The 267685-nt window shown below is 48.4% G+C and overlaps 8 protein-coding genes across 18 annotated transcripts; 3 read left to right on the top strand and 5 right to left on the bottom strand.

Moving 5' to 3' along the window:
- Positions 1-39644: 39644 nt before the first annotated feature.
- DUSP23 (dual specificity phosphatase 23) lies at positions 39645-42425 on the top strand. 2 transcript variants are annotated; one of them, XM_022559597.2, is made up of 3 exons: positions 39645-39767; positions 39854-40122; positions 40768-42425. In XM_022559597.2, the coding sequence occupies exons 2-3, from the start codon at positions 39856-39858 to the stop codon at positions 40951-40953; spliced, it is 453 nt and encodes a 150-aa protein (XP_022415305.1). In that variant the 5' UTR covers positions 39645-39767; positions 39854-39855; the 3' UTR covers positions 40954-42425. The 2 variants fall into 2 exon arrangements, with proteins under 2 accessions (XP_022415305.1, XP_089769192.1); XM_089913066.1 differs by lacking the exon at positions 39645-39767 and having other exon boundaries at positions 39774-40122; positions 40837-42425.
- A 23029-nt stretch (positions 42426-65454) lies between these two features.
- Positions 65455-74465, top strand: FCRL6 (Fc receptor like 6). Its single transcript, XM_089906670.1, is given in 11 exon segments — positions 65455-65519; positions 65596-65888; positions 66417-66486; positions 66488-66662; positions 66664-66691; positions 66814-66861; positions 66864-67055; positions 67454-67579; positions 71332-71397; positions 72004-72076; positions 73990-74465. Coding segments are annotated over 11 exon segments (1299 nt in total). The 3' UTR covers positions 74153-74465.
- Positions 74466-81386: 6921 nt separating this feature from the next.
- On the top strand, positions 81387-97539 carry SLAMF8 (SLAM family member 8). 2 transcript variants are annotated; one of them, XM_089913059.1, is made up of 5 exons: positions 81398-82564; positions 85385-85711; positions 88703-89008; positions 89090-89194; positions 90937-97539. In XM_089913059.1, exons 1-5 carry the CDS (start codon positions 82522-82524, stop codon positions 90999-91001), a joined length of 846 nt encoding a protein of 281 aa, XP_089769185.1. In that variant the 5' UTR covers positions 81398-82521; the 3' UTR covers positions 91002-97539. The 2 variants fall into 2 exon arrangements, with proteins under 2 accessions (XP_089769183.1, XP_089769185.1); XM_089913057.1 differs by having other exon boundaries at positions 81387-82564; positions 88703-89194.
- A 7783-nt stretch (positions 97540-105322) lies between these two features.
- VSIG8 (V-set and immunoglobulin domain containing 8) lies at positions 105323-113339 on the bottom strand. Of its 2 annotated transcripts, XM_030759539.2 has the most exons (7): positions 113153-113338; positions 109358-109533; positions 108600-108801; positions 108258-108476; positions 107385-107510; positions 106872-107049; positions 105324-105957 (listed from the first exon to the last, which is right to left on the bottom strand). In XM_030759539.2, exons 1-7 carry the CDS (start codon positions 113199-113201, stop codon positions 105675-105677), a joined length of 1233 nt encoding a protein of 410 aa, XP_030615399.1. In that variant the 5' UTR covers positions 113202-113338; the 3' UTR covers positions 105324-105674. The 2 variants fall into 2 exon arrangements, with proteins under 2 accessions (XP_089769177.1, XP_030615399.1); XM_089913051.1 differs by lacking the exon at positions 107385-107510 and having other exon boundaries at positions 105323-105957; positions 113153-113339.
- A 7798-nt stretch (positions 113340-121137) lies between these two features.
- On the bottom strand, positions 121138-162275 carry CFAP45 (cilia and flagella associated protein 45). Its single transcript, XM_089913033.1, has 11 exons — positions 143596-162275; positions 140970-141106; positions 138745-138889; positions 138239-138409; positions 136324-136502; positions 134370-134499; positions 130515-130661; positions 127937-128050; positions 127150-127343; positions 122030-122254; positions 121138-121649 (listed from the first exon to the last, which is right to left on the bottom strand). The coding sequence occupies exons 1-11, from the start codon at positions 143749-143751 to the stop codon at positions 121571-121573; spliced, it is 1677 nt and encodes a 558-aa protein (XP_089769159.1). The 5' UTR covers positions 143752-162275; the 3' UTR covers positions 121138-121570.
- A 3294-nt stretch (positions 162276-165569) lies between these two features.
- TAGLN2 (transgelin 2) lies at positions 165570-173191 on the bottom strand. Its single transcript, XM_022559468.3, has 5 exons — positions 173061-173191; positions 167762-167969; positions 167113-167287; positions 166698-166800; positions 165570-166391 (listed from the first exon to the last, which is right to left on the bottom strand). The coding sequence occupies exons 2-5, from the start codon at positions 167939-167941 to the stop codon at positions 166250-166252; spliced, it is 600 nt and encodes a 199-aa protein (XP_022415176.1). The 5' UTR covers positions 167942-167969; positions 173061-173191; the 3' UTR covers positions 165570-166249.
- Positions 173192-175858: 2667 nt separating this feature from the next.
- IGSF9 (immunoglobulin superfamily member 9) lies at positions 175859-194405 on the bottom strand. Of its 8 annotated transcripts, none has more exons than XM_089912981.1 (20): positions 193841-194405; positions 191632-191882; positions 191205-191393; positions 186204-186356; positions 185097-185251; positions 184745-184862; positions 183025-183166; positions 182788-182933; positions 182553-182695; positions 181200-181340; positions 180552-180668; positions 180190-180340; positions 179870-179993; positions 179440-179615; positions 178951-179201; positions 178384-178741; positions 178144-178186; positions 176964-177815; positions 176596-176723; positions 175859-176365 (listed from the first exon to the last, which is right to left on the bottom strand). In XM_089912981.1, the coding sequence occupies exons 2-20, from the start codon at positions 191687-191689 to the stop codon at positions 176184-176186; spliced, it is 3627 nt and encodes a 1208-aa protein (XP_089769107.1). In that variant the 5' UTR covers positions 191690-191882; positions 193841-194405; the 3' UTR covers positions 175859-176183. The 8 variants fall into 8 exon arrangements, with proteins under 8 accessions (XP_089769107.1, XP_022415338.1, XP_089769137.1 ...); XM_022559630.3 differs by lacking the exon at positions 193841-194405 and having other exon boundaries at positions 178384-178560; positions 178657-178741; positions 191632-192700; XM_089913011.1 differs by lacking the exon at positions 193841-194405 and having other exon boundaries at positions 178657-178741; positions 191632-192700.
- A 5342-nt stretch (positions 194406-199747) lies between these two features.
- On the bottom strand, positions 199748-215681 carry SLAMF9 (SLAM family member 9). The gene is given in 9 exon segments (XM_089906588.1): positions 199748-200492; positions 200898-201114; positions 201116-201171; positions 202244-202510; positions 202513-202552; positions 202554-202584; positions 203035-203038; positions 214445-214537; positions 215627-215681. Coding segments are annotated over 9 exon segments (969 nt in total). The 3' UTR covers positions 199748-200286.
- Positions 215682-267685: the final 52004 nt, after the last annotated feature.

The raw sequence follows: 267685 nt of genomic DNA, 5'->3' as shown, positions 1-267685 counted from the left end.
TGGGTTACATATTAGAGATTCCTGTGACTGCAGAGCTCCTGTTCCAAGAGGTACAGATTCAAAGTCAAGGGAGGCGAAATGTATTGGGATGGGACAAAAGGATGTCTCTGTCTCCATATTATGGCCTGAGTTCCCACCCTGCTCCCCATTTCTCCACTTCTAGGTCTCAGGGAACAACCTGAACAGAGAGCCCATGCTTCGGGGGGAAACACAATTTAACAACAGAGCTAGAAGGAACTTTAGAGGTTATCCAGCCCCTACACCTCAGAGATATTGGGTGACTTGTCAGAAACCACACAGCCTGGTGTTCCTCACTGGTCCAGTGCTATTGCCCTTCCCCTGTCCTACTGGGAGGACCTGGAAGGGCAGAAACCCTGTCCATATTCAGGCCAGGAGCCAGGAACAGTGATGATGCGACCTCCTTGGGAGTGTTCACTGATGAATAGCAGACTTGAAAGTACCCTTGTTGTGCAACCACCTTGCCCAAAACTCTTCCTTTATAATTGAGGACCCTAAGGTCCCAACAGCTCTTACATCCCTCTCATGAGCTCTATGGATTCAGCTTGTTTCATCTGTTCTTTGTTGTCCTAAATCATAAATAAAACCCAGAAAAGAGTCAGGGTTGTCTTAAAACAAAAGACAAGGTTTATTGTTTGCAAGGTTTGCAAACAGGGTATATGTGCCCAACGTACATCCCTGGAGGGTGAAAGAGGTGAGGGATTTTCAGAAGCAAAACCTGCAGAAGTCACAGTTGGGGGACTTGCAAAAGGGACTGGATGGCCCTTGCAGCCTGACTGCAAGTGCTCAGCCTGACTGCAAGTCTTCTGTGATTGGCTGTCACTGGAGCTTCTCATTGGGGGCTTTTCCAGGTAGGACCCTTAGCGGAATCATAAGTCCTTATAGTTGTTTGTCTGTGGTTTTTCTAAGAACACAAAGTATGTGATTGAACACCAGATCTGTCATGACTGCCTGGCTCCGTTTTACTTTGGGTCCCTGTTAGCCACGCTGGGTCCATTTTCTACGTTCCTTCCACAGGGGATACCTCTTATTTCTACTTTTCCTTAGAGGATTATTTTATTTTTACATCTTCAAAGACCTACTCAGTCTCTTGAGCTTCTCACTTGATTTGCTACAGAATCAATGTCTCTCAACAGTTCTACTCCATTTATTTGCTATTCCCCCTCCATGTAAATTTACAGACCTTTTGCTTTAGGTTTTGTTTTTCTTTGCTACCATAAACAGTAATGAAACAGACGTAAGGAAATAAAAATAACTAACATGAGATGTTGGATGAAATCTGATAAAGCACTCATAGAAAAAGTTATCTAGATTCTTTCCAGGTTCTTCCTTTGCAGGCGTTGTTCTTTATAGTTTTATGAGTTAGTCTGCACTCACCAATAAAGTCACTTCATCTCTGGCTACAGGACTCAAGAATCATCTTACCTCCCTTCACAGGGACAGGACTACGTACCTGTGGGCCAGCTACTACAGTTTCCAGGAGATTCTTAGACCGCAATGTTAAATATAAGGTACACACACACACACAGATTTAGTGTTAAGTCTGTTCAGCATGAAGTTCAGGCCACACTGTTGGTAATTTCTACTGAAGGCCACAGTGGTAAATTTTGTAAACTAGTTTGGTTCACTCAAGACCCACATCCTAGCTTACCTTCCTAACCTATCCTACTTGGAAAGCTAAAAGCTACATTTCCCAGATCATTTGCTGCTAAGGTTCCCCACGTGACATAAGCTTCGCCAAGCAGTAACACTCACAATTTGGATGCACAAAGACTTTCCAAGGGAATCGACTTGCAAATCCTCAACTTCCATGTAAGTTTTTCCTGGAACCGAGCCCTCTGAGCACACATTTGTTCTTGAGGCATCTCATAGGCTGTCCTTTCCTACCTCCTGTTTCACATTTACAAATGAAAAGCACAGACTGATTGACTTTTAAGGTATACGTCTTTCTCCTTCTTCACATGTATGCACAAAGTTTAGTCATGATGTCTAATAAAGTTAATGGAATGATTTCTGATGTTAATACATGGCTCTAACTTACCTCCAAAAGCCAAACCCCAGAATTTGATACATGTGTTCACACGTTTTTGCAGAAGAAATACCATGCCTTTTACGGCGTTGTTTCATAAAATCTTAGCTTCACACTACATTAGATTATTACAAATTAAGTAACGAGAATGAGCACAATTGATATGTTATCTGATTTTTATAATTTATTATATATAATTTTTATTAAAGTGGATAAGCATATTCACTCTATATCATTTTAATCTGAACCTTACTGATTTGAGTAATCTATATCACAAGATTCTTTCCATAATTTATTTCTTATGTTTTTATAATAGTCTTAGAAAATATAAATCTAAGTAGTTAGATGTATTCCATGAAAATATATAATTACTCATAAACAAAAGGTACATTGTATTGACGTATAAAATTAGAATTTGGTTGTATATTTATTTGGTTGTATGTTCTAATGGAAAATCTTGTGATGCAAATTTTCCAATATCTGAATAAATTAATATTATTTAAACTCTGAAGTAAAATTTCACCCTTTTATATAAAAATATTTTAATTGGATGTTGTGATGGGTTGAATTGTGTCCCTCTAAAAGATAAATATTGAAGTCCTAACACCTCAGTATCTCAGAATGTGATTTTATTGGGAAATAGGGTTGTTGCAGATGTAATTAGTTACATTAGGATGGGATCATACTGAAGTAGAATGAGCCCCCATTCAATATGACTGGTGTCCTTATAGGAAGATGGCAATATGAAGATAGAGACACATGGGGAGGACGCCCTGTGACAAAACACAGAGATTGGAGGGATGCAGCTGCAAACCAAGGAACGCCAAGGACTGCTGGCAAATCACCAAACGTGGGAAGAGGCAAAGGATTCCCTTGCAGGTTTCAGAGGAATCATAGCCCTGCTGACACCTTGATTTCAGATTTCTAGCCTCCAGAACTGTTAGACAGTAAATTTCTGTTGTTTTAGGCCCTCCAGGTCATGGTACTTTGTTACAGCACCCCAAGGAAACTAATACAGATGTGTTTTATACAAATGTGATTTCCATTTTGAATTGTACTGTTGCTTTCTAGTAAAAGAAGTTTATATCATTTAAATTTTTTAAAATTTGCCAGTCTGTGGCTAAGGAAGAATCAGAGTGTTGAAGAAAGCAGACTGAGGATTTCCTTGGACATATTAAACCAACAGTTTGGGGGTTTTTATAAGAGACCAAAGCTCTGACAAAACATAACAGAAGTTTTTCAATGAACATTCCAAGAACTACCAAAGATGAACTAAAAGCAAAACACCAAAACTAAACATAATAAATCTTACATATACCATGAATTTCTTCCTAAAAACAGTTCTGCATTGTGATCATCATAAAAAAAAATTGTAAAACAATAGTATGAAAAATATCTCTAATGCAATGTGCAATAATAATTTACAGAATGTTCAGACTTTAAAATTAAATCAGTTAATTTTTTGTGAAGGAAGCTAAGGGCACTGGTAAAATTATCACTAAGCTTAACATTTAAACATGCTTGGCTTGGAGAGCATCATCAGAATTAGCATTGCTCATTAGGTCACTATTTTTCTAGTGAAAAATAGCAAATCTTACATAAACGTGGAAAAGGTTATAATACCTGGTTCACCTTTGATAGTTAGAAAGATTTTACATACCAAGCCTGTCACTGCCATTAAATCAATTCCTATTCTGACATTATTGTAATTTGTATAGCAAATGAAATTACTGACTAATAATAGTAATAATAATAATAGTGATAATAGAAACAGTTCTGCAACTCTGTTCTACTATAGCTACAGTTCTACTATATGCCATACACTGTTCTAAGTGCATTCCCATATTAACACAATTAGTCCTCACAATTCAGGGTAGGTACATTATCCCCATTTTACAGATGAGGAAACTGAGGCACTGAGAAATTGTTCACCGGATTATGGTAAAGATTGTGATAGACAGATTTCCCATGCCTTTCAGATAGGAAAATCCACAGGTGTTTTCAGTTAATAAATTGTGTACACTTTTATGGAGAAGAAAATGCACGCACAGGGTGAACAGTGATACTATTTTTAAAATTTAGAAACTTTTATTCACATTGATTCCACTTATACTAGGGACATAAGGGTCTCTAAGAACAAAACTATTGTCCCAGCCACCTTGCTGGGTCTGTGACCTGCCCTTAGAAGGGCCCCATATTATGAGAGCCAGTGCTGGCTTTAAGGTTCTGATGGTCCCATCTTGAAATATTTAATTTTTTGAACAAGGGGCCCCACATTTTCACTTTGCACTGGGCCCTGCAAATTATGTAACTGGTCCTGATTGTTACAATGACTACACAGAAATTGTTTTATGTATTTTTTTATCCATGCTTTAAAATTTGCTTTAGCTTGAGAACACGATTTTATTAATAAACAAGTTTTGGTTGCAAGAAAATGGAGTTCTGACTTGCAGGGAGTATTGGATGTTGCTATTTAAATTGTAAATATTGTAAAATCAAGGGAGTTAAGCCTGTATCTTTTTAAATTGATGTGTGAGGAAATGGGATCATCTTATCCCCAGCTAGTCGCTGCATTTAGAAGTGAGCTGGTTGTCATGGGGATACATAATAGCATGTTTATTTGGATTGAATATGAAGTCATACTTTTTCTGACAGAAAAGAAGTTGATTCGGCTGAATGGTTTGACAATGGATCATGGCTCTGTTCCTTAGATAACATAAACACATGTCTCAGTTTGCTCAGGCGGTTATTTACGCCTGTTGTCCTGGCATGATAATTAGTAGCCCACCATCATTAGGTCTGATGGCGGATCATTTCCATAAATTAACTGAGTTAAATTTCCAGAGCCAATATCTTTTACCCCCCCCAAAAGTGCATCATAAATGTATGTTATCAAAATATTATAAAATTAATATTCAAAATATTCTAAACCTTTCTAAGTATATCAAGTAAAACAGACACTTCTAAAAGGCAATAGATAAAATGAAGTGTCATTGATAAGTCTTAATAAGTCGTTCCTGTGTAATTCAGAGAAATTGAAAATTAAGAAACAAATCCTTTTGCAAGGTAGGTTTAAAATTTTTTTTTGTTTTCAACAAACTTAAGGATAATGTAATCAGCTTATAGAGCATTGTGTGTCATTTTTATGATAGAGAATTTGTGCTTTGCATAGAGCTTGGAAGGAGTTCAAAGGATTAAGCCAACGTGCAAGTATAAAACTTGTTCTGAGCTCATCTATTTATGTGAACAAGATTTCTCAAAGAGTCCATTTTAGAAGGTGGGGTTGGGGGGTAGAACTGATGTTGAAACCAGCTCATCATCGCTGTAAGTAATATTTATATTCAGATATATAAACTATTTGGGGGAAAAAAATGAATAAAACTAGTCAGTGAACATTTGATTAGGAAAAAGATATTTACGTAGTCTTAAGTGACCTCTCCCCAAAATACTTACTATAATAATTACAAAGACTGTAAGTAACTCTACAGGGGAGATACCTGGTTGACATCACATTAGTTAAGTGATCAAAGTTTTCAGCACTAGTAACGGACAAATTCAAATTGTGCACTCATGACTACATGAAGTGAGGGGGGGAAATGCCTATTCGGTGATATTACTGCCAAAAAAAAATCTAATTCTAATCATGAGGAAACAAATAACAAAGCCCAATAGGAGGACATTGTACGAAGTAATTAGCTTGTAATCTGCAAAAGTGCCAATGCCTTGAAAGTGCAAAGAACTCTTTCAGACTAAAGTGACCTGACAGTTAAAAGTGATGTGAGATCTAGACTGGATCCTTTTGCTATAAAAAGGACACATTTGGAACAATTGGTGAAATTTGAAGAGGGTCTGAGGATAGAATGGCAGTACAGTATCAATGCTAGTTTCTTGGTTTTGATGGCTGTATAGTTATAGAGGAGAATGTCCTTGTTTGCAGGAATTATACATTAAAGAATGGGGGGGGCAGGTAATATGGCTTTACGTTGGCAACTTACTCTCAAATGGTTGGAAAAACAAAAAGTTCTTTGTATTAGTTTGGGGAGTGGGGGAAGAACCACCTTCAATGGACCCCATGTTAACTCACAGAAAAAACAAAGTTCTTCAAATGACCAGTAAGTCCATCCATGACCAACCCCTCTCCTCTACTTGAACCTCATCTCGCACAAGGTCCCCTTTATGCACTTGGCTCCAGCCACACAGGCTTTCTTGCTTTTCCTCAAACACATCAGTCACACTCCCACCTTAAGACCTTTGCCTTGGCTGTTCCCTCTGCCTGAAATGCTCTTCCCCCAGAATTCTACCTGGCCAGCTCCTCTTCTCCTTCAAGACTCCTTCAAATGTCATCTTTTCAGTGGGGCTTGCTAGAACCACCTTACGTTAAAAGACAAAAAAAAAGAGTCTAACTTCCTACACTCTTAATTTCCAAGCCCTGCTCTAGTTGTTTTGGGTTTTTTGTTTTGTTTTGCTTTGTTTTGTTTTTTTCAGAGCACTATCCCGTTCTAAATATCAGGCAATATCATTGTATATTATGTTTATTATTCATTGCCTGCATCTCCCACTAGAATGTAAGCTCCATGGGAAGAGAGATTTTTGTTTTGTTCACAGATTTATCCCAAATTCTTAGGACAGTGTCTTGCACATAAATACTCATGGAATAAATGAAAGAATTTCCATTTCTGGGTGAAGATTAAGATATATTTGAAATAATACCTTGTAGTTTTTAATGGTTTTAATTTCTCAAAATAAAAAAAAAAGATTAAAAAAAGAGGAAGTAAAGAGTAGGACTTCCATTTCCGGAAACATAACAGACCTAAAAAGCTTTAAATATAAAAGCTTTAGAAATTCTGGGTAAAATATAACAAACATACTTTAAAATGCACAGTTGAACTACAAAAAAAGCAAAGGAAGTCTGAAGAGACAAGATTAAAAGAAGAAGAAAAGTCAGAGTACAAGATGCTAAGGGTGTATGGTTATCTTAGTTGCCCAAATCTTGGCTTCAGGGACAGGAGACAACGCTATTTGTACACAGCTGTGGAACAGGAACTGAGACCACCCCCTCACCCTCCACCCACACCGTACACACAAGTACACATAATGCCAAGATCAACTTAGGTCTACATCCTCACTGAAATAGTTACAGAAACAGAAAAGCATAAGCCATACGTTTTATAAAAATTTAGCCTTGGTTAGAAAAGAAAGACCAAACGCAAAGACTGGAAGCCTCAATTAACAATTACTAATGAAGAATCTTTTAAAGGGGGACATGGCAGGGTAGGGTGTTGACCCCAGTAGTTTCAGAAGTCAGGCAAAACTAGCTATCACATTTCATTAGACTAGGAAAAGGAGAGTAAATCTTTATGTGCTTCCTGCCATAAAATGTAATCTCCCCACTCAAAACTTGAGGTAAATGGCGTAAGCTTCTATTCCTTAAAAACCAATGGAAGGACTTCCCTGATGGTGCAGTGGTTAAGGATCCGCCTGCCAATGCAGGGGACATGGGTTCGATATCTGGTCCGGGAAGATCCCACATGCCGCAGAGCAGCTACGCCCGTGCGCCACAACTACTTAGCCTGTGCTCTAGAGCCCGTGAGCCACAACTACTGAGCCCACGTGCCACAACTACTGAAGCCTGCGTGCCTAGAGCCCATGCTCTGCAACAAGAGAAGCCACTGCAATGAGAAGCCCGTGCAGTGCAACAAAGAGTAGCCCCCTCTCGCCGCAACTAGAGAAAGCCCGTGCACAGCAACAAAGACCCAACGCAGGCAATAAAAAAGAAAAGAAAGAAAACCAATGGAGACCAGAAACTAAGGAAGTGCTCAAAATCAATAAATAATAACCCACAATGATAGGGGTATATCAAAGGGACATAGGAGCCAACTGAAAGCTGGAACAATTTGGCCAACAAAATAAACTGACATTGGATTATAGTCCAAAGTATAAAATAAATATCTATGAGTCCCATACTGAGATAAGTAAATGATTGAGTAAATAAATATGCAGGAAGAAACCAAGATCTCATGCTGAAGAATTCCAAATCATTTTATATACATACTCCACCCTCAAGGAGGGGGGAGTAAGCAAGGAGGAGGAGGGTAACCCCCCCCTTAAGTGTGGGCTGCAAAAAGTGTGCAAGTGTGGAGGCAGGGTGGGGAGAGTAACTTTATGGTGGAGAAACCTGACAACCACTGCCTCTGAGAGTTGGTGAAAGTCAACATCACAGCCACAGATCATGTCCATAGTTTGTACTCTTGATAGAACGTGATTTTCCCTGTCCCACTTTGCCTACTGTCTCACATGCGCTTCCTCAGTCACCTGACAAATAAACCATCTGCACCCAACCTCGTGTCTCAGGGTCTACTTTTGGAGAGAACAAAACAAGGACACACATCATTATGAGATTGGTTAAAGAATATAAAAAAGAATGCATATATACGTATAACTGAATCACTTTGCTGTACAGCAGAAATTAACACAACATTATAAATCAACTATACTTCAATAAAAAAAACTTACAAAACAAAACAAAATAATGGAGATTGGTTAAATAAGCTATGGTACAGCCATATAATAACATATTATAATTTAAAATAGTGAGCTGTTAGATCTATATGTGTTGATATGAAAAATCTCAAGAAAATTTCATAAAATATTATTTTCATTCTATAAATGAATGCAAATAATACATGCATATGTGTTAGCATATGAATAATCATTTTTTGGATGTTTTACATAAGAAAATTAACAATGATTACTTCTGAATAGTGGAACTTCTCATGTGCTATTGTTGTGCTAGCAAAGTGACTCTCTGATTTAAAAAAAAAGCCCTGATTTATAGAATTGCTGACCTCCTTGGTGTAAATATTCCCATCGTGACTGATTTCAAGTTGCCAATGACTTCACAACAGGCTCACCATAATTCCTGAATAACAATCCATTCTCGTGAGCTAGTAGGGGTCAGCTCTAACACATCACTGGGTGAGAACATACACTATTTTATAACTTTACATGCTAGGTGAATTTATTTAAATCACATTTTGAAGTATATTTTATTTAAAAACAGAAGAAGAAAATTGCTGAACTTCATTGCTAAGTTTTCCATTTCCGGTTCTTGGTTACGCATAGCCTTGGAAATAAGCCCAGGCCCACATTCCTGAGTCGCAAGGGAAATTGGTCAGTGGAGATCAAGATGAAGGAAATGTGCCCTTCCTATTATCTTCCGTTCTGGGCTTTCGTAAATCCCATGTTAGTGAACAAAAACATAATACATTTTTTAAAAGATAAACATGCTACATGGGCTCCTCTCGGTACCTCCCGCACCCTTAAGTTTATTAGGATAGAAGACACTAGAAGTTGGGACAATAAACAGAAAGAGAAACGAAGAGTACTGGGAATGTGAACAGGGACATTATTGCTTATTCATGCATTTTTGTGACCCTGATAGTTTCTTAAATCTAATTCAGAGCCAGAGCCATTTTCTCTTAGAATGGCTACAACTGCCAGATAGTAAATCAAGTCATTCTTGAATCTGCCCTAACTCTCCTATTGTTATTTATCAAAAGAATGTCTTCTTCCTGATTACAAAAGATTCAGTAGAAAAGAGCATTTAATTAGAAAACAAGAAACCTGCATTACCATCCTAACACAGAGACTCTTGTGCTATAAAAGCTTGAACAAATCACTTAACTTCTCTGGGTCTCAGTATCCTCACTTATAAAATAAGAGCCTTGAATTGTAAGGTGTCTGAGACCCTCTTTGGTTTTCAAAATCCTACAATTCTATTATTTCTGGTGACCAAACACTCTTAAAGAAGCTGATTCCTCTCAAGGACTCACTAAGACCCTCTGAAGTGTTCTTGGGTCAGAGAGAGAAAAGGAAGAGCCAGCCCCTCAGTGTGGACGCCAGTGGGATGGCACCGGACCCTGAGACAGAAGTGGGAGGAGCCGTTTCCAGCAGCACCAGAAGGACCCGGTCCTCTGGGAGGACCAGGTCCCAGGACCACAGCTGGGAACACTGCCGTGTGTCTCCTACATCAGCGCGGGCCAGTCCGGGATGTTAGGACTAAAGCCCCCACCACCATGGCCAGTGTTAATCCCTTCAGGGACAAAAATGATTCCATCTTTGTATCTCCTTTACCTCCCTCCAAATACTGGTTCTTAACAAAGTCCCACCAAAGGAACCCTGCTCCTGCTCTAAGATCATCTTTGCCTCTGTCTCCTCAAAATATTCTTTCTGGGACTTCCCTGGTGGCGCAGTGGTTAAGAATCCGCCTGCCAATTCAGGGGACATGGGTTCAAGCCCTGGTCCGAGAAGATCCCACATGCTGCTGAGCAACTAAGCCTGTGAGCCACAGCTACTGAGCCTGCGCTCTAGAGCCCACGAGCCACAACTACTGAGCCCACGTGCTGCAACTATTGAAGCCCGCGTGCCTTGAGCCCATGCTCCGCAACAAGAGAAGCCACCGCAACGAGAAGCCCATGCACTGCAACGAAGAGTAACCCTTGCTGGCCGCAACTAGAGAAAGCCTGTGCGCAGCACGAAGACCCAACACAGCCAAAAGTAGATAAATAAATTTACTTTTTTAAAAAATTCTGAAACAAATAATGTTCTTTCTTCAGAATCTTCCTCACTAGAGGGTTTTTATTCGTACAGAACTCAACAAAATCTGAGCTTGGCTCTGAGTCACATAGATGTAAAATAAGGACACAGGAGGGATCCTTGTGACTCTTGGCAGGGACACACACACACACACACACACATGCCTTTTAGATAGTATACCTAAAAGGGAAGACGTTATGACCGTGGTCTCTAGAGGCAGAGGGGAGAGCTAACTCTAGCTTACTGTGAGAGCAGAGAGGACTCAGACACTGGGAAGAGCCAATGGAAGCTTCGTCAACTGTAGTTTAAAACCTCATAAGTATTAGCTGACTCTTTCCAAAGCTTAAAATCCATTCCCCTGAGGTTTGTGGGAGAAACAAAACAGTGAAGGAAAGTAATTTTCTCTAAGAGCAAGGGCCTCACTCTGTCATTAGGATTGTTAGAGAGACCAAATCCCTAACAAGAATTACAGAGCTCTTCATGTCGCTTCTCAGAGCATAAAATGCCTTTCAGCACATCACCTAATCTGATTTTCACAACAAGCTGGGAGTTACTGTTGTCATGGGAAAAGACGTGAGGAGGAGCTTCAGGAGGCCTGGACTCTGCCACTGATTAGCTCGTGTCCTTTTTTTCTTTTTTTAATTTTTATTTTATATTGGAGTATAGTTGATTAACAATGTTGTGTTCGTTTCAGGTGTAAAGCAAAGTGATCCAGTTATACATGTATCTATTCTTTTTCAAGTTCTTTTCCTATTTAGGTTATTACAGAATATTGAGCAGAGTTCCATGTGCTATACAGTAGGTTCTTGTTGGTTATCTATTCTAAATATAGTCGTGTGTATATGTCAATCCCAAGTAATCCCAAGTGAGTTACTTGTCCTAGGGGCACGTTTTGGCCTTCATTCTACAGATGAGGAAACAGAGGCTCTGATGGGATAAGTACTTGTCCCTACCAACAAGTAACAACAGGGACAGATTGGAAAGCATGAAGGCCTGAAGCAACACCTTCTTTGTTATGTGTCATTAACATGAAAATAATATCCAGAGGTTGAGATGGGCAGGGTGGGCAGAAAGTAGGACTCCTGAGGTTGAGGAGATAGGAAATCCATCATCAAAAAATGAACATGCAAGAGGGAAGAGATATGGGAACATATGTATATGTATAGCTGATTCACTTTGTTATAAAGCAGAAACCAACACACCATTGTAAAGCAATTATACCCCAATAAAGATGTAAAAAAAAAAAATTGACATGGGTTATTTTTCTAAGAAATGACTGTGTGAATGCCAGCCCCGGTGGAATCTATAAAGAGCAAAATGAGGGGGTGACCATGACTCAGAAATGCGACTACCCCGACCCCTAAATCTGAGGGATGACCTTGAGGCTTCCAAACAGTCATAGGCCTGCCAGTCACAGCCAGTTGTCAAGGGTCTCATGAAAGGGGTCTTGTAGGTGCAGCCTCTAGTCCTTCTGGGTACCTGACTAGTTAAGAACAGAGGCCTAGAAGTGTAGAGTCCAGACCCTCAATAACTACTTGTTTAAAATCATCTCTTTTCACTTTTATACTACACATAATGCTTTAAAGTTTTAAGTCATGATTCCTAGTTCTGATGGAACAGGCAAAGATGTAACATTATTACACAAAGGTAACCACTTCCTGTCTTGAGATTTCAATCCCACCCTCCTCAATCTTACTCTTTAGAGCCTGAAGTGTCCTTGGTGGAAAATTCATTCACCTGAATACCTGGCCTCTCAGAGGACCCCTCCCGCCGCTCCACCATGCTAAAACCTGGGGAAGGGGCTTTTGCCAAAAGAAAAAGGAGGAACAGAACCAGAGCAAGAGTTGCACCACAGCCAATCCCCAAGGACTCTGATAGCCGCTGAGACAGCAGAGGTGGGAATGAGCCACGGCCACTGTTTTGCACCCCTGCAGGGGGCACCATTCACATGGTATCCCTTTATTGGGTCACACTGGTACAGGCCCATCTTTCTCCTTCCTGCTTTCCACTTGTGATCTCCCTTTCTTGAGTTTTATTTCTTCCGGTCTTTTAGGGGCAAAGGGGCAAGGCAAGGTAAAGAAATTAATGTGCATTTTTTCTCCAATATAGCCCTTTGGGAAGTGTAGTGGGTGTGACTCAGCTTTACGCTAGGAAATCATAAAGTTTGCCCTTGAGGGCACCACCCTAGCCTCTGTGATGCAGAAGTAACGCTATGACATGATTTGGTGCTGACTCAGAACAGGAAGGGCCATTGATCTCAGATTCTCTGCACCACCTAACTATTGGTGTTAGTACAACTGTGTTGTACTGGTTTAGCCTCTCTCCATTAAGATTTATAGAATGAGACGTATGTACCTCAGAGATTCTGGTCCATTCTGCTTTATGCAACTGGACAAGTCAAAAGGAAAATGCAGAGGGTCATCTAGGCATTAAAAACAAAGACAGCTGTTCCACTTATGCATCACAGTCAAATGATAATACACAGAGTACACATTGACCAAGGGGGACGGTAAGTATATGCATAGTCAGCGTGAGCCCAGAAGAATGGTGAAGGGTTGTGTCAGTAAGAACCGCCTTCAGCCGAAGTAACAGAGACCCAGATACAGTGGTTTATGCGAAACTAAGGGTTCACTTTCTCACGTAAAAGAAATTAAAAGATAGAAGGTCCAGAGATGATACTGTAGTTTCACAAAGGTATCAAGGACCCAGGTATCCTCTAACTTACAAACAAACCATTCTCATTAGGTGGCTTCTATTCTCAAAGTCACAAGACAACTGATGAGATCCGACCATCATATCTGTTTTCAAAACTGGGGGAAAAAATATAAAGACTAAGGGCAAAAGATTATGCCCCAGCATTCTGTCCCCTTTCAAGAAGCCTTCCCAGGAGTCCTACCCAAAAAGTTTTGTTTAAGTCTCCCTGGTCAGACTCAGTTATGTAATCAAATGTTAACTGCAAGGGAGGCTGAGAAATGTGGTCTCCTAGCTGCACACAGCACCACGTTGAATAGAACCAGGGTTTATTTCTCGGAAAAAATGGGAATATAGGTATTGAGTGGGCAAAAAGGAAGACCTTTCACAGCAATGTATAATCTGTGTGAAGTCAGCCAGCTGTTAGTGTGATCTCGTCTGAGCGCAGTGTAGGGTGGATGTCAAATCACTGAGATGGCGAAGCGCGTGTGTGGTTGGTGTGAGCTTAGTAGGTCAGTGAGAAACGTACAGAGTCAGGTGTGAGATTAACAATGGGGTAAGCAGTGTATAATCTGTGTGGGCTCAGCGAGATGGTGAGGGCTGTGCACAGTCGGTGTGAGTTCCGACAGTTATAGTTAACGTCTGTTTGGCCTATATTGAGGAAACATCACTAAAGTCTTTATTCCCATTTTGCAGCTTTTTGAGAGCATCAGTCCATAAAAACTACTCAGCAAGAGCAGGGAAATGTGGGAACCCCGCTGTCCTTATGGAGGCCATGCCTACCCCTCTAACTATATCAGTGGTTTGTAATCAGGGTCTGCCTTCACTGGGACAGATGTTACATTAACAGGTACAAGTGGCCCCTCTTGTCAGGTCCAAGCAGGCTCCACTTTTCTATTGTCTTTCTACAGCCAAGTCTCCTCAGGTTAGCAGGCTTCATACATCATAGTGGGCAGGTTTACACAGCTTGACCCAAAGCCTGAACTGCTAACATGTTGATTGCTTGACTTATCTCACCCTGGAGGCCTCCAGAGTCCTCCTTCACATCACCAGAAACACTTCCAATTACTGCACTGGTTTATCAGAGACTGTTTTCTTGGTGTTCCTATTCTGCTCTCCACTACCTTGGCTGTCTGAGTGATAGACCCTTTGAGTTGTTGCTGCATCCCTCTTAGAATGGCCCCTGCTTATCTCTGTCTCTGTTCCTGTAGGATGTGTTTTATTGCTACACGGACTTGGCTTGTGGCCTCTATTACATCATCCAGCACTAATTGTCATTCAAGCGACTCTAGAACACCTATAGGTGGCCTCTGTAAAGAAAGATTTCCAGAAACAGAATGACAAACATAATACTGTATCAAACCTCTTGAGTTACACAATAGGAGGAAATCTTTACTTGGGATTTCAAAGGACAACAGAGAATTTCAACATAAACCAGGAATAGTGCTCTGTTTTTGATCCAGTCAATGCCAGATAGATGACGGGAAAGGACAACTGATGTGTCATGGGATTGCCAAGCACTGTCCCAAATCCTTCCTGAGGTCAGCATTCCCAGCCCCACCAAACCCTACAGCTCAAAAAGCAGCTACAAGTACAGGGTGAAGTATGACATTGTGGAAAACTACTTTAAGAGCCACACCCAGAATTGCTTGATTTTGGTTAGAAATGTGGTTGATAACATGCCCTTAAAATTATCATGAACTCTAAGAGATGACATTGACTCATCAACTTATCTGTCATAGTCAGTTATAATTTTAGAAATAAGCTTAATGTGAATTCTTAAAAACAGTGATCTAAAAGAATTCCTATTTGAGAGCCCATCATACCTTCATTTGCAAATGTTTCAATGTATTTCCAGAAAATGGTGAGAAATTAATCTTGGGTTCGTTTGTCCAAGAAATTACCCATGGTTATATACTCTCAATAAGCCTGCAAGACAAAATACCAGAGCTTTGCTGGGATCAGATATTAAGTTTTGTTTCCCACCCAAGGACCTTGATTTGGGTTAGTTATCTTGGATGGGAAATTCTCCTTCTTTTAACAATATCCTATTGAGATAAGTTGGGATTTTACACAAGTAAAGTTATTTCAAAAATCTAGGCTCTGTGGGGAAACTGACTTTTGTTCACTTTTAGAATGAGGGAGGAGCAGTAGAAATTATCACCCATGAACTCTATCAAATATCCTGCATCACAGGAATGGATCTGGTCTTCCTTGGAGACGTGGACTGACCCTAACTTCAGGACACCTCAGGAACTCAATAAAACTTGGAACAGTATGTTACAATTTATAGAGGCATAGCTAACTCAACAACTGGAAAGAATAACAATTATTGCCCCTTGATTACAAAAGATTTCTTCTGTTCAAGCATTCTTTGAACTCTTATAACACGTAAAAGCAACTCCATGATGGAAAAGACCGTGAGATTCGCGCCAGATGCTGGATGATGATGCGAGATTATCAACTCCTTCCACCGTCCTCTTGTTTACCTGGCTGCTCAATGAGATTGAATCTCCCTACTGAGTCAGAACTGGTACTGATGAGAATTATCAGAGCCAGGGTGGGAAGCCAGGCAGAAAACAAATCTACGAATCACAGGTAGGGGCTTGGGATGGGAAAAGCCAATATGACTCAAGCCAAATGAACAGTCAGGAATCAGATGCATATCAGGAGTCAAGATTAAGTATGTAGGTTAAAAACCAAGCCAGCAGTTAGGAATCTGCAAACCCACAGGCACTAGGGTCAGGCAATACAAGTCAAAGGACCAGAAACCAAGTAAAAAGTTGTGACAGCAGATTAAGGGGCATCATCACAATGGCCCTTAATCTGAAGCTGTGGCACCTGCTATTTCAGGGAAGAAGGCTCTTACCCCAGTTCTGTGAGAGCAATCCAAGATGTGACCATTCTGGGTTGTATAGGTGGAAGCAGAGGACCCATGTGAAAAGGAACGGAGTCAAATGACAGAAGTATAGTGTCTGGAATCATACTGAAAGACACATCATGACACCTCTGTGCACTGCCTGATGAAGGTCTGAACTTTAGGGCAGTAATTAGCCACCTATGTTGTATCAGGATTTGGCAGCATACTGGCCAGGAATAGCCATTAGGGGTCAGGGAAAAAGTGGAAATAGAGAAATTTCACATTGACACTTTCCCAACTCCCGGTCAGTTCTGTTTTCCCATTTTCTGGCGACCTCCCCTGCTGGTTTTCGAGTACCAAGCAATTCCACACTGCCCATCTGTGGTCCAAATCCTTCCTTGGAGGTATGGCACTCAGATTTCTCCATTTCCTCAAAGTGTTCCAAGTTTTTAAAAAAATGCTTTTTTAAAACAAAATTTGGAAGGCATATCACAGATGCTGAAAGGAAAGCAGGTGTAAAGTAACTCTAACTGAGGTACAAATGATGAATATGCTTAGCACTCCTAAACGTATGATAATGTGAGGGAAGAACTAATTAATACAAAAGAACCTCTACAGCTCTGTCCCTAGCGCTCTAGATGAATAGGGGTTTTAAAAGACCCTGTCTCTCTTCTTTTTTTCTTTTTTTTTTTTTTTTACGGTATGCGTATCTCTCACTGTTGTGGTCTCTCCCGTTGCGGAGCACAGGCTCCAGACGCGCAGGCTCCAGACGCTCAGGCTCAGCGGCCATGGCTCACGGGCCCAGCCGCTTCGCGGCATGTGGGATCTTCCCGGACAGGGGCACGAACGCGTGTCCCCTGCATCGGCAGGCGGACTCTCAACCACTGCGCCACCAGGGAAGCCCCCTGCCTCTCTTCTTAAAAAATTACTTAAGCATATGACTTGAATTACAGCTTTTTTTAAATGTTGGTTTTCCTTCACAATAAAAAAAAAACCTTATTAATCAAGACTTCTAAGAACTCTGTTTAAAAGTGATAACTGATTCATCTCCCTTATCTCACTTTTTAATCAGATATCGTTGTAGGAATAAACACAATTTGAATTCTAATGATTTTCCAAAAACAATACTTGACCATATTAAAAAGTTCAGACATTTCTGTTTTTTATGACAAGAGAGAAACTCTTACTCTGTGCGCTGCACAGTGGGAAGAACGTCAACTCAGTATTGTCTTGGCAATCCATCCTCAACCCTGGTCTCCGTCTCCTCACAGAGATAATAATATATGCTTTGCAGCGTTCTTGTGAAGATTCAAAATAATGTATGTGAAAGATCTAGCACAGAACCTGGCACATCGCTGGTGCTGGATGAATAGTAGCAATTGTTAATGTTAGCTCAGTTGTCTAAGGAGTGCCCAATCATCTTTCATTGTAAACACATTTCTACCTAGTGAAAAGGAGAGAGCATGTAGGAGGAAAAGCATTCAGTTGTAGCAGGAGAAATTCCTGTAAGATCCAGAAGACTGGGTACCAATCCCAGCTTTGTCACCAGTTATCTGTGTAAGTCTTTGCAAGACACTGAACTTCTCTGGGCAAGGGATTTGAACTACATCATAACTTTGGTCACTTCCAGATCTAGGGGGTCTCTAACACTAACTGATTACCTTCCCAGGCAGAGAGAAGGCTGGCAAAAGTTTTTCCCTGTCTGGGGACAGCGTATCCCTAGATGAGCAGATGTTGGCCCAAGGGACCTCTGCGTCCACTCTTCCAACTACAGTTCCCAACCTTGTCTCTCATCCTCGGACCTTTTTCCTCAAACGCACAAATAGTTTTAGATTCCTAAGACCAGATGTAAACCTTTCCACTCATACATGTTCACCCTGAGATTTAGGATAATTTGCTTAAGTTACCTGGGCCTCAGTTTTCTCTTCTGCAAAAGTAGAAGAGTGATATACACCTCATCGAGTTTTTGGGAGGATTACATGAGATACCATATATGAAAATGATTTATAGGCTGTACAGTTTTGTGCAAAGTCAATACGGCAACTATGATTATTGGTGGTTTAACACCTTTGGAAGCATTTTATGGAAAGCACCCCAAGAACCTGGAATCTGAGTCAGAACACTTGTGAGTCATCCACCTGGGCTGCTGTCCTTCTGGGGTTTTATAGACCCCAAAGAATCCAGCAGAATGGCATTGAATTTTGCTGTAATCAGATATTGACTTTGGTTTTCCTAATCAAGAAAAGAGGTTTGGGGCTTCCCTGGTGGCACAGTGGTTAAGAATCTGCCTGCCAATGCAGGGGACATGGGTTCGAGCCCTGGCCCGGGAAGATCCTACATGCTGCAGAGCAGCTAGGCCCGTGAGCCACAACTACCGAGCCTGTGCTCTAGAGCCCACGAGCCAAACTGCTGAACCCGCATGCCACAACTACTGGATCCCGCGCACCTAGGGCCCGTGCTCCACAACAAGAGAAGCCACTGAAACAACAAAAAGCCGCAGCTAGAGGAAGCCCGTACACAGCAACAAAGACCCAGCGCAGCCAAAAATAAATAAATTAATTAAATAAATTCAAAAAAAAAAAAAGAAAAGAGGTTTGTTTAAACTTTCACTTACAGGCAAGTGGCAGGATCTTGTTTTAATGGTCTGGAAAAGTTTTCGCCCCATTAGCAATTTCCTACCCATGTCACCTGGGATTTTCCTATTTCAAGAGGCAATTGTGGAATTTCAGGAGAGCCGCCTGTTACTAATTGTAACAAATCAATCAAACTCTGGAAAGAACTGCAGCTCTGTCCCTACAGAGATCCACTCTGTAGCTTTGCTGGGCTTACTGTCAACAGAATACCAGGCTCCTATGATCATACGAGGCTGCAAGAAATGTAAGGCAGTCTAAGAAGAAGCTGAGCATGTTTCTGGGTTCCTCCCAAGTGTCCTGAAATGCCCCTGTTTGCAGGGCTGAGCAATGCTGTAGAATCTCTTCCAGTATTTTCTCTTCCATACTGAAGTCTAAAAGCAATTTGTTGTTAAAAGGTTTTAAGCAGTTACCTCAAAACGTAGTCCCAAGTGTTGAGTTTTCTAAGCAGTCAGCTACATGGAAACTTATATCAGCATTAGTCTCTCTTCCTGAGTTGATACCATCCACATGTACAGGTCACATGCCCCTGGACAGGGCTGGTACCACAAACAGAAGAGTAAGCAGGTACTCACATAGTATAATTTGAGATGTGTCACAGCCCCCTTCCAAAAATATCTTCCGCACCAAATGCCACAAAGACTAGAATTCCCAGCATTGAACTCACTGCTGCTAGACTGCTCCATCTTCCACCCCATCCTCGCTCCAATGTCTGCACATATGAATCACATCCGTCTCTCCAGGCCTAGCTTAGTATCACTCTTTCGTGACACCTTCTATGAACCTCCACTTGGAAGTGATGTCTCATTCCTCTGAACATTTACAAAGTTTAATTTGTACCTCTTTTATGATGTACAGCTGACCCTTGAACAACATGGGTTTGAACTGCATGGGTCCACTTGTATGTGAATTTTTTTCAATAGTAAATACTACAGTACTACACGATCCACAGTTGGTTGAATACATGAATGTGGAGCTGTGGATATAAGGGATTGTGTATGTGGAGGGCTGACTATAAATTATAAGTGGATTTTTTTGCTGTGCAGAGAGCCTGCAACCCTAATCCCCAGTTGTTCAAGGGTCAAATATTTTTTTTACTTTATTTTATTTATTTATTTATTTTGGCTGCACCACCATGGCTTGCAGGATCTTAATTCCCCAATCAGAGATCAAACCTGTGTCACCTGCAGTGGAAGTGCAGAGTCCTAACCACTGGACCACCAGGGAAGTCCCCAAATGTATATCACTTTATGTTTAAACACATGTACTATCCCCACCAGGCATATCTTGAGAGTCAACCCCTGAGCAAGGTCTTACTTATCTTTGTACCACTATCCCATCCCCAGAGTAAAGAACCAACATCTGACCAATGGGTGCCATGTGGGAGAATGGACAGTAAGATGCACCTTCACCTGGGCTGAAATTTTGCTACTCACTAGCTCTGTATCCCTCAGAGCTAGAAGTTACTTTACTTCTCAGGGCCTTATTTCCTTCCTGAAAATAAGGCCATTTGAGAGTCACACAATTCCAGCACTCTTCCAGCCATCATTATCAATCTACTGGATGATCTTGTAGCTCACATTGATTCAGCAAAGGCCCAACATTACTAACACTCACTTTTTTGAAGTGGTTTGATAATATATAGACTGCGTTGGGGTTTTAAAAAGAAAAAAAGGTAAGGGAATAGTAGGATGAGGCCAAAGCAAAAGTACAGTCCTATTTAGTTACAAAGGTGGGGAATGAATTCAGCTTTGAGTTTCTAGCAACCAAAGCAAAAAGGTATTAAAGTAAAAGATTTTAGTTGTTCAAGAAGGTGCAGCTCTTCCTGATATTAAGATCCACGAGAAAAAAAAAAATCCACGAGAAATTGATGCTGTAGACTTTGTCCTCAAAACAACCCAACAATGAGTTGTGTAAGGGGTTTAATAGAACTGTTTTCTGTTGCCCTGTTTCCTACCAAGAATGTTCCAGTTATCTCTTGCCGCACAACAACCTCAAAATAGTGACTTAAAACGATAGTGATCATTTATTACTATCTCACTGGGGACTGACTGGAGTCGGCTAAGCAGTTCTCTAAGCTGGGGGCTGGAATAGCTGGTCCTCTTCAGATATCTGTAGGTGGTCTCTCCATGTGACTTCAGGATGGTAGCATGAGAGCAGCCAGAATCCTTATGTGGGAGCTCAGGCTGAGAAGGAGAGAGCCAGGCAGGATGTATCGCCTATCATAAACCAGCCTCAAAAGTCATGTAGCATCAGTTCTTCCACATTCTATTTGCCAGAAGCAAGTCACCAAAGCTGGCCCACATTCAAGGGAAGGGTAATTCATATCCATGTTCTTGGAGGAATGTCCAAGAATATGAAAACATGTCTTAAAACCACCATAAATGACAAAATAGAAATTTGGAATTCGATAAATGCTATTCTTTTGAAAGCCAAAGGATAGTCAGACTTGACCCGGGGATAAAATCTAGAATATGTAGAGTTGTGCTGCCCAAGATGGTAGCCCCTGGCCTAAATGGCTATTTAAATAAATAAATAAATTGATTGAATTATTTAGTTATTTTAGTGAGTCATTAAGTTTATTTTGAATTTTTTGATTTTCTCAAAAAATACATCTGGAAGTTGAAATAGAAAGCAAAAACTGAGCAGCAAAGCGTTTAAGAAGTGCTAAAATCATTTCTGAAATCAGTTACTCAAAACATTTGGTGTAATTTTACTCTTGTCAATCTTAGCCATGATTAGTGAAAAACATTATTTGTAAATGCTGATTGTAGTACTTCTTTAAGAGGATTAATATAAGGATTAATTGAGATAGAGCAGAGCCTGGCACATTGTAAATTCTTTTATTTTTTTTTTCAGTTTTAATTTTATGTTGCTCCCCTTAGGGTACTTTTTTAAATCGAAGTATAGTTGATTTTCTTTTATTTATTTATTTATTTTGACCACACCGCGCGGTTTGCAGGAACTTAGTTCCCCAACCAGGGATTGAACCCACACCCCCAGCAGTGAAAGCACACAGAGTCCTAACCAGTGGACTGCCAGGGAATTCCCAAAGTATAGTTGATTTTAAATTGAAATTAATTGAGATTAAATTAAAAATTTTAAATGCCATTCTTCAGTCTTGACAGCCGTATTTTAAATTTTAATAGCCACACATGGCTAGTGACTATTACATTGTACACCACAATGATAGAACATTTCCATCATTGCAGAAAGTTCTATTGGACAGTGTTGATCTAGAATAATGAAAGAACTGTATATTCTTTAGCTGTGGATCAGAACTGCTCACCCATCTAATTAAGTTCTTGGTAGGCACTGGGCAACAGAAATGTCCAAATTTTAACATTTGACAAGAGTATGAGCTGCATGAAATCTGTAATGCTAATGAAGGAGAGTCCCATACACCTTAACAATCATCAGGGCAGGAGATATTTCACTTCCTTTAAAGTAAATAAAGACTCCTAACCAAGACCCAAATAACTGGCTACCCCAACCTCCATGTGGGGATTTTCAGTGAAGGATCTACCAGCAAGACTAAAATTTTCCTCAAGTTGGTTTCTAAAAACTGTTTCCTAAAAACAGTTGAGGGAAAGAAAGATAAAAATCAAAGTTACAAAGTTAATTACCTCACTCTTTCATTCAACCAGAATTTACTGAACAGGCATGGATGCTACACCTTGTATAGCCTTGTATCTGTATACACCTTGTATCTGAAAACATTTTCAAAATAGATTTCGCCAATCTCCTGGGCCCCAGAAACAAATATCAGTAATGAAATATCAGTAAAGAAATATCTACTTTTAAGTAGCATAATTTTCTAGTGAAACCACCGGAGAAAAATGGTTGCAAAATGACCCTTAAGTAGCTGAGAAAGTTGGCTGGCAATATACAAACATTAGATATAAGGCATTTAGATTGAATATACTCTCTGCCAAAAGTGATGATTTGGGATTTAGAAAAGTTGAATTCAAGCCACTCTGTTTTCCAGTAAGATAGAGAGGCCATCTCTGGTTAGTGACAATAAAATTATATCACCAGCATAGAGAATAGTTATTTTTATACTTTTCATAATAGGGGTATATGCAGCTAGAACATGCACAAATTGTTTCAAATCATTAAGAAACAAATTAAAAAGAAAGGTTGGAGGAAGCAGAAGCCGAACACAGTCTCATTTCCTAAACACTGAAATTATTATCTGATCTGTTAGGAGACTGTTCTCACGACTATTTGCTGTGGTCGAAAGTTCAGGTTGAACGTGAACATTAGTTATCAGATCTTGCATCCCAGCTGCGTTGAATGTCTTCTGTTTCGCCTTCTCCATCCCCTCTCCACACTTCTCCCCCCTGCTCTGTGCTGCCAGAAGGCTGAACTGTATGGGCTGCATCAACAAGCTCCCTTTCCCTCTCACTTCTAGAGGGGTTCAGCCAATGGGAGGCACTAGCAGGAGATGAGAGGATGAGAAGATGGAAAGGTTAGACTTATCTGTCCCCCTAGCTTCTTCCCTGCCTGGCCACCATGGGTTGGTTTCATTCCCGAAACAAAGGCTATATCTAATGTCAGGCACCCCTCTCCATATAGCTGTACTCTTCGAATTCCAGTAAGCCCTCACTTCCTTTGATCATTCAGGCTTGTGAGTTGCAATGTTTCCAAGGTACTATACCAAGCTTTGTAGGTTTTCCTCAACCTTGCCCATACCTTTGTATATAGGTCCTTTCTTAACTTCTCTTTAGTTATTCAGTTTGTATGGACATCTCTTTCCTTACAAGCCCTGACTGATACACCAGTCCATTACTAGTTTTTATGGACAAAGACCAAAACAAGATCAATTACATTTATAAGCCATCTTTTCTTTTTTTTTTCCTTTTTTTTTTTTTTATTTAGCGGTACACGGGCCTCTCACTGTTGTGGCCTCTCCCATTGCGGAGCACTGGCTCCGGACGCGCAGGCTCAGCGGCCATGGCTCACGGGCCCAGCCGCTCCGCAGCATGTGGGATCCTCTTGGACCAGGGCATGAACCCGTGTCCCCTGCATCGGCAGGCAGACTCTCAAGCACTGCACCACCAGGGAAGCCCTATAAGCCATCTTAAATCTATTCTTGACAGATTTTTCCAACATATGATAGCATGGTTAATAATGGAATATTTTACCTAAGCCCAACCTGTTCTTCATAGAAAATATTAGAAAAAATCCAGAACTATAATTTATGAAAGACAAAACAAGCACAACATTTATACGAAAAGCCCACCAAAATAATTGCTCTATGATTTGATAGAGAAATACTGTCTTTTTTTAAAAAAGCAGCGGAAGGAAGACTTCAACCAGATAAAATTAATGAGAGTAAACAAATTAGCTCCCAATCAAAGCAGAATTTGAGCAGTTCTGGTAGTGAAAAGTCTTCAGAAAACACTTTGTAATTAAAGTACTACATGAGGAAGTATAACCAGAATCTAATTGGTGAAGAGACTTGCTCTCCCAAAGATTAGTGCAATCATTCTTGAGTTAAAGGCCTTGCAGCTGCCCTACCCAGCACCACCATGGTGCAGTGAATGAACAAAATCCTCACAATCAGGCAGAACTGCTTTCAAACATTTCCAAGTCAAATAATTTATAAAGTAGGGAAAACAGTATCTCCATTGTAGGGTAGTTGGGACGATCGTATAGAAAAATACATATTAAATACCTAGCACAGCATCTGATGCATTAAAGTTGCTCAACAAATGGAAATTCAAAAACAAAACCAACAAAAGGAAACCAAAGACTTATAACCCAAGATCAGTGTGAATATCAGCCAGTGGATCAGGAAAAAAAAAAATTAAAAATGGGAAGAAATAGGCTGTTGATAATGTATCCACCCACCCACTCCCAGTCTCCCGCGTATCATGAATATTTTGAGGACCTTTGTAATGGATGAATTCCCTTCTCAAAGGGACTGTAGGGAATAGTCACCTAAGGACTATTCTCATTCCCTGTCCTGAAAGAGCTTCTACCTTTTTTCTTCTTCCACCACTTTATGTTTTGAGGTTAACTAACTTTTTTTTTTTCCCAGTGTACCATAGTGATCATTTCTTGCTATCACAAACTATCCTGGAGGCCAGCAGAGTTCAAATGGGTACTAGACTGAAGTAGGCAAATCACTAGTAGTTGTGGTGCCCTTCCAATTGCCCAGGAGTTCCTCTGGTACCTTGCTTTAGAAATGTCCTAAATGTAGCACCCAACTGGGTTCTCTTCTTCATTTTTGAGACCATACCATCTGAGTGATGAAACATTGCCTTTGCCTGGGTTGACAACATCCTTGACCCAAAAGAATGATCATCATTTTCTCACAAAAAGCATATCTTCCTTTGTATGCCTTGGGTTATGCCAGAGACAGGTTACTGACTCTACTTCTGGATGGAATTCATATTTTAAGAGCAATTTGTAAGACAAAGAGGTACTTCAGCAAGACCCTAGGAAATGGGAGTAAGAACAGATTATTTTGACAAGTGAGAGAGGAAGAGTATTCCAAAGACTGAGCCAGTGCACAATGTGTTACAAAAATCAATGAAAGCACATATGAAAGAACCCTGAAGACAGATCAATTCAGAAATTCTGTCCTATCACTGGAGTTGGCTTACAGATCCCTAACCCTGCAATCATAGACCCAATTTTCCCAGTTTTCCTAACCCTGGAGTTTCTGTTCCATGATCCCAAGGCCAAGGTCCCAGTGAATTCCTCAGTGAAATGCTGCATGGTGAACAGAGTGAACTCAAGTAGAAAGGAATCAACATATAATGAACACCTACCATGTGCCAGGCATTGCATAGCATATTTTTATACATATTATCTCAGTTAATCCTGATAGTAATAGCATAAAATAGACAATATAATCCTATTTCACAGGTACAGAAACAAAGACTCTGAGAAGTTAGGTAACTTGCCCAAAGTTCAGTTTTAGAACCACAAGTGCACCAACTCTCCCTGTTTCAGAACCCATTCTCATTCCTCTATTCTACCACATGTTCATCAAGGACTTCATCCATTATTCAGCATCTTTACATACAGGTGAGAAGATAATGTGTTACATTCCTATAACACATTATCTTCATTCCATCATCAGCTCTTCAACTTGTACACAAAGCTATCGAGAGAGCATCAACGACTTTCAGAAATCCATGTAACACAAGGTCACCCTCCTTTTCTACAATTTACTAGATATAACTGGATGCTTAGTAACAGACACCTGTACTGGCCATCTACTGCTGCATAATAAACCATCCCTTGGGGCTTCCCTGGTGGCGCAGTGGTTGAGAGTCCGCCTGCCGATGCAGGGGACACGGGTTCGTGCCCCGGTCTGGCAAGATCCCACATGCCGCGGAGCGGCTGGGCCCGTGAGCCATGGCCACTGAGCCTGCGCGTCCAGAGCCTGTGCTCCGCAACGGGAGAGGCCACAAGAGTGAGAGGCCCGTGTACCGCAAAAAAAAAAACCAAAAAAAAAAAAAACACATTCCAAAATTAGTGGCTTAAAACAACAATTTATTATATCACATGATTCTGTGAATATTGGGACCATTCTTTATTGGTCTTGCCTGGACCCACTGATGAAGCCACATTTAGCTGATGGATTGATTGGGTACAGGGTTAAATTGGGACAATTTGAGGCGACAGGGCCACTCTCTCCATGTGGTCTTTCATCAGACTTCTTCACAGCATGGTGATCTCAGGGCAGCTTCCAACAAGACAAGGCCCAGTGCAAAAGCACTTTTCAAGCCTCTACTTACATCACATGTGCTGATGTCCCATTGACCAAAGCAAGTCTTATGGCCAAGCATAGAGTCATTGTATACCCAGGGGCATGGATACCATAGGACATAATATATTGAGGGTTATTACTATAACGAGGTACCACAGTCTTCTCCCTGGCCCTAGTGATTCACATTCCTCTTATTTGAAACTATCGAGAGCCCATCCAATCATGGCATCAAACTACAAGTCCAGGATCTCCTGATCTGGCTCAGGTCCAGATGTGGTTGAGGTTCCTCAAGGGCAATTCCTCATGCAGCTTCTCAGGTGTGGTTTCTCACCATTCAGGGACTCATGGACAGAAAAAACAACTTATCTGCTCTACACATACCCAGCATACAGCTGTGAGAATGGAATACCCAATAGGCACTCCCATTTATAAGGGGGAGGAACAGGGAGCCACATAGCAGCCACTGGTACATAGCAATTCTGAAATCCAGCCAGACAAATGTTGCAGAGCCTCCTACTCTGAGTATGGGAAATGGTTCTTTGCTAGAGTCTAGTTCTATTCACTGGAAGTGGTTAGCTCTGCCCTCTGAAATGGTCTTCTTTTTCAATAAGAACTAGCCTTTGTTTGCAGCTGAGTAACTTTCTCAGCTTGCTTCCTGCATGCTTTGGTCTAAACTGGCCCAGTTCCCTTATAAACTTTGTGGACTTCCCACACACCAGGTTATAGTTCATTTCATTAGACAAAAGCTACACTAACAATTATTTTTAAGATGGGCCTCTACTTTGGTCGGCATGTCAAAGTGCTATGGGAAAAATGCCCTTAAGATTCCTAGAAGCCCTTTTATCTAGCTAAGAGAGTCTGGTAGACACCATTTAAAATCTTACTGTGGTCTTCACAGAGTCTTATAGCCACACTCCTGATTTGATCTGTATCCTGAGGTCATTTCTTACTTTGAGAATTTTTTGCAGGTTGAAGAGACTGGAAATGTGAAATGGTTTCATTTCCCAGCTCAGCATATCCTGGACCCTCCATATGTACTTTAAATTCTTCTTACAAATGGAGCAGTTCTTTCTTTAGTTTCTCTCTCCTCATATTCTATTATATATAACTTTTAAAAAGTTAATTGACCCCCTCAACATTCTAAGTGGAAATCTTAAGCCACATCCACAACTTGATTAAGTACATTTTCTGTCTTCCAATTACTGGAGGTGACAGTGTTGCCAGTTGTGTCACTATTATATACTATGCGGTGCCCTTTATCAGCCTCCAGGAACAGTTTCCTCTCAGGTCTTCCAGTCTCCACCAGCACTCCACTTGCTGTCCTTATGACCTTTGCCAGACCCTCAGTCCCAAAGCCAATGCTACATAGTTTAGGTTTTTAATACAGCAACGTGCCACTTCTGCGTATCAATTTTTATATCAGTTTTCCATCTCTGTAGCAAACTCTTCCAAAACTTACTGACCTCATGATTATCACTATTCCATGTTAGCTGGATCATTCTTCTGCTGGTCATGTCTTGGGTCACTGATGCAACTGCATTCAGCTGGGAGGGTTGCCCTTGGTTACTGGACTTAACTGGCCTCTCCTACCACATAGTATTTAATTCTGGGCTTCTTCATTGCATGGTGGTCTCAGGGTTCTAGGAGGACAAGCCTCACTGTGCAAGTGCTTATCAAATCTCTGCCTCCATCACATTTGTTTATGTCCATTGGCCAAAGCAAGTCACGTGGCTGAGCCCAATGTCAATGCGATAGAAGAATGTATAAGGGTGTGGACACTGGTAGGTATGATTCATTGGGGTCATGGTTATAACAATCTTCTACAGCACTAAAATGTAAGTTTTGGGTTTTTCTCTGTATCTTCATTCAAGTGTATAGCCCAATATATTTTGTTTACCTAGGCATATCTGGTATATATTTGTTTAACTGAATTGAAGAGGCACAGAGTTTTGGAAACAAAAGGACCAGAAAGGCTAAGACTGCTATATCCTTGGAGAGCAAAACACTATAAAGCAAAGCTAACCACTAAAAGAACTTTCTTCCCACCATCTTTCCACATTCTTGTGAATCAAATATATTTCTGCCCAAAGATAGTCTTTAGAGTGTCATGAATTTCAAATAAATAACGTTCACTCATTAATCTTGTCTCTATTATGGTCATAAGTAATCCCAGAAATAAATTATATATGTATTTGAAAATTTTCTGATCCCAAACAACTGTGTGAACATCAGAATAATCACGTAGTGTATATTCCTCAGTGTTTGCTCAAGAGAAAAGGAATTGAATAGAAGTACTGGCATTTCAAACCCAGTATTTGAATTTTGCTTAGATCAGACATGAAACTTGATTTGTCTTTCTCATCTGGGGGGATACAGGTATATTGAGTTTTTTACTAAAATAAAGAGAATCAGGAACGTGTTTTGATGGCCTCAAAAGTTGTCTTCCCATCAATCATTTTCTCCAGAAGAGGTTGGGGTTTTTCATCAATGGTAGTGGGTAGGGCTTCCCTGGTGGCGCAGTGGTTGAGAGTCCGCCTGCCAATGCAGGGGACACGGGTTCGTGCCCCGGTCCGGGAAGATCCCACATGCTGTGGAGCGGCTGGGCCCGTGAGCCATGGCCGCTGAGCCTGTGTGTTCGGAGCCTGTGCTCCGCAACGGGAGAGGCCACAACAGTGAGAGGCCCGCGTACCGCAAAAAATAATAATAATAAAATAAAATAAAATAGTAGTGGGTAATGACGAGCACATTTTGAAACTATCTCTTGATTAATGATTCCTTGCCTTCAAGGATTGATAGGCCATAAAACTCTGTGCTAAAAGACACATTCTTCCCTTGTTACCATTTGTGATTCTAAGAATCCAGATATGTTTGCTCTATTTTTCCCCCATGAAGCAGAATATCCCATCAAAGTATGACAAGAGGGCCTTCCCTGGTGGCACAGTGGTTGACAGTCCACCTGCCGATGCAGGGGACGCGGGTTCGTGCCCCGGCCCGGGAGGATCCCGCGTGCCGCGGAGCAGCTGGGCCCGTGGGCCATGGCCGCTGGGCCTGCGCGTCCGGAGCCTGTGCTCCGCAGCGGGAGAGGCCACAACGGTGTGATGATGCACTGAGACTTTTATTTGCATGTAGTGGTTTTCTGTTCTGTTTCATTTGTTTGCTTGCTGGCTTGTTACACTATTTAACCCTCTGCCTAAGTTTCCAGTCCTAGCACTGCAAATGATGTTCCTACCCCAATCTAGGGCACGGCAGGAGGAATTCTTGAGCCTATTCTTTGGGACCAGATGGGGTCACTAAAGCATTCCAAGCTGAGGGCAGAGAGGAATGGATATCCTTTTTAGGCTCCAGTTGAAACACCTACTACCAATTAGTCCTGATAAGCACATAGAGCCTACTGTGATGATGATAAGAGCCAGCGTTTATTGATCTCTCACTGTGCCAAGCGTTGTTCAAAGCACTTTACGTGGATTAACTCATTTAATCCTCACAACCCTATGAGGTAGGTGTTATGACTATCTCTTTATAGAGGAGGGCACTGAGGCGTAAAGCAATTTATTCGGGGTTATATAGCTTTAAATGGCTGAGTCGGGATTTGAACCCACCATCAACTCTATTGCTTCAAAGAATCTGGTCTCATGCAGAGCTCAAAATTCCTTCCTGTATCTAGGACCTTGGGACTGTACCTTCAGCACCAAGTCACTGACATTTATACATGTATGATGTTAGTTGATCTATCTTTCTGATGATTTGCACAAGCTGTTAACAGAAAGGCAATTATAGAAGCCTCTGGCCAGTCATATAAGGCCAGTGAATCTCAGCCTAGGTTCTTTTATCCTTGACTGTCTGGGCACCTACATTCTCCTGGAACTTGAATGGGATTGGCATCCATACCACTATCTCTGAAGATACCTCACAGCCTCCAATCCCACAGAGCTGGAACTCTCATGAGACGTGTACCCTCCTCAGCCTCCAACACTATGTCCTGAGGACACACAGTCAATCAAAATCTGTTTCCTGAGGATCTACCACATGCCAGGTTCCATGGTAGGCACAGAATATAGACCTGCATACGAGGAGCTTTCGGCCCCCTTAGCCCTGACTTCCAATTTGAGAAACATGATTAATTTGGGGGAAATACCAACCTGGAAGTAATTAGAGGGGATGTTTTAGAAACAGTCTAACTAAACCACCTTTCTGGTCCCTTCCAACCCCACCCCCATCTTCTTGATGTCTCTCTAAGGCAAGCATTTATTAGTTTGATTTCAACACACACACTTGTACCTGTAATTACTATATAATGTCTGTTTACTTTTTTAAATGAAAATGAATTTAAATTAATCTTGTTTTGTGAATTTCAAGGCACCCCCTGAGATAAATGAAGACACTCCAGGGTGTCATCAAACCAGTGCTGGGAATCCTTGCTCTAAAAAGTAGAGAAACAAGGAGCTTCAAGGAGCCTGAGGGGAGAAATGTATATAGATATAAAGATAGAGAGCGCATAGTAAAGAGAGAGTTTTATATGTATATCATTCACTTACACACACACACACACACACAAAGTATGTATGAAAGGTGGTGCACCAAAATGTAGTTATCTTTAGGTGAATTGTCTGTTGTAAACTTAGCATCAATGCCCCTCATTATTAAGACCTCTGTACCACAGAGGAGATGCTGGGAACAATATTTCCAAAACAGAGAAGCCATTCTTTTCCAGAGAAAACAAATGCATAAGCAGATGAGAGGTTCAAAAGAGCCTTGGGATTCCCCACATTAGTGCTGCAGACTGAGAGAATTGGTGGGAATTTTCCAGAAGTTCTTGAGCTTTACAGTGGAGTGGCTTCCAGGCAAGGTCTTTGAGAGTCTGTCACTTAGATATCATAGGCTAAAATCCCCTGGGACCCTTGCTACAACAGTCCATCTAACAGGTGTGTAAGCCTCTAATTTCTTATATCACTTCCCTTCATACTTGAAAAACACAGAGTGTCTTCTTTGAACACTAATATAAATAGGTAATAGGTAATCATTTTTTTCTTTTTGTGTGTATATATGTTAACGATTTTAAAATAAAAATATGATATTTGTATAATAAATCAATAAATGCTTTCAAATATTTTCAGTATATGATGTAATAAATGTTTTCATAGAGATGCTACAGAAGCACGATACAAAACATAAATTGTAAGGGCACAGGAAAGGCTTCCTAGAGAGAGTGCTGTGTTCCAAACTGAATCTTGAGGGAGGTGAGGAGTTGCTGCAGGGTAAAGGTAAGAACAGGACAGGTAAAGGGAATAGCACGTGCAAAGGCATGAGAGAGGGCTCTGCTCTTTGCTTTGTGTGATGGAGACACACATTGTTGCAGAGGAATGAGGTAAGATGAGGCTGAAGAAAGAAGCAAGAGGCCTCATCCTGGAGGGCTTTTTATGCCAGTCTACAAATGTTGGGTTTTTTTTTTTTCTTGAAGGCAATAAGGAAGAGCTGAGAAAGAAAGGTCTGTGTTCTATGAAAGGCATCGTAGCTGCACAGAGGGGAAATGTGTAAAGGCAGGAATAATGGGGGCCAGTCCGCAGAGCCATGGAGGTGATGGGTCCTAAGGAGATTGCAGAAGGATGGGATCTGGGTGGGAGGAATTTCTGTTGGGGGGTTGAGGGGATGTGACGGGAGGTGGTCCAATGGTTCCTTCTCCTCTTCCCAAAACTGGAGGGAGGCTGGCACACTTAAATTGAAGGATGATAAATCAGGTAATTTCAGTTATGGTTGGAACGTACTTAAAGGTGGAGAGAGTGGAAAGTGATGTTTCAAGAGTTCCTCCAGAAAGGAAATCTGGGAGCCAAGCCCTTCCTTGGAACAAAAACAGGAAATTCACAACGTACATGTAAGCATATTTTTCTTGGATAGCTTCCTGACCAGTAGGTAAAGCAGTAGATTGTTCCAACCAGGGACAGTCGGGTGTTTGTAATTGACCTCAGGCATTTACCCAGGCCAGTTAGGTCTCTTTGAGGCTTCTCACGGTGCTCCTCTGCCTACAGCCCTGCTCAGCCAAAGACACCTGGAGATATCAGGCACCACCTCCTGTGACCAGGCTGTGTTTTAGGTGCTTCCAGTGACTGTCCAGCAAAGGGAAAACAGAGCTGCAGGACAAAGTTTTTACAGCAGGGCTTCTCAGGCATAGGTGTGCACGTGAACCACCCGGGATCCCACAGGTCTGGGATGGGGTCTGAGATTCTGCATTTCTCACAAGCTCCCAGGTGATGTGATGCTGCTCAACTGTGGACCACACTTTGAGAAGCACTGGTCTAAAGGTGGTTGAGGATAAGCCAGGAGGTTGGGGAGGTGCCTAGAGGGAATGAGATAGTGACAATTCCTGCGCTCCATTGATTCACTGTATTTGTTGCATCTGCCCTGGAAAACGGACCTGTGTGGTCTAGAGCTTTGAAGACTGGAAGACTTAAAGGGGAAAAGAGACAAGAAATAAGACCGCCTTTTAGAAAGCTCAAAGCTCTAGTATTGCAACCAGCATGTTAAAAATAAGAAAATAAAGCAAGTAAATAAGGCATCTGTATTAGTTTTTTATTACTGTGTATGACTGTGTAAACAATTGCCACAAACTTAGCGGCTACAAAAATACCCATTTATTATCTCACAGTTCTGTAGGTCAGAAGTCCAGTTACAGGTTAGCCGGATCCTCTGCTCAGGGTCTCATCAGGCTGAAATGAAGATGCCACCTAGGCTGCAACTCTCATTGGAGGCCCCAGGTCCTCCTCCAAGCTCATTCATTTGGCAGGATTCACTTCTTTGCAGTTGTAGGACTGAAGCTTCTACTTTCTTAGTAGCTGTCAACTGGGAATCACTCTCCACTCCCAGGGCCACCTTACTGAGTGGCCCCCTTCTGCCGTGAAACATGACATAATCATGGGAGAGACAGCCCCTCATCAAAGGGTATATAGCCCCTCATCGAAGGGTATAGGTCATTTGGGCCCATCTTAGAATTCCACTAAGAGTGAAGTAAGTCAGAAAGAGAAAAACAAATACCATATACTAATGCACATATGTGGAATCTAAGAAAACGGTACTGATGAACCTAGGGGCAGGGCAGGAATAAAGACGCAGGTGTAGAGAATGGACTTGAGGACACAGGAGGGGAAGGGGAAGCTGGGATGAAGTGAGAGAGTAGAATTGACATATACACCCTACCAAATGTAAAATGGATGGCTAGTGGGAAGCGGCTGCATAGCACAGGGAGATCAGCTTGTTACTTTGTGACGACCTACAGGGGTGGGATAGGGAGGGTGGGAGGGAGGCTCAAGAGGGAGGGGATATGGGGATATATGTATACATATAGCTGGTTCACTTTGTTGTACAGCAGAAACTAACACACCACTGTGAAGCAATTATACTCCAATAAAGATGTGAAAAAGAAAATTCAAAGGGAGAACTCCTAAAAAAAAAAAAAAATTCCACTAACCACAGCATCCTATGATAATACTTCACATTAGAGATATATCAACATAAGCGTAATTTCTTCATTTGTTCCCATCTGGCTCTAAATAATCCTATGATGATGGTGATAGCAGAAGTAGCTTCCATTTGTGAGCACCAATTACGTGCCAACACTTTGCTACGCACTTTACATATTCCTAGCTTATTTAACCCTATCAATAATCCTTAATAATCTATATCATTATAGACATCTGAAACAGAGACTTAGAAATTTCAAGTAACTTGGTCCAGGTCACACAGTGCAGTGACCCAGTGATATCTGATAGTGTGGATTGAGTCTTAGTCTGGACCAACTGAGTAACTCAATGAGGTGAGTTTCCTCACCCAGAAATGGAGAGGTTAAACCCGAAGATCTCTGAGGTCCTTTCCAATTTTTACAATTATGCAGTGAAAATTGTAATGCCAAGATTTTCAGTAATTTCTTCCTTTCGGGTCCAAGGCAAAGCAAAGTTTGTAGCAGCATGAATGTTAGAAGTGGGATAGTTCACCAAAACTGTTCTCATCGCAAAGGTATCTCTTACCTAACTGAAACCAAAGCCCCCAAGTCCATCTCCAGCTCCAGCTCCCCTAATCATAGCTTCCAGTATAAGGCACCACCCCCTAACATCCCAACGGGAAGTCTCAATGTGCCCCTGGAATGGTCTAAAGAAAAAACGTAATATTAAGTGCCATGAAGGTGATAGAATTGTCAGAAGTACAAGAAATCAACTAGTAAATTGTGAGCAATCAGTCATGGTATGTTCTGTAACAGTATACAAATCACAAATACAAAAAAAAAAAAAAAAAGAGAGAGCGCGAGTGAAACAAGGAAAAGCTATCAGGCTGTCAGTGCCACCTTGTGGAAAGACCTATATTAAAATGTCCAAGGGAAACTGACCACACCCCAGATCATGTCAAAGCCTCTACACTTGACACCAATGTGCATCCAGTAGACAGTAGGATAGCATCACCATTTGTTTGTAGGCAATGGTGCTGATTGGTAGAGGGTCCATTCTGGTTGCTTGCCTCCTGTGCCATGGCCAGTTATTAAATAATTTGTTTATCGTCCCTAACTACACAAATACCACATAAAACCCCACACCTCCCACACCACTAACACCCAAAACCCACACCCAAACTATTCTGCTTGGTTCCTCCACACAGCATGGTTCTCCAGATGTGGAAAATTTGCACTGACCTATCTCAACACCCTATCCCCCAAAAACACACACGCACACTTAGACTACAACTGCTTATAGTATAACATTTTCTTTGAAAAATAAACTTGATTTTATTTTGCTTCTTAAGTTTATTAGAAATTATTTCTCTTCTTTCCTTTTATCTGAATATTCCCATCTGTATTGGTTTCCTATTTGCTGCATGAGAAATTCCCCCTAAATTTGATGGCTTAAAATAATCAATATTTATTATCTCATAGTTTCCGTGGGTAAGAAATTCAAGGGAGGACTAGCTGGGTGATTCTGGCTCAGGGAACCTGTGAGATTATTGTCAAGGTGTTGGGCAGGTCATCTAAGGTCTTGATGGCGCCAGAGGATCCACTTCCAAAATAGCAAGTTCTCGTACGTGATGCTGGTATGAAGCCTCCCCACACGGATCTGTCATTAGACTCCTTGAGTGTCCTCCTAATATGGCAGCTGGCTTCTCCCACAAAAGGGCAAGTCAAAACCATACTGTCTTTTATGAGTTAACCTAAGAAGTCACACACCATCATGTCCACAATATTCTACTTGTTACACAAGCCAGGCCTATCAATGTGGAAAAGACATGAGGTGGTCTTTGAGGTTGGCTACCACACCATCCCTTCTGTAACCCAATTTCCAGATCATTGGGTCCCAGGTGTGAAATGTATTTAGACAAAAGATCCTAACATTTAAGACACTGAGAGCTCTGACTACAGTCCAAGGGCCACAGGAACCCAAACCCAAGCCTTGGTGGGACACAGGGACCTACCTGGAGAAAGGAATCTCTGTCTCTGGTTTCACCTCCAACTGCCACCAGCATCAAGCCCTCAAGGAACTGGGGGCCTCAACATCAAAGAGAATTAGGTCAAAACAGTCTTATCAGCTGGGGAAGGGGGAGCTAGGATGCTCTAAACCTGTTCTGTTGAGCTTCCAAATAACGTTATTTCCAGTATTTCACAATATGGGCCGAGAACAAAAGGGAACGAAGACCGCTGTCCTCATAAGGCTTTTCCGGTGGCTCCAACCCAAGCTCATCTTTCCCCCACTGACTTCTCTTGTGCTTATTATTTTTACTGCACAATTAACTTTTCAATATATATGATCTGATTGTCTTTGATGAGTAATTTAGTACTTTATTATATGTTATGAGAACAATTACTTTTGAGTCTAAATCCCCCCCATCATGTTGTAAATTCCTTGAAGTCAGGGAAATTAAGCTTATCACTCAGCCCACTGTCAGTGTCAACAGATTGTTCTCCAGGAAAATATCTCCCTCAACACACTTACAAACACACAAGATCAAACACATGCACACAACAGGAGCAGGGCTCTGCAAAGAGCAAGGCTTATTTTTCCCTTTTTACAAAACAGTAATTAGACTTAGCCAGGATCATACTGACACAGTCATTCTCTCCTTAAAAGCACACACATGTAAAAAGTACATCTCAAGAAGGTGCTACACCGCACTCAAATAGTCCTCAAACTCATGCAATTAAAAAGACACACAGGGCTTCCCTGGTGGCGCAGTGGTTGAGAGTCCGCCTGCCGATGCAGGGGACACGGGTTCGTGCCCTGGTCCGGGAAGATCCCACATGCCGCGGAGCGGCTGGGCCTGTGAGCCATGGCCGCTGAGCCTGCGCGTCCAGAGCCTGTGCTCCGCAGCGGGAGAGGCCACAACAGTGAGAGGCCCGCGTACCGCAAAAAAAAAAAAAAAAAGACACACAAACACCCCAGAAGGAAGAAAGATTTCCTTCTGGCCCATCAACAACAAGCTGCCACCGGCTGCAGCCAATGAAGAACCGTCACAGCCCTCCTCAATTCTTCCTTTCCTCTATAAAAGCAAGCCCCTCTCCTCTGTTCCCAGAACCTGTTTATGGTTTGCCATAGTTTGCTTGTCCCGAATTGCAATTCTCTACTATTCCTGAGTAAACTCACCTTGCTGGTGGAAAAAAAAAAAAAAAAGACACATAAACACACATTGTCACATAGTCCTGGAGACTCGCCTACACTCCCAGAAATGTACCTTCACAGTCTGGCCTATGCATTCTACTTATTTTTTCATTCATTTAACAATTTTGAGCACTGGGTATCAGGCTCTGTATTAGATGTGTGAAATCTGAAGATGGAATGATGCCTTCTTGGCTCTGACACAGATAACCCCAATCCAATAAACTAACTGCTATACTAGGAGTACATATTTATATAAAATGAGATGGGAGTATGGAGATTAAATCTTACTGAAGGTCAGGTAACACAGAAGAGAAAGGAAAAGAAGCTCAGTATTGCATGAGGTTGGGGGCTACGTGCGGGGATCTGACATTGTTTAGTTGCCGGGATCCTAGCCAGGAAACCATCAGAAAGGAGTTTTTCTTTCAATGTGAGGCCCCCTGGGCCCAAGACAGAAAATTAAATAATATTCTTTACAATGGGACACAGACCAAGGCAGGGACCCCTTCACCTGGGGCCTGTTGGAAGCCAGAGGCAGAGCAGTAAAGAGGGAGGAATTCCTACAAAGGAAGCCCAGGTGGGTTGATGGATGCACTTCAACCCCTGCAGAGAACCACACGGGAATCTCTGTCTCCCCCCGCGAAATGTCTTCTTTCTGAAGAAGATGGGCTTTGAGCTGGATCTCAAGGAGGCAAGGAAAGGGGCATAGGGTAGTGGAGAGAGATGTGGGAAGTTTTCCCCTTATGAGTGAGGGAGCAAAGAAAGGACAGCAAGGAAAAGGGACTGAGAAAAGTTCAACCTGAAAGGAGCAAGTGCTGGAGTCTTGTCTCCAGAGGCAGTGCAGCCAGAAATCCTGAGCAAGGGATTGAGAGGAGTTGCTGGGAGGGGAGAAGGGGTGACTGGTGGCTGAAGGGCACAATAGGAATAAATTGGGATGGGCTGAAATGGGAGTGCAGACAGGAAGGGCTTAATCAGGGCTGTGATTGTACAGAAGAAAGGGAAAGGGTAGATTTGGCAGCTCCTGGAACCTGGGAAGAGTAGGCAGAGGCGATGCTTCAGAGTTGCCTGGGTAAACGGTAAGTGCATTTTCCACAGGGTCAGAGCAGGCTTTGATCTTTGGAGGAAGAAAAATTCCTTTTCATTTTGCTGGAACCAAATGTGTTTGTCAGGGGTAGATGGGAACAGAAGGAGGGAAGTACATCTTCATGACTAGGTACCCTGGGCTTGGAATGAGAGAGACCTTGGCTCAACCAGCCCAGCTACTTACTAGCTATGTGTGCTTGGCTAAGTTAACCAACTTCTTTAAGCCTCAGATTACGCATGTGCAAAAGAGATATAAAAATACCTTCCCAATGTGGCTCTTCCAGAAAGCACCTGGCACAGGGCCTGGTACATAAGCAAATTCAATAAGGGTTAACTATTTTCATAATTATAATTAGTCTGATCACCAGAAGCACACTGTTCAAATGAGGATATGAACCAGTCAGATCACAGTTAAGACACTGTATTCAGATCTAGTTCCCCACCTGCTATGAATGACACAGAGAAACTCTAGCCTCCCCAGGGAAGGGTGACTCACAGAACCTGAGAATCAGGAAATATGAAGAAAAATTAACAAATCCTGCAACTGTTTAACCCAGGTGAGGGACATGAGGATGGCTAGGTAAAGAGGCAGTAACCTTCTATTTAACTTTAGAATACAATACCGTTTTGTTAAAGATTCTGGAGCCAGGCTGCTTGGTTTCAAACCCCCCGCCATCAGTCATCTCTTGGTCAAGTTCCTGAACCTCTCCAGAGCTTCAGTTTTCTCATCTGTAAGATAGTTAAATAGATTACCCACCTCGTAAGATTATTGTGGCAATTAAATCAGTTTGAAAAATACCTGGCACATAGTAAATGCTCAATTTGTTAATCCTTATATTGTTGTTGGTGGTGGTGCTTTTGTTGTTGTTATTATTATTACATTATTACTCTCCCGGGTACGATTTCAGGGCACCAGATGGCAGAAACACTGGGTTTTTTTTTAATAATTTCAGCAGTGGAAAAACAAGAATAGTCCCCTGTACAGTGGCGATTCCCACTTACTGGACGAGTTCAAAAAGTCACTGATAATGACTTAGAGTTATTGTAGAGAAGATTCCTCCCCCAAGGCGTATGTAGATTTGCCATCTCTTAAACCCTTGGGCATCCATTGTGAAGAAAGTTAAGGCCAGGCCCTTGGGCAGCAGGGGCAGTTGGCCAGTGATGCAATAACTCCCACCGACCGCCAGGGAGCAGCAGAGCTCGACCCGGGGTTGCTTCATCCACAGAAAAGAATTTTTAATTCCTTCTAGGTGTTCTGTCTTGGCTGTTTGCGTGGTCCACCAATCCCCGTGCACACGGCTGCAGTAATCCCGCCCACTATTGACTATCCAACCAATCAACGAGTGTTCTGCTTGGGGCCGGACCAGAACGCTCCGACGGTCACTGGGAGCCGGGAGTTGGGTGTTCTAGCCCCGCCCCCAGGCGGCTCGGCCAATCCCCTGAGGAGGAGCAGGACGACACCCAGGATATGTCCCGAAGACCACGTGGCTCCAGGAGGCGCCAGTGCTAGGTAGGTGGAAGGTTACCCGGCCCGGGGGCGGAGCGGGACGGGCCGGCCTCGCCCCCGGTGACCCGCTGTTCTGTGCCCTCCGTCAGCCATGGGCGTGCAGCCCCCCAACTTCTCGTGGGTGCTCCCCGGCCGGCTGGCGGGGCTGGCCCTGCCCCGGCTCCCCGCCCACTACCAGTTCCTGCTGGACCAGGGTGTGCGGCACCTGGTGTCACTGACGGAGCGCGGGCCCCCGCACAGCGACAGCTGCCCCGGCCTCACCCTGCACCGACTGCGCATCCCAGACTTCTGCTCGCCGGGCCCAGAGCAGATCGACCGCTTCGTGAAGATTGTCGACGAGGCCAACGCCAGGGGAGAGGTCAGAGGGCGGGGTTAGCGCCGGGAGGGAGGGACTTGGGAGGGGTCAGCGGGGACACGCGGAGCTGGGGAGGGCGGGGCCAGGAATAACTTAGCTGGGTTCCGGGAGAAAGACTGGAGGAAGAGGGTGGAGCCAGGAGACCATCTCAACCAGAACAGAAAGCCAAAGCGGGGCGGAGGCGGGGGGAGGGGGGCGGAGGCGGGGGAGGGGGGCGGGGTGGGGGGGGGCAAAGGGGAGGAGTATGAAGAGGGCCCAGCAGTGTGAATTGGGCTCGAGGAAAGGCAACGAAGAACCAGCTGATGTTGTGGGTTGAGAAGGAGAAAGGGTGAACATACTTGGGAGAGATGGGGGTTGAAGTCAGGGGGTACTGAGCAGTCTCCAGAGCAAGGTTCTGTCCAAATGTAATGGAGCCACATTTTAAAAAGGTAAACAAGAAGCAGGAGAAATTCATCTTGATAATATAATTTAACCCAGTAACTCCAAAATATCATTTCAACATATAAGCAATATAAAATAAATTCTTAACCAGATATTTATATTCTTCATTGTCCTACATCTTTAAAACCTGGTTGTATTTTACAAGTGAGGGTCAGGAGAGTGTTGGGAGGGCGTTGAGCTCCTCCCCACCCAGCTCCCCCTTCGCAGGCGGTGGGAGTGCACTGTGCCCTGGGCTTTGGCCGCACGGGTACCATGCTGGCTTGTTACCTGGTGAAGGAGCGGGGCCTGGCTGCAGGGGACGCCATCGCTGAGATCCGGCGCCTTCGACCCGGCTCCATCGAGACGTATGAGCAAGAGAAGGCGGTCTTCCAGTTCTACCAGCGAAGGAAATAAGGGACCTCAGCACTCTTCTGCCAGGCCCCCCGCGGCCCTGACCTGTGTATTAGATGGGGCCAGAGATGCGGAAGTGAACTCAAAGTGCTAAGCCCTCCAGCGGTCAAAAGACAGATGTAGCCCTTCCCTGCAGGCAGGTCCTGGTAGGAGGATGGCTGGAGCAGCACCAATGTGGGGTGTCCCTCTGCCACTGCCTTGAATAAATAAAGAACCAGCTCACATTGCATAGCACTTTAAGTTTACAAAGTGCTCCCACACTTTGTGACTTTTTTTGCGCCTCACAATAGCCCCATAATAAAGGGAAGGCAGAAGGGCCATCCCTTCCTTGGATGAGGCGGCGAAGGCTCAGAAAGGCGCAAGGTTACACTTCCGGAAAGTGGAAGTATGGGCTAGGACTACAGCACACATTTTCAGCCTTTTAAAGTTGCTGAAACTCTTATGTATCTATCTCTAATAATATTTGATGTGTCTTCTGGGGAGCTGGTCAATGAAAAGGAAACAAATCCCTGGCAGCGCAAGGTCTCTGATGCTCGCAGGCCAGGAGGGCCCCTGTGGACACAGCCCCTCAGTCCAGGCCCGCATGCCCCATGTGTGTCATCCCTTTAGCCCTCTTACGACAGAGAAAGCCTGGATGCTGTGCTCACAGATAATCACTGTCTCCATCTCCCAGGGGCTGGGTGCCTTTCCCCAGCCTCAGGCTGCTCCGCTCACCTGTGACCTCCAGCCCATTATGCTGCCCCACAGCATGAGGCTGAGGAATGCCAGAACCCAGCCACTCTGGGCAGGTATGCAGAGGATATTTGATGATTAAATGAAGACATTCAGGGCTTCGAACCTTGGCCATGTTTCTCAGATGTTACCTTCACTTCCCCATTGGATGCCATGCTACCAGCACCACCACCACACCTGCAGCTTCGAGAGATAGGATGAATGGGATAGACTAGCCAGGTGGACTCTTTTTGCTATAACTCCTGCCTGAATTCCTGTCCGCTCTTCTGTAATGGCAGGCCAGGATGGATAAGGTAGGAATTCATCATGAAATGTGTACTGAGTGCCTGTATACCAGGCTTTGTTAGATGCAGAGGCCCTCCAGCTGAAGGGGACATGATTCACAGCCTTCTGGAGGCGGGGAGCCCGGCAGAGTCCAACCACATAGAATAGGTACCGTGGCAGACATGCATTCCACATCCAATGAAGACATGGAGGGAGGAGGCAAGGGTCCCCCTGCAGACCCCAGCCTTTGTAGCCCAGGCCACCACCAGCTCCAGGCCACCCACTCCTCACTGCATCTTCCTTCCTCTGTCGCCCACCCAACTCAACCCCCCTCCGACCCTCTTAGACAAAAGGAGTATGAGCCAGAGTCTTGCCGATCTAGCAGCGAGAGAAAGACTGTGAAGTGCCCTCGCCGCCCCCGCCTCCTTTCCTGTGTGTCGAATCTGGATAATCAGTTCCTTCATTCTGTTCCCTTGGTCCCCACCCAGTTTACCCAGGTGAGGACATCTCTCAAAGAGAAGAACCTACAGTTCCAAGCATTCAGGCTAAAACAGAGGAGTGAGAAGTAGCAGAAGAGGGGAAGCACTGAAGCCCTTACCCTCTGCTCATCAAAGTCCCCTCTGCCCTGCCCACCCACCCACTCCTCCCACAACAGCATGACCCATTCTGTTTCCTGATGCAAACCAGAGCATCTTCCAAAGGAGTATTTTGATTGTGTGTGTGTGTGTGTGTGTGTGTGTGTGTGTGTGTGCGTGTTTGTGTGTACACGCGAAGGTGGTGGGGCAGGAAGGGTATGAACAGCCCACTTCCTGGATACCTTCCCTCCAATTACCAGGATGCGGGGAGAGAAGAGGCAGGCTTGAAGCTGTACCCCAGAGTTCTGTCTCTGATCCCAACCCGCTGGGGTCACACAACCGTTCCTCACGTTGTCTGACCCTCCATTCCTATCTTAACTCCATCCCCCCACATCCTCTGCCCTGCAGGAGAGGAACCTGCCCTTCTCTTTCTCCCAACCCTCTTTCAAAGGAGAGGAAAAATTTTTCTAACTCCATTAAAACCCTGTGTGCAGCCTCCATCCCCATAATTTCAGCAGGTCTCCTCTGCCTCAAGAGTTCCTCAGGGAAATAAACATACAATTATGTGCTTAAGGAAATTGGTTTGTTTGGGGGTTTTTTTGCGGTACGCGGGCCTCTCACTGTTGTGGCCTCTCCCGTTGCGGAGCACAGGCTCCGGACGCACAGGCTCAGCGGCCATGGCTCAGGGGCCCAGCCGCTCCACGGCATGTGGGACCTTCCCGGACCGGGGCACGACCCCGCGTCCCCTGCATCGGCAGGCGGACTCTCAACCACTGCGCCACCAGGGAAGCCCAGGAAATTGGTTTTTAAATAAGTAAGAGTTGACTTGAAATGAAAAACTCTGCGCTTGGCCTTCCATCTACCTTGAGAGATTAGCCTGAGTCTCTCTTTGGGCTCATTCCCACCCCACCCCCAATTTTTTGCCTTCGCACCACACCCTCTTCTGTATATGGCCACCAAAGAGGGATTGCAGACTAGCTGTGACCCTTCCCCATTCTACCCCACACTGAGATGACAGGTGAGAGGAACAAGCCGCTTCCATTGACAAAGAACCTCCGCATCGCATCAGACCAGGCTTGCTCAACGCCAGCACTACTGACACTAGGGTCTGGGTAGCTCTGCTGTGGGGGCCGTTCTGTGCTCTGTAAGGTAGTTAGCAGGATCCCTGACGTCAACCCGTTAGATGCCAGTAGCATACCCCCCCAAAAAAATGTGACAACCAAAAGTGTCCCCGGACATTGCCAGACGTCCCCTGGGAGGACAAAATCGGCCCCAGTTGAAAACCACTTCATCAGACCAACAAGCGCCACATGCGACCATAGGCTTTCATTTCCTATGGGAGTAGAGGTGGGAGCATACGTGGGGATTTCTCCTGTGGACGCACACATCCTCATAGGGGAGAAAGGGCCAATCGAACCCCATCACACACCGTTACCTTTTCAAGCAGTGTCTGGTACCTGTCCCCAGTCCCTCTCCTCTCCCCAGGCTGGGTTTCCAAGAGGGTGATAGACACCATTAACTTTCTACACGAAGGAGGGCTTTATTCTCAGTGAGTTGCTGGTGGGCATAGCTGTAATGTCAGCTTCCACCCCCGTGTTTTTAAAGTTTCATTCATGTTTATTCTCTGACATGTGACCTGAGTTCCCTGCTGAATAGAGGCTTTTCTGTGTGGAAAACATCCCCCTTATCACTTGGGTTCTGCCCTCATCACCTCTTGGGTCCCTCTCCCAGAAAACTGTTCTGATGCAGAAGCAACTGGAGTCAGGATAGGAGGAGCCCTTCTTTGAGATCATTCCTCCCTGGCCTGGTTCCCCACCTCCACTTCAGCGGCAGCACACCTGGACTGGGGTCCGCTTGCTTTCTGGGCTGCAAGCTCCATGACTGCCTCCCGGGCCACGTGTCCCAGCACACAGCTTCCCGCTGCAGAGATAGGGCTATATCCTGCGCACTCATTGCGGCTCCTCGCACCTCTCTTGGAGCTGTGCTTTGTCATCACCCTTACAGGGCAGCTCGTCACTGGCTAAGAGGTCTGGTCCTCATGCAGACCCTCTCCATCTGTCCCCCATGATCCCCCAGATCAGGTCTTCCCAGGGCAGTGATGAACATGTCACCCAGGGCAGGGATTTGATCCAAACCATAAGCCATTTCCCAGAATGAACTGCCCTCAGCTGCCAAGCTTCACATCAAACCTGCTGTCTGTATCTTGCCGTTCTTTCTAAGAAACTCATTTGGTCTCACAGGATCGCTTTGTCACAAAACAATATCAGTTACCACTAATGCATTTCATGCTTTGCTGTAACTGTGCTTTGCTTGCTTCTATCATCATTTATGAAGTGCCTACCATATAGCAGGTGTTTTACATACATTGCACTGTATCAATTTATCCTTAGAGTCACTCTGCAAGTCAGGTATTTTCCCCTTTGTGCAGATGAAGGGACTGAGGTTTAGAGACCAGTAACTTGCCCAACACCTCATACTTGCAGTGTAGGAGCTTCATACGCTTGTAGTAAAGGAGCTGGGATCAAACCCAAGTGGTGACTCCAGACTCATTCTCCTTCCGCCAGACATCGCACCTGCCAAGACCTCCCCCTAGTTCCAGTTACACAGGGGTCTGTCTTCATGATCAGAGCTTTACTTCGAGGGCCATTTTATCAGCACAGCCTCCGACATCCATTCTCTTCATCACCTTAGGAAGCCAAAGAACAACGCTGCATCTGACCCTGAAGCCGGCAGCACCTGAGTTACGTACGGGCTGCTGTTTAAAATGCCGCCCAAGCATTGAAGGCCAACGTAGTAAAGCTGATTCCTTAGGGCACGTCTGTCACATCCACTAGTATCTAATTCAGAGCATGTGGATGTCCTCACCCAGCCTGACAATCTTGAGGCACATGTGACTGGCATCGAGCCCTCGAAAATGTCTTTTTATGTCTGAGGACTTACTAAACACCTTAACGTCCTTTCTGGTTGTGTTGTTGTTGTTTGAGCCCTTAATGCATGCCAGGCACTGTGCCAAGTGCTTTATAGGCATTACCTCATCTAGTCTTCAACCCTATGAGCAAGGTCTTCTTATAATGACCAGTGCACAGATGAGTAAACTGAGGCCCAGAGAGTTTAAATAACACCCAAAGTTACATAGCTAGAACAGGATTCAAACTTAGGTTTGTGTTTGAGTATAAACTGCCTTCCCTCTTGGGAACAGAAAGAAGAGAGTTCGTTGCAATTAGAAATTGCATAACAGCATCTTGTGTTCTCCAGAATCGAGGCACTTGGATTACGGGGTCATCAGTGTGGCTCTGAGATCACACGGCTACCCCACCCCCTGCTGCTGCCCCAGGCCTCGGGAGCACCGCTCTGACTTGGGAGTGTTGGGCCACAGGTACAGCCATCATCCCTAACAGGCTTCTGCCTCAAGCCTCCTGCACCATCAAAAATATAGGTCCCTGTGGATTTAGAAATGAGTTACATAAGTAATTCTTCCATTACTTTAAAATTTTTCTCCGGCTATTAAGGATTCAAGGCACACTCTTGAGAAGGCAGCATGCTTGTCCAAGCAAGCAGAAATTTGAGAAACACTTTGGTGCCCGCCCATGCCTGAAGTTGATGACTTATTTGCAACCTTGATAACTGAGTCCTTTGTGCCAACAAATGGCTTAAATCGCTTCAAGAACTCTCTCACCCTATTTTTCCCTTGACTTATTCTGTCACCATGGATATGTGATCATGAAACAGATTGGTGATGTCACCTCTGAGTTTTCATTATGTGGGATTCAGTATGGAAAACAGTTCTGGTTTTTTTTCCCCCAAGCTGTTATAATAAACACACCACTGTTTCTTCTTTACCAATATACATTGAGTAGTAACTGCTCCAAACCCAAGGTGGGTCATACAGGAAATAATGGGTGCAGCCATCCGGACAGGTGACACTGCTCATCTCCTCCAGTAGGTTTTATGTGCCCTTGGGCTCACCCCAACCCCACACCAAGCAAACTCACTGATTGGCATGTTTTCTGTAGGTAGCTTTTGTGAGATCTAGCCAGGGCTGGATGCAGCCTAGGGCCATGGAATAGAATGAAATAAAGTAACCAGGTTGGAATCAAGCCCACAGGCAGAACCATGTCATTCTCGATCATGACCTATAGGCTCTGAGGAATCCAGTCTCTTTCTCCATCTCTTTCATCACCTCAGTCGTTCCCCTCCCCCCACAGCCTTTGTTCTCTCTGCTCTACCTGTGTTGGGAGTCCCCAGGACCACCCTTGGTTGTGATGATTTGCTAGAGGGACTCACAGAAAAGCTGGTATCCTCTCCATTATGGTTTAATGCAATGAAAGGATACAAATTACAGTCAGCAAAGGAGAAAGGCACATGGGAGAGAGTCCAGGAGAAACCAGGTGGGAGCTTCCAGTTATGCACTCTGAGTGGAGTTGCATGGACAGTGCTTAATTCTCCCAGCAGCAATGTGTGACAACACATAAGAAATATTGCCAACCAGGGTAGTTCACCCGGGCTGTGGTGTCCAGGGTTTTTGTTGAGGGTCATCATGTATCATGTAGTCAACACCTGTATAACTGACCTTATCTCCTCAGTCTCCAGCCCCAACAGAGGTCAAATTGATATGGAAGACCCCAAACAGCCTCAACATATAAAAACAAAGATTCAGCATGTCCCTTTGTTAGCATAGACTATCTGACCTGGCCCAAGGTCTCAGATATACAAAGGCATTCTTATCAGGCAGGATATTCCAAGAGCTCAGAGATCATCTTGCAGGAACTGGTCCAGGGGCAGTCCTGAAGACCTTTGGAATGTATAAGTTTGGGGCAACCCACGCCAGCTGAATTAACCCTTTCCTGCATGTTACCAGATGCTTTGTGCTCTCTCTGCATGACAGTCTGGACCCATACTATTCCCTTTGCCTGAAATGATTTGCTCCCCAGCTCTGCCTAGCTCCCAACTTCTACCCCTACTATTGGTCTCAGTTTAACATCATTTCCTGGGGAATGGCGTCCAACCATCTCCACATATACTCATACATATTACCAAAGCATCTGTCCTTCTACTTTGCTGCCCTCTGCTCGCTTATAATAATTCACGCAGTTGTTTAATTTTTCTCTTTCCTACTAGAGTCTAAGGACTGTGCCCATACCCATAGCATCCAGCCCAATGCTTGGCACCTGGGTGCTCAATAAGCATGTGGCAACTGACCACCTGCCTGGGTATCTGCACATAGATGAAGAAATGGGAAGAAAAGAATAAACTTTGGAGTTGTATAGTATACTGGGGCATACGTTACACGTGTACACCCCTAAGTGTGCATGCAAAGATGGACACATACGATTAGAAAAGATGCAATGTATAAATACTTAATGATGGAGTGATTAAAGAGATAAGAGGAGTGCATCTGGTAGAATTCACAAAGTTGAACCTTCAGGGAGATGTGGAGGGTGTGGTCAGATAGCCTAAAGGGATATACAAATTTGGATGTTATTAGAAATACGAATGTCATACGTCAGGTCCACATAGGGAGGCTTAGAGAGAGAGACGGGCAAGATGAATGGGTGGCAGTGAGGGAGAGGGAAATATGTAGGGAGTCAGCTGGCATGGATGAGGGCAAAACCTCATCCAGTGGTAGCAGAAAACACATGGTCAGATTAAGGCAGTGAAAGGGCAGCAGAACCTCACACCAGTGGGATCGTATCTGGTTCAAAGTGTGGAGTCACCACCGGCTTCTAAGCAGAAGACATGTCACTAGATTCCATTTTTCTTAAGTTACACAGTGACAGATTGGCCCCATTACTTAGCAGCAGTGCAGTGCTTTATGGTTTAACATTGCCAGTGAGAGACAAGGTCTTACCGTGGCTGATTTTTAAGACTTCTCAGAAGAGAAGGGTTAAGTAAGAACCTGTCCCTGCTTGCTGGAAGTTAATGACTTTAATGCTTTGCAAAAGAAAGTAAAAGGGTTGTTAAGTCAGAGTGCTCATTCTCTGGGCTTGCAGGTTATGATTTTTTAATGCTTTTCAAATGGGAAAGGATCTCAAGTGCGTGTCATCCCTACATGCTAGAAATATGGGCCTTTCCAACGGCAGCTGGCAGTGGCTCCTGCACACCCACTGGCTGATCCACTGGTGTCACATTTTACATCTTGGGCTGTTGATCCAATTCAAAGGCCTACAGGGGTGGTGACTCCCGGTGCTACATTCAGCCCAGCAGCCCAGTATTTTTCCCTATTGTCCCAAGGCCAAGGGGTACCCTGTGAGTTCAAACTTTCCTCCTCAGTTGCACCCCTGCTCCCCAGCCCTCTCTCCCATTACATCTATCCCCTTACCTCTGAACTTGTCTTCTTTTCTCCAAATAGTGGTCAATTTGTCGAATACAGAGGAGCCAAACAGACCAAAAGGCATATTCTCCTGTAAGTGGAGGGCATGGTGTGTGCGCAGGAGGGGTAGTGCCAGGGATGCCAAAGACAGCTCCCACCACGGGAACATACAGGGTCCTCAGAGGCGTCAAGGCTGCTACAAATGCCAGAGCACCCTGGGTCCCAGGCTCTCCTGGATGGCACTCTCCAGCTGGAGACCTGGAGAATAACAAACCCACATGGGCGCCCAGAGAGCCCTCTCCCACCCCTCACAGGAGGCTTCAGAGCTCAAGGTGGGACTGGGTGGGGAGGGTGCCCTGGGTCTCCAACGTTGCTCTTCAGTCCCGAGGTCCTGGATCTGGCACGTGTATTCAAAACCTTCCAGGACAGGAAGGAGGCTGGAAATACGTGGAGAGGTCCAGACCTATTGAGGAGTCAGGCTGCCCCCTTGAGAGATTAAGAGTGACCCTCAACCCACCCCAGCCTACTTCTGCTAATCTGATAAACTGGAAGCCACAAAGGAAGTCAATTGATGGGGGAAGGTGGGGGGATAGTCAGAAAGGAATTAGGGCAATGCAAATTAGCACAAGAAGATATGATTTGATATACATCAGGTGGGACGCACATATACACCAAATCTCAAGACACCAAGGTTGGCGAAGCTAAGGGGAAATGAAAACTCTCAAATTTGCTGGGGGATGTATAAAATGGAACAATAGTCTTAGAGAGTAATATGCCGAGCTCACCTGAAAATTCAGCCACTTCACTTTTATATGTATATTCTGGGCAAAGTCTGCATGTGAGCAACCTAGAAACGTGTATGAGGCTGTTCATTTATTCATTAACTCAACACAAGTTTACTGAGCAACTTCTTTGTGCCAGGCATACTTCTAGGGACTCAAAAGTAAGCATGAACAAAACAAAAATCTCTTGTGAAGTGTGTATGCAGCATTGCTTAAATAACCAAAAGCTGAAAACAACCTAAAAATATATTGTTAGGAGAACAGATAAACACTGAACCAGATAGACAGGCATCAAGGGAGATTTATCTTGGAAACAATGTTGTGTGCATAGGAAAGAAACCTGCAGGAGTATTAGGTACAGAATAGCATTTGTGTAAATAAAAACAAACAAAACTATACATTGTTTATGGATACATACGTTATACAAATAAATGGTTTGGATATCAACCAAACTCAGGATCTTAACTGCCACCTGGAAGGCAGGGAGGTGAAAGAATAGGAGAATTTCAAGTGTAACTGGAATGTTTTGTTTCTTAAAAAGAAAACATCTGAAGCAAACATATAGGTTAAAATGTTAGCATTCTATATTTTGCATGTTAAGCATACAGATGTTTCTTTTAGCAACCTAGGTCCTTTTTTGGTTTTAATTCAAGATGGAGAAGTTTTTGTTTTGTACTGCTTTCAAATTTTGGAAAAGATTTGGAGGAGAGGAGGATTAAGGCCACATCTCCCAGCGACCCAGGGGCTGGAGCCTGCCCTAAATGCACCTCTGGGATCTCATCCTCAACAATGACTACCTGCGGGGCCAAGGGACCACGAACTAGCGAAAAGAAGAACTGCGTCCAGCAGCTCTCGGCACGGCCGCCCAGAATCACAGCGAGCTGCGCGGCGCCCCCTGGAGGCCCGTCCGAGCTCGGCACCTCTGTAGGTGAGAATAAGGAGCTCCGGAAATGCCCCCGCTGCGGTGGGAGTGGAAACTCTTCAACCGCTTTGAAGAGCAATCTGGCACTATCTAGTACGGTTGGAGAGGCAAGTACGCTATTATTCAGAAATTCCGATTTTAAGGTTTCACCTTAGAGAAACTCTCAAATATGTGTCCAAGGAGACGTGTACAGATGTTCTTTGCAGCAGTGTTTATGATGGTCAAAAATTGAAAATGGCACCGTTATCTATCTTGAGGAGAATAAATCAAATTAGATGTACGTATCCAGTGAAATACTATGCCACCGTGGACATGACAGCCAGAGCCACCTGTGTGAGTGTGGATCCATCCATCTCACAAAGCATGCTGAGGAACTGGGTGAGTTACAGAATCCTCCCACAATAAAACTACTGGCATAAAATGTAACTATGCAAACAATGCTATGTATTGTTGATGGATACACACACATGTAAGGAAAGTATAAAAACAACATGGGGATGACAAATACCAAATTCAGGAGTTACTTCTGGGAAAGAAGGGAGGAAAATAGAATTGGGAAGGAATCCAGAGGTGGGGTGTCTTCATTGTGTACTACTTTATTCCTTTAAGAAAGACAATATCTGAAGCAAATATGACATTTTAGAATTAAATAGAGCTGAGTGGTGGGTACCCAGGTGTTTCTTATGTTATCTGTTATGCATTCCTTTCTTTCTTTCTTTCTTTCTTTCTTTCTCTTGATAATCAGGTGTACTGAGGTATAATTTACATACAATAAAATTTTACTTTTCTGAATGTTTAATATTATACACACACACACACACACCACAGAGAGTGAAGGCAGAGGTGGGGTGGGGTAAGAGCCTCTGAGGCAAAGGAAACAGCAGAGGAAGGCTGCATGGAGGGAGGAGCTGTGGTCGTTAGCGGAACTGAAGGATCATCCCCAGCAAGGTGAGAGAAGTGGGTGGTTTCAAAGGAAGCCGGAAAGAGAGGTAGGGCTCCCCCTGCTGGGCATTATAAAAAGGGCTATGTTTTATTCTCCGCGCAATGGAGAGAGACATTGGAAGTTTTAAGCCAAGGAGTGTTTACGCTGGGTCTGTTTATCTTCTGTGTAGGTCATATCTCTGTGTCAAATGCATGGGAGGGCAAGAGCAGAGGTGGGGAAAACAATTAAGAGGCTTCCACAGTAATGGAGGCAAAAGATATCAGAAGATCCACTATAATGGTGGCAGTAAAGATGGGGAGAATCAGGTGGATTCGAGATATATTTTGGAAAGGAGCCAATAGAACCGGGTAATAGATTAGCTGTGAGGAATGACTGAAGTTTCTATCTGAGTAGCTAGTGGTGATGCTTATTGAGATGAGAAAACATGGGGAGGAGGGGAGGGACAGTGGAAAGGTAGTTTGTTCCCACCAAGGAGAAGGTTGAAGGATTTTATTTGGGTAAGTTAAGTCTGAGATATTTGTGAATTACCCCAGTGGAGGAGGACAGCCAACGGTTGTATATTCCGGGTCGAAGTCTACCAGAGAGGTCGGGTCAGGTCAGGATTTCGTGTTGCTGTCCACTATTTAAAGCCGTGAGACTAGGGAGACAGTGTAACCAGTGAAGAGAAGTGATGGGAAGGGGAAGGGAGGGGACCCCAGGACTGAACTCTGAGGACCCCTATGCTCAGTGTCAGGTTGAAGAGAAGGATCCAGCAAACAGACTAAGAAGGAGAGGCCAGAGAGGTAGGAGGATGATCCAGGAGAGGGGGATGAGATGGATGCCAAGAAAGAAAATTTGCTTCAAGAGGGAAGCAGCTCGACTGTTGGAAATGCTGCTGACCAGAGGGCAAGGAACGGTCTTTGGGGCTGGCCACACAGGAGTCACTGTGACTGTGACAGAAGCAGGTCAGTGGTACAGTGGGGGCCGAAGCCAGATCATCGGAGACTGAGGAGTGGGTAGGGATTGCAGAAGAGGAGATGTGTGGGCGACTCTTTTGAGAAGCTTGGCAGTAAAGGGAGGAGAAGCCTGGGTGGAAGCTGAAGGAGATGAAGAAGACAGAGGGCAAGGTTTGTTTGTTTTGAGATGATATTTGCGCATGTCCATGTGCAGATGAAAAGAACCCAGTGGAGAGAGAAATTGGTGGTGGGAGGACCGCACGGAGTGAATGCAGGGAAGACAAGAACGAGAGTGAAATCCAAGCTGCACAGTGAATGCAGCTGAGCCAGGATCCTAACTCAGATCTGTCCGACTCCAAACACCATGCTCTTTCCCAGATACCTCATTGTCTCTTTATAGTTTTTATTTGCTCACGGGCATCCAATTCCCAGGGTCCAGTGCACTGAATCCTTTACCACCACCTTCTCTAAGTACACAAGTCAACAGTCTTCCCATTTCCATCTGGGCTCTGTGTCTACGCAGGGAACTGGAGGAGAAAATAAGCAAACTGAAGAAAATGAAATCTGACCTATCTTATGCATTCTGGTTAAATCCATGAAATAGATTATATTTGACAGTGGTAAACAGACAACCTCAAAAACCCAATTTATTGCTTTAATTATATATGCTTTTCTTCCTCAATCTCCAGGGAAGAAGGTGCCTCCTTCCATTTTCAGCCACTTCTATGGAGCCATTCCCTAATTCTAAGACTGCTTTTGGTGACCACAGGCTTCTAGGCTGCCCTATCTGAACCACAGCTGAAAAAAACTTTAACATGTTACTTAGGAAAATATATGCAAGGAGGAATGTAATGGGTGTGTATACAATCAAAAGTAAGGAAGTACAGATGGAATGCAGCAGTGATTCAAAGAAACACAGATTAAATGGAAGACCCCCCACCAAAGAAATTGACGATCTCCCATTGCCAGGAAGGGAGGAATAGAGGTACTGAATTATTTGGCTAACTCAGAGACAGCCAAGCACCTTAGGTAGGGCAATCCCACCCTAAGACCCACTTATTTATGAATAAGAGAATGGAAGCGGGGGTGAGAGGACCTGAAGAAAGGCAGATCAGGTGACAATTCAGCAGCCTTCCAGCTGGTTATTACTGGGCATAAGCAGGACCAGTAAGAGGGGAGCCTCTGCTGTATCTCAGTCTCCATCCCACACATGTCTGTTGAACCAGGCACTGAATGCACGGCAAAGAACAAGACAAACTTGCCCCATGTCCTCTGAGAGCTTGCAGTCCTGTGGAGGGAATGCACACAAGAGGCGATTACAATGCCAGATGGGCGTGCTAAATGCTGAGACAGATGTATGTGCCCCTCAGCCAGCCTGGGCTGGGGGATGGGGGGTGGTCAGGAAAAAGCGTCCATAGGAATGGTTATGTAAACTGAAATCTAAGACACGACTGGGATTCAGGCAGACTGGCAGTGGGGAAATGATAAACAACAGAAATACAAAGCATGCACACATGCACGATACCAGTTATCCAAAAGGGTCATAGTATGGGAAAGTTTGGGGCAAATCAGAGTCGTGACACCCAGGTTTTTGACTTGCACAGCGGGGTGGTGAGTGGTGCTGCCAGCTAACACAGGGAACACCAGAAGAGGACCAGGTTCAAAGGCAGGGGCTGGGTTCAGTCTCGACAGTTGAGCTTATGAAGTCTCTGAGACCTCCACACAGAGCTCTCTCATAAGCAGTTTCATACCTTTCCAAAAAAAATTTTATTGGAGTATAGTTGATCTACAATGTTGTGTTAGTTTCAGGCATACAGCAAAGTGAATCAATTATACTTATACATATATCCCCTCTTTTTAGCTTCTTTTCCCACATAGGCCATTACAGAGTATTGAGTAGAGTTCCCTGCGCTATACAGTAGGTCCTTATTGGTTATATATTTTATACATAGTAGTGTTTATATGTCCATCCCCATCTCCCAATGTATCCCTCCCCCAGCAGTTTCATATGTTAAATGCAAGGTTATGACCTGCATTAGAATGACAAATACGGGAGTCTGCGTTAGAAGTGATCATTTAAACCATGGGCACAGATGAGACTATTGAGAGACTGTAAAGTGAACAGAGAACAGGGCCCGGGACTGGGGTCGGAAGGACTTCTTCAAAGACCCTGGAGGAGGGAGCAGAGCCTTCTGAGAGTGGGGAGGAAAACCAGGAGAGGTTTCCTGGTGCCCCAGTGTTTAGGGAAGGAGGGAGCAATCAGCAGTAACAATGTGACCATGAAATCAAACGGAGCGTGACAGAAACCCCACCCACTGGATATGCTGGAGACATGAAGGAGGCAGAAGCCAAATTGGAGTGGGTTGAGCGGAGCAAATGGAGACTGGGGATGGCAGAATGCACGTCGGCGCTTCCCAAACCCTTTCACTTTGTGGCACATATAGAAAATTATATATATTTTTTTAATTTATTTAATTTATTTATTTTTGGCCGTGTTGGGTCTTCGTTGCTGTGCGAGGGCTTTCTCTAGTTGCAGCGAGCGGGGACTACTCTTCATTGCGGTGCGCGGGCTTCTCATTGCGGTGGCTTCTCTTGTTGCGGAGCACGGGCTCTAGGCACGGGGGCTTCGGTCGCAGGCTCTAGAGCACAGGCTCAGTAGTTGTGGTGCACGGGCTTAGTTGCTCTGCAGCATGTGGGACCTTCCCGGACCAGGGCTTGAACCCGTGTCCCCTGAATTGGCAGGCGGATTCTTAACCACTGCGCCACCAGGAAAGCCCTAAAAAATTATATTTAAATGGAACTTTGGGTAAGTGAGCAAGGCTGCTCCCCGCTGGAAGTGTGGCCCCGCCCAGCTGCCCTGAGGGCTGAGAAGATCAATATCTTATAACACCTGTAACCCTCTGAGATACGCCAGTGAGTCTTGGAACACCGACTGGGAAGCGCCACCATATTCTACTCTTTGAAGTAGAGTGACTGTAAATGGGGATTATAGTGACTGTGGAGTCAAGAGAAGGGTTGCTGGCATGGTTTGGTTTGGTTTGGTTTGGTTTGGTTTGGTTTGAAGACAAAAGAGACTTGAGCATCTCTCAGAGCATCTTTCAGAAAGATCCAGTTGAGATGGTGTGACCCTACTCATGGGAGAGAAAAGTTCACGTAGCATTGGTGGTACAAGGCTCCTGAGAAGATATAAGTGTAGACCCCAATTTCAGGTGGAAGGATGAGTGTACAAGATATTGTGTGTGCAAAAGTGTAATCCTCTCCACAATACTAGAAATCAAGGTCATTATTACCTTGTTAGAGATTTAAAACCTGAGATTAAGCGACGCCTCCCACCCCCCATCCTCCACTTAGTAGGCAGCAGAGCCAGAATTAGAACCCAACTCTTTGACTCCAGAACTCCTAACAATTATACTTTGCTGTATCTTGAAGCTCTTACTATGCTAGGCCTGGAGACACAACGATAAATTAGACGTGGCTCTTGGCTTTGGGGAGATCACAAACTGGAATTAGAGAAAGACAATAAAACAAATACAATACAGTGTGATGAAATAGGATAATGGAGGCATGAAAAAAAGTGGTTTAAAAAGCACAAAGATGGGCTTCCCTGGTGGCGCAGTGGTTGGGAATCCACCTGCCGATGCAGGGGACACGGGTTCGTTCCCCGGTCCGGGAAGATCCCACGTGCCGCGGAGCGGCTGGGCCCGTGAGCCATGGCCGTTGAGCCTGCGCATCCGGAGCCTGTGCTCCGCAACGGGAGAGGCCACGACAGTGAGAGGCCCGTGTACCGCAAAAAAAAAAAAAAAAAAGCACAAAGACCATACTGAGTGTATGCCTGTCTCCTCCTAAGTTCCCAGGGGCACAGATGGACTGGACATTGAGCAAGAGCTAAAAAATAAAAAATAAAGCTTGATGGATGAGTGGGTAGGTGGACAGAGAATGACCTTTCGGTATTAATAAAGATGCTCTCGTTAGGGCAATTGTCCATGTAGCCACAGGGGACTGCTGCAGACCTGACACAAACTTTCCCATTGGTCCTTCCAAGTTCTCTCCAGGTCTCTAGGAGGGAGAGGGAGAGAGGTTGATCAGATGCCTCATAGTGCAGCCGGGCCCAGAGCTTCATTCCCAGTCTGGCTCCATCTTCACTGGACTCCTGGTCTTTACAGCTCCTGTCCTAAATTCTAGGCTTTTGATAAATTTCCTCAGTTCTCTCTTTCGAACCTAATTCAGAGAAATAATGTCAAGTCTTTCCCTAGGCCTCCAGTCCCAGCTAGGGATGGGGCTCCAATCCCAGCAGGCTTCATGGCTGAGTACCTTTACACAATTTACTTCACCTCTTTGGGCCTTTCCAGTACAAACTAAGGTTGAGAGGAAGGCTCTGGTAGCTCAAGGCTTCCGCACTCTTTTCCTTACAACAGTAGCTAATCATCAAGCACTTCCCACTTGCCAGTCATTATGCTAAGCTTGCAATATTCAAGGCGTCCACTAGCCACATGTAGCTATTTAAATTTATTTTTATTTTTTAATTTAATTTTTATTTTATATTGGAGTATAGTTGATTTACTAGCTATTTAAATTTAAATTAAGTAAAATTAAAAACAAAATTTCAGTTCCTCAGTCTCACTAGCCAACCACAAGTAGCTACATGTGGCTAGTAACTACTGAACTGGACAGCCCAGAGAACATCACCACCATCGCAGAAAGTTCTAGACAGCATTGTCTAAGTGTTTCTCAAGGTTTTATCTCCTTTAAACTTCCTAACACCCCTATGATGCAGGAGTAATCGTTTGTCCACTTTAGAACTAAGGATTCTGTGGTACAGAGAGGTTAAAAACTTCACCAAGCTCTCAGCATATTAGTACCCAGACCAAGGATTTAAGCTCAGGTGGGTGGTTCTGGGGCCCACCATGCTGTCTCCACGCCCAGAGCTGCCCCTAACCCCTGCTATCTACCCTCCCCTTCCTTCTTACCTCCTAGGGGTGGGGCTGAATATTCCCATTCCCCAGAAGCCATTGTCCTTTACCACTGCTCTCCTGCCAGCTCACCCTGAGGAATGAGGGCCCCTGGGCTTCAAGCCCCTTCTGGCTGAGAACCCCCCCTCTGTTACCCTCCCCAACTCCTTTTAGCCCCTTATTTCCCTTAAAGTATTAGTATTATGGGTTTTAGTCTCGCCAGCCCATCCCCGCCTTGATTCAAGGTGAGCCTGGGTCTGGGAAGAATCCTAACCTGGGAGCAGCCCTACTTCCCTCGGGTGACCTTCGTCCCCAAGAAATTATGTGCAGCCAGTTCAGCTCAGAGAGCCAACTTCACTAACGCCGCTGAAGGTGCAACCAAATCTTACTCTGCAGGGGTACAGCGAGAAGTGGGGGAGGCTTCATGCACTCAAGCTGCCGGAACCCAGTGAAAGTGGAAGCAGCCAGGGGCCGAGGCTTCAAGGGTTCTGCCTGCAAAGCACCTCGAGTGCTTGCAAGCCAGACCGTTTGTGGTTGCCCCATCTCCTACCTTAGATGTAGCCCACGTTACGCTCTAGACCTGCAGCTGAACAAAGCTAAAGACAACTAGAGTCAGGAGATCTGTTGGAAAGAGAACAAGAGAGGAAAATGTATAAGTGTTAACATCTTGAGCTGAGCCAACAAGATATTCGATTCCTACTTTACTTCCTCGCTCCTTTTACCTCTCTCCCAATCAACTGAGCCTCAAAAGAATTGCCTGGCAGTGCCAGATTGGTTTCCCATTTCCACTGAATCAGAGAATCTCGGGCAAGAAAACTTAGAAAATTCACCCTATCTCTTCCTGCTTTCAGCAGTAAGCACAGCAAATTCCAGACTACAGTATATGAAACTTCTCATCCAAAGACTTCCAGGAACAACCTTACTGTCAGAAAGTGCTTCCTGGTATGTTACCCACCTCTCCATGCTTCACCTTAAACTCACATGTTCAGTCCTCAGAGGATGTGCGGGTTGGGGAGATGGCCTCCTTCTCTGTTGAGAAACCAGTAGTTTCCAGTCTTTAATCTGTTACAAGTGATGCTGCTATGAACATTCTTGCACCTGTCTTTTGGTGCCCACACGTGTGCATATACGTAGGAGTGAAAACTCTCAGTCATCAGGCATCTATATGTTCAGTTTTAGTAGATTCTGCCACACAGTTCTCCAAAGTGGTTGTACCAATTTATGTTCCCTGTGGAAGTGTACGCGAGTTCTAGTTGCTTCACATCCTCACCAGCACTTGGTTGTCTATAGTTTTGGCCATTCTTATGGGGGCTGTGGTGGTATCTCACTGCAGTTTAAGTTTGCATTTCCACGGTGATTTATGAAGTCAAGTTCCTTATCCTGTGTCTATTGGGCACTTGGATATCTGCTTTTGTAAAGTACCTATGCAAAATATTGCCCATTTTTCTAGTGGGTGGTCTGTCTTTTTCTAACTGACTTGTAGAAATTCTTATATTCTGGGTACGAGTCCTTTGTCAGCCATATGTATTGAAAATACCTTGCCACCCTGTGGCTTGCCTGTTCACTCTCCTAATGGTGTCTTTTAATGAATGGTTCTTCTCAAAATAATAACCTGACAGTCTTAAAGCTTCAGATTCAGAACCTCCAGCCCCATTCTACCCCAATCTCATCAATCCCTGATTCTCTCCTGAGCTCACAGTCCTGTGAACTCTTTTCACGATTCCATTTCTCTGCCTCATTGCAGTGTCCAGACACATTTCTCCTTGAAGAAAAGGGTACCTTGGAGAACTAGAGGTCACTCGGGGTGGGGAGTGGATGATCTTAGTGTTTCTAGAGCTGTGCTACCTTCCAGACTAAGTGATGCTGAGGCCAAGCAAATTCTGGCAGTCTCTGGGTCCTTCCACAGCCCTGCCCCACCCCAGTTCCTAGCATAAGCTTTTTCAAACCACAGAGAGAGCATCCAAAAGTGCTTGCCTGTCGCTTACCTGACTCATTTATGCTTTACGGTCAAGAAAATTAATTGGTGTAACACTCCTTCTACCAAAGAAGAAATACCAATTTGAGCTTTTAAAGTTTCTTCCCCACTTCCCGTATTTAGATTATCAAGCACTAACACCACCCATGTCAGAGGGGGTCACCCACCCACCCCTGTGCCTGTGGCCTAGATGCTGTCCCTCCCAGTCTCACCCCTGCTTTCAGTCTGCCCCGGGTTCCCTCCTCCATGCCAGCCCAGGCCCCATGCTGCTCTGGACAGTTGCACTGCTCTTCGGTAAGTCACCAAGCGCCAGCATCCTCTTCTGGGCACCAAAGACTGTGAGTCGTTCCTAAGACGCGAAGTTCCTCATTTCACCTTTCCTAGTTCAAGTGGGTTTATGGCTGGAGCTTGAGACAAGTGCGTGCACATGGGCATGCTTGAGAGTGATGGGGATGACAGTGATGGGCATGGAGACGTGGGGGAGTCCTGGTGTTTCCTATCCCATTTTCCTGGCTCCTGGAAGGGCAGCCGTTCGATGTATCAGAGCTAATTTAGGGAGGCAGAAAACCACATGCTGAGACCCAATGACACTTTTACCCTGTGAAATCGGGTTAAAATATCCATCAGGGCTATCTTGAAAAGAAAACGATATTATAGAAGGGAAGGAGGCTGCCAGAATGTAAGAGAAGAGATCGGGGAAATGGGAAAAAAGCAGTTCCGTGCATTTCTGTCAGCAACAGGAGCAAAACGTGGGGTTTTATAAGGAGATATGTTTTTATGAAGCCTCAGCTTTTTTTGGCTCCGGGCGCGCAGGCTCAGCGGCCATGGCTCACGGGGCCAGGCACTCCGCGGCATGTGGGATTTTCCTGGACCGGGGCACGAACCCGCATCCCCTGCATCGGCAGGCGGATTCACAAACACTGTGCCACCAGGGAAGCCCCGAAGCCTCAGCTTTTTCTTAGAACCAGTCACCAATGACTGGGCTTCACACCTAGTCAAGAGGTTTATGCTCTACGTGTCCAAAGCCCCCTTCAAATTGACCATTCTTCTTCTGCCTACACCCTCTCTCTATTGTGGAGGGTGGCGGGGGTGTTCTGATTTGGGTCTGACTGGTCCATGGGGACCGATATGAAGGTTCAATTCCATTCTTCTGAATCTATACCACTGTCCTTGCTCTGAGCACCCCGGGGCCAGTCACCCCTGGCAGTGACTGCAGGGACTGGTCTCCAGGCAGAGTATTGTTTTGGGGTGAGTTACTCGGCTCCCCCAGGCTCGGCCCAGGCTCGTCTCACGCTCGGCTCAGGCTCCCCCAGGCTCAGCTCAGGCTCGGCTCAGGCTCGGCTCAGGCTCAGCTCAGGCTCATCTACTGTCCCCCTGCTACACTTAAAAGAAACAAGTCTGGGCACATAGTGCTTTACGGTTTCTGAGTTGACTCACATTTTGTTTTAAACTTGGTCCCAGAAGTTTGTTTGTTTTCATTGAACCAGAAAAGCAAAACCATTCCTAAATACACTTGCTTCCTAGACAGAGTTTGTGGGCGTTTATCCCCTGGGAAGAAAACACCTGTTTCACTCAGGGCTCTTCCTTCCCCGACATCACCGTGTTGCCCTGTGTGTTCTATGAGTGGCTGTTTGGACAACTGAGAAGTTCAGTGTTCACGTTAGTGCAGGGACAGGATGGCCTCGTGCCCGGATACACCCCAGAGGAGAGGTTGCCAAGGGCAAATCACTTCCTTGTGAAAGGAACAGCCCTTGGACTTGACTAGATAAAGTCTAAGAGCTTCCCAGCGTGTACCCCAGGATCTGGATGGGAGAGAGCAAAGGAAGAAGGAGGGAGAGTCAGTGACTGGCTGACTAGTGGACAGAGTATGGGGAACCCCGGCAGAACTGAGTCACACCTGATGCTCAGGACCCCAGAAAGCCAGCCTAAGATTCAGACCCCATGGCTAAATGTGTAGGAATGGAGTTACCATAAAGGTAGAGCTGCTATTTCCTCTCAGATGTGGACAGAGAGACAGAGAAAACAAAACACTGAATACCTGCTTTGTAGTACATACATTATCTCATCTAACCTTCAGGACGTTATAGGGCAGGGTTTTTTTTTTATCTCTATTAAACAGTTGAGGAAGCTGAGGTTCAAAAATGTTTAAGAAACTTGCCTAGAATTACGCTGCTAACAAGAGCAAAATTACCCTGGTAACAATGCAAACCCAAGTTCATATGATGTCAAACCCCGTGCTTTCTCCATTCTACCTCACTACCTCTAGTCTGGGTATAGTTGGATTCTAATCAGGTAAAACTAGAAAATAAAATTCATTTAAAGTGTCTGGCAAGACATGGTCACACAATAAATGGTGCCTATTATTAGTATTGGCTATCAGGGTTTCAAGAGGCTAGAAGCCCTGACATTGAACATGCTGGTACATGGCTGTACGCTAAAGATGTATTTAAAGTTTAGGAGATGAACCTTGATCTTCCTCTGAGCTGGGCATTAGCCAGTTTCACTCTCAATACTGGAACCCACCCCCCATGTGCAAACACAGCGTCTGTGACACACGACCCTCCCAGCTGCATGGCAGCCACAGCTTGGCAAAGCAACATGTTCCAATGTGGTAGAACTCGACCGTGACATAGTTCCTCATGTTGAACTGAAACCTGTCTCTCTGATCTAACTTCCATGAATTGGTTCCACTTCTGCCCTATGAAGTAACAAGTCTCTCCCTTCTTTTAAGCTTAGCCCATCAAGTATTTGAAGGCCACTGTGTATCCCTGTGTACTCTCTCCCGTCTTTCTCAGATAAATGTCTCCCAATCCCTCTAATAGGAAATGCTTTCTAGACTCTGTTCATTGTCCTAGTCTGCTTGATCTTGAGGGCTTTGTCAGTGGGCCAGGAGCTGGGCTTTCTCATCCCTCCCATAGTGGCCTGAGTGCCGAGTTCAGTGGGGCTGCTCCCTGCATCATTCAGGACTCTGTTGTGCGACTTAGCGTGACAATAGCTCTCAGCTATCTCATCACACTGTCACCTCATCTTCAGCCTGCAGCTCACTGAGGCCCTCGGGTCTTCTTTATAGGAACTGCTGTAGGGAGGTGTCGCCCACTCTGTCCCCAGTTGGCAGCTGACTTGATTATACACATTGGTCCTGCAGTCACAGCCCCAAGGTCTTGCAGTGCCCTGGACAGCAAGTCATCAGGATCTGGGGACACGAGCTCATTTGAAGTGCCTATGCTCCCTGGATGCCTTCTCTCTTGTTATAGGCGTCAGTCCCCTCAACCCTGTCTGTTCCTCGCTTTGTAGCTGCAAAATCGTTTTCCAGGGGAGAAGAGAAAGGAAGGGGAGGCATCACTACCCAGTAAGGTCTTACTTAGTCACTCTGAGGTCAGGCCTTCTTTCTGCTTTCAGTCAATGTAGTAACCACCTTCCCAGGCAGAGGGTTGATACAATCTATGTAACTACTCTGTAAGGGAAAAATGACTATTATCTTTTCTGTTATACAGACAGAACCAGGAACTGGAGGCTCTTGAACTTTAAACAACTTGTCCAAGGTCACATAGAAAGAGATGGATTCATGAGTCTAGTCCAGGTCGTCTGGTTCCAAAGCCTGCATGCTCTCCACTACACCAAGCTCATAGAAGATGTGTTTAGACATGGAGGGATGGAGGGATGGTAAGAAAGAGATTCTGCACACACTGAGAACCTGCAGGTGAGCTAACCTGAGTATGTAGAGAATGTGTCCCAGGTCACGTGGACAGCAAGCCTGTGAATGAACGTCCCAAACACCTGCTGAGGGGGTCTTCACCCACCCCCTCCAAGGCCATTCTTGCATTTCTCAGGGTTCTGCACAGCACCCAACAATGGAGGGCACAGGTAAATGCCTGGGAACAGGCTGGACTGACTGCACTCAACCCTACACCATTCATCATTTCACCCCTTGCCCCAAAGCCCAGAATACGCTCCACTGCTTTATATCCAACTGTGCCCCTCAGTTTAGGGTCCTCCAACCCTTGGACTGATCACACCTGCCTCACTTCATCTGTCATCATTTTGTGGTTTGGCCTCTCCTTCCTGGCCACCTGTTCTCCTCAAACATTGGTTCCTCTAGAAGCATTAGTGCAATGCATACAAGGTGCAACACGGTGTGAGATGCGCTGGCCCGCTGATACTTCTCTTATCCGTCCGAGCTGCCCGTCCATGTCCCACGACCTTTTAATGATTACTCCTCCAGGGAAATCTCACCTCTTTCCTCTGATCACTCCCATACTCTATTCCCCAGAGCTCTGTGGACAGATGGACCACAGGAATCAGGTCCTGCCTTTGCTGTCTGAGTTCTTCTGTAGGTGTAAATTGGACCCTCAGCACATTAGTGTAAGAATCTAGTCCCATGTTTTCTATTTTTTGTTTTTGTTTTCTTTTTGCAGTACGCGGGCCTCTCACTGCTGTGGCCTCTCCCGTTGCGGAGCACAGGCTCCGGACGCGCAGGCTCAGTGGCCATGGCTCACGGGCCCAGCCGCTCCGCGGCATGTGGGATCTTCCCGGACTGGGGCACGAACCCGTGTCCCCTGCATCGGCAGGCGGACTCTCAACCACTGCACCACCAGGGAAGCCTCGAATTCTATCACTTTGTTCTCTTGCAGTTCCCTGTGTAGGGAAAACTGGTGAGTCTTGTCTATGTCTCTTTCATTTCCAAGTGTGTCTCTGGGCCAAAACTTAATGGACAGGGAAAAGTCAGGGCCAGTGGGTCCCCCAGAAACATCTTCAGAGCAGCAGCTGCCTAGGCTTCTTCCTCAGGAGTCTCCACTAACGCCCAGGAAGAGGAGAAACCCAGCACTCCACTCTCTCAGTCTGAGCACAGATATAGGGTGACTCAAGTCCCAGAAGAATGGCTCTAGGCCACTATCCGGCTCCCTTATGAGTAGCAATGGCTTCAATCTCCTCCCCTCAGTGTGGCTCTGGAGCTCCTGTAACCTCCATTCATCAAGGCTCTGGACTCCCTTCCATCCCTCTAATGTTCAAAGAAGCAGGCATCTTTCTCTGTGGATCTTCCTTCTTTCTCTCTTGGCTACCTTTGCCCTCCCGCCCATCCTGTCCCACTGAACTCCATGGAGCCTCTGTCACGTAGGTGAAAACTCTGGCCTAGAAACATCTTGACCTCCAAGGACATGTTCTGTGTATGCCAGGGAGGGAAATCTAAACCAGTAGTTAGTGATGCTAGAAAGAGCAGCCAAGGAAGCAAGACCCATTATTCAGCTGTGCTGTGAGCATCGTTACCTAGTCTAGGGGGAGGGGAATGGGTTCTAGGGATCCAGGTGGGTCCAGGCAAAGGCAGGATGTTCTGGGACTCTCCTCAGGGCTCCCTGTCTGATTACTCATCACTACTCCCAGGCTTCTGAGGCTGTCGAGGATCAAAGGAGTATGTTCTGGGGCCAGACCAGCCTGGGATTGCCCTGCAGGTGATGCTGGGTCCCCAGGAGCTCTTCTCTTGTCCATGTCAGGACATAAAATGCATTTTAGAAATGAGGACAGAAATGACAGATCCTGCACCATGACTGTGGTGGAAATGAACCTCACCGCTGGGAGTGCCGATGGAGGCTGGGCCTGGGGAAGCCTGATGAGGGAAGCAGGAGGGAGCAAGCCCAGGCCGTGGCACATCCAACACCCACCCCTCCAGCTCCTCTCTGGTGGACAGGGGTGCAGCTACCATTAGAGGTGGACGCTGAAGAAAGAGCTGCATTGGAGTCACCAGAGGAAAAGAAACCAATCTAGGGGAGTGAGAATCTAATAAGGAGGAATGAAGCAGAACAATAGATGGAAGGAATCCAACTTGACTCAGGCTTGTCAAGGTGGCGGAGGAAAATGCAGTATGAAAGGAGACAAGGAGGGGGACTTCCCTGGAGGTCCAGTGGTTAAGGCTCCGCGCTTCCACTGCAGGGGGCACGGGTTAGATCTCTGGTCACAGCCAAACAAAAAAAAAAAAAAGGAGACAAGGAGGGTAGGAGGGAAAGAGGGCAGAGAGAAGGCACAGGGAGAGGAGGGGAGGGGAGGGGGGAATAGAGGAGAAGGGCAGAGGAAGGAGAGAGGAAGGAGGGGTGCAGGAAAGCAGAAGCCCTGCCGTGGTCTGGCATGAAGGCCTGGGAGACAGTGACAGCTGTGAAGGAGCTGACCAGGAGCCTCCATCTCAGGGAGGGGTGCGGGGGAGGGCTGTGGGAGGCATTAGGCTGGGGGACAGAGGGAGAAAATGGACTGAGGGACCTGCAGCTCCAGGGTGACCCTGTTCCCGTGTCTCACAGCCTGGCTGAACCTCCAAGTGCAGCCAGGCCCCGTGTTTGAAGGGGATATCCTGACTCTGCGATGCTGGGGAAAGAGGAACGCAGCACTGTCCCAGGTGAAATTCTACAGGGACGGAAAATTCCTCCATCTCTCTAAGGACAACCAGACTCTGTCCACGGGAACAGCAACAGTGAACAGCAGTGGCCGGTACAGCTGCACTGGACAGGTGACATACATGCAATATGTGGGCAGATGAACCTCAAGGACTGTCATGTTTCAAGTCCAAGGTGAGTCACAACTTGGGGGACTGGGGGGAGCGGGAAGGGTGCTGCTCAGGGATCTGGTCTTACAGGTCAGCAGCGCTCTGGGCAGCGCCCCTCTCTCTGGCTTCCCCTGATGCTGGGCCAATCTGCAGGGTCCTGAGATGTCCAGGATGCTGTCCACATGCCCTGCCCCGCCATGGGGCATGTCTGGAGCCAGGGAAGGGGGGGGAGATGCCCTGTGGGGAAAGGGAAGAACCAGCCCTGATGCTCTCCCCTTGAGACCCTGAGCCAGACCATTCTCCTCTGGGCACTAGGTGACCTTTAAGGCCCTTCTGTCTCTGGCCTCCTGGGACCCCAGAGGGGCTCAGGACTGTGGGAGTCGGTTCAGAGCTGGTGTGTGGGATGAGAGGCCAGGTGCTGGGAGACAGTGACAGCACTTCCCACAGGCACAGGGCAGGGCCTGGGATGTGCCGAAGCTCAGACTTCACCTCAGACTCCAGGGGCCTCGCTGTCCAGGACTCCCCTCCTGAGCTGCGGGCTGCCTCATCCCAGAGCTGTTCCTGCCTCCTGTGCTGAGAGCCCACCCCTCTCGTGAGCTCCGTGGTGGGAGCCCGGAGCCCACTCCCCCGTGAGGGGAGCCAGAGGTCAGCCTGGCAGCTCCTCTTCTCCTTGCACAAGGAGGGCCACACCCTGCAGGACAGGAGCCTCCACCCAGAACTCTGCATCCCAGCAGCCGAGGAGGGAGACTCCGGGCTTTACTGGTGCAAGGCGGCCCTTGAGGGTGGCTGGGTCCAGAAACAAGAGTCCCCAGCTGGAGGTCAGGGTGAAGGGAGGACGGGGAGACCCTCCCCAGGGGCCTGGGCAGTGGGGCCCCCTGGGAATGTGGGGAGGGGTTCCTAAGGGAGGAGCCTGGGGGGTCCCGCTGACCCTTCCAAACTGTGTGCTTCCCCGGTTCCTGTGTCCCGTCCTCTGCTCACCTTGAGACCCACCAGCCGAGTTGTGGAGCTCCTCCCCTCCGATCCTCATTCTACCTCAATGGGGACACCCTGCGGAACCACGTGGCTCCCCATGGTGGAGCCGTCTCCTTCCTCTTCCCGGTGATGTCAGAACAGGATGCTGGGGACTACACCTGCGAGGCTGAGAACAATGTCTCCAAAGAGACAAGCAAGGCTGAGACACTCTCCGTGGATGGTAGGTCTTGTCCCCCAACTGGGCTATGAGCCCCAGCAAGCTGGCCAGGGTCAGGTCTCACTCCTCTGTGTTCCTCGCGCCATGCTGGGTACAGAGCAGGCACTGCATGACTGCCTGAGCATGGACCCCGCTTGGAGCATCTGTCCACTGAACCTGGCAGGGAAACAATGAAGTCCACAGAGAGTGAGGGGCACCGTGGAGGGAGGGCCACATGGTCTTCCATGGAATTGCCCATCCATGTTGACATCCTTTGATCCGTCCCTCGTTCCCACTGGCAAGGCTCCTTCAGGCCAGGTGGCTCCCACTAATGCCAACCACCCTGCCTCTCCTGTGCCAGTCTGGGGTGCATTTGTTAATTTCATCCTCAATGCTCATGGTCACCCCTACTCACCCCCCAGGTCCTCGCGTCTTATCTGCCCCCACTAGCAACAACTGGCTGGTTCCCTGGTTGCCTGCAAGCCTGCTTGGCATGATGGTCATCGCTGCTGCACTTCTAGGGTATTTCAGACCCCGGAGAAAAACCGGTCAGTAACTCTTTCTGGCTTTCTTGATTGCCGAATCCCTATGCCAGATACAGCCCAGCCATTGGAAAGCCAGAGGCTGACAGGACCAACTGCTTACTTCTGGGTATTGGGAGGAGGAGGGACTTTTCTTCACACGTCATACAAAGGGGCCCCAGGAGGGACACTTAACAGCTTCCAGAGCTCACACACACAGACACAGTGTCTCACACGCCCAATCACCCAGAGAGCGCACAGACACACTCCTGCCCACTGGGGCATGAATAAAGGCACAAACAGGATTGCTTACAAGCCAAACGAGGTGTAGATCGACGTCCTTCACATTTGGAAGACAGTCTGTGGCTGTGAATATACTGAACAAACCCAAGGCCTCCAGTTCTCTCGTTAAAGTCAGCAGAGCTCCGGTCTGCTTAGCGGAGGAGAAAGAAGACGTGAGAACTCCAGTGCACGTGCATGCTCACGCATACACACTTCTGTGCCCTGGGTGAGAGTCCATGGCTGTCAACTCATCAGGAAGGAAGTGTGGTGGAGAGCACTGGGGAATAGCCCGGTCCCAGCACTGCTATTTGCTAATTCAGTAACCTTGGGCCAGCTCCTTTCAAGTTTCACGAAATGTCTCCCTCTTGGGATGTTGTAAGGTCTGAGTTAGTGAGGTGACATCTGTCTCATACCTGATGTAGTAGCCTGGCACTGAGTGGGTGCTCAGTACATCCTCATTCTGTTCTGAGCACATCACCCCGGCAGGTTCCCAAACTGCCTTTGCTCCTGTTATCCATTCTGTAATTCCTCTGATCAGAGTCATAAAAAGTTTAGCTAAGGGTTTCCCTGGTGGCGCAGTGGTTGAGAGTCTGCCTGCCGATGCAGGGGACACGGGTTCGTGCCCCGGTCCGGGAAGACCCCACATGCCGCGAAGCGGCTGGGTCCGTGGGCCATGGCCGCTGAGCCTGTGCATCCGGAGCCTGTGCTCCGCAACGGGAGAGGCCACAGCAGTGAGAGGCCAAAAGTTTAGCTAAAATTCAGATGAGAGAAATTCTATAGGGAGAGAATTCTATAGGGAGAAATAAGTGAAAATAATCAGATAAATGGCGTTTCTAGGTCACCTATTGGTTTTGAAATTCCAGACTCTCCTCTTCTTCCTGTCATGGTCATGATAATTAAGCATGAATGTTGGCTTTCAAAGCAATCACCTTTGGCGGCTACAAGTTTATTCTAACCCTTGTTTGCCTGGGGCTATGTTGAAGGGAATGGCTCCCAGTGCCGAAGCTATCTGGTGCCAGTTTATTCCTAGGGTTTCAAATCCACCTACAGAAGTTCAAATCAACCTACTTCTTCCTCCCTGGGGGCAATATTTCTATTTTCCACTTGCCAAGGGCAAAAGTAATTGTTCTCATAGACCTCCAGCTAGATTTGCTTTTTCAAGTTTGCAGCTCCCTCAGTTAAGGAATTTGTGATGAGTTCTGAGAGCTAAGCCAGACTGTTCTTTGAGGAAGACCACCCAGTCCTGCAATCCAAGTAGTCTTCCCTGACCATCAGCCAGGATACCTGAAAGCATCTCTCCCCAGCCCTAGACCCACTACCTCACCAGGCACCCCAGTTAGGGCTTGAGCCAGGCTCCGACTTCCTCTCCCCTTTTTAATTTAGCAGCGTTTGTCCATCTAACTTCTCATCTCTCCTTTCCTTTAGTCTTGAGTCTAGATTTCATGAAGGCAGGCCAGAGTTGCTTTAAGGTATACCTGTGCAGTGGGAGAAAGATGGAGCCAGGCCCAGAGTTAGATGAGGAAGCAGCTGGAGTAGGGGACCATGAACTGAAGATCTGTGAATTCTACCATCTCTGCGCCTGTCATAAAGCCAGCCTGCTCTCAATAGCATGGGTGTTTCTGCCCACTCACCTCTGGGTCAGAGAGTTAAAGGCAAAGCAACAGAGTACAGCCATCTCCCTCCCAGGCCCAAACAAGATGGTGGAGGAACAGTCACTGGTGAAAGATCTTCAAGAGGAAGATGCCTTTCACAGGGAACAAAGGAGCGTCCCTCTTCATGTGGCGATTTTGCCTCCCCACCCATTCCCACTCCCCTACCCCACCCCTACTGCCAGTCTGGGAGCACCTGGGCTCCATTTTGTTAAGGAACCTGTCTCTCATGAAAATAAGACTCCTGGTGGTGGGCCTATCATCTCAGAAGCTCAGGGGCACACAACCTTCCTTAGAATGTCACTCAGAAAACCACCTTCAGGCCCAATTCCATAGCCATGCAAGAAACACAGTCCAACAGCTTTTTTCTTCATGCCCAGCTTTAGAAGACCCTTAACCATTTCCAGACAGCATATCCATTCCTCAACAAACACAAATGTGCCACCACTGAAGATATTCCACAGACTGTATCTCTGAAGGCAATGTTCAAAACATTTTGACCAATTATGGAATTACTAGGACAAGGATGTGGTCACACAGGAGGTCTACTTCGAAGTAGCAGTTACCTAAGTGTGCAAGTTCTGGTTGTTTGCTTAAAAGTGTTCATTTCATTTCCCACTGTCACACCTCCCATAAAACACAGTTCCATCAAATTCACAGAGCTCTTCATGAATGGAGACTCAGAAACACAGCCTTGACAAATGAGCATTAGAGGCCTCTCTGAGTCTCCACAAATGCCCTCCTGGTTTTACAGGAGGAGCCATGTCCAAAGGTGCTACCTGACAACTCTGATGCTTTCTTGCTGTTAGAGCTAATGAATATTTCTTGGACACCAGGCATGAACCAGGTGACCCAACATCCACCTGTGACCCAATTCCTATCCCAAGAGCTAATTTTTAAAGTTCTGGAAACGCCTGCTTTCACAGAGGCAGCGTGCTAGTGGAGAAAAAGTGTACACACTGGATTAAGATTCTGTCTCCACCACTTTCTGTGTGACCTCGAAGAAGTCACCTCTCCCAACCTCAGTCACCTCATCTAAAAAACGGAAATCACAGCATCAACCTTTGCAAGGTGGTTGTGAAGAACCTCAGACACCGAAGATTTAGGTAGGGGGGCTTTTGTGACATCCAGCTCTGTGCTTGCCCCTGGGTTAGGAGGTTTGCTATTAAGTAGACGCTGAGTTTGAATTCCCTGGCCCTGTTTCTGGCACGTGGTATGTTGTCAAAGTTATTAGCTTTTCCTCCTTCTGAAAAGCAGCGTGACTGGTGGGTCTGAGCCCTTTCGATACAAGGATGTGACCCATCCTTTCTGACCCTGCTTCCTCCCAGTTTGTGATTCCCATGGAGCCATCCTCCCCTCTGGGGTATTTTTCAAAGGAAACATCCCATAAAAGTTAACCGTGTCCAGGGCTTCCCTGGTGGCGCAGTGGTTGAGAGTCCACCTGCCGATGTAGGAGACGCGGGTTCGTGCCCTGGTCCGGGAAGATCCCACGTGCCGTAGGGCGGCTAGGCCCGTGAGCCATGGCTGCTGAGCCTGCGCGTCCAGAGCCTGTGCTCCGCAATGGGAGAGGCCACAACAGTGAGAGGCCCGCGTACCACAAAAAAAAAAAAAAAAAAGTTAACCGTGTCCAGACCTGTGAATTAACCCTCATTAACAAACCAGCCTCAGACCTCCAGCGACCTCTGCTGGCATTCTTTTTTTTTTTAGTTTAATTTTTTATACAATTTTTAAAGGTAATTTTATACAATTTTTAAAGGTAACTGACATTCTTTCTCTCAGCCTCTCTGTCCCCACTGTCGACTCTGCTCTCTAAGGGCGTTCAGTGAATTGTGCCTTTGCATCTCCTAGGGCCCCTTCCACCCCAGAATCTGCCCCCAGCCACAGGTGGAGAGGAACACCTACTGTATGTCAATGGTAAGGACTTGCAGTAGCACCAGTGTCTGTCCATAAAGGCAGAGAAAGGCCTCTTAAGGGGAGTCATGAGAAAGAAGGCCTCGTGAGCCCGAGTCTCAGGAATCAGAGTCATCTGGGGGAGGAAGCAGATGGCTTCTGGGGAGAGCTTAAGGGGCCAGTGCATGGAGCTGGTGGTGGGAGAGGGAAGCAGGAAGGGATCCCAGCCCCCAAGAGGGAGGTGTAGACCAAGGGTTAGCAAATTTGACCATGGGTCAAGTCTGGTCCACCAAGTATTTTTGTAAAGAGCATTGTGTATGTGTCATGTGTGGCTGCTATCACACTACAGAGCCAGGTATTTGCAAAACCTAAAATATTCACTACCTTTTTTACAGAAAAAGATTGCCAACCTCTAGTTTAAACAATGTCAGGGCTGGGGAAGCTGCTAGAATCTGCTGCAGGGGTCAGGCACCTCCTGCCAAGATGGATATCCCACATTAATAACTGCTTCCCACTGGCAGTTATCACCATAACAGCCCCTAATTAGCTTCCCTCCATAAGTGTTTCTGGGTCTTGAGGTGGGAGAGCAGGTGGGTCCTATTCAAGCTGCAGCTGTGTCTCTTCTTTCAGTTCATTGCCAGAATGAGAACGATGAAGGGGTTGTCTACTCTGTGGTACGTACGATCCCAAAGGAGAGTGAAAGGTGAGTGATCTCGGGTCAAACTTGACATCTTTGCTAATGTAAAGGGGAAGTTTGGGGCCTAGGGTGAGGTATCACTACCACCATCATCACCATGACAACTGTCATCACCCTGACCACCATCATCACCCTGACCACCAACATCACCCTGACCACGGCCACCTTCACCACCACCACCATCATCTCCTCCTTCACTACCACCATCACCACAAACAGTGCTATGTCCACCATAACCACCATCATCTACATCATCTCCACCACACCTCCACTGTTACCATCCCAACTAGGCAGGAATTTTTTTTTTTTGGCCCTTTTCTGAGCATTGTGGAGCAACAAAGGAAAAACAGAAAAAGAATGATACAGTTTGTCTTTGACCCTGAGTGTAAGTCTAAACAGGACAGTCTCAGCTCTAAGAGGGAGCCATAAAGACCATGAACCCTGGCCACAGATACCAGAGTCAAGATGGCAGGCACGGGGAAGGCTGGTCCACTCTCTAACAGACAAACAGGCAACGTGGAATCATGAGGGAAGTGTGGGAGTCAGTCAGAATTGAGTTCAGAACTTGATTCTATGTACTCAGTGTGTGCCTGTGGGCAAGTTATTTAAGCTCTCCGAGCCTAATCTATAAAGTGTAGATAAAGCCTACTTTGTAAGATTATTATAGGAATAGAACCTGGGTTCTAGAATCCATAAAGATTGTCTGGTATGCAATAGGTGTTCAAAAATAGGGAGCTTGTTTTATGTCTCACCTGTGCTGAGATTTCAATTCCTGGTCTGTAAAATGGATCTGAGTCAGTCTCGGGACTCTGCTCCCACCCATAAAGGGCACTAGGGAAAGTGGACAGCCAAGAAGTCTCTTGGACTCAGGGCACTTCTCCCAGGACCTGACCGGTTGCTGGCCAGGGCATTGCCAAGCAGATGGGAAAGCACACGTGGGTCCAGTTCCTTCCTGAGAAGAGTCACAATGAGGACTTAAACATAAGAAAGGAAAAAAGAAGCCAACCTCAGACTCTGTGGTTTTCATTAGCAAAATAAGGAAAATAAGAAAATGTGATCCTTTTAATCCTAGCAGGCAACAAGGGTGAAGGCATGATTCGGGGCAGGGGTGGGGTCTGGGACAGTCTGCTTGCAGCTCGAGCTCTGAACAGGCTTTCCCTGTTGGGTGGGTGCAGGGATCTGAAACCCAGAGTAAGGAGAGCCGTTATGTTCCAAGATACATAGAAGGGGGGATAGTGGATCTTTTATCAGTGGGAGAATGCTTCACGTTCACAAAGATTCAATATTTGCCTACGGTTCCACTTCTTATGGAAGTGACTGTGGAGGGTTATTCACTTCGCTGAGCCTCAGTTTTCTCTTCCCACTGTGGGAAGGCATCAATACCCCCTACTTGGCAAGACTGATGTGAGATTGGATGTACAGAATTATAGTTCTGTTAGCTGCATACTAGATAGATCAGCTATATAATTTTCACAGCTAAATGGTTGCCTGGTGCAGAGTGGCTGTCTAATGGAGGAATTATTCTAGAAGTATCTTGGGCACCTTCTTATCTCTTGCTTCACACCGTAATCCTGCAAGGCAGTCACTGTCAACACCACCACCCTTTCCTGGTTGAAGCAGCTGAGACTCAGAGGCCAAGTGACTGGCCTCCGGTCACACAGCTGGGGTCTCCTGATTCCCAGGCCCACCTGATTTCAGCTTGAGGGTGAGAAGCCCTGAGAAGTAAAAGGGGGAGCAGCCCCCCACCCTGGCCTGCCCGTGCTCTCTGGAGGAAGGTGCCACGAGGAGGCGGGAAGGGGACACCCCGTGAACCCAGTGCCCTAACCTTACTGCTGCTCTTCCCCACAGCCAGGCCTGCCCAGTCAGCCCGGCGGGAAACGGTGAGATGGGACCCCTGCTCTTTGCTCATTCTCTGTGTGACGTCTACTTCCTCACCCTGACCTGACTCTCCCACAGGACATTTCTGTCATCTACACTGAGGTGAGACGCCCTCAGCTCAGTGAGGTTCCAGCCAAGGGGCTGAAGAGAAGAAGCAGGACCCAGCAAGATCCCGTTGGTGACTGCGAGGGGGTCCTCTGCTAGTGATGGCATCTCCTTCCCCCAAGACACACAGCCATCCGCAGCCCCCAGCGCTCCCCAGGAGACCAGCGGACCCCAGCCTCTTCTGTGGTCCTCCAGTTCCCCAGCCCAGCAGCCAGAACCCCCGTTTGTGGAGCACATCAGAAAACTCTGTTACCCCTTACATGTTTAAAAAGATACATGGTTGTAGCATCTATTTGCTAATAAAGGTGTATCAATTTGTTCCATATTGTTCATCAGTGGCAATCATTTGGGCTGCCTGATAATTTGGTCTGGTTTATTCAAGGAGAATGGACTCCCTGTGGACCTGACTGGTGATGAGGGAGATGAGAGGGCGAGGAAGGGGTAGAGTTGCCGGGGCAGGGGGTGGGAAGGGAGGGGAGTCCCAGTCCAGCCCACAGCCAGAGTGCTCAGTGAAGGATTTATGTTTGCTCCTGTGAGGCCCTGGCCCCAGCTTGCAGGCCTCTGCACCGGAATCACGGAGAGTGAGGTCCGAGTTAGCAACTCTGGTACACTCCTCCCCTAGCAAGAAGTCTGCTTGTTCAGAGCACTCTTGGCCCCTCAGAGCTGCAAACATCTTGCATTTCCCCTTGAGCTTATTAGAAATGCAGATGCCCAGATCTGCATTTTAATAAGATCTCCAGGCGATTTGCAAGTACATGAAAGGGTTTTTTTTAATCATCTTTATTGGAGTATAATTGCTTTACAATGTTGTTAGTTTCTGCTGTATAACAAAGTGAATCAGCCATATGTATACATATATCCCCATATCCCCTCCCTCGTGCATCTCTCTCCCAACCTCCCTATCCCACCCCTCTAGGTGGTCACAAACCACCTAGCTGATCTCCGTGTGCTATGTGGCTGCTTCCCACTAGCTATCTATTACATGGAAGTTCTAAAAGCCTGGTCTACCTCCAAAATCCAAAAGTCATGCAAGTTAATCAGTCCACTTGCCTTCGGGAGCTTAATTGCCTGTGGTTCTGCTCTGGGTAAAGACAGTGGATAAGGCAACCCATGCTAGCCTTTTTTCTCACTTGTCTTCTACTCCGTTTTCTCCCTTCCCTCCTCCCAACCCAACCCTTCGTCTTCCTCATCCTCCTGTCTCTGTCATCACCAGTCAAAATCCACAGTCAGAATACACCAGGGTCCCCTCCCCTTTGCCTCCTTGGTTCTGCCAGGATGACTGAGAGGCACACACCGTCTAGAAGCACAGGGTCTTCACTGATCAATCAGGAAGCACCCCCGACGCTAAGCCCTCGCCACGCTCTCTGTAAATGAGTCGCCCCCTTCTAAAAAGTGAAAACATCTCCAGTCGCCCCCACAGGCCACCTGCTTCCTGAGCTTTCATACCTCCCTCCTCCCTGCCCGACACCCGAGACACTCAACGCCTGGTCCATGGACTGTCTGTGAATTGGATTTACCAGTCCAGGCAAGATAATAGAACAATCGCAAGCAAAAATTTAGGAACTTTTATAGCAATCTGACAGAGTAATTTTATGTTTGTTTAAATATAATTATAAAAATTAGGGCTCACATTTGGTACCTCTCTTTTAATTTTTATTTTTGGTAATGTGTTTTTATTATAATTTACAAAGTATAGCTCCACAGTGGATTGGAAATAAAAAAGAAAAACAGGTCCTTCAACACAGGAAGGTGAGAAGTCCTATCTTACACACACACACACACACACACACACTCACACACCACTGGCCTGGTCTCTCAGACACTTTGCTCTCTCCTCAGACCCTTAATTTATAAAAGAATGAGCTGGGATTTTCCAAAATGAACAATTACTAAGAAAATTAAAGGAAAAGAGAATCCCCAAAAGAACATAGAGAAAACAGAGTTTTCAGAGGAAACCCATACCCTTCAGCCCAGACTCTCTCTGGTTTGCCTGATATCAGCACACCCAGCCCCAAATCCCATCTCCAGTCCTCAGAGCAGCCAGCTACTTCTGTTCCTAGAGGATGCTGTGGGCAGGAGAGGAAGGGCCACCGCCAAGGGAGGATGGGACCCTCACAGTTCTCCAGGGCCAGACCCTGCAGACACAGAAAAAGGATGCCACATTGCCCAGCCTGCCACTGTGCTGCTCCCCACAGGAATGCACACAAGCTACCTCCACACTTGATCAAGGCTCTGAGCTATGAAACCTTATTTTTCTCTCCAAGCCAGAGCTAAATGCAGACACATATCCAGCAGAGGTGAGTTGGCTGTGCCTCATCTAGAGACCTGTGATTTGTGGGGTCATATCACTTACAGAGTAAGAAGAAAAGAAAGAACTTCTTAGCTGGGATGGGGATGGAGAGGTAGCCTGGAGCTGCCCCCTTAAGGTAGAGAGTAAGAGGACAGCCAGCAGCCTCAAGGCTGCCCTCTGGTGGCCCTCTTGGGTAGTCGGGGACCTGAGCACCAGCCTGCGCTGTGGTCGGATCCGTTCATCGGACAGCTTCTTTGTAAGATATCATTAGACACCCCATCTTTGTCTTGTATGTGGCTACACCATTTAGATACAAACAATAAAAATGGAGCATGGCCTTTTCCTGAACCAGGCAGGTTGCACATACTGGAATTTCTTTCAGTCCCAGGTTTGTTATTTTTAATTTGGCTAGGAAATAGACCTCCTACCTTTTTATTTAAATAAGCATCCACTAAACAGCTCTGTGTCCTTCATCTTTGAATCAACTGTGATGACGGTAAGCACAGACAAGGTGCACAGCACGGGAAAGACCCAGGCTTTCCCATATCATATCTCCGTCTACACGGCCGGAAGAAGCGGCACCCAGCAGACCTGGAGCATCACTAAGGCTGCTCACTCAGCACGCACCACTCTCTGTGAGTGAAGAGCCTATGTTGTACTCGTTTCCGGAATTCTCTCCCATGTGCCGTACAGATGAATCGTGACTGTTCCTTTCATGGTCAGGAGCGCGATCACTGTCATCACCTTCGTGTGTTCCTGATCTCGCGGGGCTTACACACGCTAGGTGTTCAATAAACGTTTGCTCGGTACATTCGTGTGCACAAGATGGGAATCCAACAAATGCTGGGTAAGTGAGTGAATGAAGAAATGAGTTTCCAGCCTCCGGCTCTCTACCTCAACACAACACAGTTGTGGCTTTGTTTCTTTTTTGTGCAGCCTTCCTTTGACTCTCTGGGAAGGTATGACTTTGCCTCAAAAGCAGACCCTACCAAAGCCTCAGATGCCTCCCACCCAGTCTCCCACGAGCTATCTCATAGGCTCCTTCTTTTTCCCCCCTCCTCAGTTTTCCCCCTTGCAACTGTGAGCACCATGCCCCTGGTCCATCGAAGGTTCCATTCCCTCTAACTACTCCCAGCAGGGCCAAGATGAGGGTGAGGCAAGAGAAGTGCCCCGGGCACAAATACTGAAGAGGGAGTTATCTTCGGGGCTGTGCATGCATGAGAGTTGCCTCTGGGACAGGTAAAGTACTTCCATTTCACACATGCATGCACTGCCTCAAACCCAGTCTCCATCCACATGGCAGCGCCACTGCCCAAGCGGGCTGCCAAGGGAGGGGCGCACATGGGCTCCCCTGCCCAGGGCAGCCTTTGGGGCTGGCATGGTGTCGGCTAGCAGATGGTGCAGGCAGCTGGTCCACTCTATGGGAACCGCGCCGGTGAAGGTAGACACAAAGACAGGGCTCAGGTGGGGCCCTACCTGCTCCCTCAGCCCCATCCTGCACAGTCCCCTGGAAGTGGCACCCAGAGGCCCACCCACCCTCCAGCAACACTCCGCCCTCTTCCCTCACCCCTGCCTTCCAAAAGCCCGCTGAAGGCCCCTCCTTCCTGCCCGGCGCTCTTCCTCTGCCTCCTTCTCTGCCAGCTCCCTTCTCTCCCCAAACATCTCACCTTTTCTTTTCCCTTCTCCACTTCCCCCCATCCCAGGAGAAGCAAGGCCCCATTCTGCCCTCAGGCCAGTCCAAGGAACAAGGACGAGTGTGAGTGGACAGAGACAGGGCATCACTTGGACCACCCTTCACACCCCATCAAATTCCACCCAGCCCTGAATCTCTGCACCACGCTGCTCTCAGGGCTAAGGGTTGAGCTCAGATGCTGGTTTGGCCACATTTTACACCTGCTCCCCACTACCCCCACCCCAGCCCACAGCGCAGGTGGGATAATGGCAGGTGCAGGCCACTCTGCCTGGCAGATGGGGCTACTACTGCACCTGCCTGGGCTGCGGCAGAGGCTCCCGGCTTCCCAGAACGGCCCCAGGGAGGCTGAGCGCAGCCCCGGCTGCCAGCTTCTCTCTTAATTAAAGAAGGTGGGGAGTGGCCCCTTTGAACTTACTAGCTAATTTACTCCATGCACTCCCCCTGTGGCTGGGTTATTAATGTGGTCTGAACCAGTAATTAGCACTGGAGGGGGGGGAACCTGCCACCGCAGACTTAACTCTTCCTGTGCCTCCATCAGTCCATTCTTCGCCAGCTGTCACAGGGCTGCTGGAAGTTTTTCTTTTGGGGGAGGTGGGTGGGATATTTTCAGGTCCTCACCCAACCTCCCCCTTCCCACTTTCTCAGCCTCCCTGAAATTCCCCTAAAGGAAAAGGGCTGGGGTGGTGCATAGAAGATTGCAACTCATTTGCTGCTTGGAGGAACCACTATGGACCACCCCTTCTGCTGAGAGGGAGTGTGACTGCCCACTGTCCCCTCCAAAGGAACTCAGCATCCGTATTCCCAGCATTCACACACCAGCCAGACTCCTGCATTCCACGGCCACCCCACACCTGGCCTTGACATTTCAGAATCATTCAATCCACTTCAACACATGCTTGAAGGGTACCACCTCATGGAAATCCTGTCCTTGGCGATATACAGGGTGCAGAAATGAAGGGGGTCTGATCCCCGCCCTCAGGAACTGGGAGAAGAGAGTTGAAGCAGGGCTGCTGGCACCTCAACACTCCTTTACCTGCATTTGCCCAGCTTTCCCTTCTTCCCTCTCTCTGGCCACTTAGTAACAATGGTTAATTTTTTTGAGAGCTGATTGTCAACTGAAATTAAAATGCACAACGTGAGTTTCCTTTTTATTTGGGGACTTACGGAGGACTAGAGCCCGGGAGACAGCCTCTCAGATAGCTCTGAGGAACTGCTCTGAAGAGGTAGAGGGGGAGGTCAGCATATACGTGATTTTGGAGAAAGAGTACGTGCAATTAAGCACACGTTTTGGTAGAAGGTTACTGCTTGTCACGAGGCACAGCTATCTTAGTTAATGATTTTAGTGCTTTTATAAGTATGGGAAGATGCAAGAAATTGGCTTCATAAAATATCTGAGGGTCTGTTCTGCCTGTTTTCCCAGAGCACAGAATGGCTCATCTTGATTGTCACCCTGAATTCCTTTCAAGGTGTATTGTAGGTCAGCAACTGCAGTAGCCAGTAACTTGTAGAACTGGATGGTGGGCCACATTCTTTAGTTTACCTGACTATGCACCAGACCCTATTTTAAGTGGTTTCACCCTTACGGCACCACGAAGAGGTAGATACTGTTATTAATCCCCATTTCGTGAATGAAGATGCCGAACACAGAGCAGCCACTTTGCTCAAGGTTTCACAGCCAAAACCTGAACCCAAGAAGCTTGACCCCAGAGCTTGAGTTCTTAAGTCCTACCCTCACCCTCATCTGTTTATATCCTAAGGCTCACCTCAAACACTACCCACTCCATGAGGCCCACCTGGCCTCCTAGCCCCCCAGCTGGCTCCCACCCATCCACCCTCGGGCTCCCATAGCATCCCATGCACGCAGCTGGCATTGCTCTGACCACACTGATTGTAATTACTGGGTTACACGTCTGTCTTCTCATCTAAACTGCAGACTCCTTGAGGGCAGAGGCTGTGCCTTTCATCTTTGTGTCCCCAGCACCTGACACGTAAGTAGATGCTCAATGAATAGCTGACACATGGATGATGGAATTGACAGTGGAGTCATAGATCAGTCCTCTCCCTTGGCCTCTGTGTCCCATAGGCGGGTGGTGTCCGAGTTCTGTCACAACTCCAGCTCTGCCCCTTTCTCTCTAGAGAGTTCCTTTCTACTCCAGTCAGGACAATCACAATAGTTGCTACCCGGACCTCCCTGCCTCTTTTTTCTCCCCCAGTCAGCCCTGCACGCTGTCCTCCCACTAGCAAGTTAACCCCAAATGGACAGCAGCACACCCCCCCCCCCCCCGCTCCAAGCAGTGCTTCTCAGAGCCCTCCCTCCATTCACTAGCTCAGAATCACCTGGAGTGCAGTGTTTGTTAAAACTACAGGTTCCTGAGCCCCAGCCCAGCCCTACTGAACCAGAATCCCTGAGAATCCAAGTTTTCAGCACGGGTGAGAGTTGCTGGCCTCCAGAGTAAAAGCCTAAACTTAACCCAGTACTCAAGGACCCCATAATGTGACCCCCAGCCTCCCTTTCCATTTTACCCAAGACAGCCCTAAAGGATCCCTCCCTCTGCTCCTTCACTGTCTCTGGAGCCCACATGGGACCTCCCCACTGCCAAGCTTTCCCCTCATGCTCAGAGCCCACCCCCAACCTCTGGCCCTCCCTGTTTTCTAAGCCTATCCAAATCACATCTATCTTCAAGATGCAGCCCAAATTCCACCTTTTAAGGAAGTGTCCCCTGCCCACATCCACAGAGACCTCTTCCCATGCCCTCTTGCAGCGTGGACTGTCTGTGCTGCTTTTTTTTTTTTTTTTTATAAATTTATTTATTTATTTTTGGCTGTGTTGGGTCTTTGTTTCTGTGCGAGGGCTTTCTCTAGTTGTGGTAAGTGGGGGCCACTCTTCATCGTGGTGCGCGGGCCTCTCACTGTCGCGGCCTCTCTTGCTGCGGAGCACAGGCTCTGGACGCGCAGGCTCAGTAGTTGTGGCTCACGGGCCCCGCCGCTCCGCGGCACGTGGGGTCTTCCCAGACCGGCGCACGAACCTGTGTCCCCTGCATCGGCAGGCGGACTCTCAACCACTGCGTCACCAGGGAAGCCCTGTGCTGCTCTTTTGCACAGAGCCGTGTCTGTCTGTTGTGGGCCTTCCCTCCCCAGGCATATCTTGTTCCTACAATTTGGTGGTGAGTAACTGGAGGACAGGAACCCTGTTCTGGAATCCTCCTGCCCACCTGCCACCACATCTGCCTCGTGCCCAGCTGGGTCCAGAGCAGAGCGTTCAGTTTGACTGACAGGTCAGAAGCTCTGCAGGACTAGATACCACAAGCCACACTCAGGAAGCTCGGAGATTTTCCTTATCTTCTCGCTAAGCCTTCCCTGACTAAAGAAACCAAGTTACCGCCGCAAGTGAGAAGAGAAACGGAGTTAGGATGGAGCAACTGGCAAAAGGGACCACACTCGGAAGGCTGAAGCTCAGCTCATAGCTCTGCTTCTCTGTGACCTCCGAAAGGTGCTAACTTCACTCTGGTTTTCAACCTCCCCCATCTCTAACAGGGTGATAATCAGATCCTCTCAGAGGAGAGTTGTAGGGCTTCCAGGAAGCAAAATATGCAGCAATCTCTAGAATTCACACCCTGGTTTAACAAATGTCCATTAAGCATCCATGACATGCCCAGCACCGAGGGGTACACAGAAATGAATATGAGACCTTGGGAACAAACAGTCTGTGGAGATGAGAAAACTGTTGTGAAACAGTGTGCTAAGAGTTATGACAGGAACGGGCAGGCCCTGGGCACCCAGAAAGGAAGGTTCCTCATGCTGCCTGTGGTCAGGAAGCCTGGAATGGGAGTCCAGCCAGCTGCATAGCCTGCATAGCCATGCCACATCCAGAAGGATGAATGGAACAAGTACAACGAACGGAAGTGTGGAATTGGCAGTTCTGAGAAGAGGCAGTCCTGGCTTGGCGTGGTTGGAGAGCGGAATGGACGTAGGACGGCAGGCTGGAGAAGCAGGCTGGAGTTGGACTTAGGAGAACCTTGTACGCTAAGCCAAGAGTTTAGTCTTTATCCTGAGGGCAGTGGGAGGCTGCGGAAGAATTTTAAGCAGAGAGGTGATGATGGGAATCGCAGTTAAGAGGATTCTCTGTGGTGACAAGAGGAAAGGCAGGGGGCAGCAGGGCAGAGTGGGATGTGGGGATGCCTGGCGGGAGTCAGCGAGGAGGATGTGGGCTTGTGCGGGGGGGACTTGCCATCTGCATTGGCCAACCATAGGCATTTGAAAGAGGCTGACTTACAAGAATCAGCTCCTGAAAGAGCCCAGCTGGACCCGAGGCCAACTTCCACTTTCCTCTGGATATTTTCACTTTCAGGACGTCCTGTTCTGAGTCAACATTCCTCCTTCTAACCATGGGACTTTCCAGAAGGACCACAGCTCCTTCCATGCATCCACTTGACCTGGGATGTTCTGGATTTGGCTGTCGAGCGACTTTGCCTGACTCTCCGGAGTATGGTCGTGGTGTGGTCCCTGTGGAGTCTGCTTCTCTGGGAAGGTAAGTGGGGCAGGCGGGTGGCCTGGCCTCAGAGAGCTGAAGTCCCTTCCCCAGACATCCGGGCAGGATCCTCTCCCCAACCCTAGTGAGAACCCAGGAGCTGTGGAGGGGTGGGGAAGACTGAAGCAGGTTCTTGGGCAACATTAAACGCTAGGCAGAGGCAAAGAGATGCAGGATCCTGAATAGAAGGATGGCAGCACAAGGAGCCTCCATGTCCCTGAGACACAAGCTGTTTTGTGGCCCAGGGAGGTTAAAACTGAGGCTGGTGGTACCATTGTTGTTTTTTTTTTGTTTTTTTGTTTTTGTTTTTGCGGTACGCGGGCCTCTCACTGTTGTGGCCTCTCCCGTTGCGGAGCACAGGCTCCTGAACCGCAGGCTCAGCGGCCATGGCCCACGGGCCCAGTCGCTCCGCAGCACGTGGGATCCTCCCGGACCGGGGCACGAACCCGCGCCCCCTGCACTGGCAGGCGGACTCCCAACCACTGCGCCACCAGGGAAGCCCCCCATTGGTTTTGAAAGAGATGGTCGTGAGAATGTGAGGGTCTGGCAGTGTTAACACATGCAAATTCTAAATGTGGTCTGGGGAGAGCAGGGGAGGGCAGGCCTCTTACAATCTGAGGATGTCTTTCCAACAGCCTGTGGGAGAGCTGAGGCTCCTCCCTGCAGGTCTGTGGAAGTGGACATTCAGGAGGGATGAGAGACAAAAGCAAGTTAATATATTGCCTGTGGACTTGGGGTGGTCGATAGCGGTGTGATGTCAGAAGAGACAAATCAGGTCTCTTCAACACTGGGCGACACCACCCCCCCCATCCTGTCCAATGCCTGACTTCCCTCCCTTGGTTAACAAGTGGTCAGTATGACAAGGGCCAGCGCTGCTAGGCCAGGGGATGGGAGCCATGGGGTGTGGCAAGTACTCAGACACTTTTGTTTGTGTCAGAAGCTCACAGGGACTTCAAAATGATTTTGTCTGATGTCCCCACCTGAGTTCCTGGCTCCAAAAGTCTGCAGATTTCAACATTTCTAAACATGTGAAGGAAATCCTGCCAAAAAGAGGGAATCTGTTTGGTTCACAAATCTTTCAAACCCGTGGACATGGGAAGCAAAAAGAATTTTTCTGAGTGGTAAAAGAGATGAGTACCACTGGTTGAATGCACCCCCCTGCTTTACGAATGGGACAACGGAGGCCTTTAGAGGGAAGAGGTATGCTGAAAATTGCACAGCTTGTTAATGGCAGAGCCAGGGCAGGATAGAGCAGGAGTCTTGATTGACATCCAGTGCTATGCTCTCTTTATGGGACGTCTCCACTGTACCTTAACCCTGAAGCCATCCGCAGTTAGGACTGAGATGACTGGGGCTGGCAGGGCAGTGAGACGGACAGGAGACTGGAGTTACCAGCGTCTGGCTGAGTGATCATCCAGAACACGGCTCCCTAACTAAACTCCCAGCACTTGGGTGTGTTCTCCATCTGCTTTTATTCTGCTCTGAACCCTCGTGCCCACCACTGTGCTGGGTACGAGGGAAGTCCTCAGCCAATTTCGTCATGCATTCAGTATATCTTCCGAGCTTCTCCTACATCCCACTCCTAAACTGTGTTGGGCACAGGAAGTACAAACATGAGAAGAGGAACTCACAGTCTCATGGGACTCATAAACAAGTGGTCACAATAGAGGGATAGGAGCATTTGTAGTGGTGATCCCAGCCCGCTGTGGGAACACAGAGTTTGTAACCTGCAGTGACAGATGGCAGAGGCCAGGGGAGGCAGTGATGCTTCAAGGAGGAGCAGAAATTAGTCAGCAGAGGAGTCAGAGGGGCACTTCAAGCAGAAGTGTCACCCACACAAGTCACACTGAATATGTTCCCAGCAAAACAGCCTCTTGACATCTCACCCCCATTCTGTTTCTCCTCTTGTTCTGGATCACAGAGAATGGCATCCAGTGGGTCCCAAGGACCTGGGAGCCATCCTTGACTCCTGGCTCCCTCACTCCCCAGATCTAATCTGTTACCAGACCCCACTGACTACACACAGTAATCTCTCCATTCCTCCCGCTTCTGCCTGTCTCAGCTGCTCACTTCCTCAGTACAAGTTTCCATTGTACCTCCAGTACAAGTACAACCCCGCTCTCCTTGGGATTAATAGACGCAGCTTCAGTCTTGCCCCACCTCCCGTGCAGCCTGCACACCTCTGCTGGAGTTGTCTTTCTCACCATGGATCTAATCACGTCACTCTCTTACTTAAAGACTATCCAAGGCCCCCCATCGCTCTAAGGATAAAGGCCGAACTCCGAAGTTGCTTTTCGGGCCCTGCAGGATCTGGCTCCCACAGACTCTGCAGTGCTATTTCTTACTCCCTCTGCAGACAACTACTTTCAGTTCCCCACAGTGCACCGAGCTCTCTCACCGTCCGGGCCTTTGTGTGTGCTGCCCACTTCGTCTCTAACACTTCCCCATCCCCACTCCAGGCCGCCCTCTGCTTGACCTGGCTGATTCCCATTCCTCTTTCCGGTCTCAGCTTAACCTTTTCTTCTCTGAGTCCCTCAAGGCCTGGCAAGGTCACCCTATCAGCCTACCTATGTTCTCCCGGGGCACCCATTTTTGCCACCATGGTAAATGGCTGTCTTAAGAGTCTGAGCTCCATGAGCACAGGGACTGGATTCCCTCCCTCACTGTTTTATTCCCAGTCCCTGGCGCAGTGCGCTCTCAGTTTGGGTGGAGGGAGTGTGGAGAGAAGGGCCCTCACTCGCTCCGCAGCAGCTCAGCTGCACGCAGGAGAGAGATGAGGACGTTTGGGGCAGGCAGAGTGATGGGGTTCTGTCCTTTCAGCACTACTTCCCTTCATTGTCACCGGTGCCCGAGTTCAGGGCCAGGTGGGGGGCTCGGCGCTGCTGGTGGCAGAGCGCCCTCCCGGCTTCCAAATCCGAGAGGCCATCTGGAGATCCCTCTGGCCTTCAGAGGAGCTCCTGGCCACGTTCTTCCGGGGGTCTCTGGAGACGCTGTACCACTCCCGCTTCCTGGGCCGAGCCCAGCTGCACAGCAACCTCAGCTTGGAGCTGCGGCCACTGGAGTCTGGAGACAGCGGTAACTTCTCCGTGCTGCTGGTGGACAAGGAAGGTCGAGCCTGGACCCAGACCCTACAGCTCAAGGTGTATGGTGAGTGCGCCTGACTCAGGCTCTCTGCCCCACCTCCTCCCACAAAGCTCCGGAAAGGCATCCTGGGTCCTGGAAACTGGGGAGAACTGGGGTCTAGAAACCTCTGGCCTCTGACCTCATGGCTGATTCAGGGAACAGCTGCTTCCCCACAGGCACAGGTAAGAAAACTCCTCGGGTTCTCGCAGGTGAGCTTCTGGCTGGGGCAGCCAGGCTTTTCCGCCCTACTGTCCTGGTCTGAACCCTAGCTTGGTCTTTTCTTATCTCAGTGGCCTTGGACACAATACTTACTCCCTGACATTGACCTTTCTCACTTGTAAAACCAGTATAGTAATATTACCATGAAAATCCCAATAAAGGTAAAATCAGTGGCATTTGCGAAAGCATCTGGGATAGAGGCTGGCCTAGGCATCATCAATTCTAAGATAACAGGTTATAAGACGTGCCATTATTTTATGCACCACCAAAAAGAAAAATAAGTATTGCAATTAAACTATGACACAATGTTTTTAATTTAAAAATTCATTTTAACTAAAGTATAGATTTTTTTTTTTTTTTTTTTGCGGTACGCGGGCCTCTCACTGTCGTGGCCTCTCCCGTTGCGGAGCACAGGCTCCGGACGCGCAGGCTCAGCGGCCATGGCCCACGGACCCAGCCGCTCCGTGGCACGTGGGATCCTCCCGGACCGAGGCACGAACCCGCGTCCCCTGCATCAGCAGGCGGACTCCCAACCACTGCGCCACCAGGGAAGCCCCCTAAAGTGTAGAATTTTTATGTCATATTTCTTAGAAGAGCTCTTTTAGATGTATTGAGAGATTTTGAATTTACATCATTCATGGGTATTCTCTGTTATTTGTTATTGCAAAATAAACCATCCCCAAACTTACTGGTTAAAAACAACAAATATTTTTGTTTCTCACAAGTCTGACTTGGCAGGGCTCAGCTGAGGTGATCCTCTGTTCTGTGTAGGTTTGTTAGGGTCATTCCTAAAGCTGCTCTCAGCACCTCAGCTGCGGTGACTGAATTCACTGGAGGCTGGATGGGTCTTTCTTTCCAGCAACTTCACCTCCACCTCTGTCACAACCAGCACCTCCACAACCACCGCCACCATGCCCTCCATCACCTGCACCACCATCACCACCTCCACCTCCACCACCTCCACCATCACCTGCACCACCATCACCACCTACACTTCTACCACTGCCACCGTATTTCTGCCGGTAAAGATAAAATGGCCTTTGAGCTCCTATTCATGTATCTAGTGGCTTGGAAAAGATATGTCAGTGACCCCTATGTCAGTAAAACCTCAGAAATTGAGATAGAATAAGGGGAGGAAAAGGTCCAAATTTAAGAATGGAGAGTAGGGGTGATAGCTGGGCAGAGCGAAACACTGAGGGAGAGAAAGGCAGTAGCAAACTGGAAAGAGAGAGACCCTCCCACACCTAGAGGAAGACAACTGGCTCATCACTTAGGTGAGCCACACGGGCTGCCAGTGTACAATTAAATGTGTGTCCTTTTCGATGCACACGACCCTGATCCATGTTGCACCATGTTGGCAAGCAGAGTGCTGGCTGGAATTCAGCACCCCGCTCTCACCTGTTACCCCCTGAGCCCAGCGCCCTTGCACAGTGAACAGCCTTCACAGCCATACAGGCAGCTAGGGAGGCTCTCCCCCGTTCTGAGTCTCAGCTGCCACATATGTGAAATGAGGACGTTGAATGTGATAATACATGCAGCACCCACACCACTAAGCTCTAAAATGCCTTGTTCTCAGCATCTGAATTACAGATTTGAAGGAAATTGCTGTTTTATTGCTTCCAAATACGTAGCGTGATTAGAACTAATTGCACAAAGCTGCCAAGCAGCCGTCCTTAGGAGCTCTGCTTTGACAATAGATAAGAATGATTTGAATTAGCAGATCAGTTACTAGAAATGTCAATGGGTGTTTCTACTGTGCCTGATCGTGTTTGGAAGCAGCTTGTCCTCTGAACTAGTGTAAATATCCCCCTCCCCTGTAATCTTTGTTTATACTATTAGGGCACCCAGCAAATCTTTTCTTTTTTCATATCACAAATCCCACCAGATTGAGCTGGCATTAATGAGGTTTTACTCAGCTTAACTTTGGAATGCTCTCAGAGACTGAGCCCTCCCACTGTTGCCAGAATGCTCTCCCGCTGGCCCCCTTTGCCATGAGACTCATGATCTACTCATCAACCAATGTAGGAAAGGGCAGCCATGGCCTGGGATGCCAGGACACCAATTTGTCCAATGGCCCAGGTAGCTGAGCACCCTGAGAGCAAGGGTTATGGAGATAACAAGGTAGAGCCCCTACCCCCTGGCCTGCTCCTTCACAGAATTTTGCATCCTTGTGATAATTTTCTTAGTTATTCATAATCACTTGTTAGTATGTCTTCTTCACCAAACTCCAAAATCTCCAAAAGTCCAGGAATGTGTTTGTTGTTTTTGTGCCTACCTTAACAAACGTTTATTGTCTCTCTGACTGATGTATCATGTATCAGGGAAATTTGATGACAAGGGATACAGAGAGTTCTCAGAGGGCTCAGAGCCATACCTGGAATATCAGAGAAGGCTTCATAATCAGAGCAGTAAGGAGTGTGTCCAAGCTGGGCCTTGGAGGATGAGTAGGAATCTTCTAGGAGGGTGAGACGAGAAAAGCATATGTGTACAGCTGAGCCATATGAAAGATATGAAGCATGACACGTTTGGGAGAACAGGAAATTAATTAAGATGGGTGGGGAGGGTCAGCAGGAGGTACAGCTGGAGAGGTTGACATCAACCATTTAATGAAGGATTTTGAATACCAGACTTAGAAATTCAGCTTCTGTCCTGTGGGCAATGGGAGACTGATGTGGCTTTAGAGCCAGAGTGGCCTAGTCAGAGGTGTCACCTAGCCCTGCATGGATCCCAGAGCTGGAGCTATGGGCCCCGCTCAGCATCCCTATAACCCACACTGGCTCCGCTGTCCTTGCTCAGGTGCAGTGCCCAGGCCCGTGGTGCAAGTGTTCGTTGCTGTATCAGGGGATGCTCAGCCCCCCAAGACCTGCCAAGTGTTCCTGTCCTGTTGGGCTCCCAACATCAGCGACATAACCTATAGCTGGCGACGGGAGGGAGCCATTGACCTTGATATCAAGCCAGGTGGCCTCTTCATGGATGGACAGGTGCTGAGTGTGTCACTGGGACCAGGTGACAAAGGTGTGGCCTATTCCTGCATTGTCTCAAACCCTGTCAGCTGGGACTTGGCCACAGTCACCCCCTGGGAGAGCTGCCATCACCAGGCAGGTATGCCAAGGGCTAGGGATCAGTGGTTGAGGGATTGTGAAGCATCCAGTCCACCTGTGACCCTGCCCCCTCCATGTCCAGCTCCAGGGATGGCCTCCTACAAAGATGTGCTACTGGTGGTGGTGCCTGTCTTGCTGCTTGTGATCCTGGCTGGTCTCTCTGCCTGGCACTGGGGCCCCTGCTCAGGTAGGAGTCCTGCGAGGGCCAGGGGTGGCTGGAGGAGGTAGGTCTTCTGGGAAGGAGGGCCAAGTTTGGACCTCCTCCTATTTAGGCTTACCTCTCCCATGTCATCTCTTGGCCCTCTCCATCTAATATTCTGGTCTCCAGTCAGACTGAACTACCTGAAGTTCCTTTAGCAGTTTTCAAATGAGCTACTCTCTTGCGTGCCTCTGCAGGCATTTGCACATCCTACTCTTTCTGTCTGGAACACACTTTCCATAACTTCCCACCCAACTCGCCTTCTTCATTTGGCTGCCACCTCCACCATCTTCAAGGTGTGCCCCCTGCAGGAAGCCTTCCCGACCTTCTCTCCCACACCCAGGCTGGGTTTGTGCCCTGCCTTGACTCTCCAGTGCTCATCTCAGTCACAGCACTTACTGCCTTCACTCTCCCACGGAGTTCTCAGGTCTTGAAAGATAAAGACTGAGTCACCACCCCCTGACACCTAGCAAGGGTTCCTGGAACATAGCTGGTATCAATAAAGGTGTGTTGAGTGAAAATCTAGATGAATCCCAACTCCCTCTTGCCAATCATCCTAGGAAAGGCTTCCTGAGAGAAGCACCTCTCTGGCCAGGGACTGATAGGGCCTCCTTCCCCCAGGAGAAGAGGGAAGGGGACACTCAGAGGTTAAGCTGGGTTCTGTGCTCTCCATCCAGCTCCTGAAAGAACTACCCCAGCTGACCTGGGCTTCGTGGACACGTCCATCCTAGGCTGTCTGGCTGGTCCCAGGATGGAGAAAGTGGGTCAGCAAGGAGAAGGAGACATAAGACTTCAGTGGATGTGTCCTAAAAGGCAAGAGTCTTGGCCCAGCCACTGAGCATGCAGCTGGGCTGGCTGGCTGGCTCCTGTATGTTCTTTCCACAGGCAAGGGAGGGAAGAGGGAGCAGCAGGGGTCACACTCCACCTAGGGCCCTGTCTGCTCCTGAGAGGGTCTGACCTGGCCCTTTGCCTCAGACAGCCCCCAGGATTTGTGGCAAGAAGGTGGAAGCCAGGAAGCAAGCAGCTTTTTGTTTTAACGGCTTTATTGGGCTATACTTCACATACAGTGTAATTCACGCATTTCAAGTGTAAAACTCAATGGCTTTTATTACAGCCACAGAGTTGTTCATCCATCACCACACTCAATCTGAGAACATCCTCATTACCCCAAAAGGAAATTCCCAAGCCCCTTAGCCATCACTCCCTAGTCCCCCTTTCCCTTCCAGCCCCAGGCAACCACTAATCTCCTTTCTGTCTCTAGACTGTCTCTTCTGGACAGTCTATCCTGTAAATGGAGTCATGCACTGTGTGATCCTTTGTGACTGACTTCTTTCACTTCGCCTAATGTTTTCAAGGCTCAGAAAAGAGCAGCTTTGGACACTGAGAAGGGTAGAGAGAATCCAACGACCGGGGATAGTGGAAAGGCTCTACCCAGGGCGTCTGGAGGCTGACCCTTGGCTCTGACACGTGGCTTCTGCCTAGTCATTTAACTGGGTCCATCCCAGCTCTAAGTTTCTATACCTTCTACAGCTAAATGCGTGCTATAATTGCAGAGAAAGTCTAGACATTAGGAAGAACTTCCTGTCCTTGAAGCATCTCCTTTTCCAGGGTCTTAGAAAACCAGGAGAGCTATTCCTTGCCTGAGGTGATCTTGAACTAGGACCATCAGGATTCAGAGGCCTTAGGTACAAACTTTGGAGGGGTAACCATCATTCTGATCTCCTTGCCAGGGAAAAAGAAGAAGGATGTCGGTGCTGGTGAAGTGGCTCCAGAGACAGAGAACCCCCTTGTTTAGGGTCTACCGTGAGCAATGCCTGGATCACGAGGAACCCCACTGCCTAGCCACATGATGCTCTGGGGTGTAGCTGGTACCTGGAGACCACCATGGACCTCGTACCTCCTGTGAGACTCCTGTACCACCGCTCAGGAGCAGCCTGGGCAGCCGTCACACTGGGAGGACAGGAAACACTGGCACAACCTTCCACACCTTCCCCCTTCCCTCTCCCCTGGTTGCATGTCCTGGATCTGCTCTGGGAAACATGGGCCCAGCAGGACATCCTCTCAAGGACACTGGAAGTTCTCCAGGATCCATAGATTGATTGTCCAGGGCACTCACTCCTCCACCATTGTTCATGAAGTATTGTTATGGATTGAATTTGTCCCCTTTAAATTCACACGTTGAAATCCTAACCCCCAATATCTCAGGATATGACTGTGTTTGGAGATAGGGTCTTTAAAGAGATATTTAAGGTTAAATGAGGTCATTGAGATGGCCCTAATCCGATATGACTGGTGTCCTTATAAGAAGAGGGAGAGACACCAGGAATGCACACACAGAGAGAAAAAGCCATGGAAGGACACAGAGAGAAGGAAGCCCTCTGCAAGCCAAGGAGAGAGGCCTTGGGAGAAACCAAACCTGCTAACATCTTGGTCTTGGACTTCCAGTCTCCAAGACTGAGAAAATAAATTTCTGTCGTTTAAGCCACCCATTCTGTGGTATCTTGTTATGGCAGCCCTAGCAGACTAACACAACTATTAGCCAACCAGCATCAAAGGATTACTTCCAGCCTGGGTCCTGGCCTCTGAAAGACATTAGACAATCAACCACTTTCAGTCCTAAACCCAGCCCCTGTCATTTGAGACCCTGATGTTTCCCACAACCAAGGAATTATAAGAAAAGGTCTAGAACCTGATGAAGAAGAGACATGGGGGTCAAGGGTTTCTCTTTCCTGCTTGAAGGACTTGCAAGTTCATGGTCCTCAAAGGTAATTTACAGTTCTAGACAATCAAGGGATGGTTGATATCTCATGGTTGGGATGGGTGCCATTTTGCTGGTAACATCTTTTTAATTGACATCTTCACCCTCAGCACTGACCATCATGCCTCCCACAGGAGCTGGAGCTGGGTTTGAGATTCCCTCCTCACTGTCTAGCACAGTGACCAGAAAAAGAGAGATTAAATTCCTCAGCCAACAGGAAGTTCTTGCACAACTTCAAGAAAATCAGCTCAGCCCAGGATGAGAGTCTCTGCCTGAGACTGAGAGAGGGAGGAGCCAGGAAAAGCTGAACAGAAGGGAAATTATGGAGGGAAAGAAGCTGAGGCATCCTAATATCTGCCACACTCATTTTCAGATGCAAGTGCAGAAGATCCACCCAAGTTCAAGGGACCCACCACTCAATGGGAAGATGTTCAAGGTCACTTTGAAAGGAGCGCATGTGGGATGGAAGGTATTATTATTGTGGCCATCTCTGCAAAACACAATCTGTCACTGAGCGATTTTGTCTTAAAAAGCTCTGGAATATTGCCACTGGAAAAAATAATTGATGAGCTAAACTTACACTTAAGAATTAGTAGATGAAAAAAAAAAAAAAGAATTAGTAGATGATATGGTCCAGCATTACTCCCTCCCAAGTGTAACTGGATTTTTTTCTGGGACCTCACTCAAGTCTTGATGATAGAGGAAGGAGGCATTGAAGAAACAGGGGTAGGTTTTGAAGTATTTTCCTAGGGCAGCTTCAATCCCTCCACCCAGGATGTCAGCCCTGTGCAAGGGGCGGCTTCCGTCTTCTCCCCAGTTCGTGGGCAGTCACTTCACCTTGGACAAATGGTCAGCTCAGCTGGCCTCCAGATTCATATGGCCACTCCTACACACGACTAGTCCTGGAATTTCCCTGCCTGCTGGCTCTGCTCAGAGGTCCCCTGCTGGCCACCTGACTTCACCTAGTCCTTATGTCTCCCCTGCATCCACTTCTCTCCCATCACCTTCTTCCAAGTCCACCTGAACAGTGCACACGGCCACAGTAGCTAATGCTGCCGCCACCTGTCATCAGAGGCATTCCTCAGGCCTGGTCAATGAACCAGGCAAAACTGGCCTTAGTCTTTAAAACTGATGTGAAAGAGAAAGCCCAGGGTCTAGCAAATGAGCCATGGTGGTTGAATGAGGGAAACACACACACACACACACCACTCCCCTTCTCTCTTCCCTTCATCTCCAGGGCCCCGCCTCAGATCAGAGCAGTTCTGGATGGGATGGGACCCACAGTTCTCCTTCACGCGGTAACCCTTGGTGACGTCATGTAGACGGTGGTTTTCTTGTGTGGTATGCCAGGGCCTTTTGAACATATTCACGCTGCTCAAGTCAACGGAGGTTCCCATCCCCAATGACTCATTTGTCCACTAGTGGAATAATTAACCCACCACAGTGTTCGTGTTGAAAAGCACTGGGATTGATGCTTTAAAAGTCACACAGGAACAAATATTGATGGAGTGTGCGGCATGCACTGGGTACACTTCAGGGCACTGGGGACTCAGTAGTGAGTAAAGCAATGTCCTTCCTTCATGGAGTTTATATTCTAGATAATATAAATAAGCAAGTAAGCACATGTCACATGTGGATAAGTTCTATTAAGAAAGCTAAGGTGGAGTAAATGGCAAGAGAATGGTGTGTTGGGGAGAAGGGGTCTGTCTTAGATAAGGGGATCAGAGAATACCGTCTCCTGATGAGGTGACATGCGAACAGAAGCCTAGTGCAGTGGAGTGAGCCATGCAGTGGCTGGGCAAAGAGCGTTCCAGAGAGCAGAGGATGCAAAGGCCCTGAGGGGGAGCATAGTTGAGGTTTATGAAGAAGAGAGCGGAGACCAGGGCAACTGGGCCAAAACAAAGGGGGTGGGGAAGGAAAGGGGAGGACCATAGTGATGGTCTGGGGCCACAGCACTTGGGACCTTGTGATCTGCAGAACACCCCGTTCCTGGGGTTAGGGAAGCCAGGAGCGACCCCTTCTGTTTGAGTGTCAGATTCGTCCCATAATGACCTTGGCACCATTAACTCCAGTGGGCTCATGGTCAGACCAGAATCCACTCCAAATCTGTGTTTGCTTTTCCTTGTTTTCATTATATCTCCTTTGAGCAAGAGCCTTTGTACCTGTCCTGTGTAAATACAAGAGCTGCTCGAGCAAAGGGGTCATGTGCCACGATGTCAGAGGGAATGGAGCGGGGAGGGTATCGCGAGAGAGAAGGGTTAGAGACACATTTTCTCACCCGTGGAGCTATGAGCACCCAATGCCTCGTTTCAAAAAACAAAAAAACATTGGGGAGAGGAAAGGAGGGTGGGGCAAGATAGGGGTAGGGGATTAAGAAGTACAAACTACAGTGCATAAAATAAATAAGCTATAACGATATATTGTATGGCACAGGGAATTATAGCCATTATTTTAGAATAACTTTAAATGGAGTATACTCTATGAAATATTGAATTACTATTTTGTACACTTGAAACTAATATAACATTGTAAATCAACTATACTTCAATTTTAAAAATTGATAGTATTTATCAATTTTAAAATTGATAAATAAAAACAGAACTGCTGCAAACATTAATGATATCTCTGGCAAATCTTCTTTCCATGTTTATTAAGAAGTAGCACCTATTCAGTTCATCAGCAGTTGGTTATGCACTGGTCTTCAGAGGAAGCACCATCTCCTTCCAGACTTGACTCCATGGCTCCCTGCATCCATCCTGCATGCAGGTTGAAGGAGGGCCTCTAAAATATACAATATATCCCTAGATTCAGGGAAGTTTTAGTGGGCTGGTCAGCGCAGGTCCCATCGGCCAGGAGGGCCAGGCTGATCACATGGGTAAAGAGTGGGGATAGGGGACTTCCCTGATGGTCCAGTAGTTAAGATTTCGCCTTCCAGTGCAGGGGGTGTGGGTTCGATCCCTGGTCGGGGAGCTAAGATCCCACATGCCTTGCGGCAAAAAACCAAAACATAAAACAGAAGCAATATTGTAACAAATTCAATAAAGACTTTAAAAGTGGTCCACATCAAAAAAAATTAAAGAGTGGGGATACCCCCACTGCACAACTAGCCCAGGTCCAGTTCTGCGAGCCACACCTCCAGGGAGACATTGGAAAACTCAAGCGTCCAGAAAAGAATGACCAGATGGTGAAAAGTCTGGAAACCTCATCATATGAGAAATGATTAAAGAAACTGGGCACGTTTAGCTGATAACAAAAAGCTCAGAAGGCCATTAGTTCTCCAATATTTGAAGGGCTCTCACGTAAGCCCTACTGTGTAAGTGAGGCCAATGGAACATGTCTCTGTGAGGCAGATACTGACTCACATGAATAATAGGATCTTCAAGCTGGAAGGAAACTTTGTGGTTACTCAGTTCAAGTTTTTCATTTCTCAGGTGGAAGACTGAGGCCCGAAGAGACTGTTACTCCCTAGAATCACATAACTAGTCAGTGGCAGTCAATCAGAATTAGCTTTAGGTTATCTAGATCAACCCAGCCCCTCACTCTGTCCCATACTCCCAGGGAAGAACTTCATAACAAAAGGAGAAATCCAAATATGAAGTGAGCTGTTCCAACGAATGTGCTTAGTCAGAAACCATCTCAGAGCAATGCTATAGATCAGAGAATTTTCAGACTAGGTGGGAAGTTGCATTAGATCAGGAATGACAAATATGTGGTACATATATCCAGACTTCCACCTTCCACGAGCATGTCGAACGTGGAGAACTAACTATGACACAATTTTCCCACTGAGTTCACAACACTCAGGTAACTCTGACCAATTAATTGAAGCGGGAAGCCAAGATGCTATCCCTGCCCTAGACAATCCATAAGATCCTTCCAACGTTAAGAATGGATTATAGGGCTTCCCTGGTGGCGCAGTGGTTGAGAGTCTGCCTGCCGATGCAGGGGACACGGGTTCGTGCCCCGGTCCGGGAAGATCCCACATGCTGTGGAGCAGCTGGGCCCGTGATCCATGGCCGCTGAGCCTGCACGCCCGGAGCCTGTGCTCCGCAACGGGAGAGGCCACAACAGTGAAAGGCCCGTGTACCAAAAAAAAAAAAAATAAATATATATATATATATATATATATTTAAGAACGATGGGAAACTATCTTTGGATGCGAGCAACAGAAACCAACTCTGGTTCTAACTAAAGTGCGAGAAAGAATTTATTAGAAATTTGTGGGTAGCTCAGTGTCGTAGTCAGCTTAAGCTACTGTAAAAGAATATGATATTCTAGGTGGCTTATAAACACCAGAAATTGATTTCTTATGTTTCTGGAGGCTGGGAAGCGCAAGATCAAGGCAACAGCAGATTCGGTGTCTGGTGAGAGCCAGACTTCCTGGTTCATAGACAGCTGTCTTCTTGCTGTGTCCTCACATGGCGGAAGGGGCAAGGGAGCTCTCTGGGGTCTGTTTTTAGGGGCACTAATTCTATTCCTGAGGACTCCATCCTCAGGACCTAATCACCTCCCAAAGAGCTCACCTCCAAATACCATCACACTGGGAATTAGGTTTCAGCATATGAATTTTGGGGAACATAAATATTCAGTCTATAGCACTTAGAGAACCAAAGAAAACCCTGACCAACCAGGCCTTGGAAAGAACAAAGCCCGGTGGCCCTGGGGAATGCAAGCCTCAGGCCCCTTCCTTAGGGGCCACTGTGGGATAAATCTGCTCTGTTTTCTGTTCCCATGTTACTCACTGAAGATTAAAACTCTCAACAAAAGATTGAGCTGGCCTCAGCTCTGGGGCAAAGGGCCAGTTACTCCTATGCTACCAAGTTCTGGTATGAAACTCGAATAATGGGCTTCCCTGGTGGCGCAGTGGTTAAGAATCTGCCTGCCAATACAAGGGACACAGATTCGAGCCCTGGCCCGGGAAGATCCCACATGCCGCGGAGCAACTAAGCCCATGCACCACAGCTACTGAGCCTGAGCTCTAGAGCCTGCAAGCCACAACTACTGAGCCCACGTGCCACAACTACTGAAGCCTATGCACCTAGAGCACATGCTCCACATCAAGGGAAGCCACAACAACGAGAAGCCCGCACACCGCAACAAAGAGTAGCCCCTGCTCACCCCAACTAAAGAAAGCCCACACACAGCAACGAAGACCCAACGCAGCCAATAAATAAATAAAATTTATATTAAAAAAAAGAAACTCCAATAGTCCAAAATTTCTGAATCCAAATCTAGACTTCCAGGCCATTTTGAAGGTATATGTGTCAAAGTAGGAGGACAGGACATGTTTTATGTAACAGTTTGTTAGCCTGATTTATCATTACAGAAGTTAAGGGCAGGCCTGAATATGGGGACCCCTCTCCCTGGACTTTTTTTCTGTCATGATTTCCATCCACCTCCTGAACCTGAGACCTTCCCCCTGCCGCCCCATGATGAAGAGCAAGCCCCCAGCTCACACTGCAGACCAGAATCAAACTGTTCTGGAATCAAACGGGGGACAACAGCCCCCGATTCCCTGCAGGACTGAGCCGTGCATCTCCAGCGTTCATCACTCAGCGTGTCTCTTGCAGGCAGCTACCGTGGCCAGAGACACAGGGGATACAGCTGTGAGTAGGGCAGATGGAGCTCTGCACCCAGGAAGCTTCCATCTAGTTGGAGAGAGCAGCATGAAACAAATACACACAACGATGTAATTAAAATTGCGCCAAGCTCTAGAGAGGAAAAGAACTGAAAATTGTGAGCAAGAATAATGAGGGAGCAGAATAGAGCTGGTGCAGGGCAACCCCAATGGCTCCTCTGAGGAGGGATGTTCCCGCTGAGACTAGCAGGGACAGTAGCTAGTAAAGCAAAGTAGGCAGGCCTGCTACACTGAGGATGAGCCTGCTGGGAAGCCCTTCTGGATAGGCCTTGGCATATACGAACGTCTGAAGGAAGGTCCCCATGGCCAGAGTTTAATGAGCAAGGGGGGCCCTGGGAGGAGAAAACAGCAGAGGTCAGATCATGCAGGGTCTGGTAGGACGTGGTAAGATTTAAATTTTAATTCTACATGTAAACGGAGGCCACTGAAGAGTTTTAAGAAGGGAAATGACATGATCAGACTTGCACTTTTGAAAGCTCGCTCTGGGGGCTGTGTGGAGAATGGATTGATGCGGGGAGAGTGTGAAAGCAGGAAGATGAAGTTAGTGCAGGGATCCTGGCAAGACACGGTGATAGCTTTGAACTGAGGTGCGCGAGGGCGGGGGCGGGGTGAAGAAGTGGATGATTCGAGAAATATCTAGGAGCTAGACTAGACAGGACTTTTAGTTATGGGAAGGGGGGTCTGGGCGGGGTCAGGAATGACACTGGGGTGTCTGACCTGAGTAACTAAGCAGATGGAGGTGCCACTTACCCAAACTGGAAATACAGAAAGAAGGGCAAGTTTTAGGAGGAAGTTAAAAGTTAATTGGCCCTTAATTATCAGGGAACAGGACTTTAAAAGGAACAAGACATTTGGAGGCTGAACAATGTATTGGGTGGCATCATATGAAAATGGTCATTATTATAGGTTAAAAAATGCTCAAATACAGGTGATTTCATACGACCCAAACTAATAATTTAAATGTAAATCGATTTAAGGAAGAGAAGCCATCGATCCCTCTGCCCCGGTCCACTCCCACCCAGGACAACTGTTTCATGCCTATAACCAGTTAAGTTTTTACATTCAGCTCCAGAATTACATTCTAGACCCCCCAACATGAACCTGAGGTTGAAAGGGCTGCAAGACAGCTCGGGCAGAGGGGTCCTCCCACAGCACCCTCAGCGCCAACTGCCCCAGCAGATCCTGTCCTGGTCAGTTTCTCAGCCACCTGGCCTGAATCCTGCCTAGTCACCCCAGAGAGCCCCTAAACATTCAGGATCCGAGGTTAATAATGGTGGGGCACACTAGAGCTGCCTCTCTGGCCATGAGGGGCCATCCTTGACCCCAACACCCTCTGAATGCAACCCACACCCTCAGCATTCAGAGTCCCACCTAGATTGTCCAGGTGGAGCCCCGATGCTGTCTCAAGAGAGCCTTTCCAAGCAGAGGCCGTGTCATGGTCAGACAGAGAAGAGCAGCACATCAGTCACTCGAAAGGAGTCATCATCAGACACCATGATCTCTATGGGACATAGAGATAGGTCTCACCAGCCAGGTCAGAGGCCCTGGGCCTCTCTCTGAGGCATCCTTTCGTGGGGGGACTTCAAGAGGAGCCGCCTCAGGGTCAGGCTGGCTGGGGAAAGGAGAGTCGTCGGCTCTGCCTTGCTGGACGGTAAGGAGGGTGCAGCTTCCTGGGAATGGAAACGAGTGCCTGCCAGCAGGGGGCTCTCAGCCACAGAGCTGGAGTAGCACTAAAGCAGTGCTCTGGACTGGGAATGTTTCTTATTCTTCCAAAGTGCCAATGGGTACTTAGGGGAGGGGAGGGCAGGGCTGAGAGTCAGAGGCAGCGAGGCAGCACGAATCAGGGCCTTGGGGTGGCGGTGCTCTCAGGCCAGCAGAGGAATGTACTAGCGGTCTGCTGTGTCCCATCCCTTGAAGCTGTGGCCATCTAGCCATCACTGACTGCAGTGAACATCCTCTCCACTGACACGCAGCCTCCTGTGAGACAGTCCAAGCACCCGGTTTGAGGGACACCCAAACATCCCATCACCGAGTTCCCTCTTTGCCTCGGGGACCAACATAGCTTAAATGCTGCCATCAGAGCACAGTCTCACTCCTGGAGGACTGAGTCATCTGAGTCCCTTACGCTAAAGAGAAGAGGAGGGTCAGGTAAGTCTCGGAAAGATGGAGAGGAAGTTGGAGTTCCGGACAGATGAGGCTTCATGGTCACTTTCAGTGAAAGAAATAAGGGCCCTCAGACTGGACCGTGGAGAAGGACACACCTCCCTTCACGCTCACCCCTACCCCTTAGTGGGGAGCATACCAGCTGACACACACACCTCACCTCCCCTCTCCCCCAACCCCCCCCGGGAGGCCTTAAGATGGTTTCTGAAGAACGGATGCTGGGTGAGAAGGAGGACATGAGAGGGGGAGAGAGAGTTACAGACAAGGAAAACAGCCTTGACCAAGGGGCTGAGTCCCGCTGGGGGCTGGGTCTGGAGTCGGGGTTGGGAGCTGAATTGAATCCCAGCATCTGCGGAGCCAAGGAGATGAGCAAGTTCAGGCGAGTCAGGGCAGGAAGGGGAGGTGCCACAGGCTGCAGGTGGCATCCAGGCAGAAGAACGGGAGGTGCCCTGACCAAGGGTGTCTGTAGGGCCTGATAGGCAGCAAGTGGGGCCTGTCGTCACTGAAGGAGCTCAGTTCCAAGGTGGAACTGATTCTCCCAAAAACGTTGAAGAAAATCTCTGTGCCCTCAGCTGGGAGGGTCTCTCCTCAGCTTTGGGAAAGCTGTGTGGAGACCCTGCTGGAGGGGCTGTCAGGTCAGTGCTCCATGGGGTGCCGCAGTGGGCACTGGGCCCAGTGGGCACACCCTGGTCCAAGGAGGGGCCTTGAGAATTCTCGCAGCTCATCCTCATGCCTGGCTCCGGACCCTGCCGAGCTTGTGTTTCAGGCGCTTCCTGTTATTATTAGTATCACCATTACTAAAGAGGACTGTCATCAATATTAATACATGCACGTGGCTCCCAGGATTCAGAAGCAAGGCCTGGTTCTCCTACTTTTCTAGTTGCTGCTTCCTGGGCTGCTTGACTCATCCCCCAGGTGGTGAGCCATCTCCAAATTCAATCCTAAGGCTTCATTCTCCTCACTCCCTCCCTGCCTTGGACCTCCCACTGCCTCAGCCTCCACCCCCCACCCCTATGTGGTTAGATCTCTGCCTCCAGGCCTGCCCTCCTCTGGGAGATGAAATTACATTGAAGACTAGGGACTTGGGATCAACCATTCACAGAGCCCCTACTATGTACCAGGCTCTGTAAGCACGTCACACAAAACAGCCCTATTACTATTCCATTTTAAAGATGAAGAAATTAAGGCTTTGGGAGCTTAATAATAACAAGGAATCTAGGTTTGTGTGAATCCAAAACTGAGGACTTTTCTTTTGCATATGTGGGCATGACTAAATCACAAATGTTTAGTACAAGTTTTCTTCCTCCCCCTTTTCCTTCTTTTCTCCCCAAGACACCCAGCATGGGCCCACCATCACCTCAAACTCAGCCACTATAAAAATGAGCTCGAAAGCTTCACTCCATCCTCCTCTGCTCAATGTCCTGCCTCTGTCAAGGGCTTCAGTCTCCTCCTTAACAGTGTCCCACCCTGCTGTCCTTCTAAAATATAACCGGAAAAAATAAATTAATAAAAATATAAATTTAAAAAAACAAATAAAATAAAATACACCTGGGAAGACTGCTGAGGGCAATGGCCACAGAAGGGTGGCAGAAGACTATCTTGTCCTCTTCTCACTGGCAGGCACAAAGACCACGCCCATGCTTTTCCAGATTCTCCAAAGCAGCCACCATCTCCCTGCCTGTACAGTTCCACGTCTCTCAACATTCTTTCCCTTTGCCATGTTTTTCCTAATCTAACTGCAAGGAACTGAGTGGAAACAATTTTGTTTCCATACACCAGGAATAAATGAAATGATTCCTCCAGGTGGGCTGGATAAACAAAGAGCGTAAACTCCAGAGACTCACCCGAGGCTCCCTTGGAGCAGAGGCTACAGGGCTAAACCTCCCTGAGTTGTGACTGGGTAATGAATTCTCAAAACCCCTTTGTTTCTAGTGAAGCATGGAAAAAAAAAAAAAAAATTAATCCCTCCCCAGAGTCACACAATGTGACTGGGCCTAGAGTAACTGAAATGTAACAGGGCAGCAAGGATAGTTATTCTACTAGGAGCACAGAAGAAAAATCACCGGGATTCCATACAGTCATGCTCTTGAGAATTTCAGGTTTAGGAGACGATGACTAGAGAATTACTTCCTAAAACCTAAGCAAGAGGATTAGAGAAGGAACTGAGTCAAGAAGGACTCAGAATGTCCCTTGAGTAGATTTTCCAGAGTTGGATGCCCTGGGAGACCCATTCACGGAAATTCTGTGGATGCCAAGTTAGGTTTCTGATGGTTACCAAGGACATATAAATTATCTGAATAAGTTTTCATCGACCAGAGGAACTAGGATTCAGTTTCCGCAAGGCTGGGACACAAAAAGGCAGAACTAGGAAGTGGGATGAATACAACTGACTTGGTGCTGACTGTGTCTCTCTGGAAAAATGAGAAAAATCAAGACTGAACTTAAGATTCCCTCTTTATTTATTTATTTATTTATTTATTTTTGGCCGTGTTGGGTCTTTGCTGCTGCGCGTAGGCTTTCTCTAGTTGCAGCGAGCTGGGGCTACTCTTCGTTGCAGTGTGCGGCCTTCTCATTGCAGTGGCTTCTCTCGTTGCGGAGCACGGGCTCTAGGCGTGCGGGCTTCAGTAGTTGTGGCATGTGGGCTCAGTAGTTGTGGCTTGTGGGCTCTAGAGCGCAGGCTCAGTAATTGTGGCGCACGGGCTTAGTTGCTCCGCGGCAGGTGGGATCTTCCCTGACCAGGGCTCGAACCCGTGTCCCCTGCATTGGTAGGCGGATTCTTAACCACTGCGCCACCAGGGAAGCCCCAAGATTCCCTCTCTTGAAGCAACATTTGTGTACACAGCCTTCTGCCTGCCTGGGGACGTGGTCTGCCTAAGTTTTGCAAGCCAATCATTAAAGGCTGCCATTATTAAAATTTAAACTATATCAATTTACAATTAAGTGAATTCTTCTGAGACACAGGAAATAAGTACTCAAAATTCATCCCTTCCTAATTAGTTTCTATAGTTCATGATTGTCTCAGTTCTTGAGGTTATTTACTTCGGCAGGGATGGTGTGATACTGCACATTTCTCAGGATTCCATACCAGGACATCACGCTGGTAGCCTGAAAGCAGCCATGATAGGAGAATTTTATTCAGGGAAATAGCACATGATACACATCAGGGCTTCCCAGCCCCCTATACCCTCAACCTCGCTCCCAAAGCCACTGGTAAACATTTACCACCAGAAATTGTTCTCCTCTAACACTGACAAGGTTTCACGCGGGAGAAATGAAAAAAGGTCAAGGTGTTCCTGAAGCAAAACCTTAGAAGCAGAAACTTCCCTCCCTCCTCACCCAGAGGTGATAAGTGCAGTGATAATTTATTTAGGGATTCGGGACCTCCCCTGGCTTCTCTGTTGAGTCACTCTGCCAAAAGTTGTTTGCAGAGTCTCTCTAAAATCTCTTACGGCTCTTTAATGAGCTTTTCTTGCCAGAGCCTCGCTGTTCTCACCTTTCAAAGGAAGGCTAAGCCTGAGCCCAGCTCCCTGCTTGCTAGAATGGGGAAGATGATGTCATTCAACACAACCTGTACAGCTGACTGACTCTGTCCCTCACCTCCTTGCAGAAAGCTGAGCTGGAGGCTCCTCAGACTGGGAGAGACCTCCCCAAGTCACCCTATTCAATCCCCTGCCTTAGGGCAAAAGTGTGCCAGGCCCAGTGCCCTGCTTGAAGCTCTAACTATTTTTTTTTTTTTGCGGTATGCGGGCCTCTCACTGTTGTGGCCTCTCCCGTTGCGGAGCACAGGCTCCGGATGCGCAGGCCCAGCGGCCACGGCTCACGGGCCCAGCCACTCCACGGCATGTGGGATCTTCCCAGATCGGGGCACGAACCATGTCCCCTACATCAGCAGGCGGACTCTCAACCACTGCGCCACCAGGGAAGCCCAAAAGCTCTAACTATTTACGAACAAATCATCCTATAGGTGCTCATAAATGTTTCCAGATAAATGAGGGGATGGATGGTTCCTGCAGTTCTGTTCCCCTCACTGCTTAATCCCCTTACCCGCTGTATCCTCATCCATCCTCAGTAATCCCCACCTCCCCACCCTCACTCCAAGACGTTTGTCCCTGGCTCCCTCTGTCCCATCATCATCTCTACTTTCTCTTCCCAAGCTCTATCAAGGCAGAACCAGAGATGCCATCACGCTTTTGCAAATACCCAAGCCAACCAGAAGGGTTTCCTAGTTATGTACAACCAAGCAGGGTTTGGGGGCTTCCTCTGTCAACAAACTCTGAGGTCCATCCATACCCCACACTTCACATGGCCACAGGGTAGAAGCAGAAAGAATCAGGAAGCCCAGCTTCTCCTCAAGAGAAGAAGAGGCAAAAAGAAAAGGAAGTGCCTGGGCTCTCAACAGGCAGATGGCAACAGGGCAGAGGCAGGTAGAACAGAGTGACCTTCAAGTACTATGCTCTTCAGAAGACCCTCAACCCCTAGACTAGGCATCGGTCCATTTTTTTGCCTGTTGCAGTCATCCTGTATGGAGTACAGCCACTTGGTCCACTAGAGGCAGCTGAATTGGAAATGTGATGCTTAGGGCTCCCTAAGAGTAGAACTTGGACCAAGGGATAAAAACTATGTGGGGTCCAAAACTGGGTTGAATAGGAGAAATATGGATATATCTCTGACCATCAGAGGCCAAATGGATTGCTTTGGGAGGTAGTGAGATGCCACTGCAGGTATTCAAGAAGAGGTCTTTTGTCAAGAAAATATCTTTTGTCAGGAATGCAGTAGAAGGAATCCAAATGTCAAAGAAAAAGCCTGATGTCCCAGAGTCAGACATGCCTGGATCAAAACCTGTTATTACATATGTGGCCTTGGTTAAGATAACTAGATCCTCTGAGCCTCAGTTTCTTCATCTATATAATGGATACTGCACCTCATAGGATTAAAGCAAGGATTAAATTAGACAAAATATGGGAAAGTACCTGGAATTCAGAGGGTGCCCAATAAGTGTCAATCCCCCTTCCATTAAAAAAGGGACTAGGTTAGATGAATTTGGTCTTTCTACACCCAGAGTATGACTCTGAAACCCTTCCCGGTTTTTGAGAAGGATGGCATACATCTGGGAGAGATAAGGAAGTCAAGATTTCGTAGGTAAGGAGAGAAGGAAGGATGATGCTGAGAATGGTCAGGGAATATTCAGAGAGGTCATCCCTGCCAGTACCTTGTTTCCTTTCTTTTGATTTCTGGAATAAAAGAGAAAAGTGGGATTCTGGATTTAAAATCAAGCCTGAGGAGTCTCAGTTTCCCCATCTGCCTAGGGAAGGAATAGGATTAGACAGCCCCTTCCAGCTCTAACTGTTCCCGATCTAAGGAGGGGGAGGGGGGAAATGGTGCAGAAATGATGCGGGACGACAGAGGGAGCAACGCCCCCCCACATCCCTGAGCAGGGCCCACCACCCTGACCCCATGCCCAACCCTCCGTGGAACCACAGTCACCTCAGTCTCGAGTCTTACATTTTCTTTATTGTGCTAACACTGCCGCCTCGGAGCTCAGGCCTCACACGCACAGTTCAGTCCAGACCCCCACCCACCCGGCCCCCAGGTCTTTCTGCCTTGGCTGGGGACACCTGGTCTCCGGCCTCCAGCGCTCTCGGACACTTCCTCCTTCCTCCCTCTGCCCGAGCCTCAGGGCCGCGGGGATGCGGAGAGGGCCGAGATGGCCTCTATTCCCTCCTCCTCCCCCTCCCACTTTAGGGGAGGAGGCGCAGCCGCCCAACTCAGCTCCCGAGGGAAACTCTTCCAGGTTCCCTGCCGCCAGGCGGCCCTGGGCAGGCGAGGTCGGCGCCGGCCCGAGCGCGTCCCCAGCTGCAGGCAGAGCCCGCACCCTCCTCCTGGCCGGGCAGGAGCCGGGCGCCGCGCGCTCACACCAGGAGGCCATCCTTGCACGGCAGCGGCCCCTCGGCGGCGCAGGCGGCTGGCTCTGCACTCTGGACCTTGACGTAGACCCGGGACTGGTCCGCTTTGCAGTCTAGAGCGGCGGCGGCGGCGCTGGACGCCAGGGCCAAGTGCTCGGGGCCCTCGCAGTGAGGAGTCGCGTGTCTGAGGCTCAGGGAGTGCCTGATCTTCTGCATCGGGTACCCCAGGATGTGGGTAACGCTGCTGCCGCGCCCTTTGGCCTTGCACCCGGGCGCCACGTCGTCCTCTCTGTGGAAAACAGCAGGCGCGCGGGTGAGCGGGCTCCTCCGCCGCGCGGCGTGGGCACGGCCTGGGCAGAGCCGGGGGCTCTTGGCAACCTCTCCTCTCCCGCGCCTCCCTCCGCCTCCCCTCGCCTCTCAACCTCAGCCTCGACCTACTCTTTTCTCTGCCTCTTCCTGGGCCAGCGACCCCGCAGGACTCCCCGGGGGCACCATCCCCACCCTCCAGACAGGGCTTGTCCACACGTGTCCGGACAGCCCACGGTAGGCAGGCAGCCCCATCTAGGCGCCCTCCACTCCCCTTCTGATCTTTTCGCAGGACCACCGGCTCGGATAGAGAGGTCACCTTGGAGATCCAGAGGGAGCTGCTTTCCCTGTCCTTTCCTTAACTAACCTTGACCTTGCCCTCTCTCTCTCTCTCTCTCTCTCTCTCTCTTCTCCTCACCTGCCTCTTAATCTTCTCCCTCTTTTCCTCCATACCCAGGGCATTGCAATCATTAGCACTGCTAGTCTTGTTCTATTTTTATTTCTAGTTTGTTTCTAATATAAGTTATTAGCGCTGTTATTTATATTAATTAACTCTTCTTAAGTAAGCATGTCCAAGAGTTCTCACCGGTGCAATACAGGGGAAAAGTGAGAAAATACATACAGGCCCTGCCCTGCAGGAGCTTACAGTCTAGATAAGACAGACAGACAGGTGCAAAGACGGGAGGGAGATGGAGGGCAGGGAAGCAGAAGTGAAGACTGGACATGGGAAGGGGGAGAGAGAAAAAACATATGACGGGTGGCCGGTCAACATGCTGAGGTCCCAGCACTCCATGGCGATGGCAGGCAGGGTTGGGGTGGGGGTCCCAGCCAGCCGGTGGCAGGCAGGGGTGAGAAGGGGCAGGGCGCCAGCCCCCTGCAGCATGCATCAGATTTTACCTGATATCATTAGGCAAGTCGCAGCAGGCATTTCTGCGGACCTGGCCACGGCAGCAGAAGGCACCGCGGGGCCGCCTGCAGTAGCAGCAGACGAGCCACCAGATGCCCAACATCAGGCAGCCCAGCAAGAGTAAAGAGCCCAGCACTATGCCAATGATTATTCCTATGTGCCAGCCTCCTGGGGAGAGAAATAAAGATTAGTCAGGCTTTCTGCAGACTGGCAGATGCCTGGCTAACCAGGAGTGGCAGGGGCAGGGTGTCTGTGGGAAAGAGGATGGGGGACCCAGGGGATCTCAGGGCCCCTGGACACACAGGGAGGAATATATGGAGAGATGCAAGTTAACCCCTCATGTCTGCATGTTTCTCCCAGGGCTTCCCAGCTGCCCCTGGCAGAGCTATGCACTGATGGCAGTGGGAAGGCAAAGCCAGCTGAGGCTCCAATATACAGCACAAGTTTCTCCAGTCCAACCCTCCCAGCCACGGGGCCTCCAGGGCCACTGCCCCTGCACCCACCTGAGACCTTCACCTCCACCACACATACGCTGTGGCCTGCACGGTTGGCCACTGTGCACTGATACAGCCCATCATCGTTGTGGGAGATGTCCAGCAACACCACCTCACCATGGCTCATGCCTGAAACTGAAGGAGCATCAGAGGGCTATGGTGAGGCCGAGGGGCCTGGTCTCTGAGAGCTTCACCCCAGCCTAGACCACTGCAGGGTGGGGCATGGAAGGAGGGAAGGGTGTGTGCAGACACACAGGTCCACCCCACTCTCCAGGTGAGTCACCTTCTCCCTGCTGAAACAGAGAGGCAAGGAAGGGACCCTTTCCCAGCAACAGGAGAGAAACCATGAATTCACCCTGTGACCTTAGGGAAATATGTCCCCTCCCTGAGCCTTGGTCTCCTCATTTGTACAGCGAGTACAGGGTTACACCAGAGGAAGTCTAAAGTCTCTTCCAGCTCTGATAGTCTTTGATTGTGAGTACTAGGCAGCTTCTGCCTGTGCCAGAAGCTTTATACACCTCATCCATTTAATCAGTACATGCCCCTGGAAGATAGACATTATCATTCCCTTTTCATATACTGTAGAATGAAACTAAGGCACAGAGAGGTGAAGCCACTTGCCTGGGTCTTATAGCCAGTTATGGTCCAGCCAGGATTCAAGCCCAGCTCTATCTCAGACCATGCTCTTTCCAAATTAACCATTATTGCTTTCAACTGACTCTCCCCTTTTGCCTCCTCTTCCCTCGATAGCAGCTTCTGGAACAGGCTCAGAGGAGGGGTCTCCCACAGGGGTTTTATGTTTGACTTGGTGCCACTGATGAACCAGGGAAGCCCCAGCAGGACCCAGCGTCCCAATCTTCCCCTCTCCCCGGGTCCCCTCACCTTGACTTATGGAGCTGAAGGACTCGTCGTAGGAGAACTCAGACTGGAAGGTGTCCTGGGACTGGTAGGAACTGGCACGGTAGGGGTAGGTTCTCCCCCTGATCTTGTTCCACTTGTAGGTGAAAGGCGGGCTGCCCCCACTGACAAAGCACTTCAGCACCACATCGTGGCCGTATGACATGTGGCCCTCAAACCAGCACGTGGGCACCACAGGCCGTGCTGCAGGGGAGGGGGCAGTTGTGAGCCAGGGTCCAGCCAAGAGGCAGAGCCAGGCTCAGGGTGGCCAAACCGCCCTTGGCTCTGACGTCTGGGGAAGAGGAGCTCAGAGGAGTTTGGTCATACCTGCGACAGTGATGATGACCGTCCGGGTGGCCACGGTGGTCTTCTTCACCCGGCACTCATAGATAGCTGCGTCAGCTACCTGCAGGTTCGAGAGGTTGATGGAGGCATCGTACTGGCTGGGATCTGGGGCTGCAAAGCGGACCCTCTGCTGCAGATCGGGGAGGTCGCCATGGTTGACGCTCTTGTCCCGGTAACTAAGGAACTGTGAAGAGAAGAAAACAGAGATGGTGAGACAGGGAGAGCCAAGGAAGGCCTTGTGGTTTGGCTGTCTTGGGCAATGCACTGAACTTTTCTGAGACTCAGCTTTCTCAGCTGAAAAATGGGAACAATGATGCCTGATCCACTGACTTTTAACAGAATGTGTGAGATCAGATGAGATCAAGCACTCTCTACCTAACGTCTACCTTCCAGGGGCCTGTGAGGATTAAATGGGATGAGGTGTATAAAGCTGCTGGCACACAGAGCAGCTGGCTGGCACTCAAAATCAAAGACTATCCTCAGAGCTGGAAGTCTATTGTCTGCGCCAGGACAGTGCCCCATCTTCCCTTTGGAGTGGGGTGGGAGGAATCTGACTCACTGGCTGACTTGATCGGTGATTACAGAGCTCCTCCCTGTTCCCTCATTCTCTGAGAAGTCTTGGGGGAAGTTCAAGGCCTCGGTTTTCTTATCTGCCCTGCTTTTCCCCTCAGGGTGCTGGCTGCCCAACAGGTGGATACCACGAAGTGTAGAGTAAGGGGAATCCTGTGCCCAGCACCTACCACTTTCTCCTGACGTGAGGGTTCTGGGTTGACCTGCATCCACTCGATGCCCAGCGCATCAGAACCAGAGTCCTCAGGGTCCAGGATGTAGGGGCAGTTCAGTCTCACACTGTCACCTTCTGCCAGGTTCAGGACTTCTTTTTCATTCCCACTGATCCGCACAGCGGGCAGCAGTGCTAGGACACAGGCAGGGCAGATGGGGTAAGGGGAGCAGGACCAGGGCTTGGGTGGTCAGCTTCAGCCCCCCTCCCTCCACCATTCCTGTCAGTGGCAACCCAGGACTCAGTGAGGGTTCCACAATGAGGAGGGGCTGCTCTGAGCGTGTGCATAGGTGTGTGCGTGAATTGATAGACGCATGTCTATGCAGACTTGTGTAAGCATGTCTGTATTGTATGATTGTGTAGGGTTGCATCTATACAGTTTGTATATATATATATATATAGCTGTTAAGAATGCTTGTATGGGGGACTTCCCTGGTGGTCCAGTGGTTAAGACTTCGCCTTTCAACGCATTGGGTTCGGGTTTGATCCCTGGTCGGGGAGCTGAGATCCCACATGCCTCGCGGCCAAGGAACCGCGACATAAACATAAAACAGAGTGATATTGTAACAAATTCAATTAAGACTTTAAAAACATTCCACATCAAAAAAATCTTAAAAAAAAAAAAAGAATGCTTATATGTTTGCATGATTGTGTATCCATGTATTGGTGTATACACATATGTACATTGCATGTTTACGAGTGTCTGTGGCTGCTTATGTGTACTGTAGGGAGATTCATGCACATGACCAGGTAGAGTGTCTGCTTATATATTTACATGACAGCGCATGTGTGTGCGTGTGTGTGTGTGTGTACAGGCACATGGAGCACATAGACTTGTTAAATGCTCTGATGGAAGAGGCTCGTTGGTTAAGAGCCACCTCTGTCTGGGCCAAGTGAGGTGATCGTGTCTAGAGGCAGGAGGATGGACACTGTGGCCCCTGGAGTCCCTTTCCAGCCCAAGGAGCAGGAGAATGCGTATGTCCCTGTGTGTCTGTGTATGACAGCGTGTGTCTCTGGCTGTATGCCCGGGTGACAGTGAGTGCCTGGCTGTGTAAGTGCTCTGAGTGATAGTGCGTGCCTGTGTGTGACTGTGACCGGGAGCCTAGCTGGGTCTGTGTGTGATAGTGAACGATGGTGCTGGGACCATGGCCACACGCATCTGTAGGACCGGTGAGCCTCGTGTGAAGGCGTGTGGCATTGTGCGCTTTGCGTCCTTCCCCTTGTGTGATCGTGTGGCCACCTCCGCGTGCTCGCTCCAGTTGGGGCCCCTCCCGCTACTGCCAGCCTCAGTCGCACTGAGTCAGCCTGGGATGAAGAGCCAGGATCTGGAAGCTCAGGACTGATCTCTCCCTCCCTAACCTGAAGCCCCAGGCAAGTGCTAGCCCCAACCGGTTGGACCTAGAGAGGAATATGAAGGTGGAGGTGTGCCCAGGGCCCCAACCCTGGCTGGGCTGGCAGCATGCCACCTCGCAGCCTCCGGCAATCCTCTCTCTGCCGGCCCCTCCCCCAGCCTGGCTCGCTCTCCTCCTGTGAGAGGCAGCAGGTCCTTTGGAGCCCCAGCCCTTGGTCTCAGCAACTCATCGTGCTCTGCCCTTCTCTGGCTCTCTCCTGGGACCACCTTCACACTTGGAGAGCATCTCACACACACAGTTGCACACTGTCACAGCCAAAGAGATCAACACACAGACACACTCTTATAAGCCTTCAAAATGCAGATACCTACCTATGCAGTCCCACCTTCTCACACACACACACTGTCGAATCCATACAGACACACATCTACACACAAACACAAGTGTGCATTAATCCAGAAGACACACCCGCTGTGCACACTTAGAGCCCCGCATGTGTATTCATGCAAGACCAGACATACCTGCTGAAGCTTAGTCTGGTTCTAGAGAGCCAGCAGGCACCCTTTCAACACCCTTAACAACTCAGGCATCACTGAACCTGCCCCTCGGAATCCTGGCTGGGCCGTCAGCCACGTCCTAACGCCCCCTAGGCTCCAGGTTAACCCAGAGCAGGCAGGCTAGCTGCTGGGGACTTTAACGGGACCTGGTGATGCCTCCTCCAGCGCCAGGCCAAGCTAACACCAGCCCACTCCTGAGATAAGGATCCTGATGCCATCTGCCAGGTCCTGGGCTGTCACAAGGCAAACCACGAATGAGCCAGAGCTCAGCAGAGAGCAGAGGCCCCACCCTGGGGAAGGACTGTCGAAAGCAACCCACAACAAGAGAATGGTCTCCATGCCCTGGGAGCCAGCCGGACAGGAAGGTAAGTATTCCGGGAAGGGGGCTTGAGAAGGAAGGACAGGCTGGAAGAGAGTGCCTCCACCCTGCACTAGGCAGAGTGTCTGCCCTTGTCCCAGGCCAGGGAGCCTCACCCTAGCCTTTCCGTCTCCCTAAAAGCTTTCTCAACCTCCTGCCAAGGGTTCCAGCCTTTCTGCACCCCTCGCTCTCCTGGGGAAGTCGTCCCTGGTGTCTCACCTTCATTCCTCTTGCTGTGGCACTGAGGAAGTATTTCCAGGGCATGTGAGAGAAGAGAGAGGCTGGAGGGAGGGAAGAAGACCAGAGTGGGAGAGACAGGTGGGCGCAGAGACTTGGAGGGAGGGAAGGAAATCACAACAGGCTCGCCAGGGAAGAGGGAGACACCTCAATAGTCATGTCTACTCTAAGTTTGTAAGTCCTTTGTGAATTTTTCAGCTTCCTCCAGAGCTCCTAACCCTCCCTCTGCAGATGAGGGAGGGGAAGAGAAGGGAGGGGAAGAAAAGGGAGGGGAGAAAAGGTGGCTCCCACAGAAGGTATTTGTGCATTATGACATTAAGACACACTATACACAGAGATGTCCCAGGTCCCCACAGCACAGCTCCTGAGTGAGCTCTGCCCGGCCAGCTCTTGCCAGACAGAGAGGGTGTTGCAGGCATCCTGCTAGAAATGCAGTCATTCACACATACTCACACTCTCACACCAAGGCTGAAAATATTCCTCCCTTCCTGGCTCCTCCCCCAGGCCCCTTTTGCTTGAACCCAGACCCCCAGGAGGGTCTCAGAGCCATTTCCAGCAATACCCACACAGATGGGCCCTTGCTGGGACCTGCCCCATCCCAGGCAGGCAGCCATGATGTCCAATCCTGAGCCCTGCCCTCCAGACGTGCCCCAGGGAGGGGGCTCTGGGAGTTACCCTCCACACCCTCCCAGGCTTATTCGAGAGGGGGTGGGTGCTACCCTGGAACTCTCACAGCACAGGGGCCCTGAGCAGAGGTCTCAGGCCCCGGCTCTCCCTGGCCCACTCACACTCCACCAGCCTGAGGCTCTGCCCTCTCAAGGCAAGCAGGGTTGGGGGAGAGGCCCTCCTGCTGGAAGCACAGAGACCAATGGAAAGGGAATCTTTCCCAGGCTTTTCCTCAACCCCCAGCCAGCTTTGCTGCTCACCTGCCCCTCCTACCCCACCCCCAGATCCCCCAGTAACTCAGGGCGAGCGCTATGCTCCCATTCACAACATGTGCATACATGTATGAGCCCCACACGTTCACAGACACCATGAAGAACCATACAAGAACACGTGCCCCAAACTTTCAGGTGCAGGGCTCTCCTGGGGAGAGGCCCCCTTGACAACATCCAAACCCCGGTAGCAGCAGGGCGAGGGTGAGAAGACATCTCAGTCCACCTTCCAGGTTCCTCTGTGAGCCCTTCGCTGCCCTTTTCCTGCCCATCCGGCATCATGCAGGCCCCCCCTGCCCCTCCCCAGCCCCATACCTGGGCTCAGGCACACGAGCAGAAGGTGGAATGCTCCATGGACTCTCATGTCTCTAGGCTCAGCGTTTCGTCCTCCTGGGCTGGGATCCCTGGGGCCGGTGGCTATGGGGCCAGCGGTGTTGTAGGGACCAGTAGACGGAGAGGGAGCTGAGGGCCCAGATGCTGCCCGGAGTGGCAGGAAGGTGCAGTGAAGGCCCGGCCAGGGAGCGGCCAGTTATTACTATGGGGGGGGGGGGGGCCTGGTCCCCGCCTTGGGGAGGAGTCCCAGGAGCCCTAATTAGCAGGGTGACAGAGTGGCTTACACAGGAGTTACCCAGCCCTTCCCCACGCTCTTCCCTATGCTGACAGTACTGCAAGACGGCCAACGGGACATGTAATTAGGCACCTGTTAAACGTCCACTTCCTTCCGGCCCCAGCCTCGGGGTGACGACAGTTGCCCAATTTTACAGTGTCCACGGGGCTCCCCTCTCCACACATTTACTGCCTCCTTCCCCAGGGGAAATGGAGAAGAGGAAGGAGAAGCCAAGCTGGGGATGGAAGGGTGGTCAGGCCTTGAAGGGCTCACACTGACCCCAGGACACTGGTGTGTGACACGCCCGCCCAGCGCAGGCTCCAGCATTTCAAACTGCGGTCCCCTCCTCCTATCCCTGACCCTCCAGACCCCCTCCCACCCAGGTCAAAGTCTGTGGGAAAGGGCACCAGGGAAGGGGTCACTGGGGCTGGAAGGGAGGTCCCGGATGATGAAAGGGCCCCAAGACTTCAAAGGGAGTCAGGCCTCCTGATCTGAAAGAAGGAGGGAAGGGGTGTGCAGGGGAACAGGGTCTTCCCCTGGCTGCCCCCTCTGGAGCTGTGCCCCCCACCCATACCTGACGTGAGGTCACCTCCAGGTGCAGGGGATCCCTGGGATCTGGGGGTGTTACAGGGGATCCAGACCCCCATCTCCCACACAGATCTAAAACCAGTTCAGTGAGGCCTGAGAGGAGAGGGACCAGGGTGTGTGGAGTGAGCGAGGTGAGTGGACAGGTGGGTGAGGGGCTGCTAGGAAGAATAGCGCCAGGAGGGCCAGCAAAGGGGTGTGCCTGAGTGCCCGTATACCCCCTCACCAGGATGTGTCCTTGCATCTTTTTTGAGGAGCGCCAAGCCCCTCTACGTGCCCCTCTTTTAGGAATCGCTTGGTGCCCTGGCTTCTATGCACAGGAAGGGAAACCAAGAACCTCATAACCTGGACTGGCATCGGGTGACTAAGCCATCACGGTTCTGGGCAGGTTGGAGCTGGGGTGGGGAGGTCCTGCTGGGCAGAGGGAGAAGATGGAGGGCCAGCCCTTGCTCATTGGTCCAGGGGGTCCCAGAACAGGCCTTGGGCCTCCCCTGGATTCCAGGACTGCCCCATAAACAGTGGTAGGGGTCTGGTCATGAGTTGCCTTGTTCAACAGCTCAGCCCTCTCAAAGGAATCAAGGGCCTGCCCTCGTCGCTGACAGATGCACAAGAAGGGTGGGGGGGCTCAGGGTGCTGCCAGGGCCCACCCCCGGGAAAAAATAAGACAGAACAATAAGGAAGCACAAGGACTCCGTGCATCTCTGCATTCCTGCCCCCCAGCTGCACTCCCAACAATAACAGGGTGCTCTGGGACCCACAAAATGTACACAGTGAAGATCCTTATTTCCTAATTTATTTTGAGGATTATGGGGTTGCCCTGCACACTCTGGAGAGCAGGGATCATTATCTCCACTTCACAGATGGGGAAACAGAAGCCTGGAGAAACACGAGGATTCAGCACAGGTGATGCTGCTGGGGCCTAAGTGGGGGGTATGCAGGCGTCCTGACTCTCAATCCAGAGTACACCAAGAAAAGGGCATGGTGACCCTATGTGTTACCAGACCCACCCATGGGGAAAGTCAGTGATGGGTGGAGGGGTGAACAGGTGGGACCAGGAAGAGGGAGTCTGAAAAGAGAGGAGTGAGTTCGTGGTTCCATTAGTCTGAAGTATAAGGCTGGAGTTTAACTGGGTTCTGGACTTTAGCTGATGTTAGAGTTGGAATGAAGCCTGGAGCTGGGATTAAGGTTGGGGTTAGTTAGGTGGGACGATGCATGATGTTGAGGTCAGATTTGAGGTCGGGATGAGAGTTAACACTGAGATTAAGCCTAGAGCAACAGCTAGAACTGAGGCTAGGGTTTATGGCTGGGATTCATGTTATGATAAGGAATAGTGTTTTAGCTTCACTTAGAGTTTTTCCTGGGAATACAGTTAGAGCTAAACTGAAGACTGGGGAGATTGATTTAGGATTGGATTTATAACTGTGTTAGACTTTAGTCTGGGATTTGAGTTAGAATAGGCTGTGGTTAGGGTTAGAACTTGGGTTAAAGATTTATGGACAGAGGATTCATGGGGATCAAAACTTAGGTTTTATTTATGATATAGAAAGACTTTAGCCTCCATTCACTAAATCGAAGTTTGGTTAGAATTTTCATCCCTTTGCTCTGGGAGAATACCGATGGTACATGTTGACTGGGGTCCCAAGATTTTGGCACGAGCTCCAGATACACATGAGTCCGTCTCAGAGGTATGAAGCAACTGAATCCCACAACAAATGTAACCTCTGAAATTCTGCTCCACGACCTAAGCTCACCACCTGGTCAAGCTCCCAGAAGGATATTTGGGGAGGGGATGCAGGAACGTACAGCAGTGAGTGGGGCTCTGACACCAAATTGAATTGGAAGACGGGGTCCATCAGAGGCAGTTTTACTAGGGAGGAGGGGAGTCCTGGTTTTGGAGTCTAGGAGACGGGAGTTGGGGAAGACTGAGGGCCTAGATGCTCTCGGAAGAACAGCCACTTTTGAGGGCTTCATACAGGGGCACGTTGTTGCTCTCCTTTGATCCACCTACGTCTAATTGCCACCTCCTTGCAATCTGGGGCCCGTTAAAGAAACTGTCCGCATTCCTGCCCTGTGCCCTGACCCTTGCAAGGGTTTTGAGGGGGCAGTGTTGGAGTGAAGGCACTGGGGCATCAGCTCAGTTTTCATAGCACAAGTCCAGCCCATGGCCCCTCCCCTGGGACCAGCCCACAGCTCACATTACTCTGTGGGCTTCATCCTCAGCAGAGGAAGAGGGCCCATTCCTGGGAGGCCACCGCCCCCAACTCCTCCCTCTCTTCTTCCCCACCAGTCTCAGCCCCAAACATCCCATTGCCCCATCCACTTCCTTTTCAGGGCCCATAAAGGTCTGGACAGATCTCGGAGACTATTGGGATTGCCTCTGTGCCCCCAGGGAGAAAGAGATTGGGAGAGGCAGTGGTTAGAAAAGGAGCAGAGAAACACATGTGCCATCCAAATGGCCCAACGAGAGGCTGAGAGAGAGACAGGAGGCAGAGGGCCCAGGCTACAGTCAGGGTCCCAGCACACCAATTTCCAAAAGGGCCCCTTGCTTTTCCCTGAGTAATCCATAGCTCCCCGGGGGGCAGAATGGCCCCTCTCTTCTGCATACCCCCCCCCAAGATTGGGTTGTATTAGCTTCTGTTCTAAGGCAGAAGCAGAAACACAAAGACAGAAGCTTGGAAAGGAGTGAACAGAGGTACAGAAGCAGAGAGAAGAGGTGAGACAAGGACCCAGAGAAGCCCAGAGATTGCTTCTGAGAGGAGATACAGCCCAACCCCAGAACATCGCGGGGAGGGACAGGCCAAGGATGTGGCCCGTCTACTCTTCCTCCAAAGTGCCCTTCACAGCAACTCTGCACAACGCCTGTAGGCTCTCCCCTCACCTGCCTGGACCTACCCCCAACCCCTCTCCCCAGGCCTCCCAGGCTCAGGTTCAAGCTCCCCATTTCCCCTCCAGGGCCCCGGATCTGCAGCTTGACCCTTTCTAAGCCCTCACACACAGAGTCAGCAGGCTCCCGAGCCCCTCTCCCAAGTCCCCCTGTAGACCCAGGCTCACCCCTGCAACATCCATGGAGTGAGAAGCAGCCCTTGGAGTGGCCATGTAGAGAAAACCTCAGAGGAAATGGTCTGGGAGTAGGAGGGCCGTGGGATTGACAACGCCATGCTTAGAGAGGACGGACAGAGGCACAGGGCACACACAGTCACAGAGAAGTCAGGGAGCCCCAGAAGCTGCTGCCCTTCCACCAGCTCTCAGTGAAGGTTTGGGGTTGGAGGACCCCCAGGTGAGGCCCTGGCTTGGACGACAAGAGTGGTGGAGCTTAGAGGTGGTACAGGTGGTGTGATGGGAGCAATTGCGTTGAGACGACGAAGGGTTACAGTTAGCTATAGAGAGAAAGACAAGATCCACGTGTGGGGTTCAGTTTCAGGAATGGGATTGGGGTTTAAGGACTGAGGCCCAGATCAAGGCTAGTGGACAGAGCTTCTGACACGTGAGACCCAGGGATTCCCTGGGTCTTGGCTTGGGCTTCCCAAGCCTCAGTGATTCCTGCTGGTCCACTTCAGAAGAAGGGGGACCCTAGGAGGGAGCCTGGATATGCCCAGCTCTCTCCCAGCGGGTGATGATATCCTGGAGCTGACCCAGACTCATAGGAGCAAACAGCCCTGAAATGGTTGCCATCCCTAAAAGGAGTGGCCTAACCTACTTTATCAGCAAAGCATCTTAGCAGAGGACGGCTGATTAAATGTTATAAACTGAACTGTTATCAAGGGAACAGTGGAGGAAAGAAGAATTTGCTTTTAAAGAGTATGCGAATCCCTGAAGAAGAATTAAGAGACCCTGAAGATAAAAGATGTTGCACCTGGCTGAGATCAACCATATCCTTCATTCATTCAACAAACCAATGGGGCCTTGTGCTAGGCCCTGGGGAAGCAGCGGTTAACAAAACTCTATCTTCTAGAGCACCCAGTCTGGAGGGGGAGACAGACGAGGGAAGGGGCACCAACCCCTCGTCACAGGCTGCTGAGCTATGGTGATATTTGGCAAGACCCCCTGGCCTGGTGGAAATGACCTTTAAACGGCGATCTGAAGGATAACTAAGGATGTGTCGGGCAGGACTGAGAGTGGAGAGAGGCGGCCGGAAGAGTACCTCAGTCCTTGAAAAATAAACCAGGGCCCTGCCAGACACAGCAGAGAAGAGAGTGAAGTCAGGATAGACAGCTGATGGGTATTTTTGGACTGAGGAGGGAAGATCCTTGAGAACTGAACCTCTGGGACCTCCTGAGTGCTCACTGGGGTCAGAGCCAGACCCTCAGGATAGACTAGGCGGCTAAGATTGATCATCCTGAACCGTGTATGTTTGGGTGTGGCTTTGACTTCGTCAAAGTCATCAAAGGGCAGGGAGGTGATGACTACCCCGCTCCCAAGAGGACATGGAAAATGCAGGAAGAAACGCAGAGCTGGGAGGCTGGGAGCTTTGGGAGCTAAGGCAGAGGGAAAGTCTAAGCTATTTAAAGCCAGTCAAATCAAGAATAACTTAGCCCTTTCTGGGACTCTAGACTTCTGTGATGTTGGACATGAGCTTCTTCCGGGTAACCTTGGTGTGATTTGCCAGGATATCTCTCGGAGTGTGGGAGGGGGAGGGAAAGGGGGGCAGGTCACCTTGGCGGCAGCCTAGAACTGGGGAGAGACCTCTGGTCTGGGGTGACCCATCCCCTCCCCAGCAGTCCTCTCCGAGGCCCCAAGCTCCTCAGAAGCAGCAGTGCGGTCAGATGAGTGAGAAAACAGTGAGGCGCTCCATGGCCTCAACACCCAGACTTCTTGTCTGAGACTAAAGCGTCTCCCCTCCACTGTCACCTCAACAGCTGCCACTTTTCCTCACCCCAGAAACCCTGATTGGCTTTGAAATCTCCTGAACCCCTTTCATTCGAGCTTAATCAGAGTGATTTTACTGAAACCAGTTAATGCCCAGCGGGGGGCCCGAGTCACTGACAGGGATGTTGAGGCTTTCAGGGGTATTGGAGGACATCCCAGGCCCCCACTGAGTCAGGGACAGCCTGGCTGGGCCTCCAGGGTGGGCTGCTGAGTCACGCTTCTGCAGCAGGTGCAAAGGTTCTGAGACCGCCTCCAAGCCCCAGTGCAGCGTGACTCAGGCAACACGTACACATGGGCAGGGAGAGCATGGAGCCCAGCCAGGAGCTGGGGCATACATTCCCAGGAGGCAGCTGCCTGCAGACCTGATGCAGTGCTCCAAGGTGGCACCCAGCCACTGGATAGACCAGGCTGCACCAACCCAGTCTGACATTGAAAGGACCGGAAGACCCAAGAAACTGGGAAGGGAGCTGGGAAGTCAATGAGGTACACATACGACAAAGTAGTAGCTTGGGCACTTTTTTTTTTTTTTTTTTTTTTGCAAGCTTCTAATATCCTTACATCAACAGAGACAATGCACCAAACAGCACTTCTTACTTATCTCCAGATTTCCCCAGCGCTGCTCTACAGCTTGGAACCTCGCAGCTTCCTAGATACCCCGAAGATGATTCAGCAACTTGGAGGGGTGCACAGAGTTTATTTCTACCCTTGAGCCCTAGGAGGGAAAGTTGAAGCCATCCCTAGGAGAAAACACTGCCCACCCAAAAGTCCAACCTCTAGCAACAAGTCTGAGGCTGGTTGTTCCTGAGCAGGGCAGGTGGGGGCAGCTGGGGGGAGGTCCACTTCTTGGCCCGTACTCCAAGGGAGCTTGTTCCTCTCAGCCCCGAGATGGAAGAGATCAGTAGCGAGCTGGGCAAGCTCCAGGCACCTGAGGTCCTTTCTGGCTTTCCTGGGAAGAGGGTCCCCTGAAACAAGTCAAGTCTCACTCCTTGGTCCCTGCAGGTATTCTTAATCGTGCAATAGGAATGCTTAGAGAGAAGCTAAGCAAGTATGCCAGCTGCCTCAGTGGCATTGCCATGTCTTCTCTCCCATCCCAGGCTGGGTACCACATCTTCCCAAGACCCCTAGGGAGGAAGGGATTAACTTCTTTAGGTAGGAGGTATGCGCTTAGGGGTATGGAGCAGGGAAGGTGAGAAAGCCTCTTCCCCTAGCAGCTGGTGGGGCTGCCCACCTGGTTTGGGGGAAAAGGGGGCTGCAGTCTTCTGTGGTGGGGAAGGTGAGGAAGGTGCCTGGGGAAGCTGCAGTTGTCCTGAGGCAGAGGAAGCACAGGAAGCAGCTTGCCCACTCTCCCTGGGCCCTGTGAAAAGAGGACTCTTGCCGGAGGTCCTTGTAACCTGGCATTGTAAACACTGGGGACGCGCCCAGCAGCTATCTTCTGCCTCCTCTTAGTGCAGGACCCACCGAAGGAGACAAGACTCGGCTCTGGATTTGGGAAATGAAACCGAGGGGGAAAGAGGCTGCCATAGTGATGGGAGCCGGATGGAGGCCCTTTCCCCTCAAAGGCATACAAAAATGGGGGAAATGGCTCCATCCCGGAAAGCTAGCACACAGCCCAAAATGGAAGCCAGATCATCCAGGTCCTTCCAAATAGGGGGAGACTCTTCTAAAGCTACAAGAAATTTTGTGGGAAGCAGCACGGGCGCAGTGGGAAGCAAGAGCAGACTGACTGACACAGATGAGAAGCTTCTGTGGAGATGGAAACAGGTCTGCTGATTCACTGAGAACTGACTTCACTAGAATGTACCCAGCACATGGTAGGCACTCAGAGGTACTTGGATGAGTAAATGAATGAATGAAGAATATCTGGGGGAAAAGCGAGGCAAGCTAACACAGATCTTTATCTTTGGGGATAAAGCCCTGGGGAGCCTCACTTGCTGGAGAGGGGTGGACTAAGGAGAGCCGGCCACTTGAGTGGGGCGGGGGGCTGTGTTTGGGTGAGGGGACCAGGCTGGCAGGGTGAGACGTTGGGCCCTGGTCATGCCCCAATGGAGGATGGAGTGGGTGCCTATGTCGTGACACTGCCTGGCATTGAAAGGGCTCTGGCATGAGAGGGTTGAGACAGGAGTGTGAGCCACAGGTTCAAACATCACCCTCTCCACATTCATGATCTGGGTCACAGGCACGCAACTGCTAAGAGCTCTGACACCTCCTTCCCAGCACCGCCCAACCCAGCCCTTGCCCCAGCCCCACCCTGAGAGAGCATCTCTAGCTCCTTGCCCTAAAGTGCCTCTGAGCTGGGCATGGAATGGGGACAGAGATAAGACTGAGCTGAAAGTGGACATGATGACAGCATCCCAGAGAGTCACAGAAAAGCCAGGAGACACCAGGACAAAGGGACCACCTGGCTTAGGAGGGCTGACCGTGAGAGAGCATCCTTCCATTCTCTGCCTCTGAGCATCATACGGCCCACAACCTGGGGCTCCCATAACCTATTTTGCTCCTCGTTCAGTGCCCGTGGCAGCCACATCCCCGCAGCAAGAAAGCTGGACTGTTCCTTAGAGAAGTAGAATAGATTTAATCTGTAACTCAGAAGTGTCTAGATTAGCTGCAGTTATGGACACCGAGAGTCTGGGGGGAAGCTGCCCTCTGAAGGGATCCCGAGGGGCAGAGAGGCACCCTCAGTCCACAGAGGTGTCGGGTGGGATGTTAGCTTTGCGCTCAGCTTCAGTGCAGTACTTCTCAGGAAGGCCGGTGGCTCTGCAGGAGAAACACAGGTGTAAGGGGTGGAAAGGGTGTAACGGGTAGGGATAGAGAAGGAGACCAAAGAGGAGGCAGCAGAAGCAGGCATTTACAGAACCTTGGGACGTGTACCTCAACCCTGGTCCCCCAATCCATCCCCCAAACACATCCCTGTCAAGCCTCCAGCATCCTGCCAAGGAGTTCCCAGAGAGCCAGGAAGACCCCATCCCAGAACTTTCTCCAGGAGCCCCCTTCAGAGGGCCACAGCCCATGTGGGCCTGGAGTCAGTCCCTCTCCACACCCCTGTCACCATCCCTTCATTCCCTTAATCCCACACTTCCCAGCCCACCTCCCTGGGGAAGAGAAGAGGAGCTGGGCAGGAAGGGATGCCGGCACACCTCAGCTCCTCTATCTTTTTCTTCTTGATGCCTTCAATGCGCTCACGCCACTTCTGGGCCTCCTCTTTGAGGCGCCGGCCTTCCTCGAAGGTGGCGATCCGGTCCTGCAGCTGCTTCTGCTGGTTCTCCCGCACCTGGCGCTGGAGCTCATTGGCATACTGTAAGCGCCCCATGGCCTTTTTCTCCTCCTCCAGCTGCTGCTTTTCAATCTGCTCTCTCTGAGCCCTAGAGGAGGGACACGGTCGAATGGGCTAGGCTGAGCTGTCCCAGCCCAGGGAAGTCTTTGGGGCAGCTGCTGGGTAGGATCCTCCTAGGACACACTGCAGAGACCAAGGCCCTCCACACTCAGGCCCTTCTCTTCTGTGGCTCAGAGATCAGCCCCAAAGGCTGATCCCAGCCAGGCCCGGGTTCATGGCGTGTGACTCTATGCCATGGGCATGTTTAGAAGGGCCCAACGCTTGGGCCCGGAGCTAAGGCTCTGCTGTCACTGTTCTGAAATTCTTAATTGTTGAACAAAGGGCTCCACATTCTCGTTTTTCACTGAGCCCTGCAAATTTTGTAACTGGCCCTACAGCCAGGATGTCACCCACTGGAAGCTACTGTTCCTACTCTTCTCTCCTATAAGGATGCCTAACTCCTCTCCAGCTTGTTCTGAGATAGCTTTCTTTCTCTCTCTCTTCCTTCCTTTCCACTAACAATAATAATGACATTAACAAAACCAACAAAGAGGATGTTTAGGAAGTTCAAAGAAGTTGTAAAATCTGCAATGCTGGTTCTTAGTTGCTGGAAGAAGAAGGAACTTAGCCTGTTATCTCTGATTTTTCTTACTACTCTCAGGAGCCTCTTCCACAAGAAAACTTCACGAACCCTGACATCAGAAGGAAAACGGCTAATGTAGGCCAGATGTTCCCAGAAAAAAAACTCAAATGAAATGTATTCACATCTCAGAGGAAATGCAGTCATAGGCCATCCTGAGCTAACTCCTTCTTTCTTCCTCAATGTAATCAAAAACAAAAACTAAATGTAAAATCACCTTAGGCCAGGACCTCTCAGCTGGGGTCACTCATACCCCAACCAAAAGCACCACTTCACAGACTCATTTCCCTCTAGCTATCTTCCAAGCTCCACCATGCATGGCATGTCCTCTCGGTGCTCAGCAGCTCTTTTACACCATGTAGACACCTCCTAAAATTCTATACCTTCCAGGTTTATCAGAAGAAAACTGCTGACTTCCTTGCCCCTCTGTACTTATACACCAAATCCCCACTGCTCGGACACATCTATGAAAGCAGAAAGATTCTCCTCCTTGCCTTGCCATTATTTTCCTATATAGAGAACAGTTTTTTTTATTGTTTCACATTACGTGAAACAGGGTGGAAATGGGGAAACTGTATGTGTCACTAGAGAGCCCCTGGGGTGGCAGGCAATTGGAAATCTAAACGGGGAAGGGCCTGGTAATTTCACAGGGCTGGGGCAGGGATCCTGGAGGCTGGCTGCATTACAATCATCTCGGGGCTTTCAAAACTACTGATGCCTGGGCCTCACCCCAGACCAGTTAAATGAGAATCTCTGGAGTTGGCTCCTGGGCACCAGTACTCTTTGAAAGCTTCCAGGCATTTCTAAGAACCATTGGGTAGGGAAGGTCAGCTATTTCTGCTTAGTCAACAGGCTGACAGTTAAAGGCATCCCTCTGTCCAGAAGCAGGAAGTCCATATATAGGCCATAGAGGAGGCCATGCTCTTGAAGTAGGAAAAGTTGGAATGCTGGCCATGGAAGAGATGCTCCTAGCACTTGGAGATGCCCATTGTGGTGGTCACATGGCCCTGGAGACCCTAGGTCCAGATGCTAACCTAGAAAAAGGTGAAATTGAACTTAAAGCTAGGGCTGGCAACATCGTTCTCAATGGTGAAAAACTGAAACCATTTCCTCTAAGATCAGGAACAAGACAAGGATGTCCACTCTCACCACTATTATTCAACATAGTTTTGGAAGCCCTAGCCATGGCAATCAGAGAAGAAAAAGAAATAAAAGGAATTCAAATTGGAAAAGAAGAAGTAAAACTGTCACTGTTTGCAGACGACATGATACTATACATAGAGAATCCTAAAGACGCCACTAGAAAACTACTAGAGCTAATGAATGAATTTGGTAAAGTTGCAGGATACAAAATTAATGCACAGAAATCTCTTGCATTCCTATACACTAATGATGAAAAATCTGAAAGAGAAATTAAGAAAACACTCCCATTTACCATTGCAACAAAAAGAATAAAATATCTAGGAATAAGCCTACCTAAGGAGACAAAAGACCTGTATGCAGAAAACTATAAGACACTGATGAAAGAAATTAAAGATGTTACAGACAGATGGAGAGATATACCATGTTCTTGTATTGGAAGAATCAGTATTGTGAAAATGACTATACTACCCAAAGCAATCTACAGATTCGATGCAATCCCTATCAAATTACCAATGGCATTTTTTACAGAACTAGAACAAAAAAATCTTAAAATTTGTACGGAGACACAAAAGACACCGAATAGCCAAAGTGGTCTTGAGGGAAAAAAACACAGCTGGAGGAATCAGACTCCCTGACTTCAGATGATACTACAAAGCTACAGTAATCAAGACAATGTGGTACTGACACAAAAACAGAAATATAGATCAATGGAACAGGATGGAAAGCCCAGAGATAAACCTGCACACCTATGGTCAACTAATCTATGACAAAGGAGGCAAGGATATACAATGGAGAAAAGACAGTCTCTTCAATAAGTGGTGCTGGGAAAACTGGACAGCTACATGTAAAAGAATGAAATTAGAACACTCCCTAACACCATACACAAAAATAAACTCAAAATGGATTAGAGACCTAAATGTAAGACCGGACACTATAAAACTCTTAGAGGAAAACATAGGAAGAACACTCTTTGACATAAATCACAGCAAGGTCTTTTTTGATCCGCCTCCTAGAGTAATGGAAATAAAAACAAAAATAAACAAGTGGGACATAATGAAACTTAAAAGCTTTTGCACAGCAATGGAAACTACAAACAAGACGAAAAGACAACCCTCAGAATGGGAGAAAATATCTGCAAACAAATCAACGGACAAAGGATTCATCTCCAAAATATATAAACAGCTCATGCAGCTCAATATTAAAAAAAAAACAAAAAAACCCAATCCAAAAATGGGCAGAAGACCTAAACAGACATTTCTCCAAAGAAGGCTTACAGATGACGAAGAGGCACGTGAAAAGCTGCTCAACATCACTAATTATTAGAGAAATGCAAGTCAAAACTATAGTGAGGTATCACCTCACACCAGTTAGAATGGGCATCATCAGAAAATCTACAAACAACAAATGCTGGAGAGGGTGTGGAGAAAAGGGGACCCTCTTGCACTGTTGGTGGGAATGTAAATTGATACAGCCACTATGGAGAACAGTATGGAGGTTCCTTAAATAACTAAAAATAGAATTACCATATGACCTAGCAATCCCACTACTGGGCATATACCCAGAGAAAACCATAATTCAAAAAGACACAATGTTCATTGCAGCACTATTTACAATAGCCAGGTCATGGAAGCAACCTAAGTGTCCACCAACAGATGAATGGATAAAGAAGATGTGGTACATATATACAATGGAATATTACTCATCCATAAAAAGGAACGAACTTGGGTCATTTGTAGAGACATGGATAGATCTAGAGACTGTCACACAGAGTGAAGTAAGTCCAAAAGAGAAAAACAAGTATTGTATATTAATTTATATATGTGGAACCTAGAAAACTGGTACAGATGAACTGATTTGCAGGGCAGAAATTGAGACACAGACGTAGAGAACAAATGTATAGACACCAAGGGGGGAAAGTGGCAGAGGGGTGGGGCAGTGGTGTGATGAATAGGGAGATTGGGATTGACATATATACACTAATATGTATAAAATGGATAACTAATAAGAACTTGCTGTATAAAAAAAAAAGAAAGATAGGCTGCATCACTCAGTCTCTACTTATCTGAGCATAACTTCTGTAATTTTTGTAGCCCTCCACCCTAATTAAAATTTTGTTTGGTTTATTTCCTATTTTATTATTATTTTTTAAATTTTATTATTTTTTAATGGCTGCACTGCACAGCATGCAGGATCTTAGTTCCCCAACCAGGGATCGAAAATGGGCCTGGCAGTGAAAGTGCCAAGTCCTAACCGCTGGACAGCCAGGGAGTTCCCTTGTTTGTTTCCTTTAAAAATTTTTTTGATGTTATAGAGTCTGGACCAGAGCAAGAAGAGAGTCTTTCCCAGTTAGGCCAGAACACTTAGAGCCAGTAGAACGTCCCAGGGGCCAGGTCTGGTGGTGGAAGATCTAACTGGTAGAAAGTAGAACTACTGAGACTGCTCACTGCTTTGGGGTAGGAGAAGGGAGACAGACAGTGAGAGATGTGAACACTTAACTTCCACTTATGTGTTGGAATTATAACTAAGCCAACATAGAGAACAAAAATAAAAGGATAAAGAGCTGACAAGGCCAGAAAGATGGAGAAATACAGGTGAAGCCCATCCAAATACGAGTCTCTGACATCCTTCTTAGATGAATGGGCAAGAATGGTGTTTTATTCATCTCTAATATCTCCCATAGCATCCAACACAGAGCCTTGACTTTACGTGCTTAGTACATATTTGTCAAAAGACCTCCCTCAAAGCCCTGCTCTGATGACTCGCAACCCTGAGTGTGTGAGTTCTTCTCTCCCTCTCTCTTCAACCTCCCCTGCTGCAGTTTCAGCCCAAACTTGTCGAGGGACATGGAGGTGGGGAGGGCAGAAGAGACCAGATTTATACCTTTACTTACACTTTTAATGCTCCCGGGGAAATAATCCCTATAATAACCAATTCCTTAATCACTTCCAGGTAGGTGCTATTTTCCAATTCTTTAATAAAATTCTTGGCTCAAGTGTCTTTGAAATATTTCAATTATCCATCTAGTTAGAACAACCCCACCAACCTGGTCAAGGTGGATGCACATCTGTCCGTGGACATGCCAGAAATTGCCTCTCCACCCAGTACGGACCATCCCTGCCACAGTACCAGGAAGGGAAGCTGAGGTTCCCAGCTCCTCCTACCGAAGAATCCTCTCGAACTCATCCCGGTCCCGTTGCACCTGAACGGCCAGAGCGTGCTCCTTGAAAGCCACCTGTTCTTGCCGACTTTTCCGCAGTTTCGCCTCAGTTTCCATCTTCTTCTGTGCGTTTTCCTTTTCCTTTCTGCGCCACTCTCTGTCGGCAACCTCCTGGTTGCGTTTGGCCCGCAAGGCATCCTGGGAAAGGAGAGGGCGGGGAGACCAGTGAGGATGCAAAGTAACCTCAGGTCCCTTTAGGAAGACACCTACTTCGGACTCTGCCCCAGCTTGCTTTGAGAAGCCCCCCGAATTTCTCTAGCAGCAGGGTTATGCTAGGAAAGAATAAAGGGAATCCTGTCATAGAACTTTCAGGTCAGAAGATACCCTGAGGGGTCATCTTGTCCTTCCCCCACCCCCAGCTCATTCCAGTTCTCTCCCTATACCTGAAACACCTCCCGGCTGTCCTGCGATTGCTTCTAACTTTAATGACTGCTAATGATGGAGATGGCACAGTTTCCTCTGGTGACACATTTCAGTGGTTAGTTAAGGTTGAAAGTTCTTTATGTGGCAGCCAAAATCTTTCTCTTGGACCTTAAGCACGTAATACACTTCTCGATCCTTGCTTGCCAAGGGCTTGGAAGCAGGCCCATCTCTCCGTCCTCCAGCTACTGAAGTCGAGATAACTTGCATCCTCTCTTCTATACCCTCACCCTTGAGACCATTCTACAGGCTGTCAAAGGAATAGTTAAGGGGATGGGAGAGGCCGAGAGAAGCTGAGACTGAATAGGTACCTGCTCTGCCTGGTAATCCTGGGCCTTCTCCTGCATTGCCCTCAGGCGGGCGATCTCCTTCTCTTTCTCCCTCCGGATTCTCTCCTGCTCAGCCTCAAACTCTGCTTCTCGAGCCTGCCAGGAAGAAAAGGCCTCACAGCATGGCTCCCATTGCCCCAGGCTTGCAGAGAGAAACTGAGACCCTTGTCTATTCAATATCCCCCCTACCCCTTCCTGACTCCTTTTAAGGTAGGGCAAAATGACTAGCAAATCATTGACATGAATCTAATCAGCATTTGTAAGATGCTTCGTTGCTTACAAAATGCCTTCTCCTGTAATATCCCAGGTGGTCCTCACAACATCTCATTAGATTGATATTATAAAGAAACTGATGTGCATAGAATTCAAGGGTCCTGTCTAAGATGGCACAGCTAGTAAACTACCAAACGGATTCAAATGCAGGTGAGCCCAGCCTTCATGCTCTCTCTGCTACTTCACAATTTCCAAGTTGCAAGGCTGCTGGGCCAAGTTTCTAGAAATAACAACTGTGGCTTCCTGCCTGTCTTGTAAAGTACAGGAGGTGGAAGTTATCTCATTAGTCCTTTTGGGCAAATGGCCAACCGTGCGATGTGCGGCCCCCCAGTGGTTAGCAGATACCTAAGGAATGAACTATCAAAATTAGCTCCCTTTGCCACTTCTCTGAAAAAGCAGACATATCCCTAAAAGCTTTCCATACACAGCTTCCCAACTATGATTCTTGGTTAGTCATAAGACTAATAATGGCTTAGGTTGGGTGGAAATGTGATCATCCCACAAAGAATGTTCCTTAGCCTTGTTCCACCTTTCCAGACTTCTGTGCACCCAATGAGCTGTCAGCTTGTGAGCTGTGCACAGCTGGCTGTGTGTCAAGCTGGTCTCTCTGCTCCACGTTGCCCTAGATGGCAGGGCAGGGAACTCGGGAGGCTTCCACCACCAATCTCTGCCTTTAGCTCTAAAGCGGCAGCCCCGGCTGTAAGAACAGAGACCACTGTGAGGTCAGGGAAGGGCTTGTGATACACTTGGATTCTTCTGGTGGGCTGTGGGCATGCCCAAGTGCCCGATCCCTTTGCCAGTTTCCTGCCTCTCCCAGGTTCTCCTGCCAATGACATTTTCATGTATGAAGACAAGACATATTCCTCTCCTGCTCAGAAATCAATGGCAATTCCTCATCATTCCACACTTGCAGCTCTGCTCAAGGTCCAAGGCATTCCCAACAACTGCTCTCAGCTCTCCATCATCTCGCTACCTCGTTTCCCATCACAACCACCAGAGACTCTCTGCTGCAGACAGTGAAACTGTTCACCAATTCCTACACGTGACTGGCTTATTATCACCACCTTCGCCCATTCAGGGAAACAGTTGCTGAGTCCCATACGTTGCACATAGCATTACTCTAGGTACATTCAGCCTGTCTGATACTGGACACACATTGAAGCATTCAGGATCTTTTCAATCAGTCAGTGACTAGGTTCACAAGGTTGTTGTAACGACTAGATAAGACAACACACAAAGCCCTCAGCACAGAGCCTGTGTACAGACTAAATGCTTGATTAATGGTAGTTGTGTGATCGTTATTATGCTGGAACCCCCGTGTCCCCGGTCTCGCGTCCTCACTCGGTTGCCTGCATATCCCTGGCATCCAGTAAGGAAGCCAAAGCCAATAAACGAGCTTTGCTGAGCTTCATTTTCTATCGTTTGCATTTGGAGTATAGAGGTATATCAAATATGCCTTTTCCGATTGCACCCACACCCTCCCCCTGCCCATAATTAAGAATCCCTACCATAGAGAAGTATGGTATCATCATGGAACCTCAAAGCTGGTAGGGAAGGCAGGACCCACGCATGAGGAGTTGAATAACTTTCCTGCCAGCTCAAGTCTTTCCTTCTCTTCTTATAGAAATCCATGCTCACTCCATCCAAACCGTGCCTAAAAGCTTTCTTTTGCCCTCCATTCCTCACAGACCCCAATCATGCCATTACTCATCCTTGCCCCAGAATGACTCCACACATTCATGAGCTGCATCTCCCTATAACTGTTCAAGGGTATTGCTCCCTGTTCCATGGTGCATTTGTTCTTATAAGTACTACAGGGGGTGGTGGTTGAAGGCTCTATTTTCTGAGCCTAGCATCCAGTATAGGATGGATGCCCAATATAGGAATTTTCACAAGAAGTTTATGGGGCAGCTGACCCATGATTGATTACTGAAGATATAATTATCCAGGTCATGAGGAATCCACGAAAACTTTACTTTCACCAATAGTTTTCATTTTCTTCCCTGCCTGCACCTGACCCTCACCCCAACTTCTAATCAAAGGTGTTAACAAGGACAATAATACCCTAATTGGGGTGTCCTTTCCAGGCTACTCTCTGGTAATGAACAAGGGGACTGGCCAAGTTGAAGAGAAAAAGAAGCCAGGCCCTTGAACTAAGGACATGGATTTTAGGATGATGACGTAACTACCTTCTGTTGCCTTAGCTTAGTTCTCATGCCTCCATATCCCTGAGACAGACACCCCATTCCCGCTCAGAAGTCCCAGGCACCGGTAAGCAGGTCCCTACCATCTTCTTCTTGGTAAATTCCATCACCATCTGGTCTGCCAGCTTCTCCTGAGCCAGCAGCTCTGCTTTCTGCCTCTGGTTTTCGTCATTGATGCGTTTGATCTCAGCCTGCATCTTCAGCTTTTGCTGGTGTCTTCGTTCCAAGTCCTGCCACCGAAGGGAGAGAGCATCAGAGTAGAAGGGGAAAGATCAAAAGATACTGGCCTCTCGGGATGGAGAGACACAGATGGAGGCAGGGAGAGAGATGCACACTCTGAAGTCTAGCTCCAGTTACTGCCCTTGATTAAAGCTGTTCTTTCAAGGGTCATCAATGACCTCTTCCAGCCAAATGGCCCTTTGCAGTCTTCATTCACCTTGACTTTGCAGCAGCCCCTGACACTGGGGATCTCTATGAACTCTCAGGAAGTGGAGGCTCTTAAAATTCTACTCAGTGTCTCCCCCATGTCAGGCAAAATCCTATCCTTTGTTCATTATGCTTTCCTCCTGCCTTCAATTTCCTTCCCCTATTCAAACCCAAACTTTTGGTCTCTGTTCAATAGTGATGATTAAAATAGATAAAATAGAGTATTTGGGAGGGAGGGAGATGCAAGAGGGAAGAGATATGGGAACATATGTATATGTATAACTGATTCACTTTGTTATGGGGCAGAAACTAACACACCACTGTAAAGCAATTATACCCCAATAAAGATGTTAAAAAAAAATAGAGTATTGCACTAATTGAGTACTTTTTATTCATAAGACACTTTATATAACCTACCTCTAGCACCTAAATGTACCCCAAAAACCCTGAAAGGTAGTCCTTGTTATCTTTCTTGTACAGGTGGAAAAACTGAGGCTCAGAGTTTAAGCAACTCGCCCAGGGCCATACAGCTAATGAACTCCAGAGTCAGAATTTTGGAACCTGGTCTGTCTAAACTAAAGTTCCAATCTTCTGTGGAGCTCTTACTTGATTGCCCCAAGTTTTCATTCTCTCTGCATTTCTGAATTCCCTTTGCACTTAAGATGGTGCCACACCTCCTCGGACTTGATCATACGTTGCCGTGAGGATCCCATTCGCTTCCTGTGTGTTCATTCTGTCCCAGCCAGAGGACAGGGACCATGTGTAACACTTCTTCTCTTTCCCAATACTGGGAGGGAAACAGCAAATACTCAATAATGAGGCAGGGAAGAGGGGGCCAAGGTGAGTGGCAAGTGAGATAGAGAAAAAACCTCAGAGAGAAAAACAATGAGTGATGGACATCAGAGTCCCAATCACCCTGAGTGACAAGATCCCTTCTAAGGAATGAGCCTGAGCCTTTGAAAGCTCCCAATGATCAGACCACTTCTGAGCACATCCTCAGGTCCCAATGTGGAGGGGCACTGGGACCTTGGGCAGTGGCCTCCCTACCGTCTCAAACTTGGACTCCTTGCTTCAAACTCTCCTACCCATCAACTCACTCCACCTCCCACACTGCTTCCCGCTCCTTCCATTTCTTCAAAGACTAACCGCTACCTGGCCTCCCAGTTCCTCCTCAGCCCAGCTTCTGCCCTGACGCATCCCAGGCAACACTGCTGACCCTCCCCCAGCTTGGCTCACTGCCCAGTTCAGGGCTCTTTCCTCCAGGAAGCCTCCTGAACCAGACCAGCACAGTGCTGTGTGCCTCCCCCAGGTCCACGTGGTGCCTGAGTCACGGCCGCCAGCGTCCCCTCACCCTCCAAGCACCTGCCTCCTTGCTCACGCCACAGTTCCCCTCCTGACACTCCAACTCCCACACTCTTTTTTCCCCTTTTCCCTTTCTTCCTTTCCTTCCTACCTTCTCCCCATCAGTTTTACACGTGCCATTGGTACCCCAGGCAGTATTTAATCCCACTGACCCTCAAAGCTAGAAAAGCTGCTGACTTCTGATCTATGACATACATATAATCATATATTTACTTACTTCTTTGCCTATTTATTTACTTTTTGGTTTGTTGTTTTTGTGGGTTCATTTCATTTCCAAGAAACCAAAGGACTTCCCCTGCTTCTCATCTTTGAAGCCATCATGAAGCAACCCCAGAAAACTCCCTTATTCTCTCCATCTTGCTAGCAAGGTGGGGAAAGCTGCCCTTGCATCACCAGGAGATGATGCAGTTCTAGGCTGGGGAGGCAGAGGTTTCTACCTCTGCCCAATGATACTTCCTGGAGACTCAGGGAGTGCCTAGAAGGACGGGAAAAGGACAATGACCTAACACTGGAGTAATTGTGTTGACTCAGTGACACCTGGAATTTTCTCAATGAACCCACGAATGCCCATTCCCCACAGTCAATTTGGATTTTCCAGTCTCCTGCGTATCTACCCCAGACCTGTCCTTCCTGTCCCTTTCCCTCTCTCTCCTGAGCCAGGAGCTTGGCCAGGTCTTGTCTGTCTTCATGGCCCTGTTGCTCCCCTTCTCAAGCAGTTCACAAGGCTGCCTGCCCCTCATCTTCCCTGACCATCTGGTTATCAGCCTCCCAGCCCTCACACAGACCCTCATACTGCAAGTGCTTGAGAAGCCCTCATAATTATAAGGCCCCCCATGAGATCCTTCAAGGGCCCCCTGTCACTCCTCACCATCAAATTCACTGGGAGATGACAACTCAATCACCCATAAACATGGGGAAGGAGGAGAACAATAAAAGAATATGTGTTCCACAAGTTAAATGGCACCATGAGGAAATAATCAGACAAATCAGAATGTGGGACATTCTTCAAGTCAAATGTCCTGGATGCTTCAAAGTATCAGTGCTATGAAAATGAATGAATGAATGAATGAGTGAGGGAACTCTTCTAGATCAAAATAGACTTAAAAGACTTAGTGAATGCAATGTGTGAACCTTGATTGAATCCTGGTTTGGACGAAAGAAAATATATTTTTGTAACAACTAAATAAATTTGAGTGTAGAGTAAATATGAAATGATATTATAAAATCATTGGATTCTAATTTTGTTGATAATGGTGCTGTTGACTTGTAAGCAAATGTCCTTCTTCAGAGATACAGGCTGAAGCATTCAGCAGCAAAGTGTCAAGATGCTGGCAACTTACTTTCAAATAGTTTAACAATATCAAAATATGTATATACATCTAAAAGAGACAAGCAACTCAGGCAGATTAACAACCACTAAATCTAGGTGAAGCATTGATGGGTGTGGTACAGTTCTTTCAACTTGTCTGTGTGTATAAAATTTTTTTAAAGTGAAAAATTGAGGGGAAAAAAGAATAAATGCCCCAAATGCTTGCCATGTACCTCACTATGCCAGGGGCCTTTGTATACTGCAACAGATCAGATGAGGCCAATAGAAGAAGATTTGTTTAAGTCTACCTGGTCTGAACAGATGTGTCATCATTACTTCTGCAATGGATACGCTTACTAATTTTATTTAGGCTAACAGGAAAAAAGAGTTTGACTCCTCAACACAATTAATGACACTGAGATGCAATGTACTTTGGATGAGGCAACAGCAGCGAGTCTAGAACTAAGACACTGCTACTGTTCACCTACAAAGTCTATGATATCCCTAGATAATTGAGCGAAGACAATAAAACATCCCTATGTTTATCTGTGCAAAGCATGTAGCCATATCTTTCCTTCATGTGTCCATTCACACGGATATGTCAGTCCTGGACCCCAAGTTCCAGTAAGGCAGGGACGGTATCCAAATCACTGCTCCTCCCCCAGCATGACTCCACAGCCAAACAAGTGTTTCATAAGGCAATTAAAAATTGATGGTGACGACGATGTGAAATGAGCGTGTGCCTGACGGCACATCAGCCCACACACTCAAGCCCCACAGTGTTGGAGGGCTTTTTTGCTGTTGCTGGTGGAACTTGGCATTATCTGTGCAGCCCTGTTACCCTTAGATCCTCCTCTTGGAGCTGCTCCATATACGCCCGCATCTGCTCCTTATCCTGTTGCTGCTGCTCGGCAAGCAGCGATCGCTCCTCCTGCTTCTTTTCCATCTGTTCCACAATGTGCCGTCTTCCTCTGGGAAGAAACAGTGCCACGGTGTCTTAGAAACCAAGGGTCTGTGCCTCTCTGTTCTAACCTCCACCCAAATAACCCCCAAGATGGGAGGCATCGTAGGAACAATGTGACAAGTGCCCCCTAAACATGGCTATGCTTCACGAACCCAGACCAAAGTCCTTCCCCAGAGGGTCCTGGCAGGTTGGTCCTCTCCCGTCTGAACTCCTGGCTCTGGGGCTCACCGTTCTTTTTTTTTTTTTTTAATTTCATGCAGTCTACTTTATTGATTTTTTTTCTTTCATAGATTGTACTTTTCTCTTGTTGCAGAGCACGGGCTCTAGGCACGCGGGCTTCAGTAGTTGTGGCTCGCGGGCTCAGTAGTTGTGGCTCGTGGGCTTAGTTGCTCCGCGGCATGTGGGATCTTTCCGGACCAGGGCTCGAACCCGTGTCCCCTGCATTGGCAGGAGGATTCTTAACCACTGCGCCACCAGGGAATCCCAAGAGCTCTATCTGAATGTCAATCTCGTACTCCTTCCCGTAGATTCTTATCGTAATCTGTGTCTTCTCCCACTCTCCCAGCCTTCCTGCCCTCTTTCTGCCCGGGTCCGGGAAGATCCCACATGCCGCAGAGCAGCTGGCCCCGTGAGCCATGGCCGCTGAGCCTGCGCATCCAGAGCCTGTGCTCCGCAACGGGAGAGGCCACAACAGTGAGAGGCCCACGTACCGCAAATAAATAAATAAATAAATAAATAAATAAATAAATAAATAAATAAAGATAGAGCTCTTGAATGACTCCAGATGAAATACACTATAGCAATGAGTAAAAGAGTTACATGGAAGCAGGTTTAGACTCAATATAAGGACCAGGTCAAATCATTAGAGCTGCTGAAAAGGCAGGGATTTTCCTTTCAGTGGAACTGTTTATGCAAAAAATGAAGAGCCACTTGGCCATGAAATAAACTTTTATTGGGAGCCTGCTATAGTGAGCCAGGTACCTACTAGAAGTACAAAGATGAATGGTACATGAGAACAGAATACAGATGGGGAGAAAGAACTGCCATTCAGTGTGGTGCAATGACTATTTTTTTTACAAGGACTATTATTTATAGAGGTAATTCTTCAATTATATAGTTGGCGTTCTAAATCCAGGATACTATGATTCTATAATTTACCTGCGTTGGGACTTGTCCTTTCCTGCAAAATGAAGGGGACTGAATTTATTCATTCTAACACGTATTAAGCACCTACTACAGTCCAAGCACTCTGGTAGGTCCAGAAGCTACAGAAATGAATAAGACAGGGATCCTGTCCTCAGTGAACATACAGCCTGGTGAGGGTCAGGGAACCACAGTGCAAGGAGGGGTGTGCCAGAGTATAAAGAGGATGTGGCGGGACCCAGAGAAGGGAGCCCTAAAGCCTGCCAGGTGAAGTGAGGGAGGTTTCTCAGGGGAGGAGACGGCAAAGCTACATACTAAAAGATGAGAGCGCGTTTTTCGGGGGGAAAGGAAAGAGAAGAGTATTCAAAGGAGAGGGAACAACAAAAGTCATGAGCTTTTGTCAAGACCTGGCATGTTGGGGGAAATGAAGGAAAGCCTCATAGAATGGATGGCAGAAAATGGTGCAAAATGAGGCTGAATTGGGGCCAGATTATGAAGCACCTGTTGTGATCTTGGAAATAAGTTTTAAGAAGTTCTGTGCTTCTCTGAATCACTCCATAAAGGTTTTGAGATAATAACAGAGGAGGATAATGACCATTTCTCATGTCTTCCCCCTTTGCAAGGCTATATGAACCTAAAGACACATGGAAATGACTAAGAGAGGAAGGTGCCAAAGCCATCTCTTTACCGGATGCTCTCTTCCCGCCTCTTTCTGTGCAGCTCCTCCTGCCTCTGAACGGATTTCTGCCGCTCCACCTCCATCATCTGATCCAACCGTTTCTCCTCTGCATCCAGCTCTTTTTGGATCAGCTGCTTCTCCAGAATTTGGGCATCCCGGATGGCATGGCACTTAGCATTGAGGATGATCTGGGGAGTGGAAATAAAGTTGTGGTACTAGGTCTGGGAGTAAGGATGGGGGGGGAATGCATCACGGGGATATGGAAGTGCGAGCGGGGAGAAATGGGAGCAGAATCCTATTGAGTGTGCTCACAAGCCCAGAAAAGCAATAGTGTCGGGGCTTCCCTGGTGGCGCAGTGGTTGAGAGTCTGCCTGCCGATGCAGGGGACATGGGTTCGTGCCCCAGTCCGGGAGGATCCCACAGGCCGCAGAGCGGCTGGGCCCGTAAGCCATGGCCGCTGAGCCTGCGCGTCCGGAGCCTGTGCTCCGCAACGGGAGAGGCCACGACAGTGAGAGGCCCGCATACCGCAAAAAAAAAAAAACAAAACAAAACAATAGCGTCTTTCAGGGTATTGGATCTTAGTGTTTGGGGGGACATGGATCACGCTTTGGGAATATGATGAAAGCTATGGGCTTTCTCCTCCATAAAATTCATTTGCATCTGTACACACAAAATTTCCATAAAACTTCAGAAGTTCATGGTCCCCCCTTAGAGACCCATGAACCCCAAGTGAAGACCCGCTGTTCTACACTTCGGGGAAACAAACATTCTTGCAGAGGCCAAGCCACTAGATTTTTAAACTAGAAGAGCCCAACATGACACATAACGGAATGAAAAACCATGAGCCATCAATAGGAACTATGGAGTAAAAGCTTTGGAAAATAAAAGGAAGTAGAGAAGATTTACCTGAGAGACAGAAACTGTAGATGAAGGGGCTGGGGAGTCAGCATTTTTCATTTGGCCAGGAAGTGAACCACATGCAACTGAGTTACACAATAGAATTCCAAATGAGCCTCTGGTCTTTATGCTCTCAGCTAAGGGAAGCACTTTGAACACGACAAAAAGAACCCAATTGCCTGGGACCACCATATGTGGCCAGAATTGAACTAGCAGGATAGAGATACAAGTAACATCCTCACATGCATTTATCGACCCACAGTTCGCAAAGCCTCTCCCATATATTAGCATATTTAATCCTGCCAATAATTCTGCTAAGTAGTTTCACCACCCTCATTTTACAACCGAAGTGAGGCTCAGGGAGGGCAAGTGACTTGCCGAAGGTCACACAGCAGGCACGTGGCAAGTGCAGCTCTCCACCCCATTCCCCTGCCAAGGCCAGACCCTGACCTTTCACCCCTGCACCCTGTCTCCAGCTGGAGCTCATGCTGTCAGGTGTGTGAATAAGAGATAAGAGGAGGGAGGACTTCCCTGGCGGTCCAGTGGTTAAGACTCTGTGCTTCCACTGCAGGGGGCATGGATTTGATCCCTGGTCAGGGAACTAAGATCTCGCAAGCTGTGTGGCACGGCCAAAGGGGAAAAAAAAAAAAAAAAAAGGAAGCTTGATAGAACTTCCCTGGTGGGGCACAGTGGTTAAGAATCTACCTGTCAATGCAGGGGACACGGGCTCGAGCCCTGATCTGGGAAGATCCCACATGCCATGGAGCAACTAAGCCCATGCGCCACAACTACTGAGCCTGTGCTCCAGAGCCCGTGAGCCACAACTGCTGAAGCCTGGGCGGCTAGAGCCCGTGCTCTGCAACAAGAGGAGACACCGCAATGAGAAGCCCAAGCACCGCAACTAGAGAAAAGCCTGCACACAGCAACGAAGACCCAATGCAGCCAAAAATAAATTAATTAAATTAAAAAAACAAAATAAAGAGAGAGAAAGAGAGATAGGAGGAGGGAGGGAGAACGGAGAGCTCACCTTGCTCATGTCCTTCAGCTCCTCTACCTGCTCCATCCGCAGCTGCCTGGCTCTCTGAAGGAGGTTCTGGGCCCTGTCCTTGGCCACCTCCTCCAGATTGTTGAGCTTCTTGCTGGTCCTCCAAACCATTTCCTTCTGTTTCATGATCTTCTTGCGTGTGGTCACTGCGTCCTATGGGAGCCACGTCGGGATTAGTGGGGGGTTACTGCCTGTGCTCTGTGCCCTGGGCACTAGCCCGGCTGCCACGGTTGACCCCAGATGAGTTTCGCCTCACCCCACCGCACTGTCAGAGCCCAGGGGTTTCTCAGCCTGGCTTCCTCACCCTTCCCGCCACCCTGCGGTTCCTCCCCACACCCACTCTTAATTCTACAACATGTCCTCTTTAGCACGTTCACGCCCCATTTCAGGGTCCCCTAACTAGAGCTCCCAGTCTTGTGGGAAGCTGGCCTCTCCCCAGCCCTTCTCTTCAACCCCCCTCTGCATAGATGGGGGACGGGGGTAGCTACCACAATGGCTTCCTTCTCCTCCTTGAAGGCCTGCTCCCTGGCCTTGAGTTCTTCTCTAGTCAGGACGTGGGATGCCCATTTGATCCGCTCAAACTCCTCAGGGCTCATGATAAGGGACTCCCCGGAGGGGTCCTTGGTGGGGATGCTGACACAAGGATTGAACAAAATTAGGGAGGCGAGGGGAGGGAAGGGCAAGCTCTCAGCACCACACTGCAGGCCGCTCGGCTCTCCTCCCCGCCCCTCATCACTGCCCCCCCGCCTGCAGGGACTCGGGCAAGGGCAGGAGAGACAGCCAACTGCGCAACGGGTCCACTGGGGAAAAGCGGTCCCAGGCAAGGGTGGAGTAGCGTCATGGGCTAAAGAAGGGACAGTTTAAGGACTTTTGCTAAAAGGTCCAGTTCATATGCTACCTTCTCTGCATCGCCGTGTATGACCCTCCCCCATGTATACATACATAGACCACCTCCTTTCCTCTGCTCTCCCTGCCAGTGTTGTGGGCAACTTCTGTTTCCCTTGCTGGATCACAAGCTCCTCCAGGATACGGACTCTGTCTTAACCCCACAGGCAGTCCAGAGGCTGGCACAGTGCTGGGCACAGACTGAGGACTCATAATAAAGTTGTTGAATTGAACTTTTAAAATAGATGATTCCTCAAGGATGACATAAAAAGAGCAAGGGGATGCCAGACAAGGATGAAGTGGATGCCAGTGAGAAACAAAAGCATCCCTGTGCATCCAGCCCAGAGAGAAGCTTTGAACCCTAAATATTAATTAAACTCTCTGATCAACAATAGTCAGAGACATGTCTATAGACATTTCTAACTGCCCAGCACATTCAACAAACCAATAGATAATTATAAAGATTACAAACAAATGACACACATTAAAGATGGAGCAGAGGGGTGGGGATAAAGATGCTTCTGGGTGAGGCGATTTAACAGGTACATGGCTAGGAGGCAGGAAGTTAAACTTCCTCCAATAAAACTGGTGCAGGGGGGCTTCCCTGGTGGCGCAGTGGTTGAGTGTCCGCCTGCCGATGCAGGAGACGCGGGTTCGTGCCCCGGTCTGGGAAGATCCCACATGCCGCGGAGCGGCTGGGCCGGTAAGCCATGGCCGCTGAGCTTGCGCGTCCGGAGCCCGTGCTCCGCAACGGGAGAAGCCACAACAGTGGGAGGCCCGCATACCGCAAAAAAAAAAAAAAAACTGGTGTAGGGGAGGTGTCCAGGAGGTGGACGAATGAGCGAGTGGACTTGAGGCTTGGCTAAGATCTTGTGGTTCACTGGGTGGCGTGGCCCCAAACATCTGGGATCTGGAATAACAAAAAATGATCTAAATCTGAGACAGCATCTCACGTTGCTCTCAGCAGCCCTGACAAGTCACCAGCAACTTCACCTCCAACGTGTTTTTTAGGACTGGACCAGTCCAAGAAGGAGACATTTCTTGGGCCCCAGGAGTACCTGCAGGGCTGCTACCACATCTGGCCATTTCATGCCAGAGCTGACCAGACAGTGCTCCTGGAGCTGTGTCCCAGCCGTGCCTCCCCAGCTTGTGACACAGGCTGCATTTTCTGGGAATTCAAGTTTTTAGTGAGTGGAGCCAGAGTAGGAAGAATGGTTTGGAGAATGAAGCACTAGCACAAGAGCTAAACCACTGAGTGATGGTGTTGGCTCATTTCACATGGCTGAGCTGGGCCTAAACCCCACAGGAGGGGCCCCAGCAAGGGGGCTGCTCCAGTCAGGAAGTCATGCTGAGCTAATCCCAAAGGAACCCAAGAGCCCTTGGGAATTTCCTCTTCTGGCCTCAGAGCCTGGGAAGAAGCCAAGGGGCTAATTAGGCATCTGGTCAGTTTCCCTTTGCTTCCTATTCTTGATGCAGCCAAAAGGAAGTGACTCATCTGGACATTTCCCTTTACCAATGGGAAAGTGCACTAATGGGGGCTCAGAGAGGACCCCTAAGCACCTCCCCTCTACCAGCCCCATAGGACCCACGGCAGCCAGAAGAAAGGGAAGAGAAAGAAGCTGGGAATCAAGGGCAATGGCAGTAATAGATACAAGGTGGGGAGAAACAAAAGAAACCAAAATGGAGAAAAAAGGAGAACCAAGAAACAAAATGGGGGGAAATGAATAGGAAAGAGGTGGGGTCCGCAATGACAGAATGAGACCAGGTGGGTTTCCCCATCTCTACGCAGAGGTCCTCAGCGGAAAGGCTCTGTGCGCTAGGTACTCACATGAGCTCCCGGACCATGTCCCGGGTGATGAGCTGGACGGTCTCTGGCTTGTGGTCCAAGCCCAGGGCAGTGAGAGTTTTCCGAATGGCATGCTTATCTCGGAGCAGCACGATGGGGCTGTCGCTCTGGGTCAGAGGCTGTGGTGTCAGGAAGGACAGTTTAAAAGCTGGTCACCACACTTCCTGCTGGTCAGCCCTAACTTCAAGTGCAGCCTTCCCCTCTCCTGGGGCTTCTACCCCATCCAGTGGCAGGGGAGGCTGGCTGGGGCCCAGACTGCAGGACCACCAAGAGTAGCCAGGGCACTGAGAGCAGCAGGGTACTCTGCCCTTGAACATGGCCAGATGTGCTCTGTACCGACCAACTCTTCTGAGAGCAAGCCTTCTTTATACCTTGTACAGATACTCCCAGAGGGATGGGGGCGTGGGGGGAGGGTTGCTAGCGTACGTCCATTCCTAATCTAAAACCATCAGGAATGAAAATTTGGGGTCTCTAAGTTCTCCTCCCTCCGTGGTTTACGAAAAAAAAAAATAATTAGCTCTCCTGACCACACTGTGGGTTTCAAGCATACAATTTGTTATGGACTCATCCAATCTATGATATTTGTTATTTTTAATCCTTTCTAATGATTCATTTACTTTCATCCCCCAAAAAAGCCATATGGAGGAAGTTAGAAATAGCTAAATGGCCCTGGTGGAGACCTGCCCTTAAATCTAATGGGGTGAGGGAGTCAGTGAGTTAGAATTCAGCAAGGCGAATACAAATTAGATATATGAGGTTTTTTAAAAAATGCTCTGACCATGAAGGAGTAACATAATAAGAAAATGAAATCACTTTTCAGGAAATTTTGAACACAGGAGAGAATTTCATTTGTCATGAACGCAGTATCTGTGGTCCTGAGTAGAGGCAGGCACATGGCTTCGGTGGAGGTCTTTCCTGTCTGGAGAATCCCGCTTTGCACACCCGTCCCTGGAGTGCTGCTGCCACCTGGTGCCCATCTCTGCTTCCAAGTGGCACAACTCAGTCAGGCCACAGGCCACTTCTGCCCCCTACTGCCGGCTGGGAGACTTCCGGGACTCTCACCCAGCAAAAAGGCCAAAGAACAGGCCAGGAATAGGCATTACTTTGCCTGCACACTCTTGAAAGTCAGCAAGACTCTGTTTGGAGAACTCGGCCATTTCCAAATCTATCTTCACTAGAAGATATCTATCTTTAACTAGAAGACTCCCCATGGACTCAAAACAAATAAACGACATGTCTGCAAGTGAAATTGCATTGCTTTGATCCTTTCCCTTGTCCATAGGAAACTGCTACAGAGTGGGCATCTTCTAAATGGATAAAGATGCCCATCTGGAACACTCTGGAAAGTCCTTTCTTGTCCGCAGTGAGGAGAGTGAGGGGCAGGGGTAGACATCAACTCTCGTCTCCCCAGTGTGCCTGCAGCCAGAGCTATTCACACTAGGATTCACACCACCACTGGTATCTTTCTTCTTTTTCGCTTTTCTCTGCTTCTTTTTCTTTTTCTTTTTTTCTTCCAGTTTTCTTGAGACATAGTTGACATACAGCACTGTATATGTGTACAGCATATTGATCTGATTTACATCCATCATGAAGTGATTATCACCATAAGTTTAGGGAACACCCACCATCTCATATAGATGCAAAATTAAAGAAATAGAGAAAACCATTTTCCTTGTGTTGAGAGCTCTTAGCATTTACTCTAACAACTTTCATAGATAACATACAGGCAGCGTCCCTCTCCTCTCTCAATCTCTCACCACCCTTCTCTCCATGTCTCATCCTCTTTCTCTCCTTGCCTCTCTTCCTTCTTACCGTCTGAACATCACGTGTACCAAGGTTATTCCAAGTTACACTCTGGCTGTCCTTCTCTAGTCGTCAGCCTCTTAGATGGGATGACATTTGCAAACAAACACCTGCCTGTTTCCCAAAGCAAAGTAACTGTATTTTTTTTTTTTTTTTTTTTTGCGGTACGCGGGCCCCTCACTGTTGTGGCCTCTCCCGTTGCGGAGCACAGGCTCCGGATGCGCAGGCTCAGCGGCTGTGGCTCACGGGCCCAGCCGTTCCGCGGCATGTGGGATCCTCCCGGACCGGGGCACGAACCCATGTCCCCTGCATCAGCAGGCGGACCCCCAACCACTGCGCCACCAGGGAAGCCGAAAGTAACTGTTTTAGCTGAGCAACCGGGAAAGAAGGCTGATTTTGTGTTTTTTCACTCTGATGCTGTTCTCCGATGGAGGGGGAATTATGTTGGTCTGTATCTGCAAGCTTGGGCCAGTGGCCCTCAAACATTTCCATCACAGGGCGCTCACTGAGCAAAGAGCGAATGTTGAGTGCTCTGCAGCTGAGACTCCCTTCAACGTTATAACAGATTTTTAAATGCTGTGAAGACCTAAGGATTTCATGGTGGAGGAAGCCAGGTGCCCTGTTTGCTTGGGCTCCACTAGGCGTCCGAGCTCGTGCACTCGAGCCTCAGAACCCCTCCCGGTCTTCAGTCTGAGAATTACCTGGGAGGGGGTGGCCTGCCCAGAGCTAGCTTTGTCCTGAGCAATGCTAGTTTGGGTCACTGCCTCCAAGTGGCCGCTCCCTGGAGGGGCTGGGTGAGGGTTACCTTGATAGCTCCGAAGAGGCTCTCATCCACCTCGGAGTTCAGGGCTTTGGTCCGATAGCAAGGCCTATTCCTTAACCTGTTGGAAGTGGTAGAGGAGGAGCTCAGGACGCCGGCTGTGCTTAACGGCTGCAGGGAGAGGCAGAGAGTTGGGGTCATCAGTACTGAGTGCCATCTGGACCCCAGGCAAGGTAGACACTTCGCCAGCCCGTGCTGGGGGGACGTTGGATGGGCATGTGGGAAAGCCCCTGGGTAAGCCCTGAAACGTAGGGGACACCCCACAGGAGCAGAGGCGGGCACACCAGCTCAGTGAGAAGGACTCCTGAGGCTCCCCAGCTAAAGACGGCCAAGACGCCGTGCGGCAGAGAAGGAAGGAGAAAGGACACAGGACGGCAGGAGGATGACCTCAGTGTCAGCTCGGTTCTAGTTTTCCACAAGCACAGTCTTGTGAGGCCACGTGGGCTTTCCTGCCCAGATATGTGCAGTGTCCTCTTCGCCTCCAAACTCCTCAGCCCGAGTGCCAAACCCCCTTCATAACTGACACTACTATTTGCCCTCCTTCATGTCCCCACCATCTCACAAAGTTGTGGTGGGGACCTGAGGGCACTCAGGATGGAAAAGCACTTCGCCCACTGCTGGCGGGTGGTTGGTGCCTGATAAACTTCAGTTTTGTAACAGCTGCCAGCTACAGTTAGGCAGACCGGTTCAGAGCATCCACCATGATGCTCTTTCACTCCCAGGACCCCTTTAATGTGCATTAGTCAGCTTTTAACCATCCAGTACTTTCTAGATTGGGGGAGTTCCCCATCTCATGAGGTGAGAGTGACAAGGATCATCCCTGAATGTAGAAGCTGAAAACACCAGATGTTTGTCTTCCAAGCCTGGGCAAAGGACCCCTAGGCTGAGCCATCAGATGCCCCAAGCCTGACAATAAATAGGGAACTAGTGATGCAAGAAGGAGAACATGGAAACCCCTTCTGACAGAGGCAGCCACACCCCGTGTCTGGGGCAATGCTGATAAGGGTACCAATGGCAACTGCCCACAATAAAGCTGCCGGTGCTGGAGGTGCAACAGTACATCGAGGGTCTTTGCCAGACCATTTCTGGATTGTGATTTAGGCCTAGGTTCTGGCTGCAGTGCCTCCTTTGTTCTTATTTTCCAAGCCTACTTGCCCAGCGTTGGTGTGAAGTCTGTGCGTGCTCCAAAATCCTCTCCATACATTCCCTTCTCCTTAAATTCGAGTTCTGGCTCTGTTGCTTATAACCAAAAACCCTGACTGATGCAACCTCCTTTCCCCAAGGTCAGTCCAGCTTCAGCTCACACCCAAGAGGAGAAGTCTATCTCCAGGACGCAGTTTCTGTGAGGACTGCCGGACAACTCCAGGCTTAATCTAAAGCTGACTCAAATCTCACTCTGGAGGAGCCCACATCTCCCGCAGTTCTCTGATCTGGGACACCCAGGGGGAGTGGACTGGACAGGTCAGGTCTACCAAGCCTGGGAATGAGCAGCTGTCAAGAGGACACGGTGGACAGGGAGATGCATTCCAGGTCACTAAACACTGGACAGTGTGTTTTGAAAGTTCTCTCTGATCTGCCGTGACCACACAGACACCCTCCCACCCCGGCAGCACCTGTTCCACCTGAATCAGGTTTTCACACTAAATCGGGCAATTATCCTCCAGCTGGCTCTGTTCCATACAACGAGCACTGCTGTGTGCACCCTTTCCCTCCCAGCCTGGCACAGCCAGCAAGAGGCCTACAGAGGGCGCCTCCCTTTACAGCCTCGGTCAGCTCCCATATAGTAGAGCAGAGAAACTCGGCTTTATTAAAAGGTAAATACAGCAGCCCCAAAGATGCCTAATAACAGACTCTGAAGGGTTATTATATGGTAACTGGGGAGCAACAGCTCCCCTTTCCACCAAAAATAGAATAAGAGGAAATGAATAGAAACCACTATAGGTGGGATTGAGGCAGAGCATTGGGAATAAGCAGAAAAGATGGAGGGCAATGGAACATGAGAGATGGTGTGAATTCTGTAGACAACTAAGGGGAGAGGTGCCTGGCACGTAGTAGGAGCTCGATATGTATTTGAGGAAGAATGAATGAATGAAGTCAAACAAGACGACCTCTTGGGGGCTGCAGACCAGATTGAGATGGAAGCCTTTCCCGAGTATGCCACCACTCCACATTTTCCATATCACGGATGTGCTCTGCACTGTGGAAAATAATGTATGAGAAAGGGCTTCGGAGCACAGGTGGAAAGCATTATTGTTGTTTTGCATTTGTTTTCCTGTTTCTTTTCAAGGGCTCCTACAAGCTTTTCCCTTGGCCTTGGGTGTCCACCAGACTGTAGGTTCCTCCAGGGCTGGGACTGCATCGCTTCTCTCCTATGCTCTTGATACCCAGATCAAAAGGAAGTCGCACAAGAGATACTCGACTGCCTGAGCCTCGAAGTCAGAACATAGGAAGGAAAACAGATAACGACCACAGTAAAGCGGCCACTGGGCAGAGCAGAAGGAAGCCTTGAGCTCTGGGGTTGGGTGGCTGAAAAACCTTATTGGGGAAATGCTGACTTTGAAGCCACAAGCCTTACACCAGGGTTAGAATAACCAGTTTTGCCAAAAGCAACAAGAAGGATTAAGGAGGTCACTGTGTAAAAGTACTAGAAAAAAATGAAGAACCAAGTAAAAATGGGAAGTTAGATCCCTCTGGGCTAGAGGCAATAGCCAAGAGGTTCTTTCAGGAGGTGAAGGGCTGGTTTTATTTCTTGCATGACCAAATAAATATCCCCAAGAAGCTGAGCCGTACCTAGAGAGAAGCCGGCTAGTCTTCCCTGGGGGAAGGCAGGTTTATTTTATTTATTTATTTTTTTAATTTATTTTTGGCTGCACTGGGTCTTCACTGCTGCACGCAGGCTTTCTCTAGTTGTGGCGAGCAGGGGCTACTCTTTCTTGCAGTGTGCGGGCTTCTCATTGCAATGGCTTCTCTTGCTGCAGAGCACGGGCTCTAGGCACGCGGGCTTCAGTAGTTGTGGCACACGGGCTCAGTAGTTGTGGCTCGCGGCTCTAGAGCACAGGCTCAGTAGTTGCGGCACACGGGCTTAGTTGCTCCACAGCATGTGGGATCTTCCCAGACCGGGGCTCAAAACCGTGTCCCCTGCATTGGCAGGCAGATTCTCAACCACTGCACCACCAAGGAATTCCCAAGGCAGCTCTTGAAGGTAAGGAAAGACCGCTGAGGAGACAAGGATGATCGGCAAAGACGAGGACTGGGACAGAAAAAGATGCCAGCTCTGCCTTGATATTTTCCTTTTGGTGACCTAGCTGACTCCCTGTCTCTTCAAATACCATTCCATCCCAGGTTTACAAGAATTCAGCCATTGCTGGGGGCTCTGGGAGAGACTGATGCAGAAAGATTAACTGGTCATTCAGAAGATGATTTTCACTCCATTATAGATACAGGATGATCTCCCTAACATATTAAGCTTATATATATGTTCTAGTCCCTGCTTTCAATTCTTTTTGTTGTTTAATATTTATTTATTGGTTGCGTTGGGTCTTAGTTGCCACATGTGGGATCTTTCCTTGTGGCACGCGGGCTCACTAATTGTGGCACACGAGCTTAGTTGCCCCACGGCATGTGGGATCTTAGTTCCCCAACCAGGGATTGAACCGGCAACCCCTGCATTGCAAAACCGATTCTTAACCACTGGACCACCAGGGAAGTCCCCATATTAAGTGTTAAAGAAAGCAGATTATAAGAAACATGGAAGTACAGCAGTAAAAATGTTCATATGAAGGGTATTCATCCAGAATGTGTTACTAAAAGAAAGTTCACAAGAATGTTTAACAGTAATTTCATGTGAGTATTAGCATCTTAGGTGTTTCTTGTATTGAATAATGTTCTGCACTGAGTAGGTAACTCTCTTTATGACTGGGGCAGGGGGAGGGGAGAACTATTTTTATTTGACTACAAAACAAAGCAGTGGACCTGGTGCCCTGACTCTGAACACAGAGAGTGCAGCCCTTAAAAAGCTGCAGTGCCGGGCTTCCCTGGTGGCGCAGTGTTTGAGAGTCCACCTGCCGATGCAGGGGACACAGGTTCGTGCCCCGGTCCGAGAAGATCCCATGTGCCGCGGAGCGGCTGGGCCCGTGAGCCGTGGCTGCTGAGCCTGCGCGTCCGGAGCCTGTGCTCCGCAACGGGAGAGGCCACAACAGTGAGAGAGGCCTGCGTACCGCAAAAAAAAAAAAAAAAGCTGCAGTGCCAGATGTCCCGAGATCCAGGATGTTCAGCTCAAATCCAAGAAGACAGATCTCGAACGGGGCTGGAACAGGGCAGTGTGGAATTTCCATGACGTAACTGTAACACCTGTCAACTGAACAAAGACAAAGGCTTGTCCTTTCCTGGATGTCCTCTCCACCTGGGACCTAGCGTCTCTTTTGCATATAGGTTCACCGCAGGCTGGCAAATTCAGGCTTTGAGCTCTTAGCCTGATTCTTCCTGCTTTCTTTAGACTTTGGTTACTAAGAAGGTGGGGATGCCCATGAACCAGGTACCTTACCTTCCACTGAGTGATACATTCAGGTCACCTCTTTCCTCAAATAAGACTGGGTTGCCCATCTGTGGAGTACCATTTGAAGATGACATCCTACTCAGTACTGAGGCCCTGTCCCTCCTTCTGGGGGATGTTATTCATTGTTTTTGTAAGAATCCTGGAGGTCTGCCTAATTGTGACCCTCCCCGCAACTATCACCTCTCCCCACTCCTCCAAACACTCTCAAAAGCTAGTAAGTAGCACCATACACACACACACACACACCCATACACACACACCCATACACACACACACACACACACACACACACACACACACTCTTGGTCTCACAGAAAGGCAGAGATCATTAACTTGACCCATTGCTTCTCAAAGGTGCTCATATGCCCAGTCCTGTCCAAGGGACTTCAGAAGGGCTCAGTCAACAGACCAAAGCCCCTCCCTGAGTGGCCCTTGAGTGGGGAGTCCCTGATTTGCATGAGCCAAAGCCCACAAGTCTAGCCCAGGTGCAACTCAGTGACTAATTTGGACTTGGAAATATGACATTTTTGAAACAGGAGAAAAAGAGAAATAACATTTACTGTGTGCCCTTAGATGCCAAGTGTGACGCTAGGCCCTCAGAGACAGACACACAGCACTGGGCCTGTAAATCACCCAGGAAAGCTGGAGATAAATATGCATCGTAAAATGCATAAATGCTCTTTGTGGGAGATTTGTTTCTTTTATAATTAACAAGGCTCTTCTTGAAATCCTGACTTGGGGACCCTGAATTTGAACCACTGAGTCCCAGAAAAGCAGTGTGACCTCTGAACATGAAGTGCGTCCACAGGTACATCAGAGACTCCTTTGCCACTGGGTGTGCACCCAGAAATTCTAAGGTTATTTCCAGTAACCCAAGGCTCCAACACCTATCCTCTGCCCCTCTCACTTATTCCTCAGGGACCACACCCTCCTCATGGGATCCCAGACATCACCTTCATACCTCCTCCCAGGCCTGCTGCCCTTTCAACCCTCATGACCCTTGTCCTCTCCATCCTGGGGAACCCCAGGCCTGCTAGACAGTCCCAATCCCTCTCCAGGGACTTTCAAATCTGGTATCCTCTGCATTCATTCATTCATTCATTCATTCGCAAATGTTTGTTGAGTACCTATGAGTGACCCAGAGCCCCAGTAACAAGACAAAACTTAGGCTCAGGACATTAGGTGACTTACACATTGTCACCCTGCTGGTCAGAGGCAGAACGCGTACCATAACCTGTTATCTGGCCTCCTCACCAATGGTTTTCCCACATCACATCCCACAATCCCCAGCCCATGGAGGCCCCAGACCGATGGGAGGGGGAAGAAGGTTGGGACAGCCCTTCTCTCCACCTCCTCTGCTCAGCACCAGATCACATTTCCAATCGCTATCGACCCCACCCCTAATTTCTCTTTTGGACCCCCCTCAGGACTTCCCTTGCCTCTTCCAGGGGTGTCATCCCCGCTCCTGGGCCTTCCTGACCCCAGACCCAACTTCTGTCAGTCTCCCAGATGCCCACTTTCCCAGATTAGAACCCCAACCCAATTGAGGACACATGAGGCCCCCATCCGAGGTTCTGCTCCACACCCGGGACCTCACCATCTCAGCCGCACTCTCTAACTCCGCGCCTCCACCGCCTCCGCCACCTACTGCACCACTGACGCTAGGTGTTGACGCGTTACCGTAGTAACCAAGAGCCGGCATTCTCCGGCCCGGGCCCCGCCCCCTCCCGGCCCCGGCCCCGCCCCTCCGCTCTGATCCGCTCTGGCTGGTAGACGCAGCGTGCTGTGGCTTTAGGAACACGAACCCCACCCTCTGACCGTTCCCGCCGGCGCTCGAGCGGGAACTTTGGCTCTGAAAGACTGTCCCGCCCTGGCGCGCCCCGCTCTTCACTTAGCTTTGGCTGAACTCTTGGGTTAGGACCCAAACCGTCAAGGTCCTAGCATTGGCCCAGGGGGTCTGACTTGCTGGCAGCCACTCCAGGAGCCAGGCCCAGGGTCACGGTTTTTCCCCTACACCCCATCTAGGTTACCATGGTAACCGTTGCCCCAGTGCTTGTGAGGGGCCAAGCCAAACGCTGATGAGAATTTAGTCTGCAGAGAAGCAATCAGGATCAGACGAAGCAAGTTTCACAGCAGCAGAGAGTCTGGTTAGACCAAAGAAAGAACTTCCAGCCGTGAGGATGTGTATGTAGTTTCAGGAGCATTTCCTTAAAATGTGGGCCTCAGACCTCCAGCTCCGAATCGCCTGGGAGAGTTTATTAAAAATGAAATGTAGACCCTACTAGAGTATCTGAATCGAAATCTATGGACCTGGCTTTAGGGAACCTGCCTTTTAATGCTTCCCAGTTTGTATGTACTGTTCTGGAAAGCTTTTTAGGAGTTTTATGATTTTCCCAATTTGGTTTGGCACCTATACCTCCCAACCTGCAGGGACAAGATTGGACTTACCCCACAGCTGTGCCTGCTCCAAGCCTCACAAAGCCTTCCCACAAGACCAAGTCCTTTTGTTTTTTTCTCCAGTGCTGATAAACTGAACTCTTAGACCAAAAAGAAGTGGTGACTTCGGTTCTGAGCTACTTTCCCACACCCAAACCTCTCTCCACAGCCCACCTTTCTGGGGCTTACTCCAACCTGACTTTTGTGTTGTAAAGCCAGTCACTGCCTCCTCCGACATACTCAGGGCTGAAGGATGGGCTGCAGAGCTAGGGTGGTTGAGGGCTGTTTACAAGCTCCAGGGGAGTGGGGGAAGGGAGACCAGGTCACCTCCAGTTGTTTTTAAAAGGGCTTAACTCCGGCAAGCTTCACATTCCTTCTCTGGATTTTCCAGCCTTATCTCCTTTGGGATCCTCAGAAGGACAAGTTAGGGGGTGGGGTGGGCAGAAAGTGTTGGAGGTGGGATCAGAGGGAGGGAGAAGCCAGGGTAGCTACCATACAGGTGCTGGCACGATCCTCCCGGCTTGAGAGTGAGGGAAGGGCTTTTCTGTTCTGGCACCGTTCTTTCCCCAGCCTCTTCGTTGCAACCCAGAGAGGAGGGAAGATGAAGTAACCAGTCCCCTGTGGATTGGATGCTTCCCCTATGTTTTCCACCCAGTTCTCACAGCCACATCTCTATGCGGTAGTTATTATCCCCATCACCAAAGAAAAAACTGAGACCAAGAGAGATAACTGTCCAAACTCAAAAGTTAGTGTTCTTTTCTCAACTCAGGCTGCCTCTCTGAAGGAAAGGTGTGAGGTTGAGGCAGAAAGGAGGGGGATGACCAAATGCAGGGTAAGGGAATTGCTTCCCAGGCTTTTGTTCGAATTTACCTCAAAGCTATCAGTGCTTAAACTTCAGGCCTCCCATTTGCCTGAGCCCCTTGAAAAAGTAAGTTGAGGGAATTTCCTGGTGGTCCAGTGGTTAGGACTCCGCGCTTCTACTGCACAGGGTACAGGTTTGATTCCTCGTCAGGGAACTAAAATCCTGCATGCTGCACGGCACAGCCAAAAAAAAAGTAAGCTGAACTAAGCATACATTTTACATTTACATACATTTAATGAAACAGGTTTGTGTGGTTCTCCACCACTTACACAGATAGTTAAGTTACTGCCAGCTGTCCGGGTGGAGGAACAGCTGCCTGGAACACTCCTTCCACCAAGCCACTATGCCGCCTCACCTGATGTCAGGACAGGAGGGACTGGCCATAATCTCCATGGGAATATGTGCTACGCTGCTCACGCCAAGAGTATTTGCAAAGTGGAGGAAAAACAAGGTTTGAAATGAACAAAGCCAGAAGTCCCTCTGTGAAAAGGTTCTAAGCCTCTGTTATGTAAAACTGTGAGTGTTCTGTTCTCACCAAGACCTGGTCAAACTGAAGTTCTCTCTGGCCTGGAAGAGACCCAGTGATGCAACATATGTAATTATAAACACAGTATGCATCTCATCAGAGAAAAAAAGCTGCCTTCAAAGGACCTAAACTCATGGACTACTTCTGTTTTTCCAACAGTGATAGGTTTTCTTTTCGACTTCTAGATAATTTTAAACACACATGCTTACTTGGATTTTTCTAGGTATAATGAGATGGTCTTTCCATTTGAAAACTATTCAAGCCTTGTGTATTCGTTTTCTACCACTGTTGCAGCAACTTAACCACAAACTTAGTGGTTTAAAACAACATAAAGTTATTAGCTTACAATTCTGGAGTTCAACAAGGGTCTTACTGGGTAAAAACCAGATGTCGGCAGGGTTGCATTCCTTACTAAGGTTCTAGGCTGAATCCTTTATCTAGTTTCTAGAGGCCACTCATGTTCCTTGGCTTATGACCCCCTTCCTCCATCTTTAAAGCCAGTAACATTGTGGGATTTCCCTGGTGGTCCAGTGGTTAAGACTCCGCTCTCCCAATGCAGGGGGCCTGGGTTACATCCTGATCAGGGATATAGATCTCCCATGCTGCAACGAAGATCCCGCTCACAGCAACGAAGATCCCACATGCCGCAACTGAAACGTGGTGCAGCTAAATAAATAAATTAATTTTAAAAAATTTTTTTAAAAATCCAGTAACATTGCATCTCTCTGAGCACTCCACCCTAGTCGCATCTCGTTCTGGGAAAGGTTCCCTGAGTTTTAGACTTGTGATTAGGTTGGGTCCACCTGGATAATACAAGGTAACCTACCCATCTCAGGGTCCCTAATCGAACCATATCTGCAGAGTCCCTTTTGCCTGTAGGTAAATATTCACAGTTCTGGGAATTAAGAGGTGGGCATTCGCAGGAGGGGAGGTAGTGCACTGTTCTGCCTCCCACACCTTGCTACTTAACACTGATATTTTAATGATCTATAATATATTCTCAAAAAGTTGAAACAACTTACATATGCCTTTCTAAACTGCTTTTGGAAAGTGTCTTTAAAAATTAAATAATACAGGGCTTCTCTGGTGGCACAGTGGTAGACAGTCCGCCTGCCGATGCAGGGGACGCGGGTTCGTGCCCCGGTCCGGGAAGATCCCACATGCTGCGGAGCGGCTAGGCCTGTGAGTCATGGCCGCTGAGCCTGTGCGTCCGGAGCCTGTGCTCCGCAACGGGAGAGGCCACAACAGTGAGAGGCCCGCGTACAGAAAAAAAAAAAAAAAAAAATTTAAATAATACAGACTTCCCTGGTGGCGCAGTGGTTAAGAATCCACCTGCCAATGCAGGGGACACAGGTTTGAGCCCTGGTCCAGGAAGATCCCACATGCCGCGGAGCAACTAAGCCTGTGCGCCACAACTACTGAGCCCGTGAGCCACAACTACTGCAGCCTGAGCACCTAGAGCCCACAAGCCACAACTACGGAAGTCCGCACACATAGAGCCCGTGCTCTGCAACAAGAGAAGCTACCGCAATGAGAAGCCCGCGCTCCGCAACGAAGAGTAGACCCCGCTCGCCACAACCAGAGAAAACTCGCACGCAGCAACGAAGACCCAACGCAGCCAGAAAGAAAGAGTACATTTTCTTCTTTTGTCAACTTTACAAGTATGTATTAAAGGATGGAAAATTTACTGAAAAATTAATGGGTTTATTCCACACAGCAAAGGAAACCATCAACAAAAGGAAAAGGCAACCTACCAAATGGGAGAAAATATTTGCAAATCATATCTCTGATAAGGGTAAATATTCAAAGTGTGTAAAGAACTCATACAACTCAACAGCCAAAAAAAAAATTGAAAAATGGGTAGAGGATCTGAATAGAGATTTTTCCAGAGAAGACATACATACAGCCAACAGGTACATGAAAAGATGCTCAATGTCACTAATCATCAGGAAAATGCAAATCAAAACCACAATGAGCTATCACCTCATAACTGTTAGAATGGCTATTATCAAAAAGACAGGAAATAACAAGTGTTAGCGAGGATGTGGAGAGAGGGGAATCCCTGTGCACTGTTGGTGGGAATGTAAACTGGTGCAGTCTCTATGGAAAACAGTATGAAGTGTCCTCAAAAAAGTTAAAAATAGAACTACCATATGATCCAGCAACTCCACTTCTGGGTATTTATTCAAAAGAAACAAAAACACTACTCAAAAAGATATATGCACCCCATATTCACTGCAGCAATAGCCAAGACATGGAAGGAATCTAAATGTCCATCAATGGATAAAGGAAATGTGGTGTATATATACAATGGAATATTATTTAGTCATGAAAAAGACTGAAATCTTTCTATTTGCAGCAACATGGATGGCCCTTGAGGGCATTATGCTAAGTAAAATAAGTCAAATAGAGGAAGACAAATACTGTGTGGTATCACTTATATGTGGAATCTAAAAAAAGAACACATAGGTACAGAGAACAGACTGGTGATTGCCAGAGGCAGGGCAGGGGGTCAAAAAGTACAAACTTCTAGTTATAAAATAAATAAATCCCGCGACTTCCCTGGCAGTCCGGTGGTTAAGACTCCGTGTTTCCACTGCAGGGGGTGCAGGTTCAATCCCTGGATGGGGAACTAAGATGCCATATGCCATGCAGCATGGCCAAAATATCAAAAAAATAATTAATTAATTAATTAAATTTAATTTAAAAGTCCTGGGGATATAATGTACAGCATGGTGACTGTAGTTAGTAATATTGTATTGTATATTTGAAAGTTGCTAAGAGAGTAGATCTTAAAAGTTTTCATCATAAGGAAAAAACTGTGTGGTGATAAATTATTGTGGTGATCATTTCACAATATATACAAATATTGAATCATTGTATTGTACACCTGAAACTAATACAATGTTATATGTCAATTATATTTCAATAAAATATATTAATGGGTTTATGAAACACAAATAATAAAAATGAGCCATGAATCAGTAGAAATTGTTTTGAAATTGAGAAGCAAATTGAAACAAAAATTTTCAGATTACCAGAAAAGGTAATTCAATAAGAGGAATAGACAAATTTTGAACAGAATAAACAAGCACTTGGATTGTTTAATAATCCAACTAACAAGGGGAAGAAAATTGTATGAACATATGGGGAAATATTAAATTTCTCGTTGATTTGATATAAAAGATTGACACTGATGGAGATTGCATAAAACTCACATTAGTGCACTAAAATGAGGACTTATGACAATCGGGTAAATGAGTGTCATCAACTCAAAGAACACTTAAGATTAATTACTGAAGGACTTCCCTGGTGGTCCAGTGGGTAAGACTCCGTACTCCCAATGCAGGGGGCCCAGTTTCCATCTCTGGTCAGGCAACTAGATCCCACATGCAAGCCGCAGCTAAGAGTCCACATGGCACAATAAAGCTCCAGTGTGCTGCAACTAAGACCCGGCACGGTCTAAATTAAAAAAAAAAAAAAAATGAATTACTGGACAATCTCCTGAAATTCTACAGCTCATATAAGAGAGAAATTTCAGAGATTTTTCCCAAATTTGACAACAATCAAAAAATTGATACAACAAGAAGCTGTGAAATGAAACATTCTAATCTATCGATAATAAAAGTGTTGATCAAAATCATGCCAGAGGAAAAAAACGGAATTATTATTCTGTTCTCCATATAAAGTAATATTATAAAATCTTTATCATGTGAAGAGACAAAGAATAAGCTGCCCCAAAAAAAGGTAAGGGCGAAAACTATTTTAGACTTGTTTCAGGCAGTGAATTCATACGATTCTTATGTCACTCTTCCAGATGTTATGATGTTTATAGTATTTGCCAGGTTTTTATTTTTTAAATTTTTTTGCCACACCGCACGGCACGTGGGATCTTAGTTTCCCAACCAGGGATGGAACCCGTTCCCCCTGCAGTGGAAGCACGGAGTCTTAACCACTGGACCGCTAGGGAAATCCCTGCCAGATTTTTTTTTTTTAAGGTATAATTTGTTGTGACATTATTCTAGTTCAATGTTTACTCCTGTCATTAATTTTGTTTTGTTTTTCTTAAAAGGAGCTTCCAAGATTGTATAAGCTTCAGGCCTCACAAAACCCAGTTCCACCTCTGAGAAGTGGGGAGGCAACCTTTCCCATCTCAGCGATTAGCTCAATTGCCCAGCCGTGTCCGGTGGGTGTGGGCGGATTGCCATCGCTCTCACCTCCCGACCTCAGCCACGCTCAGCCCTCTCCTCCCCTCACCATCCTGTTCCACCTTCTCCCCTCTGCCCTTCCTTTTCTTCCTGTCTCTTCTACTTGCTGTGCACCTTTGGGGGCTTCCTCCTTCTAGCCCAGTCCTTAAGCTCTCATTTCACTTTCCTCCTGTGCTCTGCCCCATTTTCAGCATTCTCATTGCCTAGCAAGCCGAGGGATGAGAACAACGGGTGGCGGGGGAGGGAGGTTTAAGAGGCTGGCTGCTGCCGCCTGAGGAAGAGGACAGGTCCAGATTATCCGCCTAACCCTAACTCCACCTCTGGCTGCCTGATGCTTCCTACCAAGTCGCCACTCCCAGAGAAGTCTCAGAGTAAACCCAGGATTGCTGGCCAGGAGCCAGGAGCCCAGATCCCGGAGAGTTGCTGGGTGCCTCGGAGCTGGGAGCAGAGCCCAGGGGCTGGGCTGGGTCCCGCAGCTTCTCCTCACCCTACCGGGCCTTGGGGCGCTGGGTCAGGCAGGCCTCACCCTGCTGTTCTCCTGAGATGCTCCCCACGTTGGCTGAGGCGGGAGGGATAGGAATTTTGACTCTGTGATGAACAAGCACGTTTAAATGGGAGGAGCCTGGGAGACAGGACCCAGAGGAGCCATTTGGTTAAAATGAAAACTCTGGCCTCTCACTAGAGCATGTCTCCTAAGAGCATGAGAAAGGAGACTGATTCCCTTTCTCTCTCTCTCTCTCTCTCCCTCTCTCTGATATGCATTTAGGAACAGGGATCAGAGTTGTGGAGTCTGGATGTGGCATGCGGGGAGCAGGGCCCCACATGGACAAAGGGCAAAAAGATGGGGCTTCCACATTCCCATAGAAGAATTTGTGTTGAGTGCATGGAGGTGTGGGTTAGTGGGGGTCTATTGCTCTCCTGTTTTCTTTGAATTCCTTTGCCGTATATACACATCCTGGCAGTTCTCCAGGATAGAGGCCCCAGCTCCTTCCTCTGGACCCACCTCCTTGGGCAGCTTCTACTCCCATCTTAGGGGTGACACCTGCCTGTGACGGGAACTCTAGGATGCCCGTCAGGTCTCAGTAAATCATCATTTCCTAGGCTGTTCAGAGCCCCCAATTCTATCTAAGGCAGCCTGGGAGGTGCTCTCCCATGACTTGTGCTCCTGGGGCAGCGCAGTGAAGAAGGAAAGTAATGACTGATTTTGGAGCCAGACGAACAGACTTTGACCCCTGGCACCATTACTTATAGCTGAGAGACCTTAGGTGAACTGCCTAACCACCTGGGCCTTGTTTCCTCATCTGGGCAGTGGGTAATAGCCCAAAAGAGAGGCTCTGGGAAGAGCAGACCAGGCTGGAAAATCAGTTTGCTTAGTGCCTGGTGATTTTCTTCCCTTTTCCTTCCCACAGAGCAGGGAGATACGGGGGGCGGGTGGGAAGAATGTCTTTTGTCCTCAGTGTCGTATAAACGACCAGGAGTCAGACTGTAAATCCTCTAAGTTGCAAAGGATGCCTGAGAGACTGTTTCACAGCCCCCTTCTTCCTGGAATACTTGAACTATCAAAATTGCCTCAAGTCTCTCTAAAACACAGTATGGCTTAAAAGATAAATAAACACTTAAATGCATGAATTATTTTACTCCAGGAATTTGCTGCCTTCCTGCTTTCTTCCAAACTCTCTCTCTCTTTCCCATTCTTCAAAACTGTAGAGCCTTCCTGCTACAACCTGAGAGACTGGGCAAGGGACAGGGATGGAGAAGAGAGTTTGAGGAACAAGAAGAAATTTGGGGCCAAGGAGAAAGATAGTGAGCACCAGGGAAAGAGTTGGGGTGGAGTGGAGCTGGGGGAGAAAGATGGTTAGGGTGGGAGCGGAAGTGGGGACTACAGGGTGATGCTTGTGCCTGGCTGGGGGCCCTACGTCTAGATGGGGGAGGGAGGGAAATACAAGGGGGCACAGGCCAGAAGGGCAACATTACCCTCTGATACTGGTGCCCCCACCCACGGGAGGAGGCGTGCGTGAGGAGATGAACCTCCAGAGCCGTGACAGAGACAGCCCCATGCTGGTCATACATCCCCATTTCCTCAACATCCCCACCTGGCCACATTCCCACTGGGCAGATAACCCTCAGGCCAAGGAGAAAGTCGTCAACAAATCTGCAGCCACCCCTACTTCTTCAAAATCTCGTCACCCTCCTGCCCGCCCCAGGTCCTTGGGCCAGTGTCGCTCTGGTGCCCTGCACATGTCTCCACACACCTGGCACCAGCTTCCCCTCCTACGTGACCAGCACAGCCCTGGACTGGGCGGCGGATGCTGAGATAAGACCAAGGAGGGGAAAACCACCCAAGCCAGGAAGTTACACAGCCTGGTTCCCCCGGCAACCCAGCCACAGTCGCCAAACAGTACAGCGTGGGGTGGGGGTGGGGGGACAACTCCCGTTCAAGGCGCAGCCAGGGCTGGCTCAGACCTCAGTATTCTTGTTGGAGAAACTTCTCTCTCCAAATCCCCTAGGGCAGTGTTGCCGCCTAAGAATTATGGGGGAAGCCAGTTTGAAATGCAAATTCAAGACACCACCCCCATCACCTCCACCACAGATTCCCAGCCTAATAAGTCTAATAGGACTAACTAGAATCTGCATTTCTAACCAGTACCCCAGGGGATTCCAATGCTCACAGTCTTAGAGGGTAGCTGGGTTGGGGGAAAATACAGGATGGGGCCTACAGTCAGCCCATCCCCAGGGATGCTTGACATGGGTATTTTCAACACCCGGCGACTGACCAGGAGTCCAGAGACCTGGATTCTAGTACATGCAGAGCCAATTCAAAACCATGAACTTGGGCTGAGCTCCTCTGGGCCTGCTACTAATGTTCTGAGAACCATGAGCCACCTAAACACACATAAGGTGTGCTTTCTACTCTCAAGATCCCTGGGACCCTGGCCCATCACTTTCAGTCTCTCGGTTTCAGTTTGTCTCTTCTCCCCAAAGGGTATAAAAATATTCAAGCCTTCCTAAGAGGTGACAAATCTCCCTGGAATTAATAGATATGGAAGTGCCTTGAAAATACAACTCTCAGATACTCTCCTGGGGGCTGTGGTAGGTAGTCTTTATGGCTGGAAGGAAATGGTAGGCTGTCAGAAGGTTCCAAAAAGTCAGGGGACCTTGGGGTTCCCTGGTGGCGCAGTGGTTGAGAGTCCGCCTGCCGATGCAGGGGACGTGGGTTCGTGCCCTTGTCCGGGAAGATCCCACATGCCACGGAACGGCTGGGCCCGTGAGCCATGGCCGCTGAGCCTGCACGTCTGGAGCCTGTGCTCCGCAATGGGAGAGGCCACAGCAGTAAGAGGCCCGCGTACTGCAAAAAAAAAAAAAAGTCAGGGGACCTTCAGGACAGAAACCCCAAGGCGCAAGATCAGGGGCTGGGCCTCAGGGTTTCTTAGTTCCTTTCTGTGGCTGCCAGATCTTCATTTGCCTTGGAGAGGTGGCTGCTGCAGAGCTGAACTTCCTGCACCTCTTCCTAAGCCAGACCTCTCCCTTCCTCACTGTGGCCCTGGCCTCCACCTACAGAAAAACCACAGTTCATGCTGGCTGCAGGCCGAACCCTTCCCCAGGGTCAGCCACCAAGCCAGGGAGCTCCACGATGGGGTGAGCAATTAGCTTGGACTTCTTCTGCCACAAGTTTTAAGTCCCAGTTCAGCCACCCGCTAGGTAGGTTCTGCAAGTTACGTTTGCTCTCTTAGCCTCAGTTTCCTCATCTGTAAAATAGGAGAGAATAACATTCTGTGGTGGTGGTCAAGCCCCTTCTCCTGGATTTCCCATCCTAGCCACAGACACCATTTGCTTGGTGGCTGAATCCAGAAGCCCATCTTTCTGGATCCCTCGCCCCCTTCTTCAACTCTGCACAGTCAGAGTACTAAACAATTTTGAAATCCAGTCTCTTCTTTCCATCCCCACTGGTCCTCCTTCCCCAGGCCACTCTTGCCTCTGCTGTGACTGCTGCAGTAACCTCCTGGAGTTGGCCTGCCTCACTCACTAGTCTTCTCCAACCCTAGGCCATTCTCTACCCTGCAGCCTCAGGAAATCGGCTAAGTTAAAACCCAACTCTCATCTCCTCATCCCCCTGCTTAAAATCCTTCAATGTCTTCCCCTGCCTTTAATGAAAGGTCCAAAATTATTCATTGACATTGAAGGCCCTCTGATGATGTGCATTTCTCAGCACCCACCCCTCCGGCCTCTAAACACACCCATTCTACTGTCCAGCCCTGTACATTCCCACCTCCAGCCCACACCCATGCTGCAGCTCAGCGGAGACCGGAGACCGCTGTCCTCTTCAACACTACTGGCCTCTCCTTTATGCTTCTAATTATCCTTAAATCCTCAGTTCAGACCTTCCAGAAATCTTCACTGATGCCCCTCCCCGTGAGGCTGGGTTAAGTCCCCTCCTCTGGGTTCTCACCTAGACTCCCCTTAGCACGCCACAAATCACATTATAATTAGCTGTCTGCTCTTCTAGCTCCTCCCAGGAGGACACAAACTGTACTTGTTTTGTTGACTTCTGTATCCTCCAACACCCATTAGATGCCTCGCCCTGAATAGGTGCTCAATAAATATTTTTTAAAATAATGGAAGAACAAATATAATACACAGGTAAAGCTCTCAGCAGAGTGACTAACAGAAAAATGGTAGTGAATCATCATCGTCACCATGATGGTTCAGCCCCAACCGAGCTACATTTCTCTCATGGAAACACAACTCAAAATTCAGGCCCTGCCCACAGCGGGGTGAAATGGTGTGACAGCCCCAGTGTTTGGGGAGATGCTTGTATGACCCACTCCCCACCTACCCTCCCCCAGTGATGTTGATCTGTCCCCACCCAATCCCTGGTTCTCACCCTGACTCAGGCTTCTTTGCCCACCCCCACTCCAGGCAGGAAAGGAACAGCCCCTTCACCCCCCCACCACCCCGCACTGAAACTTGACCTCTGACCACAGAGCCAGTGACTACTCCTTCTTCCAGAGGAGCAATTCCACCCCCACCAACCAGCAGCCCCACTCCCCCCAGCAGATCAGGGGAGAGGAGCCCTGAGACACATAGCCTCAGCTCACCATGACATCACCACCAACCTCCACCTCAGAAATGATCCAGGGCTGCGGGAGGCTGGCAAGTGATCCTCCCAAAGAGCCCTACTTGCATTTCTCCAAAGGCACATATCACTGGCTTTCTGAATTACCATGGCTCCTATCCATGTTTTACCTCCCCTACAGGACTAGGTACTTTTTGAGCAAAGAGATCATGTATTAATAATCTTCATAGGCCCCATAAGGCCTGGCATAGGGTAGAACCCCAATAATTGTTGAAGGAATGAATACATGAATGAAAAAATGGGTGTGTATGAGTGTTCCCAGGCAGAATTGCTCATTTTCCACTTTAAGATGAGATTTGTCCTATTATTGAAGACCTTCCTCCTGACCCTTAAGAGAATCCAGAGGCTAATAACACCTCAGAGTCAAGAGAATCATTTTTCCTTGTTTAACCTAAATTTCTCTAGGTGCAACTTCAGTGTATTTTCTTTTAATCTACCTCCCTAGCCACTGGGACTAAAACTCATTTCTTCACAAGGAGACGGTTACTAATTTACCTTTAGCCTTCTCTTCAACAAATTTAATCCCAGGCCCTTTATTGCTCCCTCCCTGGGGCCCTACTGTCCAGCCCTTTCCCTGTTCCACTGGTCCTTGGGCCTTTTGCCAAGCTCTCAAAGGCCTCTCTGGGCTGCACAGGCAGGAATGGACATATTGTTCTCCAGGGAGCCATGGACAAACACTCAGATGCTTACCCTCTGCCTACACACACCTGACACACACCTCTCTGCACCCCCAGTCCCCAGTCCTTGGTAAACACATACTCACAGGCAGCCTCCACACAAGGTCACAGTTTCATCTCCTCCCACCCGCACCCCCTGAGCCCTGGCCCTGTGAATTCTCACACACCTGGACACACACTCAGTGCACATGAACAGACGGCACAGAACTATACTTTTCCCCTACAGGTCAGCCACACTGTGAACCCCTCCTCCTCCTCCCCCTCCCCCTCCCCTCCCCTCCCCCTAGCCTCCCCCTCCCCTCCCCTCCCCCTCCTCTTCCTCCTCCCCCTCCCCCTCCTCCCCCTCCCCCTCTTCCTCCTCCCCTTCCCCTCCTCTTCCTCCTCCCTCCCCTCCTCTTCCTCCTCCCCTCCCCCTCCTCTTCCTCCCCTCCCCCTCCTCTTCCTCCTCCCCTCCCCCTCCTCTTCCTCCTCCCCCTCCCCCTCCTCTTCCTCCTCCCTGCCTTCCTTCTCCAGCTCTCCTTCCCATCAGCCACCATGGGCCAAGCCTACTTTCCCTTTACCTCCACAGTGATCTTCCACTGCAAGGCTGAGGGCAAGGAGTAAATGAACCAATGCTGGCTCCTACCCCTTCCTTCTGCCCTCTTCCCATTTTTTTTCTGCCAAATCCTCAAGCACGTTCCACTTGCCCAGAGCACACAAACCACCCTCCATCCCCTTCCCAACCTCCACTCCTCTGGCTATAGGGAGAACTGGCTTCTCAGGTTTTTACCTTTGAGAAATGAACAATGAGGAAGCATTGGAAACTGAAATGGAAACTGGTTTCATTTCAGATCCAATGACAGGCTGGGTCACTGGGACCCTGGGCTGGCTGGGCACCAGGCCAGGGGATTCAGGAGCATGAGGGCAGTGTGATATTCACTCATTCATTCGTTCATTCAACAAATATTTATCCAGCACCTACAACACGCCAGGCACTACTGTGCATCAACAAAACCAACACAAACCTGCCCTTACAGAGTGTACATCCTGTGGGTGGAGACAGAAGATAAATAAGTAAAATACACTATCATGTAGTGATAGGAGAAAGGAGGGAAGGAGGATGGGGTGCAGGCTGAGAGTGGAGTGTGCAATTTTAAACACGGTGGCCAGGGAAGGCAGTATGTTTGAACTGGAAGGTAACATTTGAACAAGGAGAGAAAGTAGCCACGGTGACACCTGGAAGGGGAGATTGTTCGGGGCAGCAGGAACCATCCTGCAGGCGCAGGGTGTTAGGGAACACCAGTGTGGAAAGCCACGGGGAATGAGTTGCTAGGAGATGGCAGGAAAAGGGGCTGCCACTCAGAGAAGCTTTTCCCTCTATTCCCAGGGCTGGGACCCATTCTGGGCTCCAGGGCCTGAAGGAGTGCCAGGAGAGGTGAGAGGGGCCAAATTAGGGATGAAACTGTGATTTCACATGGAACAAAATGCTGTAAAGCCAACAGAAAACAAAACAAAATGTTGAGGAGTCAGTGGAGGCCATTTCCAGAAGGAAGGAGCTGAACCTGGAGCGAAGTGGATTAAGGGGAGACATGGAGGGGCCTCCCAGAGCTTGCTGGTGGGTGGTGGATCCAGCCAGGAGGGAGGTGAGTCCCGTGGCTGAGCACCTCTCAAATCCAGTCCGGCTGGAGCAGCATAGGCTCAGCCAGCTCCCAGCCAGGATGACCTGGGTTCAAAACCCCTCTCTGCCCACTAAATCCTTATATGGCTTTGGGTGAGTTTCTTGTCCTGGGACCCAGTACGCTCATTTGGGAACAAAATGAGGGAAATAATACAGTCATATCCACCTTGTGGACTAACATGGGAATCTGCTGGGAGAAGACAGTGGTCCTCAGTCTTGGCTCTGTGGTGTGCCGGTCCCAGAAAGTCGTGAAGCCTGTGGCCCATAATTCATAGCTATAGTTAAATCAGAGAAGGGTGCAAATGGTTTTTTGTGGGGTTTTTTTTTTGTTGTTGTTTTTATAATGATTCAATCTTTGAGTACCCTCTGATGTTTTTTTGTTTGTTTGTTTTAATTTTTATTTATTTATTTATTTAGGCTGTGTTGGGTCTTCGTTTCTGTGCGAGGGCTTTCTCTAGTTGCGGCGAGCGGGAGCCACTCTTCATCGCGGTGCGCAGGCCTCTCACTGTCGCGGCCTCTCGTTGCGGAGCACAGACGCGCAGGCTCAGTAGTTGTGGCTCACGGGCCCAGTTGCTCCGTGGCATGTGGGATCCTCCCAGACCAGGGCTCGAACCCGTGTCCCCTGCAATGGCAGGCGGATTCTCAACCACTGTGCCACCAGGGAAGCCCGGTTTGTTTTTTTTTCAGTTCAAATATCAATGAATTCAATGTTGCGTCTGCAGTGACATCACTCTTCCTCACTGGCATTCCACGGAGGCTTCCTGAATGGGAGATAACGGGGTGGAGTGACAGCTAATCCCCGGGGAATTTGCAAACAGGCTGTACCCTATCTTATCTGTGCCACAGCCCAAGGGAGTACAGCAGGCAAGCAAATACCATCTCGCCCATGGCTGGGGCTCGGATAAGGTGGAGAGCCCCTGAGCTGACAGCTAATGTACAGCAGTGGCATGGGGCCTGGCACACAGTAGGTGCTTCTTGGCAGAGGGAACCACAGTGGGGTGGGTGAAAGGAGAATGGAAGCTCTCTTGTTATCCACCACTGCACAGTTTGTCACCCTCAGGCACAACGTGTGGCTTTCCCATCCTCGGGAAATAGAGACACACTGAAGTGGACATGGGGAGAGGGACAGTGGAGGCCAGGTTGGCTGATGCAGGTGGGAGCTGAAGTGGGGGACTGGCCCAGAGCCTCTAGGGAGACACAGGGTCTGATGGGAAGGCCGTGGGGTTGGAACTACATTCATGCCTGGGTCAGGGCTGGGAGCTCAGGACAACCTGACCCCAAAATTGATTATTGTGGTCCAGGGCCACCCGTCCAGAAGGAATGCTGCTAGGTTCTCACCAGCAAGCAGCTCACAAGTGCCTGGGATGATCAACAAGGCTTCCTGCCTCCAGCCACCACCACCAACTCCTTCTTGCTCACTCATCCCCCAGCTCGCCAGATCCTCACCACCGCAAGCCTACCCCTGGCCCCCAGACTGGTCTGGCCACCAGAGGCCACCTTGCATCAAGCCTGCCTGAGGGCCTCCCACCCAGACACCTGCCAGGACTCAGGGCTGTGTGGACGGACGGCCGGCCCCACCTTCCTGCAGTGGCTGAGAACTGTTCTGGCTGTGGGAAGGGCCCAGCCAGGAGCACCTGGGTAGGTGAGGGCCCCCCTCCCTGTGGAGCCTGCCCACATATGCTGTCATCATGGCTTCTAGCCCAAGGGCAGCTGCGAGGGCCTGTCCCATCTCAACCCCACCCCTAAACCAAGTGAGAAAAAGAATGGGAAGGAAATCGATGATGGGGAGATGTTTGTAACCTTTTATTTCAAAGCCCTCTTCCCTGGACCCAGTCACCGCCCTTCCCCCACATTCCTCCCTTCCCAACAGTGGACTCAGTGGCCCCAGACACAGCCAGAGTCCATCCAAAAAAAGACAGAGATTCTTTATTTAAACCAGCAAGCTCAGATTCCTCAAGCCCCAGCCCATGGTGGGCAGCCTTCCCTCCCCGGTCCCCTCACCCCCACCCGTTAGCCACAGAGAGGGGAATGGAAAATGAGAAGCCTGAAGGCCTCTGCCAGGGCAGGCTGCCTCAGAAGTGTGGTGAGCGCAGTCCAGCTGGGGCTGGGGGGCAGCCGCCACAGACCCCTCCCTATAAATTAAGTCCCTGCAGCCACAGCTGTGGGCGAGGCGTACTTGTGGGGAGAAGGCCATTAGGCAGCATCCCTGACTCCCAGCCAAGGAATGGATTAGGGCACAGGGCTCAGGGGAAGAGAGGCCAGAGAGAAAGAGAAGAGGTATGGTGGGGAGAGGGGGTGATGCCCCCCTAATTTTGGTCCCGGGGAAAAGAGGCCAGTTGGTCCAGTTTTGGTGGATTTAGAGAAGGGAATGTATTAGTAAGCACAGTGGGGAGGCCACCGTCAGGCACCCCCAGAGGAGACAGGCCAGGCCCCCACCCTGGCAGAGGGGAGCGTGAGAGCTCCAGGGGCTCTCAGGGAATGTCACTGCTAAAATATATATATACATATATACACATATATATATATATATATATATGTATATATTAACCATTCACGGCAGGCAGGGGCAGGGCTGTGGGTGGGATCAGAGGATCTGGCGCGGCATCCCGTAGCCGGTCATGCCTGCCTGGGACGCCCCGCGGTTGGTCCCCATCTGTAACCCAATCACATTCTTGCCCTCCTGCAGCTGGTCGTCTGAGAAGTTCCGAGGGTTCTCCTTGGATTTCCTGGGTGGAAAGGGAGCGTTGGTTAGGAGGAGGGTGGAGGCTGCCCCAGTAAATGTCCTCCATGGACACAGCACAGGCTTTCTTTGGCTTAAGTACTGATGCCAGCTCTGCCCTGGAGAGTCCTGAGCTCTCTGAAGCCACCCGGTCATCTCTCAAAAGGGACTGTCCCTTGCCACCCCGGGAGACTCATGAGGATTAAGTGAGACGAGGAATGTGAAAGTGCTTTGTAAAGGGCATTTCCTAGGGACAGGAGTGGGCAGGATCACCGCGCCGGCCCGGGGCCTGGGCTGCCCCAGCAGTACTCACTTGGGAAACCAGTTGGGATCTCCAGAGAAGAGCCCATTGTTCTGGGCTACCGCCAGCCCACCCAGGTTCATCAGTGTCCGCTGCACACAGGCCATGTTCTTTCCTGGGAAGGGGGAGGGGGTGTGTTGGCCTCAGTGGGTCTGGGGTCCTGCATGCCAGGCTTCCACCTCTATCACTGAGTCAGCAGGCCCAGCTTCCTAATTCTTTTACTCTTGGTCTCCCGACCCTTCTCCAACCCAACCCCCAATATGGCCAACTCCTCCATAAACATAAACACACACACACACACACACACACACACACACACACACCACTCTTTGTCCTCAGGTATCAGAAACCTGTCCCTTCTCCCTGGTGGACATGGCCCAGCCCAGCCTCTGGTCTTCTGGATGACAGTGCCCTGGCCCTGACCCACCTTCCCAGAGGTCCACAGTCTGGAAGATGTCAGTGGTGTTGATGCCGTAGCGCTCGGCTGCTTGCAGGAACTGGGAGATCTGCTCCATCTGCTTGAAGGCCATGGTGGAGGCCTGGATCTTCCTCACTGGGGCCTGCCCCTCGGGGTACAGCCCATTAATGAGCTCACACAGCACCTGGGTGAGGACAGTAGGTGTGCAGAAGTGAGGCCCTGCCTACCACAGATCAGAATGTACCATGCTCGGCGCTAGAGACAGTGAACCGCAGAGGCGCCTCTCCTACCTGAAGACAGCTCTGACTCTACCTGGAGCGAGCATCAGGCTCCTTCCTGCCCAGCCCCCTGCCTCTGGGCCCAGAGTGTAAACAGTGCTATTCCAGGATTACCAGCTACAGCACACCTCCCCCAGCTCTTCCCTTAGAGTTCCTCTTCCTTCTGTCACACATGGCTTCCACTGCAGGGAGGCACGTTCACCCTCCCACTTCCCTCGGCAGGAGGGAGGAAAGCAGGGGGCCTCTGCACGATGAAGATATCCCGGCCCAAGAAGAGCTGGGAGGGGGCTGCCCTCCATTCTTCAGCTGAGACAATCCCCGTTCCCTCAGATCCAGCCCTGCTCTCCTGGCACTTCTGGTCAGAGGCGCCCAGCTCTCACCGTGCCATCCTTGAGCCAGTTCTGGAAGTTCTCGCGCCCAGGCTGGGGCCGGCCCACATCCTTGCGGCACTGGGTGGTGATCCACTGGATCAGGATCTGCTCCAGGTGTGCATCGTATTGTTTCTCGATCTTCTGCTGTACCTCCCGGCTCAGGCCGTAGGAAGGTCCCCTGTTGGCCATCCCAAAGGGCGGTGGTGTCTGGGGGAAGCTGGGGAGAGGACACATCCAGGCCTGTGGTCAGCACTCTGCAGCCTGTGGGGTGGGGGATTCTGACACACACCATATCCCCAGGGTGGGCCCCGGAGGTGAGGAGGTGAGAACAGCCACCAAATGAGGGAAGTCTCACCTTAACCCCTGGACATGGGCTAGACTCTCAGTGCTCAGAACTCTAGGAGGTGTTAAGGCACCTCTGGGTTCTTCCACCCCTGTGACAGGTAGCCTGTCTACTCTACTGAGGCTTCCCATTAGATTTCATTTGAATGGTTCCACTGCTACAATGAAGTATAAAACCCGCTGGAATAGAAAATAGGGTAAATGAGGCCAGGATTGGGGGTTCAGCCCCTCATTTGGGGTGGTCAGCTTTAGCAAAGGCAAACTGGTCATTCTAACCCCAACCCTGCCTTTTCCAGTTCTGGGCAAGAGGATGATTTGGAAAGAATATGGAGTGGCTGGAGAAACCTATGTCAGGAGCTAGGGGACTGGACGGATCTACCCTTAATTAGCCACTGCGTTTTAATTGAACGCCCACTATTTGTGCTGGGGATTGTGGAAGACACAGAAGTCCTTGGTCCTAAAGTTGCCCACAGTGCCATCAGAGAGACAAAGTGAGCACCTATGAAAGGGCAAGAGTTGTACATGATGAATATTAAACTACACAGTCAGATCACATGTTATAGGAATTGAGAGAGGAGTATTGGCAGAAGAAGCCTGGAGGGCTTCCTGGAAGAGGCAGGTCTGAGTAGGTCCTTAACAGATTTCACCAGGCAAAGGGGCTTCCCATGAGAAAAGAGGTAATACCTAATTCTACTTTCCTTTCTAGAAGCAGTGGTAGGCAGAATAATGGCCCCCCAAAGGTGTCTATGTTCTAATTCCCAGAACCTGGGAATGTTACCTGATATGGCAAAAGGGATCTTACCGATGTGATTGAATTACAGATCTTGAGATAGGGAGAGTACCCTGGGTCTCCAGGGGGGCCCAATGTACTCACGACAAGGGTCCTTATGAGTGAAAGAGGAAGGCAGATGAGTCAGAGTGGGAGAAGTGAGAAGGAAGCCAAGGTTGGAGTGACGCAGGGTCACGAACCAAGCAATGCAGATGGCCTCCAGAAGCTGGGAAAGGTAAGGAATGGAATCTCCCCTAAGTCCCCTGGAAGGAATGCAAGCCCTGCCAACACCTTGATTTTAGCCAGTGAAACCTAGCTCTGCAAGATATTACAAGTGTGTTGCTTTAAGTCACTCAGTTTGTGATAATTTGTTACAGCAGGAATAGGGCACTAATCCAGGAGCCTTGGGTGGCATTTTTAGGGAAACCCGGGAAGAGAGGGAGGGATGGGGAAATACACAGCGGGGTTTCTTTAACTTAGTTGGAGGACCTCAGTTAGGAAGAACTGGGTGGTTTCCTGACCACTGGCCTAGGTTGACAGCACCTCACAGTGGGCAGTCTGTCCCCACCTGCCACCTCCCCGCCTAGGTCCCACACCCAGAGCCCTGTCCTGGGAATGCTACCCATGCCGAGTGGGAGCCAGGACCCCATTTCCTGCCCCCATCTCCTCCCCATGGGCTCTTCTTTCTGCTCTGAGATAGAGCTGGCTGACTGTACATAAAAGGGGATGCCCCAGGCCAGGCACCTCTGTTCAAGGAGAGGGAAGAGAAACACTGCCTCTCCCTACCTCTGGCCCCAGGCCAGGTCAGACTTAAGGGATGGAGTCACTCTGGCTCCCTGGGTCCCCCGCACAGCAGGCTGAGCCACCCCAACCCCTCCTCCCTGGGCCTCGGGGCAGGCCACAGGGACAGCAGCTGCCTCAAACGTCCTCCCACCTCTCAGCCCCAGCAGAGGTGGGGCTCGGGCCAGTCCCCTCCCCCGCACTGCAACATGGCTGCTCCTTCCGACTGCAGCCCATTGGGCTGCACATTTCCGGCAGCGATCCTCCCCATAACCAGTTATTGTTAAACCTCATTAAGACAACCCAGCCCCACTTCACCCAGCCCGGAAGCCCGGCCAGATAAATGTCAGTCTGGGCCTCGACCCGCACCACGAGCCAGCACACACTCAGCAGGGGGAGGGCAGGCCGGCCGAGTGGAGAGAGGGAGACAAGATTCTCTCCCCTCAGCCCAGCCCCAGCTGCCCAGCCGAGAGCCACTCGGTCCCCGTAAGCCTGTGACCCCTGACGCACAGGGCCACGGCTGGGAGGCTCAGAAGCAAGGAGAGGGGGGCCAGAGGCTGCTGCTACCAGTAAGCCCCCTTTTCCCAGCCCAATGTTCAGACCTCACTTCTGGGAGCAGCTTCACTGTGGTCACCTGGGCCTCAGGGCTGTGTCTCCATGGAGCCAAGTGGCCTGAGGCCCAGGGATCACTATGGCCCAGGGAAAGAAAGGACAGGAGAATGATTAACCCAGACACCAGGGTTAGGAGGGGAGCGCAGGACCGAAGAGTGACCCCTCCAGTGTCACTTACGGTATGGACGGGCGGGACAGACTCGGCCTCCCAGACCCACCTCTGGGTTTCCCTCCTAAACTCTGGTGCCTGGGCACATCTGGCAAGGTCACAGACTCCAGCTGCAGTGTCTCGGCTCCACTCTGGAGCCATTGCCCTAGATCCCGAGGTGCCAGAGCCGTAAAGCAGAGCTCTGGGAGGAGGCAGGCCAGACGGGCCCAGCCTGCCCACGGCTGCTCTCCCCACCCCCACGAGCAGGCACACGCTGAGGGGCTGCGGCCGCTGGAGCTGGAGTGGCCCACGCTAGTGACACTCAGGGGACATACCCTGGCTCTCCCTTAAAGGAGGGAAGGTAGCCAGTTGCCTACTGCAGTGGGGAAAGGCTGTGTGGGAGATGCCCAGAGCTGGGGGTCCGAAGGGAAAACAACAGCTGCACAGCTTGGGGAGTGGATTGGCAGTGAGTAACCTAAACCCCAGAGCTGCCTACAGCGGTGGGAACAGCCCTCACTCCCACCCACAAGGTTACAACAGTTGAGAAAGGGGGAGGGGCCACAAAAGGCACTCCAGCCCTCAGCCCCACCCAGGCCCTGGGCTGGAAGCTGACCTCACCGCACGGCCGACGCCAAAGAAAAAGCGGACATGGGGTGGGAGTAGGATTCCAGGGCTCCTGGCTGGGGTGTTGAACTGGAAAGACAAAGGGACTCTCCATTCATTGTGCAGAGAGGACACAGGGGAACCTCCCAATCCAGAATTGGCATTAAGACTATTCTGAAAAGGCAAAACAGGGATACTTGCCCCCAAAGTGAAGTGCCACAGGGAGCGGGGGTGATGGGAGACCTATGATTGAAGGGCCACCTTGGGGCAGCCCCCTTGGTATCAAGAGTCAGCAAGCAGAAGAGAAAGCTGAAGCTATACAAACAGGAAGCCACAAGGCTTGCGCGGGAGGAGGGGTATGGTGGGGGCCGTTGCCATGGCTTCTGTGTACCAAACACAGGAATGGGGCAGGGTGGGGGCACCAGGCAGAAACATCCACTCGGCGCAGGAGTGGCGGGGAGGCTCCGAGTGGGGGCGGAGCGGGGGCGGGGCGAGGGCGGGGAGCAGAAGTGGGATCCTTGGGAAAGGGGCCGCTTCACAGGTACAGACAGGTGCAAGGGATGCCTCAAGGAAGCAGCTGCGGAGGGTACGGAGGGCGTGTGGAGAAGGGAAATTACAAGTTTTGGGGTAGAGAAGTAGATTTAAGGAAATAGTTCAGGAGTAGAAGAAATGTCCTGGGAACAGAAGGTACATTCTGAGCTAGAGAGCCCCATAACTGAAAATCCTGGGTGGGAGAGGGGATGGGGGTGGGGAGAAGGGATTAGAGGCCAATCCCCGGAGAGCAAAAGAGGGACCCGGGCTGTGGAATGGGGGGGTGGGGTGGGGGGAGAACTGCACTTGGACAAAGACTTATTTGTTGATTCTGGAAGGGGAGGGCCCTGCCGGCCCCACCCTACCTTGGCCTCCTCGGCAGTCTTCCCTGTAGACTAGGAAGGAGAAACTGGGAGTGGGGTTAAAGACGGGGAGCTGTCCCTCTGTCGGGTGCTCTGGAGTCAGAAAACTAGGAGAGCCACAGGCCTCCTCCTACACCGGATCCCCACACCAGTCCATCCTCACTTCTACCCCACTTCTTTCTGCTCACAGATACCAAGGTGCCCCAGAACTTCACAGATACCGGCTCCAGGAGACTCCAGGAGGCCTGCAGAGGGAGGGGGGTGGGGGAGGGAGGTGGCAGTCCATTTCCGGTCCTGCCGCCCCCCCCTCGCCACACCCTGGGCCGTTACTGGGATGAATCACCCACCGCCCGCCGCTGGGGTGACGCAGTGGTCTGGGCAGCCCGCCCGACCGCCCGCCCGCGGCCACCACCGACTTTCCCAGCAGCAGGGGGCAAGGGGTGGGGGCATCGGCTCCCGTAGGGGCTGGAGGCCTGGAAAGCATCCATCCTCCCTCAACACCACCTCCTACAGGCAGGGCATGATGGGGCGCAGTCAGGGCTGCAGCCTCCCAGATGTTTCAGGTCGGGGGGACTCTCCTGGAGGCGACTGGAGCTTCAACTCCCCGCCCGAACCCGGGAAGGCGAGGCCATGCGGGACCCGCGCGCGGAGCCCCCTCGCCCCAACCCGCGACGCCGAATCCCCAGAAAAACGAGCTGCAGGAGAATGAACAGAAAGGTCGGCTTCGGGGACGCAGAGGGCAGGCAGCACCCACACGTGCTCCTGGAACTAGGAAGTGAAGTGTCGCTTCGGAAGCCCCGGCGGCGCCGAGCTGGCCAGGGTGGGCGCCGGGACCCTGTACGCTCCATCACTGGGGGCCGGCCAGCTAATCCCTGACGCCCCCCTTTCCCCACCCAGCGAAGACCCGGGGCTGGAGCCGGCGGGCGGGACGCAGTCCCCGAGTCCCTGATCCGGACGGACGGCCCCGTCTATGCACTCGCAACAGCGGTTGACCTCATTGCTCAACAATGCGGGGTCAGAGCCTGGGGACAGACCTGACAGCCCGGGGAGGGGCAAAGCAGTCAACGGACCCTTGCCTGCCAGCCCTTGATCACCAAGCTCACTGGAGCAAGTCGCAAGCTCTGGCTTCTAGCTTTCTAGAGACCCCTCCCTCCAGCTCACCGTTCACGCGGGCCGGAGAGTTGCTCACTCCAGGCGGGGTCTGCAGCGCGAGTGAAGCGCCAGGGCCGGGCCCGGCCGGAGGTTTTCAGCCTGCTCCCGCCTCGGACGGGGCGGACCAGGGGCGGGGCAAGGGCCAAGAGGGTTTAAAGGCGCCGCAGTCCAGAAGCTGAGGGCAGTGCTTAAAAGAGAGGGGCGGTGGAGAAGAACCTGAGTTAAAGGACCTGGAGGCAGTAGCCTCCACTCTTGAGAACCTCTACCCCTACCCCAGAGCCCTTAAACTTGTGCCCCAGTGGGAAACTTTCTGCCTAGGTTAGCTCAAGACTGTGGGCGTTTTTATACGGGAAGAAACCTCTTGGTTTAAAAAGGGTGGTTAAGTAAATGGAGGCACAGGGAGACGCTCACCGCCCCCACTCCACACACACACACACACAACTGTCTAGGGTGAGGCAGGACTGGGGCTAGCAGGCCAGGACAGCTCCTGGTCTTGGTGGTCTTGCTCCCCACCTTCTTCAAGCCCCAAACTAGCAGTGAGGTGATTCCGTGCCCAGGGCCCAAGAGGCATGATCAGCGTTGGGACCCAGGGTTCAGACTTGACTTCTTTTTTTTTTTAACAATTTTATTTTTTTATTTTATAATTTATTTATTTACTTGGGGGCTGTGTTAAGTCTTTGTTGTGGTGTGTGGTCTTCTCATTGTGGTGGCTTCTCTTGTGGAGCACAGGCTCTAGGTGTGTGGGCTTCAGTAGTTGTGGCACATGAGCTCGAGTAGTTGTCGTTCGCGGGCTCTAGAGCGCAGGTTCAGTAGTTGTGGTGCACGGGCTTAGTTGCTCCACGGCATGTGGGATCTTCCCGGACCAGGGCTCGAACCCGTATCCCCTGTATTGGCAGGCGGATTCTCAACCACTGTGCCACCAAGGAAGTCCCCAGACTTGACTTCTTTCCCCTTCATTTCCTCCTCTATGACCTGGCACCTCTTCTTAATCCTGGAGGGATCAAAAGAACCCTCAGTGGAGGAGGAGGCTGGCAGTTCTTCTGTCTCTGAGGGTGGAGGAGAGCCTCGTTTGGGGGTTGAAGGAGGGCTCCCTCCTCCCTGTTTTCAGGCTTCAGTTGAGCAGTCCCTCTGGAGTGTGGTCCCTGCTTACATACATCAGTGGAGTTCTTCACAGATGATAGAAGACCCAGTTGAGCCTGGTTTTCAAGCGCATCACCAACCAGTGCCGGACTTCCCTGGTGGTGCAGTGGTTAAGAATCCGCCTGCCAATGCAGGGGACACGGGTTTGGTCACTGGTCCGGGAAGATCCCATATGCTGCAGAGCAACTAAGCCCATGCGCCACAACTACAGAGCCTGCACTCTAGAGCCCGCGAGCCACAACTACTGAGCCCGCGTGCCACAACTACTGAAGCCCGTGCGCCTAGAGCCCGTGCTCCACAACAAGAGAAGCCACTGCAATGAGAAGCCTGGGCACCACAACAAAGAGTAGCCCCCGCTCCACGCAACTAGAGAAAGCCCGCACGCAGCAACGAAGACCCAATGCAGCCAAAAATAAAATAAATTTTAAAAATAATAATTAAAAAAAAAAAAAAACAGTGCCTTCCCACTTTTCCATTCTCTCTTGCCCGATCCTCCCTACCCCTATATTCCAGTGATTCCCTGGTAGGCCAAGGAATCCTCCGTGCCTTTACACAGGCTGTTCCTCTGCCTGGGATGCGTTTCCTCCCTTGACTGACTTCTCACCTGCTCTATCCATCACCAACTTTGTGACTTTTGGGCAACTTACTAAAGCACTGTGCACCTCAGTTCGCTAGTCTATAAAATAGAGCTAATAGTACTACCTACCTCAGAGTGGTAGAGAATTAAATGACACATGTAAAGAGCTTACAGCAGTGCCTGGCACATAGTGAGTGCTCAGCTGTGGCTGTCATCATTGTTCTCACTTCCTGTGATGATGCCTGCAATCGTCCCAATTTATCCCAGCGCAAGCTGTAAGCATCCACTGTTTGCTGACTCCTTCCTTCATGCTGCCTTAATAACCAACACATAGTTTATTACAGAACTTATCACATAGTACTGTAACTATTTCTTTTTTTTCTTTTTCTTTCTTTTTTTTTTTTGCGGTACGCGGGCCTCTCACTGTTGTGGCCTCTCCCGTTGAGGAGCACAGGCTCCGGATGCGCAGGCTCAGCGGCCATGGCTCACGGGCCCAGCCGCTCCGCGGCATGTGGGATCTTCCCGGACCGGGGCACGAACCCGCGTCCCCTGCATCGACAGGCGGACTCTCAAACACTGCGCCACCAGGGAAGCCCTGTAACTATTTCTTTACTTGCCTGCTTCACCGACCAGAAAGAACTCCCCAAGAGCAGACATGTCTTGTGAATTTTGTAGTTCCTCTGCATCTAGCTCAATGGCTGGTCTCAGTAGGCATTCAATAGCTGACCTCAGTAGGCACTCAATAAATGCTTTTTGAATGGATATTGAACGTACATCCATCCATTCAGGAAGAGTACCCTCAGGAAGAATACCCTCCTTTTTTTTTTGCGATAAGCGGGCCTCTCACTGTTGTGGCCTCTCCCATTGCGGAGCACAGGCTCCGGACGCGCAGGCTCAGCGGCCATGGCTCACGGGCCCAGCCGCTCCACAGCACGTGGGATCCTCCCGGACCGGGACACGAACCCGTGTCCCCTGCATCGGCAGGCGGACTCTCAACCACTGCACCACCAGGGAAGCCCTACCCTCCTTTTTTAGGGTTCAGGGATTTTCCAACCTCCCTCTCAGATTCAAAGCAGATGACACACAGAAAGATTTTTCAGACTTTCTTTATTCACCTGTAAAAAAAACCTCACCCACACCACAAACACCACACACACGCGCATGCACGCGTGCACACGCGCGCGCGCGCACACACACACACACACACACACACACACACACACACGGGCAGACCTAAGATCCCTGTTCCAGTCCCCAGACTCTAGAGGCTCAGCATATCCCACACCAAGCCCACTGTCAGGGTCTGTGCCTGAGCACCAAAGGAGGAGGGGCAGTGTCCCAGGCTGGAGCTAGTTCTTGCTGAGGGCCTTCTTTGCAGGGTCCGTGTGCCTTTCCCCTGCCTCATATTAGGGCATTCACAGCAGAGTGGCCTGTTCAGGGTGGGAGACTGGCTGTCGATAGGCCGGTAGCCGGAACCTAGCAGCATCTCGACGGCGGCGGAAGGCCAGGAATTCCTCCCGAAGGGCAGCACAGCGGGCCTCAGGGCCAGGAGCGTGGACGGTATTCAGGAGGCAGCCCTCCTCTGGAGTCTTCGCACCTGCAAGAGGGCAGAATAACGAGAGGAAGAAGTCTTAAGGTTCCCTGGGTGAAGTCTTGTGGTTCACCGGCACCATGAAGCTCCCTAGGGCCTGCCAATGCAGAGAAGCCAAGGCAGCAAGAGGAGAGGGCCTGGGGCTCAGGGCCCAGCTGGGAACTGACTAGGTCCTAAGGGTGTGGGTGCAGGACAGCAAGGCCAGGGGTGCCTGCCTTTCTGGAGGGCTCCCACACCTAGCTCTGGCTCAGCTTCAAGTCGGGATCGAGGGCCAGTCAAGCCCAGGTGCAGAGTCTCCAGCAATTCCATGTCCCCTGGGAATTCTGAGTCCCATTCATAGTTCTCATCCACAGATGTGTTCCTCCTGTTAAAAGGGACAGATGTTTGGTATGGGTGGAGCAATGGAGGGTAGCCAGAAAAGCCTGAACCCGGGGACCCCAAGCTGAGGGTGGGCCATGGGTTTCCTCTGAAGGTCCCTGGACCTCAGCAAAAGGACCTCAGCTCTCCTGGTCCCAGGGTGGGAATGGAGCAGAGAAGGCAGACGGTATAGGAGAGGGGTGGGGAGAGCCTGGATAGGGCAGGGCTGGGCAGGGACTGCCCTCACCTCGTGCTGACCGTCACCACATGCTCCCTTCGGGGCCACCTCTCAGGGCCACTGGCCCAGCTGCTGGTGTCTCCTGGAGCGGGGCTGAGGTAGCTGCCTCCTGCAGAGGGGGCCGTGGAGGGGGGCCGAAGGAAGGAGGCACTGCCCCGCCCACTGCTCTGGCTTGTGAGGCTGCCCCGAGGCGCAGCAGGCAGAAGGCTTGGCAGCAGCCGCTCCCTCAGTGTCCAGTCAGTCAGTGCTGTGTACGGGAGCTCTGGGGAGGCCCCAACCCCGAGCACGGCCCCAGGAAGCGCTGCCCTGGGGAACTCAGAGCGGGAGTCCAGGGGGTGGAGGAGAGATGAGGTGGGGCGGGGCCGGGTATCCATGTAATCTGGGGGAGGGGCAGGCTCCTCCAAGGGGGGCCAGTCCCCATCTACATTCATCTCCCTGAAGAAGGGCAGGCTCAGGTACTGGAGCAGGGGTCCTGGACCTGGCAGGGAACTGGGTGGCGCTGCTGGAGGGGGCCTCACAGGGCTGATGTCTGCAATGCAGAGGGGCTGGGGCATCCCACTGGGGCTGCTGCTGCCATCATAGGACCTGGCCTGACGCTGAGCTGGGGTCCGAGGCTCAGCCTGCTCAGGGCCTGACTTTTCTTGGGAGGTCCCCACCTTGGGTCCCATCACAAATCGCCCATCTGGTCCCCGGCAAATGGGCTCCAGGGGTAAGGGCCCCCGGCTAGGTGGAGGATCCGGAGGGGGGCTGGGGGGTCCAGCGGGTTCACCCCAGAGCAGACTCTGGCGCAGGCTGGGGACTGGGGAACCCTGGAGCTTCAGCTTCGCCACACTGTCAGGACTGCCCGAGCCCGAAGCAGAGCTGGGGAAGGACAGGAGATCAGGGTCTGTGGTAGGGGGCCAGTCCCTCTCCCAGGGACCAGCGTCAGGCCTTGAGAGGTTTGATGCAGAACAGAGCAGAGCTAGGGAGAGCAAGGGAGAAAAGGACCCACATGGTGGAGGGGTGGAGCGGTGGAGGGAAGGCACAGGCAACGCTGGACCAGCCCCCAGGCTGGGGTCTCTGCACTTCCATCCTTACCTCCCTCTCACTTCTGTTCTACCTCTCCTACCCCTCCTACCCCAAGGTGCAGAAAAGGAAGCAGAGAACCCTGGTGCTCACAGAAGGAAGCCGAGGAAGTGGAGGGACTTACTGGGGAGCTGACTTCCCGGCCGGAGAGAAGATAAGAGGTGCATCTGTAAGGACAGGAGAACCAGAGGTGACACAGGCGCCCAATCTCATCTTCCTGGGAAAAGTGGAGGCCAGTGGGGAAGCAGGACCACGGGCTGTTGGAACACACCTGGCCCACGCAGGAGGGAGGGATTTCTCCTCCAGGTAGGAGGTGCTTATGGAGGGGCGGGGCCCTTCTTTGGCCGGGCCCCAGGTGGCCTACCTTGGCGGAGGCGTTTGCGGTGGCGACGTGCGGCTCTGCGCCGGTTCATAAGGCAAGCGGCCAGGATACTCACGAGGACAGCCACGCCCAGGAAGCAGACCCCGCCCACCACGCCGGCCAGCACTGGCTGGGGCAGGAGGCCCGGCAGCTGTGTGCGCGAGGGGTAGACCTCCAGGCCTGGGCAAAGGGCCACGGGGGAGGGTCGGTGTCCACGACTTAGTGGGCTTCGAGCCCCCCAATCCCCAGGGCTCTGCCCTCCTGCCAGATTCTCACCAAAAGTGGAGACGTTGGCCGTGTTGCTGGGATCACTGACATAGCTACCGGCGAAGGCCACAAGGCGGAACTCGTAGAGAACGTCCTGGGGGTTGGGGTCCAGGAAGGGGGTCACGGCTCAGCACTGCCCACCCCCAACCCCGTTCGGAAAGACTTTGCAGTTGGAAGGTACGGGTGAAGTGGACAGCCAGAGGTGAGGATAGTCAAATCAGGGTGAGATCAGGTCTGGGGAGTGGAGCAGAGGGCAGGAGGGCTGCTGGGAGGACCCTCCCTGTGCCCACTTCCCACACCTACCTTGATAAGTCCTGGCACCAACAACTGCATTTCACTGCCTGCCACGGCCCGATCCAGCACCTCCCACCCCTGGGAGCTTTGCCGTGCCTCCAGGACGTAGCCATCCAGTCTCTTAGGGACTAGTTCTGGGGGGTCCCAATGCAGGAGTACCCCCCGGGGTGTCCTCACTGCCACCAGGCCTCTCGGAGGGGACAGGGGAGGCAGCATCTCTGTTGCGGGAGGACTGGGGGCAGCTGGTGTGGTAGGAAGCCCTGAATGGGACAGATAGACTCGTAAAGATCGGATTTCCAGTGCTCTTCCCCTGCTCCTCTGGCCTTCGACATCCCCTGGTGCCCAGCTGCTCTCCCAGAGCCCCTAAAGACAAGCCCGGATCATCTTCCACAAAGCCCTCTGGCCCCCAAGCTGCCCAGCACCTCCGCCCCCCTCCCACCCAGGTCCCTACAGCCCTTGCCTATCCCTGTCTGCTGCTCTGGGTAAGAGGTCTCTCACCTTCAGGAGCAGACAAGACGATCTCGCTGAAGGGCCCACTCCCCAGCTTGTTCTGAGCGAGGACGCTGAACTGGTATTGGGTGTGGGGCTGCAAGCCTGGCACTAGGAGGTGAGCAGCCCCCATGGGCACAGCCAAGGACACCCAGTCGTAGTGGGCTCGGTCAGGACGCTTTGCCCTGGAGGACAGGAGGAAATGGGGGGCACCTCACGTGCTAGGAAGAGCAGGAAGGTTGGTGTCCAGAGAGCTGACCTCTCCCCTCCCTTTCACCATCCGGGGTCTCAGGACCTGGGCCATGAATCCCTGAGATTCTCTGGAACTCGGGCAGCAGAGTTAGGGCAGGGCTGGGATAGAGGGCTGGGAGAAAAGACAGAGGGCCAGAGAGAGAATCAGGGTGTTGAGGGAGAGGGATGGCAGGGGCAGGTCACTCACAATGGGGTGTACCAGACGCTGAATCTCTGCAGGTAGCCACCATCAAAGCCAGGCTCCCAGGAGACATTGGCACCCTTGGGCAAAGGCACTACGGACACATTGGTGACAACGTGGGGGCTGGTGCCTGGGTGGGGGGAACAGAGGGATGATGGTCAGGGTGCTGAGGGAGAGCAAAGAGCTAGGGGGAGACTAGGGCTTCGGCCCTCCACCCATCATCCCAGGGGCACCCCACCCAAGATCCCCCATCTGGGCCCCCCAAAATGATTTATTCCCATCTCCTTCCCACATGGCTGCCTCCAGCTGGCTCTGCCCCCACTAACCCAGCACGTAGACATTCGTGGAGGTGGCCACTCGGGCCACAGCATTGCTGGCTGTGCACTCCCAGCGCCCGTGGGCCTCCTTGGTCAACGGTCGCAGGATGAGGCTACTGTTGCTATCCACCTGGGCCTGGCCCTGCAGCCCCCGGCCCACCTACAGAACCACTGGTCAGCCCTGAGGACACACGCAGCCACCCCTCACCAAGGGCGCCACTCATCTCTCTGGGCAGCTCCAGTTTCCTCCCCGCCCTGCCTCTGACAGCCCTCTCCTCCCCACCTTCTCCCTCCCACAAAACGGCCAGGGGCACGGAGAGGCAGGGGCGTAGCAGGCGTGAATACAGGAGGAGCGGGGTCAGGAGCCTTACCTTAGCCCAAGAGATAGTAGGCGAAGGGTCTCCTCGGGCAGAGCAGGGGATGAGTAGCTCCCGCCCTACTTCTTGGAAATATTCTTCCTTGGGCCGTTCTAGAAAAGCTGGGGGAGCCTGTAAGCCAGATCTGGCATTGGGAGGGGGCTCTCTCACACTGCTGTCTAAGGGTCGTTACTTCCCCTCTGCGGGGCCCCCGTCATGCTGCGTCTGTCTCCATCTCTCAGTGTCTCTCTAGCTTTCTCTCTGTTCCCCAGCAGGGAAGCTGGAGGGACATTGCTGGAGAGACGAGGGGCTCTCTGGAGATGTACAAACCTCTGCAGAACACCCTTCACCCTGCCCTCTGCTTCCCACTCTCTTCCCTCTAGAGCGGAAGGCAGCCTGGTCCAAGTTAAAGGGTCGGGGCAGGCAGGATATCTTACTGTGTGGAGGTGACCGATGCCCCACCTCCCCAGCACCATCTCTGCAAAAACCTCTGTGATGGCATCTGATAGCTGCTGCTGTGGCCACCGTGGGAAACACAGACTGGGAAGCCTACCCCCCCCCCCCACATGTGTCTGTCCCACCCGCCTCTGTCAGGCCGGTGTCAGCACTAGGCTCGCATCTTCGGCCACCTGACCCGCTGCCGCTGGCCCCCCCGAGCCTCACCTTGAGCAGCACGCGGGTCACCGGGGAGGGCCCTGCAGTGCCAAGACGGTTGTAGGGGGTGCAGGAGTATTCTCCCAGCACATCCTCATTCCCCAGGGCAATGATCAGAGAACCTTCTGGGCCCTGGGACCAGCCAGGGAACTGGAGGCATGAGGAGATGACAACCAGAGAGAGAAACTCAGCGGAGGCCAGACCAGAGATGGAGAGAGGCAATGCGCGGGAGGGACCCACATCCATGCAGAGGATGCCACAACCCTACCCCTAGGCCAGACCTCTCTGTGAATTCCATCCTTCCTTTCTCTTTCCTACAGAGGGGCCACTACCAATGGGGGTGAAGACTGGGACTGCAGACTCCAGGAGAGCCACTCACGGGGAATCCAGTGTGCACGGCACACCCTGGGGTTGAGCTTGAGAGGTGTGGGTCTCCCGGCCTGCTGTGTCCCCAGCACTCCGAGATTACATTCTGCATCTTCCACCCCAAATGGGTTCTTCTTCCTAGCTTCCCTAGTTCTGTGTTAAAGGCTAACATCCGACCCCTCACTTTGTCTCACGCCCCACGTCTGTCCTCCTGGGAAGGCCTTTTGTCCCGTCTATCTTCATGTCCTCCTTTCCAGCTCAGGCCTCGTAACCTCTCACCCACACTCTCATTTCAATAGCCTCTGTACCCCCTCTGTCTGTCCAGTCTCTTCCTCTCCATTCCTATCACACCGTTGCCCAAGCAACTTCACTGCCTCCGAATGCCTTTGGACTTTTTTCTTAAACCTTAGACAAAAATTTATTGAGCACCACTACAGTTGCAGTAGCCCTGGGGAGACTAGGATTAAAAGATGAAATACTAGCCCACAAGGAATTTGTGGTCTTTGCCGACAAACAAAAGATCTCAATCCCCGTGGAATGAGGTAATATTAACTTGGCATCCATAGTTCCTCCTTTTGGTCCCAACCAGTCTTCCCAGATTTCTCTGCACCAGTCACGTCCCCATAGGCACTGTAGCTCCCCCTAGCTGGGAGACTCATTATGCCATAAATGCACTATACTGTTCCTGCCTCTGGGCCCTGGTTTCTGCATGGAATGTCTCTCCACCCTTCAAGGCCCATCACCAGAGTCCCAGAAGCTGTTGCTGATCTATCCTCAACCAGCCCTAAGAGGAAGGTGCTCGCTGCCTCCTGGCCTTCTAGCAGTGTCTGCACGGCTGTGCTGCCCCCTCTAGGCATGGGTGTCTCTGCTCCTGTCCCCCATGCGACAACCTACACAGCATGTTCCCCAGTCACTGAATTGATCTAATGCCGCCCCAGCTGTCCTGACTAGAATACCACCAAGCTAAGCCCTCTATCCCCTGCCCCAAGCCTGTACCTTGTCCAGCTGCAGGGCCTGCCCATCCTTGGTCCAGCTGACGAAGAGCAGTGGGGGGTTGGCACGAACCGGGCACCGGATCACCCCCCGCATGCCCATGGGCAGGGGTGTCTCAGGAGGCATGGCAGTCACCTGGGCGGGGTCTGGGGGGAAGCAGTGACAAGTTGTCGGGGAGGAGCTTGGCCTGGCCCAGGGGAGGAGAGCAGTCTGGGGAGGGAGCTGGGGTCAGGCTTACAGAGAACAGTGAGGTAGGCAGAGGCCGAGGGTGGGCGTGGAAGGCCATTGCTGGGTACACAGGTGTAGCGGCCCGCATCATCAGGCTGGGCGGCCTGCAGCCGCAAGCTGCCATCCACCAGGATCCGCACTCGGGGCTGCAGGCGGCTGCAGTATGGCACGTGGGCAGGGGGGTCCAGGTCTTGCTGGACTCAGACTGCCCATCAGTACCCCACACCCACCCCACCCCATGCCTCACCTAATGTGGAAGACATTGGTGCTGTCCTGGAACCAGCTGTAGGTGAGGTTAGCGGGGTATGCCTCAGCCTGGCAGGCCAGGGAAACATCCTGGGAGGCATTGACCGTGCTGTTCTTGGGGGGCACCACGATGACTGGGGGTCCTGTCGGGGGGAGCACACGGGGAAGGGGAGGCCTCAGCCCAGTCTTCAGGAACCCTAAGGGTCACTTCTACAGTTCTTCCCAGGTCCGCTCTCTGGAATACAGGGCTGGTTGCTACAAAGCCTTGGGAATGGAAACAGGTCCTAACCCTTTTATTTAACACAAGTTCTTCCTCTGCCCTGGCTAGCTCCCCTTCCCATCACCTCCATTCACCTAGTTTCCGGTGTGTGTGTGTGTGTGTGTGTGTGTGTGTGTTGGGGAGGGGGAATCAGTTTTACCCCTCTGATCACCCTTTACACCTTTACACCCACTACCCTTTCCATCCTTCATCTGTCACATCTGAAATCACCTCTATGTCTCCTACCCTAATCCGGGTACCCAGTACCTTACCCCAAGATGCTGCAGCAATCCCTGACTCCAGGCTCCGCCATCACTGCCACGCTGATGGCCATTCATGCAGAAATGTCCCCCCACCTTTGGCCACAGAACACTTCTACTCAAGAACCCACAACAGCTCCTGGCTCCTAGCACATTAAGCTCAAACTTCTTGGCCCAGCCCTGTGGGCCCTTGTAACCCCTGCCTGGCCAACTGTCTTTTCATATGTCAAGTCTTTGTGAACTCTTTCAGGTCAGTATGGGCAGCTCACTGTGTCTATGCCAGACTCACTCCCATCTCCATGCCTTCGCTCTCTGGACCCACAGTCTAGAATGCTCTTCCCTGAGAGCCTGGCCAGGCCACAGAGCCCCTGCCAAACCGTCTCTAGCGTCTGCAGCTGCACTGCTGTTTCCCTTCTCTGGGCTCCTATAATAAGTGGTCAGTAATAAGTGGTAATGATATGAGTTGGTGTATAGAGCACTTACAGGCATGCCGGGCATAGCTGAGCACCTTACCTGCACTATTCTCATTTAATCCTCCCAAGAGCCTTTTGTGGTAGAAATTATTGTCTCCACTTCATAGGTGAAGACATGAAGGCTCAGAGGCAGAGAGACTGTGAGGTGACTTGCCCGAGATCAGCGGGGAAGGCAAATTCATACTCAGGCCTTCTCAACACCAGACTCAACACCACTGCCCAGCACTGCCTCTCCCACAGTACCCAGGAGAGAGGCACTTCACCACTGCGTCTTATTTCCCCCTGTGGATAAGAGGCTCCATGAAGGCAGAGTCTACTTCTCAGCTTGCTTTCTAAGGGGAAGGGCTTGGCCAGGAATTACTATGATCATTGTGCTCGTCTGAACCTAATTCTTGTAACAATTCTGCAAGGAACATAGGAACCTCTTTGTATAGATGAGGAAACTGGAGGTCAAGGGGGTTCCATGGCTTATGGTCTAACACCAGCACCCACGCCCTTCTCACTATACCACATTGCTGGCTCTAAATATCTATCTCCGTTCACTGATCCTTTTACAGGCAAGATGCTGGTTTTAGAGGAAGAGCCTGTATTGGGAGCTCCCTCCCTCTCCATGGGCCCCTGACCTCAGGCACAAGCCTCCCCCCCGGCTGCTGGCTGTGTGCACCTCCAGCCACAGGTCAGTCCTCTCACGTGTGTGTCCTGTTTCCCGGCCCTCCCCCGAGACAGCACCTAGCACCAGCAGCTGGGTGGCGTGGATGGCGCTGCCCTCAGTGCTGGAGGCTTGGCAGGTGTAGACCCCGGAGCTGCCTCGCTCCACCCTCCGGATCCTCAGCGTCCCGTTCTGCACCTAGAGTCAGAGTGGGTGAGGAAGGACCCTTGTGTCTCCCCTGCCCACGGCGGGCCTCAGACCCCGCACTTCCGAGGCTGGCCAGCAGAGGGAGGCAGCGTGCTGGGCTCAGGGAAGCCAATGCCAAGCCCCTCCTCCGGCCCGTCTCCCAACCTCCTGGCCTCCAGCCCCGCTCCCAGGCCACTACCTGCCTCACACTCTATCTGGCCCACCCTGTCCAGCCCTGGGACTCACCTGCACCTGACTCTGGCCCTGGCCGAGGTCCTGTCCTAGAAGCTTCCAAGTCACACGAGGTTGGGGGCTGCCGCGGGCCGCGCAACGCAGGATCACAGGCTCCAGTTCCCGCACTTCCAGCACCTGGGGAGGCGTCTCCAGGAATTGAGGGGGCGCTGCAAGGAGAGAGGCGTCAGGGATTGCCAGAGGGGCCATCAGCCCAAAGAGCAGCGTCCGAGGACCAGAGAGGCAGATCAGGGCCTCAGCCTTCAGCCCATCAGCCCACCAGCTTCATAGGAATTCCCAACCCAGGGCCACCCTGTCTACTGCACCCAGGACCCAGTAAGGACACACAAGCCCGTTCCCCCACTGGCCTGCAGAGTTGGTTAGGGAGCTGACCACCAGGCTGGGTGTTCAGAGCTGGGAGAGAGCTAGGTGCCCTCTAGAAAAGCACTGTCCTGGGAGTCAGGAGACCTGAGTTCTAGACTGCTCTGCCACTAATCAGTGGTATGACCCAGTCTCCCCATGCCCCATCCAGGAAATGGGAAGAACTATGACCTCCTTGCTTCTTCGGGTTGAGACAGAATTCATGAGGTACTGGGTTAAAAGGTGTTTTGAAAAAACAAAATGTTGTATATATGTGAGTGATGTTTCACTCAGGGCTCAATAACCCCTTATCCCCTCCTACCCATTACCCTCTCTTGGCCAGGGAGGTGGGAGCAGGGAAGAGAGAGGAAGAGGAAGTTCCTAACAAAGAGTCCAGAAGGCTGATTGGATTTAGGTTTGAGGAACTGAAAGGGCAGGAGTGGGGGTGGCAGGGGTAAGATGCAAACAGGGAGCCAGCAAACAAGAGGTGTCAGCAACTGTGGGGCATGGGGACTGCCGTCCTCCCCTCCCCTCTCCTTCCCCTCCCCTACTCCCTCCTTCCCCTCCCCTACTCCCTCCTTCCCCTCCCTCCCCTCCCTCCCCTCGCCCCTCCCTTCCCTCCCCTCCCCCTCCTTCCCTCCCCTCCCTCCTCCTTCCTCCCCTCCTTCCCCCTTCCTCTCCCCTCCCTCCCCCTTCCTCTCTCCTCCCTCCTCCTTCCTCTCCCCTCCCTCCTCCACAGCCTGCCTGCTCCCAGCCTCATACAATTGACAGTGAGGTGCACCCAGGAGCCATTAGCAGAGTCGTCCTCGGGTCTGTGCTGGTCCAGGAAGAGCACGCGGCACTCGTACCAGCCCTGGTCCTCAGCCCGCAGCCCCTCGATCTGGAGAGATGCCCCCTTCTGAAGCCGGACACGCCCTGGGGGAGGAGCCCTGGATCAAGGGTGCAGAAGGGACCCCATGGGAGCCCCAGGCCCCTGGTCACACTGGTCATTCTCAGACGTCAAGAACAGGCTCAGTGTCTCCCAGTTACCCTGATAGAGTGGGGTCCAGAGAGGCACAGATGGGGTTGGGGTCACTGAGGGCAGATCTCTCCCTTCAGCCCCTCTGATGGCTCCTGCCTTTCAGCAGCTGGGACCCAGCTTAGACAAAGAGAAACCAGAGCAGCAGCAGGTGGACACTGAACTACGCCCAGCTTCCAGGACTGTAGGGCGAAGGGGCTTGAAGAGCCAACACTCAGTCTCCTCTGGATTCGTACAGAATCTGCCCATCCCTGAGCTCTTTTTGTAAGGGGGGTCCCGGGAGTACTCCTGCCAGAGGACTCGGGGCCCAGAAACCACAGCTGGGTTTGGGATCCACACCTCGCCTACCAAAGCCCCTAATCCGCCAGGGCTATTATCAGCGGCCTAAGCGCCTTAGGGTGGCCAGAGTCCAAACCAGCCAGGCAGCAAGGTCAGCAGCCTCCTCACCCTGTCCCCTCACGCTCCAGGGCATCCAAGCCCCGGCTGGCGGACTACATAGAGCTCCACAAATCACCCAGCCCCAGCGCAAGCAGACGGCGCCCTCCCACCCTGGCGGAGCCCTGCGCCCCAGACAGCTTCGTGGGTCCCTGGCAGTGCAGCCTAGAAAGCAAGGCACACGCTTGGGAGCCACAGAGACCTAGGCTCCAGCTCTGCCATTTACTTCTTTGGCCAGATCACTTAACTTCCCTCTCAACACCAACTTCTTCATCTATAAAATGAGAGAGAAAAAAATCCAGGTAGGGTGGATGGAAGGCAGGCAGCATGGTGCCTGACATCGGCGGGTGCTTAAATAAAAGTGGTTGAACAAAGGAAGGAGCTCATGATCCGAAATCAGCAGCCTGCATTCAACCTTGGCACCATCCCTCACCTGACGACACACCATCTCCGTCTTCTCCCCTGGATTAGTGAACAGTGCCGTCACGCACGTCACCCTACCAGAAACCTGGTGTCACCTAGATTGCTCTCTCCATTAACCCCACATCTGCTTGTTCAGTAAGCCTTTCAGTTCTACCTCCTGGATGCTGTTTCCCTCTCTGCCACCTTCTCTTTAGTTTAGTCCCATAGCATCTCTCTCCTGGGTTACACCAAGAGTCCACGAAGAGGTCCCGCTGCCTCCAGCCTCCCGCCCTCCACATTCACCAGCTACCCGCCCCGCCCTGACCTCTGATAGGGACAGCTGACATTTTCTAATTCTTGTGGGTTATGCCAAACAAAAGCAACCAGCCTGTGCCCCTACTTAGCCCGTTCTAAGACTGGGCAGTCTGAAGCTGCTCGCACACTTGCCCCCTCCGATCTGCTTGCATTCTACCTCTAGGGTTCACCTTTCTGAAATAGAATCAAAACCCATGGGGGCCCTGAAGCCATCAAGGAAAAAAGAGGAGATGATCAGGCTGAGGCCAGCGCTGTGCTCATAGGCGAGGGACTGTTTTCTTCCAAGAATGAGGTCCAAGGGTGCAGATTCTCTAGAAAGGGTGGAGCTGCTTAAAGGGCTAGGTGTTTAAATCCCCACCTAGAAGATAAGCCTGAGTCGTGCAGGTAAATATTGAATATGATCACACCCTTCCTCCCACCAGTGGGATTCCTCAGTAACCCTAAACTGCCTGGCCATGAGACCCCCCCGTAGACCCCACTGCGACCTCTTCTTTTTTCTTTGTTTTGGCTGCGCCACGTGGCTTGCTCCCCAACCAGGGACTGAACCCCGGCCATGGCAGTGAAAGCCCGCGATCCTAACCACTAGGCCACCGGGGAACTCCCTGCGACCTCTACTACGTCCCGTGTGACGGCAACGTTTCATTACGGTGATCTTCGGTCGCTACAAAGAAGGAAGAAGAGGGAAGGGAAATAGAGTTTGGGATATGGGCCACGTAATACTAGGCATTGTCACCATACTTAATCCTTCCAAGAATTCCATTCTAGAAGAAGGAATTGATGTTAAGCTTCTTTCCAATAAGCTACTCAGTGATACAGCCAGGCCTCCTTTCTCATGATGCAGCATGCTCTCCATTGCGCACTAGTATGAGCATCAAGTGACGCTCAGGGCGCTTATCACTGAGCATAGTCAGTATATTCTCACTCGGGGGATGTTGGTAGCCAACGGGTAACAGCTCCAAATGTCTGTTGATCAGAACATCTAATAAAGCATAGAGTATGTCCTAACTTTTCTGTGAGGTATGAATGGCTAGACCTGTAGAGTCACAGAAGAACAGGAAGCTGGCCAGGGGCAGGCTGTCCTGTATCCTCCTGAGTCCTGGGCCCCCCTCCACCCACAGAGCCAGAGCCTGAGTGTCTTTGGACCCCACGTGCAGGGGAGTATAGAGGAAGGAGGCACAGTCCCCATTCTTGCAAGCTCTAGGAAGGCAGGGAATCCATACTCATGGACATGTGCAAGTTCATATACACACAGAAGCTTAAAAAATATTCCAAGAGGCTAAGAAGCAAGAGGAGTATGGAAGGCTTCCAGGAAGAGGTGACTCTGTGGAGGGTATGTAAGGCTAAAGGTAGTGAGGGGAGATGATTAGAGGGAGCCAGGTTGTTCTAAATGGAGGATAAGATAACTGATTTGTATCAAATGACTCAGGACAGAGAGAAAATTCACGTCCCTTCTGCCACATGGGGTATCTTGAAACTCCCAAGAAATATAGCACAGGAGTCGAAGACCAAAAGCTGGTCCCATGAATTAGAAGAGCTGATCTAAGATCCACCCCAGGAAAGCTAGTGTAGAGGAAGTGGACCCTCTTTCCTCTGCATGCCTAGTCACGGTTTCACACCATGCAGGCACTCTGTACAGGCTCTGTGCTGGGTTCTTTACGTACAGCAGCTAACTTCATCCTAGGATTTAGTCCTGGCTTGTTTTATACTGCTTTTTACTACTTTTGTACTCGTCTATAAATCCAGTCTCCTCTGCTAGATGGATTCTAGGGTCCTCAAAGATTGGAAGCCTTCTCTTCAGTGTAATCCCTGAAGCTCCAGTCTCTCTCATGGTCCCTCCCACATTCTAGGCCACGGGCCTCACACACACAGTCCCAGGCCATCTCCCCTTCGCTTGCCCAGAGGGTTTATGACAGGACAGCATTGTCCTTAGCAACCTTCACCTCCTGTTGCCTAGCAACTGCAGTTCAGAGTCCCCTACACAAAGGCTGAGAGGCCCCTTCCACACTGGGAGGCAGTAAAAGGGTTAATGGGTGCAGGGGCCTCTCCCCAGGGCCCTGACTCCCCAGACTAGCCCTGCCTGACCAGGAGCTCCAGAGTTGGGGCAGGGGTGGGCATGAAGGGCAGGGGTAGGAAGAAAGACTTGCAGCTGAAAGGAACACACCCAGAGACAGAAAGAAAACCCACAGGTAGCAAAGTTGCTACCGTCCAGTGGTTTGTCCGCCTGAGGGACCTCAAGACAGGACAGAGGGCAGGGGGTAGGGGAGAGGAGAGTTGCACATCTCCCTGGGGGAAGCCCAGGAAAAGCCCTTCTCTCCTCTGTCCTCCACCTCCCCCTGCCCTGCCGTCAGTCGGGCAATGTTCTGCATCTGCGGAGCCTCAGCCTGGCAGCCCAGCTCCTCCCAGCCTGGCGGGCAGAGGCAGGGAGGGCTGGTGGGCACAGCCGTTGTCTCTCCACTTGTCCTAATTGGGTCCCCGCTTTCATCAGTTCTCCGGGGGCTTGTGCAGACACATACGCTCCCACCAGGCTGTTTGCCAACAACTGACCCCAGTTTGAAAATAAACTCTTCCCTCCTGCAGCACCTGCCTGAGCCTCCTCCCCTCTCTGCTCAGCCTGCCCCGCGGTGACAGCTCAGCCAATCCTGTGGCTTCTCCCAGGATTCAAACTAAAGAGGGAAAAGGGAGGGGGTCCCCCTGCCCCCATCGACGTCCTCCCAGGTGGCCTTTCCTGGGCTTCCCCTCTGAAGAGGAGGCAGCCAGGCTCTCTCCCCAGCAGCCCCAGCCCCAGCCCTAGGCTCTCCCACACACTGTCCTCGGAGGCCTGCACTAAACCGCTCAGATTAAGGCTCCATCGGGGATTAGGGGGAAGCTGAGCCTTTCGAGGGAGCCAGCTGGGGCACAGGAGAAGGCCCCTAGGGAGGCCTATACACTATTTTAAGTCCATACAGAAACCAGCTGAAGCAGGAGCCCAGCCCAGCTCCATCCATTTGCTGATCTTTAGGGGAGCCTGGTCCATCCCCAGCCCACCCCATCCATGCACGAACTCTGCTGTACCCAGAATCAGAAGCAGTGGAGAAGCAGCCAGGTCGTAGACCCACCCACCCTGCTGCCCCATCAGCCCACTCCCTAGAGGCCTAGAACACCCAAACTAGCATTTAAGAAAGTAGGGGAGGAGGAGGGCAGGGCAGTGAGAAGATAGCAGAGCCAGGGACCGGGAGAGGGCCAAGTAGGGAGAATAGCGAGGATGAGGGTGGTCTGGGAGGTTTCATGAGCTCTAGAAAGAGCGATTAGAGAAGTAGGATGGACACTTGGAATAGGGCTGCGGGATCTCCTTTGGAACAGACCATGTGGAGTTTTAAAGAGACCACATGTGTGTCTCTGTGTGTGTGTGTGTGTGTGTGTGAATGAATGAATCCTTCAATGAATGAACACTGCTTGGGAGCAGAGCCACGCTTGTTAAGCAGAGTTCAGGCAGTGGAGCTGGAGATGAGTTTGGGACAGGGACAGAGCTGTTAAGAAGTGGACTTGTTCCCACTCTACCCAGTCCACCTTTGCTGGGGACACCTCCCGACCTCCCACCTGAGGATAAGCCTTACCCACGTAAGCAGGGTCGATGCGGGGAGAGTAGAGGCCGAACTGAATGAAGATGGGAAGCAGGAATCCAAAGCGCAGCCACTCGATGACGTGCAGAGGGGGCCGGCCAGCCGGGGACAGCAGGTCACAGCCCAGCACCGCACTCTCCCCGGCCCGGCCCACCACCGACACCACCTCAGGCTTCCCTCGACCTGCAGGGCACGTGGCATGAGGACACAGCAGAGGGCCAGAATCAGGGCTGGGAGGGGAGATATCCTCTCTATCTTTGTGGGCTCCCCAGGCCTTTGTGAAGTGGTTGAGGAAATCCTCGACTTCTGCAGAGCCAGTGTTGTTCCTCCCCTCCGCTGACCTGCGCACAGAGAACCCCAGGGGACCACCACCCACCCCAAGGCCAACAGGGAGTTCCGGAGCCCAGGAAGTCCAGCTCACCGTCAGCCCCCTGGCTGATGATCAGGCTGAGGATGGCCAGACTGAGGCACCAAACCATAGCCCAGCTGCCTGCTCGCCCGGCCCCTCCTATCCACAGGGGCCCAGACGGAGGGGCCCAGGGACCTGCACAGCCCAGCAAGCCCTGTCAATCCTTCTGATTGGGTAACGGGGGTCAGCTCTCACTCCTCTGGACAGTTAGGGCTTGGCTCATGTAACACCTGATGAAGCCGTCCTCTGAAGCACCGCCAGATCTAGATGCAAAATGCAAGGCAACATGCAGAGTGGGCCAATGTTGGAAACCAGAAGAAACCCCGAGTTAGAGAAAAGCTGGAGGTGAACAAAGGCAGAAGAAGGAGAGAGGAGAGCAGATGAGTGGGGGAAGGGCTGGGGTGAGGGAGTGCCGGGTGGGGAGACCAGACAGATGAGGACATGTGGGGAGCAGAGGAGCTGGAAAGATCTTAGAAAAAGCAGAGGAATTCTGGGGATACCCAGGTTACTAAGGCTCTTGGAAAGCTGAGCCAGGAGGGAAATTGGGTTCCTATACACTTGGAAAAGGACTTCTCAGGAAAGTATGGGAGATGAAGAGCCCCCATAGCCCAGCCTCTTCTCCCTCTTCTTTCCTTAGTCCTGATGCTAATAACAAGGTAGCAGATAGCAAGGTAGAACCAGTATTATCGCCTCCACCCCACGGTGACAAATAAGGACCTTGGGTATCTCAGAGCCTTGCTCAGGCACCCAGAGCCAGTTAAGGGCAAAGCCTGGATGAAAACCGAGAGAAAGTGGCCCCCAGAGCACAAATCCTTGCCTCATTTCTCCAGCCTCTGTGAACCCTGCAAGCTGGAGGCCCTGTACCTCTTTCTCCATCAGCCTCCCAATACTGCTTTAGCCGTGAATGAGTCAGACACTTGGGAGAGGAAGATTGCCTCCCCATCTGCTGGTATGGGGGGCCCAGGCAGCATCCTCCAGGTCTGGGCAGGTCCTGGGGCTGGCGGCTGGCGCCACTTCCTCTTCTTGATGCTGCCAGGCAGCCCTCCCTCTGCCAGACACCATGACCCAAGTGCCTTAACCCAATTCCTCCCACTTACTCTCCCTCCAATATCTTCGGGGCCTAAGGTTTGCTAGGCTCCCCCTTCACTAACCCCAGGGGCATGGTCCATGAGAAGCTAAAAAGTCAACCAGTCCCTAGGGTGTACAAAGTGAGCCCTGGAGCATGGAGGGGAGGAACTCTTGATAGCCTCAGCCCCTGAGCATCTAAGGAAGTCATAGCAGGCTGGGGTGGTGGTGGTGATGGTGGTGGGGGGTGCTGCCTTGGGCCTGGAAGATCCAAGTGGACTCTGCTCTGCGGGCCTCCACCCCACTCTTGGCCTCACAGTTCGGAATGGGCTATAAAACATCCCTGCCTGGACTGAATGGCCCTGCACGTCTAACTCCTGATAACTCACCAGCAAGCATCCATCCCCCTTGCTTCCCACTGTCCCCAGCCACCTCATGGACATATCTTTTTCCAAATGCATAGGAACCCCCAGTTCCCTCCTGGCTCAGTTTTCTGAAAACCTCAGTATCCAGGTTTGCCCAGAACTCCTCTGTTTTTCCTAAGATCCTTCCAACTCTTCTGTCGGCCACTACATCCTCACCTAATAATCTCCCCACCCAGTACTCTCTCATTCCCCCATCCCAGTTATCCCCACTTCTCACAACTCCCACACCCCAAATTCCTATTTTTCGCACCTGATCTCCAATTGCACCAGGTCATCTCCGCTTCAAGGCACTCCCTGTCTCCTCCCGAATCGCCACTCACCCACTTCTATCCTCTCTTCCCTGGAATTTCCCTCCCTCGAATTCGCTCGCCTCAGCCCACAGTACATTTCTGGTACCCCGCCCCCAATTCCCTTCTCCCTCGCCTTCTCCGGACCCCTGGAACTTCTCCCTGCTTTTGGAACCCACCAACCCCACCCCACCCCACCCCACCCCACCCCACCCCGGCACACTCATTACCTCCAGAACTCCTCCACTTCTCCAGGAGCACCCACCCATCCACCCACCCAGAATTCCCCTTCACTCCCCAGAACTCCCCTAGTTCTGCTCCCCAAAGAATTCCACTTCTCTCCACAAGTCCCCCGCTTTTTCCTGCCCCCCATAACTCCCGCACTGTTCTCCATCCCCCCGCCGGCACCCCGTTCCATTGCCCCCAGGGCGCTCCCGCCCTCACCTGCTCCGCACCGCTCCGCTCCACTCGTCCAGCTACACAATAGGGGGCGGACCCGCCTCCCAGCCTCGGATGCCCAGAGCGCCGCCCGTCGCCCTGGAGACCGCCAATCCCCCTCCCGCGGCGGCCAATTGGAGCGAGCAGAAGGCGAGGCAAGGCGGGCGCGACCCCCGAGCGGCCTGGGAGTTGTAGTTTCGAGAGAGCAGGACTGGGTGGCACGTGGGCCCGGGTCGCCCCCTGGTGGAGCTCGATACAACGAAGGGTGGAAAGGCCGGTTGGCCGCTTCCCGCCGCAAGCTTGAGGGGCTACGCCGGTCAGGTCCCGGGCTCCCGGGGTCGCAGAAGCCGGCCCTCAGCCGGCTCCTTGCACACCTCCCTTCCTGTGTAAGCCACCTTGGACCCTCTCCCCTCCCCTAACGGGCTTAACCGCAGAAGTGGCAGCTAGGGTTGAAATCTGAGCCTGGGGGCAGGAGCACCAAGAGGGGAGCAGGACTCCCCGCCCTCCTCCCAGGGGACCCATCCCGCTCCTCTGATCTCCTCCCCCATCCCCATTCCCACCTCCACACATTTCTTCTCTGGCTGGACTGGAAATACCTGTCTGCACTGGCGAGCTCCCAAATCTTGCCCAGGCGCCGCCCACAGTGTGCAGAGGGGAAGGCGGCGCTCCCAGCCTGAGGTTTGCCAAGTCAGCTACCAGCACCAGCCACCCAGAGAAACGGGCCCAGAGGGAAGAGACATCCTGGCACGGGAGACTGAGAGAGGAGGAATGAAATAAGTGATCATTTACTGAACCCCTACAGGGAGCCAGATCCTGGACTACATGCTTCATGACTCTTATGTAACCTGTACAGAAACCCTCAGAAGTAGGTATGGCTCCGTTTGACTAATAAGAAAACTGAGGCTCCACGAGGTGTAGTCACCTGCCCAAGACTTCTTGTCTAGCACAGGGCAGAACTGGAATCAGACCCAGCTGGGGCTCCATCACACCCACCCCCTTGGAAACTTCAACAGCAGGCATAAATACATCTTGCATGTCTGCCCCATAGAGCTTTCTACCTCCTCACCTTGGTGCCGCCTTGGGGGTGCAGGGTCGTGACACCTTCCCCACCAGGCTTAAGCAGTCTTAAGTCTGTCCGAGTGCTGCCCTGGAAGCCTTCCCTAAAAGCAGCACTCTGATCCCATCCCGGGCTGAAGTCCTGCCACTCCAAGTGCGCCATTCCCAATCATGGCCTCAACACCAGGAGGGACCCAACAGGATAGGTCTAACCACGGCTCACATTGAACTGGGAGGGACATCGGTGAGCGGTCCTGAAGAGATATCTTAGTTCTCTGCCCAGAAATTGACCCTGAGAAGCCTGGATGAAAACCAGGAATCCTGACTGCCAGACCACCAGGGGCTAGGGGCTAGAGACAAAGTTCCCTGGCTCTTACCTCCATTGAAAGTAAGAATGTTTCAAGGAGGCAAAAACTGTAAAAACAGGTACAAAGTTTTTTTGTTTTCTTTTTTCGCGGTACGTGGGCCTCTCACTGTTGTGGCCTCTCCCGTTGCGGAGCACAGGCTCCGGATGCGCAGGCTCAGCGGCCATGGCTCACGGGCCCAGCCGCTCCACAGCATGTGGGATCTTCCCGGACCGGGTCACGAACCCGCGTCCCCTGCATCGGCAGGCGGACTCTCAACCACTACGCCACCAGGGAAGCCCAGTACAAAGTTTATTATTAGAGATGCAGCACAAGTGGGAGAGCACACAGAAAAACTATTTAAGACTGAAGCAAGGTAGAAATATACACCTGGAGAGAAAGGGTATGGGCATCCTCTCTAATGAGGAGGAGAGCAGTGAAGAGATGATTTAAATCACTTATACAGGACAGTCCTTCTGTGTCTTTGTTTACCTTTGGCCTATTATCTCGTTTCTTTTTGCACATCTGACCAGTCCTAGGACCCTCCCCAACATGTGTGCACAACTTTTTGCGAAGATGGATCCCACCACAGAGGCCTGTGTGTGCACATCCACACTTATTATGGGGTGGTTCCCCCTCCATTTTTGACCTCCAAGGAGCCTTCCTGCGCATGTGCAGACAGGGAGGTTTCCCTTGACCTCAGGAGTGGGACCCTTATCTCTTTACTTAAGCAGAGCTCAGCTTCCGCCACTAACTTTGTCCTTGGAGTGTCTGGGTGAGAACAAAGCTTTGGTTTTACTCCACACGACAAACACCAGCTGTCCAGCCCAAGTGCCCATCTATCTCCTACCTCAAGACCAGTATCCCTGCCACATCCTCCCTTCCAGGTGGTCATCCAGCCCCATACATTCTGGGCCAGGAAGCTCACCACCCCTTATAGTGACTCATTCCACCTTCAGGGACTTTTTTTTTTGGTTGCACTGGGTCTTCGTTGCTGCGGAGGCTTTCTCTAGTTGCGGCGAGCAGGGGCTACTCTTCAGTGCGTTGCACGGGCTTCTCATTGCGGTGCCTTCTCTTGTTGCGGAGCACGCGCTCTAGGCACGCAGGCTTCAGTAGTTGTGGCTCGCAGGCTCAGTAGTTGTGGCTCACGGGCTCTAGAGCACAGGCTCAGCATTTGTGACGCACGGGCTTTGTTGCTTCGCAGCATGTGGGATCTTCCCAGACCAGGGCTCGAACCCATGTCCCCCTGCATTGGCAGGTGGATTCTTAACCACTGCACCACCAGGGAAGCCCCATCTTCAGGGACTTTGACTGCTGGAAAGTTCTTCCAGGTGTAAACATCTGGGTGCTTTTTGCCACAGCCTGAGAAGAAAATGGGGGGATGGGAAGTGAGGGAGGAGGCAGGAGCAGTGGCCTGATCTCTCCCACAATCCCTCCAGCAAATTTTCCCAAAGTGGCTGCTTCCAATGTTACAATGTAACAGATTGACCTAACAGTGCTGAGACTCTAATGAAAACATGTCAGCGGACACAGCATGAAAGCAAGGCCAGGCAGAATGTCTAGGAAACACGGCCGAAGAGCGCAACCTCTTTTACATCTTGGCCCCTCACCAACTAGTGGGAAAGATCTCCCTTCCCCATGTTAGAATCAGCTCCATCTCTGGTTCAAAGGTTTCATTTCTGCTGTCCAGTGTTTTCTTGAAGATAAGTTAAACTCTTTTGGACATTAAAATAACTTTTTGTAAAATTGGGATTTAAAATGATTTTCAATTTTTTAAAGTTTATGATATGGGCATTTTTTTTTCTGGAAGTTTATTTTGTGTTTTATTATTACTGTCATTTTGCTCTGATTCAGATGCATCTTGTTGGCCTTTTGGTAAGAAAAGGAACCTAACCCTATCTTGTTCCCTCACCATACCAGGAATGAAAGTCGGTAAAATTAGTCCCTGAGGCTCAAAACTAAAGATTTTCCTCTAGGTTGTCCTGGATCTGTAACCATCACCCTCTGGGATAGTGTATTCAATCTGCTAGGATTCTACCTAGCATCATTCTACCAAAGCTTCAGCCAGCCCACGTATTTTCAACTTGTTGACAAGAAGACCAGACAATGTTGTCAATTACAGGGACTTTGCTGACCACATGCTATGAGCACTGGTCCTGTCACCTGATCAGAAAAGAGGTATCGTTCCTCATCGATTGTCCTTTGGCTGTTGGCATGCCTATCTGCTGACCCAACGAGACTCTAGCTCCATGAGTGTGTGGAGTTGGTCTTGTTCATCCTTGAATTCCTCCCCAGCCCTTAGCCAATCAGAGGGACCCTGCCTACCTCTCCAGACTCATTTATCACTTACCCCTTCATCACAGGGCAGCAGCATGTGGCCTCGTAGTCCCTAGAATTCATGGTGCTTGTTCACTTATCAGTGGCTTCCCACTTATCTTCTGTCTAGCTAGAATGTCCTTCTCTCCCTTCCCTGAACTCACTGCTAATCACAGGTCAAAATTCTGTTTACCTCTTCCCTCCAGGACACCATCAATGACTCCTCCCACCACTCCCTCAACTTCACCCATAGCCCTTGCCACAGCTCGTTGTAATTATATCTTACACACCCCACAAAGAGTTCCTTGAGGGCAGACAGTGTCTTTTCCGCCTCTCCACGGCTAGCCCAATGCCTGGCACTTCAATGCTCAAATATTATCCTCCTCCCCTCAGTTTGCTTTTCACCTATTTCAAAACAGCAAACTTTGCAAAAGGCAAAGTGCTGTTAGGTGATTATTATCCTGGATTCCTGCAGAGGAAGAGGCCTGGGTCTCTCTGAGCTTATATTCCACCTTCTTGAGGGTCTGAGCCTTCCTCTTCCAGGTGCTCTGGACTGGTTGGGGACCTCAGCCTTTCTCTGTTCAGAGACTGGGTGTGAGAAGGTATTTTGCCAAATTCCAGGGAGGGCCCTGGGCCAGCCATACAGTGACATTCATTCCCTTATTGACTTCCTGTGCCAGACTCTGAAATATACAAGAAAAGACCTGCCCCCGTGTGTGCAAGATGGCTGTTGGCCTTTTCCACTCAGTCTCCAGAAAGGTATTAAAGGAATGAGAGGAGCTGGGTGCTGCAGGGTTGGTCCTAGAACTTCGTGCCTTTTTGGAGGTGGGTCTCCTCAGCCCAAAGGGAGGCACAGAGAACCAGCCTCAGGCCAGGGACTGCCTTCCAGCAGGACAAGCACTCAGGCCTTCAGGGAGTAGAGTGGATCGGTTGCTATTCTTAGGAGCTCTTTGGGGACTGGTTTCCCAACCTCATCACGTCCTTCCCAAGCCCTACAGGGTTCCATCTCCTGCCCAAAAACCTAGACAGGAAACCCCTGCTTACCTCCTGGCCCTGCTTCCTTTCCAGCCCTGGAGACCCTGACTCTTGGTTTCTACCATACCCCTGGCTGGAGTGTCCCAGTGGAGCCCCCCTCCTGGAGTGTCCCAGTGCCTGGTCCATGTGTCCTGTTTTCCCTAAAGCCATCCTTGGTCCCCGTGGTTCCCCAGTGCGTCCCACTGCCCCTTCACAGCCTCAGTGTTCCTTTTCTTGGGAAACACTTTGGAGGTCAGCATCCTTCTCCTCACTGAGAGGGGAAAGCCAGATGCAGAGAGATGTCCGGCATGGCTTCTGCCACATGGCTCTGTCTCTACCCCTCAGACCCTCTTCTAAAATCCCCTGGGGTTACCGGCCCCTCCCACCCCTGTGGAAGCCAAGGCGTTCACTTAGCCCTGTCTCTGTAAGAGCGCCAGTCAGCTGCACCTGTGCATGCCTCTCCTTCAAAGCGCATGTTCCTGGTGGAAAGGGATGGTGCCTCCATGGACATCTGCTGGGCAAAGTGTCCCAAGCCAGAGACCAGTGGCAGAGCACAGCCCATATCTCCTGAGATCTCACCCAGTGATCTCCCTACTGTATCCTACACACCACCTTCCTCCAGGTCACTCAATCCCCGGGCATGTCCTGTGAGTTGACTGGCTTTGCATTCCCTCCCCAATTCACCCCCCACCCCACCCTGCCACAGCAGCTACATTAAGTAACATCTACAAGATCTGATGTGAGGAGAATGACCAAGACTTAATCAGAGGGTGAGGAATTCGAACTGATCCCTGGGCTTGGGAAAGACAAAGAACATATAAACTTAAAGGCCTTTGTGGGGGACACAGGTAATGTATGTGTAGGGGGTGGGCATTAACCCAGGACAAGAGTCCAGAGAGAAGGTGTGAGGCCTTTCCACAGAGGAAATCTGTGGAGAAGGGACAGACAGGACAGTAACACCAACCACAAACAGAGGTCAAGGGTTCAGACCTCTGCTATTAATCCGGCTGTGTTGCCATCTCTGTGGGGCAGGCACCAGAGCCCCAGAGAAGCTGGCACCAGAGAGATGACCGAAAGGTCAGAGTAGAAAAGTCAGACCCAGAGTAGGACTGCACTGGGGTGCTTCAGAGCGCCCGTGCCAGACAGCCGCTAGACTGGGGTGGGGTGGGCTGGGGTGGGTGGGAGTAGCTAAGGGCAGGGCAGAAGGAGGGTGTGAGAGCAGAAAGATTGGCAGGAATAACACCACTCTTAGGTAGCTTTCTCATTGCCTGAAATCTCCCATTCGGGAGTCACAGCTTCAATTAGGTTAAAAGGAATCTCCCACTTTTCTTATTGAAGTGTAAATGTTATGTGTGTTGGTGGGGAGTGGGTTAGGCATGAATAATAACATACCAACACTTCATTGTGAGCGGGTCTTTTAGACTCACTTTCCTTCCCAAAGGCAGGTGAGGGAAGCACGTGGGGTTGGAAGAGGGTAACTGGAATGGAAGAAATGCAGGAAAGCAGGTTTTGCCAGAGTCACCCAGTGAAGGACCAAACAGCTCCTCCCCAGTGAGGTCACCTAGTTTGACTTTATTGCCAGACAATCTTCCCTCAGGGAGCATGGCCCTTGGGACACCCACCCTTTGGCCCCCTGGGAAGAGATGAGTCTGGGAAGGAGAGGAAGGTCTCCCTTGGGGCTGGGAAGAAACAATGCTCAGGGCAGGGGTCCCCAGGGGGCCATCAGGCCAGGCTGGGGCCAGGCTTCCCCTTCTTTCTCAGCCTCATTCTGTTTCTCCTGAGTTTCTTCATTCTTGGAATCTTGCATCTTGTCTGGACTCGATTGAGCCAGAGCCCCACAGCAAGAATTACAAAAAGCAAGAGGATGAGCAATGCCTTGGCCAGGAGACAGAAGGAAGTGGAAGACTTCTCCAAAGGGTAACCAATATCTGGGACAGAAGAAGGCAAGGAGAGAGGGGCTCACCAGAGGGAAGGTCTGGATTAGGGGACAGACACCTACCCCAAATTCCACACAGGGGGTCTCAAGTTTACAGTCCGTTGATGTTCCTTGGCAAGTATCTCAGGAAATGTATATTCTATTCACAGAATTTCAGGGTCTGGGGTCTGGGGAGTAATCTCAACCTGAGTAAGAGACTAGAAGGGACCTTTGGAAGCTGGGAGGACTAGGAAGGAGCACAGGGAAAGTGGGGGGCCCCATCCCAATCCAGGGGTCAAGTCTCCACGGGAGTAGTCAGGTCTAGATTCCAGGTACTCTCCTGGGGAGAAGGGAGGGAGGGAGCGGGTAGACTTGAGGCCCTGTGGTCGCTCAGGGGCTGTCTCTGGGGCCCTGGTACCTGCCCAGAAGGGCCCAGCAGGGATGAGATGAGAACTGATGTCGCTGATGCGGTTGTTTGCCCTGCATGTGTAGGAGACGGCCTTTTTCCCGGGCCTCCAGGATGTGCTAAGGACAGAGCCTTCGTGGGCTGTGTCAGCACCGTCCTCCCAGGATATCCAGCAGCAGGTCACATCCAGGCCTGCGTCCCTATGGATCATGTCAAGGACACATTACAGTACCTTCTTCCCCAGAGATCTCAAAGTTCACAGTCATGTGAGGCTGTGACAGCCATCCTAGATGAAGGAGAAACACAAAGATCCTCTAAGTAATCAGGGGTTGGGTCTGTTTTCCTAAGCTCTTCAACACTGGGGTATGGATGCTGCCCACTGAGACCTGCTTCACTTAACAAACAAGCCAAACTAACAGCACCTAGCCACCATCAAACCTGTTGTTCCAGAGTCCCCAGGGCAGCTGCCAAGCGACAGAGCTGCCTTTGGCATCTTCTACCTCCCCTTTATGACTTGCCTTCTCTCTCTTACCTTTGCACCCCACCTTCTTTCAAACTCTGTCCTGCCTCCCTGATCTTAGAAAATATTATCACCCCTCCCAGGGGCATTTATAGTTTAATCAGTGCCTCTGCAAGATTCAAGGTAGAAAATCAGTCAATGGGCTTCCCTGGTGGCGCAGTGGTTAAGAATCCACCTGCCAATGCAAAGGACACAGGTTCAATCCCTGGTGCGGGAAGATCCCACATGCCGCGGAGCAACTAAGCCCGGGAGTCACAACTACTGAGCCCGTGCACCGCAACTACTGAAGCCCACACACCTGGAGCCCGAGCTCCGCAGCAAAAGAAGCCCCTACTCGCTGCAACTAGAGAAAGCCCACACGCAGCAATGAAGACCCAACGCAGCCAAAAATTAATTAATTAATTAATGAAAAACGAAAAAGAAAATCAGTCAATGTCACAGGCACTAAGAGGAAATTTGGGTTCAAGTAGAGAGGACACCCTGATTAGTAGCCCTCAAATCACACAGGAGGACAAAAGGCTCAAGAATGGAGGTGGCATTCATGCCCAGGATGCAGAATCTCACTGGGAGAGAAAGGCTCCCTAGATGTCTGTAAACGAAACCCCTGACCCGTCTCACTGTGTTGGGCACATCCACAGGAACAGCCTCAGTCCAGGATCTTGCTACTCGAGGTCACTTTACCTGCAGTGCAGATACTGGGGTCAGACACACTGGAGGTAGACTGCCTTCCCATCCCAGACCCTCAAGTCATAACCCCGAGTCCTAAGACCCCTGATCCTTTGTGTGAGAAGCTCAGGAGAGCCAGAAAAGGCAGTTTTATGGTTCCCAGTAAACTCACGGTACACACAAAGATTGTAGTGCTGCATGGTGGAGATCTGGGACACCCTCAGGTTGACTTGAGCTTGGTAAGGCCCCAAGTTCTCCCAGCTCAGACTGCTGATGTGCAGGTAATAGGTGGGCTCCAGGAAGCTCACTCAGCCCTCATAGCGAGGGTTGGTCACCATGATGGTAGCCGGATGTCCCTCTTCCCCTGGCATCACAGTGGCAAGGCTTATGCGGGAGGACCAGATGATGTTCTCAACCTCTTCATCCAATGGTATTTCCGGGGGAGGCTGATGGACTCCTGAAGGACTGCAACACCTTCCTCTGGATCCACACCATCTCCAGAGTCCCCTTCGGCTGCAGATAAAGAAAGAAAAGATGGAAACAACACAGCTGGTGTCTCTAGGCTGCTGAGACGGGCAGAAGGGCTGTGATCTCAGTTGAGTATTTTCTATGACCCACACTCAACCTTGCCCTCCAGTTGCCTCTTCTGACTCTAGCTTTTTGCTGCACCTGACTTGAGCACCTACCAGGGCTTAGCTTCCATCTATGCCCCACCCTCCAAATTTTCTCTTCTCCATTCGCTGTCCTTCCACATCCCCAGGAGGGATATGGGGCTACTTCCCCTTCCATATCCCCAGGTTTCCTCATCTCTTGGCCCTGCACTGAAGCCACACCCTAGTCCTCTTTACTCCAGAAGAGCTGAAGCATTTGGTCCCAAAGGTGGTGACTTGCTAGCCCAAGACCCAGCAGGAGAACAGAGGGGGAAAGAGATACTCCTGTCCTGGAGCTAGCAGTCTGTCTCACCTTCCTGGAACAGCAAGAGGAGGAGCAGCCATGGAAGGGCTCCCATGTCAGCAGCCCCGTGTTCCGGTGTGCCCCAGGTGTGACTTGGTCAGCCCCGAAGGCTGTGAAGAAGACAAGCTGCCAGGATGCTGCTAGAGACAGAGTGACCAACTGACAGTCCTGAGGAGAGGGAAATGACGCTCACCCTATGTAGCAGCCCTCTAACTTCCTCCATCTCACTAAGCCCCTCCATGCCCACCTTGGGAAGAATTCTCTCTCTGAGCCTGATTGGCAAGATGGTTTACCCACTGACTCATGTTTCCTGTCCCTCAAATTCAGCTGAAATCCCACTTCCTAAATGAAGCCTTCCTAGATCCCTACTCTCTGTGCTCCCAGACTTCCCAGACATAGCACTTTCCCCAAGTTCTTTGAACACTTTCTATCCAGCCCTATCATTTTGCTTTCAGGATACTCTGCCTCGGGTCTCCCTTAGCAGTTCCTATGTTGCTGTGATCATATGACCATAAAAACATCTTTATCTCCCCAGGCAGACTCTATCTTTTGGACATCTCTGTATGTCCTACGGATGCTGGTCCCCATGGAGAAATGATATTTAAGCTGAGACCTCAAGGATGAGTAAGATCTGCTAAGTGAAGAAGAGAATGAAGGAGATACTTCTTAAATTTCAATTTATACAATTATCAGACCTCAGGGGCTGGGTTTTTTGAAAATGTACATCAGGTCTCAGTCTGAGTATGAAAACTTTTTAACATAAAATCATTTTAAAATATTATTAAAGCAAGGAAGAAAAAATTGAGTTAGGTTCTCTGAGAATCAGATACTGGAGTTAGGAGTGAAAGAGGTTTAGGACTTCCCTGGTGGTGCAGTGGTTAAGAATCCGCCTGCCAATGCAGGGGACACGGGTTCGAACCCTGGTCTGGGAAGATCCCATGTGCTGCGGAGCAACTAAGCCCTTGTGCCACAGCTACTGAGCCCACGTGCCACAACTACTGAAGCCCGCACTCTGAGCCTGTGAGCCACAACTACTGAGCCTGCAAGCCACAACTACTGAAGCCCGCGCGCCTAGACCCTGTGCTCCGCAACAAGGAGAAGCCACCACAATGAGAAGCCTGCTCACTGCAACGAAGAGTAGCCCCGGCTCTCGCAACTAGAGAAAGCCCGTGAACAGCAAAAATGACCCAACGCAGTCCAAAAACATTATTTTTTTTAAAAAGGAAAGAGGTTTAATGTGTGTGTGGGAGGGAGTGTGGGGGGTAAAGCCTGTAAAAGATAAAAGGGAAAGGAAGCAGAAATGAGCAAGGAGAGCCTGGGACCATGATGCTGAGCAGACAGTCTCCGCTAATTCAGCAGGGAGCTCTGCAGCGGAGCTCCCGCACCGTCACTGTGCGTAGTCATTGGCTAGGGCTGCCCAGGAAGTGCATGGGTACTGCAGGTGCTGCACATGGAGGCTGTCAGTTAACTGCATCCCTCACAGCTGAAGACAGGTTCTCTCTTGAAAGGAGATCCAGGGGCACCTTCACAGCTGCTGCAGTGAATATGCTGATCAGACAAAAGGTGACTGTGTGCAGATTGATTAAACTTGTCTCCATAAACAGTACATTATACTTATTGAGCAGAGGGAAATAATTTGCATCACTCCCTCCCCAGCCCCTACCCCACCCTCACTAAGCCCTTTCCAGTCCAGTGTGGAGAAAGCCCTTCTCCGAACATGATTTTCAAGTGGTCTGGAAATCTGATTTTTTATTCTGGCTCATGGACTGCGACCCAAATGCAACTCCATTTCCGTCTCTCACTGCCTCTTCAATCTTATTCAGTGGGGTGGTCTTCCCCTGAGGTTTCTGCTCTCAGTTCAGAAATGAGAACTTCTGTCTCAGGTATTGGGTTGGCCCAAAAGTTCCTTCCATTTTTAACTAAAAGTAAAAGACATATTTTTCATTTTCACCAAGAACTTTATTGAACAACATATTCACCAGTTTGTTCCACTGCCTTCTGCCATTTTTCAGGCAACTTCATAATTCCATCTTCCCAAAACTTTTTAACTTTTTGAGCAAAGAACTGTTCCAGGTGACTTTTACAGTCTTCTGGGGAATTGAAATTTTTTCCATTAAGAGAATTTTGTAAAGACCAAAATAAATGAAAATCCGAAGTTGCAATGTCTGGTGAATATAGTGGATGAATCAGAACTTCCCAGCCAAGCTGTAGCGGTTATTGCCTGGTCATCATGAAACATGCAGTCTTGCGTTATCCTGATGGAGGTTTATGCGTTTTCTGTTGACTAATTCCAGATGCTTTCATCAAGTGCTTCTTTCAGTTGGTCTAATCCGGAGCAGTACTTTTTGGAATTAATCGTTTCGTTTTCCAGAAGGAGCTCATAACAGAGGACTCCCTTCCAATCCCACCATATACACAACATCATGTACTTTGGATGAAGGCCAGCCTTTGGTGTGGTTGGTGGTGGTTCATTTCGCTTGCCCCACGATCTCTCCTGCTCCACATTACTGTACAGTATCCACTTTTCATCGTCCGTCACAATCTGTCTTAAAAATGGGACTGTTTTTTACTTTTCAGTAGAGAATCACATGTGGAAATACGGTCGAGAAGGTTTTTCTCGCTTAACTTATGTGGAACACAAACATCAAAGCGATGAACGTAACCAAGCTGGTACAAATGATTTTCAATGTTTGATTTGGATATTTTGAGTATGTCGGCTATCTCCCGTGTGGTATAACGTTGACTGTTCTCAATTAATGTTTTGATTTGATCGCTATCAACTTCAACTAGTCTACCAGACCGTGGAGCATCGTCCAGCGAGAAATCTCCAGCACGAAAATTCGAAAACCACTTTTTACATTTTCGATCAGTCACAGCACCTTCTCCATACACTGCACAAATCTTTTTTTGGTAGAAAGGTTTCTACCTTTCTTGAAATAATAAAGGATAATATACCGAAAATGTTGCTTTTTTCTTCCATCTTCAATATTAAAATGACTACACAAAAATTCACAAATATTCATAAGATTTTTTTAAATGCACGCTGAAATGAGAGCTGTCACAACTTAATCTAACAAAATTGTTTCAAATGAAGTTAAAGACAACTGAGCGCTACTAGAACCATCTTACGGAAAAAAAAAAAAAAAACGAAAATTTTGGCCAACCCAATAATATACCAAATTCCAAACTTAAATAGAATCAAGCAATCTCCCCTTGCCCTGGCTTGCGTCTATTTCAGGCTGGAAGCTTACAGCAGGGCAATGGGAGAGGTCCTGCTCTCTGCTCAGCTTCCCCCTTCCTCCTTCTCCCCTCAGCTTGCCTCCCCAATTCATGTTCCCCATCTCCAGGACGGTGGAGAGGTGGTAGAACTGTTCTTATCTGGCTGAGTAGCTTTGTGCTCTACGGACCTGGCAGATGGTTAAGATGAACTCTTCTGAGGAGCAGTTTCGTGGGTTTTTACAGGTTTCTGCTGGTTCCTTCTCTCCTACTCTTGACCCAGGAAGGATGCATCTCTCTTCTGGGTGGTCCTTTTTTTTTTTTTTTTTTTTTGCGGTACACGGGCCTCTCACTGCTGTGGCCTCTCCCGTTGCGGAGCACAGGCTCCGGACGCGCAGGCTCAGCGGCCAAGGCTCACGGGCCCAGCTGCTCCGCGGCATGTGGGATCTTCCCGGACCGGGGCACGAACCCGTGTCCCCTGCATTGGCAGGCAGACTCTCAACCACTGTGCCACCAGGGAAGCCCCTGGGTGGTCCTCTGAAAGTCCTTCCTCAGCTCCTGGACACCTGGCTGCACGTCTCATCTCCACCCCTCCAACTGTCCCCACTGTATGGTACCCAGGCCAACAAAACAGGCTGTGTCTCATAGGTGGTCCTCGTTTGCCCTCCAAAAACATTCCTGGCCCCTGACAGATTCCGAGATCTACAGCACATCGTCACACTCCTGGCTGCCTCGCAGGAGTCCCATCTCAGTCCACAGTTGTTTTTAATTCTCCGAGCCCTGACTTAGGCTCCGGTCCCCTTACTCTCACCTGCAGGCACACGTCTTCTCTCTGAAGTCCCCTCAGACGTAAAATCATCTATCCTTTGAGGGATGAGGTGGGGACTGACAATAAAATAACAGTTATTTCTGAAGAACTCTCTTTCCGGAATTCTGTGGTGGTACAGTGGTTAGGACTCTGTGCTTCCACTGCAGAGGGCACTGGTTCAATCCCTGGTCGGGGAACTAAGATCCCACAAGCTGCGTGGTGCAGCCAAAAAAAAAAAGAGAAAAGAAATCTCTTTCCAATCTCCCTCTCTCAACTCTCCATCCATGGATGAGGGGGTTCCAAGAGCAGTGACACAAGTTCTCCTTCATTCTGGTTGAAAATTTCACAGGGAGAGGTCTCCCTCACGCTGCCTTTGATCTCTCCATTCCTGTCCCATGGACACCTCAGTGGAACCACGGCAGGGAGAGTTCCAGTTAACACATAGGGTCCCCTTACCACAGTCTGTGACCCAGTTGATTTCTGCAGTGCTGTGGTGGACAGTTTCACGACTGTGCCCCTCCACCCTGAAGTTTGCACCTCTGGTTTTCTGCTTCAGGGCTATCTCTGCAGCAATGGAAGGGCATCAGCCCAGTTGCAGTGCAGCCGGAAAGTGTAGAGAGTGTACAGACCCCAGAGGCAACCCCTGGAGCCAATAGAGTGCTGCATTGGTGGATAAATGCCCCAGCCTCCCTGCCCTTCCATGGGATAATTCTGGGGCTTGTTCTCCAGAGTTCTTCAGCAGACTGAGCCCGGTTGTCCACACCTTTTATGGGCTTTTCTCCCTTCCCCATCTCATGTTCTTCATTCATTTATGTTGGCTTCCTGGATCATCTCCCAGAAAATACTACCTCTACTCAAGTTCTTGTCAAAGGCCCTGCTTTGGGAGGAACCTAGATTAAGATACTATTATATATGATAAAGTAGTTCAGCCAGTCAAAGTTAGATGCCCTGTCTCCTCTGCCTGGGTCTTTAGGGGGCAAATAAGTTAATGAGAAATAAGTCTTGGGACTTCCCTGGTGGTCCAGTGGTTAAGACTCCATGTTCCCAATGCAGGGGACACAGGTTCGATCCCTGGTCGGGGAACTAAGATCCCGCGTGCCGCACTATGCAGCCAATTCCCACACCCCAATTCTCCTGAGGTAACAGCCTTGGGAAACAGGGGCCGGTGAAAAGCTGGTCTTGTTCTGATGAAAGGATGGGGGGATAATAAAGGGTCAAACCTTTGATCAGATTTTCTCTTCAGCTTCTCGTCAGGAACCGGGACCCACACAGCAGAGCCATTAGCAGATAAGTTCCAAATCAGTCACCTCCCTCCCACAGCAAAGCACATTGAGACCTGCACATGTCTTCTGTTCCATCAAAGGGGCTGCGCCTGATACATGGTTTACCTTCTTCCTTTCTTTTTCTTTTTTAAATGTCAGGGTTAAAAGAGTGATTATTCAGTTGAACTATGAAGGTGGCTGGTGAGAACCGAAATAGCCCGCAGACTGCTGAAGGGCACCCAGAGGAGCCATTGTGAAACAGAGGAGAAAGGAGTGTTCCTTGTGAGGGACCAGCCTGGGCAGGCCCCCCGGGGTGGGAGAGAGCAGAGCACACGGAGGCACAGATGGCAGCCTGACCAAGTGGGGCAGGAGTGAGGTGGCGAAGATCAGAGACGGGGCGGCAGAGGTGCCCTGGAGACAGCTCACCTTAGAGCCTTGGAGACCTGCTCAAGAGCTTAGAAGTCATAGTCTCTCAAGAAGTTTACTTTGATAGGCAGGAGAAATAAAGGCTGGAGGTGAAGGGAAAACAGGGTAGAGGGAAAGTTTTATTGCTGCTGATTTTTTGAAATTTTATTGAAGTATGCTTGCTTTACAACGTTGTGTTAATTTCTGCTGTACAGCAAAGTGATTCAGTTATACATATATACATTCTTTTTCCTATTCTTTTCCATTATGGTTTACCATAGATCTTGAATACAGTTCCCTGTGCTATACAGTAGGACCTTGTTGTTTATGCTGTTGATTTTTTTTTAATGGGAGAGATTTGAACATATTTAAATGCCGGGACGAGAAGAAGCAAGTGGGGAGTGGAGCTGCAAGAAAGAAAGGAGATGGTCAGTGGAGCAAGCCCCCACCACCCCCAGAAGTTGGGAGGGAACTGGGATTCAGAGGCCAGGAAGAAGAACCAGTCTTCGATTGCAAGATGGCCCTTCATTATAATAAGAAAAGATGATCAGAGTTGCAGGTAGCATCTTCTTTGTCTGTGGCAAGAAGTTAAGGGGTGTCCTGTCATGTGGTTTCAATTTTCTCTGTAAAGTGGAGGCAAAGTTATCTGCTGAAACTGAAGGTTTAGGTGGGTGTGTCAAAGGCAGGTATTTCAGGAGAATGGGCAAAGTCTGAAACAGATGAAGTGAGTCTGCGTCCGGGTTTCTTGGGACAGTCCCAGCTTAAGTCGGTTGTCCTGGCCTAATTATTAATCATGCTCCTTTTCACTCTTAGAAAGTATCCTGGTTTGTAGGGTAAATTATGTGATTACCCTAAAACAGGAGCAAAATCTTAGAAAAAGAATCACAGTGAAATAGCTAAGCTTTAAGAGTTCAAGGCCACCCTTAGCTTTTCTGGTCAACAAATTGCCCTAAAGATCTGGAGAAAGATAGTAGGGTGGGCAGGGGAAACGATGACATATCTGGAACCAAACTGCTTGGTTTGGAGCCTTCGTCTGCAGAATGAGATCCTCACAACACCAGCTTTGTAGGGCGGTTGTGAAAATGAAGAGAGATGATGCCTGTAGAGTACTTAGCATAGAGCGGCGCAGAGCGAGGGCTCAAAGAGTATGAGTTGTGGTTGTTACGGAAGGTTGGTTAAGTGTCGAGATGGTGGGCTTGGGGACTGTGAAGACCTGGGACCCCTTCGTACTTGGCCAGGGTCTGTGGCTATTGAAGAGAATAGGTAGGAAGTCTCTAACAGAAGATACGTGAACAGGCTGATTTGAGACTGTTCTCTGGCAGCACCAATCAGCCCCTGATCTGAGGACACAGAGGGCTTTGCTGCCGGCAGGTTCAGCCCAGCTCGGTGCTTTCCATGCCACCTGCCTGCTCACCAGATCATCCCGTTATGTACGCAGAGACGCAGCACGCTGGGCTGAACCTTATTTTATTTTATTTTATATTTTGGCCATGCGGCAGCTTGTAGGATCTCAGTTCCCCGACCACGGATTGAACCCTTGCCCCCTGCAGTGGAAGCGTGGAGCCCTAACCACTGGACCACTAGGGAATTCCCTGAGCCCCTTTAAAACACACTGCCTGATGACTCATTCCTTATCTCTTTTTTTTTCTTTTTCCTTTTTTTTTTTGCGGTACGCGGGCCTCTCACTGTTGTGGCCTCTCCCGTTGCGGAGCACAGGCTCTGGACGCGCAGGCTCAGCAGCCATGGCTCACGGGCCCTGCCGCTCCGCGGCATGTGGGATCCTCCCGGACCGGGGCACGAACCCGTGTCCCCTGCCTCGGCAGGCGGACTCTCAACCACTGCGCCACCAGGGAAACCCTCATTCCTTATCTCTTGGCCATCCAAATCCCAGGGTGGTTCCTATACCCACACCCTTCCCTCAACCTTCCTTGTAAGTACGATGCGTCTGCCCTTCTTTCCTAAAATCGACTCCCCGCCATATGCTCTGTTTATTGTTCTCACAGTGCAGGTTTTGTATCTCCTGCATCAGAATCACAGAGGGCTGGTTACAATGCTGATTCCTTGGGCTCCACTCCAGACCCAGGGAATCACGACGGCGGTGGGACCTGGTGGTGGCTGTGAATCCACCTGCTCATCCAGGTCCCCAGGGGATTCCGCTGTATGCTAAAGTTTGAGAATGCCCCACGCTGCCTGCTCTTGTGTTTCGCTGAAGCAGAGAGAACGTTCCCCAGCCTGAGCTGCCTTTATCTCTAAGCACAAAATGTTTCTTTCCCAGTGAGTAGGGCTGTGAAACGCTGCCTTCTTGGGCTGGGCTTCCTAGAGCATGAGGTGGACTCTGGGGCCTCTGGATCTGTCCTCCTGGGAGTCCCCCTGGGAATTGGGAAGCACTGTGTCCAGGACTGCCAAGGGAAGCAGGTCCGGGCCAGAGCTTCAATCCAAGACGTGCGCCTGCATTTATCCCTTGACGTGCGGGATGCTGATGCAGAACTCGTTTGAAAACAGGAAAGAAAAGAAGTTCAGAACCTACTCATCTTGTCCAACCCCTTATTTTACAAAAAAACACAAAAAACAAAAATAAAAACCAGGGGTCCACGGGGTGGAGGGACTTCTCCGAGGCCACACAGTTGCCAAAACCCAGGTCCTCTGGTACCTTGGTGGCAGGACTTGAAACAAATTTGGGATGTAACACACTCTATCTGTGATGTCCCAACACAGAAAACCCTCAGTAAATGTTAGTATTGCTGGTGTCATTATTAATTTGTATTTGTATTCATTCGTTATTGTTAATTTCTATTTGAGACCGGAGGCGCTCAAAGAGAGCCCAACGGGAACAAAGTGGGGTGGCCTGAGGGAAGCCAGCTGGCCGCCCAGACAGCTCTGCACAGAATGACCCTTTTCTCAGCAAATTCAACACTGATCAGGTTCCAGCTCTCCACACCACCACAGGCTCAAAACTCCAGCTCATCAATGTCCCAGAGTTGATCAGAATCTGGGAGGCTGCCTCATCTTATCAGAGCTGTCATCAACTGATATATAAAAGTAGCCATTCATCCTACAAATATTTAGGAAGTTCCAACAAAGTGGCAGGAATTTCAGGGCCCAGGGCTGTTTCCCTGAGCAGTCTTGTGACCGTATAGCTGACGTTACTACCCCCTCAGAGTTGCTGCTGTCAAGTAGAGAGCCATGTGGGTGGCCTCCCATGGCCAGGATAGAACACTGAAGCATGCAATTCGGATAGGACTGTGTTCCTGGCACTGGCTTATCTTTCTACCCTGCTTTCTTCTAATCTCATTTTCCTGATTGGTGTCTTATCTTGCCACATTGTATGTATTTTGTAAAACGTGTGTGAGTTTAGCCAAGCATACAGTTAGAGAGAATAGAAGACCATCCTCACTTCTGACACCAGCTGCAAGTTTCAGGGGTTCCCCCAAACCATCCTCAGGTTCAAAGATTTGCTAAAGGGATTCATAGAACACACTGAAAGCTTTTATTCTCACAGGTTAAAAATCAGCCTAGGGGGCTTCCCTGGTGGCGCAGTGGTTGGGGGTCCGCCTGCCGATGCAGGGGACACGGGTTCGCGCCCCGGCCCGGGAGGATCCCGCGTGCGGCGGAGCGGCTGGGCCCGTGAGCCGTGGCCGCTGAGCCTGCGCGTCCGGAGCCTGTGCTCCGCAACGGGAGAGGCCACAGCGGTGAGAGGTCCGCGTACCGGAAAAAAAAGAAAATCAGCCTAGGGAGGAAGTGCAGAGGCCCAGGAAAAGTACCAAACATGTCCTCTCTCCATGGAATCCTAGGACAGTGTTACGCTTCTGGCCTCAGTGTGTGACAATACACACAGAGAGTCTCGCCCAAGCCTTGGTGCCGGTTTTGTTGGGGCTTGATGACATATGGCCCTCATGACTGATCTTTAGCCTCTAGTCTCCCAAAGGTTGCGGGGAGAAATGATACTGCATGGCCCAAAGCCCTCATCATACATCACATTGTTAGACGGTCTGGTGGCCAAGGTCCCCATGCAAACGAAGACGTGCTTATCAGACCTGATATTCCAAAGGTCTAAAGATCACTTCCAGTAGCCAATGGCAAAAGCCAGACCTCTCTTTGGGAAAGTTAATTCTTCACGACACAATGTGTTAAATTCATTTTTCCAGCAAGGGGAGAAGGAAAGAAGGAATAAACCAACCAGTCAAATCGAATCAGTCCAGTCACGACCAGACTCCTGACTACAGTCCCCTATTGACAATAGGTGAGAGACCTCAGCAGGGACTCTAGCCCACAGCCTGAGCCGCTCTGTTGTGCTTCTTGTGGTACCCAGAGTTGGAAGAGGGAGCCGAGGGTGCTGCTCTGCCCTGAGTGAGGGGAGGAAAGACAGTGTCCTCTGAGGCCAGGGAAGGCAAGGAGATACTGATGAGACTGAGGTGGATTCAGACTTTGCCATCTTCTCACGTTACTAGGGAAGGGATTCCAGGTGGAGTAGGCTAAGGTGGGCACGCATGCAGTAGAAGGGTGGGGGTCCTGGCAGCTTTGCAGAACTGTTTGGGAAGGATGCTGAGTCAAGGTCATAGTTGGCACTCAGGGTCCAGAGCCTCAGAGCCACTCTCACAAGCCTTCAGCCAGCACCTGGGCAAAGCAGCTGCCATTTCTCCCCTGGTGCTCCGGGGAGTCCTGGGAGTTCAGGTTCCTGAAATGCCTCCAGGCTGTGTGGTCACAGGGTCCCCTTGGCAGAGAGGTATGCAGACCGTGTGACTGCCCACCCCAGTAGCAAGGGAAGAAGGCAATGCAGCCAGCTCTGGGGAGAAGAGCATCGGCAGATACGGGGAGAAATGGGGGCCAAGCTGAGGTTGTGGGGCTTCTTGTGGGTCTCTGGAGCTCATCTGCACCCAGGACTCCAGCTTCTGCCTCTCTATTCGTGTCCCTGTGTGTGCCTCGGTCAGGCTCTCCGCCTCTCTGCTCTCTCTCTAACACACACTGTCTTAGCTCGGGATCCCATAACAAAATGCCACAGACTAGGAGGCTTAAAGAACAGAAATGTAATTTCTCACAGTTCTGGGGGCTAGAAGTCCAAGATCAGGGTGCCCAAGGTAGGTTTCATCCTGAAGCCTCTTCTCTTCACTTGTAGGTGGCTGCCATCTCGATGTATCTTCACACGACCTTTTCTTTTTGCACGCCTAGAGAGAGAGAGAGAGAGAGGAGGGGAGGGGGAAGGGTGGGGGAGGGGAAGGGAAGGGGGATGGGAGAGAGGGAGAGAGAGGGGGCTCTTGGTGTCTCTTCTTACAAAGGCACTTATCACATCATGAGGGCCCCACCCTCATGATCTCATCTAACCCTAATTACCTTCCAGAAACCCCCATCTTCCAATATCACCATATTGGGGGCTAGATCTTCAACTTATGAGTTTGGGGTTTACACAAACATTCAGTCTATAACACACACCTTAAGGCCTATCCACAGGAGACAAGTTGCCTGTGCCTGAGGCCAAAATCAAAATGGCTCAGACTTAGTGAGATCCCAGAAAAGTGGTTCTCTAAAGGGTCCACAGCATCTGTGACTATAAAAAGAGGACCCATCTAACTGCTTATTTTCGTGTGACCTGAGGTTCCTCTCCCTCTACACATCTCCCTCCTCCAAGTTCCCCATGCTCTGTACCCAGCATGGCGGGAGGAACACAGAGGAGTGAGATCTGACCCTGGCCAGCTTGCTGGGGCTCATAGCCCAGTTGGGGGACAAGACCTACCATCCACGGAGAGTGTCTCAGCCTTGCTTGTCTCTTTGGAGACATTGTTCTCAGCCTCGCAGGTGTAGTCCCCAGCATCCTGCTCTGACATCACTGGGAAGAGGAAGGAGACGGCTCCACCATGGGGAGCCACGTGGTTCCGCAGGGTGTCCCCATTGAGGTAGAATGAGGATCGGAGGGGAGGAGCTCCACAACTCGGCTGGTGGGTCTCAAGGTGAGCAGAGGACGGGACACAGGAACCGGGGAAGCACACAGTTTGGAAGGGTCAGCGGGACCCCCCAGGCTCCTCCCTTAGGAACCCCTCCCCACATTCCCAGGGGGCCCCACTGCCCAGGCCCCTGGGGAGGGTCTCCCCGTCCTCCCCTCACCCTGACCTCCAGCTGGGGACTCTTGTTTCTGGACCCAGCCACCCTCAAGGGCCGCCTCACACCAGTAAAGCCTGGAGTCTCCCTCCTCGGCTGCTGGGATGCAGAGTGATGCTAATGAGATAGTATCTAGAAGACTATAGATATACATACATATATAATATATATAAATATATAAGACTATTTATATATATACATAAAACAGCAAAAGAGTGAAAACAACTAAAATGTTTATTAATAAGGGACTGGTTAAATAATTACGGTCCAGCCATATAATGAAATATAATGTAGCCATGAGAAAGAGGTATGTCCATAAATACCAAGTGGAGTGAGCCCAAAGATAAAGTGTTAGTGAAAGAAAATTAAAAGCAACATGTGAACCCACGTGTACAGTGCACCTCCACTGTGTATAAAAAGGTATATACATATATATTCACACATCTATAAGTTTGCATATGCATAAAAGATTTTAGCATATAGTGGGTAACTCGTGGGCTAGGTCTGGGAAAAAACAGTTTTCACAATGCCCTTCTTTGTTCTTTTTTTTTTGGCTTTGGTTTTTTTTGCAGTACGCGGGCCTTTCACTGTTGTGGCCTCTCCCGCTGCGGAGCACAGGCTTCGGACGCGCAGGCTCAGCGGCCATGGCTCACGGGCCTAGCCGCTCCGCGGTATGTGGGATCTTTCCGGACCGGGGCACGAACCCGTGTCCCCTGCATCGGCAGGCGGACTCTCAACCACCGCACCACCAGGGAAGCCCAGATTCTAACCTTTATTTCCCATTTTACATCCTTTCATAAACCCCTCCTAGGTGAATTACCTGAGTAGGGATCCGCTCCCTGCAGCAGGAGATCCTGAGGAGCTGAGTCTCTCATCGCACAAGGAGGGTGCTCAGGAGAAGGTAAGGAACAGACTCTGGGATCGAGAATCTGGGGGAGGGACTTCCCTGGTGGTCCACGGGTTAAGAATCTGCCTTCCAATGCAGGGGATGCAAGTACAATCCCTGGTCGGGGAATTAAGATCCCACATGCCACGGGGCAACTGAGCCCACGCACTCTGGAGCCCGCGCGCCACAACTAGAGAGCCTGCACACCGCAAGGAACGATCCCCTAACAAAGACCCTGCGTGCCGCAACTAAGACCTGACTCAGCCAAATAAATAAACAAATAAATACAAAAACAATTTTTTTTAAAGGTAAACATTAAAAAAAAAAAAGAATCCGGGCGACCTCAGCTTAGGCAGAGCAGGGTGAGTAAGTGAGAAGACTGACAGCTGACCATAGGCTTGCATTCTTGTTGGTGGCAGAAGACAGGAGAGACACAAAGCAGGGCTGGGCCAGAGTCCTTGGAGTTACAGGCTGAGGTCCCAGGTAATGCTGGAAGACACATAAGGTGAGCAGATACAGTCTTCACTCAGAGACAAAAAGAAGGGTTTTTTGCTGGCATCATGCTATCTCTCCAGTTATGGGAAAGATTTGTTCTGACAGCAAAGCTAGTAACGCATCTTATAGCTCCTGCAGGCAAGGCCAGGACTTCAGCTGGTGGAGAGGCCTGGTGTGAATGGGAGAAAGTGGCTGAGAGAGAAAAGCAGAATGTGCCCAGGCACAGATGTTCGTCACTGCACACTGGGAAGGAGGGGGTGGGTTCAAGGCCATTCGCAGGAGGGAAGAGACCTTGAGACCTCCCATGCCTTCAGACCTGGCATACGGCTCAGCACAGATGGGCACAGAAGCTCCAGGTCAGCACCATGAAGCCAGCCTTACTGACTGATTTAGAGTCAGGGGCTGTAGCAACCTCAGCAGGATGGTTGTCCCCTCAGACAGACATTTCTAGTCTGGGTGGTCAGAAGGGGACATGAATACTGTCATACACACAGAAACAGCAAGGGCATGAAACTAAGGACGCACCAAACTTTCCATCACAGGGCTCTGCAGTGGAGAAAAGTGATGGGGGTTAGATTCGACAATAAGGACTTCCTGATGGAAAGAGAGATTCAACATGGGAATGTTGGATACAGGAGGATGAGTGAGCCCCCTTACTCCCTCTTCCTACACACATTTGGGAAGTGCCAGCCCCCACTGCTTCCCCACCCCCAGCTGGTCATAGTTCCTGAGAAGCTTCATAGGAACATTTCCGCCCAGCATCTGGCCATCATGGCTTTAGGGTGTCCACGGAGCCAGCTCATGGCATACCTCTCCCCACTCCCTATCCTCCCTGCTTCAGGAGGAATGAGGAAAGGAAGCCAGATGGGACTTAAATGACAACTGCCTCGTCCTCTAAGAAGCAGCAGGCAGGACAAGACTTGGGGTCGGGGTGGGGACTTTAGAAAGGATAACTGACTTTGGTGTCAGTTATGAGGGTAAACGTGGATCTTCATACAGGACACCAGATCTGATGAGGTGGCTCTTAGCATGTGGAAAGGACTCTTCATCTCTTAGGAGCCTGGCTCCAACTTGAAGGAGATAAATGGACGACTGTATTCACCTGGGTAACAGATGCTAGGATGGCATCCAAACAGACCAGGACCTAAGAAGACAGGCAGATAAAGATGCCTAAACTCTATCTTACAAGACAGATTCCTGGTACTTTTTTTTTGTTTCCCTTTTGCTTACCCTAGCCTTTAGTAAATAGCTGTCTAAAGGTTTCAGGCCAGCTCAGTTGTGTGTTGAAGAAGAAGCAGAGCTCTCCAAAACCCAGCATGGTAGACACTGGGAGTGGTCACCAAGGAGAGCCCCCAAGAGAAGGTGAACCTCAAAAGCCAAAAGAACCTCAGATCTGTGGCCCAGTTGGTCCTCTCACCAGGAGATCCTTGTTCCAGGCCCAGCTTCAGAGGTTCTGAGTTTTGTTACTATCACAGAAGGCGATATTTCCTTGTAATCTGAGCTGTAACTGGCTCTCTCCTCTTACGGGAAGGGGAGAGTCTCCCATTCCAAACCATCGTTTCCCAAGCTGACCCCAGAAAATACTTCATATGACTGTGTGAAAATACAGATTGCTTTTCATTTTGAAGGACAGAGGATTCACTTATGCTTATTTATCATGAGGCACTACATGAGCCTTGTACATCATTAAATGCATCTCATCAATGCTGTTGATATTGTTTCCTTTTAACTTCTATTTGATGGTGTTCAATTTTCCAAGTTTTTGTCTCACTTAGTGTGGCCATGAGTAGAAACCCTTGCAAAATTGGTGTGGGTAGGCAGAAGTTATAATACGATTTACAAATCAGAGGGAGTAGAAAGCTACCTAGGTGGTAAAGTTTGAGTTGTTTTAGAGAAGCCCTTCTCAAGCACAACTCTCTTAGACGCGCCCCCCCCCGCCGCCCCCCTCCCTGCACCCCCGCCACTGATTTCTTTTTGGTTGTCACTACTTTCCCCCAAGTTCTTCTTTAATATGCAAATACTGCTGGGAAGATAAGAGGAAACTACAGCATATCTCTGCTTAAAAACTGTTCTAATATGTTTGTAAATGTTTAGGAAAAAAATGTAAATCTCCTTGGGTAAGCAGGATGAGATGAAGCTATGAGCTCATTTTGGTAAATGTGCAAGTTTAAGCATTTCAAGCAAAGACATTTAAATCAACCTAAGCTTCCAAGACCAGGAGTTAAGCGTCAAAGTATCGTAGCCAAAAAAATATTTTATCGACTGGAAGAGACTCTCATGGGACTCTTTACCATGAATGACCTAGAGAAAATAACATAAGGCAATTTTTTTCTCCTTCAGTTTAACTCAACAAAGATCTATTTCATTCTACTATATGTAGGACACTGTGCTAGGTGAAACTGGGGACACAAATTGCATATAACAGTCCCCTCTCCCAGACAGTCTACCATGCAGGACAAAATACATATGGAGACACAAAGCAAAGTGTCAGAGTACTGGGAGAGTTCAATGAAGGGAGATAACCCACCCAGTTGCAGGGCTCAGCAGGCATAGGAGGGATTTAGAGGCAGCTATAAGTAAAATAGATTGTATGTGAAGGAACTGACATAAACAAAGGCACGGAGATGGGAAATCACAATATATTTTAGGGAATATCAGGTGGTCAGGTCTGGATGAATCATAAGGTAGGAATGGGAAGTTAGTTGAAGATGGGAGAGAACATTAGGGCCTCTGGGCAAGACCAAGGCAAAGGAAGTTTAGAGCCAATTTACAATGAGTCTTCCGTTCTTTCCCATTTCTGCTTCTGAGAGCTCATCCCTAACCACCCACTAGAACCATGATTCCTAGGCACACTTCCAGGATGGGCTTGTGGGGCACAGACATCTCTCCAAAGGAGCTGAGTCTTTGGCTCTGCTCTTAGAAAGACTCACCTTCTCATGTAGCTTGTGTTCTTCCTTTGGCCACTCTTCCCAGCCTCTTCCTGTTTGCCGTATCCCTAACCTCTCCACCAGCCTTGGCTAGTGGAGCAGGGTGGTGGATGCTGGCAGGGCAGGGGTAGGGTGGTGAGGCTAGATGAGCTTTTAGGTCCCTTGTAAGAGGATAGAGGTGCCTCCTCTCATTAGTGATTCTGGTCAGTCTCCTCTCTCCGCTCCCCCAAAATGAGAAGCAAAAGGCAGGAAGAAGGCTCCTCACAAGTCACCAGTTCCCTCAAGGAAGAGACACATGGAAGTCCCAGCAGGGTTATTCACAGCGGCAAGCGACCAGGACGCCAGGAGAAGCACGGCCACACTTGTCCCAGCAGCAGCCAGTGATTCATATTTGATGGAGCAAAGGAGATGGTCTCTAGGAGCAGGGTGAGCTGACCACACAGACGGTGAGAAGAGGAAGTAGAAGACGTGTGGCCTCAGTGCAGCGTTTTCCTTACATGATTATGAAAACAAAGTCCACTCCGTGTGGGCTGAACAGTGTTCCCCCAAGATGCCCACACCTCAATCCTGGAACCTGTGAGTGTTACATTACATGGCAAAAGAAACTTTGCAGATGTGATTAAAATAAGAATCTTGAGATGGGGAGGTTATCCTGGGATTACTGGGAGGACCTGAGGTAATCACTAGGGTCCTTACGAAAGGGACTCAGTAGAAGTCAGCGTCAGAAGAAGGCCATGTGATGATGGATGTAGAGGGAAGCAGATCAGAGACAGAAGATGCTATATCACCAGCTTTTTAAAGATGCAGGAAGGGGGCCACAAAGCAAGGGATACATCCGTATTCCTTAGCAGATAGCAACTACTTTGGAGTATCACTATGAGGATTAAATGATTTAATACATGTAATAGTAGTTGTGCAATAAATGCCCGCTATTATAAATATCCTTGGATCTCTTAGAGCCGCACTGTCCAATACGGTAGCCACAAGCCACATGCGACAACTGAGCACACAAAATGCGGCTGGTCTGAACTGAGGTATGCCACAAGTGTAAAATATACCCAAATTTCAAAGACGTAGTCCAAAAAAAAAGAATGTAAAATAATTCAATAATTATGACATTGATTACAGGCTGAAATGATAATATTTTGGGTGTAGTGGATACATAAAATATATTATCAAAATTAATTTCACCCGTTTCCCTTTCCCTGTATGTTACCTTTATATCAAAGTGGCTATTAGAAATTTTACATTTCTGTGTGTGGCTCGCATTGTTTCCACCTGACAGAGCGCTCTGAGTTTCTGAACCTTGATGAATAGAACACGCAAAGGCAAGCCCTGAGCATTCAGGGAAAGCAGTAAGACACACTGACTTCTTTACAAATGCCCCGGCACTCATCTGCTTCCTCTTTTTTGTATCTTTATGATGCCGTCCAAGAGACATTCCTGGGAGCACCCTTAATTCTTGACTGCCAGGTCCAGCTAAACCAAGAGAGTAAGTTCGGTTAGCCTCAGACACAGTGTGGGTCCCTGCCCCAGGGCAGGAGGAGGTAGTTGTCACTTTCTCTTTGAGACATCCAGTGAGCTCAGAGCACCATCCTCCCGTGTGGCTTAGCAGGAGCCTGTTCCCTCCATACCATACACTATTTTTTAATCCCTGCCATCTGCTCCAAAATGTTTACCCAACAGTCTGCCCCTGTACTTGAAATTCCACAATTTGGGTGACTCTTTTGAATAGAAAATTAAACTCTGTCCAGAAACGGTGCATGGGTCTTACAACTGTTAAACCTCTGCAACCATCAGGGATTCAGCTTGCTTTCCTTTCTTCACCCTCACCCCAAGAGTGGCCCTAGACCAGAAAAAGGCCTCCCAGCTTCCTTCACCAGTTGTCCCTAAGGCATACACACAGCTGGGACTTCCCTGGTGGCACAGTGGATAAGACTCCGAGCTCACCATGCAGGGGGCCTGGGTTTGATCCCTGGTCAGGGAACTAGACCCCGCATACATGCTGCAACTAAGAGTTCGCATGCCACAACTAAGGAGCCCGCAAGACACAACTAAGGAGCCCATGTGCTGCAACTAAGACTCAGTGCAACCAAACTAATTAATTAATTTTTTAAAAAAGACATACACACAGCTGACCCCCATCTTAAAGACTCTACTGCCAATCATTACACTGATACTGACAGCAAAGGATGGCAAAAATAACAAAGCTTGGCAAGCTGCAAGGCCTCCAGAACCTTCCTGAAGTCCCACAGCTGGTCCCTGGATGATGGGGACTCAAGTGGACTCCAGTCCCTGCCCTCATTCCTGAGTGTGGAGCTCACCACCCCATGCCTAAGGAGCACGTGGGCTCCTTTTCCCGAGAAGCCGCTTCCCCACTTTGTGGGCCTGAAGAGGCAGCAGGAGCAGACTCAGGGCCAAGTGGGCAGTTTGTACCTAAGAGGCCTTTAGACTGGGTGATGTACACTTCACAGGCTCTCTGCCCGTACCTCTGGATACTCTTCACAATCCTTATCAAATAGAATTACCAGAGGGACTTCCCTGGTGAGCCAGTGGTTAAGAATCCACCTTTCAATGCGGGGGACATGGGTTTGATCCCTGGTCGGGGAACTAAGATCCCACATGCCGGGGCTTCCCTGGTGGCACAGTAGTTAAGAATCCACCTGCAAATGCAGGGGACATGGTTTCGAGCCCTGGTCCGGGAAGATCCCACATACCACAGAGCAACTAAGCCCATGCGCCACAACTACTGAGCCTGCGCTCTAGAGCCTGGAAGCCACAACTACTGAGCCCACGTGCTATAACTACTGAAGCCCATGCGTCTAGAGTCTGTGCTCTGCAACAAGACCACCACAATGAGAAGCCCACACACCGCAACGAAGTGTAGCCTCAACTAGAGAAAGCCTGCACACATCAACAAAGACCCAATGCAGCCAAAAATAAATAAATAGAATAAATTAATTTTAAAAAAAAGATCCCACATGCCGTGGAGCAACTAAACCCATGCAGCATAACTACTGAGCCCACGCTATCTGGAGCCCACATGCCACAACTAGCGAGCCCGTGTGCTACAACTACTGAGCCCGCCCACCGCAACAAAGAGCCTGTGCACTGCAACGAAAGATCCCACATGCCGCCATGAAGATCCCGTGTGCCGCAACTAAGACCCAATGCAGCCAAATAAATAAATGAATAAAATTTTTAAAAAAATTACCGTATATCTAGCAATTCTACTTTTGGGTATATACCCAAAAGAATTGAAAGCAGGGACTCAGACAGGTATTTGTTCACCTATGTTCAAAGCATGTGAATTGTGGCATTATTCACAATAGCCAAAAGGTAAAAGAAACCCAAAGGTAAAAGAAACCCACCAATGATGAATAGATAAGCAAAATGTGGTATATACATACAATGAAATATTAGTCAGTCTTAAAAAAGGAAGGATATTCTGACACCTGCCACAACATGATTGAACCTTGAAGACATTATGCTTAGTGAAAAAAGCCAGTTATAAAAGGACGACCATTGTATGATTCCACTTATATGGCTAGAGAAGTCAGTTTCTGAGACAGAAATTAGATTATAGGTTTCCAGGGCACAAGGGAGGGGGTAATGGGTACTTCTTGTTTAATGGGTACAGAGCTTTAATTTGGGAAGATGAAAAAGTCCTGGAGATGGCTGCCAACAATGTGAATGCACTTAATGTCACTGAACTGTATACTTAAAAGTGATTAAATTCGTAAATTTTATGTTATAGATATTTTACCACAATCTAAAAACAATACCTCTAATTAAGAGAAAAAATAATCTGTATTTCTACAACATCTCTAACCAGAGCCAGATTATGATCAAATATGCCTCCAAATCTCCTCACCTTCTCTAGTGGAGGACCCTCTACCAGAGAATACCTCCAGGCCCCTCTCAGACCCTCCAGGCACTGTGCCCAAGGGTGGGCTTCACTTAGATGTTTCTCTGTCTCTTATTGGAACTTGTGCGCTGCCTGAGAAAACATATTCTCATGAATCCACAGGGGAAGCCTGAAGCTTGGGGCAGGAAGTTTGGGTCTGGGCATGTTTGCAAGCACATTTGGCTACATACCTGACAACACAGACTTTGTTAGTTATAAAGCTGATATTTTTATCTCCATCTTCTAACTGCTGATACTCTGACTTGGTTGGTTCAGAACTCAAGCAGGGAAGAGAGAGGTGTTACTCATTGACCACCTAAAATCCCAGCACTGCCAGTATTAGACAGGAGGCCAAGGCCAGGATTTTCTACTGGACCTAGGTTTCAGCAGTCTTAGCTAGGGAAGGTATATGCTGGTTATCAAGCTATTGTGTGCAGGTTCCAAATCTATCCTTTCATATTTGTTTTGTGATGCTGAGTACTTTCCAAATTATGTTTCTCCTTTGCTGGCTTGCAGCTGTTAGGTTCTGCCAGGAGGGATGCTAGAGAGAGACTGGAAGACAGGAGTAGGGAAGATGCTCTTCCTATTGGCTTGCACCTCCTGGCAGGTGGGCCCAGCAACAGCCCTTCATCCGAGCAGCAAGTCAACCTGGTACAGCTTCTTTCCACACTCCCAGGACAAGCCTCATGACTCCACCTCAGAGGTACCACCATGAGCCAGCCAGCACCCCCTCCTCAGAGGTCTGAGCCAGCTCTGCTGCCTCCTTGAAAAACAGAGGTAGTCAAAGTGGGACTTTACTCTGAGGTTAAGGCTCAGCACTGTGGGCCTCTCCTCCAAGCTCATAGGTCCTGGTAGCACTGACCTCACCCCTCATCCCCCAGCCATAGAGGTAGATGTTTTCTGCACTTATTTTCTTTCTTACCTCACTATTCCTTTTTTTTTTTTTTTTATTTTTTTAGTCCTCTAGTAACTATTTGACCAATCTCTTACATTAAATATTTTCTGTTAGGATACCTAACATGGCTGCTGTTTTCCTGACTGGGCCCTGATTATTTTGGGGGGTTAAGGTCTGCGGCAGATAGACCCTAAGGGTGATCCTTATGACCCCTGTCCCCTGGTGTCCAGGTCCTGCATAATCCTCTCCCCTTGAGTGTGGGCAGGACCTGTGATTTGCTTCCAGCCCATAGAACATGGCAAATTGAAGGAAATTTGCAGAGGTAATTAGGGTCCTCAAACTGCTGACTCTGAGTAAATAAAAAGGGAGATCATCTGAGATGGGCCTGACCTAATCAGGTAAAAGCCCCTAAGAGAGGCCTAGGTCTTCTCTGAGGTCAGAAAGACACTCCTTACTGACTTGATAAAGTAAGAGCTGTCTTAAAGAGGCCCACATGGCAAAGAACTCAGAACGGGGCCCTCAGTCCTATGACCACAAGGTAATGAAATCTGCCAACAAGTGGAATGAGCTCAGAAGCAGATTGTCCCCCGGTTGAGCCTCCAGATGAAAACACAGCCCAGTTGAAACCTTGATTGCAATCTTGGGAGACCCTGAGCAGAAGACTCTGCTAAACCACGCCTGGACTCCAGACCCACAGAAACTGTGAGCTAATATATATGTGTGTGTTCTTAAGCTACTAATACCATGTCTTCAGACTTTGCATGCGGCAAATCAAACATAGTGTTAAAATTACCCATGAAAATCCTTTAGGAGAGCTGACACTCACAGCTAGATTTTTTTCTTCTACACTGGAATTTATGGTACCAGTTGAAGTAGGTGGCTTTCATTTAGGGACCATGTGGTTCCAAAATATATGTGTTTTTTAAACATGAGAATCACACTCGGCATACTAAGATATTCATGCAAGAAAACTGAGATTTATGAACATGAAAGCCAATTTGTGTCTCCCTCTCACCCTCATTCTGTGGTACATATTCACTGAATCTGAAGTAGCACATGGAAATTCTCTTACTATGTAAAGTATTCTCTTGCTCAGTATATAGTTGGACTTATTTAACTTCAACGAGTATATAATGTAATTCTTCTTTATTTGAGTTTTTGTGTTTGCATGTTTAATAAGACATTTGTGTTAAATTTTGGAGAAGCTTCTTTTATAATTTAAGACCCCTAGTTTAGCTAAGACTCTACTGAGTAGAGTAGATAATAATCCATTAATAAGAGAAATGAAAACACTCTCTCGGGAGGTAGCTGCAGCAGAACAAGAAATACTCCTTTCGGTCCTCTGTGTAAGACGGCCGTATAAAGACTGAGGACACCCTCTACCTCTACCCAGTCCAGAAATAATGATAGTGATAAACAGCACGTGTGTCACAAAAATAATCCGTATCTTGGAACTAGGCAAAAGAGATATTTAAAGTGTTCTTTCAGTGCAGTGCTGAGCTTGGTTTCTATTGATTAGGTTATTTTACAATACTTAAGAAGTTAACTTGTAGATTTTGTCCACTAAAAAATGTGAATAATTTATTGTCGAATAGAACAGATAACCCCAAAGGTTACAGTTTATTGCCCTATCACGCTTTAAAGCATTTTGTGTCTAAATTTAACCCAGCAATCTTAACCTAACATTCCTTTATTAAATTGCCTATCTATACATCTGCATATTCCGTTTCTCAAATGCTCTTTGAGCCAGCTTTGACATCTTACTGGTTCCCACATTAATTCATGAGATAGTTGAATAAAATTTTTGACATGATTCATTTCATACATGCATGAGAGTTAGGCTTTTATCATTTTGAAAATTATACTTTGACCGGGGTCCAAAGAAGAGTGCCAGCCACACTCCAGAAGCTTCAATGCATTTACACTAGACGAAGTTCAGTGGGACTAGACTGAAGAAAAACTTCAGGGTGATTTTTCCCCTCTGTTTCCTGAAGAAGAGAACTTCCATCATCACCTGGTTCTGTAACAACAGAAGGGAAAATCTTGAGACACTCCCAGTTTGAGAGGCAAAGGCTGGAGACAAGGGCACGTCCTGGTACAGTCTGGAAAGCGGTCAGAGGGAGTACTTCTGAGCTCTGTAGCATAGTAACTTCCTGAGAAGCCAGGCTTAAAAGCCCAGGCATGAACAACTACTACAAACAAAAAGCAGCAGCAGCAATGAAGGGCCTTCTTCCAAAGCAACATGAATCCCGTCTGGTTTCCATGTAGCACCACCATCAACAAGGCTGTGTAGGGACTGGTCTGGGCCAATCCCTATAGTCAAAATAGCAAGTATTTATAAATATTAGCAAACACTTAAACTGAAAGTAGATTTCCATCTTTGCCAAGCATGAGGTTTTTTTCTCACACCAACCAAATCGCTGATTCTCTGATGCCAGCTGGTTGCCCCACAATTCATTTCTGACACTAAGTACACAGAGCCCATGCAGACTCCTCAGGTTTCAGGCCTCAGTTCCTGAAACACCAGCCTCAAGACTGGGGTCTGTCCAACACGTCTGTCCAACCTGACCACAAAGTCAGGGGTTCCCACAACCCACCCCCATTCCCACCAGGTTCCATGATTGGCTAGAACAACTCACAGAACTCAGGAAATATCTACATTTATTATTACAGTTTATGTTAAATTCATCAAACAAGGAGGCCATCAGACTGAGATGGCTCTAATGTCATGGCAGGCTATGTAAACAAACCAAATCTAAGCCTGGAAATGCCTTCAGGTTATGAAATGAAAGCCTGAGGACAACGATCACAAACAGCCAATCAGGCTTTAAGCTACAGCCAATCAACTAATTCCCTTTCTTTGTCACCTTCTCTAAGTCGCTCCCTGAGCTCGTACAGGCAGAAAGCACCTGACCTCTTCCGGTTTGGCATTACCCCATTCCAATGGATTTTTTGCTCAAACTCTTAAAACTTATAAAATGTTTCATTTTATCTTTTATCTTTATAAAGCACACAAATGAACAGTCAGATGAGGGGATATGTAGGATGAGTCCAGAAGATTCCCGAGTACAGGAGCCTCTGTCCCCATGGATTTGGAATGTGCCACCTTCTCTGGTTGTGTTTGCCAACTGGGCAGCTCCCTGCACCATGTAATTAAGGGTTTTTGTAGAGGTTTTATTATACAGACATGATTGATTAATCACTGGCCATTGGTAATTAACTAAACTTTAACCCTTCTCCCCTCCCAGGAGGTTGGGTGGAAGACGGTGAGAGGGGGCAGAGTGGGGCTGAAAGTTCCAAGTGTTTAATCCTGCCTTGTTCTTTCTGGCATCAACCCCCATCCTGAAGCTATCTAGGGGCTGGCCAAGAGTCACATTATTAGCATGAACTTAGTTGAAAGGGGCTCCTTATGATTATGGGAAGATGCTCTTATCACCTCTATCACTTGGGAAATTCCATGGGTTTTAGGTCTCTGCCAGGAATCAGGGACAAACATCAAATGGTTTTTTCTTATTATACCTCAATAAGGGGTCCAGATAAATTCATCAGAAAGTCAAACACATTAGTTGTGACATGATATATCTAAATAAGTTATATTTCCCTTTGAAGTGACAAAGATTCTTATATTTGATCCAACCATATATTGTCCACAAGAGGCACATCCAAAACAAAGTGACTCGGTATGTTTAAAAATAAAAAGATGGGAAAAGATATATTTAGAAAAGGAAAATTATAGTCCTAAACTATTAAACAAAATAAAAAATAATTAATGAAGACCAAGATCTGGAATGAAGATATGTTTGTCATAAACCTTTAGTTTCTGAATAATAAAAGGAAAATGACTGAAAAACAATTGCTGTGGGGACTTTGTCACTTCTTAACTGATCAAGTAAACAAAGATGTAGAACCTCTGACAAAACTCATTGCTGAGATACATTTAGCAAATATGAAAAAAATAAAAAAGAATACACTCTCTTTTTCAGTGTCTATGGAATATTTTAAAAAATGGATTGTGGCGCTTCCCTGGTGGCGCAGTGGTTGAGAGTCCGCCTGCCGATGCAGGGGACACGGGATCGTGCCCCGGTCCAGGAGGTTCCCACATGCCGCGGAGCGCTGCGCGCGTGAGCCATGGCCGCTGAGCCTGTGCGTCCGGAGCCTGTGCTCCGCAACGGGAGAGGCCACAACAGTGAAAGGCCCGCGTACCACCAAAAAAAAAAAGGATTGTGTGCTGGAGAGGGTGTGGAGAAAAGGGAACCCTCCTGCACTGTTTGTGGGAAGGTAAATTGATACAGCCACTATGGAGAACAGTATGGAGGTTCCTTAAAAAACTAAAAATAGAACTACCATATAACCCAGCAATCCCACTACTGGGCATATACCCTGAGAAAACTATAATTCAAAAAGACACATGTACCACAATGTTCATTGCGGCATTATTTACAATAGCCAGGACATGGAAGCAACCTAAATGTCCATCGACAGATGAATGGATAAAGAAGATGTGGCACATATATACAATGCAATATTACACAGCCATAAAAAGGAATGAAATTGAGTTATTTGTAATGAGGTGGATGGACCTAGTGTCTGTCATACAGAGTGAAGTAAGTCAGAAAGAGAAAAACAAATACCACATGCTAACGCACATGTATGGAATCTAAAAAAACGGTACTGATGAACCTAGCGGCAGGGCAGGTATAAAGACGCAAATGTAGAGAATGGACTTGAGGACACAGCGGGGGAAGGGGAAGCCGGGACGAAGTGAGAGAGTAGCGTTAACATACATACACTACCAAATGTAAAATGGAAGGCTAGTGGGAGGCTGCTGCATATCATAGGGAGATCAGCTCTGTGCTTTGTGACAACCTAGAGGGGTGGGATAGGGAAGGTGGGAGGGAGGCTCAAGAGGGAGGGGATATGGGGATATATGTATACATATAGCTGATTCACTTTGTTGTACAGCAGAAACTAACACAGCATTGTGAAGCAATTACACTCTAGTAAAGATATTTAAAAAACTGGATGTGTATTAAACTACCAAAAAACTCTCTAACAAAATTCCAAACCCAGAAATTACACATGGCTATATCCTTTACCACATACAATAAAACTAGAAATTGGAAAAATCTGTAATCAAAAGAATGTCTGACTACTTGATATGAAAAAACCCTTCAAAATAATCCATGGATCAAAGAGGAAACCTAAACCACAATTTAAAGAACGCTTCAAAACTAATGATAATAACAATACCACATATTAACACCAAGAGGAGACTGCCAAATCTGTAATCAGAGGCTACTTCAAAGTAGCCAATAAAAATAGTAATTAACATTTGTTGAGCACTTACTATGTGACAGACACTGCGCTAAGCACTTTTACATGTAGTTTCTCAATTATTCCTCATAACCAATCTGAAACGCTTTTATTAATATTATCAAATAAGAAAGTAAAAATATATGAAGTAAGCACATAATGCAAGAAGTTAAAAAGAAGAACATTAAAGTTTAAAAAATAGAAGAAATAGGGAATTCCCTGGCTCTCCAATGGTTAGGACTCCACGCTTTCACTGCCGAGGGCACAGGTTCAATCCCTGGTTGGGGAACTAAGATCCCATAAGTTAAATGGCACAGCTAAAAATAAATAAATAAATAAATAAATAAATAAAATAAGATAAAAAACAGAAGAAATAAATTAATAAAGCCAAATGATGAAATTAATTAGCAACCTAAGAAAGAACAGAATTGATAAATAAGCCCCAGAGGGTGTACATAGCAGAAGCTGTTGTGCCTGTCCCAATGCCCAGGGCATCATCACTTTTGTGTCTTCCAAAGGAATTCCAGTGTCAGTATCTTCATCCCTTTGTATGACAGATTTTTTTTTTTTTTTGCGGTACGCGGGCCTCTCCCGTTGCAGAGCACAGGCTCCGGACGCACAGGCTCAGCGGCCATGGCTCACGGGCCCAGCCGCTCCGCGGCATGTGGGATCTTCCCGGACCAGGGCACGAACCCGTGTCGCATGCATTGGCAAGTGGACTCTCAATCACTGCGCCACCAGGGAAGCCCCCTGTATGACAGCTTTTTCTAAGACTGTGGGAGGCCTTTCTGCTTGTGCCCAAGACAGGCTTAAGTGCCAGGGAATGAACACCCTGACACTCACAACCCACCCCATTTCTACACACAGTAACCCTCAACCAATAACGGTCAGGAGCTGTGTGTGTAAATACCTCCACGCCACCGCACCTCTGGCGAGATCCCCCTGAGGCATGCCTTTATTCCCGAATTCCCCAAGATCACGTTCCGGTCCCCACAGCAGTGGCTGGCTGAAAACTCATCCTTTATTGGCTGACTTCCTTCCCCTGGGTCACCTCCCCGCTCCCCTCTAGTGTTTTCTTGCATCAACCAAATAAACCAAATAAACTACTTGAACTCAAATCCTTCTCAAAGGAAAACCTAAACGTACATTGAATAAATATCCAAAACAAACAAAGTCTTGTACCCATAGAGGGAGAAAAAATTACACCAAATTAAAAATGATATTTTATAGCCACAGATCAAAACTAAATATTATAACCACACATATAGAGACTAAATTTTTTTAAATCTATATAAAACTTCATGCCAACTTATTTGAAAATCTTCATGAAATGGTAAATTTATGGGAAACTAAAAATTATCAAAATTGACTCAAGAGAATGTAGAAGGTCTGAAAAGACTAACAAACATGGAACAAATTGGAAATCATTGCCAAAGAATCCATCCTCCAAATGTGGTAGGTCTAGGTGTAATCTTTTAACATGACAAAAAAACATATATTTCAAACCAACAGCCAGTTGTTCATGCTAACAAAAAATATCTACAATATTAATAGTAGATGAACTAGATTTCAAGTCAAAAATCTGACTAAAATAGCACCAAAAAGAGAAAATTACAGACTAACTTGACTTATGAATATAGATGCAAAAATCCTGAATAAAATATTAGCCAATTAAATGCAGCAGTGTGTTAAAAGAATAATGCACTGTGATCAAGTAGGTTTATTTTTATAAGACTACAAGGACTAAAATTAGAATATCTATTAATATGTTATTACCCATAAGGAGAAAAATAAAAAGATTAACTCAATACAGTAAAAACATCATTTTCTGATATTAAAAGAGGAAAACCTAAATAGACTGGAGATGAAAATATATTTATTTAATAGAAGAGGGAATATCCATTTCAAACCACTAGACAATGTTGTTATATAAAGGCAAAACGTTAGAGACTTTCCCAATAAAGTAAGGAGTAAGATAACGATAGTTGCTATTGTCATTGTTATATGACTTTGTTGCAACTCTATGCAATAGGACAGAAAAAAGATATAAATGTATAACTATCAGAAAGAGAGAAGTCTTTGTTGCAGTTCACATAGTTGCCTACCTGTAAAACCCAAGAATATTGTGAAAATAAAGACCACCCAAATGAAAACAAATTGGAGGCTATTTATTCAGAGCTTGGTTTAGGAGGGGAGTCAGTCACATTCACTTGGGTTTGGTGGAACTCAAATGCAAGCAGGAAAGCTTTGCAGTGAAAAAAATAAAAAAACAAAAACGGGAGAGGGGAGGTTTCAAGTATGCTCAGATAGGAGGGTGTTGGCATGGGGACACTGAAGCCAGGCTAACTAGATTCATCCTATGTGATTGATTTGGGGAGAATATTTGACTTTCTCTGGTTGGTCCTGAGCTGGAATTGTAGCCGAAATTCTGCCTCTGTACACTGGTACCAAACTGAACCTTGGAGACAGAGTTTTGGTGAAGTAGAAAAGAATAGCTTTATTGTTTGCCAGGCGAAGGGGGTCACAGTGGGCTAATTAATAATGCCCTCAAAACTGACCTGGAGTGGGTAGTGAGGAGTTTTATAGTAATGGTTCAAAGAGGAGAGCATGATCAGCTTGTGGACATTCTTCTGGTTAGTTGGTGGTGAGGTAATTGGGAGTCAGCGTCATCAACCTGGTTCCAACCGGTCTGGGGTCTCGTGCTAGTGGGCAGCAGACAGTTAACTTCTTCCAGCTGGTGGGGGTTTCAGTATCTGCAAAACAGCTCAAAGGTATTGTTATGTATCTCCCTTGAGGTGGACCCAGGACCCTGCCCCAAGGCTGCACTATTGTTTCTTGTCTGCTCCTCCCTTGTCTCTGCATCCCCTCCCTTCCCTGATTAGCAACTGTTTGAACCTTCCCTTTGAAACTCAGAGAAGGTCGTGGAGGCTGAATGAAGCCTATTTTCTACAAAAAAGAAACAGGGACACAGAAAGGCTTTTGTGCCAAGAAGCCCCACAGGGTCCTGCTCAGTTACAGAATCAGGAGCAAAAATTTGGGGAACTGGCCACCATTGACCAAGTCCTGACTTTTCTGGTCTGACTGCTGCAGAGAGTCTGGCTTGACTTTCCAGGTTGGTTGCTACGAAGGTTATGGGTCAGAGTGTTATGGTCATCTATGGTCTGACCATTTCCATTTATATATTTTTTTTCTTTTCTTTCCTTTTTTTTTTGGCTGCTTCAGGTCTTCGTTGCTGCACATGGGCTTTCTCTAGTTGCGGTGAGTGGGGTCTACTCCTCATTGTGGTGCGCAGGCTTCTCATTGCGGTGGCTTCTCGTTGCAGAGCACGGGAGCTAGGTGCGTGGGCTTCAGTAGTTGCAGCACGTGGGCTCACTAGTTGTGGTGAACGGGCTCTAAGGTGCACAGGCTTCAGTAGTTGTGGGGCACAGGCTTAGTTGCTCCATGGCATGTGGGATCTTCCCAGACCAGGGAGATCCCTGCATTGGCAGGCGGATTCTTAACCACTGCACCACCAGGGAAGTCCCCCATTTGTATATTTAGTCTCTTAATATCAACCAAAAAATAAATGAAAATGAACCACAAAATAAGGTAATGAAGTCTAGTTGTAACCTAGATTTCTGCAACCAGAATATCTTGAAGTCACCAGCCTTCTTGGATTACCTTTCTCTACAATTCAAAGAAAACAGTTCGGTCCTCCATCCCATGTAGAAAATCCAGGGTCCCTCCTCTGAAACAGGAGGGAAGGGGGCAGGGCACAATCTTTATAAGAGTGACACAATCTTTATAAGGACACAACGTAAACTGATTAGAACCAAATATGTCCAAGATGGTCCAAGTTGACTTCCACTAGACCTTGAGCCTCAGTATGCACTCAGTGTAACATACCCACAGGCACCTTGGCAGTTCCAAGGCCCACCATCAAAGATCAAAAAGTCTGCAGTGGCCCAATTCCCAGAAACCTCCTCCCCTACCCCAAAATAGCTGGAATATTCCTCCCACTCATTAGCCTGTGAAATTACTCACTCCTATAAAAACTGACAACCCTGTACCCTGGGGCCGCTCTTGCCTTCTGAGATGGCCCACACTCTGTCTGTGGAGTGTGTTTCTCTCTAAATAAATCCACTTCTTACCTATCACTTTGCCTCTCACCGAATTCTTTCTGTGATGAGACATCAAAAACCTGAGCTTCACTAAGTCCTGAGACCAGACGTGTGATCTCAGTTAAAAGACCATGGGTTCAGGCTTCCCTGGTGGTGCAGTGGTTAAGAATCTGCCTGCCAATGCAGGGGACGTGGGTTTGAACCCTGGTCCGGGAAGATCCCACGTGCCGCAGAGCAACTAAGCCCATGTGCCACAACTACTGAGCCTCCGCTCTAGAGCCCACGAGCCACAACTACTGAAGCCCGCGTGCCTAGAGCCCATGCTCCACAACAAAAGAAGCCACCGCAATGAGAAGCCCATGCACTGCAACGAAGAGTAGCCCCCACTCACCACAACCAGAGAAAAGCCTGTGCAGTAACAAAGACCCAACACAGCCAAAAATAAAATTTAAAAAAATTTTTTAAATAAAAAAAAAGACTATGGGTTCAAGTCCCAATCTCTTAGTTACACGATTTCACTTCCAATTAAATAATATTCTCAGGGGACCTTGTATTTCTCCTGGTTACCTCTTGCTGTAACTCCTGGACTTCACCAGGTTCTTAGTCTTTGCTGGGGCTTCCCTGGTGGCATAGTGGTTAAGAATCCGCCTGCCAGTGCAGGGGACATGGGTTCGAGCCCCGGTCCGGGAAGATCGCACATGCGCGGAGCAGCTAAGCCCATGTGCCACAACTACTGAGCCTGCGAGCCACAACTACTGAGCCCATGTGCCACAACTACTGAATCCCGCAGACCTAGGGTCCATGCTCCTCAACAAAAGAAACCACCTTAATGAGAGGCCTGCGCACTGCAATGAAGAGTAGCCCCCACTCGCTGCAACTAAAAGGAAAGCCCACGTGCAGCAACAAAGACCCAATGCAGCCAAAAATAAATAAATAAATAAATTTATTTTTAAAAAAGTATATGAACTGATATAAGGAAAAATTATATTGAGGAATATAATAAAAGCTTTGAGAGAGATGTACCATATTCCTGGATGGTAAAATGCAGTATTGTGAAAATGTCAGTGATTTTATATTAACTTACAAATTTAATGCAATTTTAATCAAAATCCCAAATGAATTTTTTGTGTGCAAACTGACTGATTTATCATAAAATGTATCAACAAGAATAACAGATGAGAATAATTAACAAAACATTTTGAGAGGTATATGCGTTGTCACATATTAAAATATGTTACAGTGTTAAAATCTGATTTCATAGCCTTGTTACATGAATATGCAGATACCAGTGGAATCTAATGAAAAGCTCCATCAGTTAGAATTAGGTTCAACTGCAATGACCAATAAAAACAACGTAACAATGATTTATACAAAATAGAAGTTTACTTTTCTCTTGTTTATTCGAAGTCTAAAGATAAGCAATCCACAGCTGATAGAAAGTCATCAAGACCCCTTCAGACACCAAGACTCCTTCTATTTTGCAATAATGCTCAACAAGTTAACTTCTACTTATGGTCCAAAATGGCTGCCAGAGTGCCTGTCATCACATTTACATTACAGTTGTCAGAAAGCAGGAAAAGACCTAAAGAAGAGCATGGCCCTTTTCATTCAGGACATATCCTGAAATCTACAAACAAAATTCCCCTTATATATCAATTACCAGAACATAGCCACGTGACCACGCCTATCAGGAAAGGATGCTGGGAAACATAGTTTTGATTTAGGGGAATCAGGTGTCCAGCTAAATTAGAAAGTTTTATTACTAAAGATGAAGGGGAGAAGGGATATTGGGGTGTCTCTGGCAGCAAAGCACAGACCAACATACACGTGAGCATTTAATATAATCTAGTATAATGTAGAGATGGCACTTACAATCAATAGAGAAAGGTGGATTATCTGATAAAGGGTGTTGAGATATTTGGCTAGCCTTTAGGAGAAAAGTTAAACTAAAGCTCCACCTCATTCCTTATATCAAAATAAATTCCAAAAGGAATAAAGAATTGAACATTTTAAAAAATGAAATCACAAAAGGACTAGACAAAAACTCAAAATCATGGTTTTGAAACTTCTTTTAAACTATAACATCAAATGTAGAATCCATAAAGGAAAAGACAGACAAATCTGACTGCATGAAAATTTAAAGCATCTCTTGGTCCCAAAACACCATAGCTAAAAGTAAATGCAAGTGACAGATTAGGACAAAATGCCTGCAATATATTAACCAACAAAAAGTTAATATCCTTATTTTATGAGGTTACAAAACTCAATAATAAAAATGTAGCAAAAATATCCTCTTGTTACAAAATTTTACTTATCAAATGTAAATACCTTTCACTTCATCTTAGCTTCCTTTACCCCCAATGCTCACCAATACATTTAAGGGGAAAACAGATTTATAAATACCTATCATGGGCTTCCCTGGTGGCACAGTGGTTGAGAATCCTCTTGCCAATGCAGGGGACATGGGTTCGAGCCCCGGTCCGGGAATCCCACACGACCCGGAGCAACTAAGCCCGTGCACCACAACTACTGAGGCTGCGAGCCACAACTACTAAGCCCACGTGCCACAACTACTGAAGCCCACGCACCTAGAGCCTGTGCTCCACAACGAGAGAAGCCACCGCAATGAGAAGCCCACGCACCACAACCAAGAGCAGCCCCCGCTCGCTGCAACTAGAGAAAGCCTGTGCACAACAACAAAGACCCAACACAGTCAAAAATAAATAAATAAAATAAATTTATTTTTCAAATAAATAAATAGCTATCATTACAGTATAAAATATGTATTTCAAAGATGTGGACAGGCAAAGGTGAAATAAAAAGCAACCACGAACTAATGTGCAACACTGATCCTTAAGTTCAAAATGTGGATGAAGGCTGTCCTGGATTTACACCATGCATTTCCTGGATTTATACCATGGGTTGCCTCTCAGCAGTGTTCAATCAGATTTGTAGACATTTGACCAGATTCATGGCCCATGAATTTTAACCAGAGATAAAATTTGATAAAATCTATCAGTCTTGATTTTCAGTTTTAAAAAATATTTATGTCAGCCATTTGTCTACATAAAGTACATAAGGAACAATAGACTGTTAGGCTGAGATCAAATATGTAGATGATATCATATCTGGGGGAGGGCACAGTGAGTTGAATAGTGTCCCCAAAATTCATAGCAACCTGGAATCTCAAAGTGTGTCCTCAAAATGTGCAGATGTAATTAATTAACTCCTCCATTTATTGTGAATTTAAAAGAAAATAAGTGTAAGACAAAAAGTGTAGTTAATTAGTAGGAGAGATTACACTAAGGTCCATAGATGCAGGAGGTTCTCATTGGGATGTCCTCATCATTAAACGGGGAGGGGATGTGAATATCATTGAGTTGGAAGAATTAGCACTTAGGCCTAGGTCTGGGTACTATTTAGCCCCAAACAGCATGGTATTTCCTTAAAGAAGGGAGCAAAAGAGTCCAACTGCACAGCCTTGGCAGCCCTGGTCAGCTGGATGAGAAGGGCTGAGGCCTCAGGGGTCAGGGTGGATGGGCAACTGAAGATCACAGACTCCCATCACAGAGGAGAAAGCCCAAGAACAGAGAGGAGTCTGGAGGGCATGTCGGTGATGGGAGAGGTGTGTGGATATTGGAACGGTCTAAGAAGCGAGCTCAACAGCTTCAGGGTCCAGCTAGGACGTGATTAATATGGCATGTGCCAACTTGAAATACTAACCCAAGGGCACATGAATCTGGCCCACCTATATCACCAGCTGCCTTGCCTGTCTGAAAAAAGATTGTGAATAACTCAGGGTCATACGCAGTTTTTATATTCAACACATTCTGCATGGAAAGTATTCAATTCATAAATGATGATAATGCAAAACCTTCCTACCTTCATCAGAGGCAGAAGCCGGTGGCCCCAGGACCAGGAGGACTGGGTGCCCAACATTATTAATAACACTCAGCCTGGAAGAGATTTATACCAGGTTCCTAGATTCAGAGAATTTACTTGATTAAGATGGTACCAATCAAGTCTCAATTAATTCCAGTTGATAATGTGGATTATTCCCTTTGTGGATCACGAACAGTTCTTTTTTTCTTTTTTCATTCTAGGCAGACTTTTCCCTATCATCCCAGCAGAACATTTGTGAAATGATGCCTCTGTTCAAGGAACCCAAAGTAATTTAATTAGTAACTTAAAAAATGCAATACAAGACGTTTAAAAAAATCTGCTGGGAAAAAAGATCTATCTGCTAAAAAGAAAAAATGGAAATAGAGTATAATAGTGAGAAATGATAATAATATTACTCTGTTTATAGCTTTTGATAGAGTAACTCTACTTTCAAAGCGTGCTTCTCTCACGGTTTGGGTCTTCGAGTCTGTGTGACAGAGGTGGGGTGGGGCTTATACTGTTTACACTCTTTCCTAGCTTTGAATATGGATTCATTCTCTTTCCGTGAAGAAGCAGTGCTATTGCAGACACTGTCAATTACCCTCCAGTCTTTCTGGGGAATCTCCATTTAATTGGCAGAGTTGTGTGCCTCGCTTTCAGGGACACTGGCTGTAAATTTCTCTGGCTTTGGGACTCTCCAGGACTAGGTAGCGTGAGTGAGACATCACCTTAGGTATTGCCAAATTTAAGGAACTGCCAACAAACTCAGTAGTCAAGATAAATAATATTTTAATGCAATAATTTAAAAAATCTTATATCAATGCCCCCCAACCCATTGTGAACCAAATATCAAAATTTGGAGACAGGATCAGTATTATTAATTTTCCCTTTGGGCTCCAGGCTCCAGTATGGCTCTATAGGACACTGCTCTGGTAGTCAGCAGCTGGACCCCAAAAGGAGCCTTCCCTCTCTGCCCCCAACCCAATCTAGGGAGTATTTTCTGAGGCCTGATCTCCCATAACATTTGGGGTGTCCAGTTCTCCATGTAAATGTCCCCGCAGATGACTCTGGGCCTGATGGCAGCCCTGTGCTTATGTGCTATGACCATGGTTTCTCGTCCCAATCAGGTACATACAATTTCTTTAGGCCCCTCTTCTGAGTTACAGTCATAAAGAGGCACCTGGAAAAGGATAGTTGAACTTGGGGCTGTCTTAGAAAATCTAGACTGAATGGTTTTACTTGGCAGTAGAGATTAAGCTTGAAACTTGGCCCCATGCCCACCGTTTTGACCCCTTTCCTCTAAGTGACAGGAAGATAGAGGTGGAATGGAGATTCCTTTATGCCAGAAGAAGAGGTAGATGGGATCTCCCTGGGAGAGTTGTGGCCTGGTCCTCTCCTCCAGGTTCCACAACACCCCAGCACCCAAATGCCAAGGACTCAGTGGGGAGGTCACACATACTTCCATCCCAATCCTTGAGAGTCCATAGCTTTGGATGGGCCTTTCTCCATCACTTTATCCCCAGCAAATCCCTCGCACCTCCAGATCTGGTTCTGCTTGAGTCACCTGGACCCTTTGGCATAACAGACCCCCGAGTGTTGATCCTTGAGGACATGTGGGACCATCATCAGTGATGTCAGAGATGTCCATGCTGATTGGATGAACAGGGAAAGCCACAGAGAAGAGGAGGGAGTCTTTCCCCTTCCCTTGCTTTCCTTTCTTTCCTGTGCTCACAGTCTTGAGGGGTGTTGCAGTGAGTCAGCAACAGAACTTGAACGGCCCATACCTTCTAGCAGAACCAAATCCTGGGCAAATCAGTAGTGGATGTCCAACCAGCCCTACCACCTTACCCACCCCTCCCCCAATTTTCCTTTGCCACCTTCTCCTTATATCCAGTAGAATTCAGGTAGCTTCTCCAAACCAGAAGAAAAGTTTGACGTCAGCATCTTAGGATCTCACCACCAAATACATGTAGTGGCCCAGTGGGAGATGGAAGCTGGGTTCTTAGGACAATGCAGAGCTTGGCTGACCCACACTACACTCTCCTTTGGTGATTGATGAATGAATGTTTGGCCCTTGCAGCTCTAATCTGCTCTAAGTGAGGCCTGAAAATACCCAGATGTACCCAGGAGAGGAAGTATTGAGACCCTAAGGAAGACCATGTATGGCCTGAGAGACGTCTCCACAACGCTGCAGAGGAAACAGGTCTCCAGTCTCCCCTGCTCATCTATGGGAAATAACCACCACACATGGGTCAACCCGTGCCAGTTTGTGAATTGGTTTCACAACCACTAACACATTTGTTCCTCACAATAATCTGTGAGGTCATCAGTGGCAGAAACCAAAAGGGAGGAGAAACACAAGCTATTATTTATTGAACTGAACACTTGCTCTGTGCCAGATGCCACGGCTGGCACTGGGAACACAGGACAGGAGACCAAGTCCTAACCCCAGGCAGCTTTAGCCACTCCTCACCTCACCCTCACCCCCAGTCTATCACCAGGTCCTGGCACATTTGCCTCTGGCACATTTGCCTCCCAAACACTGCTCAGATCGACCTGCTTCTCATCGCTGCCACCACCCTGCTTCAGTTAGCAGTGACCCCAACAGGATAAGTGCTAACCCAGTCTCCCCATGGCCACCTTTGCTTGCCCATGTTGAATTTTCTACATTGCAGCCAGAGGACATCTATCACCATGCAAATCTGATCATATTATCTACTTGATTAACATTTCAATAGCTTCCCAATGCTCTTGCAGTATGAACCAAAACTCTTATTATGACCTCCAGACCCCACAAGGTCATCCCTTCTCCACCTATCCAGACAAGGCTCACACCAGGCTCCCTTGGTCTGTTCCCTCTGGCCACATGGGTCTTCTATCAGCTCCCCCGAAACACCATGCTCCCTCCTGACACAGGACCTTTACACAGGCTGTCTTCTCTGCCGGACATGCTCTCTCCTCCTCTTCAAACTCCCCTGCCCCCCCACACACCTTATTTATGTGCCCTGTCCTACCCTTTAGATTATTGCTCTTCTGTCAAAGGAAGCTTTCCTGACCTCCCAGATTAGAGCAAGGGTGCAGTGATGGTAATTTTATGTGTCAATTTGGAGGCTGTTTTTGGATGAGATTAACATTTAAATCGGTGAACTCTAGGTAAAGCAGATTGCCCTCCATTATGTAGGTAAGCCTCATATAATCAGCTGAAGGCCTAAATAGAACAAAAAGACCAGCCTTTCCAAACCAGAGAGAATTCTCCAGGAGTCTGTCTTCAGACTTCACCCGTACATTGGCTCTCCACCTGCCAACCTTGAGACTGGAACTGCACAATCGGCTCTCCTTGGTCTCTAGCCTTCCAGCCCACACTGCAGTTTTGGACTTGCCAGCCTCCATAATCCCATGAGCCAATTCCTGATAATAAAGCTCTTTCTACATATATATTTAAATGTCTATATCTATATCTATATTACAATTCTAACACCACTTCCAACGTGTGTGGTTTTCTCCATAACACCAAGTAATTTATTCTGACATTATCTACTCAGAGACAGCATCAGATCCCATAGGTCAAGGGCTCATAGGTCGCAAGACTGTCCCCCACAACACACACACACACATACACATTTCAGGTACCAACTGCAAGTCCAGATTGTCACCTGTGCTTCTGGTCAACCAGCTATAGATCAGATGTTCCCACAACTCCTTCCTCAGGTTCAATTAATTTGCTAGAGTGCTCCACAGAACTCAAACATTTTACTTACTAGATTACCAGTTTATTATAAAGGATATAACTCAGGAACAGCCTGAAGAGATGTGTAAGGCAAAGTATGAGGAAAGCATAGAAGCTCCATGCCCTCTCCAGGAATGGAGGATGACACTCTCCCCAAACCTCCATGTGTTCACCAAGCTGGAAGTTCTCAGAACCCAGTACTTTTTGGGGTTTTATGGAGGCTTCATTACATAGTCATGATTGATTAAATCATTGGCCATTGATTGAACTCAACCTCCCTCCCCTCTCCCCTCCCTGGAGGTCAGGAGGTGGAACTGGAAGGCAACCAGGCCCCATCCATAGGTCACCTAGGGGCTTTGTCTCATTAACAAAAGACACTTTTATCTTTCTTATCACAGGAAAGTCCAAGGGTTTTAGAAGCTGCATGCCAGGTACAGGAATGAAGACCAAATATCAAGGGGCAGGGGGATAAATTAGGAGCTTGGGATTAACAGATACACACTACTGCATACATATTTATTTTTATTTATTTATCTATTTGGCTGCACCGGGTCTTAGTTGCAGAACGGAGACCTTTGTTGCCAGGTGCGGGATCTTCGTTGCAGCATGCGGGATATTTAGTTGCAGCATGCAAACTCTTAGTTGCGGCATGTGGGAGCTAGTTCCCTGACAAGGGATCGAACCTGGGCCCCCTGTAGTGGGAGCGTGAAGTCTCAGCCACTGGACCACCAGCAAAGTCCCATACTATATATAAAATAGTCAAACAACAAGGTCCTACAGCACAGGGAGCTATATTCATTATCTTGTAATAACCTATAATGGAAAAGGATCTTTAATATATGTATTTTATATATATATATATATATATAACTGAATCACTTTGCTGTACACCAAAAACCAACACAATATTGTAAATCAACTATACTTCAATTAAAAAAGAAAATTAAAAAATATCACCTATACCTCTATCATTTATCTATCTCTCATCTGTCTATCCATCCTATTGGTTCTGCTTCTCGGAGAACCCCAACTAGCACAGAAACCTCCCAGGAGCTCTCATAGTGTAGTGTTTCTCTCCATCATAGCGCAATTCTTCAGTTAACACAGACTCTAATTTCCATGACTGCACAGCTGGCGCCCATTTTCCCCTCACCTTTGCATCTCGAGTGCCTGACTCTGTTTCCGGCTTACCAAGTTAGGCTCCTGGTAAATATGTATTTAATACCGAATGAGTAAGAACAGAACTTTCACTCATGGAGCTTACAGTCTAGTAGGAAAAGACGGCAAATAAGACAATTTCAGTGCTCTATGACGAGCAGTTACTTTCAGCTCCAAATGCCATAACAGCTTGGAGGTGCAGCTCCTAACCCAAGCTACGGGGAAGGAATAAGTCGCAAAAGTCTCTCTGAAGGAGGGGACACTTGAGCTGTGCCTTAAAGGACAAATAAGGGTTAATCATGAGAAACAGAGAAAGGAAATGTGCTAGGCAGGAGTAACAGCGCGTGCAAAGACTCCAGGCATGAGAGCCCTTATGGGAAACGGACAAGCCTGACACGGGACCTTTGGATGCAGGGCTAGTGTGCTCGTGTATTATCCCAAAGGTGAGGGGGCTGTCGAGGTAGGCGTGACATGCTCGCTTTGTACTTTAATCAGATCGCGTGGAAGATGGATTGCAGCCAGGGAGGGAATGGAGTCAGGGAGCTCTGCTGGAAGGCTTTGCCCTAACCCAGAGGAGAGGTTGTGACCACCAGGGTTGAGGTGGTGTTAGCGCTGATGCTGAGAGGGACCAATCTGAGCTAGAGGCACAGCAGATGGGACTTGGGAACCCAGGGGAAACAGGGCAGGAGGAAAGAATGACTCCAATTTCTGGGCTGGGCAGCTGGGAAGTACAGAAGGGGCGAGTATGAGGTCATGGGTGGGGGAGGAGGAGGGAACTGAGGGGAGTTGGGAATAAGCTCTGTTTGAAATTTGAGTCACATGGGAGGGAATTAACGTTTGTTGAGCAGCTGCCATATCCCAGATCCTGCGCTGGGTGGTTTTCGTTGATCGTCTCAGTTATTCTCTGTAACTGGCCATTTAAGAGTCGAGTGTGTGGTTTGGGAGCAAGGTCTCACTTTGAACTCACAACCACACATGGGTCATATCTCCGTCTCACAGAAAGAAACCCGGAAAGGTCAGGTTCCTTCCCCAAGGCCGCAGAGCGGGGAAGTGGCAGAGCCAGGATTAGAACAGAGGCTCCATCTCCCAGGAGAGGGCTCGTCCCCCATCCCAGGCTGCCAGCTGAACCCCACATTGCGAGTTCCGTAGTGGAGAAGGCCTGAGGCCTGTTCTTGGGAAACCACAGGTACATGTGGGGTAACTCCCATCTCTCCTTTCCTGTCTTCCCCATAGGGCCGGCGTCTCCCCGACTGAGCCAATCTTGCTTCCCTGCTGTCCGTGACCTCTGACTTCCCACCCCACCCCCAAGGCTGGATAAAGGCCAGCAGCGATATTCCTCGGAAGATCCCTGGCAGCACATCACACACGCGGGCCTTAAAATGACCACACAGGATTGGAATCTTTTTTTTTTTTTTTTGCCGTACGCGGGCCTCTCACTGCTGTGGCCTCTCCCGTCGCGGAGCACAGGCTCCGGACACGCAGGCTCAGCGGCCATGGCTCACGGGCCCAGCCGCTCCGCGGCATGTGGGATCCTCCCGGACCGGGGCACGAACCCGTGTCCCCGGCATCGGCAGGCGGACTCTCAACCACTGCGCCACCAGGGAAGCCTGGAATCTTACTCTGTATTTGAAATCAGGAAAAAATCAGGGAAAGTCACCGCTTTGAGCTCAGCTCCAAGGAAAAGGTGTGTTGGGAAGGAGGACATTTGTCCTGGCCGGGCGGGGAGGGAGTTGGAGGGGGAGGTGGGCAGCGCTGGGAATTGGCAATCAACTTCCTGGGCTTTTGGAGCTACGGCCAGGATATATGATTCCTTAATCTTCTCCTTAACAGCCCCTGGGGGTCAAATGCAAACCGCCCAGTGACTCTGGCCCCAGACCCCCCAGCCGGGCCAGGAGGAGCAGCCCCTCACCATGACAACCCACCTCACCCCGTAGGAAACAGGGGAACAGAAAGTGGTCTCTGAACCTGGAACGGAAAGGGGAAGGAGAATGCATTCTGTGGAACACACTCACAGAACGCCCACAGGCCTCACATAACTCAAAACCGTCGGCACAGAAGCGAGGCGCCAGAGGCAGGGGCCTCGGGAATGATGAATGATGAATGGGAGAACCCTAGAGAATACTTCAGCACTTTCACAGAATGTGAGGGCCTCAGGGTTCTATTTCTTGTCCAACCCCGTCACTGTGTAGAGGAGAAAAAGCCATTCCTAGAAAAGTGAATAGATTTATCCAAGGCCACGCAGCTGAGAACAGAGGCAGGATCAGACCCAGAACTACAGAGTCCAGGGTCCTAGTCCCTGAGAAGGATGGATCCCTTCCTCCCACCTGTCGGCTGCTCTGAACCCTGAGCTCTTGGGCCTGCTTGTGCAGGATGCCCACCCCCATCAATCCCAATGAGTCTGGAGTGGAGAAAACAACGACCCAGGGCTGACATTCACTACCATCCTCTGGAGCCTTCCTGGGGGCCAGTGAAGTGCAGGGACCAGAGGGCCAGCCCTTCTTGGAAAAAGGGAGAAGCAGGCACTGAGTGGCGATTAAGGTAATTAAAGCTCTAAGCACATTCCATGCCACACGGAATAAAGGATGCGGGCGTGTGGGCGCCTGGCTGTTCACCCCCCTCCCCAGTCACACCCCCAGCCTCTGACTCTGCAGCCTCAGTGACAAGGGTGTCCCTGCCCTTCCTGGGAGCTTGCACGCCTGAGTCCAGTCACTTTGGGGTCTGCTGTTCTCTTCCTCTCGCTCCCAGAACAGGCTGACGCCAGGTCCCCCCGCCCTTCCCCAGGCCCTTGGTCCACCTGGCACTAGGATGGTACAGAGGGCTGCACTGAGAGTGGCTCCCCGACCAGCGGTCCCACCAACCCTCTCACCTTCCCAACCCCACCTGGGAGGTGGGCTATTTGCATTTTGCTGGGGGAGGAACGGAAGCAATTTGAGGACAAGTTCACGGTCCCAGGGCTTGTGAACCAGACTAAAGATTATGGGCATCAGAAATGGGAGAGAAGGATGGGTGTGTGCAGGAGGGGTCCGAGGTGACTGAGAAGCAGAGGGGTGCTTCTAGTCTACTCTCTTAGCTTATCGTTTCCTACTTGGAATTGCCTCCTAACAGGCTCCCCTGTCTCCGGCTCCCGTGCCCTCACCTCTCCCTACTCGGTCTTTGTATAATTCAAACCTGACTGTGTCTCTACCTTGAGGAAATCTTGCAGTAACTCCCCCACTGTTAGCAGGGGGAGCCTGGCTCTTGGGCAGAGCCTGAAGCCCTGCCTCTCTGCATGCTTATTTCTCCTCAATCCCCAGCCCGTCCCATTAGCTCAGCCTTACACAGTGTAGGCAGGCCCCAGCACCCTGTGTTCTGTGGCATCAGGGCCACTCACGCCCTTCCCTCCCTCCTCACTTGGCTTGTTCCTGCTTGCCCTTGGAGACTCACCTTCCCAGCCAGGCCTGTCCTGCTCTGCCCTGCACACACCTCACAACTCCTGCCACCCTGCTGGGCAGACTTCTAGTCCAGCAATTGTCACTGTGTGCCAATGGTCTATTTGCTTTTTTTCCCCACCTTTGAGCTGCCTGAAGGCAGGGACCGTATGTTACTCATCTGTGTACCCAGGCCTGGCTCCATAAAGGCTGAAAGATGAAACCATAAATGAACACAGAAATGAATGTGGTAGCAACACTTCCCCCTGCCTCCCACCAGAGCCAGCCTAGTGAACGGACCTAGGAGAGGCCAGAGGGTGAGAGCCGCCTTGGTGACCTCAGTGGTGGTCAAATAACCATCACCGAGTCCTGGGATCCTGACATGATGGATGGACCTGTTCGTTCTCCACACCCCACGAGGCTCACAGTGTTTTCCGGGATGGGAGGGGCTGCTGGCGCCTGCCCAACGCCACCTGGTGGGCAGAATCTCCACTGCATTCCCCACCCAGGAGCCCAGCAAGCCTCCCCCACTACCACCCTGCCCCACTCCCCTCCCCTCCTGGGGGAACACCCTCGAAGGCCCCAGCCCCGATCGGGCAGCCTAGAGGGTACAGGCGCCACCCCCAGGATGCCAGGCAGTAGGGCGTGGAGTGTCAGAGCACAGTGTCACTGGCTGGAGAGGGAAGGCTGGAAGAAGAACCTCCCCTTCTTGCCCGCCGCAAGAGTTCCTCTGCGTCAACCAGCAAGGCTTGCAATTCACCCGGGAGGTGGTCTCCTGTATCCTCTGAAGTCCAGGTAGAGACACGTGCTTGGAAACCTCAGAGCTCCTCCAACGGTCACTGCCTGAGGAGGCAAAAGTCGATTCAAGCTACTAGTTTGTCTGAAGCACTGTTCTCTCCGCACCCCTACCCCCAGCCTGTATGAGAGGAAACGTCCAGTTCCCCACCCTGTGCCCACCAGTCCAGACGTGTGATGTCATACAGATTGCAAGGCGTTTTGGAGACCACAGCAAGGGGTAAAACGGTCCATTTATGAAGATTTGGGAGGCAGGTCAGAGGCTAGAAGCTCCTGGCTGTGAGGTCAGGAAGGTCTTTGTATGACCAGTTTTGTCATTTAAAATAATTCGTAGACGCTCACGCCACCTCCTTTACAGTCAGTCCGAGCCCACATGGGCTCAGACTTCTTCACCCGATGTCCATCTCAGGCCCCAGGCCAGTGTTTGCCCTCCGGACAGGGATTCTCCTCCTCCAACTTTCTCCCTCTCACCCAACAGTCAATTTAGGACTCCCAGAATTTGGAAGTATAACTCAGGGTTACATTACGACTTTCGTGGGCCCTAGGCAATTTGGTCTTTGTCGGCCCCTTGTTCCGTTAAAAAAAAATTGTAAATTATATTTCACAACTGTCAGTATAAAAACAAATGTAATCTAGGCTGGATTCATTATTGTATATTCATTGTAATTATATTTATTTTTTATTTTGATTTCAAAAGAAATTAAATTCAAATCATGTTCATGAGCTCTCCCCCCCCCCCAAATATCGCGGCCCCTAGACACTGTGATTCCCTTGCCTATAGTGGTTAAATCGGGCCCCTCGGGACTGAAGCCCGAACTGCACAGGTGCGCAAACCGGCCTTTTCACCGGGGCGCCCACGCCTGCGCCCTCTGTCGGCAGCGGCCCCAGCGGACATCGAGGAAGCCCAAGTTGCTTTTTTTTAAGGGACCACTGACCGTGACTCTAATGGCCTCTCTGCTTCTCCCTGAATACCATGGGCACCCTTCAAAGTAGCCAGAACATCATGAGTCTCATCATACCAGTCCTTGAACTGTTTGGTTCCATGATCCAGAGGTTTCTCTGACTCTGGATCATGGAGCACGTGGAGTTGCAATGGGATTCTATCATAATAAAATTGCATTTCCTTGCAAATTACTATTTGAAATCTTAGGAATTCTGAGAAACAGAAGTTAAATGTTAGTGTAAGGTGGATTTCCATAGGAAGGTAAAACGAAATTTACATTACATGTGAGGAAGAGATCCACAACACTTTGAATTATTCTTTCAATTAATAATTATCAAAGCAAAGAATATCATAAGGCCACAGATCCATGAATTCCCATTTCATTAAAGCCTCCACTTGGCAGCCTACACAGCTAGTCAGTGAATGTGAAAGTTCCCAACCAAAATCCTGCCAAATCAGTTGAATCAAAGCATTGAATTTGTGGCTGAAAAGTTATGAAACCATTTATATTTATTTATTAAATTATGTTTTGACTGCATTAACAGAATCATTAGTTAAGTACATCCTTTGTTTCAATTTTCCAGACTTGCTCTGGATTACTTTTGTAAGCCGAACAAATAGAATAAAAATTAAATTTAAAAATAAACTGAACTATTTGGCATGTTAGATCATTAAGTGAAGAATTGTTTTGCATTTCATCAGTTTTATAAATTCACATGGTGACATATCAAGTTTCCCCGAGTAGGGAGGAAAGATTAGAACCAGCATGTCCTGTTTTACATAAATAATTATATTGTGTTATGAAATTGTGAAACTCAGAGAACTACTTAGCCTCTTAAGTCCCAGTTCCCACATTTTTTAAATGGAAGCTTGGACTAGTCTGTAGTTTTCAAACGATTTTAGCTATAAAAACATTTCTATCAAGTGAAATAATCATAGTTAATAATAACAGGTAACGTTTGTGTTTTCACTTTTCGTCCTCACAACACCGTATGACCAGTGTCCAATTTATATTGCAGTTGAAGAAACAGAGGCCAGAAGAGGTTAGCTAACATACTCAAGATCACACAGCTAACCACAGAGCTAGAATTCAAACCCAGTTCTCTCAACCTCAAGTCTCATGCTCTTTAATCATTTGAAGCCCTCTCTGTGAAGCAAAGAGGGAGGCTTTGCTGACTGAAGAGCAAGTGGGGGCTCCCCAGAGCCCCACTAACTCTACTTCTCATCCTAAGAGTTCAGTTTAGGAAGTGCCTGTTTTTTTCCTTTAAAAAAAAAAAATTTCAACTAAGAGTTTTGCCTTTATATCTGGTCAAATTACTAAAAAAATTGTTCATCATGATTAAAACAGATTTTTAAATTCTCATAGCCCTCTTTGGTCATCCGGTCCCACGTCGTCGCCCCTCCCCCTCCAGCTCCCGCATCTGCCTTCTTCAATAGATTCAGGGATTCCCAGGAGTCTGCAGACCCGCAATTAAGAAATTCAAGTAAAATTCAGGCGGAGACCATATACAGAATATATGGCATATAGTGACATCTACTGGTAAGTTGTGGTATTGCATTCAACTTCCTCTTACCGGAAATGAGGATCCCACGGCTAAATTCTACCCAGTTGCAGATGTAAATCAAAATAGGAGACATTTCTGTCATACAGAGAAAGCAAGGGGGAGATCTTGGAATTTCCCAGCACAGTTAAAAGTCCGAGTTATGGTCCTGACTTTGCAATCAATACGCTTGGTGCCTTAGCTCCAGGACCTCACCTTGAATCACCTGGGCTTTACCATTGTGCCCCCAAAGCACTAAGGGTACCCCAAGGGGACATGTCAGAGAGGCAGAGCCAAGAGAGTGTGGCTCCTCTCCTCCTCCTAATCTAGGCACTTCTCTTTTTATCTCTTCATATGCTAATTTTTAAAATAATGTTCTGTTTTCAAAAAGAATTCCACATCTCTTTTCAAAAGTTTCTCAAAATTCTGTTTGCACTCTAAAGACCTGGCCAACTTATGTCGGCACTTACTGTGCCTACCACATTTTAAGGTCCTGTACTAACTCTTTATGAGCTACAACATAGGAGTCCCAGCCCGCTTCTCTTAAAGAGCTTACAGGGACTTCCCTGGTGGTGCAGTGGTTAAGAATCAGCCTGCCAATGCAGGGGGCACGGGTTTGATCCCTGCTCCAGGGATCCCACATGCCGCAGAGCACTTAAGCCCGTCCACCACAATTACTGAGCCTGCGCTCTGGAGCCCACGAGCCACAACTACTGAACCTGCATGCCATAACTACTGAAGCCCGTGGGCCATGCTCTGCAACTGGAGAAGCCCACGTACTGCAACGAAGAATAGCCCCCGCTCACGGCAACCAGAGAAAGCCTGCAGGCAGCAACGAAGACCCAGCGCAGTCAAAAATAAATAAATAAAATAATTAATTAATTCTTAAAAAATAAAGAACTTACAATACGATTGTGGAATAAAACAAGCACATAATCTGTTCCTTCCTTAACTAAGCATTTTTGTCAAACCAATTAGGATATTTTTTCCATGTGAGCAGAGAGAGAATTCTTTTTATAGTCAATCTTGCTGGAAGGCGTCTTTGCTATAAAATGAGTGTTTCAGGAGTCTCTTGGGAAAAAACCGTTATGGACTTGAGATCCACTGTCATTACTATGTAACAGTGTTCCTTCTCACGGGAAGTGTATCAGATTAGAGACTTGGCCAGTAGTGTGTTTTTCTTAAGCAAAGTACATAAGGCTCTGAGGTTCCCAACCCAGACAACAGGCTATATATCTGCAAATTTCCCATTCAAAGTCCATCTTCATTTTGTAATCAAGTTGTTTGATTTTTAAACAGTTCTATTAAAGAATAGGGAGCAATGTACCACTCAATGATCCAAATAAGGTAATAATATTATGAATTATTAGTGTTGATTAAGTACTCACTCTGGCCCAGAAATTGTTCTAAGAGCATTAACTTATTTTATCCTCACAAAATCCCTAAAAACTACACTTTCTTCTTATCATCATTTTACAGAGGAGGAAACTGAGGCACAGAGTCATTAAATAACAAGGAAGTTATCATTGTCTGACACCACTGATCCAGACTTCCTGCCCTTAGGGAAGTTATAAAAGGGAGTCAGACTAGCTCCATCCTCCCCGCTAGCCCACTGGTTACTCTCAGAGGCCTTGCTGTGGGCCCCCTGCTGCACCCAGCTCTGGGCTCTGGTATTATCTGGACAGATGAAGAATCCCACCTTCTGCCCAGGGCCAGCAGTGGCATGGGCAGTGCCTGAATATTGCTTAGCATTGTGTTCAATAAGGAAAAGGAAATTTAGAAAGAGAGAGTCAAGTTTTTGGACTGTCTCTATCTCTTAGCATCCTGTATAAGTCTATATTCGATAAGAATAGATTGATCAGATCTAATCTTCCTTTAGATTAGACAAAGAGGATTATCTAATCCTTTTCAAGTTGGGCCCCCTTGGATGACATTTAAGGCAAAAAGATGAGAGTTTCAAGACCCTAATGGGCATTAAAAAATCAGAATTATTTTACTTTCCCCTTTTTCCTCTATCCAAGAAAATCCAAGAAGTACTTGATTGTAATATGTATAGTTTCCAGATCTTGGTTGAAGATGAGATTTTCTTTTCGAGAATCTGAGAACTCTCTGTAAGACTACCTTCCCTACTCTATCCTATCCTGGCCTTGCAAGGAAAAAGACCCCCAAACCAACTACAGCCAAGCCCTGTGGGCACCGTAGGATAACTCTCAAAGGGAAGTGTTCTCACCTTTTCATTATCTTCCCAACAGCAGGAACGATCAGCTGGAAACTCCCATTCATAACTCACTGACATCGCAGAGCAGCTGACTAGACAGGTCTGCTCTGATAGATACATTATGTGTCAAGCAAGGAACAAAGAAACCCATCATCGCTATGTGTTTTCACCCTTCTTGTAATATGTATAATTTATCTTCTTTTGGAAAGGTGCATATAAATTTCAATGCAACTTGCTTAAGAATAATAAAGTCACAAGTTCGCTACTCCCATTTGTTTCTCAGGAGAAAGGGGAAAACCTTAACTTCATGATGAGTATCAAGGGGACTTCAGGCCCATGATGAGATCTCCCCAAAGGGGAGGCATCTCTGATATGTTAGGTCCTTAAAACAATAAAAAAAAAAATCGATGTGATCCCAAGACAGCCCCATCCTTCACACACTGACTAAGAAGCCTTAGGTGACATTGAACAAGGAGGCACATATCTCAGGATTTCAGGATTAGCGAGATGGATTCCCCTTAACAGCAAATGAAAACACCAGGCACAGAATTTCTGGAAACGAAGAGTATTAAGGACATTGTCTAACAACCTCCCATCCAGTGTATTTTTCCCTTCCACAATATCCTTGGCATATGGTCGGCCCTCCTTTTTGTTGTCCGGAAACTGAGGAAAAGGCTATCTAATTCAACATTAGAGACAAATGCTTATCTCCTGGGGGACAATAAATCCCAGGCAGCCTTCAGGCAGTAACCTGCTGAATAGGCTACAATATTCTCAAAGTGTGGACTGGAAAACAGAAGCTGCCTATCCATCTCTGTCCTCCACGCCGGGCTCTGAGAGACCTCATAGATGCACAGCAGGCCCACTTTTCAATCTGAGAGTCAATGCAAGTGAAATAGGTAGTGTTTCCAGTCCAAAATGACAGTCTGAGTCAATAAATTTAACACTGTCCCTTCATAATTCCCAGATGAAGTGACTTCTGGGGCAGAAGAGGACACTCAGTGCCTCAGTGTGACATGGACCAGAGATGAGATGAGGAATTTGTGGAGGGTGGTACCAGATTCGAACCCCACAACCTCCTTGAGAAGAGGACAGATGCTGGAGTTCTCAAGGAGGGGCAGGTGGCCAGAGGTAGGCCCAAAGCTTGTTCGCAGCACAGAAAGCCTGAGAATGGAGCAGAGGCACTGATGAGGTCTGCTCTTGGTGCGGGCCACCGTGCTAGTTGGAGAGATACAGCTGCCTTTTCAGCCTCAGCGGCCACAGAAGGAACCCTTGAGTCAGAGGTGAGACTGGCTGCCCTTGGCCACCTCTCTCTCACCCTCACACACCATGAAATGTCTAAGGTGATTAAAGTCAAGAAGATGTAAACTTGTTTCCTTTGCTGAAGGGACACATAATCTCTAACAGAACATCTATCCTTTCCCGTATTGGACAAGCACAGACCTTCTTCTTTAAGGATGAGAACATGGAGGGAAATTACCAGATGTAGAAATAAAGGGGCCACAATGACGAGTGCCAGGCAAATTCAATAAAATAAGGCTCATGAGGGTATACTCTAAGCAAACATTGAATGTCAAAGATAAAGAAAAAAGGCCTATAGCCATCCAGGTAGAAAGCAAAACCAACGGGCTATTTATACTGAAAAGCAGCAGATTTCTGCTTTGGAAACTTAAATGCAAAAATGTCATTCGGTAGCTGAACAGATGATTCATTTGTGTAATGGAAGAAGATACTGCAGGGAAAATAAGTGTGCTTCAGCTATACCTTTGGCACAGAGGACTCACACTCATAATATGGGGCAAAAGGGGTTTCATAAAAATACAGTATGATTCTATACATGTAAAGATCAAAAATAGTCAAACTAAACACTGTATTATTAAGGATACAAATCTCAGAAGTAAAACTATAAACAAGAAAGTGAGATTACATTAACTCAAAATTCAGGATAATGGTTCCATTTGGGGAACGATTAGAAGGATGCCTTTGGAAACTTTGGGGTGTTGGTGAAGTTCTGTTGATATTCCTTAGGCCAGTGGTAGCTTCATGGGTGTTTGCTTTATTATTACCCTTTAAATTGTACAAATACATGTTGTACACTATTCTGTATATATAACATGTTTCAAATAAAAATTAGGAAAAAAAAATACATCTAAAATAGAAAATAAAGAAAATGTATAAATGAAAAATTAACTTTTTTAAGATTTAAAGAATGTATCAGTTAATGCAATTTTAAAAAATGAAGCATGGGCAGAAGTAGGAATATTATATAAAGTATATTTTAAGAAAAAAGTCTGATAAAGCACCAAAAAGAGAAAGAGAGGAAGACTACAATGGATGAATCTCATTTGTGAAAAACAGATGAAAAATTCCTAATAGGTTTTTTTAAAAATAGTAAATTAGACTAAGAGGCATATTATTAAGGCTAATCTGGTACTGTTAGGTACTGTTAGACTTTATAATAAAAATATGCAAATGGTTTGACACCAGAAAATGTCTTATACTGAATTCAGAGAAAAGTCTCAGGATAACAGTAGATGCCAAAAAGTCATTCAATCAAATTCAACACATTTTACTTATATTAATAAAAAGTCAAAACATCAGAGAACTATAAAAATATACATCTTTGAAGTCAAACACTAGGGGCATTCCTACTAAAATCCAATATAATATAAAGATGTCTGCTATCATGACCATTATTCAAAATTATTAGGAAGTTTTAGGCAAGTGTAATAAGGTAAGAAAAAAGGATAAAGAAGTATACATATTGGAAAAGACAATTATCATTTTTTGCATGATGATATAATTATTTGAAAAATCAAGAAAGAAAATTAACGGAAAAATGATTAGTACTAATGAGAGAGTTCTTGTGTTGTGTTCAATTGCAAAATAAATGTACAAAACTTAATAGTAATGATCACAACCTCAAACACCTTCAGGCAGACAATAAAAATGAATGACGCAGACTGGTGGGGACCTTCTGTGACTATAGGAGACAACAGCTTCCCAGCTCCCAATTCATTCTTATCAAGAAAGAAAGTGACCACAGAGTTGCTAGATATTCTGATTTTTCAAGAGAATTTGGAAAATTATATTTTTGTATAAAATTTTCTGATTTTTTATGTATATAACTAATTCAAAAATTACATGAACTAAATATATCCATAGGCTAGATATGACCATGGGCCTCCAGTGTGCAACTTTTGATCAGCATTTTCCTATATAACTATTCTGCAAATATAATGGAGGGAAATGTGAAATGGGACAAAAATTGATTAACTTTTCAATAGCTCACCATTTGAAGTAAATAAAACGAAATTTCTACTTCTAACAGCACACCAAATAAAGCCCGGAGGATAAAGATTTAAATGTAACATAAGAAACATAACAAGCACTAGAAAAAATATAAAGCTGAATATTTACATAATCCTGGTGTGGGGAAGGCTTTCTAAAACTAACAATAAATAGAGAAATTATAAAAGAAAAGTCTGACCTTGATTACATATACTTTTTAAATATTTCAGGTCTCAAAAACTAAAAAGCTGGTGGCAGACTAGGAAAAATATTTAAAACACAAAGGATCAATATCTCTTATATAGAAAGACTGGTCTTACAAATCAGTAACAAGCACCTTCAGAAAATATCAAGCACAGGATGTGGAAAAGCAAGTTGCAAAATAAGAAATGCCAACAGCCGATGAATATATGGTAACATCCCATGTCACTAGTAATCAAAGAAAGACAAATAAAACCAGTGACTCAATGCCATTTTCCCCTACTGACTTGACAAAGATTTTTTAAAATTGTTTTTGAGGTCCAGTATTGACAAAGACATTTATTGTTGGTAGAGGTATTTTTGAATACAACTTGTAGAAAAATCTGGCAATATGTGTCAGAATGCTTTAACTCAGCAAGTCCATTGCTGGAGGTTTAGCCTAAGGAACTAAGAATATATACAATAATTCAGTTGCAAAAATGTCATTATTGATATAATAGCAGAACCCCAAAACAAACAAAAAACAGAACAATGCAAACACTAATTGAGAAATAGCTAAATTAGTACATTCATACTGGGAAATTCTTCGCAGTCAATTTAAAGTCTGAAGAAGTCCTGAATACATTGCTAAGAGTTTTGGTTTTTGTTTTTGGTTCTTTTTTGGGGGGGAGGGGTATGTCTTTTAAGTCTCCTTTATTTATTTATTTTTTAAAATTTTTATTGGAGTATGTTGTGTTAGTCTCTGCTGTACAGCAAAGTGAATCAATTATACACACACGTAAAGCCACTCTTTTTTAGATTTCCTTGCGAAGGGTTTTTTTAATTTATTTTTAATTACATTTAAAACATAAAATTAAGTCTATTTTTATTTTAGATTAGTGTGACTCCAAACTACACAGTGTATGTACAGAGATCAGAAAGGATATATCTCAAGATGTCAACATTAGTACTAACAGAGGTTATCTCTGGCTTGTGAGCTTATGATTATTGTGTTCCAAATTTCCTTTTTATTTTTTTTATTTATTGTTTTTTATTTTATTTTTTTGGCCGTTGGGTCTTTGTTGCTGTGCATGGACTTTCTGTAGTTGCGTTGAGCAGGCTCCTCATTGCAGTGGCTTCTCTTGTTGCAGAGCACAAGCTCTAGGTGCGCGGGCTTCATTAGTTGTGGCATGTGGGCTCAGTAGTTGTGGTTCGCAGGCTCTAGTAGCTCTGGTTCGCAGGCGCACAGGCTTAGTTGCTCCACGGCATGTGGGATCTTCCCGGACCAGGGCTCAAACCCGTGTCCCCTGCACTGGCAAGCGGATTCTTAACCACTGTGCCACCAGGGAAGCGCCCAAACTTCCTTTTTTAACATTTTGTTTTTCTATAATGAGTATCCTGTTTTGATAACAAGGGGGAAAGCTTTATTTTTAATTAAAAAATAAGGAAACCTGGGGGTACCAGGTGGACTAATTGATTATTATAGTTACATAGCTATAAGTATTAGAAGGAGCTAGATAGAGTTCACATAGTTCAGTTTGCTCTGTGTGTGTGTAAATATGTATACTGTATATAATCATCAGGCTCACCTTTCTACTTATGTTTTGGTTAGACTGCTTTTTTTTAAAATAAATGTATTTATTTATTTATTTTTGGCTGCATTGGGTCTTTGTTGCTGCACGCGCTCTTTCTCTAGTGAGGGCTACTCTTCGTTGCGGTGCACGGGCTTCTCGTTGCAGTGGCTTCTCTTGTTGCAAAGCATGGGCTCTAGGCATGCGGGCTTCAGTAGTTGTGGCACATGGGCTCAGTAGTTGTGGCTCGCGGGCTCTAGAGCACAGGCTCAGTAGTTGTGGCGCACGGGCTTAGCTGCTCCGTGGCATGTGGGATCTTCCCGTGCCAGGGCTTGAACCCATGTCCCCTGCATTGGCAGGAGGATTCTCAACCACTGCACCACCAGGGAAGCCCTAGACTGCTTTTAAAATAAAGTCATCTGCTAAACGTTGGTAAAGAGAGCCACCCCAGAAATATGCAAAATGCCATAAGAGAGCTTAGGCAGGATTTAATGTAACACTCTGAAAAATTAGAATTTATGGCAAATAATCCACAAAGTGGATTTTCTGCATGTGGTTTATTAGAGTTGCCTATAAGAACCTGGTTTATCCCCAGTAACTTAATGGACCTTAGACAAATATTTACAGGCCCAGAGAGAGATATACTGGCAGACTTGGCCTTCCTGCCAGGCCTAGTTAACAGTGAATTCCTGCCAATCCCTCAAACACACATAAAGAATCTAGAAATATCTTGCCAATGATTTAGGCAAGGAAAAGTGTGGAGCTGTGAAGGGTCTGACATTTACCAGATAAATCTGTAGTGTATTCATAAACAATGCAAGTGTCCAAAATAAACTAAGTGCGACATGGAGAATGTACAAATTAAAAGCCTGCACTTTAAAAACAAAATGGCATTTCTCTGACCTCACTGACCACTCCCTGTCTCCATTGCCTGTTGCTGCCCAGCTAGACTTTGTAATGTGACAGTGCCCAGGGCTCGGTCTTAAGTACCTCCCAAGTGACCTCACCCTGCCCCTTGTTGTAAGTAAAGCCTGTAATCTGGTGGCTCCCAGATGTACATCCAGCGGCCCCCATGCTTCCCCACTAAGACATCCGACCCCTCAAACTTGACACGAGATTGATCGATTCCAAACTCCATCTTCCTCCCTAAATCTGCTCCTTCTCTCAGTCTTCACAGCTCAGTAAAGGACATTACTGTCCTTTTAGTTGCTCAAGCCAAAAGCCTAGGATGTGATTTGGATTTCCCTTTTCTTCTCCCTGACCTCAGTTCCATCAGCAAGTCCTGTCAATTCTCTCTCCAAAATACAAAAATACATGCTGAATCCACCCCCTTCTCACCCTCTCCAGTACCTACCCCTTGATTCAAACCACCATCGCCTCTCATCCGGATTATTGCAATAACGTCCAAGCTGGTCTTTCTAGAATCCTTTCTCTATCACCAAACTGAATTTTTTAAATGTAATTTATATGTGCTTAAATCCCTCCAGTGGCTTTCTATTGTACCTAGGAAGAAAAAACCTGAACTGCCCACAAAGGCCTACAAGTTCTGTGAACGCCCTTCCTCTACTCCCCACTCCTTGCAAATTATTCTCTAGCTACAAGGGCCTTCTTTCTATTTCTGGGATTCCAAGTTCATCCTACCAGAGGGCCATTGCACTGTTTGTTTCCTTTGCCTCAAAGTTCTCCCACCCAACTCCCACCCCATTCCCATTCATTAGTTTTTAAAACAGTAGGAAATTAAGAATATGCATTGAGGGTACATAGTGGTAACTGTCAAATAGAAGACCTGGGTACTTGTCTCCCATTATTTTCAAGGTATAACACCTACCCCAAACCAATAGTGATAAGGACTGCAGTCAGCAATAACTGAGGAAATACCTTGGCTCACGGTTTCCTCTTCTCTAGGACCAGTATCAACAGTTAGCTTCTCTCTTGGAAATTTAAAACCTGGACCCAGAGATCTGCAGACTGGAGGTCACTGGAGCTGGTCACCAGCTGTGGAAGTCCCCAAACTGCCCAGTTTCTTGAGTTCCCAGATTTTCTTGTTCAGCTCTTTCTTCGGAGTTTATGAACTATCCAGTACTCTCCAAATAAGTCCCTTGGCTGACATTTGTTTCTGTAACTTACACCTGAATTTTGACTAAAATAATGAAGGACTCCATCTTAATTGCCTACTCTGCTTCCTAGAACTCAGCCTCACAGAATTCTTCTTTTACAGGTGACTATTGGCTAACCCAGGACATCCTTGGAACCCAAAATCAGCACTGATGTTGGCATACTTGGACAAGTTAATATTCATCCTGTCCCCTCTGATACATACGTGCATACACACACACACACACACACACACACACACACACACACACACACACACACACGATCCTGAATTCTCTCCAGGTCCTCTCATCATTCTTTCTCCGGCATCCTTGAGCATGGACTCTGCTCTGCCTTGATGTTTGCTCACAGCTCATCTCTCCACTGCATGCTTGTACATGTACATGAAGGGGCCTCATGCAAACACAGCAATAAATCTGAACTCTAAGAAGGAAACAGCTCTCTCCTAAGAGGAATTCACTTCCCTTGCCTTTTCTGGTTAATCTTCTTTCTATTTCCTTTTCCCCAGTAGTTATATTTTCATCTCCAGGGGAGTGGGCTTCACTTTTTGGAAGTCAAGGACCCCTTTGATGAAGTCTACAGACATTTCCCACAAATAAATGCGCATCACCCCCCTGCGCACACACACACAGTTTTGCGTACAACAAAAGTTATTAGATTCCTGATTGAGAACTTCACTAGGAATGGTACTTCTGTGACATTCCACAACCCCACACACACACACACCACTAATTCCTACCCTTCTCTACCAATGACTCATCCATGCCTCTGCTGCCGGAGATACTGATAAATTGAACGTGGTTCCTCCCTTCTAGAGTTTATTCTGCTGTAGGAAAAAAAAGCATGCAAAGCATCCTTAACAATTATAGGCAGTTAAACTCATGAGTCATCAGAAGCTTCCCCCTTTAGAACACTTCCCCGTGACAAACATTTTAAAATTTCCTAGATTACAGTTTATCTCACACAAGTTACATTTTAAATGCTTTCTTTCAATGAGGAGGCACTCTTGGACCCTGGCTGAGAGTAGGAGACAGCCACGTCTTATCAGCAGCACACTTATCAAGAATTTCTTAGATGGGTTATTTCCTGGGAAGATTACCACAGTAATTACTCTCATCCATTTTTTTTTGTTGCTGTCAATTTCAGAAGGTGACATTTTTGACCTTGTTCCCAGATTCTAGGGATGTTGTCAGTTTGAAACCTGCAGCTTCTTATATAGTGACTCTACCTTCTAATCAGAAAAGAGGTCTGAAAACGTTGGAGTTTTCTGGGTTGCCTTCTCCAAGCTAAATTAGAGTCTGCTGAGGAGACGAAAAGTTGGAAAAGAGAAGAAAGATGGAATGAAGAAAGACTGGGTGAATGCAGTAGAGAAAGAACCATAAGATCGGAGGCAGGTCAGGGACTGGGCAGAAGAGTCTTGTTTTCTCATTAGAGCCAGTAGCTCACGATTGGCTTCAAGCCCCTAAGACATCTCTTCAGCCCGGTTAGCCTCCTAGCAGATGCATTTACTTCGTTTGATTTCTTGCTTTTCAGTAGAGTCAACATGGTCTAGAGTGGGGTTTCTCAACCTCGGCTCTGTTGACATTTGGGGCCAGAAAAGTCTTTGCTGTCAACACTGTCCTGTGCATTGTAAGATGTTTAGCAGCACCACTGGCCTGTACCCAGTACAGTACCCAGTACATGCCCAGCACCCAGTAGATGCCAGTAACATCTCCCAGTTGTGGCCACCAAAAATGTCCCCAGAGTGGAGGGCAAAGCTGCCCCTGGCTGAGAATCACTCAATAGAGGACAGTTGCAGAGTCAGATTTAGGTTCCAACTCTAGCTCCATCCCTTACAAGCCTATGACCTTAAAAAAAAAAAAACAACAACAAAAAAACTATTTACTTGAGTCTGTTTTCTTGTCCACAAATAATACTTATATAAAAAGTTGTTTTGAGGGTTTCCCTGGTGGCACAGTGGTTGGGAGTCCACCTGCCGATGTAGGGGACACGGGTTCGTGCCCCGGTCCGGGAAGATCCCACATGCCGCGGAGCGGCTAGGCCCGTGAGCCATGGCCGCTGAGCCTGCGCGTCCGGAGCCTGTGCTCCACAATGGGAGAGGCCACAATGGTGAGAGGCCCGCGTACTGGAAAAAAAAAAAAAAAGTTGTTTTGAGAATGGAATGAAACGTGTGAAAACCACACATTATTAAGTTCCCAACAGGTATTCAATAAGCATTTGTTCCCTCCCCATTCCAGTTTCATTTATTTAACAAATATTTATTGAGAATTTATGCTGTATACTAAGGATACAAGCACAAAACAATTCTTGTCCTCCACAAGGTAACCAACTCCGAGAGAAGACAGATAAGCAAACAACTATACTAGACCAAGTGCATTAATAAAGTTTACCAATCTTACAATTCTGGCCCTATTTTTCTTTCTTTTCTTAATAGTTAATGTCTCTCCATAAGCTCACCTTGCATGCCTCCTGGTAGAGGAAGAGGCCTGTGAGTTGGGTCTTAGAAAATGAATGGCAGTTCATCTGAAGAACGGGAGGAGCGCACATGGCAGAGAGACAGCATGGGCAAAGGTTCAGTAGCGCAGTCATTTCAGGAAACTATGTATTACCCAGCGGGCTAGAGTGAGGCTGAGGAGGAGAAATTGGCACAAGATGGAGGATGCTACAGAATTTAGACTTTTTCTCGCAGGTCACGCCTGGAGTCCTCTGGGCTGCTTTTATCAGGATGCTGACAGGATCAGTCTGCTTTGGAAAGCATACTCTGGCACCAGTGGGGAGGGTAAATGAGAGGCGCAGTAAAGGGTGGGAGAGATGGGAAGCACGAGGACCAGTCAGGAGCCAGATGAGAGATGATGAGGGCCTGAACTGTAGAATGGCGAGATGCCAGCAGGCTCCAGGTACATTACAAGGTAGAGCTGACAGGAATCAGTGACTGATTAGATGGGAAGGCAGGTGGCAAGGGAGGAAGAAGTAATAGGAGGTGATTATAAGATCCTAGCTTAGAAAATCAGGTGGATACCGAGGGCATTGAGAAATGACAGGCACCCAGAAACTGCTCCCTTTCTTTTTTGCAGCTGCCACCATTGACACTGGGCAAAGAAGCTCACTTTCCCCAGTTCCCACTTGACAGATTCATGTACAACTCAATTCAACAAACCTAGGAAAGTATGTGGCACACCTAACAGCTTGATGACATGGGTTACTCCCGTTCATCTTTGCTTGGTTCTGGGAAAGCCCGAGGAAAATAATATCAATGACTAAGAAATAATCACCATCCCTAGGGAACTCACAGTCTAGATAGCTCAGACACACAAATGGGAAATTACTGTGCAATGTTATCCACTCTATATAATAGAGGTACTAAATTAGAGAATGTTTCATTAAGGTAATCATTAAACTGAACAGGAGGGACTTCCCTGGTGGTCCAGTGGTCAAGACTCCACACTCCCAATGCAGGGGGCCCAGGTTCGATCCCTGGTCGGGGAAATAGATCCTGCATGATGCAACGAAGATCCCGCATGCGGCAATGAAGATCCCACAAGCCGCAACTGAGAAGAAGAGCAGACAAATAAATAAATATCTAACAAATATATATAGCTGAATTAGGAGCTGGTAAGAGAGACAAGGGGATGAGAAGGACGTTTTAACCAAAGAAACGGCAGATGCAAAGGCATGAAGAGGTGATGTGATTTGGTATAACTGTAGGGTGGGGTGAGGTAGATGAAGCTGGAGATATAGGCCAGAGCCCCAACATGAAAGGTCTTGGGAGCCAAGCTAAAGATGCTCAAAAGTATAATCAATCACCTAGTGATTTAAGCAAGGGAGTTTCAAAGAAAGCCCTCAATATTTACTCAGTATAAAGGAAAACAGGTAAGGTAACAAACATCTCAGTACGTAGCGTTAAAAGATAAACCAAAGCATATTAAAACTTTTAAGATTATTTGAGCAAAAATTGATTCGAATTGGGCAGCATCAAACTGGAAGTGGTTAGGAGGGCTCCACCGACAGGAGCTAGGGAAGAGACTTTTATAGGGAAGAGGTAGAAGCAAAGCAAAAATTATTTGATTGGCTATAGCCGTTGCATTATTTAGAAAACCTACTTGGTTGTTCATGATTTGCTGTCCCTAGGTTTCGGTTTCTTAACCTTTGAGAGGTTAAGGCTTTTTTAACCTTTACAAGCTTATGTTTTGGCTTGCTTATGCAGGCTGCTAAGGTATTGGAACCATCTCGGTCTAATGGCCTCCTTGTTTAATTAATTTAACACTAGTATGCACCATGTTGTCTGCTAGCTTTGTCAAATGGATGGATTAGTGAAATGCTCCCAATTACTTTATGTATTTGCTCTAGCCATTGTCACACTGAATTATAATCACTTTTCCATCTGTGTCCTCTATTAGACACTGTGAGTTCCTTGAAGCAAGGATTGTTGTCATAATCATCCTCATACCCACAGCCTAGCTGAGTGTCTGGAACAAAGTAAACCCTTAGGAAATGTTTACTAAATGAACGAATGAATGATCTGTTGGAAAACTTTTCCCCAAACTTCCTACCTTCTAGGGTCAGTATCTAAATGACAAGCGTAGTACAGAGAATGGAGTAGTAAATTTTGCTCCAGAAGATATGGGTTCTGGTCCCATCTCACGTACTAACTCTGACCTTGGGCAGAGTGCATATATTCTAAGCCTTAGGCTTCTCATCTGTAAAAATGGATTTAAGACAATCCTCAACATCTCAAAGTAACATGTGAATGTACCTTGTCACACTGCTCAACTTAGTTGTTTATATATATTTCATCTTCCTTACAAATTAACATGTGCTCAAACGTCAGGAAAAACAGGTTGAGCTCAAAGTTATTCTATTACAGGCCAATAAAAATACTAATGTTGATTGTATTTCTCAACTAGCATTCATGTTCTACTGGATACGGTAAATTAGATTCTAGGTGATCCTTGCTCACTCCAACCAATTATACTCCCCTTCCTGCTGTTATTTAAACATGCCAAGCTCTTTCCTATCTCACCTTTGCACTGCCTTCCACTCAGTAAGGTATGCTCTTCCCCAGAGAGCTGCATGAATGTCATGTCTTCGTTCTTTCAGGTCTCTGCTCAAATGCCACCTCAAGATGCCTTCCCCAATGGCTTTATCTACAACAGCACCCACACCTCTCCTCACTGCCATCACTACTTCCTTAGCTTACCTTATTTTTCTTTATGGCAATCGTCACAATCATGTGTTTGCTTCTTCTTTGCCTCCCGTGGAAATGTAAGCTTCATGAAGACAGAGTCTTTGCCTCACTCAGAGCTGCATCCACATTGCCCAGAACAATGTCTGCCACATAGAAGATACTCGGGGCATTTTGTTAAATGATTGACATTTGGTAAACAAATGAAGCCTTTCACTGTGATCACCTGCATCATATGGAATTAAGGAGGACTTGCAAAATATAGAATTAGAATCAGGCCTACTCTTTTCTAAGAGTAGGCCTACAAGCTGTGTGGCCTTAGAAAGTCACTTGCTTCTGAGCCTCGATTTTCTTATCTGTAAAATAGGAATAGTAATACCTTCTACTGCCCCATTTTACAAATCACAGGATTGTGGTGGAACTTAATGAGGTCTCATATGGAATTTTATTATATTAATGCTTCTGTCCTTACTGTCAGCTCTTCAAGAGCGTGGACCTTTTCTTACTCATCTATTATAGGACTTGGCATAGGCCTTGGATTTATAAATAATCACCAAAAGAATAGAGAGCAAAGAAGGTTAAAAATTCCCTTTGTGAAATCACTGAGCTTCAAACATTCATGATCCAAATTATCTTTAAATAGTCACTATAAGTGTCATTTCATTTTATATAGCAGACGTAACAATTAGCAAAGTGTCTGAGCAGCTAGAAATATTCCCATTTAGCCTGTTTTTTTTTTAGGATAATGAATATGAATGCTGTTTTGACTAAATGAATGGTTCCCCTGGATCAGCGCTGAATAAATGCTTGTGCTATTCTGATGACTCTGATCTAGGCAGAGGACATGTGCTTCCATCAACAGAGAACCAACCCTTGAATGACCCCTCAACACAATGGAAAAAAGAAGTGCTGTGTAACTTAGGGGCAAGAGCCAAACCTCCACTGCGTAGAGCCAGCCAATGTATGACAGGAATGCACAAACACAAAATTGTCAAGCCAGAACTAGACATTTAAAAAACCTGTGCATACATTTTCACGTATAACTACTATCTTCTCAGAGAACCAGACCAAAGTTTAGAATAAAGTTTATATTAACAGAAGGAATAAAGTTTATATTAACAGGTAGTTAAAACAATTATTTAGAAGGAATAAAGGAATAAAGTTTAGAAGGAATAAAGTTTATATTGACAGGTAGTTAAGACAATTATTTAGCACAAATGCAGGTTCTTTTCCTAAATCCTAGTAAATTGGGAGGAAAAGGCTTAAGCCTGAATTCCAAAATGAGCTCCTTCCTTAAAGGCTTGTAAACAGATATTAAAGCTGGGGAGGTGATAGGGAACGGCTTGTCCTGGGCCAGCATAAGCACTTTGGGTTTATTAACTCATTTAATTCTTACAAACAGTTCTATGAGTATTACATTATCATCCTCATTTCACAGATGGAATACTATTTCATCTAGATAAAAGAATTTTGTCCAAGGTTACACGCTGGGATTTGAACCTAAACTATATGAATCTGTGCTCTCTTATGCTATACTATCAGTATAGGACATGAGTTTTAACTGTATGAATGCACACTGCAGAAGGTACATTGTAGAGCAAGAGAAATTTAACAATAATCATTTGGAAATCATGGTCACATAATTTCCATAGCTTGATTTACAAATAGATGGGCTAACATGTGGTTCAGCAAATCGGCTCCTTAGACCAGGCTATGGAGGGAAAGGGCATTGCAAAGTCAGCAGTAACAAAAAAATTATACAATTCGGTGAGAGGGTTTGGATGTGGGAAGGGGTTATTAAAGGTCTGGAATTATTAAAGAGAAAAGTTTGGGGATGACAGAAACTTGCACAACTGCAAGGGACTGCCCCTCAAGCAAATACCTAAAAGGTTAAGGACAAATTGATTGGCAAGACATTTGTTAGAGTGGTGATGAGTTTCATTTATTTTGCCACAATCTTTAATCATTGCAACTGGGCACTTTAGAAAAATCCAAAACCTAATATAGTGGAAAGAATATGACATTTAGTAAGGCAAAATTTGCTTCAAATTCTAGCCCTGTCACTTATTTGTGCCTTTGAGCCTCTTTGTTCACCTTTGAAATGGAAATACAAATATCAACTCTAAAGTGTTGCTGTGAAAACAAAATGAAACCATATGTGGTAGAATAGGTACCCCAACTCATATAGTCATGAAAAGCCAGAACTTATAATCAAGATTTAAAATCAGTTAATCACCTGTTGTTGGAGGAGAGGGGTAGGTGTTAAGAATCTAAACGTGGGACTTCCCTGGTGGCGCAGTGGTTAAGAATCCGCCTGCCAATGCAGGGGACACGGGTTTGAGCCCTCGTCTGGGAAGATCCCACATGCTACGGAGCAACTAAGCCCGTGTGCCGCAACTACTGAGCCTGTGCTCTAGAGCCCGTGAGCCACAACTACTGAACCCACGTGCCACAACTACTAAAGCCTGTGCACCCAGAGCCCATGCTCCGCAACAGAGAAACCACAGCAATGAGAAGCCCACGCACTGCAATGAACACCGAAAACAGCCAAAAATAAATTAATTAATTAATTTTTTTAAAAAAAGAATCTAAACATGGGGAGTTCCCTGGTGGCCTAGTGGTTAGGATTCCGGGCTTTCACTGTCATGGCCAGGGTTCAATCCTTGGCTGGGGAACTGAGATCCCGCAAGCCGTGCCGTGTAGACAAAAAAAAAAAAAAAAAAAAAAATCTAAACATATGTAACCTTTTATTTGGAAAACTTATTAGGGATGAATGATTACCACCCTGTATTTTCTTAGGAGGGAGACAGAAAGATTTGCACAAAAAAATTGTTTGTTCAACTTTGATGGAAGGTAAATCCCTTTAGTTCTCACTTTGTTTTAAAGATCAGGGAGGGCTTCCCTGGTGGTGCAGTGGTTGAGAGTCCGCCTGCCGATGCAGGGGACACGAGTTCGTGTCCCAGTCCGGGAAGATCCCATATGCCGCGGAGCGGCTGGGCCCGTGCGCCACAACTACTGAGCCTGCGTGTCCGGAGCCCATGCTCCACAACGGGAGAGGCCACAGCATTATACCGCAAAAGAAAAAAAAAAAAAAAAAGATCAGGGAAAGTTCCAAACTTCTTAATCATAGATTATTTATAATCTCTTTCTTTCATGGAATCTTTGAGATCCAAGAATGTCTATTCTTTAAAGTTAAACACAAAATAATTGGAGAGATTTGAAAATGGACAGGATGTTAAAATTATATTAGATAACAATATACTAGTTTTGTAAGAAAAGACTTTTTAGGAGATGCACGCTGATGTATTTAGTGCTGAAGTTCAATGTTGTTTGCAACTTTGCATGGTTCAGAAAAAAATTATATATAAATAAATAAAAATTATATAAAGCAAACATGGCAAAATGTTAATTGTTGAACTTAGATAGTAGGCATATGGGTAATGTTTAAAATTGTTCATAGTAGAGCATTCGGGGGAAAAGAAACAAACAAGAGGTTGCGTTTAGGGACTGTCCCATGTGAAATTTTCCATTTTTTCCGTTTCCACTCATTGCATAGATGGTTGAGGTAAGGGTGGTTAGAATAGAAAACAGCTGGAGAAATAACAATATATTCAGCCACAAGTCAACTAACTAAAAGACAAGTCCTACAAAACTTTTGAAACAATGTTATGTCACTTACAGAGTCATTCAGCTATATAAGTCAGTAACTGAAACAACATGGTTTTAACAAAGAGATTAGCCTTTCCAATGGACCTAATCTAGGGACTTTATCTAGGGATATGTAGGGACCACATTTTGAAGACATTAAGGCAACTACAGAAGAAAATAAGTAATGCAGTCCCTCTGTTTAGAACACAGACCATCTTGAGAACCATGCTTCATATGCTAATAATTAATGCTTATCTGTAAATGGGTACATTGATCTTAAGAGGTGGCATAAGAACAAAAAGAATCATATAGGAAATAAGCCAAAGTGCTATGCAATTTTAAAGTGTTATTACAGGATGAATAAAGAAATCAAAGGACTGCAAGTGAAAAGAAGACAAAAAGATTTTACAAAACTGGAACACAAAACTAAATGAAAAAAATTAAAAAACCCAAGAGACCAAATGAAATCATTTCTTGAGTTAATTTACTAAATGTCTCACAGCATATAAGCTATAAAATACTACTCTCTGCATCTTTTTTTTTTTTTTTTTTTTTTGTGGTACGCGGGCCTCTCACTGTTGTGGCCTCTCCCGCTGCGGGGCACAGGCTCCGGACGCGCAGGCTCAGCGGCCATGGCTCACGGGCCCAGCTGCTCCACAGCATGTAGGATCTTTCCGGACCGGGGCATGAACCCACGT

Source organism: Delphinapterus leucas, chromosome 1 (assembly GCF_059928025.1).
Source record: "Delphinapterus leucas isolate spDelLeu-1000000601 "Yukka" chromosome 1, BTC_Dleu_Yukka2, whole genome shotgun sequence".
NCBI classification, from domain to species: domain Eukaryota; kingdom Metazoa; phylum Chordata; class Mammalia; order Artiodactyla; family Monodontidae; genus Delphinapterus; species Delphinapterus leucas.
This window is presented reverse-complemented; position numbering and strand designations above follow the sequence as displayed.

Bases quoted from the DNA above. Each gene is read 5' to 3' on its own strand.
- DUSP23 (XM_022559597.2), top strand. From the start codon at position 39,856: ATGGGCGTGCAGCCCCCCAACTTCTCGTGGGTGCTCCCCGGCCGGCTG. The intron at 40,123-40,767 runs GTCAGAGGGCGG...CCCCCTTCGCAG, and splicing joins AGGCCAACGCCAGGGGAGAG to GCGGTGGGAGTGCACTGTGC.
- SLAMF8 (XM_089913057.1), top strand. From the start codon at position 82,522: ATGGTCGTGGTGTGGTCCCTGTGGAGTCTGCTTCTCTGGGAAG. The intron at 85,712-88,702 runs GTGAGTGCGCCT...GTCCTTGCTCAG, and splicing joins CCTACAGCTCAAGGTGTATG to GTGCAGTGCCCAGGCCCGTG. The intron at 89,195-90,936 runs GTAGGAGTCCTG...TCTCCTTGCCAG, and splicing joins GCACTGGGGCCCCTGCTCAG to GGAAAAAGAAGAAGGATGTC.
- VSIG8 (XM_030759539.2), bottom strand. From the start codon at position 113,201: ATGAGAGTCCATGGAGCATTCCACCTTCTGCTCGTGTGCCTGAGCCCA. The intron at 108,477-108,599 runs GTATGACCAAAC...CCTCCCCTGCAG, and splicing joins GGTCATCATCACTGTCGCAG to CACGGCCTGTGGTGCCCACG. The intron at 105,958-106,871 runs GTAAAATCTGAT...TGTTTTCCACAG, and splicing joins GACTTGCCTAATGATATCAG to AGAGGACGACGTGGCGCCCG.
- CFAP45 (XM_089913033.1), bottom strand. From the start codon at position 143,751: ATGACCCCAACTCTCTGCCTCTCCCTGCAGCCGTTAAGCACAGCCGGC. The intron at 141,107-143,595 runs GTAACCCTCACC...CTGACACCACAG, and splicing joins GCCTCTTCGGAGCTATCAAG to CCTCTGACCCAGAGCGACAG. The intron at 130,662-134,369 runs GTAACAGGGCTG...CTTCGGTGGCAG, and splicing joins TCCAAGAGGAGGATCTAAGG to GACTTGGAACGAAGACACCA.
- TAGLN2 (XM_022559468.3), bottom strand. From the start codon at position 167,941: ATGGCCAACAGGGGACCTTCCTACGGCCTGAGCCGGGAGGTACAGCAG. The intron at 166,801-167,112 runs GTGGGTCAGGGC...CCCCCTTCCCAG, and splicing joins GACTGTGGACCTCTGGGAAG to GAAAGAACATGGCCTGTGTG. The intron at 166,392-166,697 runs GTGAGTACTGCT...CTTTCCACCCAG, and splicing joins GATCCCAACTGGTTTCCCAA to GAAATCCAAGGAGAACCCTC.
- IGSF9 (XM_089912981.1), bottom strand. From the start codon at position 191,689: ATGGTTTGGTGCCTCAGTCTGGCCATCCTCAGCCTGATCATCAGCCAG. The intron at 179,202-179,439 runs GTGAGAGACCTC...TGTCCCATTCAG, and splicing joins CGTCTTGTCTGCTCCTGAAG to GGCTTCCTACCACACCAGCT. The intron at 178,742-178,950 runs GTAGGTGTGGGA...CCCAACCCCCAG, and splicing joins TGGTGCCAGGACTTATCAAG to GACGTTCTCTACGAGTTCCG.